Here is a 288358-nt window from a genome sequence, read left to right as displayed (position 1 = left end):
ATGTTCACTCCCCCTCCCCTCACTCACCTCCCACACTCACCTTTTTTCAATCCCCCTACAACACTTCCCTTCCCCTCTCGTCCCTTCCTTTGCTCCCTCACTCATTTTCCTTTCCTCTCTCACTGTACTCCACTTCACTCACTCCTTTAGAATATGTAAAGAATATAGCTCTTTTTGGAGAATTGGAGGTAGTTTTAAAAAGATCTGTTTTTTTCTTCTTTTTTAGTTTTTAGTTTTTTATTACTTTTTCCGAACGTTTTTAAATTTTTGGGGTATTTTTTTCAGAACAAAAACAAAAATAGGGAATGCCAAACTGCTCAACAGGAGCAAAAAAAAGGGGAAAAATTAGGGCTGGGGAGGGCAGCGGTGTTCTTCCCTTTTTCGAACAATTAGTAGGATACTCTGCTCCCCATAACAAAGCAGTTTGTCACACTGCTTACACCTATTTGTAATTGAACATTAGGTATCATCTCTACTGGTCTTCCTCTCATGGATGATGTTGCTCCTCCGGTGGAAGTCGAGGGGCCATCTCTCGGTGCATTCCGTGCCAGGTCCCTGACACTCTCCCGGGCATAGTTCTGGGGGTGCCTTCTTTGCACATGTCTTATCATGGTGGAGTTCCCAAAACTATATTTTTTTCTGGGGTCAACACGTGAAAGAATTGTATGGCATATCTTGCACTCCACCTTTAGAGCATTTACCTTCTTCTTTCCTTCTGGAATGCTAAAACACTTCCAAATGAGGTGCTCCTTCACTTTTTGCTGAGGAGGGTCCTCATTGAGAAACTCATCAGAGTCACTGCTGCTTGGTGCTCTTGCAGCCATTCTTTCCAAATAATTGAAGAGGAGAATAGGTCTTGCTCTATCCAAAGTGAAAGCGGTAGTGAAGGAAATGGGTGGGGTTTTCATTAGTTGTAACAAAAAACTGTTAACAACCAATGAAAAGTGTTATTTTAAGGTCACATGACTTGACGCGCTTACGCTAGGCGCACCGGAGTGCTTCCAGGAGCGCTTACGCGGCACATGAAAAATACATTGAAAAATTAATTTTCAAAAAAAAATAATAAATTTATAAAAAATAAAATAATTAATAGTTATAAAAAACAGCTACTAAAAAAACTTAATAATTCACTTAAAAAATCGTAGGTTAAAAGCTCGATATAGCAAGGAATTAGCTTTTAAAAAACCTTTGAAATTCACTGAAAAAACCATAAGTTTCACAATCGTTATAGTTAGGAATTAGCATTTAAAAACCTTTGAAATGCACTGAACAAACCATAGGTTTCACAATCGTTATAGTTAGGAATTAGCATTTAAAAAACCTTTGAAATTCACTGAAAAAACCATAGGTTTCACACCAATTATAGTTAGCTGGAAGTTTTACTCGCATAAAACCATTGAAATTCCCACGTTATAGTTAGTTGGACTCACTATAACTTGCGCGTGCAATGCACTGCTGATGACGTCACATATTACATCACTCATGACATGGTCAGTGACATCACTCATGACATCACTGATGACACCATCCAGTGAATGTGTGTCTATCCGAGAAATAAATATTAGTGAGTAATGTTTAAATATTTAAATATTTGTATTATTGTTTCACTTTCTGTATAAGTGGCTGCATGGGTTGGTGAGTAGGTACATGTGTATGTATATGGGTTATTAGATGTTTTTCTTAGTATCAGTATGAGTGTTTGTATGGTTTGGTGGGGGTATTACTTAACACATAGATGCATGAATGACTGACTCTCTCTTTGTATGTTTTTTGAAGACAGCATATGTGCAGGACTGTATGGGTGGATGAGTGTGTATATGTGTGTGTTAGTGAGTGAATGACTATCTCACTAGTGTCTTTATCAGTAACTACATATGTTTTAATCTAGTATATATGAATATTGATGTATATAAGTGAGTATATGTGAGAGTGAGGGATTTTAAGAGTTCCTGTTTAAATTAGTATGTGCTTCTATAAGTGACTGTTTAAGAGAGTAAGTATGTGTAAGTTTCCTTAGAAGTAAAGTGGTAGTGTGTGTATAGCTGTATATGCAAATAAATGGATGTTCAATAGTTTATTTGCATGTGTGAGTAACTTTTGGATGCCTGTCGGTGTGTAACAGGATGTATAGGTGTATCACTACATATGATGAGTGAGTATATGTATGATTGACTATATAGAACTGTTGGTGAATTAGTGCATGTGTATATAGATGGTGGAATTATTGAATTGGTTGTTGTAAGTATGGTATCTCCATTTTTTTGAAAATGTTAGTTTCTATTTTTGAATATTTGTTTCAAGGGTTACATTACAGTGAAAGGAGGTCTATCACTCTGTCCCAAGGATGGTGTCATCAGTGATGTCATGAGTGATGTCACTGACCATGTCATGAGTGATGTAATATGTGACGTCATCAGCAGTGCATTGCACGCGCAAGTTACAGTGAGTCCAACTAACTATAAAGTGGGAATTTCAATGGTTTTATGCGAGTAAAACTTCCAGCTAACTATAACTGGTGTGAAACCTATGGTTTTTTCAGTGAATTTAATAGGTTTTTTAAATGCTAATTCCTAACTATAACTGGTCTAAAGCCTATGGTTTTTTCAGTGAATTTCAATGGTTTTTTAATAGCAAATCTCTATAGGTATGAAAATTAATATTTTTTTTACGAATTTTATATTGTATAATCATGTATTATTTTTTTAAAATTTTTGCCCGGAGCGCTCCCGGCGCGTACCGGTGAACGCACGGGTAAGCGCAATGTTACGGCGCGCATACGATCGCGCAACGTCCCGACGGCACTCCGGGGCGCGTAGCGTAAGCACGTCGGTTCATGTGATCTGAAAATAACACTTTTCATTGGTGCAGATCAGTTTTGGTTTCCAAATGATGAAAGGCTGGATCATGTGACTTGAAAATAACACTTTTCATTGGTCCAGAACAGTTTTGTTTTCCAAATGATGAAAGCCCCCACCTTTTTTCCTTATTCTGACTTTGTCCTTTGACTGAGGAAGACCTGTTTGGAGATCTGTCTCTAATCTTTTCTACTTTAAAATGGCTACAGTAGCAGCAGCAGCTGGAGCATCTGCACCACCACCACCACCAAGAGGACCACCACAACATCACATTGGAGGTCAGGAAGAAGAAGAGGAGGAGGAGGATGAGGAGGGGACAGGGAGATTCCTCCCAGAAGACAATACCCCATATAGGCCAAAGGAGCACATAGTATGGGAGTTTTTTTCTATTCCAGAGGGCAAAAAGAAAGTCAATGCACCAAAGGTGACTTGCCTAATCTGTGGCATGGAACTTTCAAGGGGGAACCCTAATAGAAAATATTCATTTGGTAATTATACCATGATTCGACATATGGAGCGGAAGCATCCCAACAATTATGCTAGGGCAGAGGTCCGAGAAATGGCCAGGATCCGTTCTCGATCTTCAGCAAGCACCTCCCAAAGAAAGCAACCCACTCCATCGGATCCAGAGGCAAGAGAGACAATGTCTGTAATTCAACCCAAGTTTGCAAATTTTAAAATCGTTTGCATATTTTGTGGGAAGACACTTTGCTATGGTGAGCAAAGTCTAAAACTTATCCTCTGTGCTAATGATAACCACAAGTGCCCGAAAAAACCCTAATTTTTTCCTGATTTTTTTTGCTCCAATTGAGCCATTTACAATTCCCTGTTTTTTGTTTCTCCCCATAAAAAATAAAAAAAATATAGAAAACTGTTCAGAAAAGCCCAAAACAGTAAAAAATGTTCAAAAAATAAATAAAAAAAATATAAAACAACAAAAAGAATTAAAAAACAGTTCTTTTTAGAACTACCTTTAATTTATAAAAATAAACCTATATTTTTGAAGAATCTCTGTCAATCTTTTTTCTGCAGGGTACGCGTACCGGTACGTGCACTGGGGCGCGCACCGGGGAGCTCACCCAAAAAAATAAATAAAGAAAGAGTGAGCATTAGGGAAGAACACAGAGAGAGTAATGTTAAGAGAAAGAGAGCTAGAGGAAGCAACACAGAGGGATTGTTTATTACATAGTAAAAAAACAGAGAAGGTGTAATAGGGTGAAAGTGAGAAAAGTAAAAAGAATAAGGGAGCGAAAGAAGGGAAGAGAGAGGAAGAAGACTAAAGTAGAGGTAGTGAGAGAATGTGAGTGGGTGTTGAAAGAAAAACAAAGGACAGTAAAAAATGGGGAATGAAGGGTAGTGACGGAACCGGGATAAATGAACAACGGTGAGGGAGGATGAGAAAAGAGCAGTGAGTGTAAGTAAAGAGGGGTGAAAGAGGGTGAGAAAATTGGATTAGGATAAGACATGGGGAGTGACAGAGAGAAAGGACAGAGAGAGTAAAGGAAACAGTGCCTGAAAGGGTCTGAGTGAAACAGCAAAGAAAGGTAAGTAAGGCACTGTGAGTTACTTATAGGGAGTCAGTGGGTGTAGGTGGGGGTGTGGGTGTGTAAGGTGTGTCTCTGGGTGTGGGTGTGTGGGGTGTTTCGGTGTGGGTGTTTGAGATATATGTGAGGGGTGTGTGGGTGTGGGGGGTATGTGTGTGGGATATGTGTGTGTGTGTGTGTGGAATGTGTGTGTGTGTGTGTATGAGGAGTGTGTGTGGGGATGTGTGTGTGTGTGAGGTGTGTGTGCGGTGTGTGTGTGGGGTGTATGTCAGAGGTGTGTGTATGTGTTGGGAGGGGGATGAGGTGTGTGTGTAGAAGTGAAGTAAATAGTTAAGAAAAAGAGAATGAGTGAGGAAGCAAAGGAAGGGAACAGAGGGTAAGTGAAGTAAAGAATGGGGACTGAAAGAAGTAAAATATGAGAGGGGAAATAGGGAAAGGGGAGTAAACATGGAGAATAAGAATAAGTGAGGGAAGCAGAGTAAAGAAATAGGAGTGAGGTTGGTTGAGAAAATATTAGTGAGGTTAAAGCAAAGGGTGATGACAAACTACATTTTTTTACTCACACTTACCATATAATAAATGTAACTTTAATTACATTTTTTTACTACACTTTGTATCTGTGAAAGAGAGAAGAAAAAATAAGTTATAATTAGTAAAATATGTATTTTAAATTAAAAAATACAAATGAAGAGGTTAAAAAACATAACAGTGTATTTCGAAATAAAGTAAGAGTGAAGGACACAGAAAGGGAAATAAAGTAAGGTAGAAGGACAAAAAGAGAGAAAAAGAAATAGAAAGAGAGCAAATTACTAAGAGTAAGGCATATAGATTCACTGACAGAGAGGAAGAGAAGAACAGAGAAATGAACTGAAGGTAAGAAAGATACTAAAACAATGTGAGTTACCAAACTAAATCAGGAAACAGTAGTAAGTAAAAAGATAATGACTGAGACGGAAAAGAGTCTAATTAAGGATGCATTTAGAAGAATGAGGAATGGAAGATAACTGAGAGTAAGTGAAGAACAGTTATAGAGTGAAGGGATGAAGGGAGAGAGGATAATGTACAAGGATTGAGAGAAAAGGAGTGAGGAATTTAGTAGACAGACAGACTAAGATAAAAACTGAGTGAAGTGGAGGACAATGAGTGAGCAAAGGAAATGAGTAAGGGAGCAAAAAAAAGAAAGAGAGGAGTAGAGGACTAAAACAGTGGTACTGAGAGAAAATGATTCGGTGATGAAAGTAAAGAGAAGGACACTGAAAGAAAGGAAATGAGGGATAGTAATGGAACCAGAGTAAAAGAAATGGGATGAAGAACGATGAGAGAGGAGCAGTGAAGTTGTTGTAAAAGAAATGATAGAAGGTAGATAAACACAAGTGAACATAACACAAGGAGAATGAGGCACTGAGGACATAGAGGTAGTGAACGAAAAATAGAGAGAAGAGGTCAAAAGAAAAGAGCACATAAAGATAAGCGAGGGAGAGTGGGTGATTTATAGTGATAGAGTGCGACAATACTGCTGAGTGAGTAAAGAGGAATTACTAAAAGAGCAAAGGAGGAAAATACGGAAAAGTGGTTGTGAAAGAAGTGGAGTAAAGGAAGGGGGGTGAGAGAGAGTGAGAGAAAGACATTGTAAGTGAGTAAAAAGAGCAGAAAGAGGATGGAAAAAGGAAAGTGAGTGTCAGACAATGGGAATACAATTTAAATTACACAATACAAAGTATAGAATAACTTGTACAACATTTTACATAGTTTATTTTTGCTGTTCCCAGAATATATTGAATTTCACTTAAAACAGTGAGTTCAAATTACTCATCATATGACAGCGGGGGGAAAAAAACACAATCTAAAAGATTGTGTTTTAAAAAAAACCTTAGATACTGACAAATGACAAATGTACACTAATCTTAGATTCACTTACTTTTCCTTTAGGCCAAATAGTATATCATGAAGGTCCTTTTCTCGTTGGAAAGTACTCTACTGTACACTAAAAAATCCATTTCATCGACTTTCTAGAAGAAATGCTCCAAGAACATCTGAAATATTGTCATTATTTTCATATACTCCTTTTTTTCAGTCATGACTCTTTACTCATTCCTTTACTTTTCCTTCAGGCCAAATAGTGTCAGATGTATGAGTATATTTTCAAATTAATTATAAGAAACTCTGAAATTACCGTTTTTCCGACGTTCTGAAAGAAAGGCTCATACAACATATTCACAATATTTAAATATTCGTAAAACCATCTCTGAGTCACTCATGTTCATCATTTTGTATAATACTGATATCACTTACTATGAGATCCACTTACAGTACCTATATGACAAGTCAATTTTTTATATTATCTTGATCACTTTTACTCAAAATATAATTTTAAACAGCAAACTAACCTTTATTAACTGCTCCCGTCTTCATAGGCCAATTACCTTTACTTAAATTTTGGTTCTAAAAACACTATGTATGAATTTTTTAAGTCAAAAGGCAAACGTTGTTTGAAAGTCAAATGAGTGTCATTACAAAGGGTCCAACCTTTACAACTTTTTAAATAGCATGTGTAATGCCCTGATGTTGTTGAAGGACCATCATGATAAATAATAGCTACAGTTGCAAAGGTTCTTCCTGAAATTGATAACTGAGAAGCCACAACATTTTTAACAGAAGTTGACAATTTACTTCCATCAGGTCTACATCGTTGGAACATTAAAATCACATATTTACCATAAGTTTGTAAAAATAATGTGGACAGCATTGCAGACTTATATTGGGTACACACCATATTGCGATCAGCTGCTTTAACTAGATTATTAAAAGGCACTGATTTGCAGTCTGGTAAACTCAAATATATAAATCTTTCAGTGTCTATTCTAGTACTACTTGATAAACTACAGTTGTCGCAGTCATGCTGCCATTGATAAGAAAGGCTAAAAAGATTTTTTATATCTACTCCTTCATCTTCCAATACATCAAACATATACATTAAAAATTCCTGACAATCCTGCTGAATAATCTGTGAAAATTGATTTTGACCAGAACATATGTCTAGAAGATTTCTAATTTCTGAAACACTTTCTATTTTTGCTCTATCACTGCTACATTTTTTAAACACAGAATTCAATAAACAGCAGAATGTTTGATCCTGATTTTCAACAATCTGTTCTTGTAAATTTTGAAGAAAAAAAACAACATTAACCACTACATTGGCATAGCAGTTGACACCAGAACTGTTTTCAAACTGAAATCCAACAACATCTTCAACAGAATCCTTTTTCTTTCTGCTTACAATTACAGTTTCATCTACTTTTTGTCTTTTTGCTACTACCTCACTGCAATTATTCTCATTTCTTCTTTTTCGGCCTACCACACGTTTTTCAAACAGAGGATATTGAGGGAAATGTGGAGCATACTCTCTTCTTAACCTATTGTATTCTTTAACACAATCTAGATCAGCACAAATCTTTGTTTCATCACACTCAATCAAGTACAATCCTGATAAAGTTCTGACTCGTGATAATGCCACATATGCCATACCCTCTTTAAACACAGAACTTCCAATGTTCACCAAAGCACTATCTACACTTAAACCTTGAGATTTATGAATTGTCACTGCATATGCCAAACAAACAGGAAACTGTTTTCGGCGAACATATAAGTCTTTCACAAGCAAAAATCTAGCTGAACAACGACAAATTTGTTCTATTTGGTCAATGCCATCAAATTTAATTTTTAATGTTTCAATTCCATCTCTATTTTTGTAACTCACAAAACCAACAACATGACCCATTGCTCCATTTACCCGACCTCTTTCAACATTTAAATTCCTTCTCAAAATGATACGACAATTTAAACACACATTCAGAGTCTTTTCAAAACCAGCAGTTTTAGATATAGTCTTCTCTAATGAATCCAATTTTGATTTCAAATTTTCAGACAAAATAATTGTTGCTCCCATATGCTCTATTTTATCTATAGCTTCCAGTTTCACTATCTCTTCATTTTCTAACTTTAACATTTTGTTGTTGAACATGGAACATTCTTTCAGAGTTGGCATCAAACATATGGCAGATTTCTTCTCGTTAATTTTCTTAAAAATATTCTCTGCAAGAATGTTTTCAGTTGGATACAAATTTGAAATGAATCGTCCATGTAAAGCTTCTTTCCCATGCTGACTTACTTTTCCGATTCTTACATCTCGTAGAATATTTTTATAATCTTCATCCTTTGCCTGCCGCATATTTTTGAGTAGTTCTGCATATTTGAAATTTAACCATATATTAACGTTTCCAATGCTTCCTAGGCACTTCCTGGTATCTTCATGCGTGACCATTTTAAACACTGGTTGTCCTTTCACTGGAGTCAACTGCAGTAGATCTCCAAAAACAATAATGTGTTTCCCTCCAAATAACACATCATACTCTGTTCTAAGAATTTCTTGCATTCTCAAATGCATAAAAGCAAGCATTAGATTTGAGACCATGCTTACTTCATCAATGATAAGAAGTTTCATTTTCTTCAGGACTCTCGAAACTTCGGAACACGCATCTCCAGATAGCTTGTGGTATTGCAATTTGTTATCATGCTCCACTGGCAGCATCAGTAAACGATGTAAAGTAATCCCTTTAATATTATGTGCTGCGATGACTCCGTTCTTTTCTGCAGATAAGTTGCAATTGCTTTAATCAGAAAACTTGTTCCAGTTCCCGCTTCTCCACTCACGTACAGTTGGACAGGCTTAAATGATGTACATGAGCACTCTTTCTTCTCGTGACTGAATCCATGTTCAACCTGTTCTGTGACTTCGTCATATATCTGTTTCTGCTCAAGGTTTAATTGTTTCACCAAATCTTCTAAATTAATTACATCCTCTTGAGCTTGCTCCCTAGCTCTTTCCACCTCATCCATGGCAGTGGCAGCTTCATTTTGGATAATTGGTCCTCCTAGTGGATCCTGACTCAATGAAGCTGAACTCTGACTGTCTTGAGAACTGTCTCTCGCAATCTCTGCAGCAATTGTTGCTTCTTGCTCTATTTCTTCGTTCAACATTTGCAGATAATTTGGAAAAACAGGACATTCTATGGTATCCTTCGTTGCATTAAAAGAGTCTTCGTAACAGAGAAAATCTCCAAGTAGTTCCTCTTCTGTACGCCATGGTTTAAAGAGTTGCAAAAGAGCCAAATAGTAAAATTCTCTTTTGTCAGGATTTTCGCAACTCAATTTTCGATGATTAATCAAATGACCTTTTCTCTGTTTCACTAGACATCCTTCACATCCAATGACAGCATATATTCCATTATTGATATCTTCTCTGATGTTCCTCTTCTAAATATATCTTTGCAGAACTTCATAGAGACAAGCGTTCTCAAGATAAGGACTTCTATTTGGATAGTATGTATCCAACATGTTTGTTTTCAAAATATCTGTACTTTCTGGTTCTTTCTCAGCCAAATACTCTATTTCCTGTACAGATTTCCAAACTCGGTTTCGTGTTGCAGCAAGACCTAGACTCACCCAAATGATGGTTCTAGATTTAGCAAATAGACTTGCTGATGACAATCGATCGGAACATTCATATGCTCCAATTTCTCGATGTGACAACATCTTTAGACTGTAACTGTATAATTTCTTGCTTAGACTCTTTTCATGTGAAATGTCCTCCCACATTTCCTTCAGTTCTGTCTTTTCTTTTTTTGTGATGTAAGACGTCACATATCGAGCCACAACAATAGAGTTGTCAGCAACGAATTGAATATCCATGTTAGCATTACACATGGACAAAATCACTGGGTTGTAGTCGTTGATGTACTTGGACTCTTCTTTTCTTTTTAAATTGTATGTATTTTTGCTTGATTTCCTCGTCACAGTATGTCGCAGAGAAGACATCAAATTATATACTCTTCCTTTAGAAATCACTGTTCGTGGAAAACCAAAACGACATTTTGTGTAGAACGTGTCCTTGTTTCTGAATTTTCGACGACAGTACTTTCCACAACGATGGGATTGAAAGCGTAAAACTTGTTACCTTAAACTATTTTCTTCAGTAGTTTTCGGAACAGCACATGTTGAATACTCTTCAATGAAGCTCATCACTGTCTCATCCAAATCTGTTCCAAATTTGGGTGCATCTTTAATCCACAACAACATATGTATGTGAGGAGCACCTCTCGCTTGGTACTCCTTTCTCCAAAAGAAATCCAAAACCTCTCCAAGGGGAGGATTTTTTTTGTTGGTAATGAAAGACATCATAGCTTCAAAACTATGATTAAAATATCTGCATACATTAACTGGATCCAAAGAACACAGTTCTCCAGGTGTTTTGAATTCTATATTTTGTATATTTGCATTTGCCTTGCGTATAAATTGAAGTAAGTCGTCTTATGCATACTCGGCACAGCTGAGAGTGAGGAACCATGTAGGAGTTCCTAAGTTTCTTAGCATACATTTCAATTCCCCATGACGACGGTACCAATACTAGTTTGTACCATGCTGACATGCCATGAGATTGATTAGATGAGATTCCAAAATATTATCTTGCAGATTAACTTTCTCCATAAAGTCCCTCGCCGAAACATTTTGGAGATGTGCTCCACTTTTCAGTATATGGTTTACTGCATAAGAAAGCCCAGACAAGTCACTTTCATACAGTAGATGAAACAAATATGGGATGCATTGACGAAACCTTGGATCTTCAGCATATAATCTTAAAGTCCGGTATTCAGATGCTGGAATTTGAAGTGGTCGATCGTCATATCGTCCACCTCGACCTGTTGGAAATAGCTGTGGAAAACAACGAGCTTCCAAACTTTCTTCCCATACACTAATGGGACTTCCTTTTGCTGATTTCATTTGAAACAAGTCAATTGCATTCCCCTTTACTTCTTTGGAATGCAAAGGATGAACAGTATAATGTTCATATATTTCTTCACTTCTAGACACATCAACTTTTTCAATTTGGCCAGCTGAACAATCACTGTCTTCATCTGCAGCTGTTTCCTCTGCTCCAACACATACATGTTTGTAGTACTCATTGTTTTTGACCAAATACAACGTTGCCTTTTTGACTTTCCTAACATCCACTAAATCTTGCCAGATTTTCTTACTCTTTGTCGGAACCCCATTAACTAGAATAACCAGAGGTTCCTCTTCCACTTTCTCTACATCAATTGTATCAATATTTTTCTTGAAATCTAGAGGCAAATAAACAACTCTTCCCTTTAATCCTCTCTGTAAATCTGAAGGAGGCAATTTCCCTATCTTAGGCTCCATGCGAACAATTGCCTGAAAAGGATGGACACATTGAAACAAAATACACTCATATGTATTTAAATCCATCAATTCAGGAGGAATGTCTACCAACTCAAGATTATTATGAACAGCTCTAGCAGGCATTCTGTTTTGATTTAATTTATCATAACAATATTTACAAATACGCTGATCAGAACTCAAATCAAAAGAATTCTCCACCCACAAATAAGTTGCAAAATCCTTCCACTCATAATTATTTATCTTTTCACTTTTTACATATAAATCAACTAATCTAGTTTGATGCTTATAATGAGTTTGTCGACAACACACACAAGTAAAATTCGGCCTTTCACTTGATTTCACCTTAAACCTGATAATTTCCTGGTCAAACTTTTCTGTACTTGAAATCTGTACATTGTCTTCCACATTACCTTGAATTTCTGTGTCAATTTCTACACTGTCCTCTTTTTCACTAAAATAACAAATCTCAATTTCTTCCCAAATCTTCTTCACACCTAATTCAGTTCCATGCAAAAGAGCACTGTTTAATTGTTTAAGCTTAAGTGCTGGACGTTTTGCATAATACAACCTTCTCACTAATTTCCTCATTTTGTTATGATGCACTGCTAACATCCTAAAATGATGAAAAAGATTCTGACATACTTTTCTTGAAAGACAAGCCAGTGAATGGCCTTACAAACCTGTCTTTTCTCTCACTCTGCAAGGATCTAAGTCTTGCAACATTTTCATTTTCTGTTTTAGACTTTTCTTACTATATGTACATAAGAAATTACGAAGCAAATCGATTGATTCCTGTCGCACACTACAAATACTACTACACTTCCAAGTGTACACTGGACCCTTAGTACGTCTCCCTAAAACGTCATCAGTTAATACCTCTTCTGCATCTCTAGACCCAAGTTTCTCTTTTTCAATCGGACAACCATCTTTCACCTCATATGCTCGACCACTGGTGTCAACTGCATGCACCAAATCATTCTCCTGAAAGTAACTCTCCTCATTAAAAAATGGCTCACAACTTGAACTATGCATCCATTCTCCAGAAAAAACTTTACAAAAATTAGTCCGATTAATTACTCTTTTGCATCTACTCTTTGATTTGAAAACATCAATTGTCTTGTTAAGTGTCCTAATTCTATTGATTATTAAAATAAATATTTTTTTCTTAACTTCAAAAGCCTGATCAACAATCTTCTCTACACTTTTCTTTTTCTTATAAAAAGCAGATCTCTGTTTACCTTTTTTAATATTTTTTAACAAATTTAAAACCACCTTATTGCGAAACATTCGTTTACGAATGTCCCTAAATTGATTTTGCCTTCTATTCCTATACATATTATTGTCTCCTGCTGCAGTAGTAACATTTTTAGGGATCTCTCCTTCCTCTTCAAATGTGCTCTCTCCTTCTCTTTTTCTACATTCTGTCCAACATTTTTTTTTGATCTACATATGTTCCGTAAGAAAGACTTAGTTGTCTTACCAGGAGCTTTTTTCCTGTTTTTTGAAGTATTTGTTGTAGGAGACTGCTCTAATTCCGTTGCTGTTTTTGTTTTTTTCCGCTTAACATCTTTTTGTCTCCTTTCCCTTGAGGGCATATTTCCTTACTAATGAAATCTTGATTTTAATCTGTGGTAAACAAAAAAAAAACTCATTATAGACCACTATTACCAAACAACAAAACAATGACAATAAGCAAACAATATAAACACTATAATGCTTATACATATGACCGTATCTCTGTTTTTTAAATATAATTCTAAAGAAATATTTCGGGCACATGAATTGGTTTTTCATTATTGACAAAGATTAAATAGTATCTGCATGATTAACAAAATATATTTGCACATTTCACAATCATATCACCTGTGTTTCCTCAGATTAGTAAGCAAATTGTGCACATGAGGTAAGGCCTGTCCAGGGGAACATAGGTGGTCAGACCGGTGTCTAAGAGTGCACTGGACTGGACTTTATGAAGCCTAACCCCCACTACACTCTTAGATACAGCCCTCACCTTCTCTCCACCCCTGGACAGACCTCTCTTCCACTACACTCTTCAACACAGGCATCACTTCTTATGCACCCCTGGATAATCCTCACCTCATCTGCAACCCTGAATAGACCTCAACACATCTGCACCATGAAACAGGCTTCAGTTCATCTACACCCCTGGACATGCCTCATCTCATCTGCATCCTGTTACCATCAATTATACTCAATGTATTGAGGTCTGTCCTAGGGACACAGATTAGATAATGCTTGTCTAAGGTTTAGAGGAGGTAAGTCCTCTCCATTGCACTCATGGACACAGGCCTCAACTCTTTTGCACCCCTGGACATGCCCCACCTCATCTGCACAATCCACTTCCTAATTTGAGGAAACACAGGTGACATGATTGTGAAAGGTTCAAATATTTTTATGTAATCATGCACACACTATTTATTCCTTCTCAAAAATGTAAAAACCATTGATTTGCCCCAAAATCGTTTTTTGAATAACATTTTAGAAACAGAGCACAGGTCCTATGTACAAGCATTCCATTTCAGTACTGAAAACTCACTATTTTACAAAATACATTTCCTCTCTCTTGCAAACATTCCTACCAAGCATTACCAAATAAAATGACACAAACCAACATCAAAGAAGCTCAGTCTGATTCCTAATCTGAGGTAACACAGGTGACATGATTGTGAAAGGTCCAAATATTTTTATGTAATCATGCACACACTATTTATTCCTTCTCAAAAATGTAAAAGCCATTGATTTGCCCCAAAATCGTTTTCTGAATAACATTTTAGAAACAGAGCACAGGTCCTATGTACAAGCATTCCATTTCAGTACTGAAACTCACTATTTTACAAAATACATTTCCTCTCTTATGCAAACATTCCTACCAACCATTACCAAAAACATCGCATCTGCATCCTGTTACCATCAATTATACTCAATGTATTGAGGTCTGTCCAAGGGACACAGATTAGATAATGCTTGTCTAAGGTTTATAGGAGGTAAGCCCTCTCCATTGCATTCATGGACACAGGCCTCAACTCCTTTGCACCCCTGGACATGCCTCACCTCATCTGCACAATCCACTTCCTAATTTGAGGAAACACAGGTGACATGATTGTGAAAGGTTCAAATATTTTTATGTATTCATGCACACACTATTTATTCCTTCTCAAAAATGTTAAAACCATTAATTTACCCCAAAATCGTTTTTGTAATAACATTTTAGAAACAGAGCGCAGTTCCTATATACGTTTATGAGGCCGTGCGTCACTTTTACGCCGCCAGTGCGTCACTTTTTGTGACACATCAGCAGCGTAAAACATGCCTCCTGTTGCACACTATTTACAAAGTGACGCATCTAAGCAGATGCATCACTTTATAAACCCCTGCACTACATTATACCTGCGTCAGGTATAATGTATGCAGAGGGGGCGCTCCCCCGCAAAAAGCCTCGTAATAGTGACGCAGTAAAATCTATGAGATTTCACTGCGTCACTTTTAGGACGCTGTTACGTCAAAATCTTACGACTGCCTCACAGCAGGCGTAAGACTGACGCAAACCTTTCACATGGGGATTTCCCCATGTGAAAGGATGCATTGCTGCAGTTGCGTCACATTTGTGACACACTCCAGCAATGCGTCACTTCTGCGCCGTACAGATACGTCAGAAATACAGACTTATCTGTAAGTCCTTGCGCCATGATGCGTCATACATTAAATATAACACATCATTGGTGTCACAAGGAGTGCGCAGTGAAAAGTGACGCATCGCTATTTTCATAAATAAGGCTCTCAGTGTGCTTCCTAATCTGACGTAACACAGGTGACATGATTGTGAAAGGTTCAAATATTTTTATGTAATCATGCACACACTATTTATTCCTTCTCAAAAATGTAAAAACCATTGATTTGCCCCAAAATCGTTTTTTGAATAACATTTTAGAAACAGGGAGGTCAGGGGGAGTCTACTCTACTCCCTTATGGTAATTTCCCCCTTTTTTTTTCCACCTCTTGTGTCTCGATCCTACCGAGACACAAGATGGCGGCCGCTCCGGACTGTTTGGAATGTTTACAGACACCCGAGAGCCAATCAGCTTTCCGCGCGCGAACTCGCGTGGCGCGCTGGTACGCGCCCCGGTGCGCCTACCGGGAAGCGCCAATGGATATATATATTTTTTTGAACCTAAATTACTCAAAATCCACTGGAGCACATATCTTGAATACTGATACTCCCCTGAGGCGGAAAGCCGGGGGACTAGGGTTGGAATTCGAGCTAATGTTTTCTTGATATGTGGATTGCACGATTTTAAATGTGATTCATATACTGTTTGTACTATCGGTTTCAAATCAAAAACTGCACTTAACACTTTAGCTCCTGTAATAACGCTGACTTGTGGCTCCGGTTCTTTCTATTGTTTCGGTACCATCTCCCGACCCACCGCGCAGCCGATTGGGCGCTGACGCGGAAGGGGGCACAGGGAACCGCCATCTTGGAGGTAGGGGAAGGTCTGCGGACGAGTTGTCGCAGCCTCCCGCCCTCCTCACGCCCTATAAAATGGCCACAGGACCTCGCCCGCGCAGCGGGCGGGCGCAGCGGGCGCGCGGGCGGCGCGCCAAAGGCAAGCCCGTCTGCGCCTGTCTGCGCCGGGCCCGCGCTCAGCGCCACAACTCCTGGGAGGTTTCCTCCAGAACTACCTAGGAGGCGCATATATGGCAGAGCGCAGCTGTGGAACCTGGGGGGGGCTGTGAGAGAACTAGGTGCCCAAGGATGGCTCCGGATAAAGATCTACAGGTAGGACTGCAACATTGTCCCTCATGCAAAATGAATTTCCCTCCTATTATTGGGGGTAAAACTAAGGCCTTTACTCGTACTCCCACTACTAAGGAAAGACGAGGAAACCAAATTATCAACTGTAGTTTGATTAATGCCAGATCCCTGGTAAAGCATAGCGTGGAGTGTGCTGAGCTGATTCTGGACATGAACGCACAAATAGCCTTTATCACCGAGACCTGGACGGATGCTGCATCTGGTCCCGACCTGGTAAAGGCTACTCCACCGAATTATCTTAGTTATGTCCTGGATAGACCAAGGAAGAAGGGCGGAGGTCTGGCTATCATCTATCAGGCTTCCATTCAAGGACACTTCTTTCCAGTTACCTCTGTGGCATGTGAGGCCCTGGGGTTTAAACTGGAACTTTCCAATCATCAATCTTTTAAGGGTTGCCTCCTATACAGACCTCCTGGGCCGAAGCCCCTTTTTTTTTATACAGTTGGTAGCATTTTAGAGGAAGCCCTTTGTGTCAACTCTTACACCGTCCTGGGTGATTTACATTTTTATTTAGAAGACTCTTCTGATGCTGACACCATGGCCTTAGCGGATGTGATGTCTGCAGCGGGTCTGACCCAGTTGGTAGTAGGGCCAACGCACCAGGCCGGCCACACACTAGATGGGATATTTTCTAGCAATCCTGATCTGGTATTTTCTAAAGCCGAACCCCTGCCCTGGACAGACCATGGGGTGGTGCTGTTCTCCATCTTCAGCCCACGGTTAAGACAACTCTGTGTGAGGGGCAAACAATCAGGATGTGTAGGGCTTGAAAAAACATCGATGGTACAGCCTTGGAGGAGTTGCTAACGGCCTCTGGGTCGGCCCTGTCTGCAGACGTAAGCATAGCCACCACCGAGTACACGGAGTGGATTGATAGGGCCTGTTATAAGTTGGCTCCTCCTAAGAGATGCCGGCCCACCAGGCTGGCTCCATCAGCTCCATGGTACTCTGACGTGCTCAGAGAAGCCAAAGTAGCATGCAAAAAACTAGAACGGATCTGGAGAGCTAACTACATCAAGATTGATAAAGATAGATGGAAAGTTAGTCAGAGGGCTTATAAAGATAGCATTAGGAAAGCCAAGAGTGCCTACTTTACGGATCGTATTGAGAAGGCCAGAATTCAGCATAGGAACTTTTCGAGACAGTGGCCAGCCTGACCTCCCCTAAATCTGTGATTGTGCCACCTAATATTGAACTTTGTGAATCATTAGCAAATTTTTTCCTGAACAAAGTTCAACTAATTTTTGCCTCTCTTGAACCTCTGATGGTCCAGAGTCTCTCGGAGATGTCCCACGGGAATCTTCCGGCCGGACCCCCGGGGGCTAAATTCTTGACTTTCGAGCCAGTCAATGCGGGTGATGTGTTAAAACTTCTGATGGCCACCAAATCAGGGTCACCCCAAGACCCCTGCCCAAAATCAATTGCAAAGCTGGCAGCCGTTCCCATTGCGGATTACCTGGCCGGCATATTCAATCTGATGTTTGAGAAGGGTGACTTCCCCAAACTCTGGAAGCGGGCTTCGATCTGCCCACTTCTTAAAAAACCCTCCCTTGATATCACGGACCCCAACAGCTATAGGCCAATATCCAGGCTGCCGTTGCCGGCTAAGCTGATTGAGAAAATCATGAACTCCCAGCTCTGTTCTTTCCTGCGTAACTCGAATGGCCTAGACTAAGCCCAACACGGGTTTAGGGAAGGTCACAGCACCGAGACCGCTCTTATTAAATCTACAGAGGAGGTCCGGAAGGTGCTTGATGAAGGGGGCCAGGCAGTGTTGATCCTCTTGGACCTGTCTGCGGCCTTCGATACGGTCCACCATGCTTTGCTGGTGGATCGGTTGGAGGGCTGCGGGGTCCAGGGTCAAGCACTTAACATCCTGAAAGCCTTTTTAACAGACCGGGTACAAGTGGTGGCTATGGGGGATTTGAATCAAGACCTTTCAAACTCCCAGGGGGGGTCCCGCAGGGCTCCTCCCTAAGCCCCACTTTATTTGATATCTATGTATCCTCTCTTGCCCCGGTGATCAGATCCTTTGGGTTCGAGTTAACATCCTACGCAGACGACACCCAGATTGTGGTCTCGGTGCTCCCGGGGACAGAGGTGGGTGTGGCAGCCAGGTTCCAGGAATGCATGTCAGCAGTTAGTTCCTGGATGGCAAAAAGCTGTTTAAAACTGAACTCCTCCAAGACTGAGGTGCTGAAATTTGGGTCTAACACCAACCTTTGGAGCCCCAATTGGTGGCCCATTGATATGGGACCTCCGCCCTCTCCGGTTTTGAAGGTGAAGAATCTTGGGGTCATTATTGACAACCAACTCTCCTTCAAACCCCAAGTCAAGGCGTTGACTTCCTCCATACACTGGACCCTGAGAAATATTAGGAAGGTTCTCCCCTTCCTTCCGGAGGGAAGTAGAAAGACGGTGGTGACAGCTCTGGTACTTTCACGCCTCGATTACTGCAACAGTCTTTTTTTGGAGGCACAACAGGGGGTGCTCAACAAACTCCAGGTCCTACAAAACGCGGCTGCCCGCCTCATTGGGGGACTGACCAAGTTTTCCTCAGTTACCAAGGAGCTGGAGAAGTTGCACTGGCTCCCGGTGCGGAAGCGGATTCTGTTCAAGGCCCTCTGCGTTGTCTTTAAGGCACTGCACGGTCTTGGCCCTTTGTTCCTTCAGGATAATTTTCAATGGTACAGACCAGGGAGACAATTGAGGTCGGCCAGTCTAGGGCTGGTTAAAACAGCCCGTATCAGGAAGGCGCGCTGGGGCGGCAGGAGTTTTGTTAGGGGAGCAGCAATGGCGTGGAACTCCCTTCCTCTTACCCTTAAACAAAACGAGAATCTGCTGGCCTTCAGGAAAGATCTGAAAACATGGCTCTTTGCCCTCCAGTTTCCGAAAGCCCATTCTCAGGGAATTACCACTTCAGCGCCAGGACACCGACTGGTATTAGCGCGCTTTATAAGTGTTATAAATAAATAAATAAATAAATTGAGACATAGCAAAGGCACATCGGCTACCAGTCCCTACAATTTTGCCAAGTTTGGTGGAAATCCATTCAATCGTTCGGGCTAAAAGTGAGTCCAACCGCCCTATGGAAATAACATGGGGAAAACACGTTTTGGGACCCCCCAAATATCTCGCCCCCCGCTTGACGAATCCCCCCCAAACTTTCAGGGAAGGAGCGGAGCGGGCCATTTTCTTTGAGAAATTCGCGAAGATTCGTCCACAGGCGCCAAAGTTATTCCCAATAGAATGTTGCGGATTTCCTATGGAAAACAATCCTAACTAACTATAACTACTTTTGTGCATTTTTTAAACTTTTCGCAAATTACCATGAAGGTATACTTCATGGTAATTTTTCCTTTTAAAATTGCGAATTCGCAAATTTCAAAAAATCATGCATAGCATTTAAGAAATCACAAAATTTGCGATTTCTTAAATGCTATCACAATTTGAGACATCGACAAAAATGATGCATCCCAAAAAAGCTTTTTGCATTCGCAAACGGCCGAATTTTGCGATTTGCACCATTTGCGAATGCAAAACAGCTTGTTGCATGTGGCTGAAAGTCCTTTAACAAGGGAGCAGGACTTTTGTGGCTGGTATAGCCCAGCCACTAGATGGTAGAATGTTTTAACAAATAAAACAAAGGCCTCTCGGAACCTAAGGAGATTGAAATACCCTAGGGCTCCTAGAGGCCTTTGTTCAAACAACATTGGAATGTTGCTCTGCGGCTTTCACTGGCCCGTGGAAGCACAGAGCGCTCTATTGTATTCAATGGAGTGCTCCACATCCCAATGTTCTACTATACATAAGGCCATATGTATGAACACATTTTCCCATAGACACAGAATGTATAAAACTCTTTGATACATTAGGCCCATAATCATTTCTTGCAGGCAGTGAATAACTGCTGTTGCTGTTGCTGTTGCTGTTACTGTAAAGCATACTTAGTAGTTTCATTACTGTAGTTGCTTATACAGATGTTTTCCTACAATATTTGTCTCTGAGTCCATCCCGAAAATAAGCTGTTTGGAGAGGTTAAGAAAATGCCGCAGAAGTTTAACTGAGCCATATAACTGAGGATTTGGAAGAAAATTAAATGTTCAAAGGTATTACTTTTCAATTAGTTGGAACTTTCACTAGATATGGATTAACACGTGTAAAGTACTGCGCAATATTTGTTTTGATAATCCTTTAAATTAAATATGTAATGTATAATGAAAGTGGTAAAGGAGATGAATGATTTATTATTAAGGGTTCTAAAGTAACTGTACTTGTAGAGATTATTAAAAGGCTTAAGCACCGGGGAGTGTTTTTTCTTTATTCATCTCAGTCACAATAATGCTAATCTGTAACACAGGAACAGAAGCTAGAGAAAGATTAATTTTAATAGGTGTGGGGATGTTGAGAAACAACCTTAGCAGAATAGCTATGCAAATTCCCAGTATATGCCTGTTCCCATGAACGTAATGTGCTTTCCTGGCAAGAAATAAAATGTGCTATTTGCAGCCATAAAGAGTTGAGCTTTTCTGTTTTTTAATTAAGCATCAGAGGAGAATGTGTGCATTTGCTTTCCAGCAGGAAATATATTTACCTACGTGTGCATTTTTTTATTGTTTTTAAATGTATTCTGCTAATCAAAACACAGGCCATTATAACTATAAAGTATTTCTTGACTGTTTAAAATCTTTCTTATGTTCACCCTCCCATCTCCGACATTCCCCGTAATCTTATGTTTTATGTTACAGTCACCCACATGCATCAATATTTCTTTTTGTGATTCCTTATTTGCGAAAAATAGCGAATCGTAAATAAGGAATCGCAAAATGCAAAGCATCAACAAATTCGCATTTTATTTGCGATTCGGTAAAAGTCGAAATTTTTACCGAATCGCATAAAAAATGTGAATTTTCAATTGCGAATTCGCAGTTTGCGAATTCGCAGTTTGCGAATTCGCATTTTCATGCATTACAATCAAGACACACCCAGGAAGCCAGGAGACTAATTACACACACCTGCAGCCCAGTTCAAACTGCAGGAGTGGCTTTTGGCAGTTGGAGCTCTGACTGCAGCTAGAGAAGGAGGGTTTTTTGTTTGCTGCTGAAGGAGAAATGGCTACAGAAAGTTCAAAAGAAGACCAACAAGCAAGGAAAAGAAACATAAAGTTTAGTGACCAGGAGCTGGATATTTTGATAGTAGAGGTCACTTTGAGGCATGACCAGCTTTTTGGGAAAGATTCCCTTAAGGTCCCTGAAGCAGTGAAGAGAAGACTTTGGCTGGCAATACAAGCAAACGTTAATGCTGTGGGGGTTGCCCACCATGACATCACCAATCTCCAGAAACGCTGGTATGATTTATGCAGTCGTGCAAAAGAAAAAATTGCGACCAGGATTAAAAGTGCCAAAAAAACTGGTGGTGGCAACCCAATGGATAGACCTAATACCCCCCTGGAGGACATGGTTGAGGGGACCCTTGTTACTGAAGCAGTCATTGGAGTGATTCAAATAGTCACCTCAGAGCATGCTGGCACATCGCAAGGTAAGTTTGTTTTATTTTTCATTTACTTCTTGATATATTAGTTATAGTGCACATGCCCTTATTTAACTCTTTGAAAATACTTTACAAATCCCCAATAGGTTTACAGATGTACATTAGATGAGGGTGGACATAGGGTCATTGTAATGCGTTGTAGCAATGCATTTTGGGAGTTGTAGTTTTTTTGAACATTTGAAAAATTACATTTTAGTACATAGAAATCACAAAGGCAGTTTTAAAAAACACAAAAGTCCATGTGACTTTGCAAGCATGATGCATGTTTATTTTAGTTTCAATGTAGTTTGAGACAGTGCACCCAAACATTAAAAATGAGGAAAATAAATAAAATATTCATTTTTTTATTCATAGAACATGAAAAGGAAAATGAAACAGATGATTTGGACAACACATTCAACATAGAGTTGCATTCCCCTGCAGAACAAAGTAATTTGACATCCTCACCCACTGTAATGAAAAAAAAAAAAGAAAAGAGTGCAGCAAATACAAGACTCAGACACTGAAGAAGAGCCCAATGCACAAGTCAATGAGCAGCTGACTGTTCAAAATACTGCCCCTCAAAAAACACAGTTAAGTCGTCGCTCTAGAATCCAACAGTTTTACAGGTGAAGGTCCCGTCCTGCAAACCAAAGAACAACCTCACAAGAAGACAGCAATGCCAGTGTGGTGGAAAAGAAGCTGCTCAAAGTCCAAAGGCTGCAAGGGAAAGATATAAGGGTAGTGAAGGGCACACTCTATCGAATTAGTAAAGACATCAGTGCCATGAGTAGCAGTGTAAGTCAATTCACAAAGGTTTTTGAAACAGCACACTTGGCCTCAAATAGTAAACTGGACCGCATGGCATCAGCTAAGGAAACCATGTGTGAAGCAATACAGGCTCAAAACATTGCCAATTGCAATAGACACTTGAGATTAATGTCTAGCATGCACACTTACACCAGGGCTTTACATCGTTTGACCAATAGCAATGCACACATCATTAAACATACCATGTGCATGCAGAAGGAGTTAAGTAAGTGTTGCAGTCAACTTACATTGGGAATGATGGCCAAAAAAAGTGTTGATGATGTCATGCCACCTGACATTAGTATGCTGCAGTCTTTGCAAGAGGGCAAACTTGATCATTGTGCTAAAAGCAGTGGTTAGGAAATACCTAATCAAGTTGGAGAACGACGCAGCTCAAGACATCTTGAACAAAAAACAAGCACATCTCAGGGCGTAGGTAATTTAAAAAACAAAGCATTAGGTGTGCGTGGAAGAAAATAACGTTTATTTAAAGCAATTGACTGCATTCTGAAGGATTAACCACATGTAAAAACTGTGCTTTGTTTTGAGAATGTCCCAAAAGAAATTGGTAATTTGTTTGAACTATACATGCATTAATGTGTCCTAAGTTGAATCATATCTGCTTTGAAGTTTGCAAATAAATACAAGTAACATTTGAACACAATTGACATGGTTCTTACCTGTTTCAAAAGTAATGTTCTGTAATTTCCTCTCTTCTTCGTCTTCCTTCTGCTGCATCTGGGCCATGAAGTCTTGCATGGGGTTGTTGTGGCTGATTGTCAATGTTAGGTAGGATGTCATCAATTTTAAGTTCTAAGCCTCTCCTGGTTGCTATGTTGTGCAGCATGGCACATGCTGCAACTATTTTACAGCACACCTCTGGCCGATATTGCAATGCTCCACCAGTCTTATGCAGGATGCGAAACCTAGACTTCATGACACCAAAAGTCCTCTCTATCACATTGCGGGTGGATATGTGGGCATGGTTGTAGTGCTGTTCTTTGCGGGTTGATGCAGTAAGATATGGTGTGAGTATATATGACCTCACAGCATAAGCACTATCACCTATGGGGAGGGGACATGATAGACCTGGAGTTAAAATATCAAGCCACTTCTTGATCCAAAATGAAAAAAAGAAAGAATTGACTATATTTACCAAGCAAATAACCATCTCCAAATTCTCCAGAAAGCAGACGAGCATGGATGGCACTATGTTTGAAAATGTAGGAGTCATGGGCACTCCCAGGGTAACTTGCAACTACATCTGTGATGATTGTTTTTGCATTGCAAATTACTTGTATGTTTAAAGAATGGTAATTTTTTCTATTTCTAAAAAAGAACTCATTCACAGATGGGGGACAAATAGGTACATGTGTGCCATCTACACAGCCTATTACATGAGGAAAATTAGCTATGTTGTAAAAGTCTAACTTTGTTTCTAACAATTCCTGCTGTGTCCTTGGTAAAAAAATATGATGCCTCATCCTCTGCAGCATTGCATTGAGGAAATCATTGAAAGATCTGGATAGTGCACTCTGTGAAACACCCTCAGCAACAGCAATGACTCCCTGAAACGACCCCGAGGCTAGAAGGTGAAGAGAACATAGCACCTGCACATGGGTAGGTATGGCCAGGGTCCTACATGTTTCTCTATGCAAAATTGGGTCCAGTTCAGCTATTAGGTCTAAAATGGAGTCAGCATTAAGCCTATACTTGTCATAGATTTCAGCCTGTGTCTGCCCAAACAAAGATATGCGCAATCTGAATATTCTTTCATTCAGCATCCTTCTCCTCCTTCCTGCTGCTCTCAACCTCCACCTACGTGCCAGGACAATGACTGCTGCCATCCTGAAAGAGATCTGAAACTACTGTGGAACTCCTTGAATACACTTCAAATTAGTTTCACATGTGTCCCAAAAAAAAAAAAACCCCACCTGCTCTCAGTACTTCTAAATTTTAGAATACCTATTTGCGATTTTTTTGCGAATCGCAATTAGCAATTTTTGATGCATGCACTTTTCTGAGTTCTTTTTGCGATTCCTAAAAATTGCGATTATTTAAGGAATCGCAAATCCATTTGCGATTTCTTAATTTGCGAAAAAATTATTTCTACATGATACATCCCAAGTTTAAGAATTGCATTCGCAAACGGCCGAAAATTGCGATTCGCACCGTTTGCGAATGCAATTCTGCTTGATGCATGTGGGTGAATATGTTTCTCATATATAGTGCTTCATACCGCTCCGCTACTGATACCTGTGTCTCTAAATTACAGTGACTACTGTCACCCACTTTCATGGTGATTCAATTATTCATTTACCTACTTCGCAATGATGAATTAGTCAGATTGGATTTGCAATATTTACACATATAACCTACAGATCACAGAATATATCAGCAGCGAGTATTTAAATGAGTAAGCCATTATTCTTTTGGCATAATTGTGACCAACTGGCAGTACACAGAATAGACCCGTCTTAAATGTCTTTTAACCCTATGTGCTTTTAGAAGTTTATAAAGCTGTATTTTTAACCGAAAAATTGGTAGTTTCCCTGCTTTGTCAATAGATGAATGTATTGAGGTCAATAGTAGTCCTTTTTTAGATTTAGCAGTTTTCTTACAAGGAACCAGTTGATAAGTTTACGATTCAGCAGCTAATAAATACACAACCCATATAATACTTACACAATTTTTCAGTGACTATGAAAGCCTTGAATTCAGAGTTGGCGGTGTTACTGTGCGTAAGTCTTCACCTATCCCTGTAGAGGAGAAACAAGAGGATTAATACAAACAACGAGCAGCTGGAAGGAAGTAAAGTGTGCTTTCTGCTCCTTCACTAACTAAATTGCTTGAATCTGTGTTTTTAGTTCGAGCTTTGATCGACTTGTTATATCTGTTTTGTGGGGTTTGATAAACTCACCGATTGTCATTGGTTACTATCTGTGGCATTCAGAAATGATGTCTTCTTATTGTTTCATTTCTGTAGAAGTCCTTCCTTTGTGTATTTAGTTCTCATTGCGGCGATTTCACTCAGAGAATGTTTTAGTTGGCCATCATACAGTACTGTGTGTGTGATGGCCTCTCTGAAATGAGGTGTCCATCACCTGCTTGTGTTTGCTTTGTTCGCCCTAAGTTGGCAGGGTATGCTCAGACGTGGTCCGTAGCTCACTGGATCCAAGCTAGACTGGCTGATGAGGGGTGTTACTCAGAAACCAGTCCCAGGATGCCTGTGTCCGGTTCAGGGAAGACCTGGCTTGGCAGTTCGGGCTGGACTGTTCCCATGAGGCACAGGGTCAATACTGATTTGCATATAGCTGGGTCTGAACTGAGGTGGTGAAGTGAGCTAAAGAATGATGATGTATTCAACCCAAATCTGTGAGACGTGCTTATCTGTAACGGCCGTTTTGAATAGAGCGGCCAGGCTCCTTTCTTTCTTTATCAAATGCTTTCTTTATATTTTTAAGTGCCCCTTGCGGCGCGTTCACTTTAATATCAGCCAGGCACCTTTCTTTACATGAGCCATGTCAAAGAAATAGGCGTTGCTGACATTAAAATGAAAGTGCAGAATGGGGTGCTTTCACAAAAAAACATATGTGTTTGTCAACTTGACAAAAAAAATTGTTTGTCAACTTGGCAAACAAAGGTTTTTTTTCTTTTGTAAAAGCGCCCCATGCCGTGCTTTCACTTCAATGACAGCCACACCAATTTCTTTAGACGTGGCTCGTCTAAGGAAAGGGGTGCAGCCGACATGAAAGTGAAAGCGCTGCATGGGCGCTTTGACAAACAAGCATTGGCAATGCAATAGGTCTCGCATTTACGAGAGTTTCGTAACTGCAAGACCTATTGCATTGTAAATGCTTGTTTTTTAGGAGTGTTAAGGGAAATAGCCTTCCTTGCCCGACAGCCACAAGCCAGGACAATGACAACACAGTGGGACCGCGGTCTAGAGTTTCTGTTTTGGTGTTAATTACAATGGGCAGGATCGGAAGAGCTCTATTATTCCAAAGTGCAAGGACGGGGGAGACCCAGTTGGTCAATGTAGGGGTGGGTGTGTGCAGCACAGCACATGCAACTAAAAGCGGTGGGGGTGGTGGGATTCGACAAACCTCCATGAGGGAAAATTAATTGAATATTTAATTTCCCCTCGTCCTCGGCTGTCGAAATCTCCCCTCACTTGGCCAACCGTTCTTACATGCACGGGACTCGGCTGTGTGGGATTGACCTCTGCCTCATTGTCTGCTTAAAGGGGCAGGAGCACACATTGGGTGTGTCCCTGACAGTTCCAGCCAGCCCTGGCAGCCTGTCTGTTGTGGTAGTTTTGCTGTCGGGCAGGCTGAGTTTGCTTTTGTTTTAGGCAAATTCAGATTCAATATTTTACTGCTGGGTTCTTCCCATCTAGGCCAAGGCCTCGAACCACCAAAAACCATCAGCGACTGAAGCAGCAAATCCCTCAACTGCTCTCTCATCACCGGCATTTCTCAGGGAGAATACATTGGTAAGTAGTGCAGGTATTTCTCCAGCAGTCACCATTCATTAGTGCTGAGGGCTCAGGCAGACTGCAATCAACACTGCCCTGAAGCGGCCCGGCACCCGCTGCACAGCTGAACTTCCAAGTTTAAATCTTATTTATTTTATGCTCTATAAAAATGACAAAAACAAAACAATGCTTTTGACAAACTTCAAGCTATTAAACTGTTTCTATTGCACAATTTTTACATATATAATTTGTGTCTGACTGTTCCTGAAGCAGGATGTGACGTTACAGCTACCATTGCAGACTTTGGAAGTGGGGAACCAGATCTGAGTCTCGGTGTCAGCTCACTAGAGTCTCGGTGTCAGCTCACTATCATGTGACTCTGGGCAGATCAATTAAACTCCCTGAGACTAAAGGAAAAAATATAATTTGCACCTTTTTGCAAAGTAACTTGTGCTCTTGCAAGCTGGTTAAATGCCCTTTCCAGAGTTTGCACTATGAAACTGCAAAAATAAAACAGAAAAAAAACACAGGAAGATCACTTAACGTAGCAGTTGTAATCTGCGTAGCCATGGCATTTCTTTCCTTTTCCCAGGTACATCAGTGTGTAAAGAAAAGGGCTCCGAGCTTCCTATGGTGCCCAGAATTCTAATCCTATAGGTGTGCCATAATCCTGATGAAATGTGAAATGGGCCTATTACCCCCGGTTGGTTGGTGAAAAACATCCACAATGAGAATGCAAATGGCCCTTCACAACTTTGGTCATCGGGCCTCTGCCTAGGCTGCAACACCATGAATGACCTGCGTGTCGTTGTGTTCTGTGCTAGAGGGTTCTTGGTTCTAGAGCTTCCACCATGTTCAAGTGTCCTGAGAATTCCCACAGGTCATTTGTTGCTGGCACTGTGTGGATAGGACGCTATTATCGTAGATACATAATCAACTTTAAATAAATCTACTTCTATTCAACTTCATCTGGTGTACCAGCGTTATTACACTGGCAACGATCTTGAGCCGAACCCTCAGCTGCTTTCTTTGCTGATTTTCATCTACTCAATTTCAAGACATCCTAACACTTTGTGTACCTCACTTTGGCGTAAAAGTTCCCTTATTTCATCTTCAATCAAGAAAAAGGTACGGTGAACTCTTTCTTACATTGACTGCTCAACTTTTCGGCAATTTAATTGTAAAATTTAAAGATTTACTTAGATCACCGTTTCGCACAAGGAAATCTCGAGCCTGCTTTGCCTCACGCATCCTCTCGGCTCTTCCTTTTATGGCACCTACAAGTCTGACTTTCCTTTAGGCAAGCAGCGCCTGACGTTGTCAACCAGGAAGCTTGGGTAAACTCTTTAGCAACACTCGACTTTGCTCTCACTGAGCTCTGATATCCAGCCCAGCGCATTGCAATTAATCTTCTTCAGGCTCTTGCAGTAACCGCGGGGTTTACGCTGATGGGCTCAGCATTGTTTAAATGATAAAGAGGTCTATTTTACAGGCACAACAGCTATTTAATTTATAATAAAGCCCGTTTTACGTTGATGGGCACAGCATTGTTTAAATTTTAACGAGGATATTTTCACAGTCATGGACACACCCTTTATTTATATTGCGACTAAGCTCATCTAACACTGATGGGCACCGCTTATTTTTGCCTTACTTTAATGTATGAAAATTATAAAAAAATTCTTCTCATGCTGATGGGCACAGTAATTAAATACATTTCAATAAGGCCAGTCTAACGCTGATGGACACAACATTTCATTGTTACACCTTACACATATCTAATTCACATACTTACCTTCTATTTCACGCTGACGGGCACAGCTTATTTTCTTTATGGAGCTTCACAGTGATGGGCACTCCATTTCATATGTACCTCTGCTATTTGTATTACTGTGTCAAACACAGAAATTCTTCATGTGTTTTCATCACTCTACTTTCCTCAGTGACTGGCACACCTTTCGCTAAAATGCAAAATGTCACTCCTCTACCCTTCTTTCTATCAAATCCAGACGAGCCTTCCATCCGCTGGTCAAAATGAAAGAACGCCTTCCTCAACTACGCTAGGGTGGGCAGAGAGTCATTAAGTGCAGAACGAAAGTCAGCTTTACTTTTACACTGCCTAGGCTCTGAGGGGCAAGATGTTTTTAAACATCTACCTGACCTTGATGACACTGAATCCAACAGTCTCAATGAATTTGAAATCTGCTTGATGAAACTTGACAAACATTATCTCCCCAAGGTCAGCACTATCCTAGAACATTATCACTTTGGGAAACGTCTACAACAACCTAAAGAGTCCGTTGAGGTTTATGTTACCCATTTGCCCAAGCTCGCCTCCACTTGTAAGTTTGAAGGCGTATTTGAAGAACCCATACATGATCAATTTATGCTAGGTTGTGCACTAGAAAAGGCGAAAGATGAACTGTGGCTAAAGGACGATCCCAAACTTGATGAAGTCCTTCTAATTGTCAAACGCATTGAACATTCTCTTGCTTACGTGGAGGCCATGAAAAAAGAAAATGGCTCTCTTCACATAACTAATGATAAAGTGCAAGTTGTATTTAAACCTTAGACGTTTAGGCACAATGAGTCTCAGCCTAAGAATTTTAAGCATAATGAATTTCAGTCTTGATGGTCTAAAAAACCTTTTACTGGGTAATTTTACCGCTGTGATAGTCCCGGTCATTTGCCCAATGACAAGACCTGCCCTGCTTTGAATGCTAAATGTCTTAAATGTGGTAGAGTTGGTCACATAGCAGAAGCCTGCAGAGTGTCTAAATTTAAGAAGAACAAGTGAGTGAAGAAAGTGTGCATTCAAAATGAGTCTGACCCGGATGAGTTACATTGTGGAGAAGTCTTGACTCAAGCTTCTTTAAACACATGCAAACATCCTATTGAAAGTGTCCAAATAAAATAGTCATCCATTTAAAATGCTCTTTGACTCTGGGCCAAAATAACTCTAGTGCCTAAGTGTTTTTATGACTCAACCTTATTGGGCAAGTTGAAGGTGTTGTAGCCTGACATTAGGCCACTTGCTTATGGTGGTCAACCTATCAACTTGTTTGGATACTTTGAGGGTGACATAGAATACAAGAAAAAACGTACTGCTGGGAAAATCTACATCTCCTCCAAGGGTGACAGTATAATAAGTTGGGTTCACCAATCAGATCTGGGAGTCATGTTAGTTCCTGGTAGAGATCCTTATATTGTCTTGAAGGAAGACCTGTGTTTTTCACCCCTTGATCCTCTTAGTACACATGAACCATCCAAGGTTGTTCAAGTTGACGATCTACGGAGTGAATAAGAACAAGTTTTCTGTGAAAAAGTAAAGTAAGTATACTTGTAAAGCGCACTGTTACTCCATCTCGGAGTGTCCTGGCGCTGTATACCGCTGGGGAACCCGTCCTAGCTGTCCCTGTGAGATGGTCCCTCCTGGGCACCTCCAAGGTGAAGCCAGGCATCCCCGGTGCTGATGGGGCCGTTGTGGAGATTAAGCATGCTATTGCCCAGAGTTGCAGAGTGGGACCCATGGTTAGCGTAGGCACCTCGGCGAGAATTATCGAGTCCGCGGACATTACTAGGTTGTTTGTCTGGTTATATGCATAAGTTTTTTTGAAACCTGATGCCATCCCTGTTATTTGCAAGGTGTGTAGTGTACCATTAGCCATGAGGGAGTCCATGCAGAAAGAACTGCAGAAGTTACTAAAAGAAGGAATTATTGTCAGAACTGAGGAGAGTGAGTGGTTGGCTCCCATTGTACTTGTACGTAAAGCCTCTGGTGAGTTGAGGCTTTGTGTGGACTTGCGCACATTCAATCGTGCTGCTATAGCTGACCAGTACGCTCTCCCAAATATTGCAGAAATGCTGATGCAATTAGGCAGAGCTGAGGTCTTCTCTACATTGGACCTCAGGGCCATGTACCACCAGATTAAAATTGACCTTGACTCAATGAACCTCACTGCATTTATAACACCTTTTGGCACTCTCAAATTTACAAGACTTCTTTTCAGACTGAATTCTGCAGCCTCGGTATTCCAGAGAGCTATGGAAGTTGTTTTACATGGGTTACCTGGTGCCAAGATTTACCAGGGTGATGTACTGGTATATGGCTCCTCACAAGACTTACATGATGAGAGAGTCAGAGCTGTTCTAAATTACTTCAAGTCTCGCGGTTTGACCTTACGCGAGACCAAATGTAAATTTAACCTCAAAGGCATTGACTATTTGGGTCACAAATTAAATAAAGAGGGTGTCAAACCTGGAGATCATTTAGTGACGACAATCACGCACCTTCCTATGCCCCAATTCAGGGATGAGTTAGTCACCTTTCTCGGTATTCCCGAATATTTCAACTAGTTTGTTCCACAATTTGCTTTATGCACTTTCACTCTTAGGGCTCTTCTGAAGAATGGTGTGAGGTTCGTTTGGTCACCACAATGCCAAGCAGAATTTGATGACAAATAGGGGGCTTTGAGTGTGGCTCCCTCTCTAAAGAGTTTTGACACTTCCGCTATTTCAGTCCTCTTCACTGATGCTAGCTCCAAGAGTCTCAGGGCTGTTCTTAAACAAGTGGAGGATGGTCAGGAAATAACTGTCATGTTTTTGTCATGAGCACTGGTGGGGCCTGAAATACAATACTCTGTCATAGAGAAAGAAACCCTTTGCATCTTTTGGGCTATTAAGAAACTTACAAAATAATTCTGGGGATGTTCATTCACAGTACAGTCTGACCACAAACCGTTGAAGGATTTGTTCACTAAAAAGAGTCTTGATGCTGTATCCTCAAGAATCGCCAGGTAGATTGTCGCACTTCAAGACTATACTTGTGTTGTACATCATATTCCTGGTGCTCAGAACAAGGTCTCTGATTGTCTTTCTGGCCTTGTCAGGAGTGATCCTACTCACACCCTTGACAACTCTGGGGACTCATGGGAGGACGAAGAATACAAAGTGTGTGTGGTCACTATTGGAGTCTTGAGTGAGGGAGAGTGGAAGTCTGTGATTGAAAGTGATCCAATTATTCTTGAGGTCAGCAAGTTAGTGATTAATGGTTGGGGAAGTGCCATTAAAAGCTTGAGTGAGGAGACACTGAAGTTTTGGGATGTGCGTCATGAACTGTCTGTCTCCTCTGGGTTGCTTTGGAAAGGAACCATGCTTGTTCCACCCCTCCCTATCAGACTTAGAATTCTACAACAAGCCCATCTCCAAGACAAAATAAAGGATGTGTTTACACTTTTGGTGGCCAGGAATGTATCTCTTAGTTGAGCAAATGATGAGATATTGTTCTGAGTTTAATGCCTCCGACAGGGTCTATAATACTAGAGTTCAACCTTTGGTTGTGCGTGAGGCCCCTGTTCATTGTTGGCAAGATGTGGCATTGGATCTTTTGCGTCCCATTTCTAGGAGCTACGGTCAATAATATGTTCTAGTTTTAATGGACATGTTCTCCAGGTGTCCGGAGATTAAAATCACCCACAGTATTGAAACTAGGGATGTCACTAAATTCCTTGATGAAATCTTCTCCCGAGAGGGATTCCCTGACTGTCTCTTACCGAAAATGGGGTCCAACCGTTCTCGAGAGAGATGGAGGAGTTTTTGTCTAAAAAGGGGGTAAAACATAAGAGGTGCGCCCTCTACCATCCCGAGACCAATGGGATGGTGGAAAGTTTTAACCGAGTATTAAAATAATCCATCCAACTAGCCAACGCTCCAACAAAAGACTGGAAGTCTGAGGTTTCGGAATGAGTAACCATCTCCCTTCTACCATCTACCTCATTCTACCACAAATAAAGTTCCCTTTGAGCTCTTTCGTGGGCGGAAGACCAATACCCTGATGTTCCAAGCATGGATGAGAAACAAAGTGCGAACGTTGATTTGGATGTGTGTCCTACTGCAGGTCTTAGCATAGTTTCCTCTGACGTGGGTCCTGGTGTAACGTCCTGGCAAGCAGAGCAAAATTCAAAGATTGCAAAAAGGTAAGAGTATTTTGACGCCAGACACGCCGTCACTCACACTTGTGTGAAAGTATGAGACATGAAGGGGGAAGGTGTGTAATGACCTGCGTATCATTGTGTTCTATGTTAAAGGGCTCTTGGTTCTAGAGCTTCCACCGTATTCATGTGTCCTGAGAATTCCCATAGGTCAGCACTGTGTGGATAGGACGTTATTATCATAGATACTTAAACAACTTTAAATAAATCTACTTCTGTTGACCTTCATCCGGTGTACCAGCATTATTACACATGGTCTGACATTAGTAAATGTGAACTACATAGGAAGGATTATGAATACCATAGGTTCACTCCCTCTATGGTCTCTTTCTTGGTCAAAATTGGCGATCAGACTCAGGTTTGTTTTGCCTACTGCTTATGCCTGACTTTGTCCAAAATGCCAGACAGAGTAAATTATTGGGAATATAGGATGGGGGTGGAAGACAAGGGGAGGCTATGGCGTCAATCAGGTGTTCCTCTCATTATATGCTGGTTCTTTAGATTGTCAAATGCCTATGTTTTATAAGTACATTTACTGTTTTCTTCTGATACCTGTCCACATACATGGCTCTTTCCTTCGCTCCACTTGGATGTGGTTTCTGTTGCTCAAGGAGAGAGAAGGGGGAATGTTCTGCTAGCGAGAAGACAAATGAGAGTTTTCAAAGCTGTTTTGGATCTGGATAACATGAAAGAGAGGAGAGACATAGTATAAAGAAAGTGAGAATAAACAGAGCAACTATTTAAGCATTAAGCAAACAATTTGAAGGCGAGTTAACAACAGAAATCCTTAGTCCAATTGCTATCCCTGTTATGGTGAAGATAATGTCAGAATTACATTTTTGTGCAATTGGCTCATTTCATGGTACTGTTAGTGATGCCAATGTAATGTCTCAATCAACTTTTTTGATGTTCTCAGAAAAGTTTTGAATGTCGTTCTTCTACCTATAAATGACTACAACCAATTTACAGCAGATAATGCAATATTGAATAATATCAAGGCAGCCCTCTAAAGTTTGGGCGGTATTCTAGAAATAGTTGGTGTCATAGATGGAACACACGTAGCATTGGTGCCACCTTATGAATGTAAAGAAGTATGTCATAATGGAAAAACATTTTCACTACTTCAATGTTCAGGTCGTTTGCTTACCAGGTCTCCAAATTTCAAAAATGTGCAAAAGATTCCTTGATTTCTGAGTTTACCCTGTAGGGTAGCAGTAGTGCATGAGAACAACAAGAGAGTAAGGAAAGAGTTACTTGTCCTTTTCCCTGAGTAATATGGCAATAAACAACGTGGACAAGTCTTTTTAGCAGGTTTAGGTTTGTGGTTCTTAACCAAAACTCTTGTAAAAAGGAGCGCGAAAAAAACAAGTTGATTTTTTAGGAAACCCTTCACCCACCTACCTAGAGGGTTGCATGCTTCATCATCTGGCCCAGCTGGACCACCTAATTTAATCCTGCTGTGCTTCAACTCCTGAGTTACAGCTGGGTAGGTTGTTAATGTGACAAGAGTGAAGTACTATGCGAAGTGCCATTATTTATTTATTTATTTATTTTATTTATTTATTTGCTTATTAAGCGCGACTGCCACCCAAAGGGTATCCTGGCGCATTATATGTTAAACATGTCTCTAGGAGTTACCCTTATAAAAGTTTTAATGGAAGGGTCCTAGGAAATGGGTAAAAAACATCATCGGGATCAGTGTGAGGTTTAAAATGTACCTCTGTATCCCTTTTTGGATTTAGGTCTACTAGTTTCAGCCTTCAACTTTGGTAAAGAGGCTTTCGTCAGGACCAAGGTGAGTGTGTAGCAAAAAAGAAAGGCCACAGTGGTGCAAGTATCAGCACACACCCTAAAGTGTGCTGTGAGTGTGGTGGGACCTTTTAACTTACATATCCTTAGAGTGGAGGACCTGTAAAGGAAAAAGCTTGTTAAATACAGCCAAAGTAGGACAAGATAAATTATCATGCATGTCTCATATTGTATTTCTTAATAGCGCTCCTGTATGCTTGGAATGATGGCATCATGCATGTGACTGTGTTGAGGCATGCATGATGGCTATCACTAAAATAGCCCTGCATGGATACAATGTGCCCCAGTGTTGGTTACTCATAGTAAAGTCCAAAAAGTTGAAGGAACACAAAGATGTTGGTGGACTAGGTATGGCGCGTTGTGGCACATTGGGTGAGTTTTATGTCAAAAGAAATGAAAAACAGTTAAAAAAACGATTGTATCCAGTGATAGCGTGTGATATCAGTCAGGCAGGAACACAGGTGACTATGACTGAGACATCACGAAGACTGACAACAAATAACACAGAAGCAGCCTCACTTTGACTCTATGAGGGCATTGCCTCATGAATCCCTTCGAAGAACTATACCCTGTTCCGACACTAAGGGAATCAAGGGGCAATGGCAGCAGTTGTAGCAAATAATGAAAATTGCATCGTGGCAGTAAAGTCTGAGACAACTCATCATACCTCGTTTGGAAAAAAGCCCGTACTCACTTTTTTCGTGGTAAAATGAATCAATACGACCTGTGCTCTTCGATAGGGTCCAGCCAGTAGCGCTGTGTTGCAAGTGTGGCTACTTCAAGTAGGGTGGGGCGCAAGTGCTAGTACCATCACGTGGGCTGAGATGAGCACTGTGCTACTAGAATGCATTGATTCCAGTGCCTATTCCATTTAGGCTGATTGTCCCCTTTATTATTTAGGTGATGCCTCACTCTTTGCCAACTTCACTCATACTGGAGAGCCTTGGAGCCCTGGTTCTCAACAACTGACCTGTGAGAGATACTCCTTCCCCTCCGCCGCTACACTCTTGGTAATAATATGTAATTTTTGCAATAATTTGGGAATTGTTTGCCCCCTTCTTTAGGTATTTGTTAGGTACTCACACCCTCTCCCTTGCTTCTTTTTTAGGTGCTCCCACCCCCCATTTCCACTTCATACCAGTCCTGTGGAAGAACCCGGTAGTAAGGCTCCAGATACCTACGACAATAGGGGTTGAAACTTCGACTTTACAGCATCTGCCAATACCGAATCGACAGTGATAAATTAACTGTCCTTGTATATGTTATATGGCAAATATGTATATATTTTGTGGACTGTGACCATTCAGTATATGACTAATATATACCAAAATTGTATGTGATATGTTTGTCACCACCACAAATCTTTCTCTCCCATCACTTACTACCTAACTACCTTCTTTCACCCCCCCCTTTCCACCCCCCGGACACCACTTTTTGAATGTGATACTTTTTTAAGTTTTTCTTTAAACTGTTCATTAAAATACATTCCCAATGTGATTAAATAACATTGGTTGAACATTTCTGTTTCCTTTCCCATATTGTTTAATGAAGTGTTTTTACATGTCTTGAAATTAAATATTTCTTCCTCCCATGTGAAAGCCAGTAAAACACTGGGACCACTCTAATAGATACACATCAGTCATCAGCATAGCATGAAATGCAATCTGGCAGAGACACCACAGTGTACTCAACATACCAATTTCAACATTAATTTGCCACAGCAATGATGACAGAATCAAGGCATAGAGGTACATAATCCCCTACAAGTTACACTCATACACTTAAATTTGAAGACCAAAGTTTTGTGTCCAGGTCTGTGGTAGACAGATACTTGTAACAACATCAGTGTGTTCTACATAGAGATGCCCCACATTGCAAAACCTGTGCGTCAATCTCAGTGCACCATCACAAATTGTCAGATGAAAAGCAACAGCAGAAGGCTGACTATAAATTGCACAACTTGGAGGAGGCAGATCTAGCCTATAGAGAGTGGATCAACGAGTCCCTGGATCATTTTATACCTAGGAAACTGTCAAGACCCAAACGCAAACAGTCCCACCTATGGTATTGTGAGGCGCTCACAATTAAAAAAAAGCAGTGTAAGGTACTTGAGCGTATTTGGAGGCGATCGTATGACTCTGTAGCCAAAACCAACTTTAGAATCGCCACTAAAGCCAATCATAGGCTTATAAAAAAGACCAAGGCTAGTTATTACACTGATTTGATCAATGCCAGCACTAATCGCGCTAAAACTATCTTCGCGCTTGTGAAGGAGCTGACTAAATCACCTGAGGAGATTAATAACATCATAGTGTCTGACTTGCAATGAGAAGAGCTGGCTCGCTTCTTTATCGACAAAGTTCAAGGGATTTATAACACATTTAATTCTGGTGGTTCCTCTATGACTTATAGATCTGTCACAGACCCACCGGATCTTCCCTATTCCCTTTTAACCCTTCCACTCATCTCTCAAACAGATATGGAACTCTTGACTTTAAGAATCAAGTCTGGGTCCCCGGAAGATCCTGTCAAACCAGAGATGTTTAGATTGTTTCAGGATTCCATCATGGTGGAAGGGCGGGAACTGATTAATAAGTCTCTGCAGTCAGCTACTATCCCGAAATCTTGGAAACATGCCAAGGTGGTCCCCTTGTTAAAAAACCCACCCTGGACTCTTCCAAGCCAGAAAGTTTCCGACCTATCTCCCTGCTTCCGTACTTGGCTAAAGTGGCGGAGGCACATGTAAATTCCATCCTGACGGGTTTTTTGGAGACTAATGGGATCTTGGAGGAGTCTCAGAATGGATTCCGTGCCAAACATAGCACCGAATCGGCCTTATTGGCCTTTACGGAACATCTAAGGGTAGCACAGGATATGGGTAGCACCTCAGCTGTGGTGCTGCTGGATTTGAGTGCGGCGTTCAACACGGTCTCCCATGGCATCCTGCTAAGGAGACTGTGGGAGATAGGTGTCGGAAATGGAGCCCTGGATTGGTTCGTGTCATTTCTATCTGACCGTTCCTTCCAGGTTCATGCTCCCCCGTACTCATCCAGCAGTTTCCCATTAGGCTGCGGTGTCCCACAGGGCTCTGCCCTCAGCCCCACGTTGTTTAATGTGTATGTCCGCCCCTTGGCCATACTGGCCAGGGAACGTAACATCAAATTAATTTCCTATGTGGATGATACGCAATTAATTTTCACCTTTTCCAATGACACCGTGGGAGACCAAGTCAAATTTCAAGAGGACGTTTTGGCCATTTCCAGCTGGCTAACAGAGAACTGTCTTCAGTTGAATTCATCTAAAACTGAAGTCCTCCTTATTGGCACTGATACTCAGAAGTGGGATGAGCGGTGGTGGCCCCCTACATTGGGCCCCTCTCCTACGCCCAAGAGGGAAGTAAAAAATGTGGGTGTGATTCTAGACGACGCACTCACCCTGGATTCTCATGCGAAAAGAGTAGCTGGTACTTGTTATGGTCGCCTACGCTCTTTAAAACCTATTCTCGGCTTTTTCGAACCCTCCATCCGACAGACAATTGTCCAAGCCATGGTCTTATCCCATCTAGACTACTGCAATGTTCTTATGCTTGGGTCTAACTTGACAGTCGTTAATAGACTACAAAGAGCTCAGAACGCTGCAGCCCGTACTCTGTTCGATCTGCCGAAACGCTGTCACACCTCTCAGGTTCTACGTAGGCTCCATTGGCTGCCCGTTAAACAGCGCATTCAATTTAAAACCTTATGTGTTCTCCATAGAATGCTGCATTGTCTAGGCCCCCAAACCTTGCAAGGAATCTGTTCCTTTTATGTCCCGTCGTGTGCTCTCCGCTCTGCGGACCTTTCTTTTGCCTGTACCATCAAGATCCGGAGGTGCAGAGCTGGAGGCCGATCATTTAAGTACCTGGCCCCAAAACTCTGGAACTCTATCCCTTTAGGTATGCGTTCCATCACCAACCACTTACACTTTCGAAAACACGTTAAAACCTGGTTGTTTTCCTCTCTTTAGGGTTCCTTTGTGAGCAGATATTCTGCCGCATCACTCCGGTTGTTGTGTAATTGGGCTCGTCCGCAAGCGCTGGGACGCCTCGTTGTTGGGGTAGCCATGCGCTATATAAGCGTACTATAACATAACATAACATAACAACTATCCATGTAACATGTTGGAAATGCATCACTTACATGCACCACATACTAATACTACAGTAAGTGAATCATTCTAAGGCTGTGTCATTGTCAGGTACCGTAAAAACATCAGTGGTTCCAAAGGGGCATGTGTATGCAAGAATATCAAACATGTTGCCACTGTCAGTGCCTACTTAGGGATGACCAAAAGGCCAAAAATCAGATACATATACTGTCACTTTGCACATGCAGTCAGTGCACATAACATAGAGTGGTAATGAACCTCTCCAAAGATTTATCACAGTGAATTACTGGCCAAACATGAATGCCTGCATGTTGAAGTGTTCAAAGTTTTAGGGCATGCACGTCTATTGATATGACACAGAGAACTGAAAGAGCCATGTGTAATACAATGGCCAACTGTATATGTAACATAGATTGTCAAATACTATAAGAAATGTGTATGTGTCAATCAGTACACATAACAGATATGTACAGGAATGTGGCTGTAACAATCAGCATAGTCATTACAGTTTTATTATTTTCTAATTTCAGCTGACGAATGATATGTTCTGCAGCCATGGGTCATGAAACTAACTGTACATACATCACCAGACTGAGCAAGAGCAGCAGTACAACAGTCCCACTTCTGATGCATGGACATGTCAGGGGGGAGATCGCTATACTTGCCCACTATGGTGTGCAAGATCACCCATGTATGTCTATGTCTATGTGCAGATTTTCTTTGGGTAACTTCCATTTACTAGATGGACAAATGACAGCTATGAACTGAAGTGTGCACAATGTAAATACATGATTGTACTCTTTTGCTCTGGAGGAATGAACTGCCAGAAGAAGACCTCAAATTTTTAGGGCAGGTATCTATGTCTCACTTGTGGTTATGTTTATGTTTATGTTTAAAGATTTCTAGAGCGCATGGCTGCCCGTAAGCATTCCAGCGCTAGTGATAGAACAGGCGAGGACAAATGAGGAGGGTTTATGGGAACAGCCAGGACTTCAGAAGTTTGTGAAAAGAGAGAAGGTTGGGCTGAGCACGGATGTCAGGTGGGAGTGAATTCCATAGTTTCGAGGCGTGATACGAAAAAGGCGGCCTCCTGATCAAGCCCGATCGATCGATCGATAAGTGAAAGCTGCACCTTTAAGGAAGAACCATCATTTTACCGCCCACAAGGCATACTGGACACCACAGAAACTACCAAAGTTGGAGAATCGTGTGCAGAAGGTGTGCCCTAAATGCAGAGGAAATAACACAAAAGAGTCTACGTCTTTTGGCAATGTCCCTCAATCCAGCTATTCTGACAGAGAGTGGGTAAGATTCTTGCAGGTATTACGGGGCACAAGATTAAGCTGATGTGAGAAGTTGGCCTGGCATATGATGCCACTATTCTTGTACCAGTCCAAATGACCCTTATTGATTGTAGGTTTAAAGTCAACCTTTATAGAAAGCTATCCTAATGGTAGCAATCCTTGATGCAGAAGACGAGGAGCTGAGAGGGGCGCAGGGAGGCCGACACTGAAGAAAAAGGTCTAATTGAATAAGACACAAGGCATAAAACTCAGCGCTGAATGAGAATTATAAGAACCCAGTCACGCTGCAGTAAGGGTCGTCTAATCCTATATTGTGGGTAATTAACCCTAAAAACAAGCGGTGGCTCCCCTCCAGCAACATCCTCATCACTGGGTTCCTGACCATGACAGAAAGGAACGTGATACCAAATAGACCATATCAGAGTTTTTATCCATTGAGATACATCAACTAAACTACCTCCAATTAAGACGAGAGGTCCATCCTATACCCGCAGAACTGTCTTGTCCTGATGAAGGTGATATCATAATACACCGAAACGCTGCGTCGACAACTTTTGACAATTGGATATCTTTGACAATTGTGACTTTTTTAACTGCATATATTGTGAATAACGACAACTTTTGACAATTGGACATCTTTGATAATGGTGTCTTTTTTATACTGCATACATTGTGAATAACATGACCCTGTATGATTTGAGATGTGTATAAGGATCAACTTTTTTTCCTTGAACTAAAAATATCCAGAAATTATTCTAACATATGGTATTTTACTGATGTGTATTATCTGTGATTTTATTAATTTGTAATAAACTGTTTATTTTTTAATCAACCATATGTTGTTCTTTTACATTTGTGGCTTCACCATTCCTTTTATTGTGTAATCGTGTATTTGTTTAGACACAGTTGGCATTTTTGAGTTCCAAGGGTATCACTGTTAAGGGTCCCAATAGTTGGTCTTATTGGACCTGCTGCATTCCTTAAGCTGTGGAGAGCAGCCTTCAGGCTAAGACTTTGAGGCGAGTTAAGCTAGTTCAGTTCAGTTCATTAGTCTTTATTTCGAAATAAAATTCATAAAAGACAGCATACAATACATGAAATATTAAAATAGAGCATCATCGCTGTTTAAAAAGTTATTAAACATTTGAAAAAGACTATACAATATAAGAACTTACTACAATAATGTTGAAAATGTATCAGGTATTCAATTTTCTAATACGAATCAACCAGGCCCCGCCTAAGAACTTGGCCACACTGATGGAGCAGATTTCATCTGCAGTCATGCATTGTTTTATTTTTTGTGCTTCAGACAGGCTGCATTTAAATTGCCACGCACATTTTGGTGCAAGTTAAAAACATGGCACATGAAAAACATGAAAGTGAGGCCTATTTAGTCTGTAATGCTTGTGCTGAATTAACATGTGTTTTACAGTGTAGAGAAAAGTGGCCTTTTTAGCTTTGAAGATTAATAGAATGTGTTTTTCTCTTCCCAGCTCATCCCTTGCCAATCTAAATTTATTATTCCTGTCTTAATAGACTTTGACTTGTTGCATATTTTGATAAACATTTTCAGTTAATAACACCTCTTTTTATAATGTGTGTGAATTAATAATGCACCAAACACGACACAAGGGACTAAATGCTTGTTTGCATGAAAAGCTATCTAAAACATTAAAGCATGTTGTTGTGTGTGCTGTATTAACAGTGTGCGCTATATTAACTGTGTGTGCTTTTAAATGTTACACTAAAAGCATGAAAATGCTATTTTCACATTTATTTTGCATGTTGTCATAAATAATAGAAAAGCTGCTTTTCACTAATAGCTTGGCTAGGTAAACATTTATAAGGGGTATTAGTATGAGGGAGGGAAACATAATGGACTGATTTACATGAAATTAATATTATCTTTGTGTTTGTTTTATTTTTGGGGCCTACACAAAACATGGCTGCCTGTGAATCCATCAAGGCTATGGCTTGCAATTTAATGAGAAGGGAGCATGCGCAGACTGTGGCAGCTTTCCTCATGACAAAAAGTCAAGGACAGCGTGAACTGCACATTCTTGTCATTCTGCCAATGTACCAGTTAGTTAAAAGTGTCCATCTACTGCGCTGAGAAGGAAGGAAGGATGAATTAGATTGAAACATTTTTCCTAGTAAATGTTGCAAATGTTTATAAATGTAGTTATTCATGTATGCTTCTTTTGTTAAGACTAGTGAAGTCAGGTTTTTAGAATGAGTCAGGGAAGTGTGACCTCATGCATCATGACTGACCAATCACGTAAAGGTTTTACTGAAAAATGTTACATCTTTGTGTACTCTGCCAATAATTATGGTATAAATACTGTCCTCTCTGGATGGGGGCTGGCACTTCTTCTTTTTCTCAGCTCAGCTGGCTTCTATGGGTTAGGTACGAGAAACGTCCCGGGAGATTGCTGAAGGGCGGGCTTGCGTCCGAGGAGTGTCAGGGGGAGGTTTCTTGCTTCCACGTCATATCTTGGCACTTCATGCCACATTCCTTTGAGGCCTGTGAAGGGCGGGCTGCTTTCCTCTTTAGACACAGACAGACAGAGAGTGCAGTGGATCAGGAAAGGATTAGATGATGTTTTGACTAATTAATTAGGTCTGAAAATATTTATTTGATTTATGCATTTATTTCTCTTAATAGCATATTTTTGCAAACTATTTAAGTACTGATTAGCTTTGCAAGACTATTTTTCTTAGAAACTCTTTAAGACTTTTGCGCCACATTTTTCATAACTACATGTAATGCTTATATGCAGACTGTAATGTGTTCTGTATTATTGATATTTTTCCTGTTTTCCAAATTCTGTAACCTGATTGATATTTTACTAATGAATAAAGGGTCAGAGAAAAATTAACTTTTTGACTAGAAAATAAAACCCTTTAAAATAATCAACAACTCTCTTTATTGGCTTACAATAATAATTGTATTTTGACTGTTCATCTTTATTTAAAGTCTCCTGAAGGTAATACATGGTGTGAAGGGCCCAACACCTTTTGAGCGGTAAATTAGAGGTAGCATGGAGGTTTTACATTGAGAAACTACCAGAAGAAATTACCGCTCTCCATCAACACCAACCACCACGAGCTCAGATCTAATGGTGCGAAATTTCCACAAAGCTTCAAGGTGTCCCCTGCTATTCAATCCACTACATAGGGGTTGGAGCCATTTTGAACGCAGCACTTGATAGGCTGGGCAAGCAAAAAACAGATGGCCAGTGCTCTCTACATGATCCGGGCACCAAGGACATTTGTTATCTGAATTACCAGACAACTTAGCAGTAAATGCATTAATGGGGAGTGATCCAACGCGGAATTGATGGAACAATTTCTTATCCAGAGTTTTACAAATCACATCCCAATAAGTTAAGCTAGTTATTTTACCAATTATAATCTCTTGAATGATTAAATGAAAACACACCACACAAGGTATATATCAAATATATATGTATTTATTCTAAACACAACCCTTCTGGACTCTTTATGAGGTCAGAGGTAAAAGTACAATACAAGTAACTTAATTAGTTAGTTGCACAGTATACGTTATGCCCTAGGGGACTCACAAACCATATACTAAAATAGTGGTATAAGTACCACGTGAGGGTTAGAAAGCAGGCCTAGGGCCTGTAGAACTGGTAGGGCTACCAGGAACCACCCAAGGTAGGGCCACAGAAGGCCCACGGGGGACACGTGCCGTGTCTAAACACAGCCGCGGATCACCATTGACTTTCTATGGAGAACAAACAAGTTACAATGTTAAAGATTAAGGGCACTTAGAGGAGAACTACGATGGAACCCTTTTAGACTAGGACACTTCGAGAGTCAAGACTCACGGGAGCACCAGAGAACTCATGTTACCTCACCCAGGGAAGCCAGGTGCATAGGTCGTCGATTCCTATGGAGAGCTGCAAAGAAATGCTGCAGGCGACCAGAGGAAAAGTGTCCGGATGGATCCAAGGGTGGATCGGAGATGTGAAGAACCTGAAAGCAGAGGGGACAGAGTCTGGGTCACTAGCCAGTGACCAGGATGGCGAGGAGAAGATGCCAGCGAGGTCGGGTGTTTTCAGATGAAAGAGGTGAAGATTGGCTCTTCAGCCGTGAGGACCGGGAGGCGTCGACGACAACCAGGAGCTGAATTCAAGCTGCTCCACAAAGGGCGTCGAGTGCTGCAGTGTCAGAATCTGGATTGGATCCAACAAGCCTTGGCAACAGCAACCCACACAAGATGACAAGATTGACTTCCGTTAAGACCATCAAGGTCTGAGGGACTCGTCCTTTGGAGAGGAGTGAGAGCATGTCTGGAGCAACCAGGAAAGCTCAAGAAATCAAGGATTGGCCTTCGTTGGGGCTCACTAGCCAACGTACTTGGAACCGTGAAGGCACCTTGAGCTGCGTGAAGAAAGGGGACTCATGGGTCACTTGTGGAGTGCTTGCCTCTGTACTTTGGTGCAAAAGGTGCTCGGGCAGGGGCTTCAAATACCCCAATGCACAATATCGGGATACCTCGGGAAGTAGGTGCAGTTGCAAAAATGCAGGATGTCCAGGAGTTCCGGTCCCAGGTCTACCGTGTCAGCTACGGTTCTCAGCTTTGCTGGGAGCTCGGGTCAGCTTCAGAGATGTCTGGAAGTCCATGTCCTGTGTCTCAGATTCTTTGGGATCTGGCGGGAGCCTCGAAACTGCAGACCAGCAAAATGCAGTTGGTGCCTGTTTGAACAGGGTGGTCACTCCTTGACCACAAGGGAGAATTCTATCGCCTTCCTGTCGTAATGAATGTCGAAGGTCCAAGATATATGTTGCAGGGTTTTGTCCAGGGTAATCTAAAGTCCTAGGGACTGGGATCCTATTCTTATAGCAAGTTTAGGGATTGGACTAAATCTAAGGTCCCTCCTATGGGTGGACCTGGGGAGGGGGTGGTTACACCACTTCTCCTTTGTCCAGTTTCGCACCAGAGCTGGGGCTGAGTGCCCCAGCAACTGGTTTGAACTGGGAAATGCATGGAGCACCTTGTGTGCCCCAGGCAGTGTCTGAAAAACATTCACTGAATGCAACCCACCCTGCCCCAATACACTAAAGCCTGTCTGGGGAGGTGCTAGCACCTCCCTGGACAGGAGACCTATTGTCCAGGCTTCCCCTGTCAGAGTTTTGTCCAGCAGCAGGAGGGCAGACTCGTATCTGTGGCAGCAGAATCCATTTTGTTATGTTGGGGCTCTGTTTAACTTTAACCGGGTTTACCAGTATGTACATATTTTCTCCCTCTAGAAGGGTGGAATGCACATAAGAGTATAGGGTATGGCTAGATCATAGAACAGCTATAAGGAGATGGTTTCGAAAGCTGCAGAGGGGCTCAGCTCATTCTAGGACACCCTCTCACACAAAACCAAGCACTCTGCCTCCAGGATTGTCAAGGCCTGCCATAGGAGTGACTTATAGGTTACTATGTGTCTATATGTAAAGGTAGATATAGGTATACTACATCTAAGTCTGAGGGACTCGTCCTTTGGAGAGGAGTGAGAGCATGTCTGGAGCAACCAGAAAAGCTCAAGAAATCAAGGATTGGCCTTCGTGGAGGCTCACTAGCCAACGGACTTGGAACCGTGAAGGTACCTCAAGCTGCGTGAAGAAAGGGGACTCACGGGTCACTTGTGGAGTGCTTGCCTCTGTACTTTGGTGCAAAAGGTGCTCGGGCAGGGGCTTCAAATACCCCAATGCACAACTTCGGGATACCTCGGGAAGTAGGTGCAGTTGCAAAAAAGCAGGATGTCCAGGAGTTCCGGTCCCAAGTCTCCCGTGTCAGATACGGTTCTCAGCTTTGCTGGGAGCTCGGGTCAGCTTCAGAGATGTCTGGAAGTCCATGTCCTGTGTCTCAGATTCTTTGGGATCTGGCGGGAGCCTCGAAACTGCAGACCAGCAAAATGCAGTTGGTGCCTGTTTGAACAGGGTGGTCACTCCTTGACCACAAGGGAGATTTCTATCGCCTTCCTGTCGAAATGAATGTCGAAGGTCCAAGATATATGTTGCAGAGTTTCGTCCAGGGTAATCCAAAGTCCTAGAGACTGGGATCCTATTCTTATAGCAAGTTTAGGGATTGGACTAAATCTAAGGTCCCACCTATGGGTGGACCTGGGGAGGGGGTGGTTACACCCCTTCGTCCAGTTTCTCACCAGAGCTGGGGCTGAGTGCCCCAGCAACTGGTTTGAACTGGGAATTGCATGGAGCACCTTGTGTGCCCCAGCCAGTGTCTGAAAAGCATTGACTGAATGCAACCCACCCTGCCCCAATACACTAAAGTCTGTCTGAGGAGGTGCTAACAACTCCCTGGACAGGAAACCTATTGTCCAGGCCTCCCCTGCCAGAGTTTTGTCCAGCAGCAGGAGGGCAGACTCGTATCTGTGGCAGCAGCATCCATTTTGTGATCTTGGGGCTCGGTTTGACTTTAACCGGGTTTACCAGTATGTACATATTTTCTCCCTCTAGAAGGGTGGAATGCACTTAAGAGTATAGGGTATGGCTAGATCATAGAACAGCTATAAGGAGATGGTTTCGAAAGCTGCAGAGGGGCTCAGCTCATTCTAGGATACTCTCTCACACAAATCCAAGCACTCTGCCTCCAGGATTGTCAAGGCCTGCCATAGGAGTGACTTATACGTTACTATGTGTCTATATGTAAAGGTAGATATAGGTATACTACATCTAAGTAAGGGGTGCTTACACCACCTTACCCAGGCTGCAAGTGCAGACCTGTGGTGTCAGTTTGAAAGGCTAACCAGGGGTGGCACAATACACGCTGCAGCCCCTGGTAGGCCTCTGGGGTCCCTATGCCCTGGGTTCCTAAGGTACCATATAAAGGGGATAATAAGGGTGGCCCAGTAATCAATCTGGTATGTACCTAAAGTACATGGTATCAATTTAGAGAGAGAACAGCTAGGCTGTGGGCCTGATTAGCAGGGCCACTGCCATACTAAAGCCGTAAAACCAGTGAAACACAGCAAAAAGTGGGGGTAACCATAGGAAGCAGACCCTACTCTCCTACATAACCCCACCTCCCCCAAACGCTGGAACATTAAACTAACCTTGACGAGTTGAGCCTTCATGTTCTAAGTGGAAATATCTGGAGAGTCCATCTGCATTGGCATGGTTACTCCCAGGTCTATGTTCCACAGTATAGTCCATCCCCTGTAGGGAAATGGACCACCTGAGTAGTTTGGGATTTTCACCCTTCATCTGTTTTAGCCATAAGAGGGGCTTATGGTCTGTCTGAACTGTGAAGTGAGTACCAACCAGATATGGCCTCAGCTTCTTCAGAGCCCAAACCACAGCAAAGACCTCCCTCTCAATAACTGACCAACGTTTCTCTCTAGGGGTCAGCCTTCTGCTAATAAAAGTTACTGGCTGGTCCTGCCCTTCTTCATTAAATTGTGATAGCAGAGCCCCTACCCCCAAATCAGAAGCATCTGTTTGAACAAATGCATTCTTTGGAGTAGTTAGGACTTTGCAGAATTGGTGCAGTGCACATGGTCTGCTTCAGGTCATCAAATGCCTTTTGACAGCTGCCTGTCCATTGAACTTGCTTAGGTATTCTTTTAGAAGTTAAGTAATTCAGGGGTGTCACTATGGACCATACCCCTTGACAAATCCCCTATAATACCCAGTCAGGCCCAGGAAAGCTCTGACCTGAGTCTGGGTGGTTGGAGCAACCCAGTCCACTATGGTCTGGATTTTGCTCTGCAGTGGTTGAACCTGGCCTCCGCCTACAAGGTGGCCCAGGTACACAACCTGACTCTGCCCTATCTGGCACTAAGTAGCCTTGATAGTTAGGCCTTCTTTTTGCAGGGCCTCCAAAACATTTTTCAGGTGGATCAGGTGATCTTCCAGGGTGGAGCTAAAGACAGCAATATCATCAAGATAAGCTGCACAGTAGGCTTCCAGGCCTAGGAGGACTTTATTCCCCATCCTTTGAAATGTGGCAGGTGCATTTTTCAGACCAAGGGACATCACGACAAATTGATAATGCTCATTAGAGGTTGAAAATGCTGTCTTTGGCTTTGCATCATCAGCTAGTCTGATTTACCAGTAGCCAGCTGTTAGATCAAATGTGCTCAGAAATTTGGCAGATGCCAACTTATCTATGCGCTCATCTGCTCTGGGTATTGGATGGGCATCAGTCTTAGTGACTGCATTGAGACATCAGTAGTCTACACAAAACCTCATCTCTCTCTTACCACCAGGAAGGACATTCCACTATTGATCACTGCTTCGCATTATGGGCCGTAGCAAGGAAGTCCATGGAGCTGCAGGGCAAATTGTTTTATTGCTTTGTAGACTTTCGCGCAGCTTTTGATTTGGTGGATAGGGACTCTTTGTGGGAGACATTGAGAAAGTACGCGGTCCCCGCCGAACTCCTGCGGGTAATCCATGAACTGCATAGCCAAAATTGGGCACAGGTAATTAAAGACATCTCTGGCGGCCTTATAATGGAAATAGGGATAAACAATAGGTTGAGGCAAGGCTGCGTCTTGGCCCCGCTGCTTTTTGCCATATTTTTAGCAGACTTGCCGCTTCTCTTGGGCACAGCCAGAGGTGCAAGCCCAAAAATAAATGGTTGGCTCCTGTCTTGTCTGCTGTATGCTGATGACCTTGTAATAAAGGATCAAACAGAGGTGGGGCTTAAGAGGAAGCTAAATGTACTCAATGATTATTGCGCTACAAAACAGTAAATATGGACAAAACAAAAATGTTGTGCTTTGGAAAGAAGAGGACGAAGTTTAGCTGGTATTTGGGCCAAACCAAGCTGGATACTGTAAGCGAATATAAATATCTCGGAATATGGTTTACAAGTTCTCTGCAGTGGGGCTCACATTTGGAAGCACAGAAATTGAAAGCACACTTAGCGGTATGTGGGCTGAAAAGATTTGACCATAGTTATGGCGATATGGCCCACAAACCTCTATTGGCAGCCTTTAAGGCCATGATTCCCCCACAACTCTAATACGGGGCGGAAATACTCTGCATTGACGGTAAAAGCTCTTGGGAAAAAGAGGAGGGGAAATGTTTAAAATCCCTACTGTCTCTTCCTGGGTCGGTAATGATCCAGGCAATCAGACTGGAATTAGGCCTAACCGCATGGAATGTACAGGTACAGCAGAGCCTCCTCAGATTCTGGAATCGGTTGGGGCAGGGGGAAATTACAAAGGTGTTGCAATGGTGCATGAAAGAAATTCAGACCAGTGAGTTAAAATGGGTTAAGGAAACGAGAAGGAAACTCCTGGCCATCTGTGAGCACCTAAATGTGAATATTGACCCAAGGACACTCCAAATAAATGTAATAAAGAGTGTACTCAAAGTGCAGGGTAAAGAGATTTCTAGGGTAACAGACCAAGAGTATTTGAAAAAGAAAGACTCTGTAAAATGTATGCGCTCAGGTTGGGAGAAAGATGTAAGCTTTCCTTATATAGATTTGCTACCGAACCGTTGGCTAAGAATAGAAGTTTTTAAGCTAAGAATAGGTATTAACCCGATATTCGCAAATCGTGCAATAAAAGCTGCCTTAACGCATCCAGATGGTAAATGTGTTTGTAAATTAGACATGAAATGTAATATTTTGCACATTTTATTGGACTGTTATATATTTTTAAATTTACGTAAACAGTTTCTGCGCCCGTTATTTTTAAAATATGATGTTAAGGAGCGTTCACAAGCATGGGAGCTACTAGTTGATATGGAAAATTTAGATATCGCGATAGCTATCAGGAAATATATGCAGGGTGTGTATAAGTTCCCTGGAAGGCTGGAGGCTTAAAAGTATCTAGTAGCTCTATAATCCAAATGAATTCCTGATTTTAAATTGTATAAATGTAGTTTTTAGGACAATATGACTTTTAATTGTTAAGAATATGAATTTGTGAGATGTATATTTTATATGATGAACTGTGGTTTATAGATCAATGGTTTAAATAAACTTTGTTTTTGACTTGACTTGACTCTCTTACCACCCTGGGTGTGAGGTTTTGGCACTAGGACTACTGGACTAGCCCAAGGGCTATCTGAAGGTTCAATCACTCCCAATTCCAACATGTTCTGGACTTCAGTCCTGATACAGTTCCTGACATGATCAGGTTGCCTGTAAATCTTATTGTTAACAGGCAGACTGTCCCCAGTGTCCACTTCATGAGTGCACCAAGTAGTCTGACGTGGAGTCAGTAAAAACATATGTATGTATTGTAGCAGAACTTGTCTGCAGTCAGTTTTCTGCTGATCAGTGAGGCTGCCTGCCAAGGCTACTCCATCAACTGACCCATCATCAGGGTTCTGAGAGAGCAGGCCTGGGAGAGGGTCACTCTCTTCCTCCTGTCCTTCATCAGTAGCCATGAGCAAGCCCATGTCTGCCCTGTCAACATATGGTTTCAGCCTCTTGACATGAAGCACCCTATGGGGCCTCCTGGGAGTTCCAAGATCTACTAAATAGGTAACCTCTCCCTTCTGTTCAACAATAGTGTGGGGTCCACTCCACTTGTCTTGGAGAGCTGCTGGGGCCACAGGTTCCAACACACACAGTTTCTGTCCTGGCTGGTAAACAGTCAGTACAGCCTTTTGGTCATGCCAGGCTTTCTGTAATTCCTGGCAAGCCTCAAGGTTTTTGGTTGCCTTTTTCATGTACTCTGCCATCCGGGAGCGGAGACCAAGTCCATAGTCCACATTATCATGTTTAGTGAATTTGCCATGGTTCCAGAGGGGGTAGAGGGTTGGGTCTCCTCAAGACCCATAAAGCTCTCATCCATTGTCTTGATTCTCCTCGCATGAAGGGAGTTGTGTATTACGTGGAACCTCCCTTGTTCCCCAAATGAGGACAAATAGATCCGATCTTTACAAAAAATTACATATCTTGATCGGGTGGACAAAGCTTTCAAGAGAACAAAATTTTGGGAGCTTTGGGATGATTATTTTTTTGTGATGCAAAGATTGTTGTCCTTGTTTTAAGATGTATATTGCTATGTAATGAAATCTTGAGTATTTGGGGTGTATGAGTATGGTTGGGTTTGTGGCTGACTGTTAGATTTGAGAGAGTGTGTGTGTTGTGACTATAGATGAGCCTAGATGTATTTGAATTTCAATCCTCTTTGTTGTATTTTGTTCTTATCAATTTGATACCATGATATAAATAAATGAAAGTTTTTCCATTGAATAATTTTCCTACATGTATTAGGAAAGATCTTTTCAGGATTGGGTATGTTCTAACATATCAGTAACTTTGAGCACTTTATAAGTAATTTTCAGGCAGACTGGGTCTTTCTGACTGTACTTTGGTTTAAGCTCTATGTCTCCAGCCTATCTCACTGTGCATGGTATTTTTCTCTTTCAACTTTATTCTTCTTTCCTAAATTTTGTTTATCTTTATGTTTCTGAACTTGCATGACTATGATTTGAGCTGTTGCGTTTCCTTTTTGAGATTTTATGGTCCAATGATTAAGTGTATGCTATATTGATTGCCTTGGTGGTCTGGAACATCTACTTTCAGCACCTGTTTTTTTTTTAGGAGTCAGTGCCATCACCTTTTCAGGAGGTATTAACATCTTTTGGCCATGGCATAATATTATCCCTCCTCCCTTGCGGAGAGATCGGGGCGTCTTTTCGATTTTCCTGGTTCGGATTTTTGTTTTTAGCTTTCTGAACCAAGAGCATAGTTTGATAAATGAAGACGTGAATGTGTTGGAAATTTTATTTCACAGTCACTGTTAAAATCAACCCACTCACTTCGACTTGAATTAGGCCTCAACATGTGACAATCATGTTGTCACACCCATTGAGAAACATGGATCCAATGGCTCCAATTAATCAAACCACCTATACAGAACTTCAATTTGATCTAGTGCTCTGCAATACAGGGACGGGCAAGGCATGCCATATCTCTACATCCCAAATGATCTTTCCTGTTCACGCACACTTGAGCAGTGCAGTGCTGCACAGCTGGCAGTCTTGCTGTACTCTGTAGCAGCAAATCGTGTTTCAGAAATCACTCAGTGAGTGTTGGAACACAAACCATCAAATATGTCCATTCCTGAGATAATAAACTCAGTATAGTGTGTCTCACCAGCTTGATAGAATGTACAATGGCAGCACTTTGCAGGAACTAATGCACTAGAGCATACCTTCACAGGAACATCAGTGACTGTTGTCGTGGACAAGAGCCAAGTATAATGAGTACAAGAAGAAATCATCTGGTTACAGAATGCATACATGCATGTCTGGGGAACCTCAAAACACGACACATGCAACTAATTGTCATATATATTTCTTCAGGCCACAGTAGTCAGTATACATAACTTCCAGGCCTTGCACAGTCATGTGATGAGAGTCAAAGTCCTGTAACAACAATATGAGCAGATGATTTTGCATTGTGAGCAATTGCCCAGAGAAGTATGACAATGGATCTGTGTTTTGCAAATATTACAACACCTGAAGACTACAGAGATGTAAGTAGTGTGATATGTCCTTGTGAAAAGTCCGGCAAACCCTTGTTGTTACACACATACATGCATTGAACATGGGATGATGAAGGAATTTGGAAAAACACTTACCTCTGCATGTTTAGAGTAGCTTGCCTCTGCCTTAAATGAACAAGTGCATTGTTCAGGGGTTTGCTAATCTTGTATCATCCCAAATGGGAAATGATGTTTGAGTGTGTACCATTACATAGGCCTGTGTCAGGGAATGCTTTTTTCTTGGACCTGGAGGTCCACACAAAGACTTCCCCTCAGAGTACATGTGCTGCAACTGCTTACAACAGGAGTGAGACAGAGATCATGTGTGATTGGGCAGCATGATATTCATTGAACATCAGTAATGTACTGGAGGGTAAACAACATTTACAACGCACTTTTTACAACGCACTACCATTACAACGCATTTTTTACAACGCAAAAACTTTTACAACGCATACCATTACAACGCATGTTTTTACAACGCTAGTACTTTTACAACGCATGCCATTACAACGTAAGTATTGGTAAGTATATAATTATATTTAATATTTTATATGTTTTTTTTTTTTTACTTTTTCAGTTTTTGGGTAAAGGGGTAATTTTAGGGTTTAGGGTCAATTTTCAGTTTATGGGTAAAGGGGTATTTTTAGGGTTTAGGGTCAGTTTTCAGTTTTTGGGTAAAGGGGTATTTTTAGGGTTCAGGGTCAGTTTTCAGTTTTTGGGTAAAGGGGTATTTTTAGGGTTCAGGGTCAGTTTTCAGTTTTTGGGTAAAGGGGTATTTTTAGGGTTCAGGGTCAGTTTTCAGTTTTTGGGTACAGGGGTATTTTTAGGGTTCAGGGTCAGTTTTCAGTTTTTGGGTAAAGGGGTATTTTTAGGGTTCAGGGTCGGTTTTCAGTTTTTGGGTACAGGGGTATTTTTAGGGTTCAGGGTCAGTTTTCAGTTTTTGGGTACAGGGGTATTTTTAGGGTTCAGGGTCAGTTTTCAGTTTTTGGGTAAAGGGGTATTTTTAGGGTTCAGGGTCAGTTTTCAGTTTTTGGGTACAGGGGTATTTTTAGGGTTCAGGGTCAGTTTTCAGTTTTTGGGTAAAGGGGTATTTTTAGGGTTCTAGGTCAGTTTTCAGTTTTTGGGTAAAGGGGTATTTTTAGGGTTCAGGGTCAGTTTTCAGTTTTTGGGTAAAGGGGTATTTTTAGGGTTCAGGGTCAGTTTTTAGTTTTTGGGTACAGGGATATTTTTAGGGTTCAGGGACAGTTTTTAGTTTTTGGGTAAAGGGGTATTTTTAGGGTTCAGGGTCAGTTTTCATTTTTTGGGTACAGGGGTATTTTTAGGGTTCAAGGACAGTTTTGGGTTTATGGGATACAGGGGTATTTTTAGGGTTTAGGGACAGTTTTGGGTTTTTGGGGTACAGGGGTATTTTTAGGTTTCTGGGTTAATTTGTTTTTTTGGGGTACAGGGGTACAAGGTAAAAAAAATTAAATAAAATAAATTAAATTAAATTAAATTTTATTAATTACAATTAATTTTAAAAAAAATATTATATACTTACCAATACTTACGTTGTAATGGTATGCGTTGTAAAAGTACTAGCGTTGTAAAATCATGCGTTGTAATGGTATGCGTTGTAAAAGTTTTTGCGTTGTAAAAAATGCGTTGTAACGGTATGCGTTGTAAAAGTATGCGTTGTAACGTCATACATCCACTGGAGGGTAAACAACATTTACAACGCACTTTTTACAACGCACTACCATTACAACGCATTTTTTACAACGCAAAAACTTTTACAACGCATACCATTACAACGCATGTTTTTACAACGCTAGTACTTTTACAACGCATGCCATTACAACGTAAGTATTGGTAAGTATATAATTATATTTAATATTTTATATGTTTGGTTTTTTTTACTTTTTCAGTTTTTGGGTAAAGGGGTAATTTTAGGGTTTAGGGTTAGTTTTCAGTTTATGGGTAAAGGGGTATTTTCAGGGTTTAGGGTCAGTTTTCAGTTTTTGGGTAAAGGGGTATTTTTAGGGTTCAGGGTCAGTTTTCAGTTTTTGGGTAAAGGGGTATTTTTAGGGTTCAGGGTCAGTTTTCAGTTTTTGGGTAAAGGGGTATTTTTAGGGTTCAGGGTCAGTTTTCAGTTTTTGGGTACAGGGGTATTTTTAGGGTTCAGGGTCAGTTTTCAGTTTTTGGGTAAAGGGGTATTTTTAGGGTTCAGGGTCAGTTTTCAGTTTTTGGGTACAGGGGTATTTTTAGGGTTCAGGGTCAGTTTTCAGTTTTTGGGTAAAGGGGTATTTGTTGGGTTCAGGGTCAGTTTTCAGTTTTTGGGTACAGGGGTATTTTTAGGGTTCAGGGTCAGTTTTCAGTTTTTGGGTAAAGGGGTATTTTTAGGGTTCAGGGTCAGTTTTCAGTTTTTGGGTAAAGGGGTATTTTTAGGGTTCAGGGTCAGTTTTTAGTTTTTGGGTACAGGGATATTTTTAGGGTTCAGGGACAGTTTTTAGTTTTTGGGTAAAGGGGTATTTTTAGGGTTCAGGGTCAGTTTTCATTTTTTGGGTACAGGGGTATTTTTAGGGTTCAAGGACAGTTTTGGGTTTATGGGATACAGGGGTATTTTTAGGGTTTAGGGACAGTTTTGGGTTTTTGGGGTACAGGGGTATTTTTAGGTTTCTTGGTTAATTTGGTTTTTTGGGGTACAGGGGTACAAGGTAAAAAAAATTAAATTAAATAAATTAAATTAAATTACATTTTATTAATTACAATTAATTTAAAAAAAAATATTATATACTTACCAATACTTACGTTGTAATGGTATGCGTTGTAAAAGTACTAGCGTTGTAAAATCATGCGTTGTAATGGTATGCGTTGTAAACGTTTTTGCGTTGTAAAAAATGCGTTGTAACGGTATGCGTTGTAAAAGTATGCGTTGTAACGTCATACATCCGTACTGGAGTATTTGTCCCTGGTTCAGTGCAGTGAGGCCTAATGCCTCATTCCTCTATTGCAAAGGTCTGTTGCTGTATATCACACGCACCCCTACCCAACACTATATCTATTGAAACATGCGAGCATGTTAATACCATGTGCAGAACATATGTGCCTGTGCGAAACAGAACCAACAGAAACGTTGCAAGGTGGAACATGTGTGCTAAGTGTGTGCTCCTAATCATGATGTTTGTTTATTTTCAGCACATGTGGATCACAATAGAGTTGCCCTAATGTAATGTGATTGTAAACAGAGGGGTATAGAATGTGCATAGCCACATAGTGCAACACAGATAGTCTCCCTACAGCAATGCTATGTGTGAAAGGGCATTTCAAGTAATGTACTACACCTAACTGAATACAAAACAATCATGCCTTTTCTCCTGTGACAGTGCTGGGCTGTTTTTACTGTGTAAGGCCTACAACAGCACACTTGCACCATGGAGCAGGAATGTAACTATTGCATTCAGGAATGAATGTGTACATGAAGAGGTGTCTTCCTGCTACTACAATTATGATGTGAGTCAAATTCCATGGCCTATGTATGCTGTAGAACACAGTACCCAAGGAAAAATGAAGTGCTGAGGAGATTTGTAGGTCCAACTCCTTGTAATGTCACTTCTGGGAATGTATTTACTTACTGGTGCATTTCCTGGTTTACCTGGTTTGGTATGTTTGTGAATGCATATTTTACCATCGGGTGTGCATGGGAACCCCCCATACAATGGTCAAGAAGTCTTTTTCTGGTGTAGAGAGAGCCAATACAGTGATTTGTAATACATTGTGTCACTCGTGATTAATGATTACACAAGCTGGTCTGGCTTGGTTCAAACAATATGTAAACAGATATCCATAACATATCTACCAATGAAGGTTTTATATAGCGCAAACAAAACCCATGCGGGTATCAGAGCGCTTTACATGGTAAATAAAGGAAACAAAAAGGTATATAGTAAATAACATAACGTTCTGTACAATCAAGCATCGTATAAATACTAGTAAACATAGTTCATGTGAATTTAGCCATGAGGAGCGGTTTCAATTCTTTTTTGAAAGATAGAGTGGAGAGATTCAGTCTAGTTTCTTGGGGCTGTGCATTCCAGATCCTGGGCGCCATCCTCGAAAAGGCTTGGTTCTATGTTTTCTTCTTGCCGAATCTTTGTGGTTTCAGTAAAAGGTTACTGGCACTTCTGGATGATCTATTGCCACATGAAGGCACCAATTTCTGTGCTAGATAGCTAGGAGTGTTGTGATGTATGGCTCTGTGTATCAAACACATGATTTTTAGTTGAATTCTGGCTTTGAAAGATAGCCAGTTAAGGGATCTGAGGTCCAGGGAAATGTGAGAGTTTTTTTTGAGCCAGTAATAAGTCTAGTTGCGTTGATTGAAGCTCTTAAAGGGGCTGTTGGGGATCCGAGAAAACCGCACACAGAGACACTCCCATATTCCACTCTTGAGATAACTAGTGCTTGTACAGCCAGTTTGAAGTCCTTTGCGGGCAGGAAGGGTTTTAGTTTTCTCAATGTGTTCATCTGAAATTTATCTCGTTTTGTTGTGGCGCTGATTTGTTTCTGCATATTTAGATTTATATCCAGAGTTACTCCCAGAGATTTTGCTGAGTCGATGATCATAGGTTGGCAGTGAGTGCTGTTAGATGTTTCAGCAAGTCTTGATTTATGGTTACTTGGGAGGGAGGAGCGATTAGGAGGAATTAGGTTTTCAGGGTATTTAGTTTCAGATGTTTTTCGGCCAGCCAGGTCTGAGTTTTTTCTAGCATTGAGTTGAGAGATTTGATGTCTTCTAGTGAGTGGATCTTTAAATATAGTTATGTATCATCTGTATACATATGATACTGAACATTAGAGGAGTTGAGAATTTTAGTGAATGGTTTCTTACATAAATTGAAAAGTGTAGGAGCGTTCCTTGTGTTGTGCATGTTAAAAGTTGATAACCCAGCTGATCCAGTAAAAACCTCCGAGAGACCTCAACATGGGTTTCCTGTAAGCATATCATATTGGCGCGCACAGTTCTTAAATATTCTTACACATCCTAGCGTCATTCAGCCCACATATATTAATAGTGGCTATCCGCATGAAGTTTCTTTAAGTTGACCTTCTTTCCTCCTGTGTACCCTATTCTGATTTTCTTTGTTAACTGATGATGATGATGTTATCTCTCCTTTTACCCCACACCCAAGCCTGACCCTCTCCGCAATTCATCCCCCCTCGCTCCCCCCCACCCTCCACCCCACAAAATGAAGCAAGCAGACTTAAGGTCTCTATGATTGATTCTGAAAGTCGGCCTCTTTTTGCCGCATTTTGCATGAATTTAAACCTTCATGGTGTGCTGACTAAGCCTTCACCCTATGCCACCCCCCACACTGACACCCCCATTATATGCTAAACTGTGCAGAATTCCATTCCCCTTTTCCCTCCCCCCTCTTTATGTATTCTCCTCGTTCTGTTTGTATAAATACGCTGATACGGGGGAGTGACAGAAAGCAAAGTCAACATGTGTCACCCAACTTCTCACTGGGATTTTAGATTTCCATTTCCTGGCTTTAGCGTATCCATATAGGCCTTGGCTTGTATTTCGGATGTAAAAACCTAATGTTATTTTTTTAGATGATCTTCAGCCTCGCCGAGTTCATTAGATAGGCCTGCAGGCCCATTTGTCGGCATGGTTCCACCAGTTCCCTCAGCCGCCACCGCCTCTCCACTGTAATATGGCAAAAGTCGGGGGTGATAAAGAATGACTGGTACTTGAAGGAGCGCTTGGCAATCGGGCGGGCTTTAGAATAAACCTCTTCTCTCAATAGGAAATTCCCGAAGTATATTAATATTGCTCTTGGTCTTGCTGCTCCTTCCTGAGCTCTGGATTGGTTTTTCTTCAGAGCCAGCGGAAAGCGGTGGACCCTTTGAATTTCCTTTTCCCACTCCCATCGGTTTAATTTCGGGAAAGCTCCTTTCATTAGTTTCAGGACATAGGTCCTGATGTTGTCACCTTCTGTCCCTTCTACATTTCCCAGAACACTGAGATTGTTTAGTCTCTGACGATTTTCCAGATCTTCCAGTTTCCATTGTACATTTGAAAACCGTTTATCATAGGTACTGAGCTTAGCTGAGTCTTTCATCTGGTAATCTTCAAGGAGGCTTGTGCAATCTTCCAGTTGGGCCAATCTTGTATTAGTGTCTGTTCAGATTTTAGCCACCTTCCTGACAGCCCCTTGTAAATTCTTGGTTGCCAGCCTGTTCTTTTTTCCCTCCGTTCTTGTCTCTTCCTACAGTTGCTTAATTGATTCAAGTATCATCTGAAGTGAGGGGGCATCATCATCCGCCCTTGCCACCGCCTGTGCTGTATGCTCTGGATAAACGCTCCTAGTGGCTGAGTAATCCCAGTTCAATATTGCGTCCGAGTTGGCTCTGCTAGCCCGACGTTGTTCACTACTAATTTTCTCAAGGGAGTGGGAATCTCTCTGTCTCCTTGACAGTCTCTTTTTCCTTACTACCATATCCTTATCCTTTGGTGTTGTCCCAGTGCCCGCCTCTGAGCTGGAAATTGAGCTAGAACGTAATGCACTTTCGCTATCTTCAGATTCCGAGGTGGTGACTTCTGACCCATCTGTAACTGAATAAAAGTTGTCCCCAAAGTCCAGAGTATCCTCTGGGCCACTGGGACCACTGCTAGCAGTGACCTCCTGTACTAGCGTGTTTGTTGTCAGATTTTCTCCGCCTGAGGGTTTTTTAGAGTCTGCAGTTACACTCTCTCCCACAAAAGCCTCTTGTCGGCCTAAATGTTCTTGAATCAATTCATGGAACTGGGCAACAGCAGCAGTTTTTTCACCCCCCCATCCTTGTCTGAATTAATTACAATGCTTTTGCTGTCTTCTGCTATCTCCCCCCACTGTGATCCAGGGGTAATTGCTTTCTGTCCTACCCCAGTAGTAGCTGTATGGGCCCCTCGAGAATCCTCCTGTGCAGCCTTCTTCCCTTTAGGCAATGCCGCATTTTTATCTAGTGCTGGTGATTTATTTTTTTTAGAGAGGCCTGTCTGAATAGCCAGAGAGAAAAAGCCAGTTATCCTCTTAAGGCCACCAATGTTCGCATCCCCTGGCTTTGGCCCTCTCCCCCTTGTGTTACTCCATGTACCAGTCTTGTTTTTTTTGTAAATCAGCGCTCTCACCTGGAGTATTCCCGGCGCCTTTTCCAGTCTCTTTCCCAGCCTCTTTCACAGCAGCCTTTCCCAAGTCCTTTGCCTGTGCTGCACCTTTTGGGGGCATTAATCCCTGTTCTATTTCTGTGGCTTTTCCCCGTCCTCCACGGGTTGCTTTTGGTGCCATCCTAGCAGAGTCAGCTGCTTCGGCAGTCACTCCAGCCCCCTTGATTTGCCGCGTCTTAAGAATCTCCAGGAGGACTCTGCTTGCGATGCTCGGGGCTCGGGGCTCTGCTACCCTGGCTATCTCTTCCTCCGCCTCTACCAGCACCGCCGACACCATAGTCAGGATCTCTGTGAAGAGCTGTACACCTCTGTCATCAAGGGTGAGTTTAGATTTGATATGTCGTCTTTAAGATATCAGCACACCACTTACTCCTATTGTAGATCAATCGGCATCAGGAGTGATCTTAGTCGCCATCAGCCAGACGCCATCTTGCTTCCAAACCTCAGAGCATCCATCTAGAAATGGTCCGGGGAGATGTGAGAGTTTCTTTTGGAACCAGTAATAAGTCTAGTTGTTGCGTTGATTGAAGCTCTTAAAGGGGTCGTCGGGGATCCGAGAAAACCGCACACAGACACACTCTTCAATGTGTTCATCTGAAAGTTAACTCGTTTTTTTGTGGCGCTGATTTGTTTCTGCATATTTAGATTTCTGTCCAGAGTTACTTCCAGCGATTTTGCTGAGCCGATGATCAGAGGTTGGCAGTTGAGTACTGTTAGTTGTTTCAGTCAGTCTTGATTTATGGTTACTTGGGAGGGAGGAGCAATTAGGAGGAATTCGGTTTTCAGGGTATTTAGTTTTAGATGTGTTTCGGCCAGCCAGGTCTAAGTTTTTTTCTAAAATTGAGTTGAGAGATTTGATGTCTTCTAGTGAGTGGATCTTTAAATATAGTTATGTATTATCTGTGTACATATGATACTGAACATTAGAGGAGTTGAGAATTTTAGTGAGTGGTTTCTTAAATAAATTGAAAAGTGTAGGAGAGAGGGATGATCCCTGTGGGACTCCTAAAGTGACTGGGACAGGTTTGGACAGGGATTGATTAACCTTGAATCGTTGCAATCTGTCTTGAAGGAACGAGGTGAACCGATTTAGGACAGCTCCAGATAATCCCATTCTGTGTTTCAGTAGTTCTAGCAAGTTGTCGTATTCGATTCCGTACTGTGCCCTGCCTGGAAGCCAGGTTGGTATTGGTTGAGAAGGTCGAAATAGTCTATGTGTTTGCCAAGCTGAATGTGTACACATTTTTCTGAGTTCGGCTAGGGTAGGGATGTTAGCTATTGGGCGGTAGTTATTTAAGTCCGCATGGTTAACCGTTGGCTTCTTTAGGAAGTGGGATACCTGTCCAGACTTAAGAATTTCAGGGATGATTCCTAGAAGGAGAGAAGTTTTTATAATCTTGGTCCACAGAGGTAGTAGCAGTGAAATGAAGTATTTTCTGCAGTTTGCTGGAAAAAGGTATGTGAAGTGGTTGGCGGGATTCAAAGCCATGAGCATTTTGAATATAGCTTCTTCACTGTAAGTATTGAAGGAGGACCAACTTCAAGCCCCACACATATTGGGGCAGACATATAGCCCAGAGGGGAGATAAGTCTCTACCACCACATCACATGGTGGATCTTGCCTAGCATTGTGTGCAAATAAATTCATGTCTGACTATCAAAGGTACCTTACTGAAAATACTGCGAACGAAGACGGCTCGGGTCCCAAAACCTCCTGGACTGGACCACTGTAAATTCAAGGGAAAAGGGTGTGTCCAGAAGGACTAGTTTGCACACTTTAAAGAGAATAACCTAGACCACCAATTCTAGGGTTCTTATTGCTTTATTTTGCTTATTTTAAATTATTTAGATTAGCGAAACGAAAAAAATTCAAAGACAAAAATGACAAGTGAAAATCGTGGGATTGTGTATATACCATGCCTTAAGGAATGTAGTAATAATTTTTTCCTCTGGTGTAGGCAACATTGGTTTGAAAACATAATCCCCGGCCTCTAGGCCTAGGCAGGACAATTAACAACGTCTAGTTAAGAATCTTATGTCCGCTTGGTGCCTTATGTAAAAACTAGGACTGGTGTTGTACTTACAATGTTAATGTTATTTCACACGATTGACTAAGTTTGTTTCACTTGTCATTTTTGTCTTTGAATTTTTTCGTTTTTAAGTGGAATATAACATTGTGTATAAGTGTGTTTTTGTAAATGTGGTGTTCTGCAAATGGAAGTTTTCTTTTCTAAGACATGAACAAATATTTATTTGCTTCGCTAATCTAAATAATTTAAAATAAGCAAAATAAAGCAATAAGAACACTAGAATTGGTGGTCTAGGGTATTCTCTTTAAAGTGTGCAAACTAGTCCTTCTGGACACACTCTTTTCTTTTGTATTTATTGGAAATACAGCATATGTTTTTTTGAAAAATCCAATAAATCAGCAAGCTAGGTAGAACATACACTGTAAAATGGGTGAGCCAGCATGTCTCTTGGCTTCCCTAAGTTTGCGTTGGATCCGTAACACATCCCATGGCAAGATTCCAGACCGATTGAATGAACAAAGATATTGTGCAGAATACGGAATGCAATAGCGGGGCACATAGGCCCCAGGAGCACTCTTCACATGCATATATGACTGTAGAGTAGATTCAGGGGTGTAGCCTGGTAACATATGTGACAACTTAAGTGTGATCAGAATGCTTCAAATTCCAGACCTGCTGTGCTACCATGCTGCCTGCTGTTCCCCAGGCTGAGTGAAGAGGAATGCATATGCACTCCTTGAACCTAGAGTCACACCACAGGCCATGTACCGGCCCAACGGTCATGAAAGGACAGGGACATAAAGCAATTACACCCAGCAAGATTCACCACCTTGACTCTGCCCTCTGTCACACAGACCCGTCAAGTGGTGCTAACCCAGTCCAGAGGTGTGCCAAGTATTATTTAACATTGGATATTGTAAGACATGCATGGCATAACTGCAGCATCAACACACCTATCTAAGTCCTCCCAAGCCTACTTCTAACCTCAATTGAAAGATAATTTAGTAAATGCTTCAATACATTACAATTATTACATAGTTCCCCTCACAATAAATTGCCAAAGAAGATGTAACACTTAAGATGCCGTTATTATGCCACACATAAACACACTTTGACCAATGAAATGTCACACATACCCAAACTTATAATTTGTCTGCTATAACTCTAGGACCAAAGGAAGTATGTCCAAGCTGTGATTTCCTGATTTTCACAGTCCTCTGCATTAGACCCCACACATAAGGCTAGCTACATGGGTCTGAAACTAGGTTAAGCCCCTGTTGCGTGGTGCATTGCTCCAGTTGCACCAGTCATAAGTCGAACATTGGGGCCAATACATTCATAATTCTGTGCTGTGCATTCATCACACAATGGCAATTACAGTACTGATGAGTTGTAAATGATAAAATGTTGAAAACAGGCAGAACACGCCCAGGAAATGACACAATGGGTGTTGCAGGCTGCATACTAGGAAGTGTGAAGTTACTTTCACTTTCTCTCACTCTCTGTTAGTCTGTACTGGGTGCTAGAGGTGTTTGGAGAATGGCTGTGTGATTGCTGGTGTTTTTGGTCTTGTGTGTGCATGCTCTGTGTCTACATTGTATCTATGTCATATCCTTTTGCCCTTTTGTATAGTTTTGTCAAGCTATTGTCACTGTATTGCTGGGAGTTTGTCATTTTGCTGTATTTCCGTGTAGGGATAGTTACAATTGGTAATAATAACCTGGTATTTGTAGAGTACGAACTCAAGGTGCTGGGAGATTAAGCAAGCTATTTCCCAGAGTCACAGGGTGCTGGGCTGAGCTGCAACCGGTGCTAGGAATCAAACCATGAGCCCGTGCTCCAGAGTCAGCCACCCAGGCCGCTGCACTGCACCTCTCCCTCTGGTGGGGGACTTTTTCATCTGTGCAGTGTCTGTGAGAGGGATAGGGACATGTTGGGGAGGGGCAAAAACTTTAGTGAGCCAGAGTTGCATGGACTTATAAGGGTGATCATGCACTACCTTCCCAGGATGATGGCAGCTGGGGTTAGAGTGAGGACAGGCTACCCTGCACAGAACAACAGAGACTGGTGGGAGCGAGTGGGCTAGCATCACTTGAAGACCTTCGAGGTCAAGTGGACCTGCATTCAAATGAAGCATAGGTGGGCTGACATGGTGGCATGGGAGGCTGATTTAATTGACCTTCTTTGAGTCAAGATTGGAGGGCTCATAGGTATGAATATTTGCTCCGTCTGATGTTTGCGATGTAGCTATTTCAGTAACGCCAAACATACAGATGGACTGTACATCGTTTTTCTACTGCTTTTTACTTACGGCAACATGCAAGATGTATATCAAATTGTGAGGATATCAGGGGCTGAAGGAATGTAAAGGAACATTTTGAGCCCCAGAGTGCCTACATTAGGTAAACATTAAGCAAGCACAGTGCAAATTGATCCATTGCCATACCCTAGTACAAGGGCCTGTTCAATGATTACTGTGTTTCAGTTCTAGGTAAATGCATGGAATCATCAGCTTTTCCTTATGCGACATACACAAATTTGCAGAGATGCTTCCAAATTGCCAGGACGCCCACTGTGGAAGGCGAAGCAGCCAATCTATGCCCAAAGTCCATGTTTGTACAATCTTCCAGGTGTGCAGCATTGTGCTACACGTATCTACAGATTAATCTGCCTCATAAATATCCACATGTACAGAACTGTGTTTCTTTCAGGGCAACACCAAAACATTATTCCTGCTGAGAAGGCTTGCAACGTTGCACAAAGTTGTACGGTGCAACGTATTTACACTTGTCAGCACTCTGTCCACCACTACCAGTAAACCCTTATATCTCTTCAATAATGTTACATACAGTGAATGCTTGTCCTATTCGAACATTACACCACTTAGTTGTTCCGAGAGTCAATGTTGTCACCCATATGTCATGATACAATGGAGTCGGACATGTTGCTGGCCAGCATGACTCAATACATCAAATGCCTGAGGTATGTTTCAGACATGTGATGACGGGTACATCTGAACTACATTATCCAGACAGCTCAGGCCTGCATTCTGACTATCTGCTTTCAATTATCAGGCAATATTCAGATATGTTTGTCTAAGTTGTGTTGCAAATCTGAAATACTGGGGTAGCAGTATATGTACGCATATGTTAAAGCACTTTTTACAAAGCTACATCCCAATTCATGTTTTCTAGTTCACATAGACCATTCACCTGGGAAAAGATGGACTCCTTCCAGGACCCTAATGCTACAAGCTAGTGTAATGAGTACATGTAAAAATATTTTTTAAGGACTGGAAAAGAACATTTTTCTTTTAGATAACCTTCACCCTCCAGGGTTTCCCCACAGTGGCCTTCTTCATCATAGGGTTCATCCCTGCCTTTCTACGGACAGGGGCGTGTTACTAGCTGCGAAGACACAGGAGCATTTCTCAATGAAAGTTCCTATGAACCTATATTAGTTGGAATTATGGAGTGGGTTACTTATATAAAAATATATATATATATATCTAACTAGTGAGGAAAAATAACTTTATTCACTCCCCTGATCTATATGTTAAAATCTAGGGATGTTGGGAAACATTGCAGGTATATGACCTGCTACTTCCTAGGTCTACTAGTTTCAAGCCCTACCCCAAGGCTTTTCTTCAGGACTAAAAAAAGGGAAAATACTCCCACTCCTAAAGTTGCATTAAATCATAAATAACACAATAAGCAAAATGTACGAAAATATAGTTACACAGCACCTAATTGGTCTGCTTAAATTAAAAAAATCATGTCAGAGAACATTAATGAGCCTCATGAGTCCAGCGGGGAAGAAGGGACGCCTGAAGTCAAACCTTCCTCAAGGTTACTCTCCGCTGGGAAAACTGACCTGTTCACCCAACGTTGTACCTACATTGCACTACACTACCAGATGCCCACTAGGCTCACACACCTCCTATTCCAAACAACACTCATGGTCCTCTGGTGTGCATCACTTGCAGTCACTCCCTCCCCTTTATAAAATTGTAGATGACAGGAGGTAGGGTGTTCTGTAACATGGCAGCCTACACCTGTTTGCTCCCAACCCACACATCGGGACAGCAGCAGGGTGAAAAGTAGCTTCATGCTAGTGACTATACATGTGGCTCTTCGCATGATCCTACAAGGTGATACTTCACATACTCCAGACCAGAACACCCTCTCAGGTGCTGATTTAATCCTCTGGCAACTTCATTCCATTCCATTGCTTTACAGTCCAGATTTGGCTGCATGGACCTGATATAGACAGGCTATCTTCATGGTGCAAGGGGGCCTGTATTGTCACAGTCATGTTAGGCAGGGTTCAAGAGTCCTTGCATGCGATGCTGGTCCCGTCCAGATTTTTTGGTTTGTATTTTGCGAGTGTGTCCTGGTCATTCATGCTGTACATTCCATTACATGTCAGACACAAAGGTGAGCCTGGACTGGTGCTGCACATCACACATGGACTGGACAAACTCGACTGAGCTAGACTGGAGTGCACAACATGTATCTGGCACGTATGATTTACATTATGCGATATATGAATTAACATGTGAGAGATTCCTGCCCTTTCCCTTGCACGCAGCACAGTCTAGAACAATAACATAGCTTGCTGCATTGCACAGCCTTACATTATTCAGCATATTGTCCCTTGTTGTCACTTACCCTGTAGGTCGTGCTGGTCCTCAAAGCCAGCACTGGCCTTTCCTTCCTCCACTCATGCCAACAACTCTAGTGGGATTACTGCTGCCACCTGCACCTCCAAGGGGTACAGCTCATCCTGCTCCTCAGGTCCTCATCCTCTAGTCCACATGGCAGCCCTCAGTTTATTTGCCAGTTTCTATTTGGTCCTATGCTTATTACCATGCCAGCACTTCTTGCATTCTGGTACTGGTACTGTCCTTTAGGTTTGCCCTACGCTATTTGTCTTCCCCAATATGGACTGCCAAATGCTTTCTTTCTTCTCTAATGGCAATTCTGAGGCGAAATAAAGTTGATATTTATGCTGTGTCACTCTGTTATTAAAATGTGGTTCTCCTTCTCGCCAAAATTACTCTTCCTCTTCCCTTGGGGTTCTGTCTGGACATCTTGGCTGGTGTTGCGATTTTTGGGGTTGTTGCCCTGACTGTTGCTGTCTGCTGCCTGCTCCATGTCACCCTTTTGTTGTGGACAAAATGCAGTGACTGAAGCATTTTGACCCAGACAAGTAATGACTGAAGGCTGCTGACTTAAAGTCCCACTGTCATTGTTTCACAGAATTAATTTTTGTAACTTTTCCAGATCCTAAAATGGATCACAGAGATGGCAAGTCAGAAAGATTAAGTTCTGAATTTATTGTATTGCAGCAGAAAATAATATATTCTTTATTTGTGTGTGTTAGTATTAAATGCAACCTCAAAGAACACAGTTTAAAAAAAAGTAAATCAGGAAAGATAATATTTCCACATCAGACTTGATAATAATTGAAACCCTTTAGTTAAGAAAGGTAAACAATCAATTAGAATAATTACTACAATGAAGTTTTTGGCTAACTAATTTACTGGTCCATTTCAATTTAATTTCACACAGATGTAACTCTAATACCCACCTAGGGTGTTTTTAACATGACAAATACCAGTGAATTTCAACCCATGTGGAGATCAATTGTAACACAGATTGCATTGCCGCAAGATACTATTCATCTTTATTTCCTGTAGCTATAATATTTTCCATAATGTTCAACAATAAACTCATCTCACAATTATTAAGCTCCAGTAACACTTTATGCATTTCACGTCAATAATAAGCACATACATTTTTGTAGTTCAAGCTAAATTCCTAAATGTAGCCAAATGTACTCACATCTGAACTTTAAATACTCTATTGTGTTGCCCAGCCATCCCACTGTGATGGTGCAGAGCTCTGAAGTATAGCCGATAGATAACTTTCATACCAACGTTGACTTAGTAGTCAACAAAGATGGAGGAATCGTATTTGGCTGATGAAGACAACTCAGTAATGACAGTTGTTGGACATTAAATCCAAATTATAAACGCGGCAGACTGAATACTATCATCTTGGATGAAGTACACCTAGATTGAAAAACAGAGATCTGCTGCATTGTTTTTAGTATTAATTTTAAGTCAGTAGGAAATCATAAAAAGCTTGTTTATGACTATTTTTGAAGGATAGTTTTGCACAACTACAATTCATTAAGTGGCATACACTCTTTTTTTAAACATAGTTTATTAAGGTTTTGTGCATATTGTACATTGGACATTCCTATTGTATAACTTTATATCCGGTCAATGATGAGTTACCTTGACCAGCAGTTTAACTAAGCATCACAATATTATTACGCCTCACTTGGGGCCATATGAAGGTAAAACGTGTCTTGCGATTCTCAAATTGCGATTTTTAGGGAATCACAATTAGAGAATCCCAAAAAACAATGTAGGTAGGATTAGCAAAATATTTTGCGTATCCCATTTATTCCTTATTTGCGAATCGTAAATTGAGATTCGCAAATAAGGAATACCTTCCCATTCATTCCTATGGGCTAGAAGGCCCACAGGAATGAATTGGAAGACATTTTAAATTTGTGATTCCCAATTAGAGAATCGCAAATTGAGAAAGACATTTCAAGGTTGCAAGGGTGTCAATAGGACACCCTTTTGCACCCCTTAAATAGACTTGTGTGCACATGTGGCGCATATACATGCGCTAAGGGCATGTATGTGCGTCACATGGCACTTTGAAAAATGCAAAAAAGTAGTGCATTTTTCAAAGAAATCGCAAATTACCACCAACCTGAAGTTGATTGTAATTTGCGATTCCTTAAGCCAAAATCGTACAACTTGGGTGCTTCCTACATTGCATTTGAGGAATCGCAATTTGGGATTCCTTGAATGCATTCGCAAAATAAAGAATCGCAAATTTTGCGATTCCTTATTTTGCAAGTGAGTTTTTGTGTGCTACATAGCACACTGCCCAAATTGCGATCGCAAACCCTGAAATTCAACAAAATCTTGTAGTACAGCATACAATCTTGTCCCTGTATTAGTCTAATAAACCAAACTAACATATAATGTAATTCCCCCCCCCTCCCAGCTCGGCCTCGCTTATGTGCCTCTTAAGAGCAGGTGGCACTATTGATATGTTCAGTTCCCTGTGAGGTGCAACCTTAGCATAATACTTGTGTTTCAGTATCAACATTCGTCCGCCCAGACTGTTCCAATACTGCACACACTAATGATATGTACATTTTCATTTAAAAATGTGTCCTATGTAAATGCATTAACTTCTGTTGTGTTAAACTCCTCCATTAGTACATTCCATTCAAGTGAAATCGGTTTCTTACGTAATCCCGGACGTTCCTCACGTTGTATTTCTATACCTTCAGCTCTACCCCATCTAAGGCCTTTGGTATACCAATCTGAAACTGTAGGCGCTTTTCTAATTTTTCAGCGCATTGTTATTGTTCTTTTAGCCTGTAACGGCATTAGATTAATAAAGTGAGTTGTAGGGCTCCCACTTTTTCTTTTAATACCCACACCTAGCATGCAGGAGTCTAGTGTATTTATTCTTCTCCCCGGTGCTATCATAGCTAATATGGTATGTATCGAAGACCAGTAATGCGATTTTTTGGGGCATGACCATACATGTGAACCATATGAGCATTTGGTTCCTGACAGTGAGGGCGCAGATCAGCCACATCCACAAACATCACACTCAATCTGTGGAGGGATACATATGCGCAGTGTAGTATCATTAATTGAATACATTTAAATTTAGGGTTACGCGACACCTTTCTAGGATATTCCGTAATGGTTGACCATTACTTATCTGTGAATGACCTGCCCACATCCGCATTCCATATTTCCCTATGAGTCTGTAATGATCTTGCTGTGTGCTATTTAATCCCATGAGTTAACCATTTGGTTAAATGACTCCCATTCCTCATCAAGTATAACATGTGCACCAGCTCATGTGTCATAGGTGCTTGGCCATCCGGCGCCCAGGTACTACGAATAAATCTCAGTATATGTGCATGCGTCAAGAAAAGTACGCTTGACACTCCCTGTTCTCTCACAAAAGTAGTGTGGTCTGACAGCGTACCGTCTACAAACAGCATTCCTACTGTTTTCACCCCTGCTTCTGACCAGACTGAAACTCGTCGTTTAAACACTATCTCTAGTGGTAAGGGTATGCCTAATAGTTGTATGTTTGGAGCATACGGTATTTGTTGTTTAGTATAATGCAGTGCCTTTCTCCAGTATTGCAAAGCTACTTTTAGTAACAGAGGTGTGTTTGGTGGCACCCTTGCATTTGGCAGAAGAAGTGTATGTAACATACCCCCATTCCATTCCCTTCGGGACATACCGAGTTCTTGTAAATTCCGGCCCACCAGCCAGTATGCCATCCATTGTAATTGGCTGGCATAGCAGTGTATTTTAAAGTCCGGCACTCCCATTCCTCCGCTTCTATTGTCTAACTGTAGCTTGGATAATCCTACCCTGCGTCTTCCAGTGCCCCAAATTAACTCAACCAGTAAGGTGTCAAGTGTTTTAAATATGTGTGTAGGAACTATTGTAGGCAGGTTCGTAAAATAATAAAATGATCTAGGGAGCATCACCATTTTGGTGATAGTTATCCTCCCTGCCACTGACAAAGGTAAAGAGGTCCAAATCCTAATTTGTGATCAAAGTGTATTAATCGCTCTAGTTATGTTGCCATCTATCATATTTTCCATCTCTCTGTAGACATGTATTCCTAAATACTTAAATTTTGTTTGTGTTGTTTGAAAGTTCCACGGACAAAAATGCAGCGAGTCATATAACCTGTGATCCAGAAAGGAATATGCGTAGGATTTGGTATCATTGATAGAGAGCCCAGACAGCATTTAAAACTTCTGAAATATGTCCGGGAGAGGCGTGTGGTCTTTGCTAAGGTCCTCGAGATACAATATAATGTCATTGGCGTAAGCCAAAACAATGTGGGTCTCGTTCCCCATACGTATGCAGTGTTGTGGTGCAAGTAGACAAAGTTTGGCCAATAGAGTTTCTAAGGCCAGGACAAATATTAAAGAGGATAATGGACAACCTTGCCATGTACCTCTTGCCACTATATATTGTGGTGGTATATAAGGCACCGTGTGGGTTCGCGCAGTTGGGTTAGTATATAATAAAGCCAACCATTTTATGTATTGCTCAGGAAGTCCAAATTTCGGTAGATCACAGAACATATAGTCCCAATGCTAAGAGTCAAATGCCTGCCGCAAGTCTAGTGATATAAAACCCTGTGCATTCATGTAGGAAGATGCTTTTATCATTAGTTGGTGGAGTCTATGAATATTTCGGGCTGTACTTCTGCCTGGCACTAATCTACATAGGTCTGTATGTATTAATTGAAGTATAAATTGTTGTATCCTAGTAGCGAGTAGCTTACTGAGAATCTTGTAGTCTGTGTTTAACAGTGATAAAGGTCTGTACCCAGACATGTCTGTGCTATTTCTGCCAGGTTTCAACAGGGATACCACTAAAGCCTGAAGTGTTGTGCCTGGTAATGTGCTAAATTGTAATAAATCCGCTTTGACCATGTGATCTCTGAGCCAGTGTTCTACAAACTGTGCAGTATTCGTACCTTCGCTGTGTCACGGAATCGCTAGGATTCGCACATTATTGCGACGGTATCTACCTTCCATCTTAACCATCTTATCTTGTAGTCCTTTCAATTGTCAGTAGGCTTGTTCCAGTTGTGAAGTAGTGGCAGTCTGTTGTGGCAGTAAGTCATCCAATATTATTGTATGACGTTTAACATGGTCGGCCTTAAGCAGCTTGAGATTGGTTGACAATGTTCCAATTTGTGATTCTATAGCGGCTCTTGATTCTCTTATTTCTTTGAGTATTAAGTCCAATTTGTCGTCGCCTGCTGTCGTGGGTGGCAACACCTCTGAGTCGGCACACCGCAACAGGTCAGTGTGCTACATAGTGTCACCATCTCCTGAGGATGGGGCTCTTGCTGTTTTGTTTTTGGCCTGCCCATTCTGTATAAAGGGGGCAAAAAAGGCAGTAAGAAGCAGGGGGCCAAGCAGCATTTTCACTTTCAAATACGATGCACTATGATGTGTGCAGGGATGTAGTCTTAATGTGTTCTTCAGTTCGGGAGTTGCAGCTACTGTTCGTGCTGATTAATGCAACTGATTTGGGCTCCTTTCCATCAGATCAGCATTCATTGACAATGCAAGCGTAATTAGCGGCAGCCCACCTCAGTCCCCATCGGCTCTGTCTAATGGCAGCAGCTACCCTCAGGCACTGTACAGCGTGTAGTGTAAGGTCAAGATACACCCTCTGTGGATGTATGACGGTACGACGTGTACTGTCACAACGCATGCTGTTACAACGTGTCTTTTACAACGCAAGTCGTGACAACGACTTGCGTTGGGGGCACGGATCGAGAATAGTATAATTTACTAATTTAACACCAGTCCCCGTGGACACTAGGGAAGGTGTTGGAATAGTAAATATACTATTCTTAATCCTGTAGCACCCTCCAGCGCAAGTCGTGGTTACGAATTCCGTTGTAAAGGACGCGTCGTAACAGCACTGCGTTGAAACATCCGCGGTGTAAAGGATGTTTCCCATCCTCTGTATATCAGGCCCGGGCCGCTGCGTAAGAGGAGCTGCAGTCACCAACAGGAGTCAGGGAGGCCCTCAGAAGCCCGCCACCACCACCGCCTGCAATGCGGCCCCAGCCTACCCAGTAATAATTTCCACTTGCCTGCTCAGCTTGTCGTTAGCCACCCCGCTCTAGTTATATTCTGCTGCCGCAGCAATGTACAAACGACCTCCGCAGTTCTCCACTTGCGGCAGTCTCCGTTAGCAGAGGCCTCTCCCCAGCATCGTCTCTCGTCCTTTTCAGAGATGCCCCGTGTCTGCCGTCATCTTAAGTAGCATCTATTCTCCGCCAGACACAGCAGTCTTCTCCGACAGGGCCGTCCTATAAGTATCTAGAGTAACCCTGGGCGTAGTGGGGCTTCGCGAAGCTACGCGAAGTGGGCAAAAAACTACGCCCAACCACGCACTTCACGTAGCCCCACTACACGCCACCCGCCTCCCTCCCGCCCCCCTCCCGCCCTCCTCCCGCCCTCCCTAAATGCTTAAATTAGCTTAAAAATGAATTATATAAAACCACTTACCTTGTCCGCTGCGTCCCCGGGGCTGCCTCTCGTCATCGCGCCGCCGGCGCCGCCGTATTGGATACTAATGCGCATACGCGGCCACCCGCGCATGCGCATTTCTCGCGAGAAATGCGCATGCGCGGGCGGCCACGCATGCGCATTAGTATCCAAGATGGCGGCGCCGGCGGCGCGATGACGAGAGGGAGCCCCGGGGACGCAGCAGACAAGGTACGTGGTTTTATAATTCATTTTTAAGCTAATTTAAGCATTTAGTGAGGGCGGGAGGGAGGCGGGCGGCGGGCAACTTTGCTACGCCCAAGGAGTGGACGTAGTGTTGCCTGCTTCGCCTACTTTGCAAAGGGCGAAGTAGGCAACACTACGCCCACTTCGTGGGCGTAGCGAAGTTGCCCGCCCAGGGTTAATCAAGAGTACTCACAGTCAGCGTAGCGATGTGTTGGATGCCGTATATACCTCTCCTGCATCTCGTCCTCATATACGTTGCTCTGTCCCTGCCGGCTACGGTCACAGGACCCCGCTCCTGCCCTGTGCACAGCTGCTCCGAGTCGTTCTCTGGTCCTGCAAAACAGCGGAAACTCGTTCTCACTCTGCAGTACGCCGTCCCATCAGCGCTCCACAAGCCTGTAGCTGCAAATTTATGTCAACTTGTCTCCCGTTACATGCCGATTTCAGTGTATATTTGGGGTTCTGCCTGAAACTCTGCTCTCACACGTCCGCCATACTTAGCGGTCAGCCACCCCCCCCCCTTTAAGTGACATACACATAATGAAGAATATTTTAAGGATTAAAGAAACTAAACAAAATTTACTTTATTACTTGGCAGGATTATTTTTTAAAAGTCCTAAAACCTTCAATAAATGTTTATGAAATGAAAAGAAAAGAAAAATCCAGGATACTGTATTAAACCATTACATTATTAATATCGTAACTATTTCTGTTTGGCTAACAATTCAAATATTCTGAAACTACTATCATACCTTTTAAAGGTACTTTTATATTTTTGAGTAGGTCTTTAGAACATTTATAATTGCGTAATTTATATTTCAAAATGATTAAACTACTAGTAAACATGTATTTAGTTGTATTTATTTAAAAAAATGCAATTTGGTATATAACTGCTCAAATTCATTGATTTACTACATGTGATGATACATTTTGGGGGACGTTTTATACTCTAGCTGTAGTTAATCAGTATAAACAATCAAATGCAAATATCTGGTGCCTTATCCACATTTAGTTATACCAGCAGCACTAAACAGAATGTCTATGAATTATTTGCAGAAGAAGCATAAAATATATTTGGTCCTACAGTTCTAAAGAGAAGAAATGATGAACAGTGGGCCCTAGTATGATGTCAGGCAGACTTGAGTCCGCCTGACACTGTTTTGAGTGTGAACCGACTGACCATAGGTCGGCAGTTCCACACACCGTATTATGATGCGACCGCAAATGGTGCGTTCACAAACTCCCATTTCTCTGTGGAAGCTTTTGATGTGGGTAGTTTCCCCTCGCAGCACACGCTCCTATGGAGAAATGGGAGTTTGTATGCCTGCCCCATGGTGCAGGGATTTACCTATGGTGATTTGCAGACCCAAACCAGAGGCTGCAGAGGCAGGAGGGCCCTGCTAGGGACTTTCAAAGTTGCTTTTGATAGGCTTTTCATGTTGGAAAGCCCATCATTAAAAGCCTGTCGGTACCTACATCATGATCCCAATGGTGGAAGCACCTTCTGTAGGGGAATATGTGCGGCCTCCAACTGATCGACAGGCTCCTTGAACCCGTCAGAAGGCAGTCGGTCCAACCGTTTGGTAAAACTCTGACCACCTACAGTGTCAGACTTTAAACCATATCTTAATAAGCCCCTGTGTGTTGACAGATATGCAGGATATCATTAGTACCTATTAGTACACGGACATTAGTCCGCGTACCATTACTACGCAAGTGTTACAACGCATGCGATGTAACAACGCGTAGGCTTTAGTATGCAAGTTGTTACATCGCATGCATATTTACAACGCATCCATAGTCGGTGAGGGGGCGTCCGATTTCAGGAAGAGGGTCTGCTGCATGCGCAAGTCGGTGAGGGAGCACGTGTCTGCCCTCGGGACTCCCTATTCTGCCTGCCCACGATGGAGGAAGCCGGCAGGGGGAGAAGATTGGAACCAAGCGTGGAAGTGAAGAGAGGAACCACGAGGAGAGAGAGGTAGAGGGGCTGTGTAGGGTCGTGTAGGGGCTGTGTAGGGTCGTGCTGGGTTGTCTACTTGTGTTTGTGTAGTGTAATGTCAGGGTCATGCAGGGTAGTGTTCGGGAGTAGGGACAGGACTGGAGTAGGGGCAGGGTCGTGCTGGGGTAGTGTTTTAGGGTTTAGGGTAGTGTTATGGTACTAGTGTAGTGTAGGCTAGGGATTTAGGGTTTAGGGTAGTGTTGGAGGTCGTGCAGGGTAGTGTTTGGGAGTAGGGACAGGACTGGGGCTAGGGGCTGGGTCGTGCTGGGGTAGCGTTTTAGGGTTTAGGTTAGTGTTGTAGAGTATTTGTAGGGTAGTATTTTACGGTTTAGGGTAGTGTTGGGGGGTCGTGCAGGGTAGTGTTTTGATAAGGGAGAGGACTGGGGCTAGAGGAAGTGTTGTGTGGGGGTAGTGATTTAGTGTTTAGGGTAGTGTAGTGGTGTTTTAGTAGGGTAAGGTAGTGTACTTTTTGAGGGTTTTGGTAGTGTTTTTAACTTTTGGATGTTTAGTGTAGTGTATTTGTATGTAGTGTTGTGTTTTTTTACTAGGCAAGTTTTTAGTTTGCATACATTAACACTTTCAATGTAAAGATATGCGAACTAAAAACTTGCGTAGTAACGGTTAATGCTAAGAAAAAAACGCGTAGTAATGGCATGCAAACTAATTGCATGCGAAATAACAAGTCATATTCGCAGGTTATTGGTGCTTCTGTAAGCTGAATGCACTCACAGGCCCACGCCAAGTTGAAAGAAATACATAGGAAACAAATGAGACTTGCTCTGTAGGTGTGAAAGGAAGACTATCCTAATGTATGCTTTTAAGACTTGACAAGCAACCTGATTAATCTAACTCTAAACTGACATGAATACCCCTTCATCTTATTGTTGTCTGTCACAAACAATTGCCCCACCTTTTATAAATGTTAATACCCATTCCCACCTGCTGTTCACCATGTTTGTCCACAAAACAAACCCTTTCCAACAGGTTTTCAGTCATCATTGAACCTGAGAGTGCATTGCACTCTCTATTTATCTACATTACTCTGCCCTATTGCAAGTAAAACATTGGTATCCTGTTAGATCTCTTATTGGGCCATGTGTATCCTGTTTTACCTCACATTGAGGAGCTTGCGTTCTATCACATGTATGCCTTGACATAAGAAACGTTTGTGCCTATAATATTACATATTGATTTTCTATGTCCTAATGTATTATACCAAGTCATGTAGCAAGGGAAGTATTCATAACCAAATTCATCTTATTCTCAGTCAGCTTTTATTGGATTACATCTCGTAATATTATGAGCACCACTGTGTGAGAAATTCGGTTGGTGGTTGAATTGAGGGGTGAGGTCAAGGTAACCTACTATATTCGCTAAATTAACATGTGCTTAACTCTCTAGTAGATTGGCACAGACACATTCAGACTTAGGCAATGTGTAAAGTAATTATGGAGTACACAAACAGTAATAACCCTCACTAATTTAGAGAAATGTAATGTAATGTAATAACTCTTTTGACACCAAAATAACAAACATCTAATTGGTAGACCTGGACTTATGACATTTTTTTACATATTCTAATTCTATCTAGTGCCTAAAAGATTAAAGTGCTAACCACAGATATCGAGTGACGGAAGACCGGGTCAAAGTTGAAAATCTAGTCAAAGTTGAAAAAATATGGCTGACCGTTATAGAGAATGGGTTGGATACAAAGAGTGGATTGGACCCGGTCAGCGCTTAGCTTCAGAAAATGTTCTGGGAAGGTAAAGTTCAGAGGGGCTAGGCTACAGACGGAGTCCAAGGAGGGAGCATCATCGTAGGGCCACTGCCCAAAGTCACGGTGATGATTTCTATGTTCAGACGTAGCCACTTTTTGGGAAGTCGAAAATCTTCGGGCAGAACTAAGCTGGAGACTGTAGCCAACAAGGGTTCCAGGAGCTAGATACCACTGCTCTGAAGTACTGCTAAAGAGAATTTGCTGCTGCAGAGAATCTAGTGGGAGTAACAGCGAAGTCAAGCCGACTGGTGATGCACCTTGGGCAGATAGACGAGCAGTTTGATCCTAGTATCCTCTCATTGCTCTGAGCAGTTTGTATCCCAAAATGTCCCTCGCTTTAAATTTGGACCATCTGGGCACCTTTAGCCCCACCCTCAAAGATCAAGGACTAGATGGGCACCACTTGGGAGGTTAGGACTCACTCAGTCCTGGTTTGGGTGCAAGATGGTAAGAGCCTATTATGTCTCTGAACAGGAGGCCAACAAACTAGGCTTTGGAGTCACTCTGGCAGTCCTGGGTTCAGGTGAAGAAACAGGGCTCAAGCAGCAGGGTAGGTCTCTGAGGGTTCAAGGCAGGAGGCAAAGTAGTCTTTCTAGGTCCACAGAGTCCACCTTGGGATACTTTAAAATTACTATTTATAACAACATTCTGGTTCTTTCAATAGGTTTTCTGTTTATCCTATATGTACTCTGCTCACTATGTACCCTAAAGTGTTCCTTTTATTTTGCCCGACCACCTGTATAGCTTGTTTCATTCAATTGCTATGATTGTTTTTTTTGTTTATTTCCATTGCTGATGTAACGCGCTCTGATACCCTCGGGTGGAGCTAGCACTATATAAAACCTTAAAAAATAAAAAAATATAATAAATATAAAAATTAAAAAATTATTCCCAAACCCAGTTAGCGATTTTGTAACATGTTATTGAATACCTATTTAGATTTGGCGAATAAAAAAAGGCATTTTGCAGTCAGAAAGGCTTTGATTTTATGAATTAGTTAGAGCCTACTGACCATAAAATTATTCCTTCACACATGGGAGCCAAAATGCACTTTGATAACAAGGGAATGCAGCAGTAAATCTGCAGTTTTAATGAAGACATGAAAGAAAAGGAAAATTGATAATGTGTGTATGAGCCAGTCTCATGGTGCACATGAAGGAGAAGTATGCGTCTCTGAAATGCCTGACTCACATCTGTCTGCTGCTCAGCTCAATATAGTAACTGGGATCCTGGAAGGAGTGTGATACCAGAATATAAGCTGGCATTAATATTGTGCCCTAAATATTGTTCACAAAAATATTACCCCATTGCTGTTAAGAACAGACTATCTATACAAAAAGAAAAGTTAATTTTGCAAACGATATTTATAACGCAATTTCTATATATGGAAATAGTTCTATGTACAATATTCAGAAAAACAATTTGTGACTGAAGCATGTTGATCCGGACAACCAGTTGCTGAGGCAGCTGACTTAAAGTCAGAATGAATTTAGTAGCTTTTCTAGACCTAGAACGGACCCTAGAAACCAGTGGCAGTTGGTTGCAAATCACACTGGGGGCGAAAAAATATACACATAACATATACACATATATACACATACACAAATATACACCTACACGCATATACACATAGCACATGCACATAATACCCATAGCAAATACAGAATAATATGCATATTAGCATAAAAATCACTTTAAAAAAATCAATCAGTTATTACCTTACACTGCTGCCTGTTATGCAGTACTTCCTGGTTGTTCTGCAGGCAGCACGTCCTCTGAGCTCAAAGCCCACAGCCAACTCTCATCTAATCAAGACACTGTTCTAAAGCGTCTTGATTGGCTGGAGCGGGCCGGCTCCATACTCCAAGATCCACTGTAGGCCTGTGCCTGCCCGCCAACCCCGGTTGTTGGAATGGATTGCACATGTCGGTTTGGCCATAGCATTGTGGCCAGTTAAACCAACATGCACAATCCAAACTTAAGTGGCCACTCCTCACTGCTGCCTATCATTGGCAGCAGCAGTGACATACTGGCCCAGCTCTGCCATAACACTTCATTTGCTGTCAGAGTGATACAAATAAAATGGTAATAAAATCATGTTATTGCCATTCCATTTTTTATGCTTTCTGCCCAGCAGTGTGGGGGAGGGATGCTTCTCCACTCCTAGGGAGGAACCGCCACTGCTAAAGAAGGCAAGTCAAGAAAACTAGAAGCTGACTTTATTGCGTTGCAGCAGCAAAAAAAGGCAATTTTTATTTGTATGGAATTAAATGCAACCATAAAGAACAAGGTTTAAAACAAGTAAATCAGGAAAGATAATAATTCCACATTGCACTTGATAATAGTTGAAACACTTTAGTTAAAGAAAGATATACAATCAATTAGTATAATTACTACATTGTAGATTATGGTTAACTAATTAACTGATCCATTTCCATTTAATTTCACACAGATGTGACTCTATTACCCACCTAGGGTGTTTTTCAACATGACAAATACCAGCGAAATTCAACCCATGTGGAGATCAATTGTAACACAGATTGCATTGCCACCAGATACTTTTTATCTTTGTTTCCTGTTGCTATAATGAGTTCCATAATGCTCAACAATAAACTGATCTGACAATTAATATACTCCAGTAACACTTTATGCCTTTCATCTGAATAATTAGCAAATACATTTATGTAGTTCAAGCTAAATTTCTAATTGTGGCCGAATAGGAGATGATGCACGTATAAATAATTAAGGTGATTTTACCTCCATTTTGAAATTTCCATTAAAAGGTCTCAGAGTTAAATTATGATTTCGATTTAATACTACTAGAATGCCTTGTCAATTTGTTTTCCCAGTACCTGTAATACATTCCCATGAACCTTCAAATGTGTTTCTCTATTTGAGAGCATATTCTCACTGTGGGTTCTAAGTCAGTTTTCTTCAATAAAAAGTGAATATCCTCATGCAATACATATTTGGTCATTTTAAATGATTTCAAGCCCAAAGTATAGATGCTGCAAAGTAACCTCTTTTGGGGTGGTCAACCTCAGATTTTCATTCTTTTGGGATTATCGTACAGGTAATCTTGAACTCTAACACTGATACACTGCTGCCGTGCCTCCAGTGTATGAGCTCTGTTCCCCAAAATATGTCAATATTGGCTTTAAACTGTATTAACACATTTAACTTTTTTAAGGCCTGGAGCAGAAATACACCCATCGCAAGGAAAATTAAATGGCACGGTACCTGTGAATTGAAACACCTATTGTGCCATCCACTACAGTGGCATTGAAATCATGGCTTTAGGCACACACTGTGCAGCTTGACATCAGCAGCTCAAACCCTGCTGCTCAGACTAGTCAAATTACTCTTTTGACAGGGAGAAAAAACTGATTTTAATTATATGAATTACCTCTAAGAACAACTTGTTGCCCAAAAGGTAGGGTGCATAATATTTAAAAGTAAAACATGTGTGCATGCTCCCCAAGTGACTAGGCCCAAAACAGCATTGCCATTGGTCTGGCTGTAGCTTCTACATAGCTACATAGGAAAAGTCACTGTATAGGTTATGCACTTTAATCTATTGGTACTGAACTGTACCAGCTCCAGATTTCAGTTATTGACATATATCCAGTTAATAAAAATCCAATCAAGTGCTAAATGCAGGTATTGTTAAATAGATGGGACAGGTACCAACCTACCTTTACCCTGCCAGAGTTGCTGGAGGCAAATTTGTGCTAGCACTTTAACAACTGCCCAGCAAAGATTTAGCTTGAATTAGGTGCAAAAGCTGCTTCCAGAGCAAAGACAATGGCATTGGATCAGAGAGGTGTTCGATTCCCATGGCAGGAAAGCCAATTGGGTTAGGCCCAGAAACTTAATTAGGTACAAAGGGGCCTGCACTGTCACAAATGTTTGAAGAAACTTGAAAAGCTCTGGCTTTTGTCCCATAGTGGGGTTGGCACCCAACCCAGTTGGTGGTAAGTTACCCCTAGAACCAGTTTTGAATCACCACAACCCTGTCAACAAGCCTGGGTGGGCACATGAGCTCTATATAATAAAATAAGCCATTTTGGATTTTGAAAGTGAGGGACAGTGTGGGATTGGTTGTAATAGGGCAAACTGAAAGTGCTGAAAAAGTGGGCAGGGTTGTCCCCGGAAACGTTTACCCCATTAGCTAGAGTGTGCAAACGAGTTACCCCATTTGCTTGTGCCAGGCATAAATGTGGCAACCCAAGGCACCTCCTCAGAACACCCCCTGCAACTGCGGAAGATCAGAACAGAACTTTAGTGTCTTTATGTGACTTGGCCGGAGCCCTGGCAGACTCTACCATATCTGTTGGACAGGCCACATGAAGGGCTCGCTCCCTCCCCGCAGGACAGGGCCCGGGCCACCGTCAGCACCATTGCCCGGCCCAGCCGCCATCTTGGACACGGCACCACGCGGCCGCGCGGCCTCAGCCCGACCCCAACCCTGGGCCTGGCCAGGCCCCGACATCCCGGCACCACCCTCCACCCAGGAGGTGAACGGCCCACTTGGCAGGTCAATGGGAGTACGAAGTGTCGATGGCTCTCCCCCGCCAGGTGCCGAGCACCCCCAGCCTCCTTGGGCGCTGGCTCCGCCCCCCTGCTGGGTGTCTGGACTCCCTCATCCCAGACCTCCCGACCTCCAAGAGCGAGGGTCCGGACATCAAAGGGCGCCAGACCTATAACTGAGGCAGCCCCAGGACAGGAAGGCAGTTGTATCCTGGAGTCGAGAGACACCGCGACGAACTCATCCTTGACGGACTGTTGGCGCTGCCACAGCCCTGCCTTGTGAACTATTGTCCTGCCTGCTGGCGCTGCCGCGGCCCTCTGTAACCTTCATCCTCGTGGGACCTGCTGGCGCTGCCGCGGCCCGTTGCAACCTGCATTCTCGTGGGACCTGCTGGCGCTGCCGCGGCCCGTTGTAACCTTCATCCTCGTTGGGACCTGCTGGCGCTGCCGCGGCCCGTTGCAACCTGCATCCTCGTGGGACCTGCTGGCGCTGCCGCGGCCCGTTGTAACCTTCATCCTCGTTGGGACCTGCTGGCGCTGCCGCGGCCCGTTGCAACCTGCATTCTCGTGGGACCTGCTGGCGCTGCCGCGGCCCGTTGTAACCTTCATCCTCGTTGGGACCTGCTGGCGCTGCCGCGGCCCGTTGCCACCTACGACCTCTTCGGGACCGGCCGGCGCTGCCGCGGTCTGACCCATCCGAACACCGAGCTCGAGGATTGTGAGCTATCACCGTTACACACCCGTACCCGTGGGTACCAAGACTGTCCCGCTACCCCCTTCCCTTACTAGAGACTAGAATTGAGAGGATCATCGTGTCCTGATCGCCTTGTATCGTGCTACACTACTACCCTAAGTGCCTATAAAAGGTGTTACCCTAATCTTTGTGTGGTGTCCATCTGTGGGGGGGAAGTTACCTGTCTGTGCGATCACTGTGCTCGGCCGACCCTTCAGGTCTCCGTCTAACATTGGTGGCTAGCGGCGCGATCCGAACCAACGCGTACCGTACAGACAGTAACTCACCCTACGACTAAAACCACAATGACGACCAAAGAGAGCGGATCGGCGGAGAAGTTCCAGATGGAAAAGCTGGAAGAATACAACCACCGAGAGCTCAAACAATTTTGCATGGACTTAGGCATTGCTACCACCGGGCTAAGCACAAAAGAAGACTTCAAAAACGCCCTAGAGGCCTGGACAGAGACAAATACCGCAACCCCCCGGGACCCCGCAGCCCCGGAAGTCAACACCACCCGGACGGAGGAACGGAGAACAGGCCCCTCCCATGAAGAGATCCAAGAGCGGGAAAAAAATAGATTACACGAGTTAGACTTGGCACGACTCAGATTAGACGGAGAATTGAAACTGGCGGAACAAAAAATAAACTTAGAACACTTACGGCTCAGAGAAGAGCGAGAGGAAAAACAGAGACAGAGAGACCTCGAAGAAAAAACACTGGCATACGAGCACGAGTGCAAACTAGCGGAGATAGAAATACGCAAACTGAACAAAAACCTAGGGGTGCCCGAGCAACCGCACTCCCCGGGTCCTACCGAGCAGAAGGTCCACATCCCCAAGGATGTGGTCCGAGAATATCACCGGAACGACGACATACAGCAGTGGTTCAAGGCCTATGAGATTGCCATGACCGCCCACCGGGTCGCTCGAAGTGACTGGGGAGCCGGTCTATGGGGGAGATTCGTCAACGAGGGTCGTGATGCCCTGCTGCAACTTCCGGACCATCAAATGACGTCCTATGACCACATGAAGGCCGCCCTCCTCAGTCGATATGGACTTACACCCGAAATGTACCACCAGAGGTTCCGCAACTGCACCCGGATCCCAGGTACGACGTGGTTGGAATACGTGAACTATTTCAGCCGAGCCTTCGAGGGGTGGATCAAGGGTAACAACGTAACCACTTACGAACAACTCTTCAATCTCATTGTGTGGGAGCACCTCTCCAACAACTGCTTTGTCGAGCTCAGGCAGCACCTCCTCGACAGTAAATTGACTGAACCCCGGCAGCTCGCCACCGAGGCTGACCGGTGGGAGAGCACCCGAGTGGCCCTGAGTGGGCCGAATGAGCAGAACAGAACCAACCAAGGTCACCATCGTCCCCGAGGAGGAGGAGGAGGCCCGGGCCGGGGCAGAGACGCCGCCCCGGCCGCACCCACTAACGCCACCCCGGCCCCAGCAGGCCGGGGAAACCCCCCGATGCGCCCGGGGTTCCGAGCTAACGTGACGTGTCATCGATGCCAGCGAGTCGGCCACTATGCCAGTGACCCGACCTGCCCGAAGAACCAGGCCCCCGGGCCCCGCCAAATGGCGGCCGCCGCCCTGGGAGAAGAACAAGTCTCCGAAGACACGGAGACCTATGAGTCGGAGCAGTTCGAGTGGGAACCCGCCGCCATGACCCTGGCATGCCTAGGAGGAAGAGACATGGTCCCGCGGACTCCCCTGCCCGCCAACACTCGGAAGTACAGCCAATGGGTGAGCATCAATGGGCGCAAGGCCGAGGCCCTGCGTGACACCGGGGCCAGTGTGACGGCCGTCCGCTGTCACCTGGTAACCCCGGAACAAATCCTACCAAACGTACTTTGCCCCGTCCGATCGGCAGATAACTCAGAGAGCCTGTGTCGGATGGCCTGCGTCCCCTTCGAATGGGGAGGAGTGTCCGACATGCTGAAAGTAACTGTCCGTGACGATGCCCCCGTAGACTGCCTCCTGGGGAACGATCTCGAGAGCTCCCCGTGGGCCGCTGTGGAAAGAAGAGAGCATCTGGGGATGTTGGGTCTCCCGGACTGGGCGTGCGTAACCACCCGGTCCATGGCCACCCGCACCATCCCTAGACCAGAAGAACCAGAATGGGCAGCACCTCCGCCCTCGATCACTCCAGAAGAAGACTTCCTCCAGACCGACCACCCGGACCCCACCCCAGAGGGGTCCACACAGCCCCCCGAGCTTCCCGACCTGGCTCAGTGGCGTCAAGAAGGGGGGCCCACCCAGGAACAATTCCGGCAGGAGCAAAAGACCTGCCCCTCCCTCGAGGGATTGCGACAGCAAGCGCTCGCCCAGAGCCAAGGAGACACCACCGGGGCCCACTGGGTTTATTGGGACAATGATCTCTTGTACAGCGAACAGAAAATCGCAGAACTGGGGGCCGGGCGAGTGCTGGTGGTGCCCCTCCACTTCAGAGACTTCCTGTTGAACCTAGCCCATGATGTCCCCCTGGCCGGGCACCTGGGCCAAGACAAGACCTACCACCGCCTGGTGACTCACTTTTTTTGGCCCAAAATGAGAAATGACGTATCCAACCATTGCCGGTCCTGCCCGACCTGCCAGGCCAGTGGGAAGAGCGGCCGCAAACTCAAGGCACCCCTACAACCATTCCCCGTGGTGACCACCCCGTTCGAAAGGGTGGGAATAGACATTGTGGGGCCCCTGGACCCCCGAACAGCACAGGGACATCGCTTCATCCTGGTCCTGGTGGATCACGCTACCCGCTATCCTGAGGCGGTCCCCCTTCATACGATAACAGCCCCAGTAGTGGGTCGAGCCTTGATGGGGATCTTCTCTCGAGTGGGCTTCCCCCGGGAAGTCGTCAGCGACAGGGGTACGAACTTTATTTCAAAGTATATGAAATCCCTCTGGCAGCAGTGCGGAGTCACTTACCGATTCACCACCCCCTATCACCCCCAGGGGAACGGACTGGTCGAGCGGTTCAACCGCACCCTCAAGGGGATGATCATGGGGCTGGAAGAACCCCTACGCCGCCAGTGGGACGTGCTACTACCGTGCCTCCTCTTCGCCTACCGAGAAGTCCCCCAGAAGTCCCTCGGCTTCAGCCCCTTCGAACTCCTGTACGGACACCCCGTTCGCGGGCCTCTCAGCCTAGTGAAGGAGGAATGGGAAATGGCCCCCCTAAAGACCCCTCCGGACGTCTACAAATACCTCCTGACCCTCCGTAATCAGACCCGGAAATTCAGGGAGATCGCTAAAGCCAATCTGGAGGCCAGTCAAGAGGACATGAAGAAGTGGTACGACCAACATGCCTCCTCCATCGAGTTTGAACCGGGTCAGCAGGTATGGGTGATGTCCCCCATCGAACCATGTGCCTTGCAGGACAAATGGACGGGGCCCTTCAAGGTGATCGAGCGCAGGAGCCCCGTCACCTATCTCATCGACCTGGAGTCCCCCCGGAACCCCCTCCGGGTCCTCCACGCCAACCGACTCAAACCCCACTTCGTGCGCTCAGAGCTCAGCCTGCTGATGGCTACCGACAGTGGCGCGGAAGGAGACTCCGAGCCCCTCCCTGACCTACTGAGGACCCGGGAAAGAGATGTTTCGGTGGACGGGGTCCGACTCTCTGAGGCCCTGACCCCAGAGCAGCGTCAAGATTGCCGGGCCCTCCTGCTGCCGTTCGCAAACCTGTTCTCTCTCGCACTCGGAGTCACCTCCTGGTGCCTGCACGACGTGGACACGGGGGACAGTCCTCCTGTTCGACACAGGGCGTACCGAGTACCGGATCGGGTACGTACATGCATACAAGAAGAAGTCTCCAAGATGCTCGCCCTCGGAGTCATCGAACCTTCGGACAGTCCCTGGGCCAGCCCGGTCGTCCTGGTCCCCAAGGCCGCGGCCCCGGGCACCACCCCTGAACTCCGGTTCTGCATTGACTATCGGGGTCTGAACGCGGTCACCCGAACCGACGCTCACCCTATCCCCCGAGCAGATGAACTAGTCGACCGCATGGGGGCAGCCCGCTACCTAAGCATCTTCGACCTGACAGCGGGCTACTGGCAGATCGGCCTCACCCCCAGAGCCCAAGAACGTTCCGCTTTCTCCACCCCGGATGGGCACTACCATTTCAGAGTGATGCCCTTCGGCATGAAAAACGCTCCAGCCACTTTTCAAAGACTGGTGAACCAGGTATTGGCGGGCCTCGAAGAATTCAGCGCCGCCTACCTGGACGACATCGCGGTATACAGCCGCCACTGGGCGGATCACCTCCACCACCTCAGAGAGGTCCTGCAGGCCCTCCAACAGGCCGGCCTCACCATAAAGGCCAGCAAGTGCCAAATCGGCCAGGGGTCCGTGACCTACCTCGGACACCAAGTGGGGAGCGGTCTGGTGGCCCCCCTCCAACTCAAGGTAGCTGCCATTCAGTCCTGGCAACCCCCCGAGACACAAACCGAGGTCCGAGCCTTCCTGGGGCTCACCGGATACTACCGGCGGTTTGTAAGGGACTATGGCAGCATTGTGGGGCCCCTCACGGAGCTCACGTCTAAGAACCACCCAAAAAGAGTCAACTGGACTCCCGACTGTCAAGCAGCCTTCGAGACGCTGAAGGCCGCCATGTGCACCGCTCCTGTGCTCCAGGCCCCCGACTACAGCCGCGAGTTCATCGTGCAGACCGATGCCTCCGACCATGGTATTGGGGCCGTCCTCTCCCAACTGAACCCCGAAGGAGTGGACCAACCAGTGGCCTTCATCAGCAGACGCCTACTGCCCCGAGAACAGCGCTGGAGCACCATTGAGCGAGAGGCCTTCGCGGTGGTATGGGCCCTCAAGAAGCTCCGGCCATACCTCTTCGGAACCCATTTCCGGGTACAGACGGACCATCGGCCCCTGCAATGGCTCATGCAGATGCGGGGGAGAACCCCAAACTATTGCGATGGTCCATCTCCCTGCAGGGGATGGACTTCACTGTGGAACATCGCCCTGGCCAAGACCACGCCAACGCGGATGGCCTGTCCCGCTTTTTCCGCCTCGACGAGGAAAGTCCCCAAGAAGATGGGTGACTCTCCCCGCCTTCAGCTGGGGGGGACGCATGTTGGACAGGCCACATGAAGGGCTCGCTCCCTCCCCGCAGGACAGGGCCCGGGCCACCGTCAGCACCATTGCCCGGCCCAGCCGCCATCTTGGACACGGCACCACGCGGCCGCGCGGCCTCAGCCCGACCCCAACCCTGGGCCTGGCCAGGCCCCGACATCCCGGCACCACCCTCCACCCAGGAGGTGAACGGCCCACTTGGCAGGTCAATGGGAGTACGAAGTGTCGATGGCTCTCCCCCGCCAGGTGCCGAGCACCCCCAGCCTCCTTGGGCGCTGGCTCCGCCCCCCTGCTGGGTGTCTGGACTCCCTCATCCCAGACCTCCCGACCTCCAAGAGCGAGGGTCCGGACATCAAAGGGCGCCAGACCTATAACTGAGGCAGCCCCAGGACAGGAAGGCAGTTGTATCCTGGAGTCGAGAGACACCGCGACGAACTCATCCTTGACGGACTGTTGGCGCTGCCACAGCCCTACCTTGTGAACTATTGTCCTGCCTGCTGGCGCTGCCGCGGCCCTCTGTAACCTTCATCCTCGTGGGACCTGCTGGCGCTGCCGCGGCCCGTTGCAACCTGCATTCTCGTGGGACCTGCTGGCGCTGCCGCGGCCCGTTGTAACCTTCATCCTCGTTGGGACCTGCTGGCGCTGCCGCGGCCCGTTGCAACCTGCATCCTCGTGGGACCTGCTGGCGCTGCCGCGGCCCGTTGTAACCTTCATCCTCGTTGGGACCTGCTGGCGCTGCCGCGGCCCGTTGCAACCTGCATTCTCGTGGGACCTGCTGGCGCTGCCGCGGCCCGTTGTAACCTTCATCCTCGTTGGGACCTGCTGGCGCTGCCGCGGCCCGTTGCCACCTACGACCTCTTCGGGACCGGCCGGCGCTGCCGCGGTCTGACCCATCCGAACACCGAGCTCGAGGATTGTGAGCTATCACCGTTACACACCCGTACCCGTGGGTACCAAGACTGTCCCGCTACCCCCTCGGCCGACCCTTCAGGTCTCCGTCTAACAATATCCTTCTTGTACCCAGGACACAGAAGTGGACTCCCAGGACCTTGCTTATAGCTGCAGGGACACAACAAACTACTCCTTTTCCTGGAGGTACCCACTGACCAGCCACACCTGGACCTGCACTGGATTTTGCATGATATATTGAGAGTCTCTAAGTAAACTCCCTTGGGTCCTGGGGAGCTAGAATTGAACTGCTTTGTTTGCTTGTTTCTTTCGTTTTCTCTAGAGCGTCAGGGGGACCTGCAAGAAAAAATATCTCACCTGCAGTTCCATCTCATCATATTGAATTTCTACTTCTTCCCTGTCAATGCTCCTAGCATCTGTGAAAACAAGAAGAATTTTGCATTCGGACTATCAAAATTTTCAACAAGAAATCTCCAAAGCTTAAGAGATCCAGGGAAACCAATGTGCCACGAGTATTCAGCCTTTGGGTTCATGCCATTGCTGCAATTTTAATAGGTGCTTGCTCAGGGAGGATTATTTCACAAAAGTGCCCAAAGAACAGATGTACTAACATTAAGAATGGTGACCACTAACTGTGATTATCTCGGAAACCCAAATAAGAAATTGCTAATCCAAATACATGAAACTTGTATTTTTTTAAGTAGGGATTCTTAATGGATTGTAAATTTACCTATCTCATGAATATTAAAAAGGTAGGTCGCAACTTGTGGCCTAGTAGGAAAGATGGTCTTCACAGGGATGTGGCCTGCTGGGGACAGCAGACCACCATGTCTGTGATTGCTTGTAAATAGAGCAAATTTTTGGCGGGCCCATCCTAATGTCACCCACGGGACCCCCCCACATATGGCGGGCGGTCCCTTTTACCATCAGGATGGCAGGCAGGCAAGGTCCGCTTGCCATCCTAATGATGCCCTTAGTGTTTGTACAAATAAAAGATCTTTTTTTGCAGTTGGGCCATTTCCAACCTAAAAAATGCTTTGTACCTCTGTCCCAAAGTCCCTTTCTGAGGAGGACTGAGAAAATATTTCACATTTTTCGGCATTCAAACTGTCACCGGAAACCCATCAACTTGTTGTATCTAACCAGGGCTCTAGTGCAGTCTTCTTTAAATTACTTCTGAGTATTGGTGTCCTGCTTCTACTGACTCGTGTTCGCACTTTGAGCTTTTTGATGATATTTTCATATCTTCAGTTCCCATATTGGATTTTTGTTGTTAACTCATGAATATTTTTATCTTATTTTAAAGTTGGTTTGAAATTTTATTGTGTTTATGTTACTTTTTCTAGTGTATGTTCACTACTTAAATAATATAGATTCTTAAATTCTATAGACATTGTCTTTAATTTATGCCTTAATGCTTTTGAAAAACAACAGTTGATGGACAGAATGCAGAACAATGTCATACATTCACACCAGTACAGAGATCTGAGCCTAAATCCATCGTTTTTTTGCACTCCACACCAACCCAGTTCAGAAATGGCCATATGCAAATCAGCATTGACCCTGTGCCTCATGGGAACAGTCCAGCCCGAACTGCCAAGCCAGGTCTTCCCTGGAATGGAATCAAGCATCCTAGGACCGGTTTCTGGCTATCAGCCATCATCAGCCAGGATAGCTTGACTCCAGTGGCGTGGGGAGCACGGGACTCACGTCTGAGCATACTCGTCCAACTCGGGGTGACAAATGCAAAAACAACAGTTGATGGACAGAATGCAGAACAATGTCATACATTCACCGCAGTACAGAGATCTGGGCCTAAATCCATCAATTTTTTGCACTCCATACCACCCCAGTTCAGACATGGCCATGTGCAAATCAGCCTTGACCCTGTGCCTCATGGGAACAGTCCAGCCCGAACTGCCAAGCCAGGTCTTCCCTGGACCGGAATCAAGCATCCTAGGAAGGGTGTCTGGCTATCAGCCATCATCAGCCAGGATAGCTTGACTCCAGTGGTGTGGAGAGCACAGGACTCACGTCTGAGCATACCCGTCCCACTCGGGGTGACAAATGCAAAAACAACAGTTGATGGACAGAATGCAGAACAATGCCATACATTCACCCCAGTACAGAGATCTGGTCCTAAATCCATCTTTTTTTGCACTCCACACAACCCCAGTTCAGACATGGCCATATGCAAATCAGCCTTGACCCTGTGCCTCATGGGAACAGTCCAGCCCGAAATGCCAAGCCATGTCTTCCCTGGACCGGAATCAAGCATCCTAAGACGGGTTTCTGGCTAACAGCCGTCATCAGCCAGGATAGCTTGACTCCAGTGGTGTAGAGAGTACGGGTCTCACGTCTGAGCATACCCGTCCCTCTTGGGGTGACAAATGCAAAAACAACAGTTGATGTACAGAATGCAGAAAAATGTCATACATTCACCCCAGTACAGAGATCTGAGTCTACATCCACAATTTTTTTGCACTCCACACCACACCAGTTCAGACATGGTCATATGCAAATCAGCCTTGACCCTGTGCCTCATGGGAACAGTCCAGCCCGAACTGCTAAGCCAGGTCTTCCCTGGACCGGAATCAAGCATCCTAGGACTGGTTTCTGGCTATCAGCCGTCATCAGCCAGGATAGCTTGACTCCAGCGGTGTGGAGAGCACGAGACTCACGTCTGAGCATACCCGTCCCACTGGAGGTGACAAATGCAAAAACAACAGTTGATGGACAGAATACAGAACAATGTCATACATTCACCCCAGTACAGAGATCTGGGCCTAAATCCATTGTTTTTTTGCACTCCGCACCACCCCAGTTCAGACATGGCCATATGCAAATCAGCCTTGACCCTGTACCTCATGGGAACAGTCCAGTCCGAACTGCCAAGCCAGGTCTTTCCTGGACCGGAATCAAGCATCCTAGAACCGGTTTCTGGTTATAAGCAATCATTAGCCAGGATAGCTTGACTTCGGTGGTGTGGAGAGCACGAGACTCACCTCTGAGCATACCCGTCCCACTCATGGTGACAAATGCAAAAACAACAGTTGATGGACAGAATGCAGAACAATGTCATACATTCACCGCAGTACATAGATCTGGGCCTAAATCCATCGTTTTATTGCACTCCAAACCACCCAAGTTCAGACATGGCCTTATGCAAATCAGCCTCGACCGAGTGCCTCATGGTAACAGTCCAGCCCAAACTGCCAAGCCAGGTCTTCCCTGGACCGGAATCAAGCATCCTAGGACTGTTTTCTGGCTATCAGCCATCATCAGCCGGGATAGCTTGACTCCAGTGGTGTGGAGAGCACGGGACTCATGTCTGAGCATAGCCCTTCCACTCGGGGTGACAAATGGAAAAACAACAGTTGATGGATAGAATACAGAACAACAATGTCATACATTCACCCCAGTACAGAGATCTGGGCCTAAATCCATTGTTTTTTTGCACTCCGCACCACCCCAGTTCAGACATGGCCATATGCAAATCAGCCTTGACCCTGTACCTCATGGGAACAGTCCAGTCCGAACTGCCAAGCCAGGTCTTTCCTGGACCGGAATCAAGCATCCTAGGACCGGTTTCTGGCTATAAGCAATCATCAGCCAGGATAGCTTGACTTCGGTGGTGTGGAGAGCACGGGACTCACGTATAAGCATACCCGTCCCACTCGGGGTCACAAATGCAAAAACAACAGTTGATGGACAGAATGCTGAACAATATCATACATTCACCCCAGTACAGAGATCTGGGCCTAAATCCATCGTTTGTTGCACTAAACACCACCCCAGTTCAGACATGGCCAAATGCAAATCAGCCTTGACCCTGTGCCTCATGGGAACAGTCCAGCCTGAACTGCCAAGCCAGGTCTTCCCTGGACCGGAATCAAGCATCCTAGGACCGGTTTCTGGCTATCAGCCGTCATCAGCCAGGATAGCTTGACTCCAGTAGTGTGGAGAGCACGGGACTCACGTCTGAGCATACCCGTCCCACTCGGGGTGACAAATGCAAACACAAAAGTTGATGGACAGAATGCAGAACAATTTCATACATTCACCCCAGTACAGAGATCTGTGCCTAAGTCCAACCTTTTTTTTTGCACTCCACACCACCCCAGTTCAGACATGGCCAAATGCAAATCAGCCTTGACCCTGTGCCTCATGGGGACTGTCCAGCCCAAACTGCCAATCCAGGTCTTCCCTGGACGGGAATCAAGCATCCCTGGACTGGTTTCAGGCTATCAGCCGTCATCAGCCAGGATAGCTTGACTCTAGTGGTGTGGAGGGCACAGGACTTACGTCTGAGCATACCCGTCCGACTCGGAGTGACAAATGCAAACACAACAGTTGATGGACAGAATGCAGAACAATGTCATACATTCACCTCAGTGCAGACATCTGGTCCTAAATCCTGTCGTTTTTGTTGCACTCCACACCACCCTAGTTCAGACATGACCATATGCAAATCAGCCTTGACCCTGTGCCTCATGGAAACAGTCCTGCCCGAACTGCCATGCCAGGTCTTCCCTGGACCGGAATCAAGCAATCTAGGACCTGCTTCTGGCTATCAGCCGTCATCAGCCAGGATAGCTTGACTCTAGTGGTGTGGAGAGCACGGGACTCACGTCAAAGCATACCCGTCAGACTCGGAGTGACAAATGCAAAAACAACAGTTGATGGACAGAATGCAGGACAATGTCATACATTCACCCCAGTGCAGACATCTGGGCCTAAATCCATCGTTTCTTTGCACTCCACACCACCCCAGTTCAGACATGGCCATATGCAAATCAGCCTTGACCCTGTGCTTCATGGGAACAGTCCACCCGAACTGCCAAGCCATGTCTTCCCTGGACCGGAATCAAGCATCCTAGGACCGGTTTCTGACTATCAGCCATCATCAGCCAGGATAGCTTGACTCCAGTGGTGTGGAGAGCACGGGACTCACGTCTGAGCATACCCGTCCCACTCGGGGTGACAAATGCAAAAACAACAGTTGATGGACAGAATGCAGAACAATGTCATACATTCACCGCAGGACAGAGATCTGGGGCTAAATCCATCGTTTTTTTGCACTTCACACCACCCCAGTTCAGACATGACCATATGCAAATCAGCCTTGACACTGTGCCTCATGGGAACAGTTCAGCCCGAACTGCTAAGTGAACTGTCACCCCGAGTGAGAAGGTTGATAGCCAGAAACCGGTCCTAGGATGCTTGATTCCAGTCCAGGGAAGACATGGCTTGGCAGTTCGGGCTGGACTGTTCTCATGAGGCACAGGGTCAAGGCTGATTTGCATATGGTCATGTCTGAACTGTGGTGGTGTGGAGTGCAAAAAAACAGTGGATTTTGGCCCAGATCTCTGTACTGGGGTGAATGTATGACATTGTTCTGCATTCTGTCCATCAACTGTTGTTTTTTGCATTTGTCTCCTCGAGTCTGAAGGGTATGCTCAGACATGAGTCCCGTGCTCTCCACACCACTGGAGTCAAACTATCCTGGCTGATGATGGCAGATACAAGGAAGCAATGCTCTCGCAACCACAAGGCAGTGTAAACAACATGTAAACAGTAATCACAATAAAGTAGAAAGCAACAGCAGATCTTATATTTTCAAAATTTCCAAGGATGTTTATTGGATCCACATTCAGCCGACACGTGTTTCGTCGTGTTCAGAAGTGGAGTCAACACGACTCTTCAGGGCTGGTAAATAGACCCAGGCATCTATGGGTCGATGCCAGACGTTGGTATAGTCGAGCGTTGAGTCCTGTCTGAGGATTGATGGGTAGTCAAAGTTTAAAAGATCCAAAGAAACTTAATTCCGGGTTCGGAATATGATCACTTTATTCGGAAGTGGGCGCTCGCTGAGGCGCATTGAAAACTACACAAAGAGACTAAACACGTGTTAGTGTCTAGCTTATACCGGGAGGGGATCCAAAGCAAGCTAAAGGCTGCAGTATTATTCGTTCTGTTTATCTTGCGTAAGTAGTGCACTGTAGTTTAGAATCCCTCCTCTGAGTGTTCCCGGTCGCCGTGTTCCAAGGACGGACCTTTGACTACCCATCAATCCTCAGACAGGACTCAACGCTCGACTATACCAACGTCTGGCATCGACCCATAGATGCCTGGGTCTATTTACCAGCCCTGAAGAGTCGTGTTGACTCCACTTCTGAACACGACGAAACACGTGTCGGCTGAATGTGGATCCAATAAACATCCTTGGAAATTTTGAAAATATAAGATCTGCTGTTGCTTTCTACTTTATTGTGATTACTGTTTACATGTTGTTTACACTGCCTTGTGGTTGCGAGAGCATTGCTTCCTTGTGTCTATGAAGGTCTTTTGATTTTCTCTGAACGGTTAGGGTTAGTCCGTTCGCTCTTTACGCACCACCCCACAGACACCAATTTTCCTACGAAACGTAACGTTTACCATAGGTAGAGCGCCTTCTATCTGCACTTAATATAACCCCTCCAGCTGTCTCCTTGATGATGGCAGATAGCCAGAAACCGGTCCTCGGATACTTGATTCCGGTCCAGGGAAGAAATGGCTTGGCAGTTCGGGCTGGACTGTTACCATGAGGCACACGGTCAAGGCTGATTTACATATGGCCATGTTCTAAGTGGGGTGTTGTGGAGTGCAAAAAAGCGATGGATTCAGGTCCAGATCTCCCTACTGGGGTGAATGTATGACATTGTTCTGCAATCTGTCCATAAATTGTTGTTTTTGCATTTGTCACTCCGAGTGGGAAGGGTATGCTCCGACGTGAGTACCGTGCTCTCCACACCACTGGAGTCAAGCTATCCTGGCTGATGACGGCTGATTGCCAGAAACCGGTCCTAGGATGCTTGATTCCAGTCCAGGGAAGACATGGCTTGGCAGTTCGTGCTGGACTATTCCCATGAGGCACAGGGTCAAGGCTGATTTGCATATGGGCATGTCTGAACTGGGGTGGTGTGGATTGCAAAAAAACTATGAATCTAGGCCCAAATCTCTGTACTGGGGTGAATGTATGACATTGTTCTGCATTCTGTCCATCAACTGTTGTTTTTGCATTTGTCACCCCGAGTGGGAAGGGTATGCTCAGACTTGAGTACCGTGCTCTCCACACCACTGGAGTGAAGCTATGCTGGCTGATGATGGCTGAGAGCCAGAAACTGGACCTAGGATGCTTGATTTCGGTCCAGGGAAGACATGGCTTGGCAGTTTGGGCTTGACTGTTCCCATGAGGCACAGGGTCAAGGCTGATTTGCATATGGCCATGGCTGAACTGGGGCGGTGTGCATTGCAAAACAACAATGGATTTAAGCCCAGATCTCTCTACCGGGGTGAATGTAGGACATTGTTCTGCATTCTGTCCATCAACTGTTGTTTTTGCATTTGTCACCCCGAGTGCGAAGGGTATGCTGAGACTTGAGTCCCATGCTCTCCACACTACTGGGGTCAAGCTATCCTGGCTGATGACAGCTGATAGGAAGAAACCGGTCTTAGGATGCTTGATTCTGGTCCAGGGAAGACATATGTTGGCAGTTCAGGCTGGACTGTTCCCATGAGGCACACGGTCAAGGCTGATTTGTATATGGCCATGTCTGAACTGGGGTAGTGTGGAGTGCAAAACAACAATGGATTTAGGTCCAGATCTCTCTACTGGGGTGAATGTATGACATTGTTCTGCATTCTGTCCATCAACTGTTGTTTTTGCATTTGTCTTCCTGAGTGTGAAGGGTATGCTCAGACGTGAGTCATGTGCTCTCCACACCACTGGAGTCAAGCTATCCTGGCTGATGACGGCTGATTGCCAGAAACCGGTCCTAGGATGCTTGATTCCGGTCCAGGGAACACATGGCTTGGCAGTTCGGGCTGGACTGTTCTCATGGGTCACAGGGTCAAGACTGATTTGCATATGGCCATGTTTGAAATGGGGTGGTGTGGAGTGCAAAAAAACGTTGGATTTAGGCCCAGATCTCTGTACTAGGGTGAATGTATGACATTGTTCTGCATTCTGTTCATCAACTGTTGTTTTTGCATTTGTCACTCCGAGTGGGAAGGGTATGCTCCGACGTGAGTACCGTGCTCTCCACACCACTGGAGTCAAGCTATCCTGGCTGATGACGGCTGATTGCCAGAAACCGGTCCTAGGATGCTTGATTCCAGTCCAGGGAAGACATGGCTTGGCAGTTCGTGCTGGACTATTCCCATGAGGCACAGGGTCAAGGCTGATTTGCATATGGGCATGTCTGAACTGGGGTGGTGTGGATTGCAAAAAAACTATGGATCTAGGCCCAAATCTCTGTACTGGGGTGAATGTATGACATTGTTCGTCATTCTGGCCATCAACTGTTGTTTTTGCATTTGTCACCCCGAGTGGGAAGGGTATGCTCAGACTTGAGTACCGTGCTCTCCACACCACTGGAGTGAAGCTATGCTGGCTGATGATGGCTGAGAGCCAGAAACTGGACCTAGGATGCTTGATTTTGGTCCAGGGAAGACATGGCTTGGCAGTTCGGGCTTGACTGTTCCCATGAGGCACAGGGTCAAGGCTGATTTGCATATGGCCATGGCTGAACTGGGGTGGTGTGCAGTGCAAAACAACAATGGATTTAAGCCCAGATCTCTCTACCGGGGTGAATGTAGGACATTGTTCTGCATTCTGTCCATCAACTGTTGTTTTTGCATTTGTCACCCGAGTGCGAAGGGTATGCTGAGACTTGAGTCCCGTGCTCTCCACACTACTGGGGTCAAGCTATCCTGGCTGATGACAGCTGATAGGAAGAAACCGGTCTTAGGATGCTTGATTCTGGTTCCAGGGAAGACATAGGTTGGCAGTTCAGGCTGGACTGTTCCCATGAGGCACACGGTCAAGGCTGATTTGTATATGGCCATGTCTGAACTGGGGTAGTGTGGAGTGCAAAACAACAATGGATTTAGGTCCAGATCTCTCTACTGGGGTGAATGTATGACATTGATCTGCATTCTGTCCATCAACTGTTGTTTTTGCATTTGTCTTCCTGAGTGTGAAGGGTATGCTCAGACGTGAGTCCTGTGCTCTCCACACCACTGGAGTCAAGCTATCCTGGCTGATGACGGCTGATTGCCAGAAACCGGTCCTAGGATGCTTGATTCGGGTCCAGGGAACACATGGCTTGGCAGTTCGGGCTGGACTGTTCCCATGGGTCACAGGGTCAAGACTGATTTGCATATGGCCATGTTTGAAATGGGGTGGTGTGGAGTGCAAAAAAACGTTGGATTTAGGCCCAGATCTCTGTACTAGGGTGAATGTATGACATTGTTCTGCATTCTGTTCATCAACTGTTGTTTTTGCATTTGTCACCCTGAGTGGGAAGGATATGCTCAGATGTGAGTCCCGTGCGCTCCACACCACTGGAGTCAAGCTATCCTGGCTGATGACGGCTGATAGCCAGGAACCGGTCCTAGGATGCTTGATTCCAGTCCAGGGAAGACATGGCTTGGCAGTTCGGGCTGGACTGTTCCCATGAGGCACAGGGTCAAGGCTGATTTGCATATGGCCATGTCTGAATTATTGTTGTGTTGAGTGCAAACCATGATGGATTTAGGCCCAGATCTCTGTACTGGGGTGAATGTATGACATTGTTCTGCATTATGTCCATCAACTGTTGTTTTTGCATTCGTCACCCTGAGTGGGAAGGGTATGCTCAGATGTTATTCCCGTGCTCTCCACACACTGGAGTCAAGCTATCCTGGCTGATGACGGCTGATAGCTAGAAACTGGTCCTAGGATGCTTGATTCCGGTCCAGGCAAGACATGGCTTGGCAGTTCGGGCTGGGCTGTTCCCATGAGGCACAGGGTCAAGGCTGATTTGCATATGGCCATGTCTGAACTGGGGTGGTGAGGATTGCAAAAAAACGATGGATTTAGGCCCAGATCTCTTCACTGGGGTGAATGTATGACATTGTTCTGCATTCCGTCCATCAACTGTTGTTTTTTCATTAATGCTTTGTGTCATGTTTCAATGGTTTGAGTACATGTTTATTTTATTTGATTTGTGTGACTTCTAGCAACATTGTGGCCTTGTCCTTTGAGGTGAACACTTCTCCACCCTAAATAATAATCAACTTTCCTACATTGGTGTTCAGTGGTAAGATCCACACTCATGTTTGTGCAGTGCTGTGCAGTTTTAAAGGTAAATCAAAATCTCCTATACTGATTTTAGAGCATACACATTAGTTTTTAGACTCTACATTGAAATGTAGGCTTTGAATTGTGTAATGTTCTATTTTTGTTTTTGTCTGCAATTATTTTCCCTTTTTCCCTGGTAAGCATGGAGGTTGATCTGAGAACCAAGGCTGATCTTACTGTATGATAGACAAATACTGTATGTAGGGAGAGGGAGCTGAAGGATAGCACAAGACTAAAAGCGAGGACTACCTGAAAGCCCTCCAGTACAAGGAAGAAGGCCTTGGGAAGAAGTCTGCCAAGCACAGATTACAACAGGGGAGAATGATAGATGAAAGAAAATGCTCCAGAACAAGAGGAGACAGGTGACAACCTGTCCTAACTTTAACTTTTCAGTGAATATTCCAAGACTCAGAGCATTGTAACCTCCCCTAGCAGCGTGTCACTAGCTGACATTCAAGGGCAAGAAGGCAGAAAGAGAAAATAAGGCCCAGTTGAAGAAGGATGCCATGTCCTTTAGAAAGCAGAGACTTGTTATGGCCCTGGAAGAAAAGAAGCTAGCACAATAGATCCAGAAAATGGTCTTGCAGAAGCTAAACTCCGATTCAGTCCCGCATTGTCTGAAAGAGAAAAGGAGGCAGTGATGGAAAGGTGGTTTTGTACCCTCTTTTATCCAAAGAAGTGGTTCCTCGATATGTTGGGGGCATCTTTGACAAGTGGTTTCCTATTTATGATAAGGAATTACAAGTGTGCACGGTAGAGTAAATGCAGTGTGGAACGGTGTTGTTGGGGGTTGGATTCTACAGGTGGGGGAGTAATACCCTCCTAACTGTGGCTGAAGATGTGAAATACAACAAAATGTTTAGCAATGAACCCATATTAGGTCCCCAAACTCAGGAAAAGAGGAAAGAGCCCCATACACAGTGTATACAGTGTATTCAACTCGATAGCCACAATACATTAGCTATAACTCACCATTCTACCATATACTGTGCTCTCACGAAAGATCTGAATTGCGATGTCATATCTATTATTGTAAATAATATTATTTCAGATGGTATAACTGATATAATACAAAAGGATATAAGAACACCATAAAGAAACTGCAAGTTATAGTTAATGTAGTGAGGATACTGAGTTGAAGACACTGTGTATACAGGTACGTGAGTTATAATAATTGGAAGTTACTAAGTGAATTGTAAATTAAAGTGCACATTTAGGAATTTAAATTTTTGTGCTCTTTAACTGTAGTTTGTAGCTAAAGAAGAAATACACATATATATATAAAGTTAAAGGTGGTCCATATATTTTAAATTTAAAGCATAACTATAAATGAAGAATGTTTAATGTTTGTGTATTTTAAGTTTGGTTTGTATAGAAAGAATACATAAAGTTTTTCTAACCCTAACACACATTTAACTTCTGGTAAAATTGAATTTCAATTTTTATTTAATGTTCAATTAAATTAAATGTCAAGGGGAGTGTTATTAAGTGGCGTGTGGTACAGTACAGTAGAGGATAGTGTCATAAAGGGTAGTGTTCTATCGTATAGAAATGCAGATTGGAGTGGATTAGAGTGGAATATGGTACAGTGGAGTAGCTTACAGTGGAATAAAGTACAATGGAGTGTGGTAGAATGGAGTGGCATATAGTGGAGTATTGTACAGTGGAGCATGGTACAGTGAAGTGGAGTGTGGCAGAATGTAATAGCATACAGTGCAATTTCAGATGGTGCAGTGGCTTAAAGTGGAGCGGCATACAGTGGAATAAGGTATAGTGTATTGGCATACAGTACAATAGCATAGAGTGAATGGGTTTACAGTGGAGTGGCATAAAGTAGAATAGCGTATACTGGAGTGTCGGAAAGTAGAATGTCCCAGAGTGTAGTCGCTTAGAGTGGAATATTTTATAGTGGAGGGATGTAGAGAGGAGTGGCAACTTTGCCCAATGGTAGGTACGTGAGACAGGGACATTTCAAACACAGCACTAAACTTTTCAGTGTCAGTATGCAGTTCAAAGATGACCTCCGTGTAAATGGATTTTAAGATTCTAATACCTGGAATACCTGTAAGCTTCATATTGAAAATGATTCATACAACACTGTTTGTGATATCACAAAATGCTTATTATGGGATATATAGGTGCATGCATGAAGGTTATAGTATGTTGTTTATGTCTGCCATGAAGAAATCAAATGAGGTGAACATATGGAAAAAAGGGCACCTGTGAGCTGAAAAAGGCTTATTGAGCAGCTGAAACACTTTTGCTGAGAAGTGCTGTTTATAACAAAAGCAATGATTTTCCATGTTCCTTAGTGCAGGCCTTTCTCCTGATGGGGAAGAAGATTGACTTATGTTTTAAAGCATTTGCTGAAGCGCTTTAGTGCCTGCACAGTGGTCAGGAAGCACGTCAGCAGGCCGTCTCTTTGTTTTTTATAGATAGATATATATATATGTGTGTATATATATATATATATATATTCACTGAAAAAACCATAGGTTTCAGGCCTTATATAGTTAGGAATTAGCATTTTAAAAAACCTTTGAAATTCACTGAAAAAACCATAGGTTTCAGGTCTTATATGGGTAGGAATTAGCATTTAAAAAACCTTTAAAATTCACTCAAAAAACTATAAGTTTTAGAGGTGTTATAGTTAGCTGGACATTTCACTCATACAAAACCATTGAAATTGCTCCTATATAGTTAGTTGTACTAACTATATTTCGCGCACCCGCAATCCACTGCTGATGATGTCACATATTACATCGTTCATGACATGGTCAGTGACATCACTGATGACATCATCCAGTGAATGTGGTTTGCTTTGTTATTTAAATATGCATTATATATATAGCAATTTGCATTGAAGAATAAGTGGATATATATATAAATAAATATTTGGATGGAGGATTTAGTAGCAGTGTAATTGACTGTTTACTTGACCAATTTATAATGTCTCACTAAATATAGTGGATAGTGACTAAACTGTGTGAATATCTGTATCACTTTGTCAGTTGTTGTGTAAACTGATTCTACAGTTGGTTACTAGCTATGTGAAAGTCTATATTAGTTATTGATTAGTTAACTGAGTATTTGTATGGGAGTGTGAAAGTGTGTGTGGTTCGGTGGGGGGTGTGTGACTGTCCAAAGATGTGTGAATAGTTGATTCAGTAGATATATGAAGTTAAAACTACATGTTCTAACAGTTGTTTGGGTGAGTGAATATCTTTATGGGTGTGGGGATGAGCAAATATATTTCCCAATGGTACAGGTCCAACAAACTAGAAAAATAAAAGACAGTGTATGTGTCAGTTGTTGTATATAAATAAGTATACCTAAGACACAATGATTGTGTGAGTGACTGTATGGATAACTGTATACTTGTAATAATGATTTTATAATTCACTAAGTATGACTTACTATCTAAATTAAGCATGAGCGCAAAATCCGCTCCGATCGCGGATTTTGCGGATTTTCGGTAAATCCGCGATCCGCGAACTCTCGCGGATTTACCGAGAATCCGCAATCCGCGATCGGAGCGGATTTTGCGGTCAAAAGTTCAAGCCTTAGCCTAATGCATAATTTACGATGGCGCCGGCAAGCTGCCAGCGCCATCCTCAAATGGTTACTTAATTAGCTTCGACAGGAAGCTCTAACAGATAAGATAAAGCAGGGGCTCGAGCGCCTGCTTTATTTTATCAGTTGGAGCTTCCTGTTGAAGCTAATTAAGTAACTTTTGCAGGATGGCGCCGGCAGCTTGCCGGCGCCATCGTAAATTATTTACAATGCTGAAAAACGGAGGTGTCTTCTCGAATAAATATGAGGGGCAGGGTGGAGGTGTCTTCTCGAATAAATATGAGGGGCAGGGTTCATTCTGGCACGACGGTCCTGGCACAAAAAATATACCTCAACAGGAAACACTTGCGGTCTTCCCGCCATTTACCCACTATGATGGACATTTCACTCAAGGGACCCCTGCGCACTTCGGCGCGATTGCATAGTAGTAACACACACTTGGTCGCTGGAACTAGTTGAAGCGCAAATGCAGTGACTCATTCATCAGCCCAAAAAAAACGCTGGAACTAGATGAAGCGCAAATGCAGTGACTCATTCATCAGCCCCAAAAAAACGCTGGAACTAGTTGAAGCGCAAATGCAGTGACTTATTCATCAGCCCCAAAAAAATCGTGAGCGTTGGGAGGCTGGGCAGATGTGCCTTCTTCCCAAATATACCATCGGAAATCCGCTGTGATGCTGGCCAGAGGCATTTGCATCTTTGGCTTTCACGTGCGCAATCCCCGTGCTGTTCCTGTGACCAGGGGCTTCTGTCTCTTAATCTGCTGCTCTGATCGGTCTCTGACCTTTTGTATACACACAAGAGGCATGTGCGCTCGCATGGAAGCCCCGTCCGTTTGGCCCCGCCCACACACTCGAGGAAGCCCCGCCCCCAAATCCGCCGATCCGCAAAATCCGCGGATTTTGCGGATCCACGATCCGTGAATCCGCAAATTCGTGAATCGTGGATCCGCAAAATCCGCCCGTGGTGTTTGTATAAGTGTTTTGCTAAGTAAATATGTAAGTATGATCCATTGTTTGCATAAGTCAGTAGGATGACTTCATATGTGAATAGGATGCGTGCTGTTGTTTAATGTCGATATAGATGTATAAGTATTTTTAATAGTGTTCTATTGTTCATTGACAGCATGTATGAGTGAATCCATAGGTAAGTGATTAGATGTGTGTATACATCTATGAATCACTGAGTGGATTTTTAGATACTTGTATTGCTGTGACAATGGATTTAAATATGATACTCTGTATTTTACAAAGAGTGATAAAAAATTGAAATAGTGTATGAAAAGGTGTATGTGATTGTCACGTGGATGATGTCATCAGTGATGTCATCAGTGATGTCATTTGAGATGTCATCAGTGATGTCACTGACCATGTCATGAATGATTTAATATGTGACATCATCAGCAGTGGATTGCGGGTGCGCGAAATATAGTTAGTACAACTAACTATATAGGAGCAATTTCAATGGTTTTGTATGAGTAAAATGTCCAGCTAACTAAAACACAACTAAAACTTATAGTTTTTTGAGTGAATTTCAAAGGTTTTTTAAAAGCTAATTCCTAACTATATAACTCCTGAAACCTATGGTTTTTTCAGTGAATTTCAAAGGTTTTTTAAATGCTAATTCCTAACTATATAAGGCCTGAAACCTATGGTTTTTTCAGTGAATTTGCAAGGTTTTTTAAATGCTAATTCCTAACTATATAAGGCCTGAAACCTATGGCTTTTTCAGTGAATTTCAAAGGTTTTTTTAAATGCTAATTCCTAACTATATACGGCCTGAAACCTATGGTTTTTTCAGTGAATTTGCAAGGTTTTTTAAAATGCTAATTCCTAACTATATAAGGCCTGAAACCTATGGTTTTTTCAGTGGATTTCAAAGGTTTTTTAAATGCTAATTCCTAACTATATAAGGCCTGAAACCTATGGTTTTTTCAGTGAATTCGCAAGGTTTTTAAAATGCTAATTCCTAACTATATAAGGCCTGAAACCTATGGTTTTTTCATTGAATTTGCAAGGTTTTTTAAATGCTAATTCTATTAGCGGATATCGTTTTTATATATTTAAACGTTTTTTAAATCTCAAATGCCTGCTTTGCTAACAGAGTTTTTAAGCACAGGCTCTTTTGTCTCTGGTGGCCATCTTGGGAGACTGCATATCAGAATTGTTTTAATGAAATATAAGAGGATTTGAGAAGTCACTCAAAATGTGCCCTAATTTTTCTTTCTTCAGCACTAATCATAATTTCTATGGCAAAATGAACCCCCTCATTTTGTTCCTTTGCAAATTAAATGTTTTAAGTGTTAACACTTTATTCCAATCAAGATGACTTCAGGTGTGCCATACGTTTGTCATAAGTAAGACTGTTAGCGCTCTAGTTGTTCTTTAGAACACTCTGGGACATTCTGTCATTGGGCTATAGTTGGGCTACATCTGGCTGATATTTGGGCTACATTTGTTTTTTTTGTCTCTGGTGGCCATCTTTGGGCTACATTGGGCTACATTGGGCTACATTTGGGCTCTAACATATATCTAGCCCAATGTAGCCCAATATATATTTTTTCAAAGTTAATTTTCGTAAAAACCACTGGAGCACATATCTTGAGACATAGCAAAGGCACATCGGGCTACCAGTCCCTACAATTTTGCCAAGTTTGGTGGAAAACCATTCAGCCATTTGGGCTAAAAGTGAGTCCAACCGCCCTATGGAAATTAACATTGGGAAAACACGTTTTGGGACACCCCTTTTATCTCGGCCCCCGCTTGACAAATCCCCCCCAAACTTGCAGGGAAGGAGCGGAGTGCCGCGAGGCAAAGTTAAGGAAAATTTCAGGAAGATTCCTCAACCGGCGCCAAAGTTATTCCTATTAGAATGTTGCGATTTCCCTATGGAAAACAATCCTAACTGTATATACCTACTGGCTATCGCCAGTAGGTAATATATTACCTACTGGCGGTCGCCAGTAGGTGTAGATAGTTAGGACCTAGTTACCATAGAAATGGCGAACATTCTATTGGAAATAACTTTGGCGCTGATTGAGGGATCTGCCTGTAATTTTTCTTAAATTTGCCTCGCTGCGCTCCGCTCCTTCCCTGAAAGTTTCGGGGGGATTCGTCAAACGGGGGCAGATAAAAAAGGGGGGTCCCAAAACGTGTTTTCCCCATGTTAATTTCCATAGGGACATTCTGACAAAGCTACAGGTCGAACGGCTGAACGGAATTACACCAAACTTGGCAAAATGGTAGAGCCTGGTATGGAGCAGTGCCTTTTGTATGTTTGGTGTAAATCCGTTCAGTAGTTTTTGAGAAAATTTAATGTGAAAATGAGTCCAATGCAATTTTGCATTGGACATTTAGACACAGCTACAGCCCGAACGGCTGAATGGAATTACTGCAATCTTGGCAAAATTGTAAAGACTGATATGTAATAATATATTTTGTATACTTGGTAAAAATCCCTCCAGTAATTGTTGAGAAAATCGACTTTTTTCAAATTATATATCTATAGGCGGGACACGGTGCGCGCACGGGCTTGCACCGTCCTTGCACTGTTCCCGCACATGCGCGGACCTTAGCGTGCGCGCGTGGAATTCTGATTGGCTGTTGGATGTCTGTCAATATTACATTCAGTCGAAATGAGGATGTGTTGTTCGCCATCTTGTTTTTGTGGCAGATGATAGTGGTTGTAAACAGAAGTGTAATATTTGACAGGGAGGCAGGGTAGAGGTTCCTGGGCCCCCTAGGGTTTGTCATGGTGTCTGTAAAGTACCCCGAAGGTTGAACAAAATTAAAAAAAAAAATGTAAAACTCGCGGGGTCCGCGCACCGTGCGCGGACCGTGGCTCAAAAAGACAAACAAGAAATACATTAAAATAACAAGTTTCAGTGTTTAGATGTTGGTTGAGTGCAACATTGAGTGATGACTCTTTCACCTTTGGGTTTAGGTAGGTGTTTTGTGGAGAGTTAGTATGGTAATTGGTAGAGAGCATTCGGGGTAGGTTGAAGATTATGTGAGTTTGAATGTGTTGATAACTTGATCCAATTAAAATGTTTCTTTGGTTTTGATTTTGTGTGTGATGAAATGTGATTGGCTGGGTATTTGAATATGTATGAAAAATGAGAGGGAAACACAGCCATTTTGAGATTTTAGTGTTTGAGGTATACTTCTGAGGTGTGAGATTGAGACAGAATTTACTGTACAACAGTTTTCTAGAAGGTGAGTTGTTAATTTGTAAGGAGAACTCTGTTTTTCTGTTATACTTATGGATTGAGTAGGGCAACATCAGATGCAGTGCTTTATATTTCTAATTCTTGCTTGATACTATACATTTTTCAGGGAAACACGGCCATTTTGTGACTATAGTGTCTGAGGTACTTTTGTGTGGACATTTTGGTGTTCAATTTCTGGTGTGAGATTTACACAGTAGTAACTCTTCTTATAGAGTGTAATAGTTTTTCTCTGCCTTATCTCACTCTTACCCTGCAACATCTCACTGTCTTTTTCTTTCTTTTAATAGCACACTTACATCAATAATGGTTGAAAATGAAGAGTCATTTGACATCGTTATAGAAATTTTTGTGACTGTTATTGAGGATGTTCCTGTTGATGAGAGTAATCCTGAAGGAGAGCTTTATGATGGAGGAGATGGCATGGACGATTTCTATGATGAATCCTTGGATTCAAATTTAATGGAAGCTTTAGAGTTCATTGAGTTTGAGGATTCTTTTTGGGAGATTTTCAATATTGACATTGCTGATGATGCAATCTTAGACGATCATTCCCAACAATAAATTTAAATTTAATAAATAAATATTGTATGAGAATTTATACTTAACTAAATGTAATTTATGAGGTTGTAGCAAACTGATAATTTTTTGTGTTACATAGTAAGTTTACTCATAAATACTTCCGTTCTTTCCCAAAATGTTCTTAAATGTGTATTTGACATCTCTTCTTCATGTCGTGCATCCTTTCTCTCACTGTCTGTCTCTGATGCAGAAGATTGCAACATAAGTAAGTTTAAAGAACAGCAAGTGTGCCTCACCAGAGCAGGAAATCATGCAGTAAGCGCTGTTTCTCTTTCTTTTAATAGTACACTAACATAAAATGATGAATGAAAATGAGGAGCCTACCAACATCTTCTTTGAAATAACAGCAACGTTTACTGAGGCAACTTATTCTGAGGTGTATATTGATCCTATAGATGAATCAAATCAAGAAGAACATGAAGCAGATACTATGGCAGATTCTTTTGATGAAACACTAGTTATGGAATTAATGGAATGTGTAGATGTTGTCGAGTCTGACGAATCATTTTCAGACACTTTGATGGATGAAATTTCTGATGAAGAAATCCTACAAGTTCTTTTAGATTTTGAAAATTCTGATAAATACATTTTAATTTAGTAAATAAAAAATTGTTTTGAAAATTATACCTATTTAAATGTAATTTATGAGGCAGTAGCAAAGTGATACAATTTTGTGTTCTTCATGTCCTGTATCCTTTCTGTCACTGACTGTCTCTGATGCACTAGTTTACAACATAAGTAAGTATATAGAACAGCAAGTGTGTTTCACCAGAGTAGCAACTCATGATCCCCTACGCCAATTCTGACCACACATTGAGAAAGGAAGGAATCATGTGAACAAATCTGTTTCTGCTTTCCTGAAAGACTATAGTATGTATTCAATACACCACAATAACTTGCATTACAACATACAAGGTATCTACAGAGGAGACGATGTCCATTTCCATTTAGTTTTATTTTATCTATTTTTTTAAATTGCACTAGGTCCGCGCACCGTGAGTGCTCGGTAAATGCACGGTGCGCGAACCCTATCGCCGCCATTTTGTGGTTTCAGAAGAGAGTGAAAAATATAACTTAAAACGTGGGAAGGGGGTAGGGTAGAGTGTCCCTGACCCCTTATGCCTTCTCAGGGGGTCCTTCAAGGACTCCTAAGGTTAAAAATAATGTGTTTTAAAAAAAAAAATAACAGAAAACACGATAGGTCCGCGCACGGGGAGTGCTCGATGAGTGCTCGGTGCGCGGACCTCGGTTAAAATTTATACAAAAAATAAAGTAAAAAATTATATTTGAGTGTTTACATGTTAGTTGGCTCTAAAAAAGAGCCATTGTGTTCATTGTGTTTTGTTGGGTACCTACAAGTAAGTACCAATGCAGAGTCTGATGTTACAGAGATAGACTCTGTTCCCTTCATCAGTGAAATGTACACCATCTGTCCTATAGATGCCTTGCATGTTGTAACGCAAGTTGTTGTGGTATATACAACCCATTCCATAGTCTCTCATGTATGCAGAAACAGATTTATTTACATGTTTCCTTGCTTTCTCAATCTGTGGACAAAATTTGATTGGACCAATTCCATTTTTGTCTTTGGCATATATTGGAATAGACAAAGGCAGTTTGAGGAAAAAGTGACATCAATTGTCCAAAGATGTCCTTCAATAGCATTTCCAGACCAACCCCAGTCAAAGTGCATAAGTCATTTCCACCACAGTGCACAATTGTAAGGTCAGGATGTGGGAGATGCATGAAGGATTTCACCAATGGTATCAATTGGTGACATCTCAATCCTCTCTGGCCAATCCATAACATATCCACATTTGGTAAATCAAGGTTTAAAATTCCTCTGTTTGTTGCATACCTTTTAGACCAGAATACAAAACTGTGTCCTACAAACCATACTGAAGGCATCTTCAAGGCAGGTCTGGTTGTACTCAGATGAGGGCTGTAAATGAAATGGCAGTTGGAAAGCTTGCATTGTAGAAAAAAAGAGGAGGACATTCACTGCACATGAAGCTTAAGAAATTATTGGTGCTTTCTGAAAATGGAAAAGAGCATATTAGGGTGCATAGTTTTGTTTTTTAAAAGAAGCAATTCTATTGGTTCAGAAAAGGTCATTGAAAGGAACATTGCAGATGATTAGCTGTTATTTTGAAAGCTCTAACAACCTTGGTGGATTCATTTGCAACAAAGTATAATGAACTTTTAAACTCTGTTCTTCCTTAGGTGGGAGTTACCATGGTGACAGGTTGAATGAGCACTAGGGGGATGGGTGAATATTATGTGAGTTTGAAATTGTGGGAATGTAGAACCAATTGAAATGGTAGTTTAGTTTTGAAATAGTGTGGGAAGAGATTTCATTGGTTAAGACCTGAAATATGTGTGAAGAATGAGTGGGAAAGTGTGCCATTTCTGTTTTCAGTGTCTGAGGTGCATTTCAGAGATTCTGCTTAAGAAAATCTGCTGTGTGTTTGACACTGTTCTATATTTTCAAAAGCGATTTTAAAGGTGAGTAATATAGAGAGAGTGCTGTTTGCAGTATTGGGAAGCATAACAAGCGTATTGGGCTTCATTCCTGTTGTATTTTGAAAATGAGTCAGGTTTCTACATGGTAGTGTAGTGTTCATTTAAATGGGTTGTGCTCTGTGTGTAAAATGATTTACCATGCTAAATGTTTTTTGATAACATGTGTGGTTTAAAGATTTTTGACAAGGATCACAGTGAGTGTCTGTTTGAATTAAGGAATTCTTTTTTTTACCTTTTTCCATAATGTTAGCTGTGTGTGCTTACAGTTTGTATTTTTTAGTTTATAAGGTAGACTTTTTTTTAACTGTTTTTTATGCTTGGATTCAATGCTGGAATATAAGATAAAGAGGGGCATATTTACAAGCTGCTTGCGCAATGTTTGACAATAATGCTGATATAGAGATAGTGTAATGGTTTCATTGGCATATTTACAAGCCCCTTGCGCAATGTTTGACATTAATGCTGGTATAGAGATAGTGTAATGTTTTCATTGGCATATTTACAAGCCGCTTGCGCAATGTTTGACATTAATGCTGGTATAGAGATAGTGTAATGGTTTCATTGGCATATTTACAAGCCGCTTGCGCAATGTTTGACATTAATGCTGATATAGAGATAGTGTAATAGTTTCATTGGCATATTTACAAGCCGCTTGCGCAATTATTGTCTTTAATGCTGGTATAGAGATAGTGTAATGGTATCATTGGCATATTTACAAGCCCCTTGCGCAATGTTTGACATTAATGCTGGTATAGAGATAGTGTAATGTTTTCATTGGCATATTTACAAGCCGCTTGCGCAATGTTTGACATTAATGCTGATATAGAGATAGTGTAATATTTTCATTGGCATATTTACAAGCCGCTTGCGCAATGTTTGACATTAATGCTGGTATAGAGATAGTGTAATGGTTTCGTTGGCATATTTACAAGCCCCTTGCGCAATGTTTGACATTAATGCTGGTATAGAGACAGTGTAATGTTTTGATTGGCATATTTACAAGCCGCTTGCGCAATGTTTGACATTAATGCTGGTGTAGAGATGGTGTAATGGTTTCATTGGCATATTTACAAGCCGCTTGCGCAATGTTTGACATTAATGCTGATATAGAGATAGTGTAATAGTTTCATTGGCATATTTACAAGCCGCTTGCGCAATGTTTGACAATAATGCTGGTATAGAGATAGTGTAATGGTTTCATTGGGATATTTACACAGCTCTCACAGCCCACACAGCCCTCACAGCCCTCACAGCCCACACAGCTCACATCCCACACAGCTCTCACAGCTCTCACAGCCCATACAGCTCTCACAGCTCTCACAGCTCTCAACGCCAATACAGCTCTCACAGCCCATACAGCTGTCACAGCCCACACAGCTCTCACAGCCCACACAGCTCTCACAGCTCTCACAGCCCACACAGCCCACACTCTCACAGCCCACACAGCTCTCACAGCCCGCACAGCTCTCACAGCCCACACAGCTCTCACAGCTCTCACAGCCCACACAGCCCAACCCATTCTCACAGCCCACACAGCTCTCACAGCGCACACAGCCCTCACAGCCCACACAGCTCACATCCCACACAGCTCTCACAGCCCACACAGCTCTCACAGCTCACACCGCCCACACAGCTCTCACAGCCTACACAGCTCTCATAGCCCACACAGCTCTCACAGCTCCCACAGCCCACACAGCCCACACTCTCACAGCCCACACAGCTCTCACAGCCCACACAGCTCTCACATCCCACACAGCTCTCACTGCCCACACAGCTCTCACAGCTCACACATCCCTCACAGCCCACACAGCTCACATCCCACACAGCTCTCACAGCCCACACAGCCCTCACAGCCCACACAACTCTCACAGCCCACACAGCTCTCACAGCCCACACAGCCCTCACAGCTCTCATAGCTCACACATCCCTCACAGCCCACACAGCTCACATCCCACACAGTTCTCACAGCCCACACAGCCCTCACAGCCCACACAACTCTCACAGCCCACACAGCTCTCACAGCCCACACAGCCCACACTCTCACAGCCCACACAGATCTCATAGCCCACACAGCTCACATCCCACACAGCTCTCACAGCCCACACAGCCCTCACAGCCCACACAACTCTCACAGCCCACACAGCTCTTACAGCTCTCATAGCCCACACAGCCCACACTCTCACAGCCCACAGAGCTCTCACAGCCCGCACAGCTCTCACAGCCCACACAGCTCTTACAGCTCTCACAGCCCACACAGCTCTCACAGCCCACACATCTCTCACAGCCCACACAGCTCTCACAGCCCACACAGCTCTCACAGTCCACACAGCCCTCACAGTCCACACAGCTCTCACAGCTCTCACAGCCCACACAGCTCTCACAGCCCACACAGCTCTCACAGCCCACACAGCTCTCACAGTCCACAGAGCCCTCACAGCCCACACAGCCCACACAGCTCTCACAGCTCTCACAGCCCACACAGCCCACACAGCTCTCACAGCCCACACAGCCCTAACAGCCCACACAGCCCTCACACCCCACACAGCCCTCACAGCCCACACAGTTCTCACAGCTCTCACAGTCCATACAGCTCTCACATCCCACACAGCTCTCACAGCCCATACAGCTCTCACAGCCCACACAGCTCTCACAGGCCTCACAGCCCTCACAGCCCACACAGCTCTCACAGCCCACACAGCTCTCACACCCACAGAGCCCTCACAGCCCACACAGCCCTCACAGCTCACACAGCCCTCACAGCCCACACAGCTCGCACAGCCCACACAGCTCTCACATCCCACACAGCTCTCACAGCTCTCACAGCCCATACAGCTCTCACAGCCCACACAGCTCTCACAGCCCATGCAGCTCACAGCCCCCACAGCTCTCACAGGCCTCACAGCCCTCACAGCCCACACTCTCACAGGCCTCACAGCCCACACTCTCACAGCCCACACAGCTCTCACAGCTCTCACAGCCCACACAGGCCATATAGCTCTGACAGCTCACACAGCCCTCACAGCCCACACAGCTCACATCCCACACAGCTCTCACAGCTCTCACAGCCCATACAGCTCTCACAGCTCTCACAGCTCTCACAGCTCATACAGCTCTCACAGCCCATACAGCTGTCACAGCCCACACAGCTCTCACAGCCCACACAGCTCTCACAGCCCACACAGCTCTCACAGCCCACACAGCTCTCACAGTTCTCACAGCCCACACAGCCCACACTCTCACAGTTCTCACAGCCCACACAGCCCACACTCTCACAACCCACACAGCTCTCACAGCTCTCAGAGCCCATACAGCCCACACCGCTCTCACAGCCTACACAGCTCTCACAGCTCACACAGCCCTCACAGCCCACACAGCTCACATCCCACACAGCTCTCACAGCCCACACAGCTCTCACAGGTCTCACAGCCCACACAGCTCTCACAGCCCACACTGCTCTTACAGCTCACACAGTTCTCACAGCCCACACAGCTATCACAGCTCACACAGCTCTCACAGCCCACACAGCCCACACAGCTCTGGCAAAGATAATACCAGCAGCGAACAAGCACTGGCAAAGACAATAACGGCAGCAAACAAACACTGGCAAAGACAATAACGGCAGCAAAGAAACACTGGCAAAGACAATAACGGCAGCAAAGAAACTTTGGCGCCGATTGAGGGATCTGCCTGTAATTTTCCTTAAATTTGCTTCGCTGCACTACGCTCCTTCCCTGAAAGTTTTGGGGGGATTTGTCAAGCGGTGGGTGAGAAAAAAGGGGGGTTCCAAAATGTGTTTTCCGGTGCGCGTACCCTCGCGATTTAAAAAAAAAAAATAATTTACAAGACAAGAATATGAAATGCTTTGAGAGATCCGTAAAGTATTTTAACTAATGGCATAAATTGAGATAGAATATACAAAAAAGAGAGGCATATTTACAAGTCCCTTGCGCAATGTTTGACATGGGTGCAAGCAGAAAATGCATGCAGAGTAATAAAATTGGCACACAGACAAGAATATGAAATGCTGTGAGAGATGCGTAAAGGATTTTACTCATGGCATGAATTGAGATAGAATAAACAAAAAAGAGAGGCATATCTACAAGCCCCTTGCGCAATGTTTAACATTATTGCTGGTATAGAGATAGTGTAATGGTTTCATTGGCATATTTACAAGCCCCTTGTGCAATTTTTAACATTAATGCTGGTATAGAGATAGTGTAATGCCAATTGTATTACTCTGTATGAGTTTTCTGCTTGCATCCATGTTAAACATTGCGCAAGGGTCCTCTAAATATGCCCCTTTTTTTGTATATTCTATCTCAATTGATTCCATTAGTAAAATCCTTTATGCATCTCTCACGGCATTTCATATTGTTTTCTATCTGCTATTCCTATCCCTCTGTATACATTTACTGCTTGCATCCATGTTAAAGGTAGGCCAGAGCGCTTGTAAAAAAAGGAGCATATTTACAAGCCCAATGAAACCATTAGCACTATCTCTATACCAGCATTGAATTCAAGCATGAGAAACACTTTAAAAAGAAGTCTACCATATAAGGTAAAAGATACAAACTGTAAGCACACACAGCTAACATTAAGGAAAAAGATGAAAATATAATTCCTTAATTCACATACATACTCAGTGTGATGCTTGTCAAAAATCTTAAAGCCAGTCATTTCAGCAAAAACATTTAGCTTGTTAAATCGTTTTAGGCACAGAGAGTGAGATGACACACACACAAACAGACAGATGGTATAGGCAGAGATTGAGATGACACACACATACAAACAGAGAGATGGTGGAAGGAGAGAGTGAGATGAGGCATGCAGAGAGGGAGATAGTGCAGGCAAAGAGTGATATGAGACACACAAAGAGAGATGTGAACTAGTGTTTATAATGTTTAGTTAATGTATTTGCTATGTGTTATGTTAGTAGTGGTCTATAATATGTCACATTTTTCTTTTCAACAGATTGTAAATATCTACAAAGTCATAATAGATTATGCCTACGAAAGACCGCCAAAAGAGACTTTATAAGAAAGTTTTATCTATCAAGAGGACTCAATTAGAAGATTCATGCAAAGGACAATCTTCAGAGAAAAGAAAAAATGCTCATGGTAATGCACCTGTGCTTCCTGTTGCTTCAGAAGAAGTGCTGGGAGTAGAGCCCTGCTCCGCTGATGATCTTTTTATTACAGCTTTACTCCAATTGTTTGGGTGTATATTCCGGACATGTCATTCCATGCTATAAGTTCCAAAGCTGTACTGTTTCTGTGGATTCCCTCTTGAAAGTACTGTGTGACAGATTTTACATGTGACAAAAGGCGCATTTACCTTTTTCTCTCTTTCTGGGTTTTTTAAAAATTTCCATACTATGGACTCTCTCTGTGTTCTAGGGGTTTTAGGAACAAACTCTTCTGAAGATGAAGTAGAAGAATCCTCAAGTTCCTTGTGTTCAGAATGCTCTTATCCAAAGGCTGTTAGTTTCTGGCAACGAATGCATTGCATCATCAAATTGTTAATTTCAGGTTGGATATTTGCAACCATTGATGCTTGCATTGGTGGTGCTGTTGCTTCAGAAGAAGTGCTGGGTGCAGAGCCCTGCTCCTCTGATCTTTTCATTACAGCTTTACTCCAATTGTTTGGTGGTATATTTCGGACATGGTGTTCCATGCTATAAGTTCCAAAGCTGTACTTCTTCTGTGGATCCCCTCTTGAAAGTACTGTGTCACAGATTTTACATGTGACAAAAGGCACATTTACCTTTTTCTATTTTTCTGGGTATTTAAAAAATGTCCATACTATGGACTCTCTCTCTGTTCTAGGGGTTTCTCAGGTTCCTGCTGTTCAGCCATTTCAGTAGATTTTTCAAGAGCAAAGTGCTGATGAAAAAAGGTGTTGCTTCCTCGAAAGCCAAAGAAGAATGATGAAGATGGGAGGGGTCTTACAAGAATTAGAGTAGGAAGTATTATAAACCAATAAAATCTTTTGTTATAAGGTCACATGGCTGGACGTAAGCTTACGGAGCGTTTACGGAGTGCTCACGTAAGCTTATGTTGCGTTTACGTTTTATTTACGGAGCGCTTACGTCATCTTATGATGTGCTTACGTGGTACGCACCCTTGTGACATTTATAATTGTTTAAATAAAGTTATATATGTTGTTTAAAAGTTTAAAATAAACATGTTCTTTATTATCTCAGTTAATATGTTCCTTTATATTGTATAATGAATATGTAGATATAATGATTTAGCACCCTCGTGATATTTATAATTGTTTAAATAAAGTTATATATGTTGTTTAAAAGTTTAAAATAAACACGTTCTTTATTTTCCCAGGTAATGTGTTCCTTTATATTGTTCAATGAATACGTAGATATAACGATTTAAAGTTTATAAAACTTTCAGAGGTAAATAATGAATTCCTGTGTATATGCATATCTGTGCATGTACATTTGTGCCATGTGGCACACATACATGTTGTAAGACCATGTATGTGTGTGACATGGCACACAAGTCAGAATCAGGGGTGCAACAGGCTGTCAAAGTGACAACCTATCCCCCTTGTCAATTCGGTAATTTTACCGATTCGGTATTTACTGATTCGGTAATTGCCATTGATTCCTATTGGCCTCAAGACTTATAGGAATCAATGGCAATTACCAAATCGGTAAATACCGATTCGGTAAAATGACTGAATTATACAGATTCTGTAATTTCAAAAGAGAAATTACCTACATCCAAATGACCTACTCTTAAATATTGAAGTGGTATGATTTGGTATTTATGAGTAGGTAAATCGAGATTACGTACATCTGGCCCATTGATTTGTAACATATTTATATACATATGTTACATTTCAGTGCTTTGGAAGTAGTACAGTATACTATAGGTAAACACCTTATAGATTTATGCTGTTCCACATCCTTATAGTTTTGCACTTTGACATTCAGTATGACAAACTTTTACATACAAACATAGAAATATAGTTCTTTTTTTAACCAGTAGAGGTAGTTGTAAAAAGAACTGTTTGCTACGCACCCTTACAAGATTTGCAATTGCTTAAATAAAGTTATATATGTTTTTTAAAAGTTGCTTAAATAAAGTTATATATGTTGTTTAAAAGTTGCTTAACTAAAGTTATATATGTTGTTTAAAAATTAAAATAAACATGTTCTTTATTTTCCCAGATAATGTGTACTTTTATATTGTACAATGAATATGTAGATATAACGATAACACTTTTGGGGGTAAATAATTAATTGCTGTGTACATGCACATCTGTGCATGTACATTTCTGCCATGTGGCACACATACATGTGGTAAGACCATGTATGTGTGTGACATGGCACAGAAGTCAGAATCAGGGGTGCAACAGGCTGTCAAAGTGACAACCTGTCCCCCTTGACAATTCGGTAATTTTACCGAATCGGTATTTACTGATTCAGTAATTGCCATTGATTCCTATTGGCCTCAAGGTCCATAGGAATCAATGGCAATTACCGAATTGGTAAATACCGATTCGGTAAAATGACTGAATTAAACAGATTCAGTCATTTCAAAAGAGAAATTACCTACATCCCATTTACCTACTCTTAAATATTGAAGTGGTATGATTTGGGACGCGATGTAGGTAGGCATTTACTGGTCGGTAACGGCTAAATACGGCCGTTACCGACTGGTAAATGCCTTTTCCTATGTAGGAGGCATTTATTTACAGATTTGGTATTTTTACCGATTGTGTATTTACCGAATCGGTAAAATTACCGAATCGGTAAATACAGACTCGGTAAAATTACCAAATCCGTAAATTCTAATGTAGGTAGCACTGTTGATCGTGCTAGAGGCATCTAAGAATTCGTTATTTACCACTCAATACAATTGGGTGGTAAATAAGGAATTCCTGTGTACATGCACATCTGTGCATGTACACCTGTGCTATGTGGCACACATACATTCCTTAAGGGCATGTATGTGTGTCACATTGCACACAAGCCAAAAACAGGAGTGCTACAGGGTGTCAAAGCGACACCCTCTTCCCCCTGGCAGGATTCGGTATTTACCGATTCGGTAATTACCGAATCGGTATTTGCCATTGATTCCTATGGGCTTCAAGGCCCATAGGAATCAATGGCAAATACAGATTCGGTAATTATCGAATCAGTAATTACCGAATTTCACCGAATCAGTAATTAATGCGGTAAAAATACCTACATCCCCATTGCCAATTCTTAAATACCGAATTGGTATGATTCGGTATTTAACAAGTGGTATTCTGGGATTACCTACATCAGGCCCTTGGTATTTATGAGTAGGTAAATCGAGATTAGGTACATCTGGCCCATTGAGTTGTAACATATTTATATACATATGTTACATTTTAGTGCTTTGGCAGTACTACAGTATACTATAGGTAAACACCCTATAGATTTATGCTGTACCACATCCTCATAGTTTTGCACTTTTACATTACTATAACAAACTTTTACATACAAACATAGAAATATAGTTATTTTTTGACCAGTAGAGGTAGTTCTAAAAAGAACTGGGTTTTTTTTGTATTTTTTTTGGTTGCTAGAAAAACGGTGTAAAAAAATGGACTTTATAACCAAAACAATTGTTCAACATGAACAAACCATGAAAAATAAAGAAAAAAATTATTTGGTGCACTTGTGGCTCCTGTTTTCTGCAAAATAACTTCAGATTTTGCATTTGACATGCGGTGAATTAACTTTCTACAAACCTTCTGGGAATGAAAAAAACTTCCAGACTATGGATTCTTTTTTAGATGGATGGGGGTCCTCTTCCACAAAGTCTTCTAAAGAAGAATGTTCTGATTCCTCACGTTCAGCCATTTCCAAACAAGCCAGGAGCTGTTGAAAGTAGATGTTGCTTCTCTGAAAGCCAAAGAAGAATGATGAACATGGGAGGGGTCTGTCTACAATTGGAGTAGGAAGTGTTATAAACCAACAGAATGTCTTGTTTTCAGGTCACATGGTTAAACATAATCTTACGGAGCGTTTACGGAGCGCTTACGTAAGCTTACGTAAGCTTACGGTGCGTTTACGTATTATTTACGGAGCGGTTACGTCATCTTACGATGCGCTTACGTAATACGCACCCTCGCGAGATTTATAATTGCTTTAATAAAGTTATATATGGTCTTTAAAAGTTTAAATTAACATGTTCTTTATTATCCCAGATAATGTGTACCTTTACATTGTGCAATGAATACGTAGATATAACGATTTAAAGTTTATAAAACTTTCGGGGGTAAGAGCTCGGAGCTTTTACGTTGCGCGGACGGAGCTCTTACGTTGCGTGCACGTGCGACGCACCCTCGCGAGATTTGTTACTACTTTAAAAAGTAATATGCTGTTGTTAAAAGTTTGAAAAAAAATTTTCTACATTAAAGCAAATATTGTCTACCTTTAAAATCAACGTTAAAAACTTAGATATTATGTTTTAGAAATGTTTAAAAATGTGTCGGGGTAACAGCTCAGAGCATTTACTGTGTGCTTTCGGAGCGCTCACGGTGCGCGGACCCTGTAATCATATAAAAAAAAACTTGAAAATAAAAATATATATATTCACTGAAAAAACTATAGGTTGGAAGCCTTACATAGTTAGGTATTAGCAATTAAAAAACCTTGCAAATTCACTGAAAAAACCATAGGTTTCAGGTCATATATAGTTAGGTATTAGCATTTAAAAAACCTTGTAAATTCACTGAAAAAATCATAGGTTTCAGATCATATATAGTTAGGAATTAGCATTTAAAAAAACGTGAAAATTCACAGAAAAAAACATAGGTTTCAGGTAATATATAGTTAGGTATTAGCATTTAAAAAACCATTGAAATTGCTCCTATATAGTTAGTTGGACTAGTGTATAAATTAATGACTGAAATGTCTGAGTGGAAAGGAGGAAAGGATTGATGGAATGAGTAAGCAAAGGGTAGTATGGTGAGTGAGGAAAGGAGAGTCAAAGAGTGACTGAAACAAGGGGACTAAGGGTAGGTGAGTGAGGTAAGTGGAGAGAAAGAGTAAGGGAAGGGCAGTAAGAAAAGAACATTGAGAGAGAAAAGAGGAGCATGGAACAGAGACAGAGAAGGGGAGTAAGAGATGAAAAGGGAGAAGTAGAGCAGAGCAGAGTGATGGGAGTGAAGGTAAGAGAAGTGGACTGACGGTTAGGGAAGGGGTATGAGGGTGAGGGAAGGGGGGTAATGGAAAGTGAGAGATGGGAAGTGAGGGAGAGAGAAATGGATTGAGGGGATGGAGGAACTTAGAAAAGGGGAGTAAGAGAAGGGGAGTAAAGAATGGAGTGAGAGAAGGAGAGCGAGGGGGAGTGAGGAAAAGGGAACGGGAAAGTGAAAGGGTGAAAAATACAGACAGGTGAAAGTGGAGTGGGGAAGGGTAATGACGGTGAGTGAAGGGCAGTGACACTTAGGGAAGGTGTATGACGGTGAGGGAAGAGAATGAGAGAGAAGGAAGGAGATAAAGAGAGAGGAAAAGGGACTGAGGGATAAAGTAGGAGTGAAGGAAACAGAAAGAGAAAGACAGGAAAGGTGAGGGAGAGAAAGAGAGAAAGAGAGTGAGAGAGAATGAGAGGGAGAGCAAATGACTGAGAGAGAGTTAGGCGGTTAGACTGAGTGAGATAGAGGGAGAGAGGGAGAGAGAAATGGAGTGAAAGGGAGTGTGGGACAAAAGGAATGGGATTTAGCAAAAGTGACTGAGGAAAGAAGAGTAAGGGAAAGGGACTGATGGATGGAGTGAGGGAAAGAAAGTGAGAGGGACTGAGAGAAGTAGAGTGAGTGAAAGAGAGTGAGGGATGATATGAAGGAAAAAGAGTAAGGGGAAAGTAAGAAGAGACTGAGCAATATAGCAAGACAAGGGTAGTGATGGAGGAAGATAGGAAAGAGAAGTGAGGGACAGAGAGGGAAAAGACAAAGTTGGACAGGGTGAGTGAGGATGAAGGAGGAAGAGTACTGATAGTGAGAAAAGGAGTATAAAGGTGAATGAAGAGGAATAAGGATAACGAGGAAAGGAGAGTAAGATGAAGAAAAGGAAGGTGAGTAAAAGAGAGAGTGAAGAAAGGGAATGAGGGATAGAGAAATAATAGAGTGATGAAAAGGTAATTTTTGTTTGTCATACTTACCTTATAAATAATGAAAAGTTATTAGTACTTTTTATTATAAATATAGTTATAATATATAATTCACAATACAAAAGAAAGTAGAAGTGAAAGAAACAGAAAGGAAAAGAAAGGAAGGGTGAGGGAGAGAGAGAGAGAAAGGGAAAGAGTGAGACAGAAAGAGAGGGAGAGCAAGTGAGTGACAGAGAGTGAAGTGGTTAGACTGAGTGAGACAGAAGGAGAGAGAAAAGGAGTGAAGGGGAGTGAGAGACTAAAGGAATGAGAGTTAGCAAAAGGGTATGAGGAAAGGGGAATAAGGGAAGGGTATTGTCGGATGGAGTAAGTGAAAGAGAGTGAGGGTGAGTGAGGGAATACAAGCAAGAGAAAGGGAATAGGACTGATGCACAGTGAGGAGAACATGAAGTGGGGGGAGAGGACTCTGATTGAATGAAGGGCAGTGGCAGTGAGGGAAGGGATATAAGATTGAGGGAAAGGGAGTGATTGAAAAAGAAGCATCTTTATAGAAAGAGAGAGAAAATAAAAGGAAGAGAAGTGAAGAGAGAGGGAAACAGTGAAAGAGACAAACAGAAGGAGAGTGAGGGAGTGTGAAGGAATAAATCAGTTATAGTGACTGAGACAGAGGAAGATATTTAGAGACAGATGGAGGAAAGGAAAGTGAGGGAGGGAATAAAGGAAGGGAACTGAACTAAACAGAACGAGGGAGTGAGAGAAGTGGAGTGAGTGAAGGTGAATAAGAGATGAAATGGAAAGAGAATAAGGGGGAGTGAGAAGAGACTAAGCGATATAGCAACCCAAGGGTAGTGATGGAGGAAGATAGGAAGGAGAAGTGAGAGACAGACAGGGGAAAGAGGGAGTTGGACATGGTGAGTGAGGGTGAAGAGAGAGTACTGATAGTGACAGAAAGACTGTAAAAGTGAATGAAGGGCAGTAATGAGAATGAGAAAAGGAGACTAAGATGAGTAGAAGAAGGGGAGTAAGAGAGAGATTAAAGAATGGAAAAGAGGGAAAGAGAAGTAAGAGAGTGAAGGAAAAGTATTTTCTGTTTGTCATACTTACCTTATAAATAATGACAACTTAATAGAATATTTTTATATAGATATAGTATCTGTGGAAGACAAGAAACAATTGAGGTATAATATATATTTCATAATACAAAAGAAAGTAGAAGTGAAAAAACAGAAGGGGAGAGAAAGAAAGGGTGAGGGAGAAACACAGAGGGAGAGAGTGAGAGAGAAAGAGAGAGAGAGAGAGGAAGTGACTGACACGAAATGAAGTGGTTAGACTGAGTGAGACAGAGAGAGAGAGGAAGAGAGAAATGGAGTAAAAGGAGTGAGAGACTAAAGGAATGAGAGCTACCAAAAGGGATTGAGGTACGGGGAATAAAGGAAGGGGATTGACAGATGGAGTGAGTGAAAGAGTATGAGGGAGAGTGAGGGAATGGGTGCAGGAGAAATGGAATGAGATTGATGCAGAGAGAAGAGAACATGAAGTGGAGGAAGAAGACTCAGATTGAATGAAGGGCAGTGACAGTAAGGGAAGGGATATAAGGGTGAGGCAAGGGGAGTGGTGGAAAAAGAAGCATATTAAGAGAAAGGAAAAAGAAGTAAGTGAGAGAGAAGGATTTATGGAAAGAGAGGGAAAGAAAAGGAAGACTGGTGGAGAGAGAGGGAGACAGTAAAAGAGAGAAACAGAGGGAGAGTGACGGACTGTGAGGGAGTAAATCAGTTATAGTGACTGACACAGAGGAACAGACTTAGCGACGGATGGAGGAAGGGGGAGTGAGCGAAAGGGAGTGACTAAGTGAAAGAAGTGAAGTGAGTGAAGGTCACTGAGGGATGATGTGAAGGAAAGAGAGTAAGGGGGCAGTGAGAAGAGACTGATCGATACAGCAAGAAAAGGGTAGTGATGGAGGAAGATAGGAAAGACAAGTGAGGGACAGACAGGGCAAAGAGGGAGTTGGACAAGATGAGTGAGGGTGAAGGAAGAGTACTGATGGTGAAAGAAGGAGTGTAAAGGTGAATGAAGGGGAGTAAGTAGAATGAGGGAAGAGGAGTAAGATGAGGAAAGGTAAAGAAGTAAGAGAGAGAGTGGAGAAAGGATAGAGAGAAAGAGAAGTAAGAAAGTGATGAAAAAGTATTTTTTGTTTGCCATACTTACCTTATAAATATAATATATGTGGAAGAGAATAAACAATTGAGTTATAATATATATTTTACAATACAAAATACAAAATAATTTGTACAATATGTTATATGTTTTATTTTGCTTTTCTCAGAATATGTGGAATTTCACTAAAAACAGTGAGCTTAATACCACTCATCATATGACAGCGGGCAAAAAAACCACAATCAAAAAGATTGTGTTTAAAAAACCCATACAACGTTTCAATAAATAATGTAAAAATTTGAAACAAACATATCTTAAATGTTTTCTTCCAAACACCAATTTCTTATGTAAATATCAACATTCACAAAGTAACATTTACCTGAAATACTCATTTTTGATATATATACTTTTCCACATGGCCAAATAGTATATGGAAAGTCCTTTGTTTGGAAGTCATGTGGTATTCTGATGACACTCTGCTCACCCTTTATCTTAGCAAGGAGCTGTATACCATTAAAAGAAACTTATTTAAGAGAATCAAAAATGTCAACAACATCTACAACAACTATAACTAGTCTAACACACCTCTGCCTCACTCATGATCAACATTTCCTGTAATACTCATATCACTCACTATGTGATACAATTACACTACCTCTATGACAAGTTTTTTTTTATCTTGATCACCCTCACTCACGAAGTAATTCTCAACAGCAGACTAACCTTTTTTAACAGCACTAATCTTCCTAGGCTAAATATTTTCCCTAAAATTTGGGTTGTAAAAACACTAGGTAAGAATTTGGTAAGTCAAAAGGCAAACGTTGTGTAAAAGTCAATTGAGTATCATTACAATGAGTCCAGCCTTTTCCATCAGGTCTACATTGTTGGAGCAATAAAAGTACATATTGTCCATATCTTTGTATAAATAATGTTGATAACATTTGAGAGTTACATTGGGTACAGACCATGTTTTGATTTGCTTCTCTAACTAGATTATTAAAAGACACTGATTTGCAGTCTGGTAACGTCAAATATATAAATCTTTCAGTGTCTATTTCAGTACTACTTGAAAACGAACAATTGTCACAGTCAAGTTGCCATTTATAAGAAAGGCCAAAAAAGATTTTCAATATCTATACCTTCATCATCAATACAACAAGCATATACAGTAGAAATTCCCGACAATCTTGCTGAATATTCTGTGAAAATTGGTTTAGACCAGAACATATGTCTAAAACACTTCGAATATCAGAAACACTTTCTATTTTTGTTTTATCACTGCTACATTTCTCAAAGACAGAATTCAACAAACAACAAAATCTTTGATCCCGATTTTCAACAATCTGTTGTTGTAAAGTTTGAAGAAACAAAACAACATTAACCACTACATTAGCATAGCAGTTGACACCAGAACTGTTTTCAAACTGAAATCCACAACCTCTTCAATACTATCCTTTTTTTTTTGCTTACAATTACTGGTTCATCTAGTTTTTTTCTTTTCTCTACAACCGAGCTACATTTTTTCTCATATCTTCTTTTCCGACTTACCACAAGCTTTTCAAATAAAGGATATTGAGGTAAATTTGGAGCATATTCTCTTCTTAACCTATTATACCCTTTCACACAATTTAGATCTGCACTAATCTTTGTCTCATCAAAATCAATCAAGTATAATCCAGATAAAGTTCTGACTCGAGATAAAGCAACATATGCCATACCCACCTTGAACACAGTACTTCCAATATTCACCAAAGCACTATCTACACTTAAACCTTCAGATTTATAAATAGTCACCGCATATGCCAAACAAACAGGAAACTGTTTTCGGCAGACATAAATCTTTTACAAGCAAAAATCGAGTCGAACAACGACTCAATTGTTGTACTTCTTCTATTTCATCAAATTTGATTTTCAAAAATCCAATGTCATCTCTATTTGGATAATTCCCAAAATCAACAACATGACCCATTGCTCCATTTACTAAACCTCTTTCCACATGTAAATGACGTCGTAATATTATCCGACAATTTAAACATGCATATAGATTCTTTTCTAAACCAGCCGTTTTAGATATTGATTTGTCTAAAGAATCCAATTTTGACTTCAACTTTTTTGACAAAGTAATAGTAGCTCCTTCATGCTCTATTCTATCAAGAGCTTCCAGTTTTATATTTTCTTAATTTTTTAACTTTAACATTTTTTCATTGAAAATTGAACATTCTTGCAGAGTTGGCATCAAGCATATCACTGATTTATTTTCTGCAATTTTTCTATATATATTCTCTGCACCAACATTTTCATTTGGAAACAAATTTGAAAGTAATCGTGCCTGTAAAGCTTCTTTGCCATGTTAACTCACTTTTCCAATTCTTATATCTTGAAGAATACTTTTATAATCAGCATCCTTTGCTTGTTGCATATTTTGAATGAGTTCTGAATATTCGAAATATGACCAAGATTAACATTTCCAATGCTTCCCAGGCACTTTCTGATATCTTCATGTGTAACGGTTTTAAACACTGGTTGTCCTTTCACGGGAATTAGCTGCAGTAGATATCCAAAAATGATGACGTGTTTGCCTCCAAATAACACATCATACTCTGTTTTAAGAATGTGTTGCATTCTTAAATGCACAAAGGCAAGCATTAAATAATAAGAAGTTTCATTTTTTTGCAGGACTCTGGAAACTTCACAACAAGCTTCTCCAGATAGCTTGTGGTATTCTAATTTATTTTCGTGCTCTACTGGCAGCATCAATAAACGATGTAAAGTAATCCCTTTAATGTTATGTGCTGTCAACCCTGTTGGAGCGGTAACAACACAAGAGAGTGACGACTCTGTTCTTTTCTGTAGATAGGTTGCAATTGCTTTAATTAGAAAGTTTTCCAGTTCCTGCTTCTCCACTCACGTACAGTCCGGCAGGTTTAAATGACGTACATGAGCACTCTTTTTTCTCATGGCATAAACCATGCTGAATCTGCTCTGTCACCTCATCATATATTTGTTTTTGCTCAACATTTAGTTGTTTTTTCCAATTCTTCAAGTTTATTACATCCTCCTGAGCTTGTTCCATTGCTTTTTCCACCCCATCCATGGCAGTGTCTGCTTCATTTTGGATAATTGGTCCTCCTAGTGGATCCTGACTCAACAAGCAGAACTTTGACTGTCTTGAGAACTGTCTCTAGCAATGTCTGCTGCAATTGTAGCTTTTTGCTGTATTTCCTCGTTCAACATTTGTAGATAATTAGTAAAAACAGGACATTCTATAGTGTTTTTGGTTGCGTTGAATGAATCTTCATAACTGAGAACATCTCCAAGTAGTTCCTCTTCTGTACGCCATGGCTTAAAGAGTTGCAAAAGAGCTAAATAGTAAAATTCCCTTTTGTCAGGAGTTTCGCAACTCAGTTTTCGATGATTAATAAAATGTCCTTTTCTTTGTTTCACCAGACATCCTTCAGATCCAATCACAGCATATACACCTAATTTATATCTTCTGTAATATTCCTTTTAAAAGTATAGGTTTGCAGTACTTCATAGAGACAAACATTCTCAAGATGATTACTTCTATTTGGATAGTATGTATCCAACATATTTGTCCTCAAAATATCTGTACTGTTTGTTTTTTTCTCTGCTAAATACTCAATTTCTTGTACAGATTTCAAAACTCGGTTTCGTGTTCTTGCAAGACCTAAACTCACCCAAATAATTGTTCTAGATTTGGCATATAGACTTGCAAATGATAAGTGATCTGAACATTCATATGCTCCAATTTCTCGATGAGACAACATCTTCAAACCGTAGCTGTACAATTTTTTACTTAGGCTCTTTTCATGAGAAATTTCCTCCCACATTTCCTTTCGTTCTGTCTTTTCAGATTTCATAATGTAAGATGTTACATATCGAGCCACAGCAATGGAGTTGTCTGCAACATATTGAATATCCATGTTTGCATTCCACATGGACAAAATGACTGGGTTATAGTCATTTATGTATTTTGAGTCTTCATTTCTTCTTAAGTTGTAGGTATTTTTCGGTGATTTTCTTGTGACAGTATGTCGCAAAGATGACATAAAATTGTTCACTCTTCCTTTTGATATTACTGGTCGTGGAAATCCAAAACAACATTTTGTGTAGAACTTGTCCTTTGATTTGTATTTTCGACGACAGTATTTTCTACAATGATGGGTTTGAAACCGTAAGACTTGATGTTTTAAATTCTTTTGTTCTGTACTTTTAGGAACAGCACATGTAGAATACTGTTCAATAAAACTCATCACTGTGTCATCCGAATCTGTTCCAAATTTGGGGGCATCTTTGATCCATAGCAGCATATGCATGTGAGGAGCATCTCTTGCTTGATACTCCTTTCTCCAAAAGAAATCCAGAACCTCTCCAAGAGGAGGATTTTTTTTGTTTGTGATAAAAGACATCATAGCTTCAAATATATGATTGAAATACCTACATACTTTAACTGGATCCAAAGAGCACAGTTTTCCAGGTGTCGTGTATTCTACATTTTCTATGTTTGCATTTGCCTCTCGAAGAAATTGAAGTAAGTCTTCCCAAGCATACTCAGCACAGCTAAGAGTAAGGAACCATGTAGGAGTTCCTAAGTTTCTTAGCATACATTTCAATTCCCCATGACGACAGTACCAATACTCGTTAGTACCACGCTGACATGCCATGAGATTAATTAGCTGAGATTCCAAAACAGTGTCTTTCTGTTGTACTTTATCCATAAAGTCCCTTGCCGAAACATTTTGCAGATGTACTCCACTTTTTAGTATATGGTTCATTGCATAAGAAAGTCCAGACAAGTCACTCTCAAACAGAAGATGAAACAAATATGGAATACACTGGCGAAACCTTGGATCTTCTGCATATAATCTTGATGTCCGGTATTCAGATGCAGGAATCTGCGCAGGTCGGTCATCATATCGTCCACCTTCACCTGTTGGAAATAACTGAGGAAAACAACGAGCTCCCAAGCTTTCTTCTCATACACTAATGGGACTTCCTTTTGCTTGTTTCATTTAGAATAACTCAATAGCCTTCCCCATTACTTCTTTGGAATGCAGAGGATAAAGACTATAATGTTCATAAATTTGTTCACTTCTGGACACATCCACTTTTTCAATTTGTCCAGCTGACAAATCACTGCCCTCTTCTACAGTTGTTTCCTCTTCTCCTACATATACATTTTTATAGTATTAATTGTTTTGTACCAAATACAACGTTGCCTTTTTCACTTTCCTAACATCCACTAATTCTTGCCAGATTTTCTTATTGTTTGTAGGAACACCATTAAGTAGAATAACTAGAGGTTCCTCTTCCACTTTTTTTACACCAATATTTCTCTTTAAATCTAGAGGCAAATAGACAACTCTTCCCTTTAATCCTCTCTGTAAATCTGAAGGAGGCAATTTCCCTGTCTTAGTCTCCATGCGAACAATAGCCTGAAATGGATGCACACATTGAATCAGAATAGAGTCATAGGTATTTAAATCCATCAGTTCAGAAGGAATATTTACCAACTCAAGATTATTATGTACAGCTCTAGCAGGCATTTTGTTATCATTTAATTTATTATAACAATATTTACAAATACGTTGATCAGAACCCAAATCAAAACAATTCTCTACCAACAAAGAAGTTGAAAAATCCTTCCACTCATTAATATTTTCCTTTTCACTTTTTACATATAAGTCTGATTCTTACAATGAGTTCATCAACAACACACACAAGAAAAATTTGGCCTTTCACCTGAAATGACCTTAAACCTTGTAATTTCTTGGTCACAATTTTCTGTACTAAAATTCTGTACATTTTCTTCCACATTGCCTTCTATTACTGTATCAGTTTCTGCACTGTCCTCTTTTTCACCAAAGTAACTAACCTCAATTTCTTCACAAATGTTCTTTACATCTAATACAGATCCATGCAAAAGAGCACTGTTTAACTGTTTTAGCTTAAGTGCTGGACTTTTTGCATAATACAACCTTCTCACTAATTTCCTCACTTCAGTATGATGACCTGCTAACATCCTAAAATGGTGAAAAACACTCTGGCATACTTTTCTAGAAAGACAAGCCAGTGAAACCTGTTTTTCTCTCAGTCTGCAAGGATCTAATTCTTGCAACACCTTCATCTTTTGTTTAAGACTTTTCTTAGTATACTTACGTAAGAAATTGCAAAACAAATCAATTGAATCCTGTCGTACACTACAAATACTACTACAATTCCAAGTGTACACTGGAGCCGTAGGACATCTCAGTAAAACTTCATCAGCTAACACCTCTTCTGCATTTCTAGGTACAATTTTCTCTTTTTCAATCGGACAACCGTCCTTCACCTCATATGCTCGACCACTAGTGTCAACTGCATGCAACAAATCATTAGTCTGAAAGTAAGTCTCTTCATTAAAAAATGGCTCACAACTTGAACTATGCTTCCATTCTCCAGAAAAAACATTACAAAAATGAGTTCTATTAATTAGTCTTTTCCGCTTACTTTTCGCTTTCAAAACATTGATTTCCTTGTCTAGAATTCGAATTCTATTGATTACTAAAATATACAACTTCTTTTTCATTTCAAAAGCCTGATCAACTATACTCTCAATATTTTTCTTTTTCTTATAAAAAGCTGTTTTCCTTTTACAATACTTTAAATTTTTTAACAAATTTAAAACTACTCTGTTATAAAACATTCTCTTGCGAATTTGAACAAACTGTTTTTTTCGTCTATTACTGTAGAGAATATAATCGCCACATACTTTTCCAACATTTTTTGGGGGGTCTGCTTTTTCTTTGTAGTTATAGATGACATTTTTTTCTTTTGCACATTATCCGCATTTTTTCTACATTGGGTTAATTTCCTTATAAAATCCTTTGTTGTCTTACCAGGAGCATTCTTCTTTTTCTCCGTACATTGTTGTTTAGATAAATCTTGTAATTGTGTTTTCTTGGAAAAGTAAGCCTGTTTATATTTTTTTCTTTTCGCGTTCTTAGTAGGCATGTTGGTTTTTCTTTCTGTAGATAATTACAATCTGTTGTGAAGAAAAAAGAACATGTTATAGACCACTACTAACATACTACATAGCAATTACAACCACTGAATGATATAAACACTGGTTTACTTCATAAGTACGTTTAAGGCACAGCAACTGTGTCTGAGCAGAGTAGGAAATCATGCAGTGAGTGCTGTTTCTGAGTTTATGGCAGTGCAGTGGTGTTTAAACATTATATGCTAATTTTCTGAGAATGGTGTTTCAGGGTTCAGAACAGTGCAGTGCTGTTCAGACAGTGTAAGGGGTCGTGGTGAGATTGATATTTCTGAGTTTAGAGCAATACAGTTGTGTGTAGGCAGTGTATGGTATCATGCAAGGGCTACGAGTAAAAAGCACTGGATGTCCTAAAGCCTAACTCACTCCATGAGTACATGTATTCCCATGTCTTAAAACAGATACACCGAGCAAGTGATTCTGTCACAATCTTTAAAAAAAGACAGTGACTCGCATTGTGAATGAAAACAGATAGAAATATGCCTTACAATTCACTGAAATGATTACTACATGTTACAGAGAGAGTTAGTATGGCATTTCTACAGCACAGCCAGGATCTTCAGTACACAGCATGGAGACTATTTGCGAATTAAGAAGCCTGACAGACGTACTGCATAGCAGTTTCTAGCACTACATAGCCTAAAGCCTGATTCACTTCATCAGAATATGTATTCCCATATTTGTAAACACATCAACTAAGCAAATTGTTACAATTGTATAAAAAGAATCTCCTTCTCCATTATCTTGTTGATCAATGTCATCCTCAAAAGGTACATTTAAGTCTTCTATGACATCGATGGAAATTTCAAAATTGACTTGAATGTTGTCCTGATTTTGATCCATTATATGTAGTATAATGTTGCTGGACCTTGCAAAAAAATATAAACACTAAATTATATCATTTTCACTAATAGATAATACAAAACTAGCATCTATTCCCACATCAGCTAAGCAAAGTATTCTACCACATTCTTTTGAAATGAAAACTGACTCACACTGTGATCTTAGACACATAACACTATCCCTTCAAATTCAGTAAAACAATTACTACAGTAAAAGGGGGTCTTGCTGGGAGTATTCTTTCAGAGTTTACAGCACTGCAGTAGTGTTGAAAGAGTTTAGAATATTTTTCTAGGGATGGAGTTTCAGGGTTTAGGACAAGGAAGTGGTGTTCAAGCAGTGTACAGAGTCAAGGTGGGACTGAGAATGTACTAATGAAAATTCACTGAAATGATTACTACATGCTACAGAGACAGTTGCTTTTGCATTTCAACAGCACAACCAGTATCTAAATTGCACAGCATAAACACAATGTGGGAATTAAGAGGCCTGACACATATACTGCAAAGGACTTTCTACAACTGCATCTCCTAATTCATGACTCACTTCATGATTTAGGTGATTTAGCACACAGAGGGAGAGAAAGTACAAACAGAGACAAAATGATACAGGCAGAGGGTGCAAGACTACAGGCAGAGAGAGGAAAGATTTAACATGATAGTGCTGTCTAATACACACTACCAGCCATATCATAATAGGCCTCTGCAAATGTACATGAGAGGGTGCAGGCAGAGGGTGCAGGCAGAGGGATGGTATAGACAGAAAATGAGATAATGCAGGCAGAGACTAAACTGGTAGATGCAGAGGATAGATGGTGCAGGGCTGCAGGCAGAGGAACCGTTGGTGAAGTCAGAGAAGAAATGGTACAGAGAGACGGTGAGATGGTTCAAGCAGAGACACAGATAGTGCAAGCAGACACAGACATGGTACACTCAGAGGAAACAATGGTACAACACAGAAGAAATACTGGAAACAGTGACACAAATGCTACCTGCAGTAGCAAATTGGAGTACACAGAGGTGGAGATAGTGAAGACAGAGATAAAATTGTACAAGCAGAGGGTGTGAAACTACAGTCAGAGAAAGAAAAGATTTAACATGATAGCACTGTCTAATACACACCAGCACCCATATCATAATAGGTCTCTGCAGTTAAACATGGGAGGGTGCAGGCAGAGGGTGCAGGCGGAGGGAGAGGGATGGTATAGACAGAAAATAAGATAATGCAGGCAGAGAGTAAACTGGTACAGGCAGAGGATAGATGGTACAGGGCTGCAGGCAGAGGGACAGATGGTGCAGTTAGAGAAAAGATGGTGCACACAGAGAGTGAGATGGTTCAAGCTGAGACACAGATAGTGCAAGCAGACACAGACATGGTACACACAGAGGATAACATGGTACAACACAGAAGAAATGCTGGAAACCGTGAGACAAATGCTACATGCAAAGGCAAATTGGAGCACACAGAGGGGGAGATAGTGAAGACAGAGATACAATGGTACACGCAGAGGGTGCAAGACTACAGGCAGAGAAAGAATAGATTTAACATGGTACTGCTGTGTAATACACACCAGCAGCCATATCATAATAGGCCTCTGCAGATGCACATGAGAGAGTGCAGGCAGAGGGGGCAGGCAGAGGGAGAGGGTTGGTGCAGACGCAAAATGAGATAATGCAGGCAGAGACTAAACTGGTACAGGCAGAGGATAGATGGTGCAGGGCTGCAGGCAGAGGGCCAGATGGTGCAGTCAGAAAAAAGATGGTGCAGAGAGAGGGTGAGATGTTTCAAGCAGAGACACAGATAGTGCAAGCAGACAGAGACATGGTACACTCGGAGGATAAAATGGTACAACAGAGAAGAAATACTGGAAACAGTGATAAAAATGCTGCAGGCAGAGGCAAATTGGAGTACACACAGGGGGAGATAGTGAAGACAGAGATAAAATGGTACAAGTAGAGGGTGCGAAACTACAGTCAGAGAAAGAAAAAAATTAACATGGTAGCGCTGTCTAATACACACCAGCAGCCATGTCATTGTGGTAAATAAATAAATAATACCTCTATTTTTGACTGGACATAACAATAACAGATAGCTCAATAAATAAGAGTCAAGATTCGAGGTAGTAGGAGTTTGCAGGTTTAATACAGCATAAAGGACAGGAACAGGACAACCTGCACGGGCAAGATCTGGGATGGCTAGCCAACAGGGGGGCCCCGACAGCTGTCGGGCAGGAGCTGGAATGAGCGCGCTGGCTTTTAATAACAATACACAAGTATATATACTAAAACAATTGCATTACAGTACATACAATAGGCGGAACAGTGGGTGGAGCCTGTAACAGTCGCGAGAGATAAGGCAGAAAGGAGGTGTAACAGGAGGCGTGAACAGGGCGTATACATAGACATGTGATGTAAACGTAACGGAATATGTCACAAATGGGGCGGAAACATGGAGGGGGCTACCTAAGGAGCCGGGACCTCTAACCTAGTGGTGCGCGCAAGCTGGCAATGACGTGTAACTAGGGAGAAGCTGGGGGCTATGACTTCTGAGTTAGAAGGAGAGACGAAAGTCTGGAGAGTCAGAGCGACATGTACCTAAACACTATCTAGTATCTGATGTTTAGAGAACATGTTGATAGAATCCAAAAGTTATCAGGGCAAAGGCTAACAGACACTAAGACTGGTGCATGCATTATTCTACATGTAGTATGTGTTGAGGAATATTAAATGACCATAAATACAGTATTTCTCTTACATGGAGACGTAAAGGCTAGACGATGACTGCAACTATTGATGCGATTCAGTAGCTTAGGAATGCAGAGAAGGAGAGCTGGACTGATAACTGGAATCATAACATACTCTTGGCAGACTGGCAGGCAGAGCCAGGCCGAGCCGGGCACTGTGAGGCAGGAAGTAAGTGAAGGGTCAGGGATACAGGTGGGGGCTGTATCGCTCCTCAGCGAGGGTTCAGGAGACAGGAGCTGAATCTGAGTCCGGGCCCTTTTGAGGCCTAGAAACGGGGACTTTTCAATGAATTTAACGTGCACACTGTAAAACGTGGCAACATAACTTTACATAGGCCTGATGCTCGTTGTATTCACGAAAACTAGGAACTGGCATACTAGAGATGGACACAACTGTAATTGCGTCTTTAATCGATCATGGGGAATACATATGCATATTAATCGTGCACATATAACATAACATGGGGAACACGTAGGGACACAGAACATGGCAAAATTTACTTTTCCACATTCCCTCCTTGTCACTACGTTTCCATCAGGAAACATCAATATTCATGATACCATCTATCATTTCATACAGTATCATTTGCTCGTCTCGAATTGTCTTGGAACGGGATTTAGGACGTGACTTGGGACTAGGAATACAAGAGGTAGCACAAATGCTGCAAATCGCAGGGCCACATTGTATACAGAGGCAGCAACTGAATATGATCGCTACTGCAATACCTAGAAATGACAATATTTTCCATCCCCAGGCAGAAATTATACTCCAGAACCAACCGGACCATGTCCAGGTGCCTGGATTCTGGTGTAACTGATGGGCAATTTTATGAAGTCTGGTTATAGCTGAATAAACAGACGGCGCGTTATTAGGAATGAAAATGCAGCAACTAGATCCGATGACTCTACATGCTCCTCCTCTATCGGCCAGTATGACGTCAAGAACGAGACGATTTTGGAGCACGACAAATCTCATAGCAGATTGCTCTTCGGTTAAGTTACCTAGGGCAGAAGCAGTCTCATTCACTACTGCCTCAAGGGTTCTGGTTAATCTACGTATTAACTTACTATTCTGGATAGGTCCTATAAAGAAAAAGAATCCTCTATTGAAATCTGTATACTGTTCTAGAGCAGTTTCAGTTTGATCGACAATAGGGGACTCGATCTCCCTTCTATGTCTAATGTGTACTAGATGTGTGTTTCTGTGATAATCAGATGGGGCTAGGAAAACTGGTGGCAGTAGGAAGGCAATGTAACAGGTTCCCTCCCAATTGAGGGGCAGACGAACATATGCGGTCTGACCACAAACAAAATAAGAATGACGTGAAGCTTTAAAAATAGATTTCCCACTGTCACTATACTTGACAATAGTAGTACAATCACTATGTCCTACATGTACGGAACCGTTATTTCTGACACATAATTCGCCTTTGACTGGTAGTACTGAAATAGCAGGTAAGTCTGGAGTAGGATCAGACTGAACATTCAGGACCATAAAATTCGAAGAATAATTACCCAAATTATAAACTTCATTTTCTAGATCTAACCCGGTTCTGTGGGGAAGACCTTGCTTGTCTGGAAAACATGTACTGTTCAGAAGGGACATATCAGTTGAGGATGACGTTAACGTGGACCATGCTCCACACGAACCATTATGTGAAAACGGATAAGGAAAGAGTGGCAGAACTCCCTTCGGTGTCTGGAAAGGGGGGAGTCGACCACACACCCAACAATTTGTGGCATTGCTGGTCTGGTGTGAATAATGTAACATACGGATGAATGAATTGTTGCACATAGCAAGACGATAGGATAGTTCGTGAGGAGGCAGATCACTAAACGTGTGCTCTACTGTAGCATTAGAAAACATATTCACATGAGAAATTGGAAAACATAAATGAAATGCATAACTCGTGCAGGTAACCATCAGGCTGAGAAACAATATAAAACTTAGAAAAACGATACATCGGATTGAGTTTTGACTAACTCTCTCACTATGGGGGTCTATTTCATACATGTCAGATACCTGTCTAACCGTTTCACCTAGGGGAGGACTTAGACAATTAAACTGGCTGACTTATTTTACTAGACCGTAGCTTACTTTTATACTCCTGCTGTGGAGTTTTCTCTAACAGGGGAGGCTTTGAGGCAAAGTCAATTGCGGGACAGTCCTTAAGAACAGTATCTCGGCAGTCTTTAAAATCTTGACAATCCTTGGAAAAGTTCTTGGAAACAGTTTGTAGTCCGTGAAATTTCTTGACGTGTGACAGATGGACCCACCCCTTACGGCCCTCCAACTTGACGGCAGTACGGGTGGTTAGAAGGACTAACTTCGGCTCCTTCCAGCGAGGCTCCAGCGGACTTGAACGATCAAAATTCCGGACAAGCACTAGACTTCCTGGAACGATTTCATGCGGTTTCACCTCGGTATTGTCTGGAAATGCGGCGGCAACCTGTGAACGACAAGAGTGTAGGGCAGACATCAAGGAAGCTAGGCAATCTGTCAGCATATTACTGGAAACATCTGTAATACTTCGGGGTCTAGGTGTACCCCATACATTCGGGGGGCAGCCGAATACGACCTCATACGGGGACAGACCTGATCTGGAATGTGCGACCATGCGCATATAGAACAGAGCGACTGGCAGGGCAACTAACCAGTCTACACCTTTTTCTTGACAGATTTTGGCAATGCGGATTTTCAAGGTTTGATTATGTCTCTCTACGAGACCGGCTGCTTCTGGATGGCGTACACAATGGAACTTCCACTGGTACCCTAACAAAAGGGAAACGTGCTTCATTAATTCAGATGAGAAGGGCTGGCCGTTATCAGAATATACGACCCTAGGGAGTCCATAGCGGGGGAAGAACTCACGAACCAACTGCTTGGCAGTGGTCGCGGCTGTGTAATCTGGGACTGGATATGCTTCTGTCCACCTGGACAAAGCGCATACAACTACAAGGACATACTTGAAACCTCGACATCGCTCCATCTGAATATAATCCATCTGGAGGACTTCAAAAGGGTGGTCAGGGGGTTGGAATCCACCTTGTTCCACCGGGACACTTTTACCTGGATTGAACTGGCAACATATCATACAAGTACGGACTTTCTGCTTGGCTGCAGCTCGTAAATGCTTGTTAAACCAAATGTTCTGGATACTGTCTAACATGGCTTTTTCTCCTAAGTGTGCAGGACTATGTGCGGTATTGATAATGACTTGAACCATAGAGTCGGGGAGAAACCATGTGGCTCTACCCTTCGTCAACCATCCCTGATCTGTCTGGACCCCTCCTTGTTCGGACCATTTCTTAATTTCCTCGGGGGTAGCATGTAACTGGATATCTATGACATCTTGAGTAGGGTCCTTAACTGTCATACAAGTAGTCTGTTCTAGAGTGGATGTCGGTGTCTTGTTAACTGGTATGTCTGGTGACTGTGCTGTAAGCTTGGCTGTTCGATCTGCTAGATCATTTCCTTGAGAAATAATGTCAGTAACTTTCGTATGTGCTTTGCATTTCATGATAGCGATAGATGTCGGTAAATGTATTGCATCTAACAGAGCTTGAATAAGGAAACCATGCTGAATCTTGGTTCCATGAGAAGTCATGAAACCTCTCTCTTGCCAGAGCACTCCAAAGTCGTGTACAACTCCGAATGCGTAGCGTGAATCTGTGTAAATATTAACTTTCAGGTTCTTGGCGTGTATGCAGGCTTGAGTCAGAGCAACTAGCTCTGCTGCCTGAGCAGACAGGGTGTCAATACGGTGTGTTTCAATAACTTCAGTGTCAGTGGTCACTGCATACGCGGCTACTAATTCTCCTGTACTGGTTCTCATACATGAACCATCCACATAAAGTGTCAAGTCGGGATCTGGTAATGGAATATCTGTCAGATCTTGTCTTGGCTTAGTCATGGTGTTAACAATTTCCACACAGTCATGTGTGGCGGGATTCGAAGTAACTGACGGTAACAGTGTAGCAGGATTTAGAACGTTGCAGCGTCTGATTTCTATGTGAGGCTGGAACAGTGTCAATTCATAACCTGTTAAACGTGCAATTGTCAAGTGCTGAGTCTGTGTTCAGTTTAAAAGAACTTCCACGGAGTGTGGAACTTGTACTGTCAAGGAATGTCCTAATACTATGGAATCACTTTGTCTGATAGCTAGTGCTGTGGCTGCAACTGACTTGAGGCACGCAGGCAGAGCCTGGGCTACTGGATCTAGTGTGCTCGAAAAATAAGCACAGGGCTTGTATTGTCCTGCTTGATCTTGTGTAAGAACAGATAATGCTGTACCATCACGTTCTGTGACAAAAAGTGTAAAAGGCTTATTGTAGTTCGGTGTAGCTAGGACAGGAGCTTGGCATAACGCTTTCTTTAACTCATTGAAACTAAGTGTATGTTCAGATGTCCAAGGGAGGACAGTCGATACGGCTGCCTCCTGTGTCGTTAACTGTATCAGTGGCTTGGCTAGAAATGCATACTGAGGAATCCATTGTCGGCAATAAGAAGTAAGGCCGATAAAAGCACGTACCTCCTTCTGTGTCTTGGGCTGTGGAAGACTCGCTATTAACTGGATACGGTCAGGTGTCAACTGCCTACCCCACATGGACAGTAAGTGGCCTAAGTAGATCACTTGCTGGACACAGAATTGAAGCTTTGAAGGAGACACCTTGTGCCCCATCTTGGCTAGGAAGTACAAAACTGTAAGTGATGCTCGCTCGCAAGCACGTTCAGAACGGGCTGTGATCAGTAGATCATCGACATACTGGAGCAGGGCAGTGTCAGTTGGCATGTGAATGTTGTCTAGTTGTCTCTTAAGTGCTTGACTGTAAATACTAGGACTTTCTGTGAAACCTTGAGGAGCTCGTGTGAATTTATAGCTCCTTCCATTTAAACAAAAACCGAAAAGGTACTGGCTGTCTGGATGAATTGGAACACTGAAAAATGCGTTTTTGAGGTCTATGACTGTGAAAAATATTGCCTCAGAATCAATGGCTGTCAATAGAGATGAGATATCTGGGACTACTGGATACTGGGGAATGATACATTTATTGAGTTCTCGAAGATCAATCACTAATCGATATACTGGGGGTGCATTTGGATCAGTACGTTTCATGACTGGAATGATAGGAGAATTACATACATTGGAGTCAGTTTCTACAACTACTCCTTGAGCCGTGAGCTCGTCAATAATTTTGGATAAGGCTGCTACAGCCTCAGGTGGCAATCTGTACTGTCTGATTCGTGGCAGGACTATACCTTGCTTGAGAGTCACACGATGGGGTGTGATTTGCATGAAGCCAACATCAGTTGGACCTTGCGCCCATAGATGCTGCGGAACATTAGACAATCTCGGATCAAAATCTCGTAAAACATAGTGACCCTTGAAGTCACGTAAAAACAAACGTATTCCCTCTGGGGAACAGCAAATAACTGCACCTAATTCTTTCAGTGTCTTAATGCCTAACAAATTTTCTGGACATGACTTCGTAAGCAATAGATCAGTAGTTCGGGACAATGGACCTACTTCCAGAGTAACTGGCTTTGATATCTCGTTTACAATTGGCTTTCCTGAAAATCCAAGGGAAACATTTCTAGAGCCTGAGAGCGGAGCCCCTGGAACCTCGTCGTGACTAATGGTAGTCCTACTTGCCCCTGTATCAATCAGAAACTTTCTGTCTTTCCCTAATACTTGACTGTGAACATAGGGACCTTCTTGATCTACAGGAATCTCGATGAGAGGCAAGCCTACCTCCCTCTCTAGGCTGTTTCATGAATAAGCTTGATACTCTGGATACTCTGTCTGTGCATACTGGTACATCTGCTGTGTAACATGCTGTGTTGCAGCAATAGGCTGCGGTGCTGGAACTGTCTGTTGTGCATTCTGTGGTGACTGAGAAGTCTGTGAAACTTGTTCTTGTCTAGGCGGACGTGGTCTTTCTTTAGTTTTACCAGTGGCTATATTGTGTTTCAGAACTGCACACTCGTTTATAAAATGACCTGGCTGTTTACAATAATTGCATGTCCCTTTAACGGGAGCTGCAGGATGACTGGCTTGATTCGGACCCCTCTTCTGACTGTCTTGAGGAACAGATTGTGCAACTAGTACTTTCATTTTTGTGTCCTTCATACGTCTTCTCTCGTGTTCTTGCTCTTCCCTGATTCTATTCTGGTGATACTGGAGCATCTGGAGCATTTGGGACGGGGTACTAGCTTGCCAAGTACTTTCGACTTTCAAAACTCGATTTTTAACTTGTGGACTTGAATTCTCGACTAATTTAGTAACAAAAAGATGAGGGTATGACTCGCTACTCGTCTTCAAACCACTGTTTATTATAAAACATTTCTCAAATCTGGAATAAAAATCACTAGTGTCTTCGTCTTGTTTCTGTTTACAGGCTGAGATTGCATCCCAGTCTTCCTTTTTAGTTGCTAATAATCTAGGCAAAACTTGTATTAATAATTCTGGTAATTCTTTACATTTGTCTCCAAGACCGGTACCTGGTACTCGTATCTTATCTTCAGCTTCTAGAGCTGTCCAATCGATCTTTTTCTCTCCCACCTCCCAATCCTTTTCCTTGAGTTTTTCATATATGCCCGCAGGCAACAGGACTTTTAACATTTTAATAACATCTGGATACGTGTATTCTCCCATACGGAGCATGTCTTTTAATTCTCGGTGGAACCCTGCTGGATCTTTGTCGTGACAGGGAATTAATTTCTTCATCTCTAAGAGTTCCATCTTGGTAACTGGGGTGTAAACAAATACTCGTTGCATTTCACCATCTGGTGTCCTAACTGGGTGTACTTCTCGTAACGGATGCTGTCTATCTATGTAAAACGGTTTACTTTCTGGAGGTGAGACATGAACAAAATGCGGGTTCAAAAACGTTCTGTATTTGTGGCGCTGTTCTAGAATGACACTAATTAAATCGGTACCTAAACCTTTCCATCTATACTGGAGTAACTCGTTCAGGACATCATGTAACGGACCTGGATCAGAATGTTGACCCTCATACAGTGTAATGAGGTGTTGGATCATATACATACCCACCAGTCGCTGCTCGGCTGGGGGCAGTTTCAGAAACATTTGTGCCACTATTTCGTCTGGAAAAGTGGTAGAATCAGTAATCCATCGGACTGCTGATCGGGCTAGTTCTTGTTCATGCATAGTACTTAATTCACTATAACCGATTCGTGATTTCAGAATTTGATCGGTAGCTTGAAATACTTGTTCTAGAGAACCTTGTTCTGGTGCTGGAAGATGAAAGACTTTCTTGTGTTCTAGGCGTAAATGTCGGTCTGGAAATTTAGATTTACCTACATACGCTATTCTGGCGGTATTCTCATCGTCTACCTCTTCAGTAGAAGAGTCATTTTCTTTCTCGCTTACTTGTGCTTCTTTGCGTTGTTCGTGTAACCTTATTATTTCTTTACGTATTTTCTTGTACATACTCTCTATACTATTGAGTGTCTTTTTACATGGGACATTTACCTACTTTGTAGCCAAGCGGAAGGCATCAGCTCCACGCACCAGTCAAGCAGCGCATCAGTTTCCCAGCCTCCCGAGCCCACCTCTCGCCGCACCCGCTTCGCGGGTGCCGCTTCGCCGGTGGGTGCTGGTAGAGGCACCTTCGTGTAGGATTGAGGCGAGGATACCGGCAGCAAGACTCCAAGGCGGTAAGGGGCGCGAGGGACCAGCGGGGCTGCGAGCGTGCGGGGACTTCATTTCCCAGAAGTCCCTGCAAGACCAAGGAAGAGCTTCCGGTCCGCTCTCCCTGCTGGCCCGCCCCCCGCCCACCTGAGCCAGCTAAAAGCGTCTCTCTCTCTCCACCTCGTGGGACATTTACCTACTTTGTAGCCAAGCGGAAGGCATCAGCTCCACGCACCAGTCAAGCAGCGCATCAGTTTCCCAGCCTCCCGAGCCCACCTCTCGCCGCACCCGCTTCGCGGGTGCCGCTTCGCCGGTGGGTGCTGGTAGAGGCACCTTCGTGTAGGATTGAGGCGAGGATACCGGCAGCAAGACTCCAAGGCGGTAAGGGGCGCGAGGGACCAGCGGGGCTGCGAGCGTGCGGGGACTTCATTTCCCAGAAGTCCCTGCAAGACCAAGGAAGAGCTTCCGGTCCGCTCTCCCTGCTGGCCCGCCCCCCGCCCACCTGAGCCAGCTAAAAGCGTCTCTCTCTCTCCACCTCGTGGGACATTTACCTACTTTGTAGCCAAGCGGAAGGCATCAGCTCCACGCACCAGTCAAGCAGCGCATCAGTTTCCCAGCCTCCCGAGCCCACCTCTCGCCGCACCCGCTTCGCGGGTGCCGCTTCGCCGGTGGGTGCTGGTAGAGGCACCTTCGTGTAGGATTGAGGCGAGGATACCGGCAGCAAGACTCCAAGGCGGTAAGGGGCGCGAGGGACCAGCGGGGCTGCGAGCGTGCGGGGACTTCATTTCCCAGAAGTCCCTGCAAGACCAAGGAAGAGCTTCCGGTCCGCTCTCCCTGCTGGCCCGCCCCCCGCCCACCTGAGCCAGCTAAAAGCGTCTCTCTCTCTCCACCTCGTGGGACATTTACCTACTTTGTAGCCAAGCGGAAGGCATCAGCTCCACGCACCAGTCAAGCAGCGCATCAGTTTCCCAGCCTCCCGAGCCCACCTCTCGCCGCACCCGCTTCGCGGGTGCCGCTTCGCCGGTGGGTGCTGGTAGAGGCACCTTCGTGTAGGATTGAGGCGAGGATACCGGCAGCAAGACTCCAAGGCGGTAAGGGGCGCGAGGGACCAGCGGGGCAGCGAGCGTGCGGGGACTTCATTTCCCAGAAGTCCCTGCAAGACCAAGGAAGAGCTTCCGGTCCGCTCTCCCTGCTGGCCCGCCCCCCGCCCTTTTGCACCTCCTACAAAACAACACTTCCCTCCCGCAGCGCGGGACGCAGCTCGGGCGAAGACAGGGCAAAGACAGGGCCGTTTGAGGCCGTTCGAGGACGGCAGAGGACGGCCCGGGCCCTGTCACCCTGCACCCCACGACAACCCCTCTGGGCCCCCTTGAATTATTTAACGTACATTATTGGGGATCAGGATGCGTCCCAAAACAAGAAGCACGTCCAAGAAAGCAACACTGGTGACGCAAGTGACCGGCCCTATAGACCTGTTTATATCCAGGGTAAATGACACCATTGACAAAAGCATCATCTTACTGGAGAAAAGAGTCTCTTTAGACCTCATACAGGCAAAACGATCTTCGCTCGGCTCAATTGCTACCGCAAATTCTCCTGTCCATCAGGGGGCAAACAATAATAATTGCTCCTTACCCCTGCCACTAACCATCGTTCCAATGGTGACTGTTCCAAACTCAGTAGACTTATCCGTAACCCAATCGGACTCCGATCAATCATATGTTGATCTCGACGCAACTCCTGATCTAGAAGCTTGCCAATCACCGGATGAGAAATTAGTCCAAAGTCCCATTTGTAATTCCTTACCACCTGAGCCAGAAACGTATGTAGAACCAACAAAAACAAAGGAAATCATCACTACTTTCTCAAAGGAAATGCCAATCATCAAGGGAAAATCAAAAATAAAGAACCATAATTTAATTACTCCTACCCCAAATCCCTCGGCAGGTATCCCCTGTTGGGTGGAAAACATGGTTATGGATCTAAAATCTGACCTTGAAGCTAAAATTACAGCACAGATCAAACCACTCATATCAAAGCTGGACAGACTTACGTCATTAATTAACACTAAATGCAGTTGTAAATTAAGTAGAAACGGTCCTGCCCCAACACAGGGAGCAAAGGAAACACCTCAAAAATCACCTAGCACCAAACAAATAACAGGTAAAACAGTTAATCCCAATATTTCACAAATTAAAAAAGCGGCAGAAACACTTCCTTTAGCAAAAAAAGGGAGCAATTTGGAAGTCTCCCAAAATACTCCGGAGGTGGTAGTTCTTCCTTCTGCCACACAAACAGGTTTAGTAGGTCAATTAAAAACAAATAATAGACAAGCAAAAGGGAATCTCACTATCCCACCAGAGACCCCCTCTCAGGAAAATCCATCAGATCTGAAGACAAAGCAACCTCGGCCCAAAATTATTAACTTACCCCCGGAAGCCTCTCCCCTCGTGGTGGTGCTAACAGCGGTGCCCCCACTGAAGGAGGGTACGAGAGAAACTTTTGCAGAGCTGAGGAACAAATGTGCCCAATGGCTCCAACTCCACAGACCATTACCCGCACATATTAGGGGTGACATCTTCTCTGTACGTAGAGGAGACTGGGTTGGTAGAACCCCGAAGGCAATAGCGGGGGATGTCATCAGCATCAAATTCAGGGAGATCGGGGCGTCAAATTATATCTGTAACTCGCCCAATAGAGGTCCTGCTACAAAAATAAATCCCCTTCCCTTGTCTTATTTTTTATCTTCACCTTCAAGGCAGAATTTTCCCTTTTATGCATATCCACCAAACCCCGGCCCTGCAAATCCCCCTGAAAATAACATATATCATCCCCAACACTACTTAGATAGGCCTAATTTCCCACAAAACTTACAACATTCAGTTTTTCAGTGGCAATCACCGGCCTTATTTTCCCAATTCGCACACCATGCAACCCAACACCCCATCAACCTACCACAATATTCACATCACACCTCCCAACAAGGGTGGCAACCTCACCAACCTCAGCAAACAACGCATTTTAGTATCCATCCTTGGCAACAGCCGCGGCAAGGATGGCTTCCCCCATTCAACCCACTAGGCCCAAATCATCATGGCAGAAATAGGGACGAATGGAGAGGCCAGGACCACCGGACAAAGTGCAACGATTCCACACGTTGGGATAGCTGGAATGGCCCCCAATTAGAAAATAGATACAGCCCCCTGGAATGTGTTGATTGACTACCACAATCACAACCTCAGGAAGACTCCCAACCTCAAACAGAAAGCCCGTTAGTCTCCCCAGTCTCAGAGACTCTACCAGTTCCTGAGATCCGAAATGAATTAAAAAGCACAAAAAGCTCAAGGGATAGCGTAATAATCCTGAGCTTGATCTCGTGGAACACTGCGGGATTAAAGACAAAAATAGAGGATGGGACAATCCTGTATCATACGCTTAATCACCAAGTACTATGCTTACAGGAGACATGGTCCCTACAAGAATACCACCTGCAAGGATTTAAAACGTACTCGTCCCTTGCGCAGTCGGGACATACAGGTAGACCAAAGGGAGGTCTCTGTATTTTTATAGCCAACACTATCCAAAACGTTAAAATAAAGGTTATCGAATTGGCACAAAATTTGCAGATCCTTGGTCTTTACTTCCAGAAAAGAGAGTCGATGATTATTATCAATTTTTATAACAATCTGGATGAATTGGACTTCGAGAAAGTCTTGGCCCACCTTCACGAGAAACTAATTAATTTAAGAATGAAACAAAGAGAAGGAGCCCCGGTAAACATATTATGGGCAGGCGATTTCAACCTACACGCCTGTACCAAACCAAAAAGAAAATGTCCCGGCATGGTGACGGAAGAAGGCCTCTTACTCACTCATTTTTCCCATAATAAAATGGGAAGGCAAATGAATGATCTCCTATCCGATCTGGATCTCCAGATAGCAAACACCTCGGATTATGGGGAAAACTCACTTGCACCTACCTACATTGGAAGAGGCTACCAAACTACGGTAGACTTTATAATTATATCAGCGTCCTTACAACTAAGAGTAAAGAACTTTGAAGTAATACCAAATTCCCAAAGCGACCATGCAATTCTAACTCTGGAAGTCTCATTAATTAACCAGAAATGTTCTCCTGAAATAATAGCTAACGCACTGACTCAGGAAGATATTAACATGGATAAAGTAAATGGGTATTCTATAAAATGGGAGAGGACAAATCCAGAGGAACTCACTAAAGAGCTAATAAGATTAGTCCATCCCCAAATTGAAATTTGTTTGGATACAGCCACCAACGATACGGATCTTTTAACCAACTTCGCCCAAATCATGGGAAAAATTAAGGTGTTATTAACAAAAAAACAAAAACCTACCTCATCCAAGCCTAATGGCTGGTTCAATCAAGAGTGCACCAAGGCTCATACAAATCTAAAGCAAGCCCTAAATAAAAAAGAAAGGGATCCTAGAACAATAGCCACTCTCAGAAGCGAATATCTAAAAATAAGAAAAAGGAGGAAAGAGGAACTGAAGCGAGAGCTGTGGAAAGAACTTCACACCAGTGCCCAGGAAAAAAACTCTAAAGCTTTCTGGAAAATTATAAGAACTCCTTTTTTGGCAGACGACATTTGCCCAAAAATCGAAGCTGCCATAGACGCTGTAACTTGGGTGTCACATTTCACCAGCATCTTCCGAAAACCAACCCACGATCAAGACCTGGAAGAAGAGGAAAAAATACCCTCACCATACCCAATAGATATAAGCTTTGATATTCCCGAAATTCTCGTGGCACTGAACTCCACCAAAAAAGGGAAAGCTCCAGGGCCGGACGGTGTCCCGGCAGATCTTTTCAAACATCAAATAGATCTCTGGGCACCAATTTTAACAAGAGTCTGCACCGCTACAGCAAAAATAGGAATCTTGGAGTCTTGGACCAGGTCCATTATGGTGCCGATTTTTAAAAAAGGTAATCGCATGGACCCCGCCTGCTATCGCCCAATCTCCTTGTTGGACTCATTGGGAAAAATAGCAGGACGAGTGATTTTAGAAAGACTTCAGGACTGGGCAGAAGAAAGAGGTATCTTATCCGACCTTCAATTCGGATTTAGAAAAGGATTAGGTACCGTGGAACAAGCCCTAAATTTATCATTAATTTTTGGAAAATATGTGCATGCAAAGAAAGCAAAACTTTACATGACCTACGTAGATTTGTCGGCGGCGTTCGACTGCGTCGCCCATACAAAATTGTGGTCCCTCTTGGCACAGATGGGGGTTGATCCTCCACTCCTGAATTTTCTAAGGGAACTCTATTCCTATCCATCTGCAAGAGTTCGTTATGGAACAAAGGGAGAACTGACGGAGTCCTTCGCAGTAGAGCGTGGGGTCAGACAAGGCTGTGTCCTGGCACCCTTCCTTTTCTCCCTCTATACCAACAACTTGGAGGTTGAGCTACTAAAGGGTGCCCGTGATCTCCCCTTGGCAAAACATCGCCCGATCCCCGCCCTGCTGTATGCGGATGACGCCGTCCTTCTCGCACAAACTCCCCGTGAACTCCAAAGGTCCCTTAATAGTTATTCCCAGTTTATGAGAACTCTTGACCTCCACATAAATGTGAAAAAAACTTTTGTAATGAATGCTGGGGTTGGGAAAAAACACCAAAACTCTATTTACCTTGATAGCCAAAAAATTGACTCAACCAAAGAATACTCTTATCTGGGGGTCATGATAGACAATAAACTCTCCTGGAAACCAGCAATAGAAGCCAGAAGCCATTGTTTCAAAAGAGCACTAGCCGCTTTGGTATCGTTCTCTCAAAAACTAGGAAAACGTCCACCTAGAGAACTGATAACTATATATAAAGCCAAATGCCAATCCACAGCTTTATATGGTGCAGGACTATGGGGACATATGGACGTCACGTCTCTGCAAACTGCAGAAAATAAATTCTTTAGATTTATCCTATCCGCCCCCAAAACTTCCTCCACTTACGCCTGCCACTTGGAACTAGGGGCACCATATATTGAAGACCTTGCCAAGTTACAACCAATTTTACTTTGGCGACGTATCTGGACATCGGACAAAAACGCCCTCACAAAAATGATAGTGGCGGACGCAATGTCCCTGGATTATGTTTTGAGAATTAAATGGCTGGCCTACATTCGGACCTTTCTTCGAGATCTTGGAATGGAAAAATATTATTTTAATCCCGAAAAAATTGGAGAACTCGCAAAGGAGAATTTAAAACAGCGAGCGTTGGACCATCTGATCAAACTAAGACTTCAGGTCGAGGCCGGGAAACAATCGACGCAGCACGCCATGTTGGTTCAATCTACTCTTTCGATGCAGCCTTATTTAAATCTTGACATTGGTACCTTTGAACGATTCCTCCTGATAAGATTCAGACTGAACTTATTTCACAAACTGGTGGTTTTCCCAACACCAAACGTGTGGGACCTAAATTCACCTCCATGCCCATGTGATGGGATATCAGGTCAATCCACGCTTCATACAGTTCTGTTCTGTAAATTTTATCAGGAACACCGCAAACTCTGGCTACTGACCCTTTTAAAATCGTGGGGTCTCAGACAATGTAGAGTGGCCATGTTGAGCCTGCAGCTCTTGGATACTGAAGCCACATGTTACCATGTCCTTAATTTTTTGAAATGTATATACAGACATAGGAAAAACCTTTAAGAAAATATATCTGTACTGTATACACTAATGAAATTTCTTTCTGCAATCATTTTAAGTAACTGATAACTAGATCTCTTTGAAGATTTTTTAAATTGTATTGCTTTTATGGATTGTAATAATCCGAATAAAGTTTATTATTATTATTATTATTATTATTGAGTGTCTTGTGCTTACCCTCGGCTATATTATCACTCCACTTTGTCAGAATTCTCATTTCGGTCGGATCTTTAGTCGGGGAATCTTGTTCCCGTATTAAACAATTGATCAGAAACTTTAATAACATGAACTGGATCTCAGCTTTCCTGAGAGACATGACTTCACCAATACTTTCTGGATCGTCTCCTGTACGAATGAAACGATACATTCTGTCTAGATCTTCTTTCATATTCGGTAGGGTGACCAAATACTCGGACACCTGTCTTATACGTACGGAATATATAACCATACTATCCTCGCCTGGGACTGGATCATAACAGCATTCAGTAAGAAGTCGCCTGATTTCTGCAATAGTCTTATATTTAGGCGTACGCTGTAACGCACGTTCATGTAACTCGACTGCTCCTAGACGTCTACTTGGCGGCGGGGTACCAGGAGGACCTCCTCCCGCGGCCCCTAAACTGGAGTCGTCGACTGATACTCTTCGTGCTGGCAGAGTGACTGATGTGGCGGGAATTTGTACTACGGGCTGGACCGGGGGTACCGTAGCAGGTACTGCAACAGGTGCCCCGGTGACTGGAGGAGCAGGATTTACATTATTTACAGGAGCTGGCGGAACAGGATTTGCATATTCTGGGACTGTGTCGTCCAAATAGGACGAGAGAAAAATATCAGCTGCGGTCTGTTTGTGACGCAGATTGGTCGGAACTAAAGGTGGCGGAAAATTACTGGATGCTTCCGGGGTTGCTTTTGGCAAGCCCTCGGCAAGAAGAGGGTACATACCCTTAATGAGGGCATTCCTCTGTCTGTCTGACTGTTCGGCTTTAACTCGTTCACCTATTTCGATTAGTTCCCTTTCTTGGGCTCTTTCTAAGGATTCCCTACTTAATTCTGACTTTCTGATTTCTTTTTCGGTTCTTTTATGAGATTCTTTGCGCCATAACTCGATGGCATCTTTCTGTGACTGTCTGGCTTTCTTTTTCCATAATACTTCTTCTACTCGCATGATGCACTCGGCATCCCATGTACCCGATACGGGCCATCTATACTTTTCTTCTAACTGTTTGGTGTACTCCACCCACAAATCTAGATACAATATGGCACTTATGCCATGCTTCTGATACATAAAATGACCTGGACTGTCCCTAGGCGGGACAGGAACTGCTTCTTCTAACAGACCTTTTCTAGTTTTTAACTGACGTAATTTGGAAAACAAAGGCATGACTGAACTGTAGTCTAGACACAATACAATACACAATGAACACGATAATTACACCACTTTCATACCACGACATTGAAATACATGAATGACATTTAAATTAACAGTTTTGACAAAATACTACCTGGAATACTGAAAACAGAATACATGAATTTCTCGAGAACAGAACGGACTAGAACAGAAACTAGATGCACTGCTAAAACAGTACGAAACTTACCGGTCTCATAAAGAGACACGTCAGGACCCGCATCCACCTAAGTGGACACTTCGTGTTGGATCTGTGTACCCCAAACCCACGGACCAGAGACAATTAGATTGACCCTGTCTAGATACTACCCCAGCAACGGTACTCACCGGGCAGCAAGAACGGAAGGCCTCGGACTGGACTGGACTGCTACGACGCCGGACGGACGAACTTCGGACTTCTGTTACGGGTGGGCCTCCGGATACCTCGGACCTTGGACTCTCGGCTTGGGCTCTGGTCGGGACTCGCCGCGTTCCTCCACCGCCTCGTCTGGATGCTGGACCGCAACCTCCGTCTCCTCCGTGGGCCTGAGGGATACTTGAAGCAGAAATATCTGCACGTGCACGGTATGGTTCCGTCACGGCTGCAGAGGATCAGGGGGCTTGCGTGGCTTCACCGGCGCGTGGGGAAAGGGCAAGTCCCTATTCGGGCGCCATAATGTGGTAAATAAATAAATAATACATCTATTTTTGACTGGACATAACAATAACAGATAGCTCAATAAATAAGAGTCAAGATTCGAGGTAGTAGGAGTTTGCAGGTTTAATACAGCATAAAGGACAGGAACAGGACAACCTGCACGGGCAAGATCTGGGATGGCTAGCCAACAGGGGGGCCCCGACAGCTGTCGGGCAGGAGCTGGAATGAGCGCGCTGGCTTTTAATAACAATACACAAGTATATATACTAAAACAATTGCATTACAGTACATACAATAGGCGGAACAGTGGGTGGAGCCTGTAACAGTCGCGAGAGATAAGGCAGAAAGGAGGTGTAACAGGAGGCGTGAACAGGGCGTATACATAGACATGTGATGTAAACGTAACGGAATATGTCACAAATGGGGCGGAAACATGGAGGGGGCTACCTAAGGAGCCGGGACCTCTAACCTAGTGGTGCGCGCAAGCTGGCAATGACGTGTAACTAGGGAGAAGCTGGGGGCTATGACTTCTGAGCTAGAAGGAGAGACAAAAGTCTGGAGAGTCAGAGCGACATGTACCTAAACACTATCTAGTATCTGATGTTTAGAGAACATGTTGATAGAATCCAAAAGTTATCAGGGCAAAGGCTAACAGACACTAAGACTGGTGCATGCATTATTCTACATGTAGTATGTATTGAGGAATATTAAATGACCATAAATACAGTATTTCTCTTACATGGAGACGTAAAGGCTAGACGATGACTGAAACTATTGATGCGATTCAGTAGCTTAGGAATGCAGAGAAGGAGAGCTGGACTGATAACTGGAATCATAACATACTCTTGGCAGACTGGCAGGCAGAGCCAGGCCGAGCCGGGCACTGTGAGGCAGGAAGTAAGTGAAGGGTCAGGGATACAGGTGGGGGCTGTATCGCTCCTCAGCGAGGGTTCAGGAGACAGGAGCTGAATCTGAGTCCGGGCCCTTTTGAGGCCTAGAAACGGGGACTTTTCAATGAATTTAACGTGCACACTGTAAAACGTGGCAACATAACTTTACATAGGCCTGATGCTCGTTGTATTCACGAAAACTAGGAACTGGCATACTAGAGATGGACACAACTGTAATTGCGTCTTTAATCGATCATGGGGAATACATATGCATATTAATCGTGCACATATAACATAACATGGGGAACACGTAGGGACACAGAACATGGCAAAATTTACTTTTCCACACATAATAGGTCTCTGCAGATAAACATGAGAGGGTGCAGACAGAGGGTGCAAGCAAAGGGAGAGGGTTGGTGCAGATAGAAAATACATTTCCAAATTACAGCACTATCTCAATACCAGCATTTAATCAAAACATGAGACACAATATCAAAATAAAGTGTACCCTATAAGCAGAGAGATGCAAGCTGCGAGGAGACACAGATTACATTATAGAAAAAGGTGCAAATATAATTCTTTATTTTACACAGACACTCAGTGTGATCCTAGTCAAAAATGTTAAAACCATACATTTTTAACAAAAAACATATACAACAGTAAATTGTTTAAGAGACAGAACACAGCCCATGTAAATGAGCACTACATTACAGTGCAGAAATCTGACTCATTTCCAAAATACATTTCCAATATGTACCATTAGTTTTTTGCCAACATTACATCCAAACATGAGACCCAATGCAAGAAAAAAGAGGCCCAATATGCTTGTAAATCTGCCCAAGAGTGTATAAAGCACTCTATCTATATTAAGTGGGTCATTGCTAAGAGGAGGTCTAATAAAACAGAGAGTATTATGAAGAATGCAGAGGAGGGAGTACAAAAAGAAAGGGAAACATTAGAACACAAGAAAAAGTTCAAAAACAAATAGCACTCTAAAGAAAGACAAGAAAAAATAAGGAAAGAGTGGACATTTCAGAAAACAAAGGACAGTATAAGCAGAGAGAGGTAGACTGTGGGGACAGACAGGGAAAATTGTAGAAAAAGATCAAAATGTCATTCTTTCATGTAGACAGACACTCAGGGCCAGATGTAGGAGCCAAAATACCGGTCGGTAACGGCCGAATTCGGCCGTTACCGACCGGTATTTGGGTTTTCAGATGTAGGGGCATATATTTTACAGAATCGGAAAATGTACCGATTCTGTAAATTTACCGATTCTGTAAAATACCGAATCGGTATTTTTTACCGATTCGGTATATCCAAATGTAGGTGGCACTCCTGAGAGTGCCACTGGCCTTACAGATTCGGTATTTTACCACCCAATCCAATTGGGTGGTAAAATACCGAATCCAGGTGTGCATGCACATGTGTGCATGCACACCTAGCCATGTGACAGACAGACATGCCCTTAGGGCATGTCTGTGTGCCACATGGCTCACATGCCCGTCTTTGGGGTGCTAGAGGCACCCCCTGCACCCTTGCTAAAATCGGTATTTACTGATTCTGTAATTACAGAATCGGTATTTCCCATTGATTCCTATGGGCTTCACAGCCCATAGGAATCATTGGGAAATACCAAATCTGTAATTACAGAATCGGTAAATACCGAATCTTAACGATTCGGTATTTACAGAATCTGTAATACCTACATCTCCCCCCTTCATATTTACCGACTCTTAAATACCTAATCGGTAAAATTCGCAATTTAAGAGTCGGTAAATATGAATTACCTACATCTGGCCCTCAGTGTGATCCTGGACCAAAAATGTAAAACCATACATTACAACCAAAAACAATACATGATGCAGGGCTGCATGCACAGGAGAGTTGCAGCAGACAGAGGGCAGATAAAACAGAGACAGAGTAATATGGTGCACACAGAGAGACAAATGGTGCACACAGACACAAAGATAATGCACACAAAGGGAAAACATGGTACAGCAAGAAAGAAATGCTGCAAACAGAGAAATACATGTTACATGCAGAGGGGAGATGAAACACACAGAGAGGGAGATAATACATACAGAGAGAAAATGGTACAGAAAGAGGGTGAAAAGCTACAGGCAGAAAGAAAAAAGTAAATTATTATGCCAGAATCTTCTAAAATGAATACTGACTCACACTGTGATCTTAGACACATAACAGAAATCCTTGCAATTCAGTCAAACGATTACTACAGTGAAGGGGGGGTCTTGCTAGTAGTGTTGTATAAAGAGAGCAAGGGTGAGGGAGAGAGAAAGAGGGAGTAAATCAGATGGAGAGAGGGAGTTAGAAAAGAGGAGTAAAGGAAAGGGATAATGACAGTGAGGAAAGAGATATGAGGGTAAGGAAAGGAGAGTGAGAGAAAAAAAGCATATTAAGAAAAAGGCTAAAGGAGTAAGTGAAACAGAAGGATTTATAGAAAAAGAGAGGAAGGAAAAAGAACAGTGGTGGAGAGAAAGGAAGACAGTGAGAGAGAGTGAAAGTGAGTAACTTCCACATTAGAACACATTTTTATTATTAACTTACAGTGCACAACATATATCCCCTTACAAATTAATAACTCACCTTTAAAAATGCTTTTGAAGATTTAGAACAGTGTCAATTACACACCACAGTTTCTTAAGCAGAATCTCTGAAATGCACCTCAGACACTGCAATCACAAAATGGCCCTGATTCCCTCTCATTTTTCACACATATCCCTGTACATAACCAATTAAATTTCTTCCCACACAAATTCAAAACCAAACTAACATTTTAATTGGTTGTACATTTCAACACTATCAACCTTCCCCCACTGCTCTCTCTGCCTGTTACCATGGTAACTCTCCATAGAATACCCAACTGAACTCAAAAGGTGAAAAGTTCATCTCTCAATGTTGCAAACCAAAGCAGGAAGTGTGTTTGACTTCTCAATTTTCCAGCTTATCCTGTGCAATGTTCTTTTCAATGACTTTTTCTAAACCAATAGTATTATTTCTTTTAAAAACCAATAGTCTGCACCCTAGTTTTCAATGTTAAATTATCAGAAACCACCAATCATTTCTTTGTGTTTCCAGTGCACTGAATCTCATCCACATTTTTTTCTAAACTCCAAGTTTTCAAACTGCCATTTCATTTTCAGAGCCCATCTGAGTAGAACCAGATCTGCCTTCAAGATGCTTAGAGTGTGGATTGTAGGACACAGTTTTATATTCTGAAGTGAAAGGTATGCAGCAAATAGATGCTTTCTCAACCTTGATTTACCAAATGTGGATATTCTGTGGATTGGCCAGAGAGGATTGAGATGTCACCAATTGATGCCATTGGTAAAATCCTTTTTGCATCTCCCACACCCTGACCTCATAATTGTGCACTGTGGTGGAAATGACCTGTGCACTTTGACTTGGGTAGGTCTGAAACTGCTTTTAAAGGACACCTTTGGGCAATTGATGTCACTTTTTCCACAAACTGCCTTTGTATATTCTAATATATGCCAAAGGCAAAAATGGAACTGGTCCAACCAATATTGTCTGCAGATTTAGAAAGCAAGGAAACATGTGAATAAGTCTGTTTCTTCTTTCATCAGAGACTATGGTATGGGTTCTATGCACCACAACAACTTGCGTTACAACATGCAAGGCATCTATAGGAGAGATGGTGTACATTTCACAGATGAGGGGAACAGAGTCTTCCTTTTAAACTTTAGACTCTGCATCAGTACTTACTTGTAGGTACAAAAAAACTCAATGAACACAACGGCTCTTTTTAGAGCCAACCAACATCTAAACACTCAAACTTATTATTTAACTGTCTTTTTTTGTTGGTCTTCTGAAACTACACAAAATGGCGGCTGAAGAGTGCGCGCAACGTGCGCGCAACTTGCAAAATTAAAAAAAAATAATAATTTTGGGGCCTTCGGGGTTCTTCAGGGATCCCCTGAGAAAGCCTAGGGGATCAGGGAGTCTCTACCCTGCCCCCTTTTCATGTTCTTCACTTTTATTTTGCCCTCTTTTCAGCCTCACACTGACAAAATGGCGGCCAACACTTCTTGTTTACCACCGAATCGAATATTCACAGACGTCTAACAGCAAATCAGAATTCAGCTCGCGCACGCCCGGTGTGCGCACCTTTCGTGCACGGGTGCGTGCAAGGTGCGCGCTTATAGATATACAAATGTTTTCACATTTGATTTTCTCAACAACTACTGAAGGGATTTACACCATTTAAACAAAAGGGCGAGTCTAATCGTCCTATGGAAATTAACATGGGGAAAACACGTTTAGGGACCTCCTTTTTCTCGGCCCCCGCTTGACGAATCTTCCCGAGACTTTCAAGGAAGAAGCGGAGCGGAGCGGGCCATCTTCTTTGAGAAATTCGCCAAGATTCAACAACCGGCGCCAAAGTTATTCCCAATAGAATGTTGCGGATTTCCTATGGAAACTAGGTCCTAACTATAACTACCTACTGGCGACCGCCAGTAGGTACTATATATATATATATATATATATATATATATATATATATATATATATATATATATATATATATATATATTTATATATATTTATTTATATATATATATCCCACACAAAGAATGTACTAGTGGCACTCCGCTTGGTAGTTTTCAAGAATATTTATTTATGGCCATCACAGTTTTGCAATAAATATTCTTGAAAACTACCAAGCGGAGTGCCACAAGTACATTCTTTGTGTGGAATATTAATCGAGACACTGCCCTGGTCTCGGCGCTGGCACCGACTTGAATGCGCTCCCTCTGCGACAGGATAATTGGTGGAAAAAAAATAGATATATATATATCTAACTGGCGGTTGCCAGTAGGTAGTTATAGTTAGGACCTATTTTCCATATGAAATTCAAAACATTCTATTACCAATAACTTTGGCGCCGGGTTAGAAACTAACATTTAAAAAACCTTTGAAATTAACCACTCGCTACCCCTCCATTTATATATTTTAAAAAAAGCAATGGCCAAGCCCCAGGGGGTGGGGTCCCCGGGGCCAAAAACGGCATAGGAGGAGGGGGGCCGTGCGGCGCCCCTCCCGTTTTAACAAAAGAAGAATGGCTACGTCTCAGGGGATGGGGTCCCCAAGGCCATAAATGGCCCGGGAGGGGGCCCATGCTGCCCCCCCTCTCTTTTTTTATTTAATATAAAAAAAGAAGGCCGGCCCCGGGGGATGGGGTCCCCAGGACCCCTCCAAAAATAAAAGAAAAGCTGGGTATGCCCCTGGGATGGGGTCACCGGGGCCAAAGGTGGCCCAGGGAAGGGGGGGCCACGTGGCTCCCCTCCCATAAAAAAAGAAACCGGCAACTCGCAGGAGGCCCTGCCCCATCTTTGCACAACTCTCCAAATGCGTCTCCTGGCGTGCTCTGCATTGGGGGATTAAGACCCTGTTGCTACTGAGGGTCCCCACCACTCTGCAAATGCGCCTTGTGGCAGACTACGGGATGGGGGATGAAGTCCACTCCTGAGGGACTTAGGCAGCCAAGTAGCCCTCCTGGTATCTACTGTTAGTCCTACACAGTGAAATTCCTGAGTGCTGGTTGGTGGCCCAGCCCCCTTTCTCAACCACTCTGCAAACGTGACTACAATTAAAGAAGCATTTGTAATGTAATAGGTCTCGTATTTGCAAGAGTTAGAGCTATTAGTGTTGTAAATCTAAAAGTTTTTTATTAATGTTTCTTGGAGTGGAGTAGATATAGGTTATGTGTAGTTGAATTATGTGGTATGTTGTGCAGTGAAATAATGTGGATAGAAAGTATGTGGTATTTAGTGTATAGGAATTATGTAGTGGTATGATGTGTTTTGGAGAGTAATTATGTGGTATGGTAGTATGTGTTGTGTAGTGGTAACCTCAGGTTTAGTCTTTGTCGTTTCCGTAGAAGCTAAACTATGAACTCAATGAGACAAAAAAAGAAAGAATCACTGAGAAGAACTTCTGGACATAGTCAGATGTATGAGCAGGGCCATTGGATATATGTGACTGTTTGGCTGCACCAACTTTCGCACAATTATACATTTTCCACATTAGCTGCATAATTCATCATCTGCAGACTAATCTGCGGATTTGAACAAAAAAAGCCTTGTTTTTAGCTCAAATGTTGCCAAAAATGCTGCGACAAGTGTTAAAGCATGGTGGAAGGTCCTTTGTAAACCTAGAATGTCCACCTGTTACTGATTGCTAAATGTGGGTGTTAAATTGGCACTAATGGTGGGCAAGTCCCTCTTGCTTTTTTCCGCAACTCTCTTTCCTCTTTTGCATTTCTGTTGCTTATTTTTGCACCAATCGTGCTTCTTTCTGTACCCCTTGTGCGTCTTCCACACCCCTCTTCCCTCTTTCTGCACCCCTCTTGCCTCTTTCTGTACCCTTTTCCCTCTTTCTGTACCTTTCTTGCCTCTTTCTGTACACTACTTCCTTCTTTCTGCACTCCTCCTGCCTCTTTCTGCACCTCTGTTCCTTCTTTCTGTACTTCTTTTGTTTCTTTCTGCACCCCTTGTCCCTCATTCTCCAACCCTCTTCCCCTTTTCTGCATGTCTGTTGCTTCTTTCTGCACCGCTCATCTCTTTCTCCACCCCTCTTCCCTCTGTCTGCACCTCTGTTGCTTCTTTCTGCAACTCTGTTGCATCTTTCTGTACTACTCCTGCTTATTTCCGCACATCTCTTGTTTCTTTCTGCACCACTCGTGCTTCTTTCTGCACCCCCTCTTCCCTCTTTCTGCACCCCCTTGCCTCTTTCTGCACCCATGTTCCTTCATTATGCTCTTCTTTTGTTTCTCTCTGCACCCCTCTTGCTTCTTTCTCCACCCTTCTCGCCACGTTATCAACCACTGTTCCCCCTTTTTGCATATCTGTTGCTTCTTTCTGCACTTCTTTTGCCTTTTTTCCCACCTGTTATACCTCTTTCTGCACCTCTGTTGCTTCTCTCTGTAATTCTCTTGCTTCTGTCTGTGCCCCTGTCCCTTCTTTCTGTAAACCTTTTGCCTCTTTCCGCTCCCCTCTTGCCTATTTCGGCACTTGTGTTCCTTCTTTCTGCATTTCTTTTTTTTCTTTTTGCAACTCTCTTGCTTCTTTCTGTAACCTTCTTGTGTCTTTCTTCTCCACACTTCCCCATTTTTGCATCTCTGTTGCTTCTTTATACACTTCTTTTGCTTCTTTCTGCACCTCTCCTGCTTCTTTCTGTACCCTTTGTGCTTCTTTCTGTACCCCTCTTCTCTCTTTCTACACTCCTCTTGCCTCTTTCTGTACCTCTGTTGCATCTTTCTGTACTTCCTTTGTTTCTTTATGCACCTCTCTTGCTTCTTTCTTCACTTCTCTTGCAACTTTCTGCACCTCTGTTCCTCCTTTCTGTAACCCTTGTACCTCTTTCTGTACCTCGCTTCCCTCTTTTTGCTCCCCTCTTGTCTTTTTCTGCACCTCTGTTGCTTCTTTCAGCAATTCTCTTGCCTCTTTCTGCACCTCTCTTGCAACTTTCTGTTCCTCTGTTGCATCTTTCTTTCTGTACCTCACTTGTTTCTTTCTACACCCTCTTGCCTCTTTCTGCCCCCCTCTTTTATCTTGTTGCACCTCTCTTGTCTCTCTCTGCACCAGTGTTCCCTCTTTCTGTACCTTTCCTTCCTACTTCTGCACCTCTCTTGCTTCTTTTTGTACCTTAGAGTGGAATATATTATAGTGAAGGGATGTAGAGAGGAGTGGCAACTTTGCCCAATGATGGGAACGTGAGACAGGGACATTTCACAGCACTAAACTTTTCAGTGTCAGTATGCAGCTCATAGATGACCTCTGTGTAAATGGATTTTAAGATTCTAATTTCTGCACTTCTTTTGTTTCTTTCTGCACCTCTCTTGATTCTTTTTAGATCCCTTGTGCCCCTTTCTGCAACACTCTTCCCTCTTTCTGCACTCCTCTTGTCTTTTTCTGCACCTCTGTTGCTTCTTTCTTCACTTCTCTTGCCTCTTTCTGTACCCTTCTTTTCTCTTTCAGCACTTCTGTTGCTTCTTTCTACACTCCTCTTGGCTCTTTCTGCAACCTTCTTCCCTCTTTTGACACCTCTCTTGCCTCTTCCTACACCCTTATCCCCTTCTTTGCATCTCCCTTGCCTGTTTCTACAACTCTCTTGCCTCTTTCTACAGTTTTCTTGCCTCCTTGTGCACCTCTGTTGCTTCCTTTTGGACTTCTCTTGCCTCTTTCTGTACCCCTTTTGCTTCATTCTGCACTTCCCATTCTTCTTTCTGCATTTGTCTTGCTTCTTTCTGCACCCTGTTTTTCTCTTTCTGTACCCCTCTTGCCTCTTTTTACATCTTACTTGCCTCTTTCTGCACTTCTCTTGCTTCTTTCCACACCTCTGGTGCTTCTTTCAGCAATTCTCTTGCCTCTTTCTGTACTTCTCTTGCTTGTTTCTGCACCTCTCTTGCGTCGTTCTGCACCTCAGTTGCCTCTTTCTTTCTGCACCTCTCTTGCTTCTTTCTGCACCCCTCTTGCCTCTTTCTGCACCCCTTTTTTTATATTTCTGCACCTCTCTTGCCGGTGTTCCCTCTTTTTGCATCTTTCCTGCCTGTTTCTGTACCTCTCTTGTTTCTTTTTGTACCTCTTTTGGTTCTTTCTGCACTCCTCTTGCCTCTTTCTGTACCCTTCTTCCCTCTTTCTGCACCTCTCTTGCCTCTTTCTACACTCCTGTTCCCCTTTTCTGTACCTCTCTTGCCTTTCTGCAGTTCCCTTGTCTCCTTCTGCGCCTCTGTTGCTTCTTTCTGCACTTCTCTTGCATCTTTCTGCACCCTTGTTGCTTGATTCTGACCTTCCCATGCTTTTTTCTGCACCTGTCTTGCTTCTTGTTGCACCCTTGTTGTCTCTTCTTGCAATCGTCTTCTCCCTTTCTGCACCTCTCTTGCCTCTTTCTGCATCTTACTTGTCTCTTTCTGTACTTCTCTTGCTTCTTTCTGCACCTCTGTTCCTTCTTTCAGCAATTCTCTTGCCTATTTATGCACTTCTCTTGCCTGTTTCTGGACCTCTCTTTATCCTCTTTCTGCGCCTCTCGTGGCTCTTTCCGCACATCTGTTGCTTCTTTCTGCACTTTTCTTGCTTATTCTGCACTTTTGGCTTAGAGGTAGTTTTAATCCCCCTGCCCTATTATGTACTAGGGCCTTACATGGGAGGTCATGCCAATCACCAGGGAACCCCAACCCATAGTGTACCCTAGTGTATATGGGTTTTTACTATATTCTAAATGTCTTACAGCATAGCACTGCCTCCGGGCCTGGTTAGTTAGAGTCAGTTACCACCGGTACCTGTCAGCAAAAGGTTTGGGCAGAGGATGACTTTGCAACAAGGCCTATTTCTGCACCTCTATTGGTTTTTTCTACATATCTATTGCTTCTTCCTGCACCTTTATTCCTCTTTCTGGACTTCTGTTGCCTCTTTCTGTATTTCTCTTGCTTCTTTCTGCGCCTTTCTTCCTCTTTCTGCACATGTCCTACCTCTGTAGGTATGGTTAGAAATTAGCATTTAAAAAACCTTCAAAACTCACTGACAAAATCATAGGTTTCAGGGACGTTATAGTTAGAAATTAGCAATTAAAAAACCTTTGACATTCACTGAAAAACCATAGGTTTCTGGGACGTTATAGTTAGAAATTAGCATTTAAAAAACCTTAGAAATTCACTGAAAAAAACACAAGTTTCAGGGATGTGCATTAATTTTTTCCAATGTGTCCACGTCTTTCCTACTCTGCCCATGCTCTTTTTCTGCTAGCCCCTTCATTTTGGACCTTGCTGGTGAACGGTTTTTGATCTATTTCCCCTCTACCTTCAAGGTTAGCTGCTCTAGGGATATACGGTACAAAAGGGGGTGGTGATGGACGGAACCTCTGAACCAATCAAACACTCACACCCAGTCAAAAGATCTGGGTTTAATCCATCACGGTTCTTTAGCCCACTCTGCCACCCCAGTTCAGACATGGCTATATGCAAATCAGTCTGACCCTGTGCCTCATGGGAACAGTCCAGCCCGAACTGCCAAGCCATGCCTTCCCTGGACCGGAAACAAGCATCCGAGGACCGGTTTCTGGCATCACAGCCGTCTTGAGCCCAGCTTGCTTGAATCCAGTGGCAAAGTAAGCAAGGGACTTACATCTGAGCATACCCTGCCACACTTATGGGGGCCAAAAGCGGTACAAAATGGGGTGGTGATGGACGGAGCATCTGAACCAATCAAACACTCACACCCAGTCAAAAGATCTGGGTTTAATCCATCACCGTTCTTTAGCCCACTCTGCCACCCCAGTTCAGACATGGCTATATGCAAATCAGTCTGACCCTGTGCCTCATGGGAACAGTCCAGCCCGAACTGCCAAGCAATGCCTTCCCTGGACCGGAAACAAGCTTCCGAGGACCGGTTTCTGGCATCACAGCTGTCTTCAGCCCGGCTTGCTTGAATCCAGTGGCAAAGTGAGCAAGGGACTCACGTCTGAGCATACCCTGCCACACTTATGGAGGCCAAAAGCGGTACAAAAGGGGGTGATGATGGACGGAGCATCTGAACCAATCAAACACTCACACCCAGTCAAAAGATCTGGGTTTAATCCATCACCGTTCTTTAGCCCACTCTGCCACCCCAGTTCAGACATGGCTATATGCAAATCAGTCTGACCCTGTACCTCATGGGAACAGTCGAGCCCGAACTGCCAAGCCATGACTTCCCTGGACCGGAAACAAGCTTCCGAGGACCAGTTTCTGGCATCACAGCCGTCTTCAGCCCAGCTTGCTTGAATCCAGTGGCAAAGTGAGCAAGGGACTCACGTCTGAGCAAACCCTGCCACACTTATGGTGTTATATTCAGCTGCTATAATACTGCTCCCTCAGTATTATAGCAGCTGAATATAACACGCTACTATAACAAGTTCAGCAATCTGATTCACTCCTCAGAAATATTATCCTTGAAACATTAAGAGAGCGGTAATATAGCAACTAATTACATTATGCTAATATACAAACTCGGATACCAACAGAATGTGAATTGGTGCACTTTTTTGAACAGCTATATCAGCGACAACTAACTAAATCCCCCGTTCTTTCATCCTATCCTGACCCTCCTGTTTTGAATTTATAGAAAAAGTAAGGTCCAGGCCTTCCATCTTTAATCGATAATTTGGAAAGAGAATATGAAGTAACGATCCTTTCCAATACTAAGTAAGTATATGGTTACTACACAAAACTGATGATGCAGTTAATGATAATTCTCGAGTTGTGAATAGCAACTATGTGAACTTACTAGGCCGTTCCTGCCCCCTTTTTGAGTAACCTATCTCCTTAGCAACTGCTCACGTACAAATAGGAGTTGTATTAATAGCATAAAATTTGTTTCATCATCTTGGTTAAAAATAAAATGTCTAGTGGAACAATATGGGAAAGGGAACAACATTCTATGTTGAATATAATGAAATGTATAACTGTGTTTTTTCGTCTATTTGAGTATATTGGGCAAATGGATAATAAACCTAAGTCTGGAATAAATTCTGTTTTTAATGTTTAGTGTGATAGTAAGAAAACTGCACGTGATTTTATAGAAATATGCTGATGTTTTTAATATGTGTGTTTCAGAATAATATTGTGTCTCCTGAAGAAGGCGTTCCCATAAACGCCGAAACGCGCGTCGAGAAAATAGTGGACAAAACTCTCTTTTTTAATCAATTTGTGTCCTTGTATAATAATTTTTATATATTTGGTTGTGAATTTTTTGTTATTATTATGTTATAAGTCTTTGCAATTTATGTGTAATTTATGTGAATTATGTGTATTCTGCTTTTAATCAATATCCATTAAATGAAATAGAGTTTTTTACCTAAACAATTTGGTTAGAATGTTTTGTACTTAAGCCCTTCCTTTTGCCCCACTAGTTGTTCCTCCTTTGTTATTCACACATATTTGTTTTCCCTGTCCCGGGAATTACTAATTCCTACAGGGGGTCCTTGCTGTTTACATTATATATAAGCCCCCAACAACTAAAACCCCAAGTAAGGAAAAAGAGGAGGAGGACCTTCGCACCTGCCCCCAAACCCCCTCCCTCCCCCCCCACCGCATCTCAGAGGAATATGTAAGCTCCCCAAGAGGGAAGCGGCCATCTTCAGAAGTCCATCCCACGTCCCCCACAATTACAATAACGAGCTGAGTCCTGCATGGCCATCGGAATCACCGACACAGTAACAAATTAGGAAGTATTCATCCTTGGCCAGTGCGAGCTGGAATAAGCCAATTCCCCAGCCCAACAGTTCCATGGGCAGGCGAGCCTGGTGACCAACCCCGCTTCGTATAAGCCGCCCGAGTGCTCTGCGGAGGCCGCAGAACAGTGACAACACCACCTCTCCAGTAGTCGCTTTCTAATATCAAAAGTACCCAGTGTTGTTGGGTGGTGGCTAACACATGAGTCGGGGGAACCAAAAGAATGTCAGTTGTGCAAATCCGGCCGGCGAGTTCACTGTCCTCAAAGTCCAGCACTTTGCAACCCAGGGGGTCTTCGGTGTCCAATGGCCGAGCGTATCCGGGTACCCGACATATCATACTCCCATCCATGCCCACAATCCCCATTTCAGGAGCAATAGACACCAGCGAGTCATGGAGAGTCAACAGACTACGGCTCAAGAAGGAATGAACGTCAGTAATAGTGTAGTGTAGTTCCTATCTTCCCAATAGGCTCTGCGCATTGGAATAATACCTACAGCAGTAAAGGCCTAGGCCAGACGTTAACTAGGTCTACTACTGTCGATACTAGACTTAAGTTTTGGGTTTGCCAGCGTAGCTCAGAGTTCGCTAGAAACTTTCTCGAATGTTCAGGAAAGAATTAACTCCCCTGATTAGACAAGAAGGGATTTAGTTTCTGACAACCATAGAACATGACAACTTTGCTCTCCCCTAATCAAGAGTATATCTCCAGAGTCGTGTGAGCACAAGGCAATTATTTTACTCAGTCAGTACGTGCATTCTTAGTCTCATCAGATTGTAGAGAAAAGGAAGAGACGGGCGTGTTCAATAAAAAGGTGTTATTTATTGATCAGTCTCTTTTCTCGTACAAGAGAAATGGATCGATATTATTGCAATACTTATAGTTAAGTAAAGTGCATACATTAAAAGCAATAGTATAAAATAATACTGTAAAAACATTGATATGGTTTCTGAGCCATATGATGTTTAAAATGATTAAAATATATTTACATACACATATACATTTGACTAAACGTACTCAACTGGTGTTTCTAAATACGCCTACCCCGTGTACCTGACCTAAGTCTAATGCGTGGGCGGGAATAGAAAGTTACAGTTTAAGTTAAGTTTGTTTTTGCCAAGTGAATAACTAAAGAATTCTCTGTGAGGGGTTATTCAGTTCTGTACCTGGAAGTTAGGATGAATGAGGAATGGTATCTCTTTCTCTGGTCTCGATATTCCAGGCTGCCTGCGAGGGCTGCCCGAAAGCGCCGGTGCTGGGTCTCTCGGTAGGAGATAGCAGCGCGTCTCTCAGCGCGTCAGGAAGGCGGGGCTGCTGCCAGCGGGGTCTGCTCTGCTTCTGGGCTTCGGCAAGTATGGCTGCTCCGTCTCGTCACCACGCGTGTGTTTGCATAGGGCAAGATCGGCAATATTTATACCTTAAAGGTGCCGAGATTGACGTAAGGATGGACATAGATACGTCAATAAAGATGTCATACGACTTGCTCGTTAGCACATTCTTTTACTGAAGTTCTCCGTGAAATCAAAACAATGGCCGCACGGATTTTCCAGGTTGTCATAGGTTAGATTTGTTATGAGAACGTCGTATGCCTTATCAGGGGCTGGAGGAATGTCGCTTGTCTAATTAGATCTCAAGCGTTATGACCTAATCAGATAACACGTTCCTGTGCCGTAGTGTGACTGCGTCAGATAACGGTATCTGCATCATGGGGGCTTTTCTTGCCTCATGGGCTGACTGTTAGTTAACTTGATAGTTAGTTTAACCAGAATAGGGTCAGGAATAGGGGGATCGATTCAGAACCTATAGGAATACATGACACCCACTCCACGCTAACTATGGTCATATTTACTAATCTATGCATAGTATAACATAGTACAACATACTATAGAGTATAGTGTATACCTCACCACCCCAAAATACATTAATGCATTTTGAAATTTTCAAATATACTGAAAAATTGCAGTCATATATATTGTATGCACTTAAGCTATGAATTAAATGCTAAAGTAAACACGCATTTGTAGACATTATTGCTTATTTGGTATATGAGAAATACACATGAAATGGCTCTTAATATGGCTATACAGAAAGAAAGTTCGAGACCATTTCATCACATAATAAAATATTTGTGAACATACCAGCGGGCAACTAAAGTTTATAGAGTATCTAAAAATAGAAATCTTAGTTCTCTAGGAATAGTTTCTTACTTTAAGCAGAAGGTAAGTGTCCCGAAAATTTTGTAAAAAATAATTTGGGGCTTCTAAAAAATTGTTATCCGTGAAATGGTGGGAAAAATTGTTCATGTGACTTTATTTTTAAAGTTGAAGGCCGAATTCAGGGAACGCCGTGTGCGAGCTTGCTCAAAAGTCTCTATTTCTGTTCTGGAGAGAACATCATATCATTAAGGCTTTCGAAAAAACTGTCAACAGCTTCATGGGAAAGTTCCACTAAGTCGGAAATAGGTGTAACCATGCATTCGTGCGCATGATTGCCTCCATTGACATTCTGATTCGCATTGCTGACAGAAGGTCGTACCTGATCGATGCTGCTTTCATCTTGAACTTCACTACTCTTCAATCGTAGTGGTGAAGACTCCACGAATGCCGTCATCAGGATTGGCAGCCTTTGAGGGCAGCACAAAGCGTGAACCTTGGTAGGAACCAACAATGTATCTGCATCCACTGTCGCATCCGATTGTAGCGTCAGACAGGTGTCTAACACGCATTCTTCTCCGCATAGCAGACACCTTAATACAGGTAAAACACATCTTTGCCACATTGGTCGAAATGATAGAAACCAAGTCATGTTCAGGTCTCTAAGCCAGGAGAGACCCAGGATTTTTGATATCCGGTCCCGGTATCCAATGGCTAGGATTGTTTCTTCCATTGTCGCGAGAGTTTGATCTGTGACATGGGTTGCCATAACGAAAAATAAGGACTAAGAATAGGATTCCTGCAATTAGTCCCAGGATCAGGGGAAGTCCGCCAAAAATCGAATGGACGAAATCTGGAAAAATACCCAGTATGGCTTTGAATGGTGTTAATGCCATCGAAAATACTGTCTTAAATACCTTTGAGACCCCAGTGGTATCAGAAATATTTAAGATTTCGCTCAGGATTTCCGCGAAATGTACGGGGGAATTAGTCGATAATAATGTATGTATCTCTGCAGTCGTCCTTGCGACTTGTAGATCATACATTTCTTTTGATGACGTGAGCCTTGTAGGCGTCTGAAGAAGCACTGTTTTCATTCTGCTTAAAGTATCTATTCGAATAGAAGTAATTTTCAAACTGGGCCATGCCCTTGCCTCCCTGTCTGGAAAGGAGCTGGGGAACAAAGAACGTCCACAGCACTTGACCTTCGCAGTCGTAGTGACTAGATAAGGAGTCCCGGGCATAAGACTACAACATTTGCGGTCTACAATAAGAATGTAACTCCCATTATAGAGTCTTTGAAAGAATGGTTCTATTTCTGTTGCAGGTGCGCCTTGCTGGTGACATGAAAGGTTGTATGAATTCCCTTCACAGGCTCCATGCAAACTAATTCCGTTACACAGAAGCGTGCCGCTTAGTGACATGGCACAATTGTTGCCACTAAGAAACACTTTCTGTCCTTTATTACTGACACATGCATGTGAATAGGGCAGGTTCCAAGTTGTTTTAAGGTACCCCTTTCCCAATTTCTCATACATGCCAGCCTGTATATATTTTTGGCAGTATTGAAACCTGAAGGTTGAGATTGGAATATTTATGATTCCGTGGATTATCCATTCACTGACAGGTCGTTCTGACATTGTCATTGGTAATCTTTCTAGTTTTTCAATGCTCAAGATTGTATAATCAGCACCCTTTTGCGCCATACCGATTTGTCTATCAGTAAGGTTAAAGATTTGGAATAGTGACGTTGTGTTGATTAAACGCCAAGGCACATAGCCTGAACGCAGATTTTGTAACGTCCAGCCAAGCTGTACAATAGAACGCAATTGTGACTGACCATGTTGTAATAACAGTAAGTCTTGCGATAATATATCGATTGCTGAAGACACAATGCTGTCCAATGAAAAAATTCTGGAGGACAGAGTCATTAACCCATTGTCCACTACAGAAAGTGATTTTTCCAAATTAATACGGTCAATTTCCCGTATTCTCTCTGCTGTTTCAATTTGATTAACCTTCCAGGCCTCATTGTATGCTGCATATACAGAGGCTGCTATGAAACGCTTTTGACGCTGTTTGCGTGGTCCCATTATGAAATCACGCAAGTCAGCACCATCAGTAAGTAAAGTTAGGTGTTGCTTAATTTCAGGCAGTGTGGAAGTTTGTAGCCACTGAAGGCATAATTTGCCAACACTGTAGGTTGTTATTATCCCTGGGTGATGTCTTTGGGGATATCTAGGGTCTGGCCTGGCCTGGTCATTTTGAACCCCTGTGTTTTATTCAGGAATCTGTCTTGACAGTTATTTGTATCTGTGGGCCAGATTAACCATTGTTTCCAATCAGGATGTGTTCTGTTTTGGTTTAATATATGGTTTACGTCTATCTCTTCATCCGTATCAGAGCTATTGCTAAACATTGTTGGCTTTGGAATAGACGGTTTATTTAAATCTTTGATTTTGGCTAGGCCAAGACAGGTGGTTTGTTGAACAGTGTCATTTAAAAATATCATTTGTTCTGGGATCATGCAAGCTCTAAACAAAGCTTCTAACCCCTGTACTTGCCATTCTTTTTGTACCCCAAACACTTTGCAAATCAACATTTTTGTCCCAATAATCAAATCCAAAAGTATTCATTTCTTCGAAGAATGAATCTGAATATATCAACTTTGTGTTGGTTATCATGGTTTTCATCCCTGTCTTGTCTGACAATTTAAAATAGAATGTTTCAGCATTACTTGTGTTAAAACCTGAAAAATATGAATATTTGTCGTAAACGGTTCTTGAGCTCCCTTTTGGAGGTGTTGCACAATGTTCCCATTGATTATAATTTAAAACATTTCTAGGTTGTGCAGATTTATGTAAAAAATGGTTACCATAGTGGTTATAGCAATACATACTATCATAATTTGTAGAACCTTGCAAATAATCATGTTTTGTAAATTTAGCAGACATTACTAAGTCAGACATCATGTTATTAATGCTTTCGAAGTCCCAATCATCAGCAAATGAGTTTGGTTTTGCAAAGTCACTCAAGGAGATCTTGATTTGGTGTGGATATTTCAGGATCTCGACCGGACCATAAATTTCATAGTCAGTGTTGTCCCAGGCTACCCCACCAGGTATAGGATTGGCTGTGAAGTTGGCTGAAGAAAGTTCTCTTTTCTCGACGTGTGAAGATGTGTGTGGTTTGAGGACCAAGTTGATGTTCTGACTTGCTGTGTCCATTTTAGCATATTTTCCCTCAATGAAGCGTCCCAAAGTTAATACCATGATGAGCCAAAGTATGAGGATAAATGCAAAAAAACCCACCCAAAATTCAATCCATGGAGAAATCAGATATGTTTCTTTCAGTTGGTTCAAAAGTTCCTTAGCTTTGTCTTTAAAGGATTTTGATGATGGCTGTGTCTTTGATTCACTGAGGCTTTCAGAGGAATCATCGAAGTTGATGAAGTAGCCGGATGCAGTTCTGTCAATTGTTCCAATTGCTTCAGGATTTTTGTTGCTTGCATTTTCACTTGGTACTTCATTATAGATTGGTGTGTCTCTGCTAAATCTTTTTATTTGGGTTTTCAGAGGTCTGAGTTCTATTGCATTGTTGCATAGTCCTTGTTGTTCTTCTGTAGGCGTTTCGAATGTGATGAGCCTCTTTGTTAGGACCTCTGTACTGGTAGCAAACCTTGGTGTTCTGCTACTTATTGGGAGTCCACTCGGCCACATGTTGTGGTTTTACCAGGTCGATGGATACAACTCGGTTCTCCTTTTTACCAGCAAGTGGCGGTAGTACAACTGATCTTGTCCCGTTGACAGACAAGACAGGAACTGCTTTTCTGTAAGAAGGCCCAAATTCCTTCTTTACCGCGATCTTCTCCCTGACTAGATCCCCGACTTTTGGAATCCAGACAGGTCTTGCTGGGACAGGTGGTGATTCTTCAGTGGTTGTTGGCTGTTGTTTCAACTGTATGTTGCTCAGGTCTTTTCTTGTTTTGTTTAAGTCCTGCAAAATAGCCAAACGGTCTTTCACATCAAAGCTTTTTTCTTTAACCACTGAAGTCTGACTGTCGAGGTCAGAGATAATCATTCTAGTTTCAAATAATAATTCGTACGGACTGAATCCCTTCAGAGAATTTCTTGGCAAGTTATTTAGACTACGTTGGACACTTATTAGATGTTTGACCCACCCAGCTCCCGAACCTAATTTCCTTTCCGCTATAGATTGCTTTATGCCTTGGTTTTTTCTTTACACCATCCCGTACCCTCAGGAAGGAAGTGAGAAGATTCCCGCTGGACTGTGCTCATTCGGCCATGTTTCCCCCCAGGCTTGTGGGCTTGAGTGAAAACAATGGTCGAACGTAGCATGCTCTTAGCGTATATGCCATTTAGACTCGCAAATCTTTGTATAACAGTCCGGACGTCAGCCGAGTGCTGGTGATCTACATTATAAGTGGAAACTAGCCTGTATATGTTAATCGCAAGCCCTGCTTTTTATTGGTCATATTATCTGCCTTGATACGACGAGGTATTAAACTGTTTCTCTCCCCACTGCGATCTCTGTTGCAGTTTGGGCAGTTTTTTACAAACATGGTGTAATGCAGGCTCATGCCTGGCCACCAGTACCGTGATTGTAATTCTTCCAGAGAATCTTTCAGTTTGAGGTGTCTGAGACCCTCGCCCATATGTGCGTCTGCGATTAACAAGCTTCTCCTGTCCATGTTTGGAATCACTCTATCCCCCACTCCAGGGATTCGAGCAAAAGGGACGGAGTTTGCATCGATTATGTATGTATAATTGAGTGGATAGTTGATCGGTAACGCTGAGCAGTCGCCTTTTGATGACGTTTTCACCGCCAGCACTGTTTCACCGTCAATGTATTTTAATGTACGCTTTTTCGATCTACGTGAGCCGGTTTAGTGGCTGCCACTGTGGCTGTCTCAGCCAATGAATTCCCTACAACGTGAACGCCATCACGCTGATGACTCAGTGAGTGAGTCACGTGAGTCTTTGGTAGTTCTTTTTGTAAAAGAGCTATTTGTTCCCAGAGCAGTTTCTGCTTTATTGGTGCATCTGTGTCATCTTTGTAACCGTTTTGAATCCATGTCTGCAAATCGCTGTTATATGATTTGACGCAGTAATATGAATCTGACACTATAAGTGTCGGGAATTCGCGATCCGCATTATCTAGCGCCATTTTCAATGCTATTATTTCAGTTTGTTGTTCTGAATTAGTTTCAACTGAGTGTGTTTTTGTTAATAGAGGTCTTAGTTTACCTCCGCGCCACACTTCTTTTGTAATCTCACATGTGGGGTTGTATGCTTGTTCTCCCCAAACGGAGGGTTGAGCATGTCCGTCTGTATAGATTACACAGGCGTAATATCGTAGAGGCAGAATGTCGATTGGCAGAGGATACGTCTTTTCATATTTTAGATTTTTTAATTCTTCTAGTTCTGGATCAAAGTAGTAGTATACTTTGTCCGTTGTGATTGAATTCACCCATTGTATCCATTCCGGATTCAATGTTGTTGTTGGTAAATTACACGGTGTTGTTAGTGCCTCAAAGGCTGATTCTGCTGTTCTTACTGTTATATGTCTACCGTCAGCTATGTCTTTTTCTCTAGCTATTGCGGTTTGAACTGCACGAATGATTTTTTCTGTATTACTGAATTTCTGTTCAGCTTCTGTGTACAAGTGTGATTTGAATGCAATTGGTACCTTTTCTCCCTCATTAGAGGTTAGGTATGTGAATCCGCATCTCCCTGGGATGACTCGAATCACAAGATTGCGTGTGTTATCACGTGTTTCTAATTTTGTTTTAATTAGCATGTCTGTTTGTAAGGATCTCAAAATCTCTGTGTGTGTTTGAGTCCAATTGGATCTTTTAAAGTCTGGTTTAATTAGATCATAAAGGGGTTTGACCCTTTCTGCGTAATTTGCAATGTATGTTCTTCCGAAATTTAGGAAGCCTAGAATTGACTGTAGGTTTTTTAGTGTTTTAGGAGCTTGGATTACGGCACATTTCTCTAGGAAATTGTCTGCCAGGCTTTTACCTTCACTTGATAACTCATATCCTAAGAACAGGACTGTCAGATGGGCAATTCTGGACTTTTTAAAGTTGAATTTGTAACCCTTTGCTGCGAACCGAAGTATTATGGTGTTCACTCTTTTCAAGTGAGTATCCAAGTCATCGTCTGTTAAGTAAATGTCATCGACATAAGATAATGCTTCATCATCATATAGATGTAGTAATTCTGTTACTCTCGCTGAGAATACCCCCGGGCTGTTCTTGTACCCCTGGGCTAACCGACAGAATTGCTTTTGAGTGCCATTTACTGAGAATGCAGTTAAAGATCTGCTCTCTGGTGCTATGTTTTGACAAAAGAATCCATTGGAGATGTCCAAGGTTGTTTTGTATTTTTTGCGCACTATGTTATTCATTAGTGCAGCACTGTGTGAGTTTTGCACTGCAAAGGTTTTGCAACATGTGTTAAGGTGTCGGTAATCCAAAACTAGACGATATGAATTGTCTGGTTTGGAGACCGGAAACAAAGGATTGTTCATTTGTGAGGTGCAAGTTTCAATCACCCCCTGGTATTCTAGCTGATCTAGTATTTCATTTACCTGTTTTTTAGCTTCTTGCTTAATTGGGTACTGCCTTTGTGCAGTAGGTTGTGATTTTAACTGGATTTTGTGAGGAGGAGAATCCTCATCCCATCCTACATGATTTTTATATAAAGCAGGTGCTAAGGCCACTGCCCACTTTCTAGCAAGTGTGTATTTTTTATGAATCGGGATTTGATTCGAGAAGGCAGGCATAATTACTTCTTCGCCATGAGGGCACTCCCTGACAAACTCTGGTGGCCAGTCTTTTTCAGCTAGAAGGATGTCATAACCCTTGGAGAGGTTATCCCAAAATAGTCCCCTTATTTTCCTAGTCTTATCTCCCTCTATACGTAATGTTATCTCGTATATCTTGTGGGGTTTGCTAACTCTGGTGTCTGCAGTTTCCACTTGAAGATATTCATTTGTGTCCACTGTCTCCAGATGATTCATAAGGACTTTGCGAGCTATGCTCACTTCTGCTGCGCTGTCTAGCATTGTTTGAGCCCACTCTCCGTTTTTCAGTTGTGTCCTCAGTATTCTCGGCATTGTTAACTACCTTGATACTGGCTACCTTCTTTTTTGGAAATTGTAATTTCTTTTTTTGTTGAGCAGGTTCCTTGTCTTTGGACTTGGCGTGCTCTTCTCTTTGTTCTGATCGTCCTCTTCTTTCCGATTTCTGCGAGGAAGTCTGAAAAGATTGAGAGGGACGTGTATCAATGTCTTGATATCTATCAGGTTTTTTAATATTATCCCTATTTCTAAGGTTATATCTTTTCCCAGATTGGTCACTCTGGGGTGACCTGTGTCTCTGGTTCGGAGATTTCTCCCTTCGCCTAGGAGACCTTCCTCGGGACTGGAATTTCTTTTCTTTTGGATTGGATTGTTTGTTTCCATCCCAGTTCTTTTTTGGTGAATTATTATTAAAAAATATTTTTTCTGGACTTTCAGTCAGTTGCGGTTTTACTGGTATTCCACCTAAACTATCTCTACCTAGTTCTTCATAGGATTTCTCTATGATTCTGGCAATTTCAGCTGGTTGGTCTGCTATATCTGTCTCTTTTAACCTCTGGCGGATCGCCACGTTTGCTGCTTCACCTTTTATATTGGCTAATAATATAGCCGAGACCTGCTTGAAGTCTTTCAGTAATTTCATACCAAGAGTTAAAGCTGGTTCTGGACCGTATTCATCTTGAATTTGTTTTAGCACATCTGGTATTACCGAAATGGATGGAACACCGTGCGTTTTTGTGTAGATTGAAGCAAAGACTGTACCCCAAGTGTCACAGTCCTCTATGTGTGGTGCGATTCCCATTGGGAGACATAAAGTCAGAATCCTGTGTTTTTCTAATGGGGTGGTGTCAGGAAACACCGCCTCTATTTGGATGATTTTCTGTGCCAACCAGAATGGTATCTGTTCCCGTTTAGCCGGAACTTTACCTAGGCAGGATTGGATGTTCTGTGGTGTAATTTTATTTGTGTTCCCCTGGTGAGGGGTCAGCTGTGGAAGTTTAATCGCTGGCTGAATTGTTGAAGTCCGCATTACATACTGGACTAATTGTCTATGAATTTTTAGTAATTGTTTTAGCTGTATTAACAGCTCTCCAGTAGACATTCCTTCGATGTCTGGGTGTGGTGTGTATCCGGCTAAGACCGGCCACGTTGCTCCTGGTCTACCTAAAGGACCGAGCCTTGTAATGTGATTGTTATGTATTAGGGCGCCATCAAATAAGAGCAAATGCTCTTGGAATTTGAGTGGTACTTCCACCTCCTCGAAAGGAGTGTAAATGTCGGGTGGAACCTCTATTTTGTAATAGTGGAAGTACTTTGTTACAGCATTTGCTGCTGGAAAATGTATCCATGTATAGTATACCTCTGTCTGCCGATATTCGTGTGCCTCAATTACGAATATGACTGTGCCACCTCTAGGTGTCAGTCCATTTTCTATAAGTTTTAAGGTTATAGATTTCCTTTTGGCGACCGGGATGAGTATTATATCCCCGTCCGCATCTAGTGCTGCAGTATCAGCTGCTACTATTTCAGCTGCTAATCTAACTGCCTCTCTTTCTTCATCACTGTCTCCCATTTTACCGACAGGATGGTATTATGTTTGTTTGCAGATCAGGTTTCTTATGGAACAAAGATTAGAGCACAATATTTTGGAACAGTGTATCCTTCAACGTTGACTATACCAAGAACCTTACATAGGAGTTCCCTCCTGCGAGGTTTTGGAGGATATTACCTTTCACCCACTCCAGACGTCTTTGGAGTATTTGGGAAAAGGGGTCTGAGTGAGAAAGCACGACTGAGTTACTCTAAATGTCTTACGTTAGTTTTATCGTCCTTTCCAAACGCGTTGGGCGCCATGTAGTGTAGTTCCTATCTTCCCAATAGGCTCTGCGCATTGGAATAATACCTACAGCAGTAAAGGCCTAGGCCAGACGTTAACTAGGTCTACTACTGTCGATACTAGACTTAAGTTTTGGGTTTGCCAGCGTAGCTCAGAGTTCGCTAGAAACTTTCTCGAATGTTCAGGAAAGAATTAACTCCCCTGATTAGACAAGAAGGGATTTAGTTTCTGACAACCATAGAACATGACAACTTTGCTCTCCCCTAATCAAGAGTATATCTCCAGAGTCGTGTGAGCACAAGGCAATTATTTTACTCAGTCAGTACGTGCATTCTTAGTCTCATCAGATTGTAGAGAAAAGGAAGAGACGGGCGTGTTCAATAAAAAGGTGTTATTTATTGATCAGTCTCTTTTCTCGTACAAGAGAAATGGATCGATATTATTGCAATACTTATAGTTAAGTAAAGTGCATACATTAAAAGCAATAGTATAAAATAATACTGTAAAAACATTGATATGGTTTCTGAGCCATATGATGTTTAAAATGATTAAAATATATTTACATACACATATACATTTGACTAAACGTACTCAACTGGTGTTTCTAAATACGCCTACCCCGTGTACCTGACCTAAGTCTAATGTGTGGGCGGGAATAGAAAGTTACAGTTTAAGTTAAGTTTGTTTTTGCCAAGTGAATAACTAAAGAATTCTCTGTGAGGGGTTATTCAGTTCTGTACCTGGAAGTTAGGATGAATGAGGAATGGTATCTCTTTCTCTGGTCTCTCCTAGTGTGTACTCCCTTCCTCCGCTGTCGGCGGTCACAATGCTCCTCGCCCCCGGGGGCCCCCCGGACAGGACAGTGCACATCGTAGCAGGCATCCGGGGTCCCAGTGTCTCCGAGTAGTATGCGTTGGGGTCGGAGCGGAGCACTTCAAGGCCCATAGTAGTACAGTACCATCAACATCCTACAAACCATGCCCAGGAAAAGAAAGAAGGGGGTCCATAGTCCGACATTTGCCGCAGCCGGCGGACGGTCACTCTGAGGGGCAGGCCACCCTGGGCAGTCCACCAGAGAAAGTCCGATGCGGGCGGCAGAGCCGTCTTCGGCGCCCGGGTCGCGCACCACAGGGAGAGCAGCCAAATGCGTGTTGAGAGGCTCGGGGCACCGGCATCATGCTCCGACTGCGTCCGCCGGAAAAATAGGCATGCTGCAATGACCGCCGGGTCCATCGGTCCCTCCCGTCCAGCCGCGGCCGCTGTTGTTTGACTCCCCTCCGGCCACGTCACAACTCGAGGTCCCGGATTACCACCAGCACAGGCCACAATCTTCGCGTCGACGTTTCTCGGCCATCCGAGGCGACCGCGAACTCGGAGTTGCACGATCCGGTACCGCACCACTTCACTGTCTCTAGTGAGGCTGTCCCTGGCATCTCTTCCATATCAGGGAATACACCAAGACGTTGTTTGAAGTTGTTACCCATCTGGGCTGATACAGTCTTCAAATGTTAAGTACAAACACAGGGACCTGGTATCCCATGTTTTCTTTCTGCCTCGGACATCCGATATTCCACCATTTCTCCACATATATAACCAATTCTGGGAGGTTATAGTTAGGTCAGACTTTCCACAGGAAATATATTTGTTTGTGTTGCTAATACCTTCGGTACCATTTGACAAATCTCCATGAAATTTTCTGAAAAAGTGCTCATTGTATGACTAGTTTATACATGGAAATGTTAGGGTTGACCAGTCAAATGAGGCCCGAGAAAACGCAAAATCCCCATGATTTTCCTTAGAATGATTTAAACAGTGCTACTGCAAAAACTGCTGAGCAGAATTACGCCAAATTTGGCAGGAAGCTATATCTTGCTCCAGAAAGTGTTCTTTTTGTGATTTGGTATATATCTGTTCAGTAGTATTTGAAGAAATGTAGGTTTAAAATATTTGTTTATCTGGACGATTGGGTCACTAGAGGCTAGTGAGAGACTCGGAGGAGCACCATTTTGTAAATAGAGCATTCTAATTGACTGAGGGAGCTTTTTTCCTCCTGGGGAGTCAAACTCTGACTGGCTGCAAGCACCATGAGAAGAATTATGCTGGTAGCCATTACAGGATTCAGGGTTTTAGGGCCAGATGTGTCAAGCTTTTTTGGGTTTTGTAATGACCGGATTCTCAGACCGATTCTATAGCTCACCATCTATAGCATACCCAGTCATCACGTAACCAACACCCTTCCCAGGCCCTACAGGACATACCACCCAAAATACCTACCTGAGAATGGGGAGGTGACTATTTACAAGGTTATATAGTCAAAGATACTACTAATGTCGAAGGATTTCCACATCACATCCTATGATAAATCACGTTCACAGTTGTACAAATGTCTTGTTTACGTCTCCCGACGGCTCACTTTTATAACCCCACAACGATCTTGTCTGGGCTATACCCGTTCTCTCCACGGCTCACTTCATAGTCTTACGACAATCTTGTCTAGACTATACATATATCTCACTTTATAGTCTTACGACGATCTTGTCTGGGCTATACCCGTTCTCTCCACGGCTCACTTTATAGTCTTACGACAATCTTGTCTAGACTATACATATATCTTACTTTATAGTCTTACGACGATCTTGTCTAGGCTATACCCATTCTCTCCACGGCTCACTTTATAGTCTTACGACAATCTTGTCTAGACTATACATATATCTCACTTTATATTCTTAAGACGATCTTGTCTAGGCTATACCCGTTCTCTCCACGGCTCACTTCATAGTCTTACGACAATCTTGCCTAGACTATATATATATCTCACTTTATAGTCTTACGACGATCTTGTCGGGGCTATACCCGTTCTCTCCATGGCTCACTTTATAGTCTTACGACAATCTTGTCTAGACTATACATATATCTCACTTTATAGTCTTACGACGATCTTGTCTAGGCTATACCCGTTCTCTCAACGGCTCACTTTATAGTCTTACGATGATCTTGTCTAGACTATACTCATATATGTCTTTTGACTCATTTATGTCTCTTCCTAGATTATACGCTGAAATGGAAACCCAATCACACTACACAGGAATAATGCTTGTCCACATTTCAAAGTTATTCCCTAATACGATACACACTCTCCTCTGTCATCAGCTGCCTTCACAGAGGGGAATTGCGCATCCCTCTGTACATCAGTACCTAGCTAAAAAGAAAGGTTAACCCTATCATAGAAACAACATCCAAATGTATTCATTCAACATTCTTTATTAACAAACAGGAGAAAAAGAATATGGTTAGACATTTATAAAGACCTAAAGAATAAAGGAAGGAAAATGAATGAAGTTACACCACACTACACTAGCTAAGAACGCCTCACCTTAGGCGTGCGCATCTTCCTTTGGGGCAGTCGGGCTCGTCCCTCCCTCTCTCTCCCCTGTCCGGGCTTCGGTTCTCTCGGAACTCTGCTCTGCTCTGCTATGCTTTGCAATCACGAATGCAGGTCTGCACCGCTATGCCTCATCTGGACTGCCACTGTTCCAAGATGCTCAAACCCTTCTCTGATCCGCGGCTACACCATCCCTGTACGATGTCATTACAGGGTTCTCAATCACTCTCCTTCTCCATCTTCAAACTCCAACTCTCTGCATCACGAGTCAAGACTTCTGACTCGGGCTGTAGCTGACTTCTTTCTCTCTCTCTGCTCTCTTGCTCTTTGATAATATAGAACACTCTCTCCTTCCGGAAATTTCCAGTAGCAGGCTGACTCCCACCGAATTCCTGTGCCAGCTCCCAGGCTCTCCACGCATCCACAGTGGCCACCTGCATGTTGCGTCTGAGGCCCAGTAGACAAACACATTCCTTCGATAAGAACCAGTCTTCACCGGCTCCTCACTATCGAATAACAGGCCAAAACCTAAACATTACCTCTAACCTACAAGCGCCTCAGACAGCCGAGGCGAGAATCAAGATGGCTGCCTCCTGCTTTAGGCCTTTAGGCCCGAAAATAGGTAAAGAAGGCACGTAACCCTGTCAAAACACATAACTGAACCCTACAAATAAGCGCAAATATGACTAACATGAGGGATTTATAGCACTGCACTGAGATGGTAATGGGTCATAGTCACCACCAGTCAAAATAGAACAAATTCTCCTATCACTACAGGTTTGCAAATGGCCCGATTCACAGGATTGAGCCGTTTACGGCCTCAAAAAAAGCATTTTTTTTTGTACAAAGCAATATATGTGATTGGATAACCTATTACAGAATCACAAATAGGGTTTGGTATTTGATATTAGGAAGAAGCGTGTTTAGGGCATTCCTTTCCTAATATCGAATCAAAGTGGTATGTGTGAATGTTTTGCGACCGAAATGCAGTCAAAACATTTGCATTTTACTACCTACTTGAAGTAGGTGGCAAGCTATGGGCAAATGGGAAGGGATCCTAAAGGGGCCTCTTCCCCTTTGAGAATGTTTGGAAAAACATTTTTTAAGAGCGGGCAGCATGTGCTATGACCAATATTGACCCTATACCATACACTTCATGGGTAGCTGTGAGAAACTGGATTTCTGTTGCAGTCCCCCTAACTTTTTGCCTGTGTTTTTATGCAACTTTGACTGAGGTGTACTGGGTCCTTGCTAACCAGGTTCCCAGTACCAGTGTTCTTTCCCTTAAAATGGACCACAATTGACACACTTCAGCTGCCCCTTTAAGTCTCTAGTAAATGGCATCCCTGGTACCTAGGGCATTGGGACTGAAGACTGTCCACTGGGGCTGCTGCATGTATTGTGCCATCCCAGGGCCCCTCATCAAGACTATGCATAATGCCATTGCAGGCTGCATGTCTTGGTGCACAGAAATCCAAAGAGTCAACATGACACTCAGCCCTGTGTGCCATGCCACCCATAAACTGCATAGGGTATAGCTAAGTTATTCCTACTGCATGCATTATTACATTGAAACAGGAGACCCTTTTAGAGGGACCCCAGACAACCTACCATGCACTTGTGTAATCTATAACTTGTTTTTGCCAGACTCCCACCACCAGATATGTGACCTCATGGTGTAAGAGCCAGAGCTCTCAGAGGACAGAGACCTAGCCTGTCCTGGGCAGAGGTTCATCAAACCTCCTCCAGGACCGAACGGCCTTCGTGGGCAATGCCACCTTGGAAATCCAACACAGAAACCTCAAGATAATGTGGGAAGCCAAGCCCCATTTCCTGCTCCACGTTTGGTTGGAGGAAAGGTATGAAATTTAGTTAGATTTGGATGAGGGTCCCCACTTAGCTTACAGCATGCGTAAGGCAGGGCCGGTGATGTGAACCCCTCTCCTGAAATTTCACCATCTTGAGATGGTGGAGAAACAACCTATCAAGGCCAGGGTCATGCCACTTTCCATAGGAAGTGGTCACTAAGCGTGTGGACACCCTAAAGGTCTGACTGGGTCGCAAATTGTGAGGCTCACTAACGGAATGCTAGCACTCCCAGGGATTGTGGCCTGCGGGGCTCAGCAGACCACCATGTCTGGGACTGATTTTTAATAAAGCAGTCCTTTTTTGTAAATTAAACACGTTTTCCTCAAAGGAAAATGGGATGCATTTACAAAAATAAATGAAAAATTTTCGTTTCATTTTTTATGGGCAGGCAGTAGTCCCTGGGACCACTGCCTGCCCTTAAAAACTATTTTTAGAGACAGTCACAAAGTGAAAGGGGCCCTTGGGGACCTCTTCCAAATTGTGACTGCATTACCACCCTCTTGAAGAGGGTGGTAATTTGTGAGTGTTTTGCAATTGCGGTCACAACACTTTCACACACAGCATTATGGAGGTAATTAGAACGGGAACGTCCCTTCTTAACCCATTTGCGGATGCAAAATCAAGTAATACATCTGGTCCCACGACCTTCTGGAACCTTGCCGTATCAATACATGGAGCATCTGACCCCCAACGGCAAATATCAAGAAGAATAGTCCACACCAGACTCCTAAAGCACCAGAAGAAAGTACCCATCAAGGGATGTCAAGACACCTGAGACACACAACCTGAGTGGCCCAGCTGTCCCAAGAGTGTCTCTCCAAGTTGCCTGCTCCTGACTGCAAGACACACAACACCCAGATGACCTGTATGCTCTGCACCCGGTCCCACTGACCAACCAGCTTTGCTCATCTGGTTCCAAAGCCATTGCAACCTCCTCCCTCAAAGGAGACCTACCAGATTTAGCTGCAAGTCCGCCTGTACAGTGTTTTTTTAAGTGGCCTACTTTGTCTTTGCACACCAGCTTCCAAGACCCTTAACACTTTGCTCCCAATCAATCTGGGTTACTCATGAACTTCTCTTGCTGGAACTTTAGACAAGGTGCAGAGATTGACTTAAAATGAGAAGGTGAATTTCGTGAAAGCATTGGCTGATTTTATATTCTTTTTTCTGCTTTTCCCTCATTGTTTTCAATGGTTATTATTTGTACACAAAAGTTATATATTTTCAGAACTTTGAAAAATCATAGCTCCGAAAGTACTTACCTTAAAACTGTGTTCTTGGTCTTTAAAGTAACATAAAAAACAATTTAATTGTTTATAAATTGGTCACAGATGTATTCTTCCGTGTTTGTCTCATTTATTGCCTCTGTGAGCACAACACATGCTTAGCACTGCCCTCTGATAAGCATAACTACTCGCCCACACTACCACAAACAGAGCATTAGAATTATCTGCATATACCTTTGTATACCATCTGGGAAGTCACTAGACTCTCTGCACAGTGTTCTTCATTTTAGTACACTATATAGAGAGCCAGTGGTCAAGTTCATGTTGACTATGAATCACAGATAAAATGGTAACCTGTAGTTATAGTTAGGACCATATTTCCATAGGAAGAGCCGTTTTGACTTTCCTATATCTTTGGTGCTGTTTGATGAATTAGCATGAAATGTTCCCCATAAAGTGCGCTGGTCATTCTAGTTGTGCATAGACAGGTTCGGGGCAATCTGTCATGAGGGTGACGAGAAAAAGAGGGAGGGTAAAAAAAGTGCATTTCCCATGTTGATTCCCATAGGAGTTTTGAACACGTCTACACCCCAAACGGCTTGACGGAATTTGGCAATGAGGTAGATTTTGTTTGACAGATCATGCTTTTTGGTATTTGGGTAAATATTTCCGTAGTTTCATGGTTATAATCAGATAAGCAAATTTGGATATCTGGAGGTGGGAATCTTTAGCAAATGCTTTGAGAATTCACACATCAACAAGACATCTGTGATTGGCTGTCCACAACCTGAGTAAAAAGTTGTGGCCACGATTTTACACACCAGGGAACGGTCCTCTGCAGCAAAATAAAACATGCAATGTAGTGGAATGGGGCATGGTAGTGGTACCCCAACACCCTGAAATCGGTGTGTGTGAGACGTTTGGTGGGAAAAGCATGTCGAGAAACATGTTTTTTATTCCATGTGAGAATGTTCGCAAATTCGTCGCAGTGCTCAACTTGGCCCCCTGTGTAGGTTTGCCACGATTCGCAAATTCTAGTGATGAATAACTTAAATTTGGACACTGATTTAGATTCTTACCCATCCACTCACAGGCCCACTCTGTCACTCTTGTACCCACTCACAAACTCATACCGATACTTAGGCACCCATTAACTCACACATTTAGAGACTTATGTATCAACTCACAGACCTACTCAGAGACTCATTACACCACTCACAGACCCACTCAGAGACTTATGTACCCACTCACTTATCCATTCAGAGATGCATGCACCCACTCACATTCCCACTTATATACTTATTCATCCACACTCTCATTTACTAAGAGAATGCTGCACCCACTTGTAGACCCACTTAGAGAGTCATGCAGACACTCCCAACCCACTCTGGCTCTCACTTACACGCTCACCACCCAGTGACACACTTATGCAGGTTACAAGGATGTTATAGTTAGGCTCACATTTCACTCATACAAAACAATTGAAATTCAGCTGTTATAGTTACCTGAGCTCATTATAACTTACAACCCCACAATGCACTGCTTATGACCTCACATGTTACGTCACTTATGACATGGTCAATGATATTGCTAATGACATCATCGATGACATCTCAAATGACATCACTCATGACAATACTGATGAAATAACTGGTGACATCTCAAATAACATCACTGATTACATCATCCAGTGAGTGTTAGTATTTCAAAAATATTTCTGAAACATAAATATATAAACTAAGCTACTGCATAAGTTTAATCGCTATTCTTTCTGTACTACTGAGTGATACTAATTCTAACATATGTGATTTGAGTGATTGTACAACTTTCTTTATTTATGTGTGAGTGCATGTGTGAGTGTCTGTATGGGTGTGAGAGTGAGTGTGTGAGTGAGCGAACCCATGAGTGTGGAGGTGGGTCTGTAAGTGGGTGTGAGAGTGTCTGAGTTGAACTGTCAGTGGGTAGTCTTTGGTGTGTGAGTGTCAGGGTGTATTTGTGAGTGGGTCCAGTAGTTCTTGGGTGGGTATCTGAGTAGGTGCATGAGTGTCTGAATGGATCTGTGAGTATGTGTCTGAGTAGGTTCATGAGTGCCTCCATGAATGTGTCAATCAGTCTGTGTGTGAGTGCATGAGTGTCTGAGTGAGTTAGTGAGTGGGCGCATGAGTCTCTCAATGGGTCTGTATGTTAGTGCATGAGTGTCTTAAATGGCTGTGTGAGAGGCTGTGAAAGTGACTGAGTGGTTCTGTGATTAGGGACATGAGTGCCTGAGTGTGTTTATGAGTGCGTGTGCATATAAAAGTGCATCTGTGAGTGGGTGCATGAGTGTCTGAGTGGGTCTATGAGTCCATGTGAGAGTGTCTAAATGGGTCTGTGAGTGTTTGTAACAGTGTCTGACTGGCTCTATCAGTGGGTATGTGAGTGTCTGATTGTGTGTGTTCACTTGTCTGCATGGGTATGTCAGTAGCTGTGTGAGTGACTGGCCTGTAAAGGAACTGCACCTGCCCCTTTATCAACAGGACTTCACAGATTTTCACAAAATATCTACCCAAAAGCAGTACTTTTTACTACTTAATTACTAAGTGATACCTCCTTGGGAAAATGCCCAGTATATATTCTACACTTCAGCTGCATAATTTAGCATGAGGAAATGTCACCTGTGACGTTGTGTGTGTTTTGGTCATGTAATTGTTCCTGCTGCATCTTTATCCAGAGACAAGACTACAAAGAGGTAAATCTCCACCAAGCAAGGGATTTTCTTCTTGACTATATAAAGCAAGTGCTTTTTTCGGTGGAGTTGCCTTCATATTCCTTGGCATCAACAACACCTCACCAAAATCTTTAGTAAACATGCTGGGACAGTGGTTGTTAAGCTGTCTATCATAATTATGCACTTGGAGCAGTGCCCCTTGTGCTCCCTCCATTTTTTACAAATCTGTGCATGCCCCCGGGACCTGACCAACCTGGACGCTAAATTAAACGCAAGCACAGGAGACTGCACTTGTTTTTTTTTTCATGGCAATATTCACAAATTTCACAGTAAATTAGAAACACAATAATTTTGTGCCTGGTGTGGTCCCTCTTGAACCCTAGGACCAAGACTAGGGGGTTAGGGTATTCTTACCCTGCCCCCTTTTCTTTTTTTTGCTATTGTTTTTGACTTAGCTAAAGCTGAGTCTCAAGATTGCTGCCTGGTTGAAGTGTTGGTAGCCAATCAGAGCTCTGCAGACCTCAGCATGAGCTCATCATTATTTGCGAAGGCTGTGCAACCCTAGCTGTCCAAATTTATCACAGTTATATCAAATAACTAAAAGCATAATCTGGGGATCCAAAGTGACCTTTCTGTCAAATGTCATTCCTACCAGCGGTTCGGGCTGGAGGCACATCTAAAGACTCTATGGGCATTAACATGGTAAACAAACTTTTTTTAATCTCCTCATTCTTCGAAATTTTCCATGCCCGACTGGAATTACCAGTGCATTTTTGGGAAAGATTTAGTGAAGTTTTGTCAAACTGCGCCAAAGTTATAACCAGAATGTATATATCTGTGTGTGTGCATGTGTATGCATTAGTGTGTGTGTGTGAGTTTCTACATATATATGACTTTTACCTGCTGGTGAGTTTTTTTACTTGCTTACATCTTTGACAGCGTTTGGTGAATCTTCACTAATATTTCTAAACAAATTGCCACAGTGATTCTAGCTGTGAATGGAAAGGTTTGAGGTTATCTGTCAAGTGGGGGCTGAAAAGTAGGGGGTCAAAAAATGCATCTCCCATGTTAATTCCTATAGAGTTTTTAGCCATGCCTGCAGCCCCAACTGTTGGATGGATATACGCCAAATTTGGTAGTAGGTAGATTTTAGTTCACAGATTATTTGTTTTGTTATTGGTGCAAACCCTTTCGGTAGTTTGTGAGAAATTAAAGGAAATCCAAATTTGAATATCTAGTGAGTGTTAGTATTTCAAAAATATTTCTGAAACATAAATATATAAACTAAGCTACTGCATAAGTTTAATCGCTATTCTTTCTGTACTACTGAGTGATACTAATTCTAACATATGTGATTTGAGTGATTGTACAACTTTCTTTATTTATGTGTGAGTGCATGTGTGAGTGTCTGTATGGGTGTGAGAGTGAGTGTGTGAGTGAGCGAACCCATGAGTGTGGAGGTGGGTCTGTAAGTGGGTGTGAGAGTGTCTGAGTTGAACTGTCAGTGGGTAGTCTTTGGTGTGTGAGTGTCAGGGTGTATTTGTGAGTGGGTCCAGTAGTTCTTGGGTGGGTATCTGAGTAGGTGCATGAGTGTCTGAATGGATCTGTGAGTATGTGTCTGAGTAGGTTCATGAGTGCCTCCATGAATGTGTCAATCAGTCTGTGTGTGAGTGCATGAGTGTCTGAGTGAGTTAGTGAGTGGGCGCATGAGTCTCTCAATGGGTCTGTATGTTAGTGCATGAGTGTCTTAAATGGCTGTGTGAGAGGCTGTGAAAGTGACTGAGTGGTTCTGTGATTAGGGACATGAGTGCCTGAGTGTGTTTATGAGTGCGTGTGCATATAAAAGTGCATCTGTGAGTGGGTGCATGAGTGTCTGAGTGGGTCTATGAGTCCATGTGAGAGTGTCTAAATGGGTCTGTGAGTGTTTGTAACAGTGTCTGACTGGCTCTATCAGTGGGTATGTGAGTGTCTGATTGTGTGTGTTCACTTGTCTGCATGGGTATGTCAGTAGCTGTGTGAGTGACTGGCCTGTAAAGGAACTGCACCTGCCCCTTTATCAACAGGACTTCACAGATTTTCACAAAATATCTACCCAAAAGCAGTACTTTTTACTACTTAATTACTAAGTGATACCTCCTTGGGAAAATGCCCAGTATATATTCTACACTTCAGCTGCATAATTTAGCATGAGGAAATGTCACCTGTGACGTTGTGTGTGTTTTGGTCATGTAATTGTTCCTGCTGCATCTTTATCCAGAGACAAGACTACAAAGAGGTAAATCTCCACCAAGCAAGGGATTTTCTTCTTGACTATATAAAGCAAGTGCTTTTTTCGGTGGAGTTGCCTTCATATTCCTTGGCATCAACAACACCTCACCAAAATCTTTAGTAAACATGCTGGGACAGTGGTTGTTAAGCTGTCTATCATAATTATGCACTTGGAGCAGTGCCCCTTGTGCTCCCTCCATTTTTTACAAATCTGTGCATGCCCCCGGGACCTGACCAACCTGGACGCTAAATTAAACGCAAGCACAGGAGACTGCACTTGTTTTTTTTTTCATGGCAATATTCACAAATTTCACAGTAAATTAGAAACACAATAATTTTGTGCCTGGTGTGGTCCCTCTTGAACCCTAGGACCAAGACTAGGGGGTTAGGGTATTCTTACCCTGCCCCCTTTTCTTTTTTTTGCTATTGTTTTTGACTTAGCTAAAGCTGAGTCTCAAGATTGCTGCCTGGTTGAAGTGTTGGTAGCCAATCAGAGCTCTGCAGACCTCAGCATGAGCTCATCATTATTTGCAAAGGCTGTGCAACCCTAGCTGTCCAAATTTATCACAGTTATATCAAATAACTAAAAGCATAATCTGGGGATCCAAAGTGACCTTTCTGTCAAATGTCATTCCTACCAGCGGTTCGGGCTGGAGGCACATCTAAAGACTCTATGGGCATTAACATGGTAAACAAACTTTTTTTAATCTCCTCATTCTTCGAAATTTTCCATGCCCGACTGGAATTACCAGTGCATTTTTGGGAAAGATTTAGTGAAGTTTTGTCAAACTGCGCCAAAGTTATAACCAGAATGTATATATCTGTGTGTGTGCATGTGTATGCATTAGTGTGTGTGTGTGAGTTTCTACATATATATGACTTTTACCTGCTGGTGAGTTTTTTTACTTGCTTACATCTTTGACAGCGTTTGGTGAATCTTCACTAATATTTCTAAACAAATTGCCACAGTGATTCTAGCTGTGAATGGAAAGGTTTGAGGTTATCTGTCAAGTGGGGGCTGAAAAGTAGGGGGTCAAAAAATGCATCTCCCATGTTAATTCCTATAGAGTTTTTAGCCATGCCTGCAGCCCCAACTGTTGGATGGATATACGCCAAATTTGGTAGTAGGTAGATTTTAGTTCACAGATTATTTGTTTTGTTATTGGTGCAAACCCTTTCGGTAGTTTGTGAGAAATTAAAGGAAATCCAAATTTGAATATCTAGGGTCGCCTTGAATTTTTTATGGCGATTCATGAATATGCATGCCAACAGAAATACTGTGATTGACTGGCCACAACTGAGCAGAAAGCTGTGTCCCCAATTTTAGTTTATTTGCATAGTCCCCGAGACTGCAAAATAATGACAGAAAGTGGCCTAAGGGGTCACTTTCGAGGCACTCTGACTACATGGGTGTGTTTCTAGGATACAGTATGGGCAGAAAATGTAAGAGAACATTTTTTCAGTGCCAATGTTATATTGGTGAAAGTGTGCCCCCTTGTATCGTCACAATGAATTCACAAATACCACTGGAAAAATAAAACTAATATATATTTCACACACCCATCCTCAATCTTACTTAGAAAATCACACATCCACTTATAGACTCACTGACACACTCATGCACCCACTCACAGACCCACTCAGATACTCATGCAACCACTCATAGACCTACTCAGACTCTCTACACCTACTCACTGACCCACTCAAACACTCATTGGCCCACACATACACCTACTGAGACACTCAAGCACTCACTCACAGACCCACTCAGACACTTATATACCCACTCACAGACTCACTCAGACACTCAGACACTCATAGATCCACTCACAATCCCACTCAGACACTAACACACCTACTCAAAGACCCACTCAAACACTCATGTACCCACTCACAGTTTCTCTCAGACACTCATGCACTCACTAACATACCCACTCAGATACTCACACACCTACCCACTTAGACACTCATGTCCCCACTCAAAGACCGACTCAAACACTCATGCACACACTCAAAGGGCCATTCAGACACTCATGCACTGGCTCATAGACTCACTCAGACATTCATGCACCCACTCACAGATCGGCTCAGGAACTCATGCACCCAGTAACCTACCCATTCAGATACTCATACACCCACTCACAGACCCATGTAGACAGTTGTATCCCTCTCACAAACCCACTCAGACACGGATGTACACACAGACCCACTAGGAGATTCTCGCATCCACTCACAGAACCATGCCAACAGTCATGAACCTACTCGCAGACATACTGAGATTTCTCAAGTACTATCTCTCAAAGCTACTCAATCATGCAGCCAATCAGAGACCCACACATCTACTCCTGTATTCACTAACAGGCATACTCAGAGACTCATACATGTACTCACAGACTCTCCCAGACACCCATGCATTCACTCACAGACCCACTCAGACACTCACACACCCAAAGATCCACTTGGACACTCATGTACACAATCATAGACCCTCTAAAACACTCATATACTCACTCACATACTTAGATACTCATACATCCACTCAGAAATACTCAGACTTATGCATGCACTCACAGACTCTCTCAGATACTAATGCACTGACTTATAGACCTGCTCAAACACTCATTTACCCAGTCATACACCCACTCAGACACTCATGTACCCATTCACACACTCACTCAGATAGTGATGTCCCTACTCATAGACCTATTCAGACACTTATGCACCCACTCACAGACACACACTGACTCTCATACACCCACTCACTTAACCACTCAGATACTCATGCACCCACTCACAGATCCACTCAGAAACTCATGCACCACTCACAGACCGATTCATAATAATAATAATAAGACTTTATTGCGTGATTTTAAAAAACCTTTGCAAATTACAAAATATAAAAAATATTTAAAAGTGTACCTATAAAAGAGAATGTGAGTTCCAGTCCAGTGTAGATGAAAATGGCAGATGGTCCTTGCCGAGTTGTTATTCTATTGGAGGTTCACAGGTTTGGGTCCCATCACAAAGTTTTTTAGCTTCTTGATCCAAAAACCTTACTAGGGCACACTTTAATTTGGTGTTCCGAGGATCAAAGCATGCCAGAACTGCTGCTCTGCACGATCTAATCATGTTTATGTTCCAGAGTTTCCTTAATAGGAATCGTCTTTCGTGCAGCAGGTTTGGGCAGAAGCATAGGATGTGTTTGATGTCTTCTTTATGATTCCCACAAAGTCGACAGTGTTCATGGCTGTGATCTCTTTTCCATTTTGGCAAGTGTCACAATGGGTTGATGACTCCCATTCTCAATTTTAAGAAGCTTAGATTTGTTCGCGCAGTGAATGATAAAGTTAGATACTGCTGTGGGATCAACTGGACATAGGATTGCAAGGTCATCCAACCGTGACTTCTTTTTGCTAGCCGAGCCTTATCTTCCACTGAAGAAAGTTTTTTTGCACTTATTTTTGCTAGCCGTTTGAATTCGTTTTGGCTTACTTGCAAGTTCCAAAGGTCGTTCAGGCCTAGAGTTCTTAAACCTTTTTCCCAATAGTCATGCCCTGCTCGCCATAAGTTCGTGTTTAGGCAAGCCCATAGGTGTTGAGCTAGGCTGCCTTCCTCCGCTGACCTCATTTTGTGACAGCACAATAGAAAACTCATGGCTCTGGCCAGTGGTTGGTTGCAGATGCCCAGTTCCAGCCTAATTTGGGCCGGTGATGTTTGAGTTTGTAGCTTAAACACGGTTCTGTATATTTTTGCGATGATTTTATCCAATTGGCCACCGTCTGATCCTTTTAGCACCTCGCTTCCATAGGTTAATGTTGGAATAATCTTAGCCTGCGCGACCTGCATTGTTGGAGCAAATGCTGGGCCAAGTAGCTTCTTGTGTATGGAACAGATTGCAAAAGCAAGTGCTGCACCCTTCTTTTTTGTTCTTCTAGATGGGTTTTGTATCTGCCGTTGTTGTTAAAAAGGACACCAAGGTACTTATGGCAGTTGGATTCAGCAATGCTTTCCCTGTTCAGAACCCAAACCAGCTTCTTTGCCCTTCCTGGACGTACCGCCCAAATTTTTGTCTACTTGTTAATCTGGAGCTCGTTCTTGTTTAAGTATTCGGAGGTTGCGTCCATGAGTCTTTGCATGCCAATCTTGGTTTTGCTAAGAAGGACCACATCGTCGGCATATAGATGGTTTGACAACACGAGACCAGCTACTTTGGGGGCGTGAGAATTTACCTTGTTTAAGGCTTCGGGAAAGTCTGATAGAAACAAATTAAAAAGTGTGGGGGCCAGGACACATCCTTTTTTTAGGCCTTTTGTCGTCAGAATTGGGCGTGATAGTCTAAAGCCGTCCCCAATCTTGATCCTGACCCATGTGTCCTGATGCAGGAGCTGTATGGCTCTTAAGAGGTCATTAGGGATGTTTAAACTGGAAAGCTTCTGCCAGAGCTTTCCCCTGTTTGATGGATATACGCCGAATTTGGTAGTAGGTAGCTTTTAGTTCACAGATCATTTGTTTTGTTATGCATGTACTCACAGACTCTCCCAGACACTCATGCATTTACTCACAGACCCACTCAGACACTCACGCACCCAAAGATCCACTTGGACACTCATGTACACAATCATAGACCCACTAAAACACTCATATACTCACTCACATACTCAGATACTCATACATCCACTCAGAAATACTCAGACTAATGCATGCACTCACAGACTCTCTCAGATACTAATGCACTGACTTATAGACCTACTCAAACACTCATTTACCCAGTCATACACCCACTCAGACACTCATGTACCCATTCACACACTCACTCAGATAGAGATGTCCCTACTCATAGACCTATTCAGACACTTATGTACCCACTCACAGACACACACTGATTCTCATACACCCACTCACTTAACCACTCAGATACTCATGCACCCACTCACAGATCCAATCAGAAACTCATGCACCCACTCACAGACCAATTCAAACACTCATAGAGCCAGTCACAGTCATACTTAGAAACTCATACATGTACGTATGGAGTCATTTAGATACTGATGTGCCCAGTGTGATGGACAGAATCACTTATAAGTTTATGCATTTTAAATGTGCTAGTGTGTAGTAAATGTCTGCTTTTGTTTTTTTGTTTTCCATACATATTTGTAAAATTTGAAAACAAAATGTTAAAATATCTTTTCAAAGAAAACAGACAGCATTTTGGGAAATTGAGTGGTTATGAGAAGAGCCTTGGTTTTGATTGGGTGTACATGACAACTACAGATAATACAGAATGCAGAGTTTCAAGTTGCTGAAAAGCACGACGTTACATTAGTCTGTTAAATGAACTCCTTCACTTCTATAGATTCCATGCATCTCAAAATGCAAGTTGTTCTTGTCTTCGTACATAGAACATGTGTTATGGTTTCTGAGGAATGCAGAAACAATTTTGTTAACCCCTTCAGTGCTTAGGACGGCCGCCGGCAATCATACGTTACGGTGGGTGTGTGCGGAGTACATCCGGGGCAGTCCACACCACACCCGCTCATTAATTCTCCTGCACAGCGGGAGAATTATCACATTCCGCCGGGGTTTAACAGGTTTACTGGCTTTTTGCAATCTGAGAACAGAATGGATTTGTTCACATTTATTTCTGCCTTCAGCATATGTTGGAGAATACCTAGGCAGTGTGAGGAAAACGTGTCATTAATTTAACAAAGGTATCCTTCATTAGAATTTCCAGTGTTACCTCACTCAGTGGGCCTAGGTCATTGCCGTCACCACAGTGCACATTCATTAGAGTAAAGGGTTGGCTATCCACAATGCTTCAAATCAAAAGTAGCAACTGATGCAACACTAACCCTCTCTGGCCAATCCAAGTTATGTCCAGATTAGCCAAACCCAAGACACTGTCAATGCTGAATGAGACTGTTGTCAGTATGAAAGTCAGTTACAATGGAGGTAAGGTCCTGGTTTAAAAAAATATTTAATTTAATGGTCTAAATATGCAGGTTAATAAAATTAGGTAGTGCCTTTAAAGGTTAAGTATGTAGATCTATGATTAGCTCTGGTAAAAATAATAAAATGTAATGGAAACTTGGCTATGCTTTTAACATGCATAGTCAACCACACCTGCTGCAGTTGATTTTGTAGCTATTATGTTGCTTCTATAATGTGGTGCAAACTTGTGACCTGCTAATTATAGTGGATTGCTATGGTGACTCCGCTAAGGCAGTGTTGGGGCAAGGGTGTTAAACAGAGAGTTGTCTTTTTTTTAATTAGAGTTGTTTAGACTCATTGTTGTAGAATAAGGGTTTATTTTCCTAGTGAGTGTTTTCTTATAAATTGTAGTTTTAAAGTAATAAAATAACCTAGCTAAATATGGTTTTGAGCTCCCGTAATTATTAGCAAATATATTGCGATGGTCACAAATAATTTGCAAGTATGCACAAATACTCTTCCATATCAGGCTTCTTTAAATTGTGCATACAAGGGTTAGCACATACTAACGATTCAGAAGTGGAGTAACAATACTAATATACGAAAGGCATATTTTTATTTGCTGTGTTCCGCAGTATCAGAGAGTGAAAAGTTGGAAAGGTTGCCATTAATAGTTGCTTTATATGAGAGTGGTGTGCCATTATTATGCTTAGGTTTCACATTCTCTGTTAATATTGCATCTATATAATTAAAGCAAAAAATGTATTTCACAAACAAACTCAATTTTCAGGTAGATTGAAGTTTCAAAAAACAATTTGTTTGAAATGGTTGATGTTTATATGAGATTGATAAAAGTGAGTATGATATACAGAAAAGTATTCTGTCTGAGATGATCTGCGAGTGGTTGTGTGAGTGTTTTTATATATTTATTAATAGGTGAGTAAGTCTCTTTCTGGGTGTATGAGTATGTGATTGCTTCTTTGACATTGAGCCTTGTGGGCCAATCATGGTGTCAGTGGGACAAACACCGAAACACAGTCAACCCACAACATCTCTTACCGCGGTCAGACAGCTGCATTAGAATGCGGTCAGTCAGATTCTAACAGGCTCAAGGACCCTGTCTGGCCGTCTGTCCCATCACATTCCCAACAATGGAGGTACTGTCTGGCAAGAAATACTTTTTTGGGGCCCCTAGCAGAGCCCCTGTCCCCATGGTCATGTGCTATGGGCCTTGGAGGGCATCTGTGGTGATCCCCCTAAACATACCTGCCCCGTGTATCTGATTCCACTAAACCGATTATGATGCGTCCGAACACTGTTCGGTCAGAGTCCCATTGTTTCCTTTGAGAGCACCTGTTACAACCAACAACCGGGCATAACACAGGCTTCTTTGGGGAAATGGGGTATTTTCAGAAAACGCTGCACCCTGTCGCAGGCACCCCATGGTGCCTGCCACACAGTGCAGCGTATTACATGGGGTTACTTGGGTACCCCCTCGACCTCTAACCAGAGGCTGTGTATCCAAAGGGGGCCCTGCCATTGTCACTTTTCGACAGCCTTTTCATGTCAGACAGGGCGACTCGGAAAGGCTGTTGAAAACAGACATCGTAATCCCTTGGTCGGAAACACTGCCTGTAAAGGTGCACGATGCGGTTCTGACTGACAGAACTTCTCAGAGAGCCTGTTGGTACTGATTCGAAAAGACCATGGGGGTTGCATTTCATTCGCAAACATTGTAATTGGTCGGTCGTAATGCAACCGAGACGGTCGAAGGACTCCTACGCGGTCTAGGAGAATCCAACTGTCGATTGGAGGCTTTCTGCCTGACATCGTCATGGGGCCCATAGTTGTCTAAAATATTGATTTTTCAATATATATAAATGTAAATAGAAAACATTAACAACATTAAATAATAATACTAATATAATAAAAATGATAGAGCGCACAGGTCACCCGACTATGATTTTACCTTATGCACACTTTGGGCCCATAAATTCAATTTACCATATTCATTAATCGGGTAACCTACACTCTACTACCAGTAATCCAGAAGACTAACTAATTCCTATACCTGGTCTTACCAATCCTTGTCCTTTGGCACCTATGACCACAATGGATCAGGGAGCTAGCTGCAAAGATAAGCAGTCTAAAAATAACCATTTATAACATGTGCACTCTTTATAATAACCACAGACTCAGGAAGTTTTGAAAACCTTTATCTAGTCTTCATCAATATTAGAAAGCATGAAATTCACAGCGAGCAAACTATCAATGACCAAAATCATGAAAATCGTATAACCATGCATAAAATAGATTATGCCAACCATTTAGAACTCTAAAGGGAAGGTAAGAACAGGGAACATGCTAGTAAGAAATTTCAGAAATTAGACTTAGTATAGTGTGTCTAAAGGACGGGAAAAATAAGGAACAATCTAGAATGTCACAGATTTGAGTACCCCTAAATAGGTGAATAAGGAAAAAGGAACTTGACTTATAATGACGAAGTTTGGCAATAACGATGTAGTAATAGGGAAGGCAAGAAAATTTAAAACACGCTAATAATTCAGAGCAACCACTTTAATTCAGCTAAAGGAAGAGAAAAGAAAAGGAACATCTATATTTTATGGACGGTATTTCACACTTTGCTCAAAGGATGGGGAAAAATGGAACATGCTAAAAGAACAGTTCAAATGTATGACTTTATTATTTGTCAGAATAAGGAGGTAAGGAAAAAAGGAACAAGGTGAAATTAAGACTTTTAGCTATTTCAAAAGAGGCAAGGAAAGGACGCAATGCGTTTCCCTCACAGATTTATATTTACCTAGAACGGTGTGGAGACCAACCATGGCCACGGGTCAGTTAAGGACAGTAGGAACCCCAAAGAATGTAGTTTGCCACATAAGCCAGAAGGTGCAGAATAGAAACCCAGGACAGGAAAACCAGATTAGGATCAGGACAGGACCACCAAAGTTGAGATCAGCACCCGCAGTTCAGTTGCAACGCCTGCGCTACACCTTCTCTGCAGCTATTAGTCAAAACCCCGATTGGGTCTGTAAGTCTGTCTGACAGAGTGCTCCGCAGCACCTCTGTTCTCGATCAGCTATTGAGTGCGTTGGGTCAGTGACAGGTCAGCTATTCAGACAAGTCGGACAATTTCTCTAGCTAAACCTAGGCTAGTTATACTGTTTTCAGGTCAGTGTACCCCCCCCAAATGTTGCAAGTATAAGGATCCCCAATTTCGATTGGACAAAAGAAAGGACAGGTCATCACACCACCCAGGATTTGACTTTCTCAGCTCATAATTTGCATTTTGCGAATACGCCCATCGAACTTCAGGTTCTCATGATGTACAACAATACATGTTCTATTCACAAATACAATGTATTCGACTAGAGTTCGTAAGGTGAAGTTCTCATGAGCATCTTCTCAGTCAGTCAGCTCCTTGGCAGTATTTCAAAGGTCATCTGCTTCGGGAGACTCGCAGATCTCGCGCAGACTCAGTTTCACCGAAGATTGCAAAGTATAGCAGGCCATATTTCGTAATGTACCATGAAATGGATAAGAAACAGTTTTAGAACACAGAAAAAATGAATGCACTGTATACCATGAATCTCTATACTGCTCCCATTATTTCATAATAACTATAGCCTTAATGATTAAGCAGTACGAACAGCGTAGCAAAAGCAGCAATGCAAGCTGCAGGCATGTGAGAACACAAAGCAGCCATTTAAGCTCTAATGCGCAAGTGCAAACAAGTTCCCTCCAGAACTGCGAGTACGTCACGTCACATGGGTATGACCGACGCATGCGCAGTAGAAATTCCCGCGTAGCAGCAGCCATCTTAGGTAGCAAGCGTATTAGGATTAGTAAACACATAAGCAAGCGTCTCTCGGACACCCAAAATGTCAGAATAAGGGTTTATTTAATAAGACAAACAGATTGATTAATTAATTAGGGTTATTCGAGGTTCTTGAATACAAGCAAGGCGCTTTACGTGCGAATCCTTGCTCCATCAAAAATAAAATGCGTTTAATCATTTTTATAAAAAATATAACTATTTTAAAAAATTTAAAACATATATATTTATTTACATATATCTAATTTAATAATATTATTACAATAATATATGTAATTTCTATTATAATTTACAACAAAAAAATGTGCATTTACTAAAAATAAATAAAATATAAAAATGAATACATATACTATTCCCACTACAATTTATACAAGAGTAGACAAAGGGCCTGCTTAGGATGTCAGTCAAAAAGGCTCTGACCTCACGTGGGAGGCTTTCTGACCAACATCCTTGATTTGAATTCCGACCACCAGGCTCTTACCTCAGGTGGGAGGCTTTCTGACCAACATCCTTGTTTTCAATTCCGACTACCGTATTACGATTAAGGCTGTCAGAATTCAAATTGGCTGGTCATTCAGGCTGGTTTCTGGAGCCTGTCGGACAGTCGGAACCGCCATCCAGACGGCGTTTCCGCTTTCGGAATTATGATGTCAGTTTCCGACAGGCTTTCAATGTCGGGCTGTCCAACTTGAAATGCATGTGAGAAAGTGACTTTTGAGTCACCTAGCAGGGCACCCCTCTTTCCCCATCCTCCGTTTGGGGGCCGAGGGGGCGCCTATGGTGCACCCCTGTTAATCCCTGCATAGTGTGGCAGCCACCATATTTGGTGCCTGCCACACAGCGCAGGGGTTTCTAGTGACTCCTATTTCTCTGTAGGAGCTTGTGCTGCTGCTGGTTTTCGACTACCGCAAAAGCTCCCATAGGGAAATGGAAGGCATCATAATTGCAGTTTCGTACCACGACCTGAGGTCGTCGAGTCTCAAAACCACAGGGATGTCAGTCGGAAGGAAACTCCGACCAACATCCTAATCAGCCCCAAAGTGTCAAACTCAGTCCGTGCAACAGTTGGGAAAGTGTTAGAATGTGGAGAAGTAACATTTACTATTCCCACTCCAGTCAGTGCAACTGTAGGGAACGTTTTGGATTGCAGATGGGTAAAATTGACTGTTTCCACTCCAGTCAGTGGAATATTAAAAACAAATAAAATATCTGGAACACAATGAAATTATTTTTAACAAACCTAAATAAATTAAAATAATTAAATGTTGAATAAAAATGCAATTATATTTAATATTAGACAATTAAAAAAATTAAACATATTGCAATGTTAAATACATATTTGCAAATACTTTTATAAGTAAAATACAAAAATAAGTTTCATACAAATAAAAATGTGTATCCAGAAAGTATTTATTAGGAAGGAAATATTTATTAGATACATTTAATTTAGTTACTTCCCAATCTATAACTCACAACATGCACCTACATCTTAACTAATACAAAAAGTATATACACTATTAATATTAATATTTATCAGCAAACCAATTATCACTAATTAAATATTAATTATTAATGAATATTGATTAATGTATTTTCCACAGTATACACCACCAAACACACAACACACTTAACACTAAATTATTCACACAATTAACATAATAAATATACAAAATTATCATTAATAATACTTTTAAATAATTATTATTTACTTAAAATGAATTTACTTCCCATCCCATATCCTACAAAACCCATAGCCACATCTAAAATAAAAAAATACATTGCACAATTACGACAATTACAAATTAAACCAATTTAATTTATTAACAATTAAACATGTACTTGTACACTTAGTTCAACATCTGATGGCACTCCTACTTCCAGTCAAGTGGTCCTTTAAATATGGGCCAGGCCTACTGCTGCAGAGCGTATTTCTACATTTATAGGGTATATATGTGGTTTAAGATGAGTCCTATTACTGCAAAAGGTATCTGTGCTCTTTTTAAGGCAGTTCAACATGGCATGAAAAAGCCCTTTGCCAAGTCTTAAAACCCCTTTTCAGTGCACATAATGCACCTCCGAGATTGGCTGTCTGTATGCCATAACCCGTGGTGATTTGTGTTTAAATGGCAAGAAATGTCCTATATACTTTCACTAACTTATTGATGCTCTTGCACACCCCTATGCCTAGTAGTATGTTGAGTATACCACCCATAATGCATGTGACATACATGTTCTGAAAAGCATAGACTCTCAGTCTCATGCAGTCAGACAGTGCAGAGGCAGGTATGTATTATATCACATGCTCAGAAACTAGCTATGTATCCATCACTATCAAATACAGTGGTAGACATATGTACATACCACTGAATTCACCAACAGACGCACTGAGTTATTTGTTAAGCCACTTACATACAGATGTAGTGAGCCACTGTAAGAGATGTCCTTTTCACTTTCACTAAGTTATTCATGCCCTTGGAAACTGCTATGCCTAGTAGTACATAGAGTGGGCCACCGATAATGCAAGTGACATACATGTTCTGAAAACCATATAGTCTCTGTCTCATGCAGTCAGACAGTGCAGAGTCAGTTATGCATTCACTCACATGCTTAGAAACCAGTTATGTATCCAGCACTAGCAAAGGCAGGAGCAGATACACCCACATACTGAGCAATTTATTAAGCCATTTACATGCAGAATTAGTCAGCCATAGAGTCTGATAAACAGACGGCATGTACTGGTACACTTAGTTAAACATCTAATAGGACTCCTAGAGGTATACTGCTCCACTTACTGAGATATACAACCTAGTCAAGTAGTCCTTTAAATAAGGGTCAGGCCTATTTCTGCAGAGGTTATCCCCAATTTGTAAATGAGGCCTAACAATGCAAATGGTATATGTGTGCTTTTTATGCCAGCTTGACTTGGGATGAAAAAGCCCGCTGCCAACTCTTAAACCCACCTTTTAGTGCACATTACTCACCTCTGAGATATGCTGTAGATATGCCATATTCCACAGTGGTTTGTGTTTACACCGTAAGAGATGTCCTCTTCACTTTCACTAAGTTTTTCTCACACTTGCAGACCCTTATGCCTTGTAATAGGTATAGTATGTCACCCACAATGCAAGTGACATACATGTTCTAAAAAGCACAGAGTCTCTATCTAATGCAATCAGGCAGTGCATTTATGCATTTGCTCACGTGCTCAGAAACTAGTTTTGTATACATCATTATCACAGGCAGTTGTAGACACATTTACATACCTCTGTATTTACCAATACATGCCGTGGGCTATTTGTTCAGCAACTTACATACACATTTAGAGAACCTTAGAGTTGCTAAAGCTGATACCCATATACTGGCATACTTACTTAAACTTCTGATGGTACTTCTATAAGTGGCTTTCTACACACCTTCAGATATGTAGCCAAGTATGGGCACAACCTTGTCACCTATCCAGATGATTAGACATGGGTAGATACACAGGAACACAGTCATGTATGTGGTAGTATACCTAGGGAGACACTAATGCATACGCTGACACAGTCAGAACACACAAACATAAATATGAAAATTACGAGTGTACTGTTAGCTAAAATATTAGTGCACAATGTTTAATGCTCGTAGGTATATAGTTAATTATGTAATCTGATAGTACATAGTAAAAAGCTAAATGTCCCTGTTTTTTGCTTTCAGGCATCACATTCTACTTTAGTATATACAATTACAATATAATAAAAAAAGTGAGAGAAAAAAGAAACAGAAGCAAGTATACTATCTCCTCACAACTGAGAAACAAACATGCAAAATGTGGAAAAAGTGAAAGAGTAAGGGCTGTTGGTAAGAGAAACAAGACATTTCCTAAAATAGTATATGGACAACTGGAAAGTGTGTATAATCAAATAAATAAAAAGGAAAGTTTCAGATCAACTAAGAAAGGGAAAATGTACATGATATGAAGACTAAATATTTGTATAGAAGACAGAGAAAGTTTAAGTATTTTAGAGTTAGAATGTTTTGAAGTTCAGTAGAGTATTTCAGAATCTGATAAAAACTATGACGAAGTATAAAAGAAGAAAAGAAGCAGTCAGACAAAAGGAATATGTGAAGCTGTAGATAATAAGGCCTTTGATCTCAAGAGGATGCTATTTATTTTGATTCTAAACAGAATGAGGACTGTCCATAAAATAGTGTTGTCTATGAGGAAAAGGAGCCAAAAGAAAAGACTTGTCAATAGAAGGAACTTTTGCAAAGTTTTCAGTGGTGAATGGAGACATGCTTCTAGTACCGAGACTTTCTTTAATGAAGGAACATATTAGTGCATTCAGTTGCAGAATCTGGACAATGTTATGAGATGAAGGACGGTATTCCTATTCCGAAATAATGGTGATGGTAGCTAGAAATGTAGAGTAAGTGGTAGCTGAAGAGATACAGGGAAGGAGCAGACAGTGTTTGTAGAGTTTGGCAGGAATATTCTGATGTATTCTGATGTATTGTACGTTTTCAAGCAAAAGTGTGAAATAGAAAACTGTGGCTTTGCAAGGTATAGATCCATGCAAAGTAAAGAAGTACAGTAATTTACAGGGAATTTCACTAGCATACCTTTCAAAGAAAGTGGTACAAGCACTTTTCATCACTTTGTGATTTTAGCTGTTCATCATTCTAAAATGCAAAATTTTAGTTAGGAGGCTTTACTATATGAAAGCTCCTGCTCTATGTTTATTATTATGTTTCTTATATAGCGCCTGAATCGACCCCCGAAGGGGTATCTCCGCGCTTGCCTTGGGAACCCGTCCTGGCTTTTCCCTGTGAGATAGCCCCTACAGGGCATCCCCAAGGTGAAAGCCAGGCATCCCGCCGCAGGGGGGCCGTTGTGGAGATTAAGCAAGCTTAATGCCCAGAGTTGCAGAGTGTGAACCCATGATTAGGTCAGGCACCGAAGCGAGAATTATCGAGTCCATGGACATTTGAGCTCAAGACCCTGCCGCTTCGGGAATTGAACCCTGGTCCCGGGTCTGACCTCTGCTTCAGGGTCTGCCTGCTCTAACCAGTGAGCCACACTTCTCCACAGATGACAGATGAATAGAGCTCTTTTGCATGTGACAGTAGCAGATGATGAAAAAGTCTGTGAAGGTTTTCAGTTTCATTTCTTTGGTCCTGAACAGGGGTGTAGGGAAAAGGAGGACTTGGTATCTGCTGGTGTAGAGGAACAGGTCACAGGTATTACTTTTGATAACTTTCAAGAAGTGATTGCAAAGTTTAGCTCAGTTTGTTCTGAGAAACCAAACTATGTTTGTATTTTTGTTGATATACTCACTACAAAAATCATACTTATTATGTTCTGTCTTAAAAAATGGAAGAAGAGAACAGAGATAAGTGGCAACACTGGTGGAAAAAGTCATGAATAACCAGCTCACACAATGTCTACATGAACACAGTTTTCTGGATGAGTCCCAATTCAGATTCAGGGCTAAACATACCACCAAAACATTCCCATTAAAGGCTTCAGATGAAATCAGAGCAGTTTTGTTCGTAGGAGGTATGGCGGCTCTTATCCTGCTCGACCTGTCGGCAGCATTCAAAACGGTTGACTATAAGATGCTGCTTAGCCGTCTGAATTGTCTAGGCATTTCAGAAAAGGCACTAGCACTGGTCTCCTCTTTTTTATCGGATAGGATACAATCAGTTGCCTTGGACGACTACGCCTCTCCATCCTTTACTCTCCCATGTGGGGTTCCTCTATGAGCCCTACACTTTTTAATTTATACGTATCTGAATTGGCGACACTAATTAGGTCATTCGTGGAACAAACATCCTACGCAGACGACACTCAAATTGTCCTGTCTATCTGTAAAAATATCCTGCCGCCTGTAAAAAGATTTAGGGATTGTATGATAGAAGTCAGCTTATGGATGAGCTCGCAATGCCTCAAGCTGAACTCAGGAAAAACTAAGCTAATCCCCCAGCTGGTCTCAAATTCGGTGGCCTGACGACCTGGAAGCAGGACCTATCCTGGTCCCTAAATCTAAAAATCTGGGAGTGGTGATAGATGAGAAACTGAACTTCGAAGCTCAATTCAAGGCAGTTTCCTCATATAGTTTGTATCAACTCAGAGCAATTAAGAACATTTTACCTTTGATCTCAGCAGAAAGCAGGAAATTGATAGTCACATCTTTAGTCCTTGCCAAACTGGATTATTATAATGGGCTATATCTCGGTATACCCAAGAAGCAGGTACATGAGCTTCAGATGATCCAGAATGCAGCTGCAAAGCTCTTCCTGGGGATTCCCAAATTTCATTCAGTGAGAGAGCACCTTCGGAGTTCGCACTGACTGCCAGTCAAGAGTCATGTTAAGTTCAAGGCCTTGTTTATCACATATAAGGCACTACATGGTACCAGTCCTCAGTTTTTTAGGCTGTCACTGCACCGGTACTCTCCAAACAGATGCCTTCAGTCAAAAGGGGCTAAACTAATACTCTCTCAGAGATTTGTTAAGTCTAATTGGAGTGGCAGAAGCTTCAAAGTTGGTGCCACACTCTGGAACACCCCCCCCTCTCTGACATCTTTCAGGAAGGCCATTAAGACCTGCCTGTTCTAAGAACAGGGCTCCAGCTTGCTTCTAAATTGTAAGCACCAACACGACGTTGATATTCGTGCGCTGTATAAATTTATAGCATATCGTAAGATAACAATAATTTGGAGTTTATTTATCTGTATAGGAATGCTTTGATTGTTCAACACGACAAATGATATGTAAGTACTCATGATAAGTTAGAAGATAATACAATGCCAGCTAGAGCAATAAATAACAAGTTAGTTTCAATTCCACAACTTCGAGATTGAAATGTTTACGAATCAATTCTTATATGGTCTATACATCCTTTCCAAGCTATAGTTCATCTGCAACCCAAAACAAGGAAATTACCTCCAATAGAGCTTCAGAAATGTCTTAAAGGTAGAGTTGTGTACTTGCCATTATATTTCAAGCAGAATATTGAAGCTGTAGGAGTGCAGAGAGAATGTGAAGAACCAATTATCATTATAGTCAATAATGTCCTTACCACGAGCAACAAATATGGCAAGAGTTAGTGGATCTTAATTGACTAAAAAAGCAACATCATATCTGGTACAAAATGATATTTGTTATACAAATGCTAATGTTCTCCAAGATATAATGAATGTGAAGGATTTCACGTTACCATTAAGAGGTCAGATTGAAAAGGTTATTTGATCCAGGTCAGAAAACAATTATGAACTCTATAGTATCCATCCTTTGCATTCCAAAGAAATTATTGAAGATGCTATCGATCTCTTTCAAATGAAAGCAGCAAAAGGAGCTCCCTTGAGTGTGCAGGAGAAACTTTTAAAGGCTCAACGTTTTTCTGCATCCTTTTCCCACTAGAGTGGGTGGTAACTATGATGACTGATCTGTACAGATACTAGCAGGAAAGTACAGATCAACTAGACTATGTTCATGGGACCCTAAATTTCACCAGTGCATTTTCTATCTATTCCATATTTCATTTTAGAGTGACTTGTAAGGACTATCTTTTGCAGTAAACCACATTTGCAAGACAGGAGTGAATCTGCAAAATCTTGCAGCAAGAGAATTTGTTGCGAACGTTCAAGGAAAAGACGAAAACCTGGAACACAACTTGATTAATTTGATGGCGTGCCAACGTGGCCCTAGTGAATATTGGTATCATCATCATGATGAGCTCACATGCATGTTGATAAACCTAGGAGCACTGAGGTTCCGTGAATTCTGAACCCGTTTCATAAAGGTCATGGTTTCGTTACGAATTTGATATTAGCGAACCGTAACTAGTTAGTGCGGCAAGTATGAGTGTTTTCGTCATGTTAGATCGATGGATTCACTACGTATTTAGGGATTTCGTTCTGAACCCTTGGGTTCCATTTTGTGTATGGCAGCCATTTTGTGGTTGCCCTCACATAGGCCAATGACTGTGGCTGAACTAGTCTTTTTAAGGACATCTACACCTTAGCTCGAGTTTGTGCTGACTCCTGATTGACCTGAGTGAACTGACCCTGTTGCCTGAAGCTGACCTTGTTAAACCAGTTCCTGCCCTTTAGCTGATCAAGATTAAGGATCAGAGCACAGGACATCGTAAAGTTTTATTGCACACAAATATGCCTTATCCTACTCTCACCTGTTTCTGCTCCTTTCTTTATGGTCTATTTATGATTGGGTTGTGGCCTTTTTTTATTATGGGTTCGTTCGACCTGTCTAAAGAAGAATGTTGGGTTTGACCGATGATTGATCATGGGCTGGGCAACTGAAAAGTGGGTTTTACCGTCATGCGATACCTTTGGTGTGGATACATGTGATTGGACAGTTTGTAAATGTTAGGTATTTGTCTGGAATGTGATTTTTGGCATAAAAAGGGATGACTTGCTTTGTAAAATTGAGCAGTCTCCTGAGAACTCATACCGTGATGATTTCTAGGACTTCTGTTACTGGCTGCAGCCAATAAATTTGATCTTTGACGCCACCAAGAAGTATCCCGTGTCTCTGTATTCTAAGACAGGTGAACCCGAAGACTTTGGGCGTGCCCCTGGCGCCGCTGGGTTCTAAAACTCGGTTCTTCAGTTGGCGCCTAACGTGGGGCGACTTCAGCGGTACCAGTCCAAGCCTGGAGATCGTGAAGAGCTTCGTGAGGAAATTCTGGAGGACGGCCACCACTTCATCGACCCCGGCATGTTGAACGTGGACTGAAGGTCTTTTCTGCGAGGCTTCCCGCTTTCCTGACGGCTACTAAGGACTGCTGCCCTGACTGTCGCCCTGTCTTGGACCCATTTGTGATGCTTTATACGGCGAGACGATAGACGGGTCTTCTGGTGGCGTGACTGATACCTCAGTTAAGTATAAGTGGGTTGCTCCCAGTCCTTAGTTTTTGGTTCTTTGGTTCTTAGTTTGTTTGGTCCTTAGTTTTGATTTGAAAATTGCAATTTCCAAAGCCGAGGGACTCGTATATTTGCGAGACTATCATTGTAGATAATCCCTTGAAGTTTGAAGCTAGATTAGTGAGCGAAGATGCCTAGTCTTAGCAAAATTAGGAGGATATTTTGTTGTGGTTGTAACAGGGATTCCCGATTGGAGGATTCATGTCCGATAACTCCAGTTGGAACTCCGACTTATGAGCTCTATTCTAAACACGGCGTGGGCCCCATTTCGTTTAATGAAGTATGGGTCCGTTACACTAGGAAAGATGGGGTTTTACGATGGCCCCAACATGGTAGTTTTGATACTGAGATTTTAGATAATCTAGAAACAAAATTATTTAGGAAGAAAGCCCGGCCGGCAATGTTTGACTCCTTTCGCCTTTGGCGTAAAGAAGCCAGACAACAAGAAATAAAACAAGCTAAAAGAGATAAGAGAGAAAAGGGGTTGTCGATAATTCAAGCTGCTAGGCAGTTTAAAGAGGATGAAGAAGATAAAGCAGTTGAGGTGTCAGATAGACAACATAATATGGCTATTGATAAATGTTATCCAGCTTTGCCATCTCTTCTTGAGAATGTAATGAAGGACCCTTTGAAGGATCCTTTGATGTCACATTTGTTGAGACTACCACCCCCTTATGCACAGAGTGCTACGGCACCTCCGCAACCTCCAGTTGCACAACCTCTTGTTGCTGTTCCGCTACCGGCTCCTCCTCAGCTGGTTTTTCCTCCTATGGCGCAGCCTCCTCTGGGGCCGCCAACTTTGCTATCGGTTTTGTTTGGAACTACTTTGCCTTATTCTCCTGTACCTTCAACTCCTCTTGCTACTAACCCTACGCTTCTATCACCTCAAAATACTTTGTCTCCTGTCCTTATTACAGCTTCTCCTTCTGCTCGACAACGGATGACTGATACTGTTACTGGTCTTTTGTCTCCTTTCTTTGGGTCATTGAGTATGCCCCTGTTTCTGCACGTAAACAAATGCGTAGTCAGCTACCTGGTCCCGAAGAACGGGCAGTGTTAGATCTCTTGGCTCGCAGATGGGTTTCAAATGTTTCGAGGTATAACTTAGAGTCAGTTATGGATGTTTTCCAGCAGTGGGAAGCACCCAAGCAAAGGTATGTTTTTGAAATTATGTGTACTTTCCTTTGTGCGGAATGGGAAGATAATGATTTGGGTTCAGTCCCTGTAGAATTGCTAAATGTCCAGTCTGAGTTTGCAAAAGGGACGATAGTGGGTCCGGGAATTGAGAATGCAGTTGCGATGGTACTTGCGTTAAGGAGCGATTACCCTTCTCAGCGACTGTTTGAACCTGATTCCGCAGTTAGGAGGAAAGTGAGACAGCATCCGATGAGAGAAGTTCCTCCAGTATGGCGCGATGCGGTAGCTGCTGGTGCGAATAATGTTCCCCCTGCTATACCAGCACATTTTCAAAGAGTATGGGTACATGTGCCATGGAAGAGAGTAGAAGTTTTGGCCCTTAAACAGTCTTTACCTGATCCCCGTAATAATCCAGCTTGCTATTACAAAGAATTGTCTCAGACAGTTGACGCATGCATCATGAATTTAGCCGACATAGATATGCTGTTGGGTAATGTAGTACCTCAACGTCTATGGGCAAAGATTAGTCATGAGGACCATGCAGTTGAATTAGGTGACTCATGGCTCAATATTGCTGCTGCGGACGCTAGACAGGTTGGTGGTGCTAAACCTGAAGCTCTAGTGGCAGATCTACCTGGCAGAATTATAAATCTTATGAAAACGATGCTGCCAGCGTTACGAGTAAATTGGGACAAGTTAGCAGCATGTAAGCAGAAGAAGGACGAAAGTGTATCTGATTTCTTCACTAGGTTTGAAGAGACATTTATAGATCATAGTGGTCAGGATATGAGTACGGAAGGTGGACAAAGATTGTTCGTAGATAAGTTTGTCTTTAACTTACTTCCTGAACTATGTAATAAGTTGAAAGATTCTGAGAGCTCTTGGGCTGTTTCCTCGTCAGCCCAGATATTGGCAACTGCACAGTACTATGAGAATAGGGATAAGGACGAAAAAGAGAGAGTAGAGAAAAAGACTAAAGACCTAATGACAAAGGTTCTTTTGCAGCAGGCTTATCCGCCTCGCTCGAATCAGCAAGAATCGCAGCAATGCCCACAGTTTCAGCAACCCTCACCATTTCAGAGGCCGCAACAGAACGCTGGGTATTTTCCTCCAAGACCACCCTTGGGTTTGAATCAGTGTGCGTACTGTATGGAGGAAGGTCATTATAAGAATGAGTGCCCTGTTTTACGACAACGCGCGAGTGGTATGCCGGCCCGAGAGGCCGTGGTGGTTTTCAGCAAGTGTCTAGGGGCAGAGGACGTGGTGCGTTTCCTCAGAACGAACGTTCCTTTCCCCCGCAGAATTCTATGAATTGCTTTGATCAAAAGAAAATTGCAGCTGGTCAGTCGACTCAGTACTATGCTGATGACTATTATGTTGAGAGTGAGAATGCTGATTATAATCATTGCTAGGACAGCCATGGACAAAGAGAGGGAGTAGTGTTGGTTCCAGTAGATCAGAGTGGGCCTTATGTTGCAGTAGCCTTTTCGGGTGTGGTAGAGCCTTTTCTTTTGGATACTGGTGCAGCGAAGAGTTCTATCATGCACTCTAAACTCCCTGGCACACCTTTGTCTGGCTTAACGAATGTTTCGGTAGGATTCTCTGGCGCCCCAGTTTGTAATCCAGTTTCTAGTCCCTTGTCTCTTTCTATAGGGCCTTGTGAGTTGGAAGCACCTCTCATTTTAACGACAGGTTGTGGTGAGAATTTGTTGGGTTTAGATTTGTTGAAAAGGTTGCATGCAACAATACGTTGTTCTCCTGCGGGAGTACAGCTTACATTGGGTAAGAAAGTGATCTCTCCGATGTATTTGTCTAAAGATCGGCTTCCACCGGAATTGCGTTCTTTCCCTGATACTCTTTGGGCTACTGGTCCTAATGATGTGGGTCTTTTGGAAATTCCACCATATGTTGTAACGCTTAAAGCGAATGTTAAATTGCCGCGTATTCCCCAATATCGTATTTCTAGCGATGGTGAAAGAGCGCTTTTAGCGATCATCTATGATTTGATTGAGAAAGATGTGATTGAAGAAACGAGAGGTAATGTGTGTAACAGTCCCGTATTGCCTGTCCTGATGCGCACTGACTCTTCTCAGCCACCTGTTTATAGGTTTGTGATCGACCTTCGAGAAGTTAATAAGATTGTTGTGCCACAGTTTCCTGTTGTTCCGGACATTACTGCTTTGTTGACTTTGATTCCTGCTTCAGCTGCCTGGTTTTCGGTTATAGATCTGAAGAATGCTTTCTTCAGCATTCCAATTGCCGAGGAAAGTAGAGATATTTTTGGCTTCTCTTTAGGAGGCCGAAGCTTCCGGTTTAAGAGAGCTCCCCAAGGCTATTGCGAAAGTCCTTCTATTTATAGCCAGGCTTTGCAGACTCAGCTTGATACTCTTGTGTTGCCTGCTGGTACTGCTCTTATTCAGTATGTTGACAATTTATTAGTGGCTGCTGATGATGAGGAAACTTGTAAAGAAGCTACTATTTCTTTGTTGCGACATTTGTCGGACTTGCATCATAAAGTGTCACCTTCTAAGTTGCAGTATTGTCGCCAAGAAGTGACCTACTTAGGTTGTATGGTGTGTCTGATGTATAATCCTGGCAAGGGAACTCCAACTCCAGCTGGTCATTTTGCGCCTCCGACGAATCCGTTCGAGGTTTTGCAATTGGATTTTGTCCACATGGAAAGGTGCAATAGTTTAAAGTACGTCCTTGTAGTTGTTTGTGCCTTTTCTAGATGGGTAGAAGCATACCCCCTAAAAGATAATACTGCCTCGTCCACTGCCAAAGTCCTGGTCAAAGAATATTTCCCTAGATTTGGATTGCCAAGGATGGTATGGAGTGATAATGGAAGTGAATTCGTGGGGAAGGTGATGAAAAGAGTGTGTGAAGGGTTGGGAATTCGTCAGAAGTTTCACGCTGCGAATCATCCCCAATCGGCTGGTTTAGTGGAATGCTATAATGGCACCCTAAAGCTGAAACTGGCCAAGATTCAAGCGAGCACTGGTCTCCAATGGCCCGATACTTTACCGTTGGCACTTTTGTCAACTAGAACTACAGTAAGTACATTCCCGAATAGGCCTTAGTCCCTATGAGACAGTTTTTGGCCGTCCGGCAAATGTGTGGGGAGTGCCGAGGCCAACGAAGGTTAGTGAAATCGATTATCCTATGCTAGTGGACTTCTTGTATGACTTAACGACTAAATTACGTGTCTTGCATCAACAGGTTCATGATAAAGTTCCGCCAGCTTCTGTGGATCCAGGTCACACCCTCAAACCTGGTGACTGGATTTTGGTGAAGAACTTTCAGCGAACCAAGAATGATCAGCCCCGCTGGACCGGCCCACACCAAGTCTTGTTGTCTACGAGGACCTCAGTGAAAGTTTTCAGGAAAAAGAACTGGATCCACGGCGTACATTGTAAGAGAGCACCGTTGCCTCTGCCGTACGACCAGTGGGTCCGTGAAGGTATTGCAGATTCCGAGACTGAAAGGGTGCCGAAGTTTGCACCGTTTAGCGATGCTGAGTTGGTATGGAGAGGTTCCGAGAAAGTAGATGACGATGTTCTGCAAGAAGCTGTGCCTTTGTCTCTAAGATTGCACACTACTGAACCTGAACTATTATTCCAAAGTCAAACGAAGCCTGGAAAAGACCGTTATAATCTACGACCTAGGGACAATGAATTAATAAAGTGAATAATTCCTTTTTGATTTTTGGAACTGAACTCTCTCAGCCAAGAAACTTTTTTGGTATATTTTTGTGAACCACCATCCGGGTTCAGCTGTAGGGTCACGGTGTAAAGACTAGGCAGTGCAGCCGAAGACGCAAGGTCGACGGTTCTGGTTGGTCTAAGGGAGTTCCCTGGGCTGACAGAAGCATTCTTTAGCAGAAGAAAACCAACCGCCGTGAACAGCATCGGTTAGAGGATGGAGTTTTTTGAGATTGAGAGAACTGTTGAGAAAATGAACTTTAAGAAGAAACTGTGTAGAATTATGCATAGCAAATGTTTTCAGATGACATGTATTTTGATGTTTTTTAGCATGACGTTAGCTTTGGTGGGTTGGATTGTATTTTCTCTTCAACTGATTTCTGCACCCATTTCCCAACCTATGACTTTACCGGCTACTACTTCTTTGCATTCCTTTCATGTCTTACCTGAACATGAACAGATTAGAAGGTCAGAATTTGTAAACAACTCGTTCATACAGTTACTGCATCAACATCAGTTGGTGGTGAACATCACTAATTGCTGGGTGTGCGGTCTTATGCCGCATACTACGGATAGAGGTGTTCCCTATTTGATTTTACCGTTTAGTCAGAATGGTTCTTTGTGGGCTTTTCAGACTATGTTCCTTTATGCCCTTGAGGTTTTTCCTCCGCGTTCTGTAAGAGAAAACACGAGTAATCAAGCTTTGGTGAAAGGAGTTCTGAATATGAGTAGAGAGATCGACACTTATAGAACTATTCCCAGAGATGAGCTAATGGCATATGTTGGTTGGAATGCAACTGGATACAGTATTAGTCTGAGTGAAAAGCAGAAACGAAAGAGGTCATATCCAATTTGGATCGTACCCCACCAAGGTCATTTTTGTCTGCAAGGTAATGGCAGGAATCCGAAAGCTCAGTTGGGGAAGAGCGTTTGTACTCAGACGTACGTTTTTACGTCTCAATCTTCCCCGCCGTTTTTGGCAGCTAAGGGCACGTATTTTGTTTGTTACGACAGAGCATATACATGGTTGCCCCCTGATTTTTCGGGCACATGTTATGTTGGTTACTTGTTGCCTCCTATGTATACTGCAGCGGCAGATTACCACAGAACTAGAGTAGTTAGAGGTGTCTTCAGTAAGGAAGATACTTTAGGACAAGAATTGGGAGATTTTCTTAAGGGTTTCCTGACGTTTTGGGGACCTATGGTTAATAGTAGGAACATACGGCAATTGACGAGAGTTGTTGATTCCACCATAGTTGAGACTGCCGGTGCCCTTAGTAATTTGACTGCTGAGCTCCAATCGGATCGTCTTATGACGTTGCAGAATCGAGTTGCGTTAGACGTCATACTTGCAGACAGAGGAGGGGTATGTAAATTGATTCAATCGAGCTGCTGCATTTTTATTCCAGACAATGCTCCTACAGTGTACCAGGCCATTTCCAAGCTACATAATATCTCCGAGTCTGTACACATGGACGAAGGAGATTGGTCGTTGATGGGATGGTTTTGGGGATTGTTATCCACTTGGGGATGGAACATCCTGATGATCATTGTGATGGCTTTAGCGATTCTTTTCCTGTTCTGTCTTTGTGTGCAGTGCGCTCCTGCTATATGTGGCCTCTGTGCTACTACGTGTGCAAGAAGGCCTGCCCCAAGAGAGGTACTAAGTAATAGGATTATGCTCCAGCAACATCTTGATGATCTGATGAATATAGACCTGGACTCAGATTGACGTGAGTTTAGGGTATTGCCTATGTAGGGCAAAAGGAGGGTCTGAGGTTCCGTGAATTCTGAACGCGTTTCATAAAGGTCATGGTTTCGTTACGAATTTGATATTAGCGAACCGTAACTAGTTAGTGTGGCAAGTATGAGTGTTTTCGTCATGTTAGACCGATAGATTCACTACGTATTTAGGGATTTCGTTCTAAACCCTTGGGTTCCATTTTGTGTTGCCCTCACATAGGCCGATGACTGTGGCTGAACTAGTCTTTTTAAGGACATGTACACCTTAGCTCGAGTTTGTGCTGACTCCTGATTGACCTGAGTGAACTGACCCTGTTGCCTGAAGCTGACCTTGTTAAACCAGTTCCTGCCCTTTAGCTGATCAAGATTAATGATCAGAGCACAGGACATCGTAAAGTTTTATTGCACACAAATATGCCTTATCCTACTCTCACATGTTTCTGCTCCTTTCTTTATGGTCTATTTATGATTGGGTTGTGGCCTTTTTTATTATGGGTTCGTTCGAACTGTCTAAAGAAGAATGTTGGGTTTGACCGATGATTGATCATGGGCTGGGCAACTGAAAAGTGGGTTTTACCGTCATGCGACACCTCTGGTGTGGATACATGTGATTGGACAGTTTGTAAATGTTAGGTATTTGTCTGGAATGTGATTTTCGGCATAAAAAGGGATGACTTGCTTTGTAAAATTGAGCAGTCTCCTGAGAACTCATACCGTGATGATTTCTAGGACTTCTCTTACTGGCTGCAGCCAATAAATTTGATCTTTGATGCCACCAAGAAGTATCCCGTGTCTCTGTATTCTAAGACAGGTAAACCCGAAGACTTTGGGCGTGCCCCTGGCGCCACTGGGTTCTAAAACCCGGTTCTTCAGCACCTACTTAGTTTCTAACACTCAGATATGCTACGTATGTGCGGGATGACCTTCTTGAATTCTTGTGAGAAGCAAACTCAAACATAAAGGATATTAAAGTGAAGACAGCTGGAGAACTTTTATTCAGTGGATCTTGCAAATGTTTGCAGATATTTTAATCACAGGTTTCAAGCAATGATGTATATCATTTGCAACAAAAATTATTCTGCTCTGGGTGAAGTAACTGATTCTTTTGGCATAAAGACTACCAAGCTAGAGGTGCTCCACATATTTACATGCCGGTATGGGTAAAATATGCACTGAAATTTGGAACAGACAGTGATAGAACAGTATGAGACATGCACTATCCCAAAAGAGGATGGTAAAAAGGGCCTGAGAAAACAAGTACTACTCTTGCAAAAAGATACATGTGGGGAGTACTGTTGTCAAAAACATAGATGCAAAGGAAAATTTTACACAAAATGTCTTTTGGATTCCTATGACCTGTCATTTCTCAAGGAAGAGTGAGCAGCATTTAGTCTGCAGTTAGACATACACTGACACAGAAATCATACAAAAATACAAACAACCTGAGAAGAACAGAGGCTTCCAAGTATATAAATGGCTACAACCCTGTATTACTGACGTTGTAGAATGCAATTATGGATCTTCAATTTGTTGTAGACAACTCCATCACTGTTGTTCTCTATTTCACTTTATTTATATAAGAGCAAACAGAAATGAAGAGCTGTGGGAAGAGTTTCTGCAGAAAAGAGTCTTAACAAGATATGCAGTTTCAGCTTGAAAATGCTTTCCCACAAGGAAATAGGAACCTCAGCTAGTTCGTTCTCGAAATCAAAGCGAATTGTATGGGTTAGTCTAGGCCTTGTAAGCAGTCAAAATGGAGCATTAAAGTCTTTCACAGAGATAACATATCTAGCAGAATGTTGATACAGAAAGTAGAGACTCACTGAAATCTAATATGTTGGATGCATACTATCCAAGAAGAAGTGCACATATTCAAAACATGTGCCTCCATGAAGTACTTCAATACTATACATATAGAAATAATGTAACAAAAAACATTAAAAGAAGTGAGATTTTTGGTGCTTGTATATGATGATAGTTTTGTGAAACACAAGAAAGGAAATCTAATTAATCACAGAAAGCTTAGTTGCCAAACTCCGAGAGAAGAGAGTTTTTCTATGTGGCACTTTTGCAGTTGTTCAAAAATTGACCGGCTGATTCTGATTTACTTAGACAATATGATTGCAGTGAATGATGAGACTGAGTGTGTTTTTATTCCAAACTCCTTGAAAATGTTGAAAGATGAGATTGAACAGGAAGAAACCATTGCTGCTGAGATAGCGGAGGAGAGTTCAGAAAGCAGCCAAAGTTCTGGACCACTGACTCAAGATACTCTTGGAGAACCAATAAATTCAAATTAAGCAGATATAGCTATGAATGATGTGGGGAGTGCAACACAGCAATAAATAGAGGAATTTTTTCATTTTGAACAGTTAGTAGAACAACTGAAAGATGAAGAGAAGGAAATTTACAATGAAGTTCAAGATAAAATAGAGGATGGATTTCTCAGAAGAAACAATGCGAATCTTCTTTATCTAAACCAATACTATTATACATCAGTGGTCAAGCTGGCACTGCAAAAAGCTTTCTATTTAACTTCTCACCGGTTATATACAGAATAACCCAGATTCAAATTTGTTTTATGTAGTCACAGCACCAAAAGGATTAGATGAACATAACATTAGAGGGATATTACTTTACATGACCGGTTGAACACGTCAATACCTGGAATACTAGAAATTATCTGGTGAAGCTTGTCATGCGGCATCAAGATTAATGAAAAAACTGAAGCTGCTAATCAATGATCAAGTGAGCATCGTATCAAACTTATTGATTACTTTTATACACTTAAGAATGCAGCAGATTAAAAAAAAAACTGTTTCGGAGGAAAACATTTGATTGGATTTGATTACCTACTGGAACTTAACCCTATAAATGGACAACCTGTTTCCAAACCACTTACCCATAATGAAACACAAAATTCTTTGGGGAGTGTTGGCAATGTACATATTTGGTTACACTTTTAATACAAGGAACTAGTGAAAAATATGCATCAAGCATCTGACATGGATTTTGGAATATTCTTAAGGACATTAGAATAGGTGTTGTCACAAAAACTGGAAAATGTGCTTTAGGAAGTCAACTTATCTAGAAACTATTTCCATCTAACATTACAGCAGCAGCAGTAATGTACAATTTTATTGAAGAACAGAAGTCCACACTCTGTTTAAAGCCTACATTTCATAAGTGCTCCAACTTCAGCAAACAATTACTAAAAGTTTAGTTAGGAACATATTACAACTATCAATACATTGGAACATCAGGGAGTGACAAATCTACTCACAGAAAAACTAAAGGCAAAATTGGAGCCTTAGAGAAGTCTGCATCCAGGACTGCAGGATTAGAAAAGCATGTATGTGTATGTACGGATAGCTGAGTAATTATTTGGTGCAATTTAAAGGTTGAAGAAGGGTTAGTGAATGGTGCAATGTGTATGTGAATTGCTTTCATTAATTTCCCAATTAGACATGTGGTTGAATACTTGCCTATAAAATGGTATCAAATTGATGGCATGAAACAGATTGGCCAATGTGTTGTATGTTAGCAGATCCCACTCTCTCTAACTTATGCTATAAGTATCCATAAATCACAAGGTTTAAGGTAGTACTGTCTTTAAAGTAGGAATATGTAGTACTGGCGCAAGTCAGAACATTGACTGGTTTGTTTTTGATTAATTTTGTTGAGAAGAAGGTCAGTACCAATGCAAGTTGTGTTGGAGAATACATTCGCTTCAGAAGTCTATACACCCCTCATTTGGAACAGTATCCTATTTATGAGAAACAAATAATCTGTCCTAAGCAGACACTTACAAAAGAGTCAATTGATAGTCATGAAAAGAAAGGAAACAAGGACAAGCTAGAAGGCGTTAAGAAGAAAAAAAGTACAACATGAAGAAGGTATTGTAGGATACCAGTTGGAAAACAGTTCAGGTGTCATTTACCACATCTTGAAAATCATATTCAACAAAAAAGAGTTATGAGATTGTGTGATCTGCTCCAACATTTCGTCACTGACAGGACTGTAATACATTTTGCTTCTGACATTCAAGACATTTTAGATATATTTAGCCGATCTCTAATATTTGTACTCTGAACAGTCAAAAAGTTGCACAAGAATTTATTATGGTCCTCCTTGGAGTTATAGAACAAGAAGAAGTAAATATTGATGATTTATTTGGACTAAGTCACAGATGGCACAATGATAATTGTTATTCATTTACCACACAAATAAATTCAGAGAGTTTCCTGTATTTAACATTACCAGATTGAAAAACTGTGCCTTTTGACAGATTGACGAAAAAGGCTAACCAAAATATGACCTGCCCATATTGCAGATCAGATATTATGTCTGAACAAATCTAGGTACAACTGGAAAATTACTTATATTAATGCTACAACGATACAGAGAAGATGGATCTAAATTAGAAACCTAAATTACAAACTTCAAAGCTGGACGTGTATCAATTTCTGGAAGAATCTATCCTACTTTGGCTATTATCTTTCAGGTAGGACTCAATATAATATCTGGACACTACACTGTCAATTGAAAGAGTGAAACTGGATGAAGAGAATGCAATGACATCAATATTAAATTCAAACAAAAACTTTCATACAAGCTTCTAAACTCTTATCTTTTGTTTCTTCAACCAAAGTTCTAAGGTGGATTTGTTTTTAAAAAATGGTGTATCGTGTTTCTTCTACATGGATCATTAATGTTTTAGACATCCTTCTGCCTATTGGGTGATTTCTGTTAATAGGCCAACAAACTCTAAGAGTCCTTTCATCTTCCAAGAAAAGAGTTAAATCAACATCTAAATACTACAATTAAAATGTGAAACTTGATCCACACAATTCAATAACAGGGACATTAAATCCAAACTAAAACTAAGATTCAAACTACAAAATTGTCACCTTATGTTTCTTCAACTAAACATCTACATACTATTTATGGAAAAAAGTGATGTATGGAATTTTTTCTACGTGGATCTGCAACATTTTAGATATCTTCTGACCTACCATAGATGATGTTTTCAAAAGGATCTCCAAAATACAAGTGCAGTTTATATTTATTGGTAGTATAACACCAGGTATAATAATAAAACAAATTCTAAGACATGTTTGTTTAGATTAGTACATGGGTAGATGGGTACAACAACTGATAAATAATTGTAGTGTTACTTATTTTTATTGACATACCGTGCAGTTTGGGGTTTTTGTTCGATAATCGATACAATAGATTTTTCCCCACTCTTCAAGGATGAAGAGTCATGTATTACATTGTTTATGGTTTAAAAATATGAAAGTTGAGAACAGTAAAGATGGTAAAATTATGTTTTACCACATTGTAATATACTGTTGTCACATGGTCGCTAGGAACATTGTCGACATCTTCAAGTTAGCATAAGCCCAATAGCCATGATGCTGCTTTTGTGCATGTTACTACATGTCTTTATTTTTGCAAGACTCTGTTTATGCCTTTCACATGAGAACTCTATGCTGTGCTTGTTCTCTGCCTTGTCCTGGAGTCAAGTCTGAAGATTGTGTGCAAGGTCAATAAACACGGTACCTTGTTATTTTGTTCTGGTTAGGCCTTGGCACCGGGACAAAACAAATCAATGCAGCTGTTTTTGAGTGAGACACTATAGCTAGTCAGTCCTGGGTAACCCTGGGTGGTAAAATCCGCTCCGCTCTTTGACTTTGCGGAATTCTGGCAATTCTGCGTGATCCCCAGCGTAGCGGAATTATTTAAAAATGCGTTGTCGCGCGTGCGGTATCAACTTACCGGTATCCCTGCCTTCGCCGACAAGTTTTCCTATCACTTTCCGTGCGCCACAAGAATTTGGTAGCCGGCCGTGTGATCTCGCAAGAGTTTGCAATCGGGAACACGTCATTCGCCGGGCCAACAGACACCGCGAGAGTGTGTGATCGCGAACACGTCATTCAGACGCACCATCGGAAGTTTGGTGAAGCTCGAGATGCTGAACGCGCAAAATTTGCAATCTGGAGAACAATAATATATTGAGCAGCATAAAAGCTTCTCTAAAATGTTGATTTGGATGAAAAAACTCCTCAGATCGACATTTGGCTGTACTTTTTTGTGCAAGGAGTCCTTTTTAAAAAAACTTTTTGGGAGAGGAAGGAAGGGCCATAGAATCTCCAACTTCCTATTGCTGTCCAGCATGCTCCTCCCAGTGCTTTGTCCATCTCCTGTTCATTTTTCATTTGGATTTGGTTGCAGCATGTAACTGACGCGATTTGGTGAAGCGCGTTTGCAGGACGCTGTGGGGCTCTATTCTGTGTTTGTTTATCTGTTGATGTAACTTTAAAAAAAATACTTGCTCTCCAATGTCTGTGCTCCTAAATGCTCGTTTATTCTTATATTTTTAAAAAATGTGCGCATTTGCACTCTCACTCCCTATTCTTTGCACACTTACCGTTTTTGGGACTTAAACCCACCAGCTCCTCCCCGGTCCACCACCAGCCATTAGCGGGCTGTTTGTGTAGAGGAAATCGAGTCTGGTAGGGACCCACTTCTGGTGTGCCGTGCTCCCCTGCCATTTAGGGTGAGGAGACGGTCTAGTCGTTCATTCCCTCACACCAGCCCAGTGAAAAGGGTCCGATGGCACTGAGGCGCAGCGGACGCGCGCAGCGGGCCCGCCAAAGGCAAGCCTGTCTGCGCCCGTCCGCGCCCGTCCACCGCCAGATGCCAGACATGCTGCCTCCCCCGCTGGGGATAGGCATTCTTACACCCGCAATTACCTGCTTTTAATCAGAAGCTCGATGAGTAACTGCAGACAGTCTTTTGGGGATATGTCTGGGGCCCCGCTTCGTTGCTCTCAGTGCGGCTTCAGAACTGCACATGCCTTGCCTCCTGGCCGCTACCTCCCCCGCCCTAACAAACATATCAGCATTTTAAACCTGAACTGTCGTTCCTTAGTTAAACATCATGCTGATGTCCGTGACTTATTAGAGGACTCCGCCCCCAATGTTCTCTTTCTCACCGAGACATGGCTCTCGGATGCCATGACAGCGGAGCCAACTCTTGCCCTTCCCCTAGGCTATTACATCCTTACTGTGAACAGGGTATCTAGAGGAGGGGGAATTGCAATGATTTTCATATCTTGTTACCCCTGTACTTTTGTTAAACAAGCTATCACAAGTTGTGAACACGCTCTTTTCAAGATTTCCCTGAGCCCTAATTACACGATGTCTGGTCTCCTGGTATATCGACCCCCTGGCCCTTCTAGGGACTTTACGACTGCCCTCGTAGAGACAATCAGTGCACTTGCAGTTAATACGGATAATGTTACCGTTACTGGAGATCTGAACCTGCATCTGGATAATTGTGAAGACATAGACATGGTGAACTTCATAGCAGATTTAGCAGCCTGCCGTGTCAGGTCCGACGCACTTTGCTGGCCACCTCCTGGACCCAGTCTTTTTTTTTTTTTTTTTTATAATAAACTTTATTGTATAGTTAATAAAAACCATTACAAAGAGTAGAAAAAGGAACAGCCATTTAAAATGAATGGTCAACGAGCATCCATGATTAAGATTTAGCAACATTAAATACAGAGTTACGTACAAGAAACATCCAGTGCTGAGGAAATTCAATTACATATTCTCCATTTACTTGTTGTGGAACAGTAAGTAAAAACTTGTCTTCCGTTAACTACTTGCTTTTCAGACTTGTGCGGTAATACCCCTTTTGTTCTCAAAGTTTGTGACAAATTTGACTAATCTGCAGATCAATTGTGGATCCACTGTACACAAGGCTTGAATGACCGCGGAGCGACAGGTATGTATTCTATGTTCAATTAACTTTGACTTTAACCAGTACCATTGTTCCTGATCCAGTGCAGGACAGTTACATAGTAGATGGATAAAGTCTTGTTTTGCATCTCCACATAGATCACACTCCTTAGTGTCCGGTTTCCTCCAATCCGGTTTGTCAGCATTTGTCGGCAGATTACCAATCCTCAAATTAAGGTATTTCGTTTTGACATGTGAGGAAAAGGAAAGACCAAAGTAGGCTGCAGGTTTAAGCACTTTGTATGATTGAATTATCATCCAGGCGTGCACTCTGTGACTGATGATTGACTTGTCATTGATCAGAGAAGGCCTGTTTGCAGCCTTTTTAATCGCTAGCTTGAATGATGATACCGGTAGCTTAGTTTGCCACATGGATGTAAGTTCAGTATTGTCGAGGGATAGTTTTAGATACTTAGCGTACTGAGAATTAGGGTTATTTTGCATTGCTTCCTAGGTGGCTTGGTTAATTCCTGTTTTCATATTCATCCAAATATCGTACCAGAATTTAATGGTCTCATACTTTGTTTGCAGTTCTTGGGATTGCAGGCCGAACTCCAATCAGACCTGTGCAGGTGAAGCATTGGACGATCCACTAAAAACCCGCTTGTAGACTCTAGTTTGAATTCGGTCTAGGAGCTGTGCACTTCTGCCATGATGTAACATGCTGCCATAGCCTATTGTAGGTAGCAGCTTGGCTTTGATGACTGTCAGAAGTGGATTAAAAAACGGGCCCTTGAGTCTATAACAAAAACTAGCAGAGTATTTCGTCGACCAGTCAGTATCATGATCTTTGTTTTCTGGCTGTTGATTTCGAGAAGATTAAGCTTTGTGTAATCTGCCAGTTCGTGCAGGAGACGTTGCAGACCTATTTTTGTTTGACTTAGGAGCACCACATCATCGGCATAGGAGAGATGTGTCAGGCGTAGTGTTCCTAGCCGCGGTGGGTGAGCATTGGTTTTATCCAGCCTTAAAGTTAGGTCTGCCATGAACAAATTAAAAAGGCAAGGGGCCAGCACACAGCCCTGTTTTAATCTGTCATGTATTTTTATCTTTCGTGTCAGCCGGTGCCCATTAGCAATCTTTACCTGCATCCAGGTGTCTGTATATAAATCCATTATAGGGTTTAGAATTGTGTTCGGCAAGCCCTGCTGCTTTAGTAGTTGACGGTTTATACTGTCAAACGCCGCCTTGAAGTCGATGAAGCAGGAGTACAATGCTTGATGGTTTTGCATACTTTTTTCGGCAATTAGACTTATTGCCATTGCGTTGGCCATGGTGCCTGTGCCCCTGTGGAAACCAGTCTGGTTTACAGGGATCTTCTGACTGTTCTCAGACCATTTTGAAAGGTCCATTAGCACTAAGGATGCTTAGTATTTTGCTTCTGCATCGATAAGTGCTATTAGCCGGTAATTTGCTAGGTTTTTATGGTCTCCTCCTTTATAAATCGGATTTATAATAGCCCCTCTTCAGCTTTCTGGCAGCCGACTCATGTCATTTACTGACCTAAATAGGATGTTTAACTTGCATGCCCAAAATTGAGGGTCGTCCTTATAAATAGCCTGGGGGACACCGTTTGGACCAGGTGCACAGTCTTGTCTGCTTCTCTTAACTATTTGCGCTGTTTCGAAATCCACATACGATCTGGAAGACTTTTCTCCGCCTCGCTGGTCAGCACACAAGTTGTCAAATTCTGCAGGGACTGTGGTCTTCACTTCCGCTGTTTTTAGTATTTTTTGAGCTGGTGTTGTAGGCGGCACTAGTTGGTTTACCGAAAAAGTGTCAAGTAGATGTTGGACCCATGCATTTTCCGTAACACAGGTCATACTTGTTGTTTGTACTGCTCTATTTAGAGAATTTACTTGTGACCAAAAAGCTATGGAGTCGGATTTTTTTGTGTTATGTAGCAATTTGGTCCAGAAATCGGAGACCTTGGTTTTATTTTCTAGCCATATTTGCTTTTTGTATTGTTTCCTGATTAATTGAAACGTTTGCCAAACTTTCAAATCCGACCTGCGACCCTTTGCATGCCTCATAGATGCCCGCAGACGCCTCCTTAAGGACAATATGATCTTGCTTGTCTCCTTGTTTCTTTTGATTGCAGTTCGCGTGCAGGTTAACTCCAGTTTTTGGTAGCTTCTCCAAAAATGCAGTCCGTGTTTCTGCACATGGCTCGTTTTCATCGATTATGGTTTGAAGTAAGTGCTTAGCCTCCTTGGCTATTTGTGGTAGTGAATTGGTCGTCCACCTTAATCGCTTCAGGTTGACTGTTGTTATTTCCCCACCTGTTGATCGAGCTTTTAAGTGTTTAAACGGTGCTTGTTTAATCTCAATATGCTGCATTAAATGATCACTCTCCGTTGAATTTCGAATTTGGAAACTTTTGATTAACCCCAGCAAGGGGAGTGAGATGATGGTGTAGTCCAGAATTGCGCTCGTACTGGGGCCGATGTGGGTTATTGAAGGGGGTTTATCCTGTTTGTTTCTTCCATTTAGTACTCTCAACCCATGGTTTTCCAAGGCCCACATCAACTGTTTTCCCACTTGGTCGGTCCTCTTGCTTGATGGAATCTCCGGTGTTTCGACCGCCCAGAATTCGTTTGCAGCCATGATATTGTCTTCCTCTTCTGGGGACTGTATAAGATTTGCATTGAAGTCCCCCGTCAGGATTATCTCCCATTCTGGATGGTCAAGGCGGAGGCCTGATATTACATTATTAATGCCCTTGAATAATTCCTTTTTTACCTTTGTTTTTGGATGGGCATATATATTGATAAATATAATAGTTCCGATGCCAACCTGGGATACCCTCTCTAGTTTTATTATTTGCATGTCTGGTATGGAGGCTGCCATTTGGGAGGCCTTAACATTTAGTGCAGTACTTATGTAGACCGACAGACCCCCCTTCGCTCGACCATAACACTGAGCGCGAATTGCGCTGACATGAAAACTAATTCTACCTGGAACATCAATTGGCTCTGTTAGCCAAGTCTCTTGCAGATCAATGATGTCATATATATCCCAAGTGTCTATTTTCCTACTGTTACTTAAAAATTCTTTGGCACCGGCGATATTCCAGGAAAGGACTTTTATTATAGTATGTCCTATGTTGCGCGCCCTACTTTTCTTTCAGTATTCCGTTGAATCTTGCATTTGTCTGTTCTGTTGGTCGGTTTTGGGAATGTCTGCACCCCTTGCCCCCTGCAGGACCGAATATGTACATTGGCTAACCCCAGTGTGATCTCCTAATTTGGTGCGCTTTCTTAATAAGGGTGAGGGATAACCTTTCATTACATCTTCCTTAAGTGAGATTCCCCATTCTTCAAATTTCTTAGTTTCATTGAGTAACTGCTTAATTGTTTCTGCACTCCTCCAAGTTGTAAGGGTACCTTCATTGGGAATGTTATTTCCAAGGGTGATGAATTCAATTGTCAACAGGTCTGTAGATGTTATGTGGTTGAGGCTCTGGATCGCCGATATTAGGTATAGGATGTTTCCTCGATTTAAATAATCTTGCGTACCTTGCATTTTGTAATTGGGTATAAAAAGCAACCTTCTAGATGTTATGGGTTGTACGCCATGCGTATTGTCGTTCAGCCGAGTTCTCCCTCCTTTGTTGCTTCCATTGTGTTTTCCCTCAACCCTTGTGCTCTTAACCTGTTGGCTATGAGCATCACTCCCTGGTTGTTCTGGCAGTATACTTTCCTCAGTTTTTACTTTCCATATTGTTCTTTTAGGTCCGCCTAGTTCTATGTTGGTAGTACGATCGTTCACACTGTTGAGTGGGTTAGGACCTAGCCTTATGGCCTTTTCCGGTCCTGTGCTTTGATGTTGTTGCTCGGTAGTGATCTTTACTTGTAAATGGTCTTCTTTATTCCGGTCAGCTTTTGCTACAAATTGTCTTCCCTTTATTTTATCTCTGTTAGAGGCGGTGTTAATACTCATGATTAATTCAGGTTTTGAAGCAGCTTTGTGTATATTATCTGGTCCTTTGGTTACTACCCTTTGGGCTCCCTCATTGATGGATTCATATCTGCTGTACTCTTGATTCCTTGTGTGACGGTTAGTGCCTTGTTGACTGGCCAAAGTTTTTTGCCTGACGTTGTTCCCATCATTGGGTAACTCAACCTTTGGACTTGCTAGTATTTTGTTTAGGTGTGGAAGTTCATAATCAATGTTTTCCAGGCTCCAATCCTCCTTATTTGAGTCATCTGTGTCAGTGCTTGTTGCATAGTCAATCTCCTCAAATATTGTTGATGCTCTTTTTCTTTTTCTCTGTGCTGAATCATTACAGCAACCCTCTTTGGGCGTTTGCTGCTGCCCTTTTTCTTTTGTACTATGCTTCAGAAAACTACCTTGTGGTTTTGGCTTTGTTAGTGATTGACATGACCCATCCACATCTCCGTCTTGGGTTTTAGCAATTGTTTTTCAACAATTGAAAATCGAGAAATTGGCCAAGGCCTGCTTGGTTGCAGGTATACGGTTTAATAGTTGATTTCTATTTTTCCTCACACGTTTTTTCTGCCTTTTTGTAAACGGTAGCTTGACATGCAGATTTTTTTCGCCGTCATATTCGTGCTGTTCTTTTTCTGATGATTCGTGAGTGATGCTATTCCGGGCTCCTGAGTTGTTCGCTACAATTTTTTGTTCTTTCTGTTTGTCAGTGGCGAGTTTTGTTTTGGTTCTTTATCTATTATTTGTTGTAATACCAATAATGGCACTTCTGACTTTCTCTTTTCCCGAGTTAATGTTGCTTCTTTCTGTGCAAATAATTAAAAAAATAGAGCGCATACCGCTTTATAACGAGTCCAGAGTTATTCTCGCATACACGTGCGGTGTGTCACTGATAATTCCTTGGTTTGATTTTAACAACAATAACAGTTGAGTTCAGTGCCCACCTAAGATGCAACCTCCTCGTGTTATCTTCCATTATCCCGACTTGGTGGGATTTTCCTTGCGTTCCACACCGTCGTTTATGTTGATTTAAGCAACATTAGATCTGGGAACCTTTGATCTACTAATTACTAAAATTATAGAAAATTTGGAGTCTCTTCAAGTTTACACGTATAGTGGTATCAAACAGAGTTCCAAGCTTTACGAGATCCGCACGATTTGATCCTTTCTTTTGCAAATTATTAGGTAGATCGCTACTCAATACATAACGAGCCTATGGTTATATTTGGAATTATTCTTGTTGCGCTATATATATAGAGTTTCCTATTTTGCATTTGATCAATAGGTAAAATTGACCTTAGTGCCCCTTGATAATATGGCTCCCTTCTCCGTTTTTACTTTTCTGTTGAGTTAGGTGAGTCTATACGCTCCACACCATCATCTATGTCTACTCAAGTGACAGTGTACTTGGAAGCCATCTTTGTTATCCCTTTAGAGAATCGAGTCTTCTTTCTACCTCCCTGCAATTGGTGGTCCTTTCTCCATTCCCACACATAGGTCAGCTGTACTTACTTATCCAATCAAGTAGGGTATATAAACAGCAGCTTATAGAGCTTTCAAACGCCATCGTTCGTGGAAGGAGCATAGAACCCCCGTGTCCCGCCGCTGGATTTTTGGAGCCCTGTTGATATCTATTGGGTAAGTCTTTGGAGAAATCCCTAATGCGGCACCTTCAATCTAGTCACTCTTCAGTTGACTCGCAAGTTTTAAATGATGAGCGAGTAACATAACTTCCCTACTATTTTTTCTATTTTACAGACAGGGAGTTATTTTAAAATCATCTGAATCGACCGCCTCTGAGCGCAAACAAAAAGGTAACCATCAGTCCTTCCTCTCCTTAAGAGATTTAGTTAAGAAGTTGCTACCCTGTGACTATATAGTATAGATATTTATGCCAGTTTTCTTTCTATCCATTCTGTAGGCAATCATCACAATTAACTATCCCCACATCAGGAGGATCATACCTTTCCAGTTTCACATAAATACGCATTACTGCGGCCACTACTTTTTAACTCCGGGCGGCGGGTCTAAATGAACCCCTACTCCTTAATTAAGGTACCTTCATCTTCTAAAGTAAAAAACTATATCCTTACTAATTGTTTAGTTAAAGTAAAAGAATCAAAAATGAAAGATCTAATATATTGAAAGATCCTATAATTTCTTTAGGAAATATAGAAATTTAAATCAACATTCGAGACCAACGAATCACATCAGTGTTTATGGAATATCCATCTGCAAACCTCAATTAAAATAGGTAATACACCAATCATGTTTATCTATTAAGTATTGGCTATGAAGAAATCATAAGACTAGGCTATAATAATAATTGTTCAAATGTTCATTCACCGTTTCTTTATGGTTTAGAATATCTACATAACATAAACAAAGAAAGGGTACTCGTTGGACGTACAAACCAGATTGCGTCATCGAATTACAGCAATATATTTTGTGTTTTTAAAGTAAGTGACCTCATTTATGATATAGATGCACTGCATATTAGTATTTAGGTCCTGCTAGAATAACTTCCTGATAATTGCGACCATCTCTAATGTTCTCTACTTCATCGTTCACTCTAGTTAGAGGTTCAACTAGAGAGATACAAATATCAGAATCCCTTTATTAACCATCCAATGTAAGAACCCTTTAAACTTACAACATTGGGAACGGTCAATCTAAAATTATAAGACACCGTCTTCTTTCTGTGACCACTTGTGCAGATAAAAGATTATGGGTTCAATGATCTACCACAGTTACGCATGTATGATTACCTTCAAGGCAAGGAAATGAAATCCTTAATAGTAATGTTATAATACAAAAACGTTTGGTCAAAACAAAATGGAAAGTCTGAGACTACTAGAATAACATTGGATTGTTCTGAAGTGTTTTTATGTTACACAATAAGAGTAATATTGTATATAATGTTTTTTTATATGACATTTTCCTTTTTGTAGATACTATCGTGGCTGCTCCAGAAGAAGGCGCTGGTTCGCCGAAACGCGCGTAGAGATTAATTTAGCCACACTTGTCTCTTATAAATTGTGTTCATTTTATGTAACTTCCATTTCGTTGAATTATTTGCTTCTTTTTAACAGTGTTGTTGTGTATTCTCAATTTATTGAGTTACATGTGTTTAATGTAAATTGTAAATGTGTATTATTATTTCAATGTGTTTTAATAATTTGTGAATAAAATTGAACTCCCCCTTTTTACAAAAAACCAATGTTTTAGCTCAGTTCATTTCGACCACTCGTTACGCTCTGTTGCCTAGATTGATACATATCAAATTATTTGCTTTTCCCTGGTCTAGGAACTTTATTTCCATGCACTCAGGGGGTCCTTGATAAATATTTACGCAATTTTCCAACAGCTTGTCTGTGCAGGGCCACTTTGTTGTCTGTTCTATTTTTGAAACATTGTAATTCCTTTCCTTGCCTTAGAAGCTATCATAGACATTAGATAACTTATACATAGATCCCTATAAATTGTCAGACCTTATGGCTCTCCAAAAAACCTTCGGATTCACTGATGAGGAATTCGAGACACTTGTCGGCACTTCGAGTTCGTTTAATCATCCTTCAAGTGAACCCTTACGCCATAATGACGACACTAAAAAATTACTAGATCTTAAGAAAAAGCTAACACGTATTGAAGCCCATGGCGAATTCATGTTGGCATATCTTCGCCTAGGCATTATCCCATTAGGTCTTCGTGTTAAAAACATCCCTGGTCTCTTTGTGCACCACAAGGCATTTCTTGATAAGTGGAGCAGAATTGCCAGCCGGTGTTCAAGAGACTTGATGATGCTAATAGTCGAAACTGCAAAAGAACTAGCTGCAGAAGTAAGATCAGATATTGATGAGCTTGAAGACAAAATCAAAAAAATGGGGAATATAGAGGATGCAATGAAAAAAATTGCTGAGTGTAATAAAGAATTAGAATCGTTCTCCAGCTATCTGGACAAAAGAAAAAACGACAAATTACTTAAAGACAAACGATATGCCACAATTGAAAACACCTACCCTTATCTAAAAATAGATTTTTATAAACAAAATCACTTCACTGTAGACAACAGTGAAGAACAACAACGGGTAAACACCTTTTCCCAAAGTTCCGATTCAGAGAATGAGACTGAAGGGTATTACGAACCAGAACCTAATTACAACTACAATTCAGGTAGAGGGGCACGCAGACAGCCTTTTTTAGGGAACAGAGGGATGGGACGGGGACGCCCCAGAGTCCACTTTCAGGGGCAACCGAGAGGGAACTACAAACCCCAACACCATCAACAACAACAACAGGAGGAAGCCCAATTTATACGAGAGACAAGAAACAGGCAATATTGGAAGCAGGGGACATAATTCCAATCTTTAATCTTTCTAAAACTAATCTAGACTCTTCTAGTATTGCACTGTTATCCAAGGGTCTTTCCTTTGTGCCCCATTCAACCCCAAACCTCTTTGAACTATACTGTGACATAATTTCATTCTTCCGGAAAGTACGTTTAAAAAGATTTTTTTCAACTAATGAGGGTATGGATATAGAAACTACCAATATCAAATCTTTGAGTCTTCCATCGACTTTTAGTCCTTCTTTGGAACAACTAGGACCGGAAGTGGCCACTTTTGAGCTAGTCGTTTTAAAGAAACTGGACCAAGCTTTGCGATACATCCCAAAACCAATCTATAATATAAACAAAGAAGAACATCTAGCTCTATCGACTATTTCCTCAAATAAAGATCTCACTATTAAGAGTTGTGACAAGGGTGGTGGGATTGTTCTCATCGACACGGCCCAATATGAACTCAACATGCTAAAAATGTTGGGTGACACGACTTTTTACATCCCGATTCAAGCATACTCCTCATTGAATCTATCCAAAAAAATAAGATCCTTAACTAAAACAGCTTTAGAAGATGGCCACATCAATCCCAAGGAATTTGAATTTTTAAATCATCACCAAGGAAAAACAGCCTGCATATATGGGCTTCCAAAGATCCATAAAAACCCATCTGATCCCCCTTATCGACCCATAGTCTCTACCATAGGTACAGCTACTGAGCCCCTTTCCAAATATATAGACAACTACCTACGTCCATTTGTATCTAAGATCAAGTCATATGTGCGTGACACAGGTGACATGATACAAAAAACAGAAGGCTTAACCTTTACCCCCGGAAGAGACCTGTTAGTTACATTAGACGTTGAGTCTTTATACAGCAATATTCCCCTCATTGGAGCAATGAAAGCTACATCTTGGTTCATTGATTCATATAACATCTCTTGCCCCAAATCATTTTTACTGGCATGTTTGGAAATTGTCCTAACCGACAACTTTTTTGAATTTGGATCGAATACTTACCGCCAGATCAAGGGGGTAAGTATGGGCGCATCAGTAGCGCCCTCGATCGCGAATATATATATGGCGGCTTTTGAAGCAAAAAATATATATAATGAATTAGCTCCCTTTTTCGAGTCCGTCTCCCATTGGTCCAGATACATAGATGATATCTTCTTTGTCTGGACCAATGGGAGGGAGACACTAGAGGAGTTCATCTCTTGGATAAACGAAGCAGATTCCAACCTGCACTTTACGTCTCATATCAGTGATGATAAGGTGGAATTCTTAGATATTGAAATTATGAATGATGCGGGCATCTTAAAAGTTGATCTGCATACGAAACCTACAGCCAGAAACACCCTACTGCATTATAGTAGTTTTCACCCTAGATCACAAAAAGATTCAATCCCATTCTCCCAGTTTCTAAGGGTCAGGCGCAACTGCACAAGCCTTGCCGATTTCGACAGACAGGCAATGGTGATGAGAAGCAAATTCATCGAGAGAGGCTATCCTCACCGATTAGTGAGACACTCCTATAAGCGTGCCCGCTATTATGACCGTGATCACTTGCTCCAACCAAAGCCTGCAAAAACTACTGACCAGGTGGTTTGTGTAACTAAACACTCTACCCTTGACACTAAAATTAAACAAGTCATAAATTCAAACTGGCACATCTTAAACAGCAACTGTACTCCAGAACTGAAATTAGCTAAGCCACTTTTTGCCTACAAAAGGAACAGAAATATTAAGGAACATATCGTTCGTTCACGCTTCCAACCTACATCTGACAGAAATCATTCAGTACAAAGGTCGATTGTATCCGGCAATCCAATAAAAGGAACCTTCCCTTGTTCCTCATGTTCCTCTTGTACCAACATTATAAGAGGCAAAGAATTCACACACAATGGCCATACAACAGTGGCAAAAGAAATGTGGAATTGCAGATCCTCAAATCTGATCTATTTCATACAGTGTCCGTGTCTCCTCGGGTATATAGGAGAAACATCCCGTGCTATACAAACACGGCTAAATGAACATCGTTCGGCGATAAGAACTCACAAACTTGCTGCCCCAATGGTGAAGCATTTCTTAGAAAAGGGACACCAAGCAGATGACTTCAAATGGAGAGTGCTGGAAAAAATTCATATCTCAGACTCCAATGGTGGTTGTGCAATTAGAAAAAAGAGGGAGGTGTTCTGGATATTTGTCTTTAACACCTTTCGGGAAGGAATGAATAGCGAATTGCCATGGGAGCACGCTATTTGCTAGAATAACCGCAGATTTTTCCTACCTCAGGAATATTTGTTTTGGCTCTATCTGATGTTATGCTGAAGATCCATTCCGTTTATAAGTTGACAGTTATGTATAGTGTGTCCTTATTAGAATAATTATTAAGAAGCTCCTAAGTATTTCTCCTCATGTGATATCACGTATTATATCACATACCCTGGGGTCCCCTTCCTCCTCTTCTAGCTATTACTACCATAACCATTCTTTCAGTCATTTTATATTATTTATGTATAATTTTTTGAAATAGTAAATGATATAGATTTCCATCATGTTGACATCCATGGTTCTGTCAAATATATTATTTAGTTGCACTATTCTCTTTATGGTTTGATTTTCACATCCATAAAATAGAGCGCATACCGCTTTATAACGAGTCCAGAGTTATTCTCGCATACACGTGCGGTGTGTCACTGATAATTCCTTGGTTTGATTTTAACAACAATAACAGTTGAGTTCAGTGCCCACCTAAGATGCAACCTCCTCGTGTTATCTTCCATTATCCCGACTTGGTGGGATTTTCCTTGCGTTCCACACCGTCGTTTATGTTGATTTAAGCAACATTAGATCTGAGAACCTTTGATCTACTAATTACTAAAATTATAGAAAATTTGGAGTCTCTTCAAGTTTACACGTATAGTGGTATCAAACAGAGTTCCAAGCTTTACGAGATCCGCACGATTTGATCCTTTCTTTTGCAAATTATTAGGTAGATCGCTACTCAATACATAACGAGCCTATGGTTATATTTGGAATTATTCTTGTTGCGCTATATATATAGAGTTTCCTATTTTGCATTTGATCAATAGGTAAAATTGACCTTAGTGCCCCTTGATAATATGGCTCCCTTCTCCGTTTTTACTTTTCTGTTGAGTTAGGTGAGTCTATACGCTCCACACCATCATCTATGTCTGTCAAGTGACAGTGTACTTGGAAGCCATCTTTGTTATCCCTTTAGAGAATCGAGTCTTCTTTCTACCTCCCTGCAATTGGTGGTCCTTTCTCCATTCCCACACATAGGTCAGCTGTACTTACTTATCCAATCAAGTAGGGTATATAAACAGCAGCTTATAGAGCTTTCAAACGCCATCGTTCGTGGAAGGAGCATAGAACCCCCGTGTCCCGCCGCCGGATTTTTGGAGCCCTGTTGATATCTATTGGGTAAGTCTTTGGAGAAATCCCTAATGCGGCACCTTCAATCTAGTCACTCTTCAGTTGACTCGCAAGTTTTAAATGATGAGCGAGTAACATAACTTCCCTACTATTTTTTCTATTTTACAGACAGGGAGGTATTTTAAAATCATCTGAATCGACCGCCTCTGAGCGCAAACAAAAAGGTAACCATCAGTCCTTCCTCTCCTTAAGAGATTTAGTTAAGAAGTTGCTACCCTGTGACTATATTGTATAGATGTTTATGCCAGTTTTCTTTCTATCCATTCTGTAGGCAATCATCACAATTAACTATCCCCACATCAGGAGGATCATACCTTTCCAGTTTCACATAAATACGCATTACTGCGACCACTACTTTTTAACTCCGGGCGGCGGGTCTAAATGAACCCCTACTCCTTAATTAAGGTACCTTCATCTTCTAAAGTAAAAAACTATATCCTTACTAATTGTTTAGTTAAAGTAAAAGAATCAAAAATGAAAGATCTAATATATTGAAAGATCCTATAATTTCTTTAGGAAATATAGAAATTTAAATCAACATTCGAGACCAACGAATCACATCAGTGTTTATGGAATATCCATCTGCAAACCTCAATTAAAATAGGTAATACACCAATCATGTTTATCTATTAAGTATTGGCTATGAAGAAATCATAAGACTAGGCTATAATAATAATTGTTCAAATGTTCATTCACCGTTTCTTTATGGTTTAGAATATCTACATAACATAAACAAAGAAAGGGTACTCGTTGGACGTACAAACCAGATTGCGTCATCGAATTACAGCAATATATTTTGTGTTTTTAAAGTAAGTGACCTCATTTATGATATAGATGCACTGCATATTAGTATTTAGGTCCTGCTAGAATAACTTCCTGATAATTGCGACCATCTCTAATGTTCTCTACTTCATCGTTCACTCTAGTTAGAGGTTCAACTAGAGAGATACAAATATCAGAATCCCTTTATTAACCATCCAATGTAAGAACCCTTTAAACTTACAACATTGGGAACGGTCAATCTAATATTATAAGACACCGTCTTCTTTCTGTGACCACTAGTGCAGATAAAAGATTATGGGTTCAATGATCTACCACAGTTACGCATGTATGATTACCTTCAAGGCAAGGAAATGAAATCCTTAATAGTAATGTTATAATACAAAAACGTTTGGTCAAAACAAAATGGAAAGTCTGAGACTACTAGAATAACATTGGATTGTTCTGAAGTGTTTTTATGTTACACAATAAGAGTAATATTGTATATAATGTTTTTTTATATGACATTTTCCTTTTTGTAGATACTATCGTGGCTGCTCCAGAAGAAGGCGCTGGTTCGCCGAAACGCGCGTAGAGATTAATTTAGCCACACTTGTCTCTTAAAAATTGTGTTAATTTTATGTAACTTCCATTTCGTTGAATTATTTGCTTCTTTTTAACAGTGTTGTTGTGTATTCTCAATTTATTGAGTTACATGTGTTTAATGTAAATTGTAAATGTGTATTATTATTTCAATGTGTTTTAATAATTTGTGAATAAAATTGAACTCCCCCTTTTTACAAAAAACCAATGTTTTAGCTCAGTTCATTTCGACCACTCGTTACGCTCTGTTGCCTAGATTGATACATATCAAATTATTTGCTTTTCCCTGGTCTAGGAACTTTATTTCCATGCACTCAGGGGGTCCTTGATAAATATTTACGCAAGCTTCTTTCTGTGCATCCATTTGCTGAGTGGTGAAGTCTCTTTCATTTAATATGTTGTTTGCACCCTGATTTGCATACTTACATTCATATAGAATGTCTCCGAGTATCGATGGTAAGTCTTTTAACTTTTCTAGAATTGGGCTGCAAGTGCAGTTTGGGGTCTGGGTCCCAGGACGGGGCTGTTCCTTAAAAACGTAAAACAAGTTTCCCAAAGTATCCATTTTTTTATTTATGGTTGCTATATGTTCAGCTATCGTACTCATTAAAGAAATTTGGATGTCAAGTTTGTCTGACTGCATGTTCAATGTTTTAATTGAGGTTTCCAGGATATTACCCAATGCACTATGTAGTGCAATTATGAACTCCAGATTTTGGCTGATATTGCTCACTCTTGTTTGCGTGTGTGCGTTCGCTTTATTCGTTTCGTTTGTGATAACTTTATTTCGGTCGACGACCATAAAAGCACAGATAAAATATGTACATACAATAAAATACATAAATAATTAAGAACCAGCAGTTAAAACATTATTATACAATCAGTTATCAAACGAAAAATGGCCATCATTATAATCAGTCACAACTAATCAAAATGGACCTTCTACGCTACATGCCGTACAAGAAGCGGGAGACCGAAAACACAATGAGGGGGGATGTATCATATTTTAAAATTCTAACTGCTTGAGCACAATGTTTTAGTCCCAGATTTCTACATAGTGGTATCAGCCAAGCTCTCCGGATTGTGCTATAAGCAGGGCAAAAGAAAAAAACATGGGCAATGTCTTCTTTGCTATTGTTGCAGACAGGGCAGATTCCCTCCTCTTGACCTGCCCATTTGCAGGTCAGTGTCCCAAGTGGCAGGCAACCATGCCTTAATTGTGTATATAATTTTCTTGCAAGGGGAGGTTCTATTTGGTCCAGAAATTCCTCCCTTCTGGGCACGAGTTTTACCTGCAAAAATTCCAAAGACAACCTGCCCATACTTGGCAAGTGGTGCAGAAAACTTAGGTTGTAGTGCCTAAAAGAGGCCAGCAGCTCGGTTCTCCGCACCACTGGACAACTCTCCGCCGGGGTCTCCCATATTTGGGGCATTCCTATTCAATAGGCAATAGTTTTAATGTGGAGCAACCAGGGTATTTTCTTACTCTTCAACGACCCCCAGACAGCAGCGAACTCAGCTCTGTAGTCCGCAAGCTCAGGTACTGTCCAGAGCCTTCTCCAGTACAGGAGGGGTAGGGCCGCTAATAGATCAGAGATGGGCTCCACACCTAGGTCAAATCTCAAGGGTATGAGCAGGGTGCTTTGGGGTAGACCAATCAGATTCCTCATAAAGGCCCGTTCAGCCCTGAGAAGGTTTGCTATGCTCGAATGTCCCCAAAGTTCTGCACCGTAGGTTACAACAGGTCTAGCTTGAACACTATAGATTTCAAGCGCTGTGGAGACTGGCTTAAATTGCGTTGTCCGCTGGAACTTGCCTACGCCTCCTAATATCTGTGAGAGCTTTAGGGTAGATTTGGCTACCTGAGGGCCCCAACCAAAGTCCTCAGTCAAAGTGACCCCCAGGTATACAAAGGTTCTCACCCTTTCGAGCGGGGTGCCGTTTAATGTAGGGCTAGGGCGGGTGCGTTTCGGGGGACCGAAGATCATATATTTCATTTTATCTAAATTAATCTCGAGTCCCCGCGAAGTGCAGAATGAAACAAAACCGTCGAAAACCCGCTGGATGCCTGTTGATGTTCGCGACAACAATAGGGTGTCGTCTGCGAACATCAGAGCAGGCACCCGACCTGACGCCAACCAGGGAGCGTCGCTATCCCTGACTCTATCAAGTTCCCCCACCAGGCCATTTATATAGAGACTAAAAAGCGTGGGAGCCAGGGCACAGCCCTGGCGTACGCTTTAGTTACAGGGAAACGTGCAGATAGTTCCCCGTTTTTCCCGCACCTCACCCGGGCATAGTTCCCTTCATGAAACCGCTTCAAGACCTCCAATAGATAGGGAGGAAGGCCAAGATCTTTTAAGACCCTCCATAAACTCTCCCTTGGCACAAGGTCGAAAGCGGCCCGCAGGTCAACGAAGACCAGGTAGAGGCTGCCACCCTCGACACTTACGGTCTTCCAGAACAGGACCTGCAGCCTAAAGAGTTGATCCATGGTCAAGATCCCTGATCTAAAGCCGGCCTGAAGGGTAGTCATTACTTCATGCTCCTCCGCCCATCCCAGTATTCTATCCAGGAGTATCCGGCCCATCAGTTTCTGGGTAGTATTCAAGAGACTGATTGGTCTATAATTTGACGGCTTCAAAGGGCACCCCTTCTTAAAAATGGGGACGATCTCGGCCCCCGCCCAGGTGTCAGGTATCTTTGTCCCCAGTAGGACTGCATTAAACAATACGGTTAGGTACGGAGCCCAGATCTTTGGCTGAGAGCGGAAAAGGTCACCCGGTACCCTATCGAGGCCTGGTGCTTTGTTAGGGAGTTGGCTAGTGATTGCAGTCTCCACCTCCCTAGCTGAAATACTCTCACCACATCTCTGGGCCATCCTCGCCTCGGTGCCCCTATGGTCTATCTGGTGTCCCATGCCCGAGGCCCCCCGCAGTCGACACTCGTGCGGGGGGTCTTGGGCAGGAGAGATCCAGGAGGGACCTTCTAGCTCTGGCATCCCAGACCTATCTAGATGGTCACTGTAGCCGGTCACAGGGCTAGTGTAGAGTGCAGAGAAATGCGCCTCCCACACTGATGGGGGGATATTTGGTAGAAGGGTCTCCCCTCCATCATTTGCACCGGAATTTACTAATGCCCAGAATAGTTTGGCATCTTTTGTCACAAGGGCACCTCTGAGTTCTTCCCACCTGTCTTCTTCCCACTCTCTTTTGCCCCTGGTCAGCTCCTTTTTGTAAGTCAGTCTAGCTGCCCTAATATTCTCTCTATCTTTTACCTTGATTGCCGCAAGGAGCTCCTTTTTTGAGTTCCTGCATGCATCATTAAACCAGGGGTGTGTTTTTGGAACATGCTTCTTAATTCTACTTATGGGGTAAAACACATCCCCTAGTACCTCAACTAGCTGTTTATGCATATCTAGTATCTGCTGCCAACCAGGCGAATTACTCATCTGCTCCATAAAAGGGACAGCGAGTTGGTAGATTTTGGCAAGCTTCGAGGTTGAATCTGCAAGGTGGGGCCACTTAGCACTCCTTCTGTTATTGGTCAGCGTGAGAGGAAGTGTCATTGTGGCAGGTATGTGGTCAGGGGTGGTTAATCCAAATGACCCTGGTTTGAAAGTTACTACCAGGGCATTATGATCACTGTCCTGTCTTTGAATGACCCTAAATTCTTTCAGCTTGTCCCAGTTTTTAGCATTCACCATTAGGTAGTCAATGATGGTTGTTTTGTTTGCCCGATTAAAAGTTGCCATTGCTGGGCGGTCAGGGTCCAGTCTCCCATTGCACGCCCGCAGGGATGTCGCAAGGGAGAAACTTTTTATTTGGAGCACAAGGGGTGTCCATGCCCTGACAGGGGCAATATTCGGGTCCGGGATGTGCCATAGTGCATCTACCTCGTCTTGATCACCCAGTTCTAGACTACCCAGAGGTTCAAATGGGCAGTTAAAGTCCCCTCCGAGGATTATTGAGATAGAGGGGTCTAGCCCTTGGATGAAAGAGTTCAGGGCTCTAAATGTAGCTGATTCGTGGCCATTCCTAGATGGCCTCGAGTAGATGTTTATTATTGCTAATAGGGGTTGGCTTGGAGGTTCTATTAAGATACACTGGATGTCCGGGGAATTTGTTTGGATTTTGGTTGCTCGGATTCCCAGGTGAGTTCCTATCCAAATTGATAGCCCGCCCGACGGGCGCCCTCTGCCTGTAGATACTGCCAAGATGTCAAACGTTGCAAAGGTCGCACTCGAGCTCTCTTCTAGTGCCCAGATCTCTTGCATCAGGCAGATGTCATATGCTGCCATAAAGGTGGCCCACTCGGGAGTAAGCAGGTTGTTTTTTAGCCCGGCTATACTCCAGGAGACCAACTTTAGGCATCCTTCTTCTGAGCTTACTGATCCTTCGACTTCCCTAATCCCCCTATTGCTAATTCTTTTCCTTACTATGTTGACAGCTTTTGGAGCCTCCCTCAGCGTTTGCGGCAGAATATTTTCCTCTAGTACCCCTGAACTTCTGTGTACTACATTTGTGGCTTCTGAGGGTGACATTCCTCCTTGACTAAGTCAGTCTACATCTTCCAGAACGCTGAACCTATTCCAGTGTGGCTGTATCGGGAGTAGTGAACCGTAGGAAGACATGCCCTCCCTAATTACCCCCCCAATTATAGTTCTATGTGTTGTGGGAAAACCCCCCCTGTTATTGTGTGTGAATCTTGAGCGGCATGGTTCCAGGCTAGGAGTGGGGTAGAAATACGAGAGGTGCAGAGGACATATTGGTGTGTCTGAATTATAGTGCGGGGCATTACAAATATACCCTACAGCAGAGACGTCCCTAAAATTCTGAATTATCACGACACCAGCTACTGTCTTTGGGCTCCTCCCAATCCAACCCACTCTTCTGGCTGACAGGATTTCCCCAGAGACATTCCCCGGGAGGGGTCTATTTACACCAAGCCACTGGATGCACTTGTTTTTCAGCTCAGTCTCCCTTTCTCTTTTCCCCTCAGTTAACGAAGGAACTCCTACGAGTGCCACCACATATGATTGGGCTTCGGGGGTAAGTTAATTGTTGGTGGCTGTCGAGAAAAGGTTCTTGATGTTTGGCTTTGTTTCGGTGGCAAACTAGTGTTGTTAATCCCCTTATCGCCCTCTTTTGTCTTTGGCATATCTTTCGCTATGGCATTTGCCAAGTTTCCTGCTCCTTGGCAGATCTGCTTCTGGGCGTTGGTCCTTGGCAGGTGTTGTGGTGGGACGTGCGTGGGCTTTTGGGGAGTTGGTGTAGCTACAACATTGACGGTCTGTACTAAGGGGTTTTTGCTTTCCACTACTCTAATTCTTGGGACACTTTGAGATGGAGTATCAATAACATGAGGTACAGAGTTTCTCACTTGTCTGGCTGTCTCAATTATCCCTCCCCCCTTTATATTTGTTGCAGCAATGAGTTTATCAAGTTTTGAAACCAGAGGCTTAAGTTGGGCAACAATAGTCCGCTCCGAGGATGCTTGTAAATCGGCAACCATGTTTGTGACCCAGCATGGTATTCCTAGCGTTGGGCCAATTGTACTGGTAGTCGGTGTCACCAGGTCATGGTTTGCCAATTTATTATTACCCAATTTATTTAGGATATTTCCTTTCTTTTTCCTCGTGCATGGTTTACGTACTGCTGTCCTTTTCTCAAGGGAAGGGGGCTACAGGGTAATTGGGTGCTCCTGCACGTCTATAGGAGTCTCAACGGGCATCTGACTGCAGGGCAAGTCTACATATGATGGCGCCAAAAATGAGCTAGTGTCCAAGACATCAGTCGTGGTAGCTGAGATGTCTCTTCCCGGGTTTTGCATACCTAGTGTTGGGGTTATCGATAGCCTCCTTTCTGTGTTCTCGATAGCATTAACCACCACACCGATGGTCTGTTGCAGCATTTTATCGATAGCCGTCAAAGTTGGTAGAGGTTGTGATTCAGCTGCCAACAGCTTGGTGTGTGATCGTGTCGCGGGGGTTATAGTTTTGTTTCCCCGTTTGTTCATTTTGGAAGAGGGATGTTTCAAGGTCAGTAGCTGCTAGAAAATATCTAACGATCAAACGCCCCATCTCAGGGTCTCCCACTACGTTGCTAGGGCACTATATACATCAAAAGGCTTTAATCCAAATGGAGACAGTACCTTTGTGAGCTTCAATGGATGGAAAAGGGGGGTGTCCCGTCCCGTCCACTTCTGTCCCCTGACGGCCACAGACGGCCCGCCCTTTGCCCGGGCTTACCCCCGGCGCTCCCTGCGCGCTCCCGCGACACGCGTATGGAGCCTGATTTAAATGCGCCGCTTGGCGCGCTGCTGAGGGCTAGAACTTCCAGTTTTGAGGCAAGGGCTGCTGGGCAAGGTAGTTTGTAAGCCCTCTCGCTCTCCCCTACTCGGCAGCTGCTGGTGACATGCAGCGGCGAGGGGAGAGCGGAACACCAGCACCAGTCCTCTCTCGAGGAAACAGCAGACGCAAGGCAAAGGGTGAGGCGTCAGCAGGTCAGCAGGTAAAGTCGAGTAGAATGGTGTGTCCCCCACTCCACCGGTATGGAGCCTGATTTAAATGCGCCACCTGGCACGCTGCTGAGGGCTAGAACTTCCGGTTTTGGGGCAGGGGCTGCTGGGCAAGGTAGTTTGTAAGCCCTCTCGCTCTCCCCTACTCGGCGGCTGCTGGTGACATGCAGCGGCGAGGGGAGAGCGGAACACCAGCACCAGTCCTCCCTCGAGGAAACAGCAGACGCAAGGCAAAGGGTGAGGCGTCAGCAGGTCAGCAGGTAAAGTCGAGTAGAATGGTGTTCGCTTTATTGTGCTCGCCATAAGTTGCGGGAGTTTGATGTTCCTCATATTGTGTATGTGAGAAACCTTTGTGTGGCGGCCTTTTTACAGGTGGTGGGTCGCTTGGCACTAACACACTCGAAATTTCTAATATTGTAGGTTCCTGACGATAATTAGTATCTGGGCCCATGGGCGAGGCTGGGTGAGCTTTGTTTTCTATGTCCTGATTTGACCCACTTGATATTTCAATTAGGTTATTGTTTGCTAGTTCCTGGGTTTGTAAATCGGTTTGGTGCTGTTCGCTTAAGGTTTTTCCTTATAGCTCTATTGCTGCTACTACTGGCTTTTTTTGTGATTTCTTTTGCTTGGAACCAGTTACACTTTTTTGTCTATCTTGCTTTGTGTCACAGCACATTATGATTTGGTTCTTATCCCCAAAGATTTGGGGGTCCGTCCACTGATCGCACCTCTCAGTGTCTTTACTATATTTGTGCTTTAATTGATTTAGATGTGAGTCCACTCTTGGAATTGAATGGTTATTTGGTTGTACCTTGTAGGCCACTTAGGTGGTGTTAGTATTGTGGCTTTCATCCTCATCACCATTTGGCGGTGGACTGCTGGCTCTTGGTAGAAGTTTACTTGTTCCCTTTGCTGGTAGAACTGATGTTTTTGGTGTCATTGTGGTCCATTGAAGCTGTGTGTTTAATAAACTTCCTTCCAAGGGTTTGTCACTGGGGCTGTCCATTATCCATTCAGTGACACTTGACGACTTCCGGTGATTTATTTGTTCTTGGGGTGAGTCTTGGGCCGAGCTATGGCTTCTATTTTCCGTGTGCTCCATGTGTATTTGAGCCTGTATTTGTAATTTATGATTGTTTCCCTCAGTGATTTGTGTGCACCTCCCTGGTGCATCTATTCCAATGCCCCTTGCTGAGGTAAAGTTTTCCTCAGAGATTTGTGTGCACCTGCCTGATACATCAAAACCAATACCCTTTGCTGAAGTGATGTTTACATCAGGCAAGGGAGAGTGTTGTTCAGCCGGTTGTGTAGTTGGTTTGCTCGGGGTCATCGGTTTTTGTAATCCGTTTGGGGTTGCTGGCATTGTGTAGTTTGCTGTTACAGGATCTTTCAAAAAAGTGAATTTTCCACTGGGCTTAATTGAACCAAAAATTTAGTAGATTGGGGGTATTAGCAAAGTAGTGGAGGGGTTGGCTGGAGTATCTTCAGAGGGACTAGTGAGTCCTTTTGTTTTAGATTTCCGTTTGATGGTTTGCGGGGGGTTCCTCCGTGTCCTCCCCGACCTCATTTTTTAATTCTTATGATAGTCCGAAGCTTCCCGCTTCCCTTTAGGATCTTTACACTGGGATCTCGGGGAGTGTTTGCTTGCGTGGTGGGGTAGTCAGTGATAATGTACGGTGGTGATTAGTCACGTAAAGCTAACCCCAACTCTCCACATACAGCTGCACTCCTCGCCAAGTTCCTATCCAGCCAGTGATTATCTTTACCGAGTACCTTTCCAACCAGTAATTTCTTTTGCTGCTACGCGCCACCTCTGTCACTTGTGCCACTCATCCCCTCCACCACTCCTAACTGGTTCCGTTGCTCCCTCGCAAGATGTTACTCGCAAAATGTTACTACACTTCGCTTCCCTTTAAGTTTAAATTTTGAGCAGTCGATGAGTGTCTGCCAGTGGGCTAGTTGGTGGGTAAGCAGTTATAATAGGCTGTGAGGTGAACTGAGGTGGTTTGAGAAAATGGCTATTGCCTCACCTGTCGGGCTGTTTACTGGCTTGCTGGTCGCTGGCTGGTATTTGCTGGCTGTTTATTGCTGGCTGGTTGAATTCTACACAATCTGGTCTGGTCCGGGTCACAGGTTGCTCCCCCGCTGCGCCCCTTCACTCCTTACGCCTTGTGGGGAGTGTTAAAAGAGCTGGCGGGGGGAAGGGCAGGGCAGGGGCGAGGATGGCCCAAGTATGCTGCCCTGTTACTTGGATACTCCTGCTCTCCCCTCTCACAGCCCCCTCGTGAGGGCAGGTCCAAGAGCAGTCCGAGGTAGGGCGGGGACAACACGGCACAGAGCAGTGCAGGTCAGCACGGTGCTGAGCAGTAAATGCAGCGAGTCAGCTCCAGGCTCCAGGCTCTGACCGTTGCTCAGACCGTTTTCGGCGGACCGGTGGTGTGAGTCTCACACCCGCTCTCACATCGCAGAACCGGTGACTCTAGCGGCTCTGGTGGCTCTGGTGGCTCTAGCGGCTCCTGCCACGGTCGCACAATCACGGCGCCCCCGATGCCACCCTCGATGCCGCTTTTGGGGGGTGAAAGAGGGCAAGAAGACAAAGCACTCCACTGGACACAGAATGTTGACCCGTTCGCAGTTCCTCGCTCCCCGTTTCTCTGGACCCAGTCTTCACGACCATTCCCTCACTACTAGTGCACTCGCCCATCCCCATGGGGTGGTCAGATCACTATCTCGTCCCCATGTCACTCCAGAATGTATCTCCTCCACAAAGTGAGGTTCGGGCGACCACACTCAAACGCCCATGGTATAAATTGAACTGGGAATAATTTGATGCTTGCCTCACAGCTACCTGCCCTAGTCTCTCGGCAGATACCAATGAGGCCTGTCGAGTGTTCTCTGAGTGGATTTGTAAGCCATTAGATAGATTAATCCCAGAGAAATAGTCTTCCAGTCGCAAACCCAAATCCAGTCCTTGGTATAAAGATGAGCTAGCATTGACCCGTAAAAACTGTAAAAGGTTGGAGCACGTCTGGAGGCGGGATTTTGATCCCGCCGCAAAAGTCATCTACCGGATGGCGATCAAGAAATATCACAGGACCATCTAATCGGCTTATTCGCCAAACTAATCCGCGAAAGCGACAATCCCGCTAAAAAAGTGTTTTCACTACTATCTAGCATGCAAGCCCAGCAGACCTCTGGTCCAACTATCAAATCTAATGAGCAGTGTGAGGACCTGGCCACCTTCTTTATCAGTAAGGTGGATACCATTTACAGGTCCTTCCCCTTACCTCCCAGCAACACACACACGGTTCAAGGCTCTCCTATTGTCAACACCCTTGATACCTTCCCACCTATTCCTGCCGAACAACTGCGAATATTATGCAATAAAGTCAAGTCTGGCTCCCCTTTGGACCCGCTCAGACCTGATCAATTCACGAAGCTGCCCCCTACCATTCTTCCAGTCATGGGTCAAGTGATAAATGGGTCGCTTGCCGCAGGCACTGTGCCCAAAGCCTGGAAACAGGCCATGGTGGTATCCTTGTTAAAAAAAACCCTCTCGATCTGGCCCGGGCAGAGAACTATCGCCCTATTTCTCTGCTTCCCTGGGTGGCAAAAATCACTGAGGCCTATGTCAATTCCCTCCTGTTGGATTTTCTGATGAGGTATAATCTGCTTCTCCGGACCCCGGCCAAACGTCGGCGCTGATCTTATTAGATCTAAGCGCCGCGTTCGACACGGTGTCCCATGCCATTCTACTGCACCGTCTGGAGGTGGCCGGCATCACCGGACCGGCTCTGGAGTGGCTTGGATCCTTCCTCCGGGAAAGGTCATTTCTGGTGGCAGTTCCCCCATTCGCCTCAGGAACACACCCGATCAAGCAAGGGGTGCCACAGGGTTCTTCCCTTAGTCCTCTGCTTTTTAATCTCTATGTGCAACCTTTAGCCACGGTAGCCAAGAGGACTGACTATGGTCTCCTACGCTGATGATACCCAGTTGGTAGTAGCACTCTCCAATAACGCCGAGCAGGACGCCCGTAGGTTTCAGGCCCACCTGCAGGCAGTCGCCCAGTGGATGACCGCCAATTGCCTCCAACATAATGCCAGCAAGTCGTAGGTATTACTGGTGGGGAAGGACCATGGTCTGGCGAGTGACCAGTGGTGGCCGGGAAGCCTTGGCCGCGCCCCCCCTCCTAAGGAAGCTGTAAAAAATCTGGGAGTGTGACTTGACTCATCTCTCAACTTTCGAGTTCAAACTAAAAAAGTGGCAGGCACCTGCTTGGGACTCTTACGGGGGCTTCGTCCTCTTCTGCGGTTTTTTGATGCCCCAACTCAACAGATCATCATTCAAGCCTCTGTTCTGTCTAGACTCGACTATGCCTCATCGTTATACTTAGGATCTAATAATGCAGAAATTCTGAGGCTTCAAAGGGTTAAGAACGCAGCTGCAAGAACCCTTCTGGGTCTGCGTAGGTCTTGCTCAGCGTCTGGTGCCATCCGGCGCCTGCATTGGCTGCCAGTGGCTAGGCGCATTGAATATAAGGCTCTATGTATCGCCTTTAAAGCCTTGAAATTGTCATCTCCTGACATCCTTGCACAGCTTATTCTGCCCTATGTTCCCTCACGCCATCTTCGTTCCCAGGGCCAACATCTGGTAGTTGTCCCCTGTACACAGAGAGCCCGTGCCGGTGGCCGTTCATTCCGCTGCAGAGCCGCCCTCCTTTGGAATTCACTTCCATCTCAGATCCGGGGCCTTATCAGCTACCTGGAGTTTAGGAAGGCCATTAAAACTTACCTGTTTCCTACACCATAGTCCCTCCCTCTCACCTTTCCGTTCTGTCAGTTGTGTTGCTGCTAGGGCCGGGACGCCCCTTCGCTGGGGCAGCTGTTTTGCGCTCTACAAGTATTGCTAACATAACATAACATTTGAGGACTTTTGGATTTGAGATTTTGGTGTTGTTGTTTGTTTGATTGGGGCATTGCAGTTGCTGCAACTACAATGTTAGTACTTTTCATCATTTTTTATAAAAATGTATTGTGGGTTGGCAGTAGGTCCAGAGCTAGTCATGGGTGCATGATGAAACAACTGTTTCTTTGGTGTGTGTTGGATTTATTTTAAACCTTATTTAGGGTGTGGATAGCATTGAATTGAATTGCAAAATGTGTATTTTTTGGGTTATTTCAGTTTGTGAGTGTGTGTTAAATAAATGCCTTTGTTGTGTTTGTGTGGTGTGTTGTGTGCCTTTCTTCCACACCTTGTTTAGCTCTGTGGATTTTTGTTTTTGCATTCTATTGCATTAAAGTTGTGTTGTTTAGCACGCCTCCTTTGCCTGGCTATTATAGACCTGTTTCAGTTCATTGTTTTCCAGGCCTCCTGCTTATTGCTTGTGACTGTGAGTGTCTATGTGGCTGGTGGCCATTTTGTGGTGGTAGTTATATAAGTGTGCTGCTTTTGCCATATAGGACTGCATGTGTTTCCTTTGTTCCTTTTGGCCTAGTCTTCTTTTTGTTGTGGGCCTGGTCATGTGGCTGGTGGCCACTTTGAAGCCAGGCAGTGTGCTTTTGCCATAGGCCTATATTGTCTGTCTTTGCTTCCTCGTTGTTGTTGTTAGCCTGGTCATGTGACTGGTGGCCATCTTGAAACCAGGCGGTATGCTTTTGCCATAGGTCTGCAAGCTTGTGGCCTAGTCTGGCAACAGGCCTTTCATCCAGTAGGCCGAGAGGTAGTCATGGGTGCATGAAACAACTGTTTATGTTGAATTTAAATATCATTTAGGGCATGGATGGCATTGGATTAAATTGCAAAATGTGTTTTTTGGGGGTATTTCACTTTTTTGGTGTGTGTTAAATAAATGCCTTTGTTGTGTGAGGTGTGTTTGTTGTGTACCTTGCACACCTTGTTTAGCCGTATGGATTTTTGTTTTTACATTTTGTATTGCATTAAAGCAGTGTTGTTTAGCAAAGCATGCCTCCTTTGCCTGGCTATTATAGGCTTGTGTCAGTTCATTGTTTTCCAGGCCTCCTGCTTGTTGCTTGTGACTGTGAGGGTTGTGTGGCTGGTGGCCATTTTGTGGTGGTAGGTATAAGTGTGCTGCTTTTGCCATATAGGCCTGAATGTGTTTCCTTTGTTCCTTTTTGGCCTAGGCTTCTTGTTGTTGTTGGCCCGGCCATGTGGCTGGCGCCCATTTTGAAGCCAGGCAGTGTGCTTTTGCCATAGGCCTGCATTGTCTGGCTTGGCTTTCTAGTTGTTGTTGTAGGCCTGGCCATTTGGCTGGTGGCCATTTTGAAGCCAGGCAGTGTGCTTTTTCCATAGGCCTGTATGTCGTTCCTATGTTCCCTGTGTCTTACTGCTTCCATCCATCCGCCATCTGCAGCTCCATGAATGACTTGATGAACAAGTAATTTAATGATAAACAAACAGGTTCCTCTGCCATTACATTTGTATTTTTGTTTTTGTTCTACTTCTTTCCTATCCTTCCTGAGTGTATTGTACACAGTATACCATGAACGCCCTTTGTTGTCAAAGTCTCACAAATGGCTACACTGTTATGTTTTTTTTATAACCTAAACTGAGTTAATAAAATGTAATAACATATAACACTAACAAGTGTGACCACCACACACTAAGTTATATTTATATTATAATTGATTGTTTGTACTAGTAGTAATTGAACCACAAAAGCAAATGCAACATTTCATTGATGTTTTTCTCCTGACTTCTTTGCTTTTAGGTGCTCAAAAAGACAGGGGAGGAGGTGTCATAATCACCAGTTGTACTGCCAGACAGAAGTCCTGCTGCTCACGTCACATGACATGTGGCCACTGATATCTCTCCAACTTGTGCAACAGCATCCTGCTGACAACTGAAGAAGATGGCACCTAAGAAAGTTACAAGGTCCTCCAGTACCTAGAAAGTTGCCAGTGAGAAGAAGGAACAGAAGAAGGAAGTTGTTTCTTGGGGAAAAAAATTACACCTGCAGCAGCTGTGTCCAGCGGGGACCAAGCTGGCAGCAGCACCTCCGCATCAGCGGGCCCACCCCATCAACCTAGCCAAAAGCCCATGAGTGCGGCAGAGGTAGCCAGTCTACTAACGAGCAGTGATGTTGAAATGTCATTATTACAAAGTAGTACCCAATCAACACAGGCAGAAACTCAGCAGATAAGTGGACAACAACAGCCGGAACAACAGCTGCAACAACAGCCGCAACAACAGCCACAACAGCTGGAATAACAGTGGCAACAACAGCTGCATCAACAGCCGCCACAACAGCCGCAACAACAGCAGCAACAACAGCCCACAATAGTAGTTGTTTCTCCTGAAGTAGGGACAGTTCAGGAAATTGAGCTTCCTGCAGACAAAGAGGAGCAAGTCACTCTTTCAGAAGAACTATGTTCTTCCAGATACCAAGCAAGGAAAAGGAGGGTTATTCCATCAACTTCTTCTTCAATCCTTGCTTCTGAAGATCTAGATGCCACTTGGAATCTACCAGCTCAGTCTGAGAGTGATGCACGCCACAAGACAAGGCTAGTGAAAAGGAACGTTCCAGAAAGCCTTAACGTTATGGAGGTAGATGTAGATGAGGGGGATGATGAAGAGCCAGTCATCACGAACAGACCAACATTATTACCCTATCCAAACCTGTGAGGGATGTAGCACGGATACCACCAAGGCAGGTAACACCACCTCCAGTTTCCATATTTGAATTTGCTAAGGCCTTGCAGGGACTTTCATCAAGCTCAACCACCACCTCAGGTAGTGGTACTGTAAGTGCACAGAGTCAAATTCCACGCCCACCCTCCAGTTCATCTGGCATTGAAAATGGCACCTCCAACAGCACCAGTAAGTACACCTCCCCAGTTTGGGACTTCTTTTCGATTAGCAATACGGAGAAGAACATTGCTATATGCTCAATTTGTCGAGACGCTGTCAGGCGGGATAAGCTTGGTACAAACTATAGTACCGGAGGCCAAACAAGTCATCTAAAAAAAGACCACATGATCTAGTGGGAGGCTCATCTACTTTGCTTAAAAAAGTAAAACTGCACCCATAGCTGTTGTTGGGGATGAAGAACTAGAAGAAGATATGATCGCGGTGGAAGGTGAACAAGAGGGAGACATTTCTAGCCCTGTCCCCAGCAGTGTAGTAATACCACCCACTTCCTCAACAACATCTCAGTGGCACCGTAGTAAGAATAGTCATACTCAGAGTCAGACTGAGACACTAAGGCAACCGAGTACTACAATGAAAAAAAGTGTGTCATCGTTGAACCTAACTGGTACAAGAAGGCAGCTGCACTACAAAAGAAAATAATCCAGCCTACTATTGACAGTATGCTTAGGTCAGATGGGCAGTATGAACTCAATCACCCAATGGCACATTTGTACAATGGAAAGCTGGCTAAAATGTTAGCGCTGGACCTTCTCCCTTTTTCTTTTGTGGAAGGGATGTGTTTCCTTGAATTTGTGTCAGCCATCTGCCCTAAATGGAAGGTTCCCAGCCGGTCCTATTTCACCAGAGTTGCTGTTCCAGCTCTACATCACGATGTGCTGGTATTGCTTGGACAAGCTTTGCAGCAGAGTGGAAGAGGAGTTATAAAGGAATGGAAGAGGATTTATAAAGGGCATGGTTACCCGTAAGCGTCCCAGCGCTAAAAGTGCTGTTCACAATATCCACCTCACAACAGACATGTGAACCAGTTGCCAAGCCACTGATTACATGTGCATCACTGCACACTGGATCTCTTTTGTGGGGATTAGAGAAAAGGTATCTGAAACAGGTGCTGTTGACACTGCTGAGATTTTTAATGCTACACGGAAACATGCAACTGTAGCCATGTTCGCCATGGAGAAAACTCATGCTGCTGCAAACATTTTGGAAGAGTTTAACAGCAAGGTCTTTGAGTTGCTGCTCCCAAGAGAGCTTAACTTTGTTTTTGTTACCACAGATAATGGCAGTAATGTACCTAAGGCCATGGAGGATGGTGCCTATTTCAGGGTCCCGTGTTTGGCGCACTGCATTAACATTATTGTTCAAGAATTTCTGAAAACAGAAGCCATAGTCAACAATTTACTGACCACCTGCTGAAGAATATGCACACATTTCAGCCATTCTTTTAATGCCCGGAAGCAGCTGAGGATCATTCAACGTGAATATAGAATGCTAGACAAAGCACTCATCCAGGAGGGGGCAACACGTTGGAACTCAACTTATTACACGCTTGACCATCTGTTTGAGCAGTACAGACCAATCAATTAATATGTAATGCAAAGAGGGGATGCTACTGTGAAAGACATGAAGGCATGACCCTTCAAATGGAACAATGGTGCCTAGTGAAATGCCTGACAGAGATGCTTCTTCCTTTGGAGATATTCACACGTGGAGTCAGCAAGGAGGACTAAACTATGGGCCAAGCTATCCCTTTTTTGCACATGCTACCGGAACAACTGAAGGAGGTGTTTGAAGCGCAAAAAGGTGTGGAGGAAAACAATGAAGCATATGACTTGGTGGAGAATTTTTCCGTTTGCTTACCTGGAAATACAAGGGTGCAAAATAAGATTGTGTCAGAAGAACATTACATTTGTTCCACAATTCTGGATCCACGGTACAAATCGGCACTGAACAGAAACACATTAATTCCTTTTCAGAAGTGGACGTTGCCCACTACAAAAGTTGAATAGCTAAGGTTGAGGTAGCCACTCACTTTGAAAATGAACGGCTGGCAATTAAAGGCCCGCTACTTAAACCTACAACAGGTATCGCAGCAGGGCATCCGGCGTCAAGTTCCACTTCAGAGCCTGAGGGCAGGGCGTTTCGCTCAGAGCAGTCACCAACACTATCGACAACAACAGCAAGAACCGGATCATCAGCCCCAGTAAAATCGGCACAGGATTGGTATTTACAGCAAGGGATTTTAAATTCCAGTGCTGATTCAAAGACAAAAGAGGCCAAACAAGTGTAGAAACCCTGAACATTGAGCGGAGGGTCCAGACCTATCTGGATGACCCTGCAGAGGTCCACATTGATCATAGCCCATTGCAGTATTGGTAGGGGAAAAGGAACCAATGGCCAGTGCTCAGCAGGCTGGCGATAAACCATCTGGCTTGCCATGTCGCAAGTGTCTCTCTGAACGTGTTTTCAGTGCTGCTGCTGCCATTGTAACAGTGAAAAGGACAAGTCTCTCGCCCAAAAACTTGGAGAGGTTAACCATGATCAAAATGAATGAGCACTTTATACCACCGAATTACACAATACATGAATCAATGCAGAAAAATGAGGTGACTGAAGTAGTGTGTTAGATGATTACCTAATTCTGGTTGAACCGCCAGAGTTTGAGGATGAGGTAAACTTCCCTGACAACTAGGCTTGAACTTCTTACTTTCTTCCTTCCTTATTTACTTTTATTATTCGTGTGTGTCTGTCTTTCTGGTTTGAAACTGCTAATCACAACAAATCCATCACCACATCTTCTAGTCTCTTTATTGCCATATCGGAGTTGCAGCTGTCTGCATAAGTTCACTACTCGGAGTCCTGATCCTCCATCCTCCTGACTCGCCCTAAATCCATTTCCTTCATGCCAGAAGATGATCATTGGATGTTGAATAATAATAGTACAAGCAAGAAAATGTTGCCTCGTCAAGTCCCTCCAAAAGAAGTGGAACATGAGGACTACTATAGCTACCCTCCTTTCTGAGCCGAGAGATGCTGCCCCTTAACTTAGGATTAGAACGAAGTGGAACAGGTAATGAATGATGGCAGGAATTGGACGCTGACTCTGAGAGTGATTGGTATTTGTGATGTTGTTGTTTGTTGTGCATGAAGTGAATTCATTGTGTACTATTATTATTTAATCTACACACTGAAAGTAACTCAAGTCAATGTTTCCTTTCTTGTTGTTTAATAACAAAATTGTACTTCTACTGCAGGTCGATACATTGCACTGCACACTGAGTTGGACAAACCCATGATGATGACCACAGTGACATAATATCTATGCAGTCACTCAGTAGGATCGGAGCTGATTGATGGAATATCTTATGGTGTTTCATGAGTGACAGAAAAGGTAAACAAGTTAACAACAACAACATCAGACCTACATGTCTGTGTAGTGGTGGAGTTGAGTCAGTGTAGTGGTTGTTGGTGTCGGTTAATGCTGGAAACAGAGTAGACGTGATGTATCCAATCCATGCCGCCCCAGAAAGTGTTCTTGTTGCACCCCACCGTACTTTATGCATTTTTTTCTCCTTGATTTTTCAATATCCCTTTAGTTTTCCATCTACAATTATGGACCGGCCCTTACTCTGTGCTATACTGGGAAAAATAACTCACATTAACCTTACCAATCTGCAACTGCCAGACAGGCAGTGGCGTCACCCAAGATGAACGGATCATCCATGGAAGTGAGGAGGACCACGAGGAATGCTGAGATGCAACTCCCTAATTTGACGAAGATAACATACAGTAACAGTAGCAACATTTACCATCTTTTAAATAATGTGATTCATTTTTTATCTTCCAACCTTACGACTGTGTGTTGTTGTCTATATTATGTTTGCTCGCTGCTAAATTATAATTCATCCCATTTTGTATTTTCTTTGCTTTTTTTAAAAGTAAGCCTGGTACAACAGAACAGAAACTGTATGTAATTTGGGTCCCTCCGAAGGAAGACAGGCAAGACAATTTGCATAATATACTGCTGCCCTGTACTATGTAATTGTCTAGTAGTAGCTAGTTAGTAAGTACTACTTATATTAACCATCAACTTATCATCATCATGCATGCGTTTGCTTTTTCTCCCTTAACAGATTTATGGATATGGTCATCTGCCAAGATTGTGTTTTGTTGTTTGTCCATGCGTAGTTTTTTTCTTTGTCAAACCTTTCCCAAAACCCCCCTTCTCAACCATACATCAAACCCTAACCCTCTTCCCCCGGGCTGTGTGATTTATTTTGAGGTGTGACTAAATTAATTGTACACCAATAATTGATCACACGCTTGCTGCGGCGGATGTGGTGAAAGCAACACTAATTCAATTTCAAGGCAGAGCGAGGATCTTCTTCTGTTTGCCCACCCATGCTCAGTATATTTAAATTAAAAGTCAATTTTTTTCCAAAGGAACCTAATCCATCATAATTAATTTCCGGCATCAATTGGATTCATCAACATTCCCCTACACAGCACTACAGGTTACGCTTGTGTCCAGGGACTCGACAAAACTACATTTTGTAACTTGTTGTACTAGGCTATACCCGCCACCAATATGTTTTATTTTCTTCGTTCTACAACTCCCCCCAGAGTCTCTCTCAGGCATCTGACTGTCTCGTTTTCTTTTTTTGCAAATGCTACTGCCAGTGTCTACTGTTACCATCACAACCATGGCATTTCCATTCTCTTGGGAAACCAAACCATCATCGTCATGCAGCCATCGCTGTGCCTAACTTAAATATCAATCACAGGTAAGAAAATATGTTTGGGGCAGGTATATTAATGGACTAGGAGGAGAGACTGACAGTACTAGTAAGACAAGTCACTCAGTGAGGGGTTACGCATCTATCTGTTTGTGTGTTACAAAATCAGCAGATTATCTAAATCAAACACTGACTGCGGCCCTTCAGCAGCAAGGAAGGAAACCATATGACATAAAACAGTAACCCCCCACAAGACTTTAGAAATGTATGCTATGTTTAAGTATAAATAAAATGTAATACCCTAACAAGAATAAACTATGTAAAAAATCTCACAACACCCGACCTACCCCAATCACTAACCTCAACCAATGTCCAAAATGAGAACCAATGTCAAAAATGTCCATAATAAAGATAAACCCAATGCCCAATTCCCACCCACCAAAAAAGGATTTAAAAAGCGGCAATCCAACAGGGTCACTTTATCGGCGGGCTCTTCGGATTTCCCTCTCCAGTTCCTTGAACTTCCTCTTCAGCTCCTCTACCTGCTCCTCTAGATGCGCATATTGAGTGAGCATGCAGCGCGCATATACCCTGCAGTTCCAGAGGGGGGGCAGCAGTGCTGAGTGTTGAAGTGCGGCGGCTGCCTGACTGTGTGCCGTACCACTGGAGGGCCCTGGCCAGGGCCCGGGGAATTGGAGAAGGCTGCAGCTGCTTCCGCCTCCTCCTCCTCTGCCAGAACCACCAGCCGCCGGTATTCTTTGCAGATGTCCTCCAACTTCCGGTGCCGGGCCATGGCTGCCAACTCTCTCCTGGTTGGCTTTGCTTGGGAAGGAAGAGCTATGTCAAGAAAGAAAAAAGACTGTAATCAATACTCTTAGCAAAACAGTAACAAAAAATTAATTCAACAAACAGTGGCACAGTAGCACTAACACGCACAGTACATAACATTTGTGGTATGTATCTATCCTCCCACTTCCTCAGCCTCTAACTTTTGTGGGATTTTCAGGATTTATACTAGCAGTATGGACTCGAGTACACAGAACACCTGTCTTCTTCATCTCTCTTGTTTAGCGAAATTAATTAACCTTGTTGTAGCCGGCATGCCAGGTCAGTCAGCTTGCGCCCCAGACAAACATACTCGAGTCATGATGCAGACCCTATGTAGTTTTATTTACTACTGTCTGCAGGTGGGGAAGCTCGTATTTTTCTATTACGGGTGGCACTGGCCATAGTCTATCTGTTATATCAAGGGCAACTGCTCAATTTCACTTTCACCCTACACTGAGTAATTACTACAAAAGGTAGATGATATCTGATCCAATGATCATTGCTTATGTATGGGACGATATGAGGTACTTTGTTTTGATTGATTGTGTAATCACTAACCAGCCGATAGGCCATCCATTGCAGGCTAGCTGACACTGTCAAAAATAAATTAACATAGGTAGGGAGGAAGGCGCTTGATAACTACATACATACACAATATATATATGCTGTGCTTGCAAACTACTGTGAGTCACGGGAATATTCTGAAAATACAACTTATAATATATTCTCTTTCTTTTTCATTCTCTGCTAACTAAGACTCTTCGTTCAGTGACACTTTCCACCTATTCTATCTATGATGAATACCATCCAGGCATCCATCCATTCAAATTAAACATCTATCATTCTTCTTAATCTCTCATCAAACCTTAGTTTGTTTCACCAACAAAAAAACATTTATTCTTTTTTTAAACCACCACCCGTGCGTCCTTCCTTGCTTGCCTTGGCTTTGAGTTTGACCCAAACACCACTAAGGATTCTTGCTATCCATCCATACAGTTTCACCCACCCAGGCAGGCATCTTTTCTTTCACCTTCCACCCATCCTTCAACCACCCATGCATCTGATTCTTTTCAGCCACCTATGCATGCTTTCTACGTATCCTTCTTTGCCAGTCTTATTACATCTTGCCCGTCCTTCCTCCTTCCACCCATTTTGTTCAAGACATTCATCAAGGTCATCTGATCTGACTTTTAGTCTTGTCCATAAAACTTACACAGCTGAGTTGAAGTCAGAGAGAAGAGGCCATTGGTTACTCAACTCCTGCCGCTAATGCTATTGCTAATGCTAAGTAAAGGGTGTCTTCTTCAACCATTGTTCACTACAACTTCATACTTACTAATTCTCAACAGTACAGTGAGTGTACACCCTTGCAGTGAGTGTAATGTCAATAAGTAAGGAATATAATAACTTACCACCACCTGCTACTGCTGCTGGCTCACCCCCTGCAGCTCCTGCAGGTGCCGCATCTCCTGCTCCCTCAAAAATTACCGGCACTGGTGGTCGGCATTACACCTAGAAAAAACATTACACATTTTGTAGATGCCATATACACCTCCCCCTATTTATTATTTTTCTTCACTAGCAAAAAAGGTAATACATACATATACAGCATATTTCACTAGTACAAATCGAGTACTAGAGTAGAGTAGACCCTAGTTGTGTTATATGGTCCCCAGGGTCATTCTAGTTTTTGCTAAGTTAGCCTGAGCCATGCAACCATTTTAGCTTCTTATCTTTTGCGCACGTTACCTCGCAGCTTGCTGTGGAAGACACTTTGTGCCCCCATGGGCTCATAGTGCTACTGTCTGAGCGCTGCGTACATGGTAAAAAAACAAGCCACTTTATTATGGAGTTCTGGTCAGTCCATATTGTATAGCCATAACATGCTACTCTTTTTGGCATGAGTGAGAAATGCTTGCATTATACTAATGTGCACCATTTTTCTCATAACAGGCAGAAGATTCCCTTCTATAAACCAGAGATTTGCAGAGCTTCTTGGTTATAAGGTGAGGCTGAGATCCCCCAGAATTCGCTCAAGGATCTTTTGCCTTCTATGGACTTGTAGTTGTAACAAAGTTTATTGTTTTAATCTGATGTATTTTGCTGTTGGTGCTGGCTCGTATACTGCATTATAGAACAACGTACAGAGCTTGTTAGTTGAAAATAAACAGTTTGATCTTACATAGACTCTGTGGTATTTGGTCTGGATTTACACTAGTGAGTGAGCGAAAGGGTGTACATTGCTTCCACGACCCTGAAAGGTCGGGAGTGTTATGTTCTGGGTTTTCTAATCATTGGGTATTTTCAGGGGGTTCGGGTAGCTAATGAGACACTATAACTAGTTGGTCAGGGGATTGTGGGTTCTGACTGAGGTAAGAGGAAGGTCCAACCTCCCATCACCAACGTCCTATCTTGTGCATAGTTCTGTATGTGGAGAATCCCTACAACAATTGTAGTATGTACTATCCTTATCCTATCAAAAATAGTAAAATATCCGGTTGGGCATTTTGTTGGTGGGAATTGTCGAAAAGCCTCAGGATTAAGAAGACTAGAAGAGTACAACCAAAGGACTGGACTCAGTGGCTAGAGCTATTGGTGAATCTGAGTTTTATTTAGAACCTTTTAAATAAAGAGTGGTCAACTGGGAAAGCTTAGCTACAGACAGACTAATAGTAGTAGTGTAGAGAGTCATGACAGAGGCAGTTAGAGGCAAGGATAACAAGAATTTAGAAACATATAGTCTAGATCGAAAAAGATTTTGTAAAAAATAGAATTAGGAAACCGAAATATTAGTTCGGAAAGAAAAAGGTGCAGTAAAAGTTACGGAAATATAATTATTAATATTAACCACTGGAGAACTTACTGGGGCCAGCAGCAGAGCCCTCGGTAGAGGAGCGGTCCTGGCCCTGGGAGGCATCTTGTTCTTGTTGTCCTGCCGACTCTGACCCTGTCTTCTTGCCCCTGGGTGCTGATTATGTAAGATATAATAATGAAAGAGACAAACATTAATGAATGGTGTGAAACAAATAAAATATTTTAGGAAACAACTATTGCAATAAAATTGACCTATCTAATCTGATCGACTAGTAGTATTGCAGGATTCACAGACCGTCTCCTTATTATTTATGAACACTAATCCTGCGTTCCATTCTGATTCCAGAATACTAAGTAAGCCTAGGTATCACCTGACCTAGCCAACCTATTCCAGACAGGCCAATTGTTCACTAAGTCTATATTTCCATTTATTTTAGCCCACAAAAATGCATAGATGGAGGACACATGCATACATTTTTGCATACACCAAATGTTTGGTTGGTTGCTGCTGATGTTCTGCCTATTACCACACACAAAAAAAACTACAAAAAATTCTACTAAGGACTGGGGTAAGCAGCAATCAGCAGCACGTTATGTGACAGAGGATGCGTCACACAGACCACAAAAAAAATGACCAACTAATGCTAATAAGTAACTAAATCTAACAATCCACCACTATCTCTTCTAAGAGGCAGGAGGACAAAGGAAGGACTAGAGTCTCTCTAGCATTACCTAACTTAAGTACTCTAAAGTAAACTCTTACATAATCAGGCCAAGCGAGCGCAAATTTGCAAACAAGTAAGATTAGTAGCGCCGAGCAGCACCTGTCTCATAACAGTTGCAGAAAAATTTTAAACGTAATTTACCTGCAATGTAAGCACCAGCATTATTGTTGTTCGGAAAACAAATATTTGCAGTATAAATTATAACACAGAGCAGAAGAACACAAAGTAGTAATATTAAATAGCTACTCACCAAGGCCCGGGACCTCAACTCCTAGCAGGTCCAGCAGATCCTGCTCCCGGTCCAGAATATCGGACAACCAGTGCATCAGCTGGTTAGGGGTGCGCCGGACCGCAGAGCAGCAAAATTCTGCCTGGCGCACCTTTACCCACTGTTGCTGATGCTCTTGGAGCCTGTACCCGGACCCAGGCCTGCTGCCTGCTGCCTGCTGCCAGGGTTAAGGGGAGGTGGCGCTGTACAAAAAAAACATGTGCGGCCACCCCCACCTCACTAAATAAGGCCCGTGCCTGCACCACGTGTGGGTCGCGGCTCCGAGCAGCCTTACCCTTGCCCTTTTACTTGCCCACACCCTTGGCCATGGTTCCTGAGACTCGGGCAGAAAAGAAAAGAAGGAATTTGAAAAAGTAAATAAAAGAAATGAAAAGAGCAAGTTATAGAAAAAGAGTGAAAAAGTAGTAAAAAAGTCACAAAAAGTGGAAAAAAAGGCTAAATATAGAATCAGGAAAATGGGGAGATAGATAATAAATACAAAAGATTTTTTAAAAAGTGTACAGAAACAGAGGGTTGCAAAGATAGAGGGAGGATAGAAAATCAGGCTTAGAACCATAGCAATAGAGTGAAAAACAAGATGGCGACCGCATGGGCAAGTTTGTGCGATATTTACCCTGCGTGCATGCAAAAAACATCGTGAACATGCAATACGCATTCCTGAACAGGAAATACTCATCGCGAACAGGCGGGAGCACACAATACGTGACCCGGAACAGGAAATCAGCATTGCGAACGTGTTATTTGTTACTGTATCATGGAACTTTGCATAGCGCGGCTACGCAAATTCCGCCCACCCTCAGTCCTGGGCTCGTGGGCACTAAGGTGGTATGAAGGCTCAGCCCCTATACACTGAGGTCCCATAATCCTGCACATAGTTCTCTGTATGCGCAGAATCATCCCTGCAACATTGTTACAGCATAGCCAATTTGTGTCTCTTAAGTTTCTGCAATTTTGAAAATAAAACACTAAAACATATTTATGTTCTTTTTCAATATGTTGTTTAGTGCTACATTTTCTAAATAGTTGTTGTACTACAAAGATAAGTATTAAATTTACCTTTGGAGAGTATTTTATATTTACAAAGAGCAGTTGGCATACTTTGCCACCACTTTGTTTTGCTAATGTCCTAATTATTACTTTCAGTTTAGTTCAGCAAATTTAGTCTGAAAAAATATGCACAAAGGTAGAGTCATATGCAGCAACTGACACATTCACAGACACAATGATTGCACAGATGATACAACCAGTCACTCATTCATTCAATCACTCATTCATCAACTAACTCACTGACACCGTTTATAACACTCCATCTTACTTACAAATACATTTATCTTAGTACAGATATTCACATACTTAGTTGCTTCTTAATACGGCTACTAAGTCATGCACTCAGTCACCTATACAGAACCGTATACAAGCAGTCATACATGCACCCAGTCTCTCACTTATACTCACGCTCACACACCAAATCAGTAACTCATACATGCACTTACACAACCAGTCTCTTACCTATACAGCAAATCACACAACCACTCATTCAAACAGTTAGGCACAGTCATTCACTTGCCCATACAGCCAGTCACACACCCAGTCACTCACATAGGAGCTTATGTACAAGCACATGGTGCCACTTTTGCACCACTATTATTGATGCACCTGCATCGCAATGGCCTTCCCTATATTTACAAGGCTGTGTAAAGTCACCCAGTGTGTCTTTTCATGGCCTGATATATGTATTTCTCTTTCACGCTTAACTCATTGTGAAAGGGGTGTTTCATGGGTGTTGCTGTGGGTGTTCTCATGCAACATCCATGGATCTTGACCCACTCCCAGTTTTACAATATTTTGTAAAACTGGGAATGTACCAGAATTCATTCTCTCAGGGGTAGCGTAAGAAGGTGCAATGAGAAGAAATACATCTATTTCTCCTTGTTATTTCCTCTTTATGTGCGTGCTGCATTCTGCAGAACGCATAGAAAGAGGAAAATGCCTTAAATTATTATTTTTGTGCAGGAAGGTGTACCTTCCTACACAAAATCAATCAACACAGGCACCTGTGCAAAATGACACAAGGGTGTCTGCGCTGGTGCACATCTGCTGTTCATGCACCAGCGCAGGGTAGAAGGACAGAAATGTTGCTGACCATTTATTTTGACTTACGACAGCCCAGCAGGAAGGATTGCTGCGCTGCCATGAATGAAAATATTGTTAATGAGGCCCTTAGTCCCTCACCTATACAGTCACTGACACACCAAGGCATGTACCCATAAAGAAATTCAAACACACACACTCTCACCCATATATACACTAACACACTCAGTCACTCATCTATACAGTCACTCACAAAACCATTTAATTACACAAGCACTAACACATCCACTCACTCACCCATATAGATAGTCACTCACTTATGCAGGCAGTCCCACACCCAGTCACTTATCCATACATCCACTCACACAGCTAGCCAGTAACTCATACAGCCACTTACATACCCAGTATTTTAATCATTCAATGGGTCATGCCTCACTCATTGACTCAAATAACCACTCAAACAGTCACTCAAGCATTCACTCACACTTGCAGTCATATACTCAAAGAACCACTCACAAGCAGTCACTCGCCCCTATTTATTTATATATTTTATTTATTATTTGAAAAGTTTTATAAAGCCTAAACAAGACCCTTATGGTTATCAAAGCGCTGTACAGATGTGGCAAAAGCATGAGTAACCAAAACACAATGGTACAAAGGGTGTAGCTAAGTCATACATTGTCAAACAAAGTGGGGAAAAAACCTGGTCAGGGGTTGGGGAGTTGGCTCGACCCGAACTGTATTAGAAGTGCCCTAGAGCACTATAACAATTTAATAGACAAGTATACCATAAATCGCAATAACGGAATACAATAATTTATAGACAAAGCATGAGAATAGGTTGATTCTGTTAATGTTCATTCAAGAATAGCCATTTGACTTGATTCTTGAAAGCTGCAGTGGAAGGATTGGATCTGATCTGGGGAGGCAGTGCATTCCAGATTCTTTGAGCAAGACCGGTGAGAGCCTGATTGTAAAATCTTTTCTTTCTTAATTTGGGATGGTTCAAAAATAGGTTGGACGTATGTCTTAGGTTCCAGTCTGAGCCCAAAAGTTCAAGCGTATTTGCCAAATAAACCGGGGTTTTGTAATGTATGGCTTTATGCATCAAGCAGGCTATCTTGAAACATATCCTAGCTTCGATGGATAGCTAATTTAGTTGCAAAAGGTCAGGGGAGATGCGATCATGCTTTCTAGAGCCCGTGATGAGCCTCGCCAATGCAATTAGAGTAGCTCTGAATGGGGCCAATCAAGCTTTGGGAAGCCCAGCAAGGGTCAACAATCCATATTCCAGTCTAGAGATAATCAGTGATTGTACAACTGGCCTGCTGTCTTTAGGGGGACGGAAAGGTTTGATTTTCTTAAGTGTGCTGAGTTTAAAGTTGGCTTCCCTAATAGTTGCACTGATGTGCACTTTCATATTTAGGTGTTTGTCCAAGGTGATCACTAAAGATTTTGCAAATTCTACCACATGAGGGGTGCAGTTAAGAGCAGTGAGTTGTTTAAGTCAGTCCAGGTTAGGTGCAGAGTGGTTGGGGGGGGCAATCAGAAAGAATTTAGTTTTCAGAGTATTTAATAAAAGATGGCTCTGGACTAACCATTGTTGCGTTTTTTGCAAGTGCATCATTTAGCGTTTTTATGTCCTCTTGAGGGGAGATCTTCAAATACAGTTGCGTGTCATCCCCATGTGGTACTGAATGTTAGCATGGTTCAGAATGACATAAAGTGGTTCCATAAAAAGGTTGAAAAGAGTGGTGGAGAGAGCGGATCCTTGTGGAACTCCGATCGTAACTGGGATACTGGTCGCTAGGGAGTGGTTAACTTTGATTCTTTGTGTAGAGTTATGTAGGAAGGAGGCAAACCAATTTAGGACCGGGCCAGTGGAACCCATCCTATGTTGATGAAGAGCATTCAGGTTTTCATGTTTGAGGGTATCAAATGCTGAGGACGGGTCAAGAAGGATCAGGAGACAAGGGACATGTTTATCAAGGAATCTCAAGCAATCATCCACAATGTGAGTCAGTACTGTGTCCTATCCTGAAACCCAACTGGTAGGAGTCAAGGAGGTGATATTTGTCTATGTGGTTGCATAGCAGCGAGTGGATGCATTTACCAGCAGTTTAGCAAGAGTCATGATGCTGGTGATAGGTCAGAAGTTGTTAGGATCAGATGAATCTGAGTTGGGATTCTTAGGAATGGGAGTGACTTACCCGCCTTGAGGCAATCAGGGATCCTTTCCTGTGTATGAGATTCATGAATGATCCTAGACTACAGAGGGAGAATGGCCGAATTGAGATCTTTAAAAATCTTAGCAGGTAGAGAGATATTGAAATGGTTGGAGGGCTTAAGGGACGCCATGTTGAGTAGAAGCTCCGTGATCTCTGGAAGGAGAAAGGAATTCCAAGAGGCGTTATTTTGAGAGAACAACCAATGCACAGGGATATTGCGGAGGGTTCCACTAACTCTACTGCTACTACTCACTAGGTTGCTTGATGATTTCAATGAGCTTCTTGGGTCTATTTTAGCTCCATTCGGCTGAGCCCTGAAGTTGTCTGTTTTAGCAATGTGGATGTGTTTGTTGTAGGTTTTTTTCACTTTTCTTAGCTGAGTGAGACTTGTGGTGGAGGGCATGTTTCTCCAAAGCCTCTCTGAGAGTCTAAGACAGTGCTGCTCATCATTTAGGGCACCATTAAACCAAGGTTTGGATTGTTTGACTGGAATCCTTTTGAGTTTCATCGGTGCAATAGTATCAGAGAGATCGTCAAGGTTGGTCATGTTGGGAGGGGACTGAAGTACATTTTTGGTGATTGATGTTAAAATATGGATGTTGAGGTCTCTCATATTGCACGTCAGTTGTTTAGCTTTAAGAGGTTGGCCCTGTCTACACAAGACATTTTCCAAGGTATGGAAGGAAATTTGATGATGAGCCGACCAGTCACAGGGCAGGATTATCCCTCTTAAATACCCTAAGTATGCACCTGCCCAAAGTGCACAACATTGGTCACACGTCTATTCAGAGGCATACACAAAGACATACACAGACACTCACACACCCACTCACATATCCATACAAAAACTCACAGACCCACTCACAGAGCCACACAGGTACTCACCTATGCATACAGCCACTCACACATCCACTTACTCACCCATTCAGCCAATCACACACCCACTTACACACTCATATAGACTCTCACAATAACTCAAAGACACACAGACCCACTGACAAACCAATCCTCTAAGATTATAGGTTATAGCTACGACAACAAAATAAAATAAAAAACCTTGGAAAATTCACAATAAAACTACAGGGTATAGGGATGTCATAGTTAGGAAATAGAATTTTAAAAAATGTGGAAATTTGCTGAAAAAAACAAAGGTTACAGGGACATTATAGTTAGGAAATATAATTAAATAAAACATATAAAATCAGTGAAAAAAAGGGTTACAAGGATGTTATAGTTAGGCTCAGGTTTCACTTGTATAAAACCAGTGAAATTAATCAGTTATAGTTACCTGAGCTAACTATGGCTTATGCCCCCACAATGCACTGCTTAGGACCTCCCATATTAAATCATTCATAACATGGAATTTTTTTTATATTGTTGATTCTACAACCAATTATAAAATTATTCACATGGTGTTCGTTGTCATCGATGAGGATGACAATAGCATCCTCATCAAGGATTGTTTTGAGTGAAAGAGTGGAATATATATATGTTCTACGTCTTTCCGATCACTGCCATGCACCAAATCGAAGGGTGCCTCTTCCTTACCAGCTCAGCAACACCATAATCTCTTATCCGGCACCTTGTAGAGTAACAAGGATGAAAACTCTTCTCAGAAAGCTTTAAAGTTCCTTTATTGTTGTGCTACTCTACTTTTTGGCATCCTTGTTCATAGATGGCCATGACACCCCCGATTTTTTGGGGGGTGACTTGCAGATCAACTACGGGGCTCAGTGCAAATGTGCAACAGATCTGATGATCCAGAACCGAAGGCAAAAACAAAATTACAAACCCTTACTCAACCAACCGAGGGTGGGGTTGGCAACATGCAGGGGGTTGGCTGCAGGACATGGCTCTGTGGCCAACCCCCATCACACACAGCTGAAATCCGTCCACGGCTTTGGACTGGATGCATGCCTGGTTGGTGGCAGGGCCTAGCCAGAGGCCTGGCCCTGCAGCAACCCCCCACTACATTACAAAAAACATAAATTCCCTGAACAAAAACTAAGGTTACAGGGACATTATGGCTATTAATTAGTATGTAAAAACCTTAAAAAGTCACTGAAAAACACAAAGATTACAGGCACATTTTAGTTAGGTTCTGAATTTACAATCACACAACCATCAAAATTCAGCTGGTATAGTTAGAGTTAATTCAAGTGACTATTATAACTCGTGCCCTCAGGTAACTATAACTTATACCAGTCGCCGTGCTCAGCCAAATAACCCATCTATTACATTACTGATGACATCTTCTATGGGATAATTTATATTATCAATACAACAATAACAATAAAATGATTGATAAGAAAACTGAGCAAGGCGAGGGCTATCTCAATGTCCTCATTATATCCGATGCTGGGGTCAAAACGTTTGCACAGTCATGGAGAGGGGCCATTATTATATTGATACATAAGATGGGAGTGAGAGATAATCCAGGGAAAGAGAGTCCCATTAGCCTTATAGATACAACATAAAAGATCTTTGCTAGGCATGTGCTGGCCCTGGACTTATATGAATCATCACCAGATATTGTCCAATTTTCAGGCCAGATTCTGTGAGAAAATAAATACATTGATTTAGGTGTTTTGTTTTTCCACTATTTGTTAGAAATATATTACATTACAAAAATATCATCTTTATGTGGCCTTCATGGATTTGAAGGATGTGTTTGAATTAGTCCGTAGAAAATTCCTGTGCGAAGTTCTCAGACAATATGTTATCCCGGAAAATCTTTTACATATTTTCATCAAATTGTATACCAATACTTAGGCCCAAGTTAGGTGGAATAGCGGTGGGGACCAAACTGAAAAGATTCCTATTAATTGTGGAATCAGACAGGGCTGCATACTCGCTCCCACCCTGTTCTGTCTGTTTAATAATGGACTGGTGAGGTAGGTGAGGGGCCGCCAACATGATGCCCCTAAATTAGCAACCATCAGCACTTCTATGCTGTTGTTTGCTGACTATTTAATAATTAAGTCATGTACCCCAAAGGACCTCCAAGTCTTGCTATGTAAATTTCAGAAGTTTTGTGCAAACACAAGCCTTGAAATAAATGCCAGGAAAAGAAAGATCATGGCTACAATTCCCCACCTTTGTTTTAAAAATAAAATGGCTGTTGAAGGACATTAATCAAGCAAGTTAAACACTTTGACTGTCTAGAAGTTAGACTTTCTGACAAACGTTATTGGAAGCCCCAACGTGAGAAGAGTACAGTTTAATTACAGCATAGATTTGCAGTAATTAACAAAAAAGTATAGACTCATTTCAAGTAGGGCTTTATCTCCAGTCCTTGAAGTCTATAGAGCAGTTGCACTGGGTAGGGCTTTCCCTATGGCGCGGAATGATGGGGTTATAGTAACAATAATTTCGTAACAAAAACAGAAAAGGAATTTCTAGGGACATTATTAAACCTGGCTAGTGGTACCCCTATGTTTCATTGAGATGGGATCTGAACATGTAAAGGGAGGACAATATTTCATTATGCAGAATCCTAAAGTATTGGATTAGAGTATGGCCAACCCCTGAGTTGGTCTCCTATAGATTGGCTCTAAAGAGACTGACTGCTCTTGATAATAATTGTTCTACACCATTGCTTAGGGTGGATTAAGAGCTCTGCCTTAGTTTACAACTGTCTGAGGCGCAGGAAGACCCCAAAAATATGAGATAAAATGTAGGTATTCAGATTAAGCATGTTTACTTGGATCACAAGTCTAGTGTGAACCTCGTTTGGGGGGTCTGATTGACAAGTTTTACACTTACAAGTGTTCACTTAAATATGAAATAATCATGGACAGGATTATCCCCCAGACTGCTAAATCTTTGTATTTTCGCTTTAGATCTAGTTCCCTTCCCCTAAACACACAGACTGCCAAATAGAAGCAGAGAGATGGTGACACAAGGGATTGTCCCTCCTACCAGGCAGCTAGTGATTGTATGAGTCCATGGGTAGTGCTTTGATGATTGCATAACTGCATGACTACTGCGTGTGTGATTCTATGTGTGCATTGCTTGTGCCTGTGTGATTCATGAGTGTATGGGTAGTGTCCGGATAAACGGATGAGTGCATGGGTTGTTCCATATAAAGTAGATTCTATAGTTCTAAACTTAGGCCTATTAGCTCCAGGATATATGTTAAACTACTTGTTCAAATGAGAAGATACGTCAGACTTGGAAAGTGTCAGGTTTGCACAAGTATACCTTTGTGGATAATATTATGGGCTAGGATAGAGGTTAATACAGTTTTCAACATGTTTTAAAAGTCACATATCTATACTAATTTCCTGAAGCAAAATCAGTTTGCAACAGACTGTGTAACTCAAAATAAAAGGCCATCTATTATTATACCACTTTTATTGGTGTCAGCATTTTCTCAGAAAGTGAGCGTGTTACTGTGACTCAGGAGTAGGATGACAGTTTTCAATTAGTCTACAATTACTAGATTATTTGTGCTAGACACAATGACATATGCGTACCTCTTAATTCTCGAGTTAATCATGAATATTGTATTATGTATTCTTACCTTTGAAGTAATTTAGATACATCGTGCAGTAAATCTGTTTAGAGTACTAGGGCCAGATGTAGGTAAATCATATTTACCGACTCTTAAATACCGAATTTTACCGATTCGGTATTTAAGAGTCGGTAAATATGAAGTACCGAGATGTAGGTAAATCCAGATGTGGATTTACCGATTCTTTAAAAGTCGGTATTTACCGATTCGGTAAATACCGTCCGTTAATGCTCCATTCATTCCTATGTGCTTTGAAGCCCCTAGGAATGAATGGGGCATTACCGGTCGGTATTTACCGATCGGTAAATACCGATTTTTGGCAAGGGTGCAGGGGGTGTCACTTTGACACCCTCTAGCACCCCCAAAAAAGGTTCGGGGGCCATATGGCAGGCATACCTGCCCTAAGGGCAGGTCTGCCTGTCATATGGCACAGGTGTGCATGCACACATGTGCATGCACACCTGAATCGGTATTTCACCATCAAATTGAATTTGATGGTAAAATACCGATTTCTTAGGCCTTGTGGGACTCATAAGAGTCCCACCTACATATCGATTTTACAGATTCTGTAAATATATCGGTCGGTAAATTTACCGACCGGTATATTTACAGATTAGGTAAAATTACCGATCGGTAAATTTACCAAACGGTAAATTTACCGATTCTGCCCCCTACATCTCAAATTCCTTTTACCGGTCGGTAACGGCCGAATTCGGCCGTTACCGACCGGTAAAACCCTACCTACATCTGGCCCCTATTGTCCTAAACAGCATTAAAATAGTTTTTAATGTCGAACAGGGCCTGCTATGAAGAAGAAAAAGAAAAACTAATATATAATCATAATATATTTGAGAAATTATAATATTACATTTTGATGACAATAACATTTATTTATAATTAGATAACATTTTCAGTTTCCCATTTTTACTTTTCTCAGATTGCAAATACCTTTACCATACACAGTGACTTGAATGTAGCATCATCATTGAACAGCGTTGAAAAACAATCACATTTATTGTTTTAAAAAAACAAACTAGCATAGTACATGTGATACAGCGTCGTCCCCTACCCCTCCGATACGGCGTCCTCCAGCAAGGTCCCCTGCCTCAGAACCCGATCCGTAGCGTCCCTGACAACAGGGACTCCACCCCTCTGTCTTTCGTTGCAGGACCCAATCGAAACCGGGGAGAGACCGGAAGCACAATCACGTGACCCCGGAAGACCCTCCCTCATTCAGGAGCTGAAATACGGAAAAGACGGAGGAGAGGAGAGAGAAGTGTTCAACGCAGCGAACTCGTGGCAGGAGGCTCGATCAAACACGGAACCAGAGAAGGCGACCACGGAAGAGGAGGGAGATGTTTGGAGTGAGGACTGGTGGAGTCCACAGGAGGTGGCTGGGGAGCGGCCGCAACTCACGGAAGAGTTGCGGCGGGGCATGTGAGTACCCGATCTCCAAGTCTATTGTCGGTAGCCCTGTAGCAACTTAGGTGCTGTGTATATATATCCGTGTATACAGAGAAAGCATCACCTTGGGCTTAGAAGCTGCACTGTATATAAACTCTGTATAGCATCGCTGGAGCTCACACGGACACTATTGTAATTAAACCCCTCACCTACCCCTCACTTCCAACCCCCCGACTTTTTGCTCTCTCTCTCTCTGCCTACCTACCCCTATCCAATCCCCTTCATTCCTCACGGTCTCTTTCCCATCCCTCACACCCGGTGTCGGTAGAAGGACTCGAGCATTCCAGTCCAGCTGAACTAATAGCCCCTTTTGTTTCTTGTTTCCCACTACCCTCCGAGGACCAATCCAGAACAACCCAGACCGAAGATCCGACTTCCCGGTTCCATATGACGGAGAAGACCCGGACTCTACTCCCTTCCAGCTCCTCTTTGTGATTCATTTATTTCACCATACGAACTGTTGTATAAAAATAATAAAACAAGGGAAACCATTGCCCACTACATACGGCCTCCACGCCTGTTATTCCTGTCCGCCACAGCCCCACGATCACAGTTGGTATCAGAAGTGGGATTGTCCGGAAGTATGGAGGCTGCAGTAAAGAAACTGGCGGAGACCCAAGAACAGCTGGGGAAGATGATGGAGCAGTTCCTCAAAACAGCCGAAGACGACAGGGGACAGTTGCACGATGTTCTTAAAGGTCAAGGAGTCGCTCAGGACCAGGCACTGGGAAAGCTCACCGACGTCCTAGGACAACAGAGGCCGGTTGCTTCCCTCCCTTTGGTTGTGTTGCAGAAATACGTGCCGGGGTAGACCCGGATGATTTCTTTACAAATTTCGAACGACTGGCCCAAGCAGCATCCTGGCCCCCTGATCGTTGGGGACAATATTTGGGCCCCCTGCTGACAGGAGACCTACAGTCAGCATACCAGCAGGCAAACATCCAGGGACAGACCCCTTATGAGTATATTAAAAGATGTATCCTTGAACGATTAGGCATCGACGACGAGACGTATAGGGTGAAGCTCCGTCAAGCCAGGGAAGAACCACAAGAGACTCCCTAGGCACTGCTTCCGCATTAAAGACCTAACTAACCGATGGCTGAAACCTGCATCCTCGTCCAAAGAAGAGATCCTCTCCAAAATATATCTAGAACAGTTTCTGGCCTCTCTGCATCCACCCACCCAAAACTGGGTCCGCCAGCATGCCCATCTAACTTTGGAGACGGCTGTGGAGATCGCGAGCGCCTACAGTCGAATGGAAAAGACGACCACCTCACCCGATTACAAATCACCGGCGGCCCTCGACCACAAAGAGCCCCCTTTCCCCGGAAACCAGAGCCCGTCCCTCTTTTGCCCTATCCCTTCATGCCCAGACCACCCACTCCTGGACCACAGTGTTACCACTGCGGGGGTTTTGGCCACATTGCCCGTGTGTGCCCACAGAAGGAAGAGCCTATGGAGGTGGGATTGGTCAGGAACTTTGTTGGTATAGCCCCTGGAAACACACCTCCTCGATTTCCCTGCCCTGTGAGAATCAACGGACATCCAGTACTAGCTCTTGCGGATACGGAGTGTAGGCAAAGTGTCATACGGCCTCAAGAGTTACCATCGCCGATGGGGCCTCCAACCGGTACCGTGGCGATTCAGTGTAAAATGTAAAATGTCGGAATTTGTAAAGCGCACAGCTACCTCCACCGGAGGTGTCCCGGCGCTGTCCGTATACCGCTTAGGAACCCTTCCTGGCTTTCCTGGGAAATGTCCACTCCTGGGCACCCGCCAGGTGCAGCCAGGCATCCCAGCGCTTTTGGGGCCGTTGTGGAGACTAAGCAAGCTATTGCCCAGAGTTGCAGCGTGGGACCCATGATCAGAACAGGCACTGAGGCGAGAATATCCAGTCAGGGGAATTAATGAGCCGGAGACCCGCCGAGGCGGGAATCGAACCCTGGTCCCTGGCCAGAGCTCTGCATCAAGGTCTGCCTGCTCTAACCATTGAGCCACACTTCTCCACGCATGGCGACACTAAAAGTTACCCCACTACCCAAGTTCGGGTGCAACACTCTACAGATCCGGGCAGCCTGCTAACAGTCAGACTTATACCTAACCTACCAATACAAGTGATTCTGGGGAGTGACTACTCTGATCTTCCACCCCGCCTCCAGGACAATAGGGACTCTTTAGAGAAATGGTGGTCAGAAGCCCCCTTTTCCCATGTCCCGCCTTCCCCGAAGTCCTCCGTTAAGCAAAGGAAAACAAAAAACCAAAAAAGGAAGGAGAAAAGAAGCCACGTTACAGCCTGTCCGGTCCACCTTGAGGAACATCCACGGGAGACGGATAGAGAATTCCGCGCTGCCCAACAAGAGGATTCTGTCTTACAAGAAGCATGGGGAAAAGCATTGCACAATGAGGACCCCCTACAAGTAGGTCCTTATTTCTTTAAAAAGAATGGACTCCTATACAGAAAAGGCGGGTCCCATCAGTGACCACAGTTAATAATCCCTGCACCCTTCCACGAGAAGGTCTTATTTCTTGCACACAGCCATTTGTTGGGGGGCCACTTTAGTGATGTGAAAACGGGCCAATCCATTCTGGAGAAGTTCTATTGGCCGGGGGTTTACCAGCAGATAAAGATGTATTGCCGCGAATGCCCGGTCTGTCAGAGAAATAGCAGGTATCGCCCCCCTAAGGTACCCCCCATTGACATTCCCTTCAGTAGAGTTGGTATGGACATTATAGGCCCCTTGTTACCCTCCCGAAGCGGTTGCCTGTACGCCTTAGTCCTTGTTGACTATGCCATACGCTTTCCAGAGGCCATACCCCTAAGACAATCCACCACCCAAAACATAGCTAAAGCATTGATCACGATCTTTTCCAGGGTTGGTTTCGCTAGGGAGATCCTAACGGATCAGGGAACCCCATTTGTTTCCGCCCTTATTAAACAAGTGTGTTCACAACTAGGCATCAAGCAAATCAGGACCTCCCCTTACCACCCCCAGACCGACGGGTTGGTCGAGCGGTATAACGCCACGCTAAATACTACACTAAAGAAACTGTTAGCACTGGAGACTAAGAGGTGGGAGGAAATGTTACCCTTAGCCCTGTTCGCCATCCGGTGCACAGTGCAGAGCAGCACTGGTTATTCACCCTATGAACTCCTTTATGGGCGACCTCCACAAACCCTTCTGGATATGGCCCAAGAAGCCTGGGAGGCCGAACCCGACCGGACAAGAACCCTCACGGAATACGTTGAAAATCTAAAAACCCATCTGGGACAAATAAGGGATATAGTAAGACAGAATATGGAGAACGCACAGTTGTCCCAGAAACACCAATACGACAAGGGTACCAAAGTCCGAACCCTTGCCACAGGAGAGTTGGTACTCCTACTCATGCCATCCTACGACCAAAAGTTGTTGGGTCAATGGCAGGGCCCCTTTTCTGTTGTACGACAAGTAACCCCGGTTACCTATGAGTTAGAATTAGATCCTGTTCGGGGCACCACCCAGATCTACCACATAAACCTTCTCAAAAAGTGGGAGGGACCCAGACCGGTACTATCAGGCTTGTTCCCCAAAGCAGATCTCTCTTATGAGGCCTGTATAGACTTGAGAGAATCCCAGAAACAGAACCTTCGGGATGTCCTGTTACCCCTGCAACAGGTCTTCTCCTCCAACCCCGGTCATACCACTATCACTGAACATGCTATTCAGACCGATCCAGGGAAGACAGTACGCCAACGACCCTACCGGGTCCCAGAGGCCCGTAGAGCCGTTATCAAACAAGAGACCGACCAAATGTTACGCATGGGTATCATTGAGCCTTCCATCAGTAGTTGGAATTCTCCCATTGTCTTGGTCCCTAAACCGGACGGATCTATAAGACTCTGCGAAGTGAATAAGATCTCCAGCTTTGACACCTACCCCCTACCTCGAGTAGACGAGATGGTAGAGAGCATAGGGAAAGCGAAATATATTAGCACGCCTGACCTATGCAAGGGATATTGGCAAATATCGTTAAAAAAAAGAGGACAAGAAGAAAACAGCTTTCAATTTAAAGTCCTACCCTTTGGCCTTCATGGCGCCCCTGCCACTTTCCAGAGAGCAATGAACCTTGTCTTGCGTCCCAATTCCCGATACGCAGGGGCGTATCTAGACGATATTGTTGTGTATAGTGACGACTGGGAACAACATTTACATCATTTACAACAGGTGGTCTCTTCCCTAGGATCCTATGGTTTTACCATCAATCCATCCAAAACCACCCTAGCCGCCCAAACCGTGAAATATCTGGGTTTCCACATGGTGCCTGCCACGGATCACTGACATAATATAGAATGCCAAAATATCGACCTACCAAAACATCGAGGTAAAAATATAGAATACCAAAATATCGACCTCCAATCTCCAAACAGTAGGGAAAGCGCTGGGTAGCGTAGGGGTAAAAATTACTATTCCCACTCCAGAGAGTACAACAGTAGGGAAAGCGTTGGATAGCGAAGGGGTTAAAATTACTATTCCCACTCCAGAGAGTGCAACAGTAGGAAAAGAGTTGTATAGTATAGGGGTAAAAATTACTATTCCCACTCCAGAGAGTGCAACAGTAGGGAAAGCCTTGGATAGCGTAGGGGTAAAAATTACTATTCCCACTCCAGAGAGTGCAACAGTAGGGAAAGCGCTGGATAGCATAGGGATAAAAATTACTATTCCAACTCCAGAGAGTGCAACAGTAGGAAAGCGCTGGATAGCGTAGGGGTAAAAATTACTATTCCCACTCAAGAGAGTGCAACAGTAGGGAAAGCGTTGGATAGCGTAGGGGTAAAAATTACTATTCCCACTCCAGAGAGTGCAACAGTAGGGAAAGCGTTGGATAGCGTAGGGGTAAAAATTACTATTCCCACTCCAGAGAGTGCAACAGTAGGGAAAGCGTTGGATAGCGTAGGGGTAAAAATTACTATTCCCACTCCAGAGAGTGCAACAGTAGGGAAAGCCTTGGATAGCGTAGGGGTAAAAATGACTATTCCCACTCCAGTGAGTGCAACAGGAGGGAAAGCGTTAGATAGCAGGAGGGTAAAAATTACTATTCCCACTCCAGTGAGTGCAACAGTAGGGAAAGTAAATACTTCATATATAAATAAAAATAAAATAAATATTAATACCAATTACAAATTAATTAAAATAATGAACACTTTTATATAATATATTAATTAATCAATTAAAAATACAAATACAAATTAATTATTAAAATTAATTACCTACTAATACAAATTATTTACCAATTAACAATAAATTAATTAACTAAAATTTCATTAAAAATTAGATTTAAAAAAAAGATTTTAAAAATAGAATTACTTACTATGAAATTACTCCCCACCCTATTACCCTATAAACCCACAACCCACTAAAGAAAATAAATTAATAAAATTAACATAATTATCAATTAATAAATTAATTAAAATGAATTACCCATTATATCTTAATTAATTACCAATTAATAATTAATTAACAATTAATTCAAAATAAATACAAATAAATAAATTAACTCATTGAATTAATTATAATTAAATTACTTCCCACCCTATTCCCCTATAAACTCACAACCCGCTACAGAAAATAAATTACTAAAATTAACATATTTATCAATTAATCTATTAATTAAAATTAATTACCAATTATATTTTAATTAATTATCAATTAATAATTAATTAACAATTAATTCAAAATACATACCAATAAATAAATTAACGTATTTAATTCATTATAATTAAATTACTCCCCACACTATTTCCCTATAAACCCACAACCCGCTACAGAATTATATTACGCAAAAATTAAATACCAGAAAAAATAATTAATTAATATAAATAATAAAATAAATATACACTTTTCAAACATATACTAACATAAAAAACACTTTATAAATTGATATTAACTTACTTACCTCAATTTCGATATTTTTGTAGTCTATATTCTGTCCATTCTATATTTTTGTAGTCTATATTATGTCCATTCGATATTATGTCCATTCTATATTTTTTGATTCGATATTAATGCTATCCTATTCGATATTTTTGTTGTCTATATTCTGTCCAGTCGATATTGTGTCCGTTCTATATTTTTTAATCGATATTAATGCTAATCGATATTAAAAACTCGATATTTTGACTGTATACCGCCTGCCACACTGTGTTTGTTTGGAATGGGAGGACCCATGGGTACCCCAGGGGCCAATTTGGAGGGCCCCGGGTAGAGGGGGGCCTGCTTTGGGCCATCAAAACCAATTTCGGCAGCCATTTCATTCTGGGCAAAACAAATCAGAAAGGCTGTCCGGATCGGTCATTGTACTTGCTCCTACAGAAACCAAGTCCATAGAGCTATACAAATCGAATCTGAAAAGGCTGACCTGTCCGAATGCCTTTCGGCACCGATTTGATTAGCCCTAACGGTTTACAGGCATCGTACTTGGTCGTTCGGAACTGGGAACGAGTCGGTCGGAAACAAGGGCTCTGGATCAGATTCAGCATAGCCGAAACCAATTGGGAGCCCTGTTGAACGACATTTTAATCAACCCCTGTATGTTTCCCATATATTGTATATTCACCTAAATGAGGAGCATAACGTTTTTTTAAATGATTGTACTCTGTTACACAATTTGCATCAGCACTAAGCTTTTTCTCGTCAAAATCAATCAAATCCAAACCAGACAAGGTTCTTACTCGAGACAATGCAATATATGCCATTCCCTCTTTGAACACAGTACTTCCAATATTTACAAAAGCTCTGTCTATACTTAAACCTTGAGAATTGTGAATATTTACTGCATATGCTAGAGACAGAGGAAACTGAAGTCTTTGAACATAAAAGTCCTTTACAAGCAAAAAATGTACAACACAATGCCCACTTTGTCTTACCTCATTAATCTTGTCAAATTTTATAATAAAAAATTCTATTTATCTCTATTTTGAAAATGTACATAATCAACAACTTTTCACATTGCTCCATTTACTAATCCTTTGTCTACATTTGAATTATGGTACAAAGTTGCTCAACAGTTTTCACATACATGTAAACTTTTTTCTAATTCCGCAATTTTAGATACAGACTTTTCCAAATAATCCAATTTAGCCTGAAGTTTCTCAGTAAGAAGAATTGTTGTTCCCTGGTGTTCAATTTTGTCAATAGCTTTAATTTCCAGACTTGTTGTTTTTCCAATTTGAGTAGTTGTCATTAAATGTAGAACACTCTTGCAGTGTATGCATTAGGCAAACTATGGATCTGTTTTCTACAAGCTTGTACATTACTTCTGCCGCCGTTTTTTCAGTTGTAAACAAGTTCCTTAGTAGCTTACTTTCTAAAGCTTGTTTACCATGTTCTGTCAATATACCAATTCTTATCTCTTCAAGAATATTCCCATAATCTTCATCACCTGCTTGTTGCATATTCTTAACAAGTTCTTTATGTTCAAAGTTTGAACAAATATTTCTAATACTTCCAAAAGATTTCCTTGTGTCATCATGTAGAGGTGTTATAAAAACAGGTTGAACTTTAATGGGAATACGTTATAGTAGGTGTCCAAATACAATTAAGTGTTTTCCTCCAAACAGAATATCGTACTCTGTTTTTAAAATCTGCACACATGCAAGCATTACGTTTGACACCATGCTCACCACATCAATGATTACACATTTTATTTTCTTTAGTACACTTGAGACTTTATAACAAGCTTCTCCTGATAGCTTTTGATATTTCAATGTATTATCATGTTCAACCAGTAGCACAAGTAATTGATCTAAAGTAACACCTTTAATGTTGTGTGTTGCTAATACAGTTGGAGCTACTACAACACAAAATACAGGTGATTCTGTAGTTTTATGTAGATAATTGGTCAAAAATGTCATTAAGAACATTTTTCCTGTTCCAGCTTGACCACTAATGTACAATAGAATAGTTAGAAATGATGAACATTGGTAATCTTTTTTTTCATGGAGGAAACCATGTTCTACCTGTTGTTTGAGTTGTAACTATGTCTTTTTTGTTCAATATTTCTATATTCATTCATGGCTATTGCTGAGTCATTTTCAATAGTTGGTTGGATCTTTGGTCATTGGACCTGAACTTTGACTGCTTTGTGAAGTTTATTTAGCTATTTGAGCTGCAATAGTTCCTTCTTGTTCAAACTCATCATTTAGCATTTGTAAATAATTTGGTAAAATTGTACACTGATTGCTGTCTTTAGTTTCATTAAAAGAATCTTCATAGCAGTAAAAGTATCCAAGTGATTCTGATTCACTCCACCAAGGCTTGAACATATGCTAAAAAGACACATTCTCTCCTATCTGCAGTTTCACAACTCAGTTTTCTGTGGTAAATAAGATTCCCTTTGACATGTTTCACTAAACACCCATCACATCCAATTACTGCATATTTTTCTTCTTTTATATTTTCTCTAACATTCCTTATAAACCTATAATGTTAAAGCATTTGATACAGATATATGTTTTCAAGATGTGGACTCCCTCTGGGATCATATGTATCCAACATATTAGTTTTGACAATATCAGTACTTTCTGGCTCATACTGTGCTAAGTATTAGATTTCTTGTAAAGATTTCAATACCCTATTTTGTGTGAAAGCTAGACCTAGACTTATCCAAATAATTCCTCTTGACTTTGAATACAAATTGGCTGAGCTTAAGCAATCCAAACATTCGTAGGATCCTATCTCTCTATGGGAAACGATTTTGAAGCTGAAGCTGTACAATTTCTTGCTAAGACTCTTTTCTGCAGAAATTTCTTCCCACATTTCTTTCATCCCTGGCTTTTCTGATTTTTCAATATATGATGTGACAGAACAAGCAACAGCAATTGAATTGTCTGCATAAATATTGAATAACCATGTTTGCATTCCACATTTTTTAAATAACTGGATTATAGTCATTAATGTACCTTGAAGATTTTGTTCTTCTTAAGTTTGTATGTATTTTTGGGAGATTTATGAGTTATTGTACATCTTACAGCTGGGGAAAAATGATTTACTCCTCCTTTACTAATTATAGGACGTGGAAACTGAGTCCATGGAACTGTACAATTCGGCTCTGAAAGATGCTTGCTGTCCGCATGCATTTTGGAACCGATTCAGAAAATCCTACTGGTTTCAGCCATCATACTTGGTCGATTGGAAGCGTGAATGATTCAGTCGGAAACAAGGGCTCCAAGTCGGATTCGGCAAAAACAAATCGGATTCAGAGCCCATCTGACTGACATTGGAATTAGTGTTAGGTGTTAGAAGCAATGTAGGTGTACCTAGGTTTCTTGACATGCATTTAAGTTCACCATGACAGCAATATCAATATTCATTGGTGCCGCATTGGCATGCCATCAAATTAATTAACTAAAGTTCTAAATTTTCATCTCTTTCTTCAACTTTCTCTATGAACTCTTTTTCAGAACCTTGTTGAAGATGAACTCCTGATTTTAATATATGGTTTACTGCATATACAAGTGCAGACAAATCACTCTCATACAGAACATGAAATATATATGGAATGTACTGGCAAAATCTTGGATCGCAATTCAGTCTTTTTGATCAGTATTCTGAGGCTGGAATCCATACAGCTCGCTCATCAAATCGGCAACCTTCTCTAGTGAGCAAAGGGCCTCTGGAAAACAATGAGCTTCTAAAACAATTTCCCATAAACTCATTGGAGCTCCCCTTGCTTCTTTCATTTGAAATAATTCAATACTGTTTCCTAAAATGTGCTTAAAATGCAGAGGATGTATTGTATAATGTTCATAAATCTATTCACTCCTGGATTTGTCGACTTTTTCAATTCGGGGAGTTGAGATTACTGTTTCATCTTGTAAGCATATTACTTCTTCATCAACATTTACATTCTTTTAAAAAATATTATTCTGTACCAGGTATAATGTAGCATTTAGAAGTTTATTATTATCAACACACCCTTGCCAGATTTGTCTACTCTTTGTTGGTACAATATTTACTAGAATAACTACTGGCTCATTTTCCTCTCTCTCTACACCAACAGTTTAAATGTTTTGCTTCAAATCTAAAGGTAAGAACACAACTTTTCCTTTGAAACCTTTTTGTACATCTATTGGTGGCAGCTTACCTGGTTTAGGCTCCATACGAACTATGGCCTGAAATGAGTGTACAGATTGAAGAAGAATAGACTTATATTCATTTAAATCTGCCAGTTCCTGAGGAATAGGTACCAACTCTGTACTGTTCTAGCTGGCATTTTGTTTTCTTCTAATTTGTTGCAACAGTACTTACAAATCACTAGATCACTGGACAAAAATAAATTGTAATTCAACAAACAAATAAAGAGCAAATTGCTGCCACTTAATATTATGTTTTACTTTTTCACTTTTTAAATATAAATCAACATTCCTAGTTTGACTTCTATAGTGTGTAAGTCGACAACAAATACAGACATAGTTTAGTTTTTCAGAGGAAACTGTGTTAAACTTTGCATTTCTTCTGCCAAATCATCCATACTAATCTCTTTCTCCTCTTATTCAACACCTACACTTATCAAACTCTCTGTTTCTCTACACTCCTCTTCAGAACCAAAAAAACCTAACTGTACATCATCACAAATTTCTGTACATCCGATACAGAACCATGCAAAACAGTGGTAAACATACCACTTAAAAATAATGCAGGAGTTTTTATATAGTAAAGTCTCCTTACTAAATTCCGCATTTCAGAGTGGTGTACAGCAAACATTTTTAAATGATGAAAACTACTTTGGTACACGTTTCTTGAAAGACAAGCCAGAGAATGACCATAAAACTTATTATATTTTCTTATTTTTCATGGATCTAGTCCTTGTAACATCTTAATCTTCAGTTTAACACTTTTTTTTTATGTTTCAAAAACCTTTTTAAACAAAATTGCGCAGGAAGAATACAAGATTGCACCGTTTCAAAACATTGGTAAAGGCATACAATATATTTCAGCGACAGTTACTTTGAACACAACACTTGAAGTCAATAGAGAGAAGAAATATCATGAGAGCACTAGGACAATAGAATGAACCACGGAAAGAGGGTAGAGAGGCTGATGGAGCAGATGGGAGTGAGAGTGGGAGGCAAGCTACTCATTGACCTACCTGCGGCCACCATGGGTGGTGCGCCAGTGGGGAGTGAGGGAGAGGTCGCCGGACGCTGAGAGTTGTGACTTGAGAGGTAAGACACGAGTGGACCACATATCACAATTGAGCGGGATATGGGTGGCATGAGGTACCAGAATTCGGACAGGAGAGTCTGGTAGCGCAATGCATCCTCAACCCAAAGGGCGACCTTAGGTGCAGGCCTGCAACCCCAGCTCATGGAGACCCTACGCCGTGCGAGGACAAGTAGCATGGCAATTAATCGGCCAGAGGCATCTGGGCAAAATTTAACGAAGCCTAAGAGGAAAAGCAGAGGATTGAGCTGGGCCAGCAACAAGGTGATCTCAGAAATAACGGAGCAGACCTTGTGCAAGTATGTGGAGACCTGGGGGCACAGCCAGGCGCGGTGGGAGAAGTCAGATGCAGGGGCCGAGCAGCGCAGGCATCTATCAGTGGGAATAAGTCTCATCTTCTACGCCTGGGCAGGGGTCCGGCAGACCCTATGTGAATACTTAAAGAGGATAAGGAGCAGACGGTAACTTGGGGATAGATGTTTAATCTGATTACAACAATAGAGCCATTCAACTTGGGAGATTTCGACACCCAGGTCCTCACCCCACCCCACCCGCGCCTGGTCAGTGGAAATGGAAGATTCTGCCATTGTGAGGGCGTAGATTTTAGTGAATAGTGTCTGAGGGGAGGGGGACGCGTTAAGGGAATCAAGAGTGGCCATCGAGGGAGGGGGCTGAGGAAACGAGGGGTGCCGCTCCCTACAGATGGCCCTGGGTTGGTATTAGAGCAGAGTCCTCATGGGGCCGGAGTCTGCAGCGAGTGAGAAGAATGTGTCCCCAGGGTAGAGATCCGACACTTTAGAAAGCCCCAAGTGAGTGGCACATTTAACCATCCCAGAAAAGCTGGATGATAAGCAACTGGCATCGTATTTGCAGAAAGCAGAACAGAGCCGGAAAGTTTACGGAGCCCTTCCCAGGCCAGGCGTCAGGTCTCAGTGTGTGAAAGTTTCACCGAGGCGAAGAAGGCAGTCGTGAGCGGCCACGCGGCAGAAAGGTCGGCTTCAAAGGCAATGTGAGGCTGAATAGGAGTGGGAATGTAGCCAAAAATGAAGAAAACTGGCCTGGGCACTAAGAGCATAAAGTTTAAAATCTGGGGTGCCAAGGACGCCACGCGACATCAGGAGGGTGAGAATATTATATGCGATCCTAGGCTGTCGACCGGCCCAGACCAGATTAATGAGCAAAGAGCAGACTTTGCAAAAAAAGTGGGAAGTGAGGGGCTTGGGAATATTGACAAATAAATATAAAACCTTCTGGAGCACCATCCTTTTGGCAATGGCTTTGTGGCCAGCCACAGACCGAGGCAACTGGCTCCCGAGGGGAATCTTGGACTCAAACCAATTCACATTGCGGCCAAAGTTGGCTCTCCAAAGTTCATCCACGTACCTGCTCAGCCAGATGCCTAAGTATCATGTGGGGCCTGACTCCCACACGAAAGGGTATTCCGGTGCGGATTGACTTCAGCATGATTGACTTGCGATCGTCCTCTCGTGTTTTGTCCAGCTCTGTGGGGCCAGTAGGGTCATCCCCATTAGCGACTGTGCCATCCTAGTGTGTCCGAGGGCCTTGGTCAAAGGCGATCTTTGGCTGTTTGGAGTCGGTCTTCCTCATGGCTAGATGGAGGCAGGTGAGGGAAGCGGCTAAACAGCAGAGGGGGCCGCAACTGGGAGGCAAGAAGGCTGCACCCTCAGGTGTGGAAGAAACATCCCAGGTGAGAGACAGGTAGATCAAGCAAGCAGGGCGAGGAGGCAGTGGTGCAGGCCTTCAATTAGCAGGCCACAAGCAGTGCCCCTCACAATGACAAGTTGCAACAGGTGCCTCAGCAGGTCCGTGAGTCCCATCAGAGGGGTAGCAAGGAAGGCGGTGCACTAGCATCACTGGGCTGGTGAGGAAATACAGAGAGTTTGTGGAGACGGGTGCTGTCCAGTGAATAGTGGTGTCGGCGGTGTAAGTCCGGTTGCAGGCACCACAGAGGATGCCGTAGCCGCGGGTGTAGTAGCAGCAGGGAGGCATAGGGCGCGCAGCCTCCAGCGCGGTGCCAAAGCAGTGGGGCCAGTGAGTGCGGGCACTATTGAGATACCCCAGAGACAGTGTTAGAGGATAGGCCCGCGGTATGGCATGCACGACCCCAACCCTGCCGCGGAAGCCCACGCAGCAGCAGTGCACACCCGGGTCGGCAGGAAACAAACAGCAGATGAGCCCTCAGTAGGCCACCGCAGGAGGACAAGCGTGATTTGCAGATGTTCACCAAGGTCACTTTTGGGTCGCCGGGGAGCCTCCCAGGGGCACAGTCCCCAGCTGGTGCCGGGCCCAACAGGAAGGTCAAGGCAGATGCCAGGCATGGTCTCCTGCGCAAGCAGGCAGAGAAGGCATAGCAGCAGTGGAGGGGCCGAGGGCCAGGCACCAGTTGGGATTGAGGCCGTGAGAGTTGGCTGCAGGGCAGTGGTTACAGGCTGGATCCCAGGGAGGGCAGAGACGTCCCTGGCAGTTGCAGCGTAGCACCATGGGGAGCCAGGGGCTGCACCAGAGGAGGGCAGTGGGGAATCCCGGGGCTCTCCACGCACATCACCAGACCCAGTGGAGGTGGGCCATCGTAGCGGGCGCCAGTAGTAGGAAACTGGACCCCGTGCAATGAGAAGGCCCGTGCTGGGGGGTGCGGTTTGCGTGCCCCCAATATCGCCGCAAGATGCCCCCACAGCGGCAGCAGTCACCGGCTCCAGCAGACAAAAGGCGAAGCCAGAATTTCAGGCGCAGGAGGCCCCAATCAAGGAGAAGCAGGATGGCTGGGCCATGCCAGTAGAGGGGCCTGGACTTGAGGCTTAGGCCAGCGGCAGAACACGGCTCGGCTGCAGCGTAGGAGGCCGGAAGTCGAAGCATGTGGTGCCCCAGGACGAGGTAGATCAGGATGGCATGGCGTCAGGTAAGTTCGATAGGGAAGTCTGCAGGATATCTGTCGGATAATCCGCTTGGCCGGCAGAGCCCACTTAAAGTGCGGCCCTCTTGCAGCCAGCTAAGCCACGCCTCGCCCAGTTAACCCCTTCCACGCTCATTACGAGCTGGGCTCGTCATGAGGTAGCCTCCTCGCACGCTCATGACGAGCCCAGCTCGTCATGTAACATGCGCTTTTACAAAATCTCAGCGTGCGAGCGGAATTCCGCCCGCACGCATGCGGTTAAACACTTTTATTTGCATATTCACATTAAAAAATTCAAAATATGTCAATAGATTGCTGTTGAATACTGAAAATACTGCTACAATCCCACTTATATACAGGAGCTTGTGTACCCCTCCCTTTGAACTTCTTCTACATTCCTAGTAACTATTTTTTCACTTTGAATGGGAGAGCTATCTTTTACCTCATAACTTCAACCACTGATATCAACAAGTGTGCTTCCATTCACCAGTAAATGTTTTACAAAAGTTACTTCTATTAACCAGTCTTTTTCTTTTGCTTTTCTTCTTCATAAACACAATTGTTTTATCCAATATTCTCATTCTCTTCAATATTAATATAACACATTTTTGTTTCAATTCAAAAGCTCTATTTACTACACTTTCAATCTGTTTCTTTTCTTATAAGCTGCTGATCTTTTTTATATTTTTTGAAAAATTGTATTAGATTTTGAATTACTCTACTTCTAAACATTTTTCTTCTTATATTCTTATACTTCTTCTGTCTTCTTGTGAGATGCATTGTTTTGCTATAATTTGAAGTTCTTTCAGCGGGACAAATCCTGTTTTGTTTCTGATTTGTTGTTAAACTTTTCTTTTTTCCCCCAACATTTTCCACAATTTTCAATCTTTATTTTAAAGTGTTTCACGAAACTGTTTAGTTCTCTTGCCAAATTTGTATTCCTTTATAACCTTGTGAACATCATCCAATTCTTCCTTTCACTCTTCTTTAAGTAATCCTATTTTTTCTCTTCTCTTTGCATGTTTCCTTACCATTTTCAATTTATTTTTTCAAATAAAGGAAATATCTAATAATCAAAGAACAGTTTCAATAGATTGTTATATCAATTAATAATTTTAAATTATGTACATATTTATATTCATAATCATCCATAAGCTGTTACTTACAATTACATTGCCGTTGTCTACATTATGAATACATGTGTAGGACATTTAATTATGCATGTTAGAAAAGCTGTAAATGCTTGAAACTGGTGGAAAACTAAATTACTTTACCCTTACGTTTTCTAAATGTGTGTTGAAGAAGATGTAGCATTACTTTATGTTCAATATAGAAGGCAGGCAGAATATTACCTCTGTATTCCAGAGCTTCTGTGATGCCTACCTAGGTAAAGGATCTAGGCTTCAGTGACTGACAACATTTGGCCAGCTGTATGATAAGGTACTGTGGGCCAGATGTAGGTAATCCAGATTTACAGATTCTAAAATACCGAATTTTACCGATTTGGTATTTTAGAATCGGTAAATGGGATGTAGGTACTCATTCGGTAAGTATTACCGAATCTGTAAGATTCGGTAAATACCGAATCGGTATTTACCGATTCGGTAATTCCCATTCATTCCTACAGGCGCGTAGGAATGAATGGGAATTACCGAATTGGTAAATACTGATTCAGTAAAAAGGGGAACACATTGAAGGGTGGCAGGGTGTCACTTTGACACACTGTTGAACCCCTGATTAGTGCCTGGGTGCACATGTGGCAGACATACATGCCCTAAGGGCATGTATGTCTGCCACATGGCACTGTAATCATTTGCAAAAAATTGCTTCTTTTGGGGTTTTCGATATTTACCACAAACTTGTAGTTGGTGGTAAATAACTAATCCTAAAATGGGAAAAGCACTCATTTGAGTGCTCCCTACATTTAGGATTCGGTAATTTACTGAATCGTTATTTAAGAATTTGGTAATTTACCGATTCCTTAAATTACCGATTCGGTAAATCACCGAATCCTTAATTTAGGCCCCTACATCTGAATAGCCTAATATCGGTCGGTAACGGCCGAAATTCAGTAATTTCGGCCGTTACCGACTGGTATTAGTCTACCTACATTTGGCCCATAGTTTTTAAGTTAGGGACATCAGCTGCTCAAAAGGTGCCAGCATACATGTAGAAGTAGAGACATATCTCATACATGATAGCAAGCAGATATTCAAACTTGACAGGGTACGCTTAATGTTTAAAGCAGCCACCTACATTTATACAGCCTACTTGAATTGTTCATTTCCAGAGACTCATATAAACTATTTTTATTTAATTTATTTAAGGTTTTTGTAGAGCGCGTAGTAACCCGTGAGCATCCCAGCGCTAGAACCTGGAGAATCAAGAGGGAGCACAGCGGAGGAAGAGAGAGATCATGGAAAAAGGAGGGTTTTTAAAATTTTCCTAAAATGGAGAATGTTTGGTTTGGTTCTTAGTTTGCGCGGGAGACTATTCCAGTGCTTTGCTGTGTTTCCCGAGAAGCGGCGGCCTCCAGACCTGGCTTTTTTCACTCTGTGAACCGTGATGATATTCTCTTGGTTTGACCGGAGTGACCTGGTAGCTGCGTATGGAATAATGAAATTTTTGAGAATTGGAGGACCTTTGTTGTGAAGGAGTTTATGAGCCAGGCAGAGGGCCTTGAAAACCACCCTCTCTCTGACTGGAAGCCAGTGAAGTTGCTTCAAGGCTGGTTTTGCTGATGATCTTGCTGGGGTGTTAGTTAGAAGCCGGGCAGCGGCGTTCTGGATTCTCTGTAAGGTGTTGAATGTGGCTTCCGGGGCTCCCAAGTCGATTGCGTTGCTGTAATCCAGCCTGGACAGAATGAGGCCCTGGATCAGCAGTTTCCGGGAGATAGGGGGTAACAAGGGGAGCACCTTCCTGCAAGCTCTGAGGAGTCCAAAGCATATTCCCGCCGTTTTCTTTGCCTGGACTCTGAAGGTCAGATCTTTCTCGAGCCATACACTCAGGCTCTTAACTTCGTTTTTGGGAGAAGGGGGGTCACCTAGGCAGGCGGGCCAGATGTTAGGTGGCAGGGAAGCTCCTTTTTGCCCAAGCAACAAGATTTCGGTCTTGGACCCATTGAGCTTGAGTGCGGAGGTGTTCATCCAACCATGGATTTCCGTAAGACAGCCGTGAAGATTGGAGGGTTCTTGGTTGGGGTGTGAGAGGGTCACCACCAGCTGGGTGTCATCAGCGTAACTGATAATCGTCACTCCAAACGGGGTGACCAGCTACTCCAACGGGGACATATAAACGTTGAATAACGTTGGGCTTAGTGATGAACCCTGCGGTACTCCACAACGGAGGGGGACCGCAGGGGAGTGGCTGTCGTTCTCCCAGACTTGGAAAGAGCGGCCGTCGAGGAACGAGGCAAGCCACTTCAAGGCCGTGCCCTTCACTCCCGTGTCTCTCAGCCGCTGGATTAAAACCTGGTGATTGACAGTGTCGAAGGCCGCACTGAGGTCCAGGAGGATCACTGCCACTGATCCTCCTGAGTCTAAAATGCTTCTGGCCTTCTCCACTGCCGCCAAGAGGGCGGTGTTGGTGCCCTGGCCTGGGCGGAAGCCTGTCTGGGAGTTCCTGAGCATGTTGTTTGATTCTAGGAATAGAGATAGCTTTTTGTTCACAAGTTTCTCTGTGATTTTGCTATTTCCTGGGAGGAGGGAGATTGGCCTGTAGTTGGCTAAATCCTGAGGGTCCAATGAAGGCAACAGCTGCTTTCCAGCTAGGAGGGACCTCTCCCTGCAGTAGAGAGGCATTGATGAGGGCCGTGAGCGGAGGGATAATGGTGGGGGCCACTTTTTTGAGGAAACGTAGGGGGGCCGGGTCGCAGGGAGAGCCACTTTTGATTGTGTCAAGCGTCTTGGCTACCTCTTCTGTGGTGACTGGACCGAAAGTGTCAAGAGAGGGTACCGAGAAATCAACGGGCCGACCATGACAAGGAAGGGGGATGCGGCAGTCTATGCCTGTGCCACCGCTGTCGATAGATGGAAGGGAGGCAAGAATTTTTTGGATTTTCTCATCGAAAAATGTTGCCAGCTTAATGCATTTGTTTTCCGCGGATTTAGGGTCCGTGGGTTTTACTGGGGGATCTGGGACATGAAGAAGTTCTTTTAGAATAGCAAAGGTTTCCTGGGCGGAGCAGGATGAATTTCTAATTTTTTCCTCAAAAAATGATCTCTTAGTTTTATGAAGCGCAAGTTTGTAAGTTCTTAGGGAGGACCGGAACATTTCTTTCTTGTCTGCTGATTTGTCTTTCCTCCATGCGCGTTCAGTTCTCTTGTATTCCTTCTGTAGAACATTCAGTTCAGGGGTGTACCAAGGGGAAGGGTTAACTCTCTTGGTGCGTTTGAGGGTGCTAGAACGGGGTATGAGGCAATTCAATGATTGGGTGAGCCAAGCATTAAATTCAATTTCGGCGGTTATGGGGTTCTGAGTGGGGGAGGGGATGGAATCCCTAAGTTTGAGTGCCCAGTCTTCTGGTATAAGTTTGTGCCAACGCCTGATGAGAGTTCTGATTTTAGGCGGTTGGGGGGGGAGGTGTCGAGGTGCCATTCGATGGGAATCAGGAAGTGGTCTGTCCAGGGAAGGGGGAGTGGCGGGCAGGTTTTAAGGTCCTGAATGTTTGTAAAAATCGGATCCAGTAGCTGACCTTTGTCGTGAGTGGCCTGAGAGTTCATTGGGCAAAGACCAATAGAGGCGAGGTCCAGCCGCAAATCGGCTGCGGGGGTGTCCAATGGGTCCAAGAAGTGGAGGTTAAAGTCTCCTAACAGAAGGAAGTTAGGGGACGTCGTGGCCATAAGGGTTACATGGTCAATGAGCCTGCTGATGAACTCGGCAAGTGGACCTGGGGGGCGATATACAAGCAGCCCAGACAGGGACATTTCTGGCGAGATTTGTACGGTGTAATGGCAGCTTTCGCAGTCTTTAATGTTGCCGTCAGCAATTCTGCAGGTAAGGTAATCTTTGTAGATTATAGCTAAACCACCTCCTCTGCCACACGGTCTGTTCAATGGGCAGATTTGGTGACCGGGAGGGAGGGCATTTACGATATCGGCGCCGTTGTTAGAAGTTTGCCATGTTTCTGTAAGAAACAGAATGTCAATGGCGTAGTCTAGAATTAGGAGGTTTAACTCGTGGGCGTGTTTGACAAGCGATCTGCAGTTGAGGAGGCCGAGTTGAAGGCTACGGTGTTCTGTCTCTGCGCAGGGCGGGTTGCAGGGACTGCAGCGGATAAAGGAGTCATCTCCCGTATATGTGTAATTACAGGAGGGGAGTTTATGCGGGTTCAGAGCCAGAACCATATCTCGGGTGTAGGTAGGGCAGCGCCTTGGAAAAATGGGCATAGTGAACGGGCCTGGGGCCGACCGGGCCCGGACGGGCCCAGACGGGCTTGCCTTAGGCGCGCCCGCTGCGCCGGTCCGCTGCGCGTACGAGGAATGCACATATTTTGTACTGGAGTTAGGGTGTGGCCTTTTCAGGTGGGCGTGGCCTGAGTACAGGCTTGCTCGCAAATGGCGGCGATGTCTATTTCATATCCAGTGGCAGCGTTCAGCTCGGCTGCACAGGTGTGATAGAGTGAGTGAAAGTGCCCCAATATAAAGAACAAGTGAGAAGTAAGTGCGCAAATTATTAAAATCAATTTACAAACACAGTTTTTAAAATAGCGTTTCCACGGACGAAGCTCCCGGCTGTGCCTCAGGAGTACAGGTTCTCTAATGGGCTGGAAGTCAGTTCTTTAAGTAGGCAGGGGCGTGGCCTTTTCAGGTGGGCGTGGCCTGAGTACAGGCTTGCTCGCAAATGGCGGCGATGTCAATTTCCTATCCCGTGGCAGCGTTCAGCTCGGCTGCACGGGTGTGATAGAGTGAGGGAAAGTGCCCCAATATAAAGAACAAGTGAGAAGTAAGTGCGCAAATTATTAAAATCAATTTTCAAACACAATTTTTAAAATATCGTTTCCACGGACGAAGCTCCCGGCTGTGCCTCAGGAGTACAGGTTCTCTAATGGGCTGGAAGTCAGTTCTTTAAGTAGGCGGGGGGCGTGGCCTTTTCAGGTGGGCATGGCCTGAGTACAGGCTTGCTCGCAAATGGCGGCGATGTCAATTTCCTATCCCGTGGCAGCGTTCAGCTCGGCTGCACGGGTGTGATAGAGTGAGGGAAAGTGCCCCAATATAAAGAACAAGTGAGAAGTAAGTGCGCAAATTATTAAAATCAATTTACAAACACAATTTTAAAATATCGTTTCCACGGACGAAGCTCCCGGCTGTGCCTCAGGAGTACAGGTTCTCTAATGGGCTGGAAGTCAGTTCTTTAAGTAGGCAGGGGCGTGGCCTTTTCAGGTGGGCGTGGCCTGAGTACAGGCTTGCTCGCAAATGGCGGCGATGTCAATTTCCTATCCCGTGGCAGCGTTCAGCTCGGCTGCACGGGTGTGATAGAGTGAGGGAAAGTGCCCCAATATAAAGAACAAGTGAGAAGTAAGTGCGCAAATTATTAAAATCAATTTACAAACACAATTTTTAAAATATCGTTTCCACGGACGAAGCTCCCGGCTGTGCCTCAGGAGTACAGGTTCTCTAATGGGCTGGAAGTCAGTTCTTTAAGTAGGCGGGGGCGTGGCCTTTTCAGGTGGGCGTGGCCTGAGTACAGGCTTGCTCGCAAATGGCGGCGATGGCATATACAATAATTCATCTGACAACATGTTTTAAACCTCACTTTTCTCTCGCAGCTTCATTATTCACTTACAGTTCACAATGTCAGGCCTAGGCAAAAATGAAGGGCTGACTGTTCTCATACTACTCTTATGAGTCTCAACATCATTCTCAACATGTCAATGAGTGTGTCTTTGCCTCTTTGTGGTGACATGATACATAAAACAAAGCATATAAATATTAGAATACCTCTGTTTCACACCACATGCTCTCTAAATGTGTGTAGAAGAAAATGTATGGTTTACTTTCTGCTCATTATACAGGGCAGGCAAGTATCGAACTCTGTATTCAAGTGCTACTGGGATGCCTCCCTAGGTAATGGATCCAGGCTTCTGCAACTGAATGCTGTAGTAGCTCTATCAAGTTTGGTGCAGAGGTATGATAAACGTCATGCTTTTAAACTTATTTCATGAATATATGATGTTACAACACATCCCCAAGGGCCAAGCCTTAGCTCTTTTTTTTATGAGTAGGGGGGCCTGTACTGCCCCATACCCGTCCCCGGAGCATGACCACGTCGTTGGGGACTGCGGGGGAGCCTCAAGGCCCCTGTGGTCCCTGCCAGCTCTCCACCTCCTGCGGCAGCCGGCATGCTTGATTACAGAGGAAGCTGCAAGCATGCAGTAGACAAGACAAGTAGTCTATCCTGGAACGCTTCAGCCTGCCATCGGGCCTTGATCACAGGTTCTAATGATTGATAGCGGTCACACCCAATCAATTTACATGCTGTCATGATGTAATTCTGTAGTCATAGTAAACTGCAGCAACTAGCATACCTTGGAAGTGCCAAATAAACTGTCAACATGCACAGTACACGTTCTCGATAAAATACCATTGTGCTCATACTGTGGCTTGTCAGCTCAATGTCTGCATTTGCGATTAAGTATAAATAACTTGGTGAATTTAAAATATAAAAACATTATTTAGTCTCTTTGCAAGCACTTCAAAGAAATAACCTTTGGTGATCAAAGGTTGCTGCAGTTTACTATGACTACAGAATTACAATTGTAATGCTACTCTGTGTTTGTCTATCCTGCAGCCTTGCTCATAGATGGCCATCATGCCCTCATGGGCAAAAAAGTGCCCTGAATTTTATTTTTGGCAGTGATCAATTGTGGGAATCAGCGTGAACAACCAGTGTAAATCTGCGATGGAGCTATAAATCCAGAGCCAAATGCCAAAAAAAGATATGGGGGGGTTGGCTGCATTGCATGGTCAGAGGCCAAGCCCTGTGTCCAACCACCATTTCACACAGCTGAAGACCGTGAATGGTATTCCGTCAGCATCTCTGTAGACACATATTACAGAGGTGCAGATGTTGAATTTCCTCTTTTTTTCAGCAGTATGGCACCTCGTGTACTCCCTCTCATATTTTGACTTGAGGTGTGTTCTCCTAGGCAAAATGCTGAGTAACTAGAATCCTCCCAGTCCCTTACTCAGACTCTGGTCGCAAACTTTAAAGGTGACCGTGTTGGCATTCAGCTTCCTTCTTCCTGGGGGATGGCTAAAGAAATCCAAAACATGGAAAGGTTGAGGCTCTTCTCATGTTCACCATTTCTGAAGAGCAGATCACCATATCTCAGCAGCACGTGTCTGTTCTGAGTCTCAGGATTTAAATAGACAACAGAAAACAAC

The sequence above is a fragment of the Lissotriton helveticus genome, chromosome 8 (assembly GCF_964261635.1).
Source record: "Lissotriton helveticus chromosome 8, aLisHel1.1, whole genome shotgun sequence".
NCBI lineage: Eukaryota > Metazoa > Chordata > Amphibia > Caudata > Salamandridae > Lissotriton > Lissotriton helveticus.
Note: the sequence above shows the minus strand (reverse complement) of the source record.